This window comes from Lagopus muta, chromosome 7 (assembly GCF_023343835.1).
Source record: "Lagopus muta isolate bLagMut1 chromosome 7, bLagMut1 primary, whole genome shotgun sequence".
Lineage (NCBI taxonomy): Eukaryota > Metazoa > Chordata > Aves > Galliformes > Phasianidae > Lagopus > Lagopus muta.
This window is the reverse complement of record NC_064439.1, coordinates 51,043,948-51,332,305: the sequence shown is the minus strand read 5'-3', so window position 1 is coordinate 51,332,305 and position 288,358 is coordinate 51,043,948. Positions and strand designations below refer to the sequence as shown.

At 41.2% G+C, this 288,358-nt stretch overlaps 1 protein-coding gene across 2 annotated transcripts; it reads left to right on the top strand.

Annotated features, from left to right (window-relative positions):
- The first annotated feature begins 130,427 nt into the window (after nucleotides 1–130,427).
- Nucleotides 130,428–281,833, top strand: EGFR (epidermal growth factor receptor). Of its 2 annotated transcripts, none has more exons than XM_048952247.1 (28): nucleotides 130,428–132,551; nucleotides 236,348–236,499; nucleotides 238,343–238,529; nucleotides 239,421–239,555; nucleotides 241,557–241,625; nucleotides 244,335–244,453; nucleotides 245,551–245,692; nucleotides 246,523–246,639; nucleotides 247,188–247,314; nucleotides 247,414–247,487; nucleotides 248,645–248,735; nucleotides 249,192–249,391; nucleotides 249,966–250,098; nucleotides 251,629–251,728; nucleotides 253,526–253,683; nucleotides 257,224–257,259; nucleotides 258,742–258,883; nucleotides 259,918–260,040; nucleotides 260,648–260,746; nucleotides 264,202–264,387; nucleotides 267,652–267,807; nucleotides 268,653–268,728; nucleotides 269,878–270,024; nucleotides 272,324–272,421; nucleotides 273,280–273,447; nucleotides 273,547–273,594; nucleotides 273,749–273,851; nucleotides 274,826–281,833. In XM_048952247.1, the coding sequence occupies exons 1-28, from the start codon at nucleotides 132,440–132,442 to the stop codon at nucleotides 275,200–275,202; spliced, it is 3,675 nt and encodes a 1,224-aa protein (XP_048808204.1). In that variant the 5' UTR covers nucleotides 130,428–132,439; the 3' UTR covers nucleotides 275,203–281,833. The 2 variants fall into 2 exon arrangements, with proteins under 2 accessions (XP_048808204.1, XP_048808203.1); XM_048952246.1 differs by having other exon boundaries at nucleotides 130,433–132,551; nucleotides 273,746–273,851.
- The last annotated feature ends 6,525 nt before the right edge of the window (nucleotides 281,834–288,358 follow it).

Genomic DNA, 288,358 nt, shown 5'->3' with positions numbered 1-288,358 from the left:
CCAAATTACGGGCACTGATCATCAGGTAAGACCCCAGATTGGTAACGAAAATAATCTTCTGCTCTCTGCCCCTGAGAACTTAGATCCGGGTACCCATAATACAAAATGGCCCTGGAAAGTGCAGGTAGGACCCAAGTGGTGTGGCCTACCTGCACCGTGGGGGAGACTATTGGAGGTGGGAGGCTCAGTAGTCCCTCCAGTAATAGGTACATGGCCTACTGATATTGTGGTCAACACTCCGATCTTTATTGCTAAAGGGACCCCCATTGTGTCCCTGTGTCAGATCAGGACACCTCCTTTGGTGCCTGATATCGTTATGCAGCCGCAGATATCCAGCCAAAAGGTGTGGTACAGGTGGCCAGGACGTGCCCCAGTACAAGCGGAAGTGTTGACCCAAGACAGAAATACGGCCTGTATCTTGCCCTGGAGAGCAGACCTTCCCCTCCTGGTACCTGTAAAACATCTGTATAACTCCCCATGAGTCTGTGAGCCTTCAGGACCATCGGAAGGAACAAAATGCCATCAAGTGTTCCAGCGTTGCTGTCAGATCACGTACAACACCCGGTGATGGTCTGCATGGGACTGATGGAACATAGAACGGACCTGCACCTCAGGACCTCATGCCTCCAGTCACATCATCGAGCACTGGCCCATAGAAGAATATGGACATCCACTGGTCATCACTCGTCTTGAACTGTACCAACATATGTCGCGATAAAATTGTACAAGCGTTGCGATATACCGGATCTCTGTATTAGGGAAAGTTTACCCTTTTGTTAACCTGATCATTGGTTCATGCCGTGAAGGTGTGGAGTGTATGGGAACTGCTGAGTCACAGCCTGAACCTCTGATTGATCACCTGAGGTGAGCCATGAGTCAGCCAGAGGAGCACAGGTGAAGGCAATTCACCTGTGCTGCCGGAAGCACCTGTGGTAACGAAAATAATCTTCTGCTCTCTGCCCCTGAGAACTTAGATCCGGGTACCCATAATACAAAATGGCCCTGGAAAGTGCAGGTAGGACCCAAGTGGTGTGGCCTACCTGCACCGTGGGGGAGACTATTGGAGGTGGGAGGCTCAGTAGTCCCTCCGGTAATAGGTAATTGGTAAATTTAAAAATAATAAAAATAGGTAAATAGGTCCACCCCTCCTGGACCTATTTAAGAGCTGGCTACCAGTGGAGAAGGATCTCTTCTGGAGATCACCTCTCTTGGTGTTTTGTGGTGAGCCCAGCATAAGGATAAGCCTTCCTTTTATTCTCTTTTGTTATCGTAGTCTACTTTGCCTAACTCTCTTGTTTATTTTATGATTATAATATCTTAATATCCATTGATTCTACACACATTCATTTTAAAAACAGTGAAAAAGATGCATGTTTACTGTCTTAGCATGTTTCCATCCTTCTACACGAGGCAAGGAAGCTAGGTGAAAGAGCTTTGTTGTGGACAATTAAAATTTAGAAGAAAAGCACTCGCACATTAGAAATAAGGAGGGAAATATCATTAAAGCTCCTGTGAAGTCATCCAGAGAGCTCGAGAAAGAAAATCTTGTTAACTGTGATATCTATTTTTGTCTTGTATGTTAAGTTCTTAACAGTTAATCTACCTCTGAGACCTCGGATATTCTGTGTGGCATTTACCTTGGAGGATATTCCTGTGCAATCATTAATTCTCTATGCAGCTTCTTGTTAAAACATGCAATAAACATACATTTTTCTCTGATGCTTGTTACCAGGAGTCAGTTCTAGCAGACAGTAGATTCAGACTGTGGGCAGAGCATTGCTCAGGATCAGGCAGCAAGCTCTGTTTTGACACAGCACTCAGCCACTTCTGCTGCTTTGCCTTGCCCTGAATACCTTAGCAACCCAGCTAGCCATTTGTTTGTTTTGAGAAACACGAGTTATTTCTTTATATTTTGGGTTGTTCTGATGCCTTGCAACTTCCCAGAAAGAGTTTCTTCGAGCTTATTTGAATTTTAACTGCACATGACTTGAACCATAATCAATCGCTGCATGAGCAATGAAATGAGTGCAAGTTCAAAAACCCTTGTGAACTCTCATTAAGCTCACTGTCTGTACACTCCATTCCCACATGGAGTGTGACCATACTTGTAAGAAAGTTGCAGCGGACCAGACAATACATGAGCAGAAGAGAGGCAGGGCCCCTCTCACAGCAGATGGAGTGAACAGAACACACAGCCTCAGCAAAGGGCTCCTGCTCTGCTGTGGGTTCTTTTTGTGTAATGTCACTGCTCTTTTTTAAAAAGCCAGAACAAAGCTCACTGGCTTTCTCTTGTTTATTTTTACCTTTAAAATTATTATTATTTACAGAGCTACTTAGTGCTCTGGGCACTGAAAAATAGATTCTGGAATTTATTTGATTTTTCTGTTGTTTGGTGCAATTGTTCCTCTTTGTCTAGCAACTCCAACATTATTTACAGTTCCTGTAAAATGCTACTAATCCTAAATAATGCATTCACAGTGGCTTAACATTTTTAAATTTTGCAACAGTGCAGAGTGGTGTGAACATCTTTCTGCAGTTCTTCACTAGTAACACTCTTATGTTTCCTGCTGCATGGGAACTGCTGAATCACTGCCTGAACTTCTGATTGACCACCTGAGGCGAGCACTGAGTCAACTATGAGAGCACAGGTGAAAGCAATTCAGCTGTGCTGCAGGAAGGGGTGGAGCCTGGCTGCACCTCTCCTAGATCCATTTCAGTGCTGACTGCCAGTGGGTAAGGATCTTTTCTGGAGATCCCTTCTCTGGAGTTTTATAATGAGCCAAGGATACAGGTAAGCATTCTATCTATTCTCTTTTGGAATAATAACTGCTTAGCTAAACTTTCTGGTGTATTTCATAGTTATAACATCTGTACATTCATTGATTATACTCCCATTGTTTGTAACATTGAATTCTGCAATACATCCAAAGAAAATGGCTTTTTAAAATACTTTAATAATGGTCTTGCTTTCTGTGATATCTGCCTATGCTATTATTTTTTAATTTCTGTATCAAATATGTGCTGGGGTGGTTTTCCTACCTTAGATGCTTAGGCTGATACATTAATCAATAATTATTTACTCTAGGATTTGCTGATCAATAAGCTTTGTTTCTGACCTAGAGCAGTATAATTCCTACATTCAAAGCAGGATCAGCTAATTTTCTAAAGCCTAGCAGACTATGTCATAGTTGCATTACTTCTGTGTTGCTTTTATTAACTACAGTGTATACATAATCAATTAGCTGATTGTAATGCTTATTCATGTCTGTGAATCAAAGGAGTTATGTGAAAAGGGTGCTGCCTCTTCAGGCTGTCTTCCACATGGATGTGCTGTGGGACTATGTGAATGGTCTACTCCCTATTCCCTCTGGTAGGTAGTGCAAATTACCTACTCCTACTCCTTCCATAGGCACTGAAAAATTATGTTTTCATATTAAAAGTGAGAAAGTACAAATATGCCTTAAGGATGTTAGAACTGCATAGTAGTTGTTCTTGATAGCTTATTTTATAATTTTATATGCCTATTGGAGAAAAGATCAGGATTCTCAAATGGAAAAAAAAAAATCAGTGTGACCATTTCCTAGTATCATCTAGATCTGTGCCTGTTCAGGAAATGTTTGTACCCCTTCTTTTTGTGTGAAAGTGTTTGTGTGTTCCTTCTAGAAGGCTATGTATTTAATACTGTGGCGCTAGAGCGGCTCTAAGAAACCTTAAAATTCAGTCTTAGATTAAATCTCCAGTTTCTTGGGAGTGACCAAACTATCAGCTTGCTAATAAAATGTGGCAATATGGAAATAGCCTGTAAGAGTTAAAATTGTGTTTGTTTTTCCCAGCCTCGCATGACAGCTAGGGTATGCTCAGATAAGCAGATAGTGAGAGGATCAGCTGTAGAGATTAGGAAAATGGATGCAACAAACATGATAAACAAGAAGTAACAGAGAACAAGAGATTAAAGGTTAATGGGATTAGGATGTAGATACAGTAGTGAGCATCAAGTTGATTGCTAATGTAGAGTACTCAATTAATGAGGAAACAGGAGGAATTCTTGGCGTCCGTGGATAGGGGATATAAGGCTGTAATGTATCTGTGGTTATGCGCTCCTGCTAGCAGGATGCCCACCACTGCAATCTCGAATTACAACTTTTTCACAAGAGATCCGGTCTCTGAAGAATCATTTTAGTTATTTCTCACAAGCCCATGTCAGGTGTTTCAGTTTGTATGTATCTCCTGTTCAGTTTGTTTGTATGTATCTCCTGTTCAGTTTGTTTGTATGTATCTCCTGTTCCTGTACAGATCCTGTAAGTCAAACTGGCCCCAAATCTTCAGAAGCATAGTTGTGTCCAATTCTCAAGCTTTGTATGACACTTGCCTAGTATATGTGGTGTCCCACTATGCTTTGATATCTCTCTCCCACCTCATGAAACAGAGGAATTTAAGTCTCTCTGGCTTGCCTCAGACATAAGCACATACCTGAGGCCAGATTCAAACCTCCTGGTATAGGTATATCCTACACATGTGGCATGCTTTCTTTTCTTGTTCTAACAAGATTGGATTCACAGTATCTACTAAATAATGAATAATAATAGCAGTAAGTATGATAAGGAAGCTACAGCTAGATGGCAGTGTTACTTCAGAAGAACAACTGAAATCTTCAAGTTCAGCATGCCAAGAAATTACCTTGTACAACCCACTAGTAAACTTCAGGGGTTCCTGAACCTTAGAATAGTAATTCTGTCTCTTTACAAATCTGTTCCACCAGTTTGCAGCTTGTCAGTATTTAGCCTGTGGCTTATTAAATTCCCAAGCCTCATAAAATGCACTGATCTGTTTTGCTTAACTGTTTCTGTGACTGTTTGCTTCCTACTGTAACTCATGACATGGTATAAAATGAAACTGAAGTCCAAACCCTACCACAGTAACATATTCATCATATATGTATATTAAAGCTAATTTTGTAAACCAACACTCATCACTAATCAGTTAATTCTTACCTCTCCAAAGTTTATGCAAAGATACACAATTCTTGTGAGAGCATATGAATCTCTGCCATGCATTGTTTGTTTTTTTTTTTTTTTAAAAAAAAAAGAACAGGTCTCATATTAGCACCCAGAAAAGTCCCTGTTGTCACAGCTGTGTTGTGCCTTTGATGTTGTGTTCTAGCACTGCAGGGCCTTCTAAAAGTATTTCAACAGTGTCTTATATTATTCTGAACCCCTGCAGACTTTGTGTGTACCTAGATTCAGATGTGGATCTGCCTGTAGGTTATGAACACAGAATATGTGCTTTTAGGATGTATTCTAGGTTGTACACATTGCCTCTTTTTCTAGTCCCATTTTCCACTTTATACTGCCCAGACTTCCAGGTCAGGCTGCCTTTGTTCCATACCTGTCTTCAACACATCTTTCTTCAGATAACTGGGACAAGCAGATCTCTGTATCAAAGTGCTAAGTTATGTTTATGGTACCTAAACTTGCCATGGATTTCCCTGAAAGGTCAAATGAAGGTATGTGTCTGTCAGAGTACAGGTTGTGACTATGCAAACTGACGTTTGGAATTGTCAGTATCAGTTCAGAACTGTGCGTGTGTGTTGTGAGTTGCAACTGCAATATAAGGTTATCCTTGGCTACAGTGAGGGTTTTATTACTGTGTTGTTTGTGCCTAGAAGTGGTGTTCTTCATTTAAAAAGAAAGAAGACATTCCTACTGTATCTCCCACACTTGTCTGTTCGTGTCTAACCTAGTGTACCTTGCTTTTGGTCAGGGTGCTCTTCAGGTCTTAATTTTTCTTTTTTTTTCTGTAGAGTTTGCTTTTTGCTTTTTTTGGGGAGGGGGGGGGAGGATTGCTCTTCTCTTTCCACTCAACCTCCCTGTATGGGGCTGCTGAATTACAGCCTGAACCTCTGATTGACCACCTGAGGTGAGCAATGAATCAGCCCTGGGAGCACAGGTGAAGGCAATTGGAAGGAGTGGAGCCTGGCTCCACCTCTCCTAGACCCCATTTAAGAGCTGATTACCACTGGGGAAGGATCTTGTTCAGAAATCGCGCCTCTTGGAGTCTTCTCAGCAAGCCTAGGACAAGGGTAAGCTTTCCATCTGTTCTTCTTTAGCACAATAACCTGTTTAGCCTAACTTTCTTGTATATTTCTTAATTATAACATCTGTGTATTTATTGATTACACACTCCCCCCAGACAGGATTGCTCTCATTGGTCCCTATGAACAGCTTCATAGCTTCTGTTTTTGTTTTTTTTTTTTTTTTTTTTTTTTTTTTTTTTTTTTTTCCTCCCCTGTGGAAATTAGACATCGGGCTCCTCTTGCCTTATTGAGAAGTTCATTCATTCCTGGCTTATTTCTAATATTTCAAGCAATAATTAATCTTGCTTGGTTACCTTCTGAAAAGGAAAAATGTAAATCCTCTGCACTAATTACTGTTTGGCAGTAATTTAATGTTAATTTCTTATTCTTGAAAATAACAAATTTTTACAAGGTACTATAAGAAAATATTTTTAGACAAGAATGTGTCTCTTGCTATGTCCCTCATCCAATGCCACTGTGTACTATGTGTATTATATCTGTGTGTGTAAACACCTGTTAGTTCTATTTTATGCCCTATTACCTGACGCTGATCTTTTCCTCCCCTGGTTCCTCATTGGCTGAGTACTTCAGGTTCTCAAATTTTCCTGATGCTCAACTAAACATACGGAAACATAAATTGTTGCTACCTAGGTGTATGGGAACTGCTGAGTCACGGCCTGAACCTCTGATTGATCACCTGAGGTGAGCCATGAGTCAGCCAGAGGAGCACAGGTGAAGGCAATTCACCTGTGCTGCTGGAAGGGGTGGAGCCAGGCTCCACCCCTCCTGGGCCTATTTAAGAGCTGGCTACCAGAGGGGAAGGATCTCTTCTGGAGATCCCCTCTTTTGGTGTCCTTTGGTGAGCTCAACCCAAGGGTAAGCTCTTCCACTTATTCTCTTTTGTGATCGTTGTCTGCTTTGCCTTACTCTCTTGATTATATTGCGATTATAACATCTTGATATCTATTGATTATACACAATTATATTGTGATTATAACATCTTGGTTATACACTTGGCGAGCCAGGCAGGCTGAATATACTGAAATTAACATCATGTCTTTTCTGTGGAATTTCTATAAATGGGTCAAGGGGGAGAACAATACTCCTCTAGAGAAAATGATTCCAGGGCAGATCCCAGGATGTGAGGGATCGCCCTATTATGACTTAGCTGCCATCATTGAAAAATGGGGTCCCTTACGCGTTATGGGCAATCTCTCCCCATATCGCATGGCGGACTATTTTCAAGGACTTGGCAAGGATATCCTCATTACTGAAGAAAGACATTTGGCTGCCTCCATGGTGGCATGGCCACTATTAACCGCTTTAAATCATGCGGACTTAAGAAATAATACTTTAGAAACTGAAAATCAGCTTTTGAAAGACCACATTGAAAAGCTGGAGCACGAACTTGGCGTTTTAACAGGGAAGAAGCCAATTCTACATCTTCCTGTAGGCCAAATTCGTAATATTGCAATAAATGATGACCAGACTCCTGAATCAACAGACTTCGTTGATCAGGAGAACAAGAAATCCAAATCGGATCTTGAATGTCCAATTCTAACTGATCCACTGGAAGTCCGTCCTGTTGTAACCCAAAAAAACAAAAAAAGTACAGGACAGACCGGCAGGGGTGCCACCTGATCAATGGCCCCCTGCCCAGACTCATTCAGATGTTACAGCTCAGCCATATACGGCAACAGAATTAATGGACTTAGTACAACTATTTCGGCAGAAGCCTAGAGAAAGTGTGCCGGCTTGGTTATTGAGATTATGGGATTCTGGGACAGAAAGTGTCTTGGTGAATGGCCCAGAAATAGCTAAGTTGGCCACCGTGACCGTCCATCCAGCTCTCAGACAGAGGTTATACGTAGGCAATCAATATCGTGATGAAAACCATTCCATACTAGAATGGTTAATGGCGGCCTGCCGTATGGTGTGGCCGAATAAATCAGACATACCGTTACATACAGGTATGTGGTCCTCCATGGAGGACCTTCAAAACTATATCCGTGAACTGGGTGTAAGAGAGGCCATCTATGAAGAGACATTTGATGGCCCTGATATGGTTAAATTTTCAGCAGGGATGAGAGATTTAATTCTACAGCAAGCTCCCTCCCATCTGTACGGCACCCTAGTTTCCATATTAAATCCTCTTGTAGCATCAGAAGCCGTTGTCCAGCAGGCTGCCCAGTTAGTTGCCGACTTGGGAGAAACAGAACGCCTGCGGACTAGGCGCAATATTCGGTTTTTAGAGGAAGCAGAGGTCCTGCCGGTAAATAAAACCAAAATGCCGGCTACTCGAGCTCCTTGATCGGGACCCATAAGGGTATCCCGAAAACAAATGTTTAATGATTTAATTCAGGCTGGGGTCCAATTTGCTAAGATCGACCGCCAGCCCAACCGTGTCCTTCTCCAGCTCTGGAGACAACTAAAGGACAATCAAAAATTCCAGAACTACCCTAAGAAATCAAGGGTGAGGGTTATAGAGAGGGTTCCAACAACAACATGGAACCTAGAAGATTTTATTATTCCAAACAGGAAAAAGAAGCCACCTCAGGTGTCTCGGGCCACAATGCCTGAGCCGTCAGAAGCAAAAGAACTGGCCCTAGCACAATCCATGGCGTGACAAGGGATGTTAGTCCCCGTAGGGCCTCCAGACGGGACCGGAGGCCCTATGTAGAATTAACGATTTATTGGTCCCGAAAAAATATTCAGAGAGTTATGGCACTAGTAGACACAAGAGCAGAAACATCAATTATCTATGGAGATCCGACGAAATTTGATGGGGACAGAGTGATGATTGGTGGTTTTGGGGGACAGACTATTCCTGTCACCCAAACATGGTTCAAACTGGGGGTTGGGTGTCTCCCACCCCAGGAGTACAATGTGTCTAGTGCCCCAGTCCAAGAATACATCCTGGGCATAGATATTCTATGGGGTCTGGCTCTCCAAACAACTGTGGGAGAGTTCAGACTTCGACAAAGATGTATCAGTATCCGGGCGGTGCAGGCAATATTAAGAGGCCATGCGAAACATGAGCCTGTTTGCCTGCCAAAACCGCGCCGGATTACTAATGTTAGACAGTATAGACTCCCGGGTGGGCAAGATGAAATATCGAGAACGGTGCAGGAATTAGAAAAAGTGGGCATTATAAGACCTGCACACAGCCTGTATAACTCCCCCATATGGCCAGTGCGAAAGTCGGATGGCACATGGAGAATGACAGTAGATTACAGAGAATTAAATAAGGTCACGCCGCCTATTCATGCGGCCGTACCCCGTATTGCCTCCCTAATGGACACATTGAGTAGGGAGATAAAAACCTATCATTGTGTCCTAGATCTAGCAAATGCATTCTTCAGTATCCCAGTTGCTGAGGAATCACAAGATCAGTTTGCGTTTACATGGGGAGGCAGGCAGTGTACCTTTCAGGTCCTGCCACAGGGGTACGTGCATTCACCAACGTATTGTCATAATGTAGTGGCGCGTGACCTGGCTGACTGGAGAAAACCTGATGATGTTAACCTATATCATTATATTGATGATCTCCTGATGACATCCGACTCACTGGAGGCCATACGACAGGCGGCAGATTCATTAACTGCCTATTTACAACAGAGGGGATGGGCTACAAATCCCCAAAAGGTGCAAGGTCCGGGCCTGTCCATAAAATTCCTGGGGGTGGATTGGTCAGGAAAGACCAAAGTGCTACCCAGTGCTGTTATAGATAAGGTTCAGGCGTTCCCAGTTCCTAGAACATCAAAGCAGCTGCAAGAGTTTCTAGGTATATTGGGTTATTGGCGTTCCTTTATACCTCACCTAGCGCAGCTGCTAAGGCCACTATACAGACTCACAAAAAAGGGGCAGCTATGGGACTGGGGGAAAACCGAACAGGATGCTTTCCAACAAGCAAAACTGGCAGTTAAACAAGCCCAGGCATTGGGTATATTCGATCCTACGCTCCCAGCCGAGTTGGACGTTCATGTTACTCAAGACGGCTTCGGTTGGGGCCTGTGGCAACGCCAGAGCTCTGTTCGGACCCCCATTGTTTTCTGGTCTCAGGTTTGGCACGGAGCAGAAGAAAGATACAGTATGTTTGAAAAACAGTTATTGGCTGCGTATTTGGCATTACAGGCAGTAGAGCCAATAACTCAAACAGCTGCAGTTATAGTCAAGACCACTCTGCCAATTCAGGGGTGGGTGAAAGATCTGATCCACCTTCCTAAGACAGGGGTGGCCCAAGCACAAACAGTGGCACGATGGGTCGCCTATCTCAGCCAAAGGAGCAGTCTGTCTTCATCACCCTTGAAAGAAGAACTCCAGAAGATCCTAGGCCCAGTTACGTATCACAGTGATGCACCAAAAGAAATACTGGTCGCTCCACCAGAGAAGAGTCCCGTTCAGGAGGGAAAATATCCTATCCCTGAAGATGCCTGGTGCACAGATGGGTCCAGCAAGGGCAACCCGAGCAAGTGGAAAGCAATAGCATACCATCCTTCCACTGAGACAATCTGGTTCGACGAGGGGGATGGTCAGTGCAGCCAATGGGAAGAACTGTGAGCCGTGTGGATGGTTATAACCAAGGAACCTGGTGATGGTATCCTGAATATCTGCACAGAAAGTTGGGCTGTGTATTGGGGGCTCACTCTTTGGATTGCACAGTGGGCCACCCAGGAATGGACTATCCACGCCCGACCGATCTGGGGCAAAGACATGTGGTTAGATATATGGAATACGGTCAAACACAGGACTGTACGTGTCTACCATATTTCTGGTCATCAGCCCCGACAGTCACCGGGAAACGATGAAGCCGACACACTGGCCTGAGTTCGATGGATTGAGAATTCACCATCTGAGAACATCGCCCACTGGTTACATCAGAAGCTACGGCATGCTGGACAAAAGACAATGTGGGCAGCTGCTAAAGCATGGGGACTGCCCATACAACTATCTGATATCGTCCAGGCATGCCAGGATTGCGATGCTTGCTCCAAGATGAGACCGAGGTTGTTGCCCATCTTGCTAGGGGACACAATCCTCTCCAGAGATGGCAGGTCGATTACATCGGGCCCCTTCCTCCTCCGAAGGGGCAAGGTACGCCCTGACCTGCGTCGACCCTGCAAGTGGGCTGCTGCAGGCCTATCCAGTACCGAAAGCAAACCAGGCATATACCATCAAGGCACTCACTAAACTGATGTCTGCCTACGGGACACCTCAAGTCATCGAGAGCGACCAAGGGACTCATTTTACTGGTGCAACGATACAGTGCTGGGCAGAAGAAAATAACATCGAATGGCGATTCCACCTGCCATATAATCCAACGGGGGCAGGCCTTATCGAACGTTATAACGGTATTCTTAAGGCTGCCCTGAAGACAGACTGCCAGTCCTTGCAGGGGTGGACAAAAAGACTGTATGAAACCCTGCGGGACCTGAATGAAAGACCTCGAGATGGCAGACCCAGTGCCCTGAGAATGTTGCAGACGACATGGGCCACCCCGCTTAGGGTCCAAATTACGGGCACTGATCATCAGGTAAGACCCCAGATTGGTAATGAAAATAATCTTCTGCTCCCTGCCCCTGAAAACTTAGAGCCAGGTACCCATAATACTAAATGGCCCTGGAAAGTGCAGGTAGGACCCAAGTGGTGTGGCCTACCTGCACCGTGGGGGAGACTATTGGAGGTGGGAGGCTCAGTAGTCCCTCCAGTAATAGGTACATGGCCTACTGATATTGTGGTCAACACTCCGATCTTTATTGCTAAAGGGACCCCCATTGTGTCCCTGTGTCAGATCAGGACACCTCCTTTGGTGCCTGATATCGTTATGCAGCCGCAGATATCCAGCCAAAAGGTGTGGTACAGGTGGCCAGGACGTGCCCCAGTACAAGCGGAAGTGTTGACCCAAGACAGAAATACGGCCTGTATCTTGCCCTGGAGAGCAGACCTTCCCCTCCTGGTACCTGTAAAACATCTGTATTACTCCCCATGAGTCTGTGAGCCTTCAGGACCATCGGAAGGAACAAAATGCCATCAAGTGTTCCAGTGTTGCTGTCAGATCACGTACAACACCCGGTGATGGTCTGCATGGGACTGACAGAACATAGAATGGACTTGCACCTCAGGACCTCATGCCTCCAGTCACACCATCGAGCACTGGCCCACAGAAGAATATAGACATCCACTAATCATCACTTGTCTTGAACTGTACCAACATACGTCGCGATAAAATTGTACAAGCGTTGCGATATACCGGATCTCTGTATTAGGGAAAGCTTACCCTTTTGTTAACCTGATCATTGGTTCATGCCGTGAAGGGGTGGAGTGTATGGGAACTGCTGAGTCACGGCCTGAACCTCTGATTGATCACCTGAGGTGAGCCATGAGTCAGCCAGAGGAGCACAGGTGAAGGCAATTCACCTGTGCTGCTGGAAGGGGTGGAGCCAGGCTCCACCCCTCCTGGGCCTATTTAAGAGCTGGCTACCAGAGGGGAAGGATCTCTTCTGGAGATCCCCTCTTTTGGTGTCCTTTGGTGAGCTCAACCCAAGGGTAAGCTCTTCCACTTATTCTCTTTTGTGATCGTTGTCTGCTTTGCCTTACTCTCTTGATTATATTGCGATTATAACATCTTGATATCTATTGATTATACACAATTATATTGTGATTATAACATCTTGGTTATACACTAGGAATATATGTTGCTGATTATTTGACTTCTAACACTTCTGCTATTTCTGGACATCTGCTCATCCTTGGATAGAGATAAGTTTGGTAAGTTTGGAAGGAGGATAGAAGGAAGTATCTTGATGCCTGTTGCATCCTGACCTACCCACAGAGTGAGACAATCTGGCTTTGTGTGGAGGCCCTGGCTTCTGTGATGTCTGTTAAATCTGTTTTTTGTTTTGCTGAGGGTCTCTTATCCAAACAGAGTAGTCTTACAATGTGGTTTCTGGTCCATAATACCACATCCACACTATTTGCAACATTAAAGAACTATTGCAGTTTTGCAAGTGAGAATTAATTGCACAACTCAGCAACTGAATTTCTAAAATATGCTACTAAAATATCTGGTGTTTCCTCTTTTTCACATCAGCTATATGAAGGACAAATTTCAAAATACAAACACATTGTGCTCTACTGCTTAGGATCAATTTCCCTTTTTCGGTGTCTAATGCAGAAACATTCCATTCCTACAGGTGTGATAGCAAGGAAGTTGAGAGAGGGATTATGTAACTCTTTCATTTTTCCTGTGAAGATTATTAAATAAAAATTGAGAACAGCGACTCATACTTCCACTAGTACTGCACTTCGCTATCGGCACTTGCAAATATAATTAATTATTATCAGTGAGAACACTCCTACCTTTTAGGGAGTGCTAAAACAAAATACAAACTGAAATGAGAAATTAACCTTGAATTCAGCTCTAACAAAACCAGGATTTCTTTTTTTCCCGAGTGTCTAATGTTGCTAGTCTTGTAGAATGATAAGCATTTCACTAGCTGTGAGTATTTGCGGCAGGATAATAATCCACAGCCATGGGAGCCTTTTCTAAAGATGTCTTTTCCAGCATTCATTCAAATGCTTGTCAAACCAGTACCTAGCCACCTCCATCAGCTATCAGTAACACAGATGCTTGCTTTCAGATGTTCCTGGGGTGCACCCTCAAGCCGTGAGCACTTCTCTGCACTCCCTGCACTCGTTTCCATGTGTATCTTGCAGCTAGTGAAGCTGTGGATTGTGAAATTCCTCAAGCAAAGCTATAGAAAGGTGTGCACATCCTGAGGATACTGCAATGCTAGTGCTTCCAGTTTTCCTCTGGTGACCAGATCAAGAGGATTTATTCAAGCAAGATTCACGATAGTAGAAAAGGAAGTCTGAGTTCAGTAGCACAGCTACAACTACATCTTTTTGGTCTATGCTCACTGAGAGTCTGTCTCTGAAGCTGAAGGCAGACAAGTGCTGTGATCACTACTGTAGGCTGGGAATGCAGAAGCTACGTCAACCTGCAGGATAGCCAGTGTCCAAGTTCTGCACATTTTCCTTCTGTTTGAAATGCCAATAAAAAATAGCCTGTGCTTATTTGCTCATTCTTTGCTAATACCAGCTTCTAGCGTTTCATGAATAAGCGTTAATTAAAGTATTTTAGCATATTTATTTGGTTCAGCACAAGAAACTCATGCTAAGGGGCCTGTACAGACTTGCACACTGTCCTAGACTTATTTTGTTTTGAGGAAAGTCTCAGGTATGGAGAATTTGTCTGACAGCGCAATGTGTGATTTGCCTCTACCATCCTCATTCATCTCATTAATGGCCATTTTCTTAAGAGTCGTTTACCAAACAAATAATTCTTTTAGACTTGTTAAACTGTAGGGAACTGGCAGGATGAGACTATTATCTGAACCCCAAAGGAAGAAAAACCGAGTAACTATGTGGATTTGAAGATGTTCATTTTATGGGTATCATCTCTCCTTGCCTTTTATCCTTTCATTACAATTGCCCTCGATTTATGTTCATGTAGAGATACAAAATCTCCTGTTGTCTAGCTTCTTGCTCTGTGTAGATTTCTCTGGGGGACAGCTGCACATCATTTTCTATTTATCATCAAGGTGAAGTACAACTAAGATTTCATTCCAGTAATCCTTGTGAGGAGAACTGCATTGGCAGTATATGAGGTAGTTTTCTCAGCTGTATCTATGCAATGTGACTGCTTTGATATTTCCAGGGGAGGAATTCCTAATCTGAATAATGAGGTGAAGATCAGCAACTCAGTACACTGTCTTAGTGGAAGCAAACGCTCTATCATTTTTGCCCTGATGCAGCTTTGGAGAACTTCCATGCTGATATAGATTTGGACATGTCTGCTTTCATCCAGTTTAAAAAAAAAACAAAAAAACTAAAGTCCATCTCCATTATATTTTTACAGAAAAAGAAAGCCATTTTGGTTGGAGAAATAAAATACATTGATAAAAAGAATGCAAGGATGCATACAGTAAGAAAGACGTTTTAAAAATAGTGTTTGGGAACGGTCTGGTTTCATGCAGATTTGAAAGTCAGCTCTCAGGATGAGCAAGGAGCTCGTGCACAAACTCAAAGGAAAGAAGAAGGCCCATGAAATGTGGAAAAAGGGTCTGACTACTTGGGAAGAATACAGGAATGTTGTCAGGGTCTGCAGGGATGCGACAAGGAAGGCTAAAGCCCGCCTGGAATTAAATCTGGCAAAGGGGATAAAGGATAATAAAAAAGGTTTTTTCAAGTACATTAACAGTAAAAGGAAGACTAGGGAGAATGTGGCTCCCCTGCTAAGTGATGGGGGTGTTCTGGTAACGGGGGATGCTGAGAAGGCGGAGATACTGAATGCCTTCTTTGCTTCTGTCTTCAGTGAAAAAGCTCCCCCTTGGGAATCTGAGACCCTGGAGATTAGTGAGAGGATCTGGGGAATGGAAGACCCCCCTTCTGTCAGGGAAGAGGTGGTCCGGGAGCGCCTAGGCAACATCAATGTTCAGAAATCCATGGGACCCGATGGGATTCATCCACGGGTGCTGAAGGAGCTGGCAGAGGTGATTGCTGAACCACTTTCTGTCATCTTTGAGAAGTCTTGGAAGACGGGGAAGGTGCCTGAAGACTGGAAGATAGCCAACGTCACCCCGGTCTTCAAAAAAGGCAAGAAGGAAGACCCAGGCAATTATAGGCCAGTCAGCCTCACCTCTGTCCCTGGAAAGGTGATGGAACAGCTTGTACTGGATGTCATCTCCAGACAACTGGAAGAAGAGGAGGTTATCAGGAGTAGTCAGCACGGGTTCACAAGGGGGAGGTCGTGCTTGACCAACCTGGTAGTCTTCTATGATGTTGTCTCTGGCTGGGTGGATAGGGGGAGAGCAGTGGATGTAGTCTACCTTGATTTCAGCAAGGCATTTGATACTGTCCCCCATGACGTCCTTATAACAAAGCTGAGGAAGTGTGGGATAGATGAGTGAACAGCGAGGTGGATTGAGAACTGGCTGACTGGCAGAGCACAGAGGGTCGTTGGTGGTGGTGCAGAGTCCGGTTGGAGGCCTGTAACTAGCGGTGTTCCTCAGGGGTCTGTGCTGGGTCCGGTCTTGTTCAACATCTTCATCAATGACCTTGATGAGGGGATAATGGCCACCCTCAGCAAGTTTGCTGATGATACGAAGTTGGGAGGATTGGCTGACACGCCTGAAGGCTGTGTTGCCATTCAGCAAGACCTGGATAGGCTGGAGAGCTGGGCAGAAAAAAACCGGATGAGGTTTAACAAAAGCAAGTGTAGAGTCTTGCATCTGGGGAGGAATAATTGCATGCACCAGTACAGGTTGGGGGATGACCTGCTGGAGGGAAGCTCTGCGGAGAGGGACCTGGGTGTCCTGGTGGATGACAGGTTGGCCATGAGCCAGCAGTGTGCCTTTGTGGCCAAAAAGGCCAATGGCTTACTGGGGTGCATTAAAAAGAGCGTGGCCAGCAGGTCAAAGGAGGTGATCCTCCCCCTCTACTCTGCCCTGGTAAGACCTCATCTGGAGTACTGCGTCCAGTTCTGGGCTCCCCAGTACAAAAAAGACAGGGATCTCTTGGAAAGAGTCCAGCAGAGGGCCACGAAGATGGTGAAGGGCCTGGAGCATCTCCCCTATGAGGAAAGGCTGAGTGAACTGGGTCTGTTCAGCCTGGAGAAAAGGAGACTGAGAGGGGACCTGATCCAGGTCTATAAATATCTAAGGTGTAGGGGGCAGAATGGCGAGGTCAGACTCTTTTCAGTGGTGAGTGGAGACAGGACAAGGGGAAACGGCTGGAAACTGCAGCATAGGAAGTTCTGCACAAACATGCGCAAGAACTTCTTTACAGTGAGGGTGACGGAGCACTGGAACAGGCTGCCCAGGGAGGTGATGGAGTCTCCTTCTCTGGAGATGTTCAAGACCTGCCTGGATGCCTACCTGTGCTAGCTGGTGTACGGAACTGCTTTGGCAGGGGGGTTGGACTCGATGATCTCTGGAGGTCCCTTCCAACCCCTACAATTCTGTGATTCTCCTCTTGAGTTGCCACTCAACAACACTGTGCCCTCAGCATGACTTGCAAGATCCTGAGTGATATTCCAGTGTGCTGATGCAAGATAAACCTTTTTGCTATGTACAAGCACAAATCTGGGAGAAGAAACTTGAAATCTGAAGATGCCCTTGTTGATCTGCTTATTTCTCCTAAACGTTGTTGGGAAAGGGGAAGCTGATTTTTTTTTTTTGTTTTTGTTTTTAATGGCAGGCTTTAAAAATCTGGAATATCAAAAGCTGTTTCATCAGAATGTGATAATCTATGTAATAAATGCAGGTATTTGACATAATGTTCAGGTATGTATGGGTGTCTGAATTTTTTTAATGGTATATTACAAGATGTGTTATAGGTCATTTGGAACCAATTAGTACATGAGAGGAGTGGCACAGTTTAAGAAAAATAAAAAAGTATTTCTTTCTATCATCTATTAAAAGCACTGAACCTTTATAAAATATACAGGTGCCAACAACTGAAAGGAAAGAAATACAACTGCTTAAGTGGCTTCTATTATTCAGTGCAACATACCTGATAATGTTTTGGTTCAGCTTCAGGAAAAGGAGAAAGAAATCTATAATTTCATGATAATTATGTGCCTACTCTGGCTTGTAGAAAGAGGGAGTGAAGTACATTAAGTATTCATGCCTGGGGGGGGAATAGAAAAGGGATGTCCTTAAAAACAGATTTTCTCCCTTCTGCAAGTGTACAGAGCATGCCAGAGTATTTTTATCTTGGGGTTGGATGCACTACAGGTTGGCAGTGGTTGTTCTTTTTCTTTGATACTTGGATATAGGTGCAAAGCTGTAAAATGTCTGACAGGTAGCTATCCTTTGTTTACATAAGGTAAAAATAAAGTTATGTACTTCAAAAAATGCAAATAAAACTATAGGTATCTTCCATAGCAAATAAAGATATGCTAAATCTCCAGTTTTCTTTGACTGTTTGCTTATCCACACCTTTACCGAGATACTCATCAGGTGTGAAAGTGTGATGAGAAATACAGGTGCTGAACAGGAATAAGGCAGACAAAGTTAATAAATAGAAGAATAAAAAAGATGACTTCGGGTGAGAGGGAAGTGTATAATCAATAGATATCAAGATGTTATAATCACAATATAATTGTATAATCAATAGGTATCAAGATATTATAATCACAATATAATCAAGAGAGTTAGGCAAAATAGACAATGATCACAAAAAGAGAATAGGTGGAAGAGCTTACCCTTCATCTGAGCTCACCACAAAACACCAAGTGAGATGATCTCCAGAAGAGATCCTTCCCCTCTGGTAGCCAGCTCTTAAATAGGTCTAGGAGGGGTGGAGCCTGGCTCCATCCCTTCCTGCAGCACAGGTGAATTGCCTTCACCTGTGCTCCTCTGGCTGACTCATGGCTCGCCTCAGGTGATTAATCAGAGGTTCAGGCCGTGACTCAGCAGTTCCCATACAGGGAAGCAAATCTGGAAAGATTAGGAAGATAAATTTCTCTATGGTATGGCGGGGGTTGGAACTACATGATCCTTGGGGTCCCTTCCAACCCGGGTGATTCTGTGATTTTTGCACTCTTCCCCATTCCCAGAAAGCATACATTTTGTGTCAAAACTTTTACTCCCCTTTTTCATTGAGCTTTTCACTCAGCATGTTGCTGTTATCATCTTCACTTACACCTCAGCTAATTGTCACTACTTAACTAAAATAGCCTTTTATGTGCATATTTCTGTTGGGTTTCCTTCCCTTTATAGCTTTTGTAAGTTTTTGGTTTTTTTTAGTTTTTTTTTTTTTTTTTTAATCAGTATGCTTGACATGGCTTTCAAAAGGTAGAAGAGCAAATAAGAAATATGAAAAGGTCGCCAGCAGAGTGAGGTAGGTGGTTGTTTCTCTCTACTCAGTCACGTGAGGCCCCATCTGCAGTATTTCATCCAGGTCTGTGGCCCCTAGCATTGAGAAAGATGTGGAACTGTTGGAGTCGGTCTGAAGGAGGGATGTGAAGAAGATCAGAGGGGTGGAGCACCTTTCCTGTGAAAAAAGATTGAGAGAGTTGGGCTTGTACTTCAGGGGGAGAAGGCTCTGGGGAGACCTTATTATGGAGTTTATTGATCTTTAATGTCTCTTCAAACCTAAGCCCTTCTTTGAAGGTGTGGGGGGAAAAAAAGCTTAGCTATAATAGTATCTTGTATTCAGCAATTGAATTTTTTTTTTTTTTATACGGAGGAAAACTGCTGAATTCATAACTATTTATAATCATTTTTTTATTAATACAAAGTAGTAAAGTAAGTGCAAGTTATGCTACACTGATTTCTTACTGTATTAAGTATTAAGGCTAATACTTTCCCTTAGGGGTATGTACTGTCACTCCTTTTCCTTTCTTTGCTCTTCTGTCCTGGGATTTGTGCTCCAAATTCATTCAAGCAAGAATTCTAGCTTTATGATACCTCACAGCCTTCGTGAGGAGGTAGCTCCATCCAGATGGACAGAGGTAGCTGTTAAGAGAGTTCATCCAGTAGATAGGATTTTTATTTTATTTTTTTTAGTGAGGCTGTATTGACAATAGGAACACAATAATGGCTTTATTCCAAAGCATCCTTCAGGAGGAAGCATCTTTGGTGGGAATAAAATGTTAACATCTTCATTCCTATTTACATATTTTTAGGTATTCCTTCATTTTTGTGATTGGTAACTGAAAACATTACTGCCATGTCACCTTTGGTGATCTATTCTATGTGCCACATCTGAATTCTGTTTGAATCCAAGGAGTAACAAAAGCCATCCCAGTTTTGTAACTGTTTCAAGATGCAGGATTTCTGCCCTAAGGGAACAGGTTGTGGCTGCTGACTGATCTGTTAATACTTCTCAGAAGGGGGGTGAAGAGAATGGGTGGGGAAGAGAGGAGAGGAAATATGGTTGAAAATCCATTGGACAAACTAAAGGTTTGTGGGTTTTTTTTTGTTTGTTTGTTTGTTTTGTAGTTGTGACTCAGGACAGCTCATTACCGACAGTGTTTGGGCCATCAAAGAAGGCAGATGCAGTGTGAGGAAAGAGAATTATGAAGAACAATGAGGGCTACTATTCAATTTGCTACATGACAGAATAACCATAGGATACATTCTTGCTCCCTAATACAGAAGAAAGATCTTTGCAGCAAGGGAGATCTCGTACTCTTTACAGGTGTGCTGTATTACACTTGACTTTACCCACTTTCCCCATAATAGTAGGTCTAAAATAGGTTAATCTGGAGGTTCTGAGGTGTCTTCTGTAATGATGCTGCTGGATGGGCATGCATACCCCCAATATTCTGCTCACAGATGAGAGAGAAGGCTGGGTTTTATGCTAAAAGGAGACTTCTTTAAACATATTGTGGGAGACTTTTCAAAGACAGGTTGGCAGAATTACCATCACTGGACAGAAATTGAAACTACAGCGCAGGGTGACAGAATAATTTGCCACCCAGTGTAGTAGACAGTGACAGCTGAAAGTATAATTCATCCTATACCAGAGTCTTGTTGCAAAATAATTAGGTCTGGTTCCCACTTACTAGGAAGCCAAGAATAAATGCTAGGGGGTGCAATTGGTCAGATTCCTACAAAGCTTTGCCTGAGGTAAAGTTTGAATGTGATCATGTGATCTTCTGTTTGAGTATGTTTTACCTTTTTTCTTCTGACTCACCCATGTGGTTACTTTCAAATGTGCAGTTAGGCCGTCGTATTACTACAGCACATTAAAAAAAAAAAAAAGGAAATTCTACCATTCCAGCATTTATTTATATTTTGATTGAGAGGGTACACTCAGTTTTTGGAATGCTTCTACTCCATACTATTCAACCCTTTCATCTGTGTGAGGTGCAAGCTGATCTTGATCCCATTTGGGGTGCTAAGGTATTGCTGAAACAAGAGGCAGATGGAGAACCTTTGAGGAGGCTTCAGAGAAGTCCCTGCTCAGCCCTGGGGTACCACACTGCCACTTCTCAGCCTGCAGGAGGATGACTGAGCATAAGCAGGTGAAGGAGATAAAGTTGACTGATAAATAACAAATCATCTTTGTTCATGAAGTCTCAGCCTGTCCAGCACTGTTTATCAGTTGTTAGATGTGTGTGAATGTGCCATTTATATCACAATGAGAATATACCAATAAGTACTGGACAAATTTTAGTGGGATACCTGGAAACACAAGTTGTAAGGTACTGAGGATCTCTTGGAGAGGCCTGACCTCAGGTGTTTCAGAGAAGCACAGCAAAATATGAGCCTCATAATAACTTTAATTTTCAGGTGGAAAATGAGAGAAATATGTGGATTTACCAGTTTGTGCTATCAAGATTGCTGCCTTCCTGTTCTATGAAATACATTTTTGTCCCCTCCACTCTCTAAGTGACTAGTTTGGTCTTGTTTAAAAGTTCTAGGTTTTCTTCCAAATTGTCAGGTAGTCTCCTCTAGCTCATGGATTAATAATACCTTCTCTTGAACAGTAAAAAAGCCAAAAGATATTGTGTTGGAAAGCCTCAAAGTATTTCACAGCCCTGTGCTAGCATCTGATCTTCCACCAGCAAGAATGCAGTGCAGAACTAATGAATGGAGAATTTGGTTCTGTCTGCAAAAAGGTGTCCACCTATAGCCAAAAGCAAGAGCATGGTGGATGCTGTGTGCTGCCAACTCTGCTTCCACGCTCTGTAGGCAGAAGAAAGACTCCTGCTCCTAATGGAAAGCATTTAAGTGCTGAGAACTGAGAAGAAGAAAGAAAAATACTATGTTGGGGCAAGGTAGGAGTGTCCCTGCTTCCCCCTCTGAGGCTGCAGACGTACCTTCTTTCTATTTTATTTCCATCTTCCCCTGTTGTAAGGCTTCCCTTCATGGCTTGTTTTCTTTCTAGGACTGCTTGCCCCTTAATAGGAACACTCTTGTGAACCCAACTCCTCCTAAAGACAGTAGAGTTATCCCAGTAGATGTGACTAGAAGCCCCACTTCCTTAAGCTGTATTTGTAACAATAACCTTTGCACATCTCTGTAGATGACGTTTTTCCAGTTAGGCCTTTCCGTATGAAGAAATTGCTCCACTTGCTTCATGCTCAATGCTCCAAATTTTGATAACAGGATCTAGTAAAGAAATTAAGTAGTTAGTGCTGCTACAGGTGGCAGCTCAGCTCCTCATTGTGATAATGGAATAGTTAACTTATATGAGGGATGCCAAGGGCTATGGAGTATCTGCAGAGTTATCATGAGGGTACACACAGGCAGGAGATTTAGTGTAGAGACAATGCACATGACTAGATAATGCAAGCATAAAGATGATTCAAAAATATATGTAAATGGTTAAAAGAACTGTAAATCTCAGAAGGCTGAGAAGGACTGTGTTCTACTGTGTTCTTGAATAAAAATCAAACTAACTAGAAGGCCTGGTTAGGGAATGTCCTAGAGTGCTCTTCTGCCCTGTGCTCTAATGTTTTTGAAAGTTAATTTTCTGTGGCCTAAACTCAAACTCCAGATTTCTTCTGAGTGCCATAAAACTGTTTATTCAAAAAGGTGGGGGTTGGGGTGGCGGGGGGGGAGTTGCAGAGTAGTAGTAGATAACTGCACCCATTCTCTTTGTATTAGAAGAAGCTTGAGATGCTGAAAGAAAGAGACTATAATCAAGCTCATGCCTGCATGGTTTTTACTGTCACGCTTCCTCCAGTTTACTATCCCAGCAGCAAACCTGCACAGAACTAGAGGAGTTCCCTTTGCCTGCTTTACTCACTTCATGCAGGATCCAGCCTTTTGGACAAAGCATGCTGTGTGAAATGAAAACAGTGCAATCATTTACTTGCAGGCTCATTTGTGGGAATCAAACCAGTCCACGTTAGAAAGGAAAAGCCTGGACGTGTAACAGGATGACAGTCCCAGCTAGTTGCTGTAGGCAGGGCTGTGTAACACCTTGGAGGTGGGGAAAGGGTTTTTAACTCCATGCTCTGGAGAGAAGCACTAGGAAGGACTTCCAAATGTAAAAATTACAAGAGAATAACTATCACTTTAAGTATAAAAATAAAGGATTAGAAAGCTCATTGCCTTAAACATGCAACAAATAAAAATCTGATTTACTTAGCACAGTACCATCTCTTTAGAGAAGCTAAATTGAGCTTTCCCTCCACTGCAGAAGAGGCACAGAAAGCATATTTCTAGAAAGTCATCTTCTCCAAATAAATGCTGAGTATTTGAGAAGTGCTGTGTGATCCTTAAGTGCCAGCTTTAGTAATCCCTTAGATAATGTTAGTTATTTGATCAAAGCTTCACAGTGTGGAGCTTGTTTTTTGCAGGGCATAGTCTGAGTTTGGTAATTCTTCTTAAGTGAAAACAGACCCTAGAGAATATTATGAAACTTTTTAATGTTCAGAAAAATGAAGCATGTAGTTACTATAAGAGGTGTGGTTGTGCAGCATTAGGTCTGCGTTTTGGCAGATGTGATGTCCAGTGCTGTGCCTGATTGCAGTTATTAAGCATACACAGAAAGAAGCTTGGTGTTGCTTCAATATGGCCATAACTTACCTGTCTATTACAAATCCCCATGGCAAGGCATGAGCACCTCGCAGGTGAACTGTGATGGGGAGCTTGGGTAAACACTGGGATCCTTTGTCCTGAAGCCCAATGCTAAGATTGTAGCAATGATCAAAAGAGGATTTAGTGATTTTCTGGAACGTAAGAGCAACCACCATCATGAGCCAGCTGCCCAAAATTGTCCATTCTGAAAGAGCTTTTCTTTAGATGTAGTCTCTTAAGAATATAAAATAAGATTTTATTGCATCTTTCTATGAACAACGTAACTATAACTATGTAACTGTAGAACTATATATAACTGTATAACTACCTGTAGGGAGGTTGTAGCGAGCTGGGGGTCGGCCTCTGCTCTGTTGTAACTGGTGATAGGATGAGAGGGAATGGCTTCAAGCTGTGCCAGGGGAGATTTAAGCTGGATGTCAGGAAATACTACTTCTCTGAAGGAGTGGTCAGACACTGGAATGGGCTGCCCAGAGAGATGGTAGAGTCACCGACCCTGGAGGTGTTCAAGGAACGTTTGGATTTTGTGTTGAGGAACATGGTTTAGTGAGAACCATTGGTGATAGGTGGACGGTTGGACAGGGTGATTCTGTAGGTCTTTTCTAACCTTGGTGATTCTGATGTTGGCCACTTTGTGTCAGGATATTATACTTAGACAACATTCTCACTTCACAATTGTCCCATGATTTTTATGGCCTTTTAGTCTTACATCCCACAGATCCTAAAAGACTGCTTTAAACTCAAGATTGCTTTTAGTCATCATTTAGCCTGGGTTGTAAGTGGACTGGAAGGGGAGCAAAATAAGTAAACTCCATAGCTGTGAATAATGTGGCATCTGCTCCATGAAACTGTTTTCATTCAGTGCTTGACTATATAGAGTACAATAACTTAAACTTATCTTTAGGGAGAAGACTCAATGGGGATTGCTCAACAGGTAGGTGGATGAATGCAGCTGCCTGGGAAATGGCAGGGTGGTTAGAATTTGTAGGAAAGGAATCTGAATCCGAGTCCCCTCATGGGTCCTCTAACCATGATGATCTCTAACTGACTGTTCTGCTTTTCAGCCAGTCACTTTCCAAAATGGACTACATGCTTTGGATCAGGATTGTATGGAGGAACTTGAATGCTATCCTAACCTAGCGTGAGCATTTTTTAGAAGCTAGGTTTCAGGACATGACTGTGAGCATCCTGGACCACCAATGGTTTTGTCTCTGCTGGCTCTGCACCACTCTGAGTTGGGAAGGAATACAGCTTTCATATTGGATTAACTACTTTGCCAGTCTTGCTGCCAACGTTTGCTTTTTCTACTGTGCTCAGAAACAGCCTGGATATATGAAATTCTCTTTATGTATTTAACCTTACACAAATAATTTTCCAACTTCATATTTCAAATGGCTTGGCAAGTCCAATATCTTTTGGGAAGGTGGTAAAAAGTTACATTTTAATCCCTCTTTCATTATGACGAGTTAGCAAGTAGATTCATGTCCTCAGTCAGCGTGATAAAAACGTATTTGCTACTGATGTAAACCACTGCTTAGTTTTACAAGCCCGTACATGCAATTAGTGATTTATTCTCTATGTCAAGGTTGCAGTTTTCACAGGTTATTCTAATTCTAGCATGGCCACCATAGAATTAACTTCCATAGCCTCTGGCTTTAATACTTGAAAAGGATTAATATGAAGGAAAATTCAGATATTAAGTAGTAATAAACCAGACTGGAGCTGATGAGGCCAGGTATCATATAGAGATTGTGCCACTTTATGTGAAAGGATGTGCTGTCCAGTTTGGGAAGCTCTCTAAAATATGATTGTTAGGGGTTTATGGTTTCAGAAAAATATCTAATATTACTTACATTATAATTCACTGGAAAATTATTTCCTTCCTGCCTCATCACTGTCAATCTCTTTTCAATGAATTTATACAACATTTTAGGAAGAAATATTTAGGAAGAAATATTTTAGGAAAAATATTGGATAATGTATACTGTACTCTCCCAGCTGTTGCTCTCAAAAAGCAAAATGCAGCTTTTTGTATGCATTTGCGCTAATAGTCAGCAGTGATTTGTTTCTTACTGTGAACAGGGGGCAGGCCTTAGCTGAACAGTGCAGCAGCACCATTTCTTACTTAACAGAAACTTGAGGCCACAGGGTTGCACAGTACACATAGTCTTAATTCTACCACAATTAGTTTGTCTAGTCTTGCATGAAGTAACACTAAAAATTCAATTTGGATCTACAGTAGTGTGTGAAACTCAGACTGTACAAATACAGCTCCTAACTGTCAAGCACCTTCATTCCTCTTTCCATGCTGTATTTTCCCAAGTCCTCAGAGAATTGTAAATGACAATATATATTTTGTATGTATTGCATTGAAATGGCTGTATCTGCTTGGATAATGTATACTGTACTCTCCCAGCTGTTGCTCTCAAAAAGCAAAATGCAGCTTTTTGTATGCATTTGCACTAATAGCCAGCAGTGATTTGTTTCTTACTATAAACAGGTGGCAGGCCTTAGTTGAACAATGCAGCAGCACCATTTCTTACTTAACAGATAAGAACATTTGAGTGTTAACATAGTTTAAATGTAGAGACACTGTATGGGAACTGCTGAGTCACGGCCTGAACCTCTGATTGATCACCTGAGGTGAGCCATGAGTCAGCCAGAGGAGCACAGGTGAAGGCAATTCACCTGTGCTGCCGGAAGGGGTGGAGCCAGGCTCCACCCCTCCTGGACCTATTTAAGAGCTGGCTACCAGAGGGGAAGGATCTCTTCTGGAGATCCTCCTCTTTGATATCTTCTAGTGAGCTCAACCCAAGGGTAAGCTCTTCTACTTATTCTCTTTTGTGATCCCTGTTTGCTGTGCCTTACTCTTTTGATTATATTGTAATTATAACATCTTGGTTATACATATTGCAATTATAACATCTTGGTTATACACTTGGCGAGCCAGGCAGGCTGATTATACTGAAATTAACATGTCTTTCCTGTGGAACTTCTATAAATGGGTCAAGGGGGAGAACAATACTCCCCTAGAGAAAATGATTCCAGGGCAGATCCCAGGATGTGAGGGATCGCCCTATTACGAGTTAGCTGCCATCATTGAAAAATGGGGTCCCTTACGTGTTATGGGCAATCTCTCCCCATATCGCATGGCAGACTATTTTCAAGGACTTGGCAAGGACATTCTCATCACCAAAGAAAGACAATTGGCTGCCTCCATGGTGGCATGGCCACTATTAACCGCTTTAAATCATGCGGACTCAAGAAATAATACTTTAGAAACCGAAAATCAACTTTTGAAAGATCGCATTGAAAAGTTAGAGCACGAACTTGGCGTTTTAACGGGGAAGAAGCCAATTCTACATCTTCCTGTAAGCCAAATTCGTAATATTTCAATAAATGATGACCAGGCTCCTGAATCAACAGACTTCGTTGATCAGGACAACAAGAAATCCAAATCAGACCTTGAATGTCCAATTCAAACTGATCCATTGGAGGTCCGTCCTGTGATAACCCAAAAAACAAAAAAAGTACAGGACAGACCGGCAGGGGTGCCACCTGATCAATGGCCCCCTGCCCACACTCATTTACATGTGACAGCTCGGCCATACACAGCAACAGAATTAATGGATTTAGTTCAACGATTTCGGCAGAAGCCCAGAGAAAGTGTTCCGGCTTGGTTATTGAGACTGTGGGATTCTGGGGCAGAAAGTGTCGTGGTGAATGGCCCAGAAATATCTAAGTTGGCCACCATGACTGTCCATCCTGCTCTTAGGCAAAGGTTATACGTGGGCAATCAATATCGTGATGAAAACCATTCCATACTGGAATGGTTAATGGCGGCCTGCCGTATGGTATGGCCAAATAAATCAGACATACCGTTACATACAGGCATGTGGTCCTCCATGGAGGACCTTCAGAACTATATCCGTGAACTGGGTGTAAGAGAGGCCATCTATGAAGATACATTTGATGGCCCTGATATGGTTAAATTTTCAGCAGGGATGAGAGATTTAATTCTACAACAAGCTCCCTCCCATCTGTACGGTACCTTAGTTTCAATATTAAATCCCCTTGTAGCATCAGAAGCCGTAGTCCAGCAGGTTGCCCAGTTAGTTGCCGATTTGGGAGAAACAGAACGCCTGCGGACTAGGCGCAATATTCGGTTTTTGGAGGAAGCAGAGGTCCTGCCGGTAAATAAAACCAGAATGCCGGCTACTCGAGCTCCTCGATCGGGACCCATAAGGGTATCCCGAAAACAAATGTTTAATGATTTAATTCGGGCTGGGGTCCAATTTGCTAAGATCGACCGCCAACCCAATCACGTCCTTCTCCAGCTCTGGAGACAACTAAAGGACAATCAAAAATTCCAGAGCTACCCTAAGAAATCCAGGGTAAGAGCTATAGAAAGGGTTCCAACAACAACATGGAACCTAGAAGATTTTATTGTTCCAAACAGGAAAAAGAAGCCACCTCAGGTGTCTCGGGCCACAATGCCTGAGCCATCAGAAGCAAAAGAACTGGCCCTAGCACAATTCATGCACTGACAAGGGGTGTTAGTCCCCGTAGGGCCTCCAGACGGGACCGGAGGCCCTATGTAGAATTAACAATTTATTGGTCCCGAAAAAATATTCAGAGAGTTATGGCATTAGTGGATACTGGAGCAGAAACATCAATTATCTATGGAGATCCAGGAAAATTTCATGGCGACAGAGTGATGATTGGTGGTTTTGGGGGACAGACTATTCCTGTCACCCAAACATGGTTAAAATTGGGGGTTGGGCGTCTCCCACCCCGGGAGTACAAGGTGTCTATTGCCCCAGTCCAAGAATACATCCTGGGCATAGACATTCTATGGGGTCTGGCTCTCCAAACAACTGTGGGAGAGTTTAGACTTCGACAAAGATGTATCAGTATCCGGGCGGTGCAGGCAATATTAAGAGGCCATGCGAAACATGAGCCTGTTTGCCTGCCAAAACCGCGCCGGATTACTAATGTTAGACAGTATAGACTCCCGGGTGGGCAAGATGAAATATCGAGAACGGTGCAGGAATTAGAAAAAGTGGGCATTATAAGACCTGCACACAGCCCGTATAACTCCCCCATATGGCCAGTGCGAAAGTCGGATGGCACATGGAGGATGACAGTAGATTACAGAGAATTAAATAAGGTCACGCCGCCTATTCATGCGGCCGTACCCAATATTGCTTCCCTAATGGACACATTGAGTAGGGAGATAAAAACCTATCATTGTGTCCTAGATCTAGCAAATGCATTCTTCAGTATCCCAATTGCTGAGGAATCGCAAGATCAGTTTGCGTTTACGTGGGGAGGCAGGCAGTGGACCTTTCAGGTCCTACCACAGGGGTACGTGCATTCACCAACGTATTGTCATAATCTAGTGGCGCGTGACCTGGCTGACTGGAGAAAACCTGATGATGTTAACCTATATCATTATATTGATGATCTCCTGTTGACATCCGACTCACTGGAGGTAGTAGGACAGGCAGCTGATTCATTAACTGCCTATTTGCAACAAAGGGGATGGGCTATAAATCCCCAAAAGGTGCAAGGTCCAGGCCTGTCCGTAAAATTCCTGGGGGTGGTTTGGTCAGGAAAGACCAAAGTGCTACCCAGTGCTGTTATAGATAAGGTTCAGGCATTTCCAGTCCCTACAACATCAAAGCAGCTGCAAGAGTTTCTAGGTATATTGGGTTATTGGCGTTCCTTTATACCTCACCTAGCGCAGCTGCTAAGGCCATTATACAGACTCACAAAAAAGGGGCAGCTATGGGACTGGGGGAAAGCCGAACAGGATGCTTTCCAACAAGCAAAACTGGCAGTTAAACAAGCTCAGGCATTGGGTATATTCGATCCTACCCTCCCAGCCGAGTTGGACGTTCATGTTACTCAAGACGGCTTCGGTTGGGGCCTGTGGCAGCGCCAGAGTTCTGTTCGGACCCCCATTGGTTTCTGGTCTCAGGTTTGGCACGGAGCAGAAGAAAGATACAGTATGATTGAAAAACAGTTATTGGCTGCCTATTCGGCATTACAGGCAGTAGAGCCAATAACTCAGACAGCTGCAGTTATAGTCAAGACCACTCTGCCAATTCAGGGGTGGGTGAAGGATCTGACCCACCTTCCTAAGACAGGGGTGGCCCAAGCACAAACAGTGGCACGATGGGTCGCCTATCTCAGCCAAAGGAGCAGTCTGTCTTCATCCCCCTTGAAAGAAGAACTTCAGAAGATCCTAGGCCCAGTTACATATCACAGTGATGCACCAAAAGAAATACTGGTCGCTCCACCAGAGAAGAGTCCCGTTCACGAGGGAAAATATCCTATCCCTGAAGATGCCTGGTACACAGATGGGTCCAGCAAGGGCAACCCGAGCAAGTGGAGAGCAATAGCATACCATCCTTCCACCGAGACAATCTGGTTCGATGAGGGGGATGGTCAGAGCAGCCAATGGGCAGAACTGCGAGCCGTGTGGATGGTTATAACCAAGGAACCTGGTGATGGTATCCTGAACATCTGCACAGATAGTTGGGCTGTGTACCGGGGGCTCACTCTCTGGATTGCACAGTGGGCCACCCAGGAATGGACTATCCACGCCCGACCGATCTGGGGCAAAGACATGTGGTTAGATATATGGAATACGGTCAAACACAGGACTGTACGTGTCTACCATGTTTCTGGTCATCAGCCCCTACAGTCACCGGGAAACGATGAAGCCGACACATTGGCCCGAGTTCGATGGATTGAGAATTCACCATCTGAGAACATCGCCCGCTGGCTACATCAGAAGCTACGGCATGCTGGACAAAAGACAATGTGGGCAGCTGCTAAAGCATGGGGACTGCCCATACAACTATCTGATATCGTCCAGGCATGCCAGGATTGCGACGCTTGCTCCAAGATGAGACCGAGATCGTTGCCCGAAACAACAGCCCATCTTGCTAGGGGACACAATCCTCTCCAGCGATGGCAGGTCGATTACATCGGGCCCCTTCCTCGTTCCGAAGGGGCAAGATATGCCCTGACCTGTGTCGACACTGCAAGTGGGCTACTGCAGGCCTATCCAGTACCGAAAGCAAACCAGGCATATACCATCAAGGCACTCACTAAACTGATGTCTGCCTACGGGACACCTCAAGTCATCGAGAGCGACCAAGGGACTCATTTTACTGGTGCAACGATACAGCGCTGGGCAGAAGAAAATAACATCGAATGGCGATTCCACCTGCCATATAATCCAACAGGGGCAGGCCTCATCGAACGTTATAATGGTATTCTTAAGGCTGCCCTGAAGACAGACTCCCAGTCCTTGCAGGGGTGGACAAAAAGACTGTATGAAACCCTGCGGGACCTGAATGAAAGACCTCGAGATGGCAGACCCAGTGCCCTGAGAATGTTGCAGACGACATGGGCCACCCCGCTTAGGATCCAAATTACGGGCACTGATCATCAGGTAAGACCCCAAATTGGTAATGAAAATAATCTTCTGCTCCCTGCCCCTGAAAACTTAGAGCCAGGTACCCATAAAATAAAATGGCCCTGGAAGGTGCAGGTAGGACCCAAGTGGTGTGGCCTACTTGCACCTTGGGGGAGACTATTGGAGGTGGGAGGCTCAGTAGTCCCTCCAGTAATAGGTACATGGCCTACTGATATTATGGTCAACACTCCGATCTTTATTGCTAAAGGGACCCCCATCATGTCCCTATGGCAGATCAGGACACCTCCTTTGGTGCCTGATATCGTTATGCAGCCGCAGATATCCGGCAAAAAGGTGTGGTACAGGCGGCCAGGACGTGCCCCAGTACAAGCGGAAGTGTTGACCCAAGACAGAAATACGGCCTGTATCTTGCCCTGGAGAGCAGACCTTCCCCTCCTGGTACCTGTAAAACATCTGTATTACTCCCCGTGAGTCTGTGAGCCTTCAGGACCACCGGAAGGAACAAAATGCCATCAAGCGTTCCAGTGTTGCTGTCAGATCACGTACAACACCCGGTGATGGTCTGCATGGGACTGATGGAACATAGAATGGACTTGCACCTCAGGACCTCATGCCTCCAGGCACATCATCGAGCACTGGCCCATAGAAGAGTATGGACATCCACTAATCATCACTTGTCTTGAACTGTACCAACATACGTCGCGATAAAATTGTATAAGCGTCGCGATATACCGGATCTCTGTATTAGGGAAAGCTTACCCTTTTGTTAACCTGATCATTGGTTCACGCCGTGAAGGGGTGGAGTGTATGGGAACTGCTGAGTCACGGCCTGAACCTCTGATTGATCACCTGAGGTGAGCCATGAGTCAGCCAGAGGAGCACAGGTGAAGGCAATTCACCTGTGCTGCCGGAAGGGGTGGAGCCAGGCTCCACCCCTCCTGGACCTATTTAAGAGCTGGCTACCAGAGGGGAAGGATCTCTTCTGGAGATCCTCCTCTTTGATATCTTCTAGTGAGCTCAACCCAAGGGTAAGCTCTTCTACTTATTCTCTTTTGTGATCCCTGTTTGCTGTGCCTTACTCTTTTGATTATATTGTAATTATAACATCTTGGTTATACATATTGCAATTATAACATCTTGGTTATACAGACACCCACTGCAAGATTTTAGTAGGCTTCGTAAATCCAAACTACCCTCCAGGCCACAGAGTTGCACAGTACACTTAGCCTTAAAATCTGAAGGGACGAAAATAATTTTGTCCATAGCTATTAGGAGGGATCTAAGACATAACTCAATTTTTGTGTCTCCTTATATTCATTCACGTTCAATCTCATTTTTAGTCTTCAGATGCTTTATTCATTCTGTGTTGTGAGTGTGAGAGTTCCTCTGTATAATCACATGCTAGATAGGGTAAAAGGAATACAGGAGTTGGCATCCTACATAACAAACAAAACCAACCAGAAGAACCCAAGTGTTTTGAGCAGAAGATCAGGCTGTACCCATAAAACCCAGCAACATATAGCATCCTTTCCTGTCTTTCCTTCTCTCCTGCACAGGATAGATATCAGATTACTATGACAGGGTGCATCAAATTTATTTCATACAAGACTGCTTTGACTTGAAGAAGCAATATGACAGATGTATGGAGGGATAAATGGCTTCTTCCTGAGAATTCAGGTGAGGAAATCCGAGAAGAGGTGAGGGAACTGATATGACGACACGTACTTTGATGGTACCACAGAGATTCATACAATGTAAGCTAGAGCATTTCTTCTCTGCAAGTCCTTCAATTTAATTTTATATTTTAATTTTCTGAGAGGCCTTTGGGTGGTGCCGTTGGTGTTAACAAGCAAGCAACTGACAGTAAGAAAGGTCAGACTATGAAAGTAAAAATACAAGGATTTGTTGAGTAGCTAGAGAATGTCAAATACAGAGAACTGAAGCATCTTAACAAAAAGTGCAATTTAGAGATTTTTTTTCTTACTCAGTAAAGGGAAAGTTTAATATTTCATGGGAGGTAGAAGCTAAGGGCTTAGACTGGAGTTATTTAATATGTTGTCATTTGGAAGAGCTTAGCTATAATAATTCTGTATCTCCTACAGCCTTCCGGCCTTGTTTTAGCTCAGCAGAGTACTTAGACTTCCTTGCACTGTACTGTCTAGTGCTGCACCTGTGGCTCTGGAAACTAGCCATGGCTGGATTGTCTGGGCCCAATATTCATCTGGAGATAACAGATTCTCTGCTCTGAAGGCTTGGAGAAAATTATTTGTGCCTGCTTTTAGTGTGTAGAAACAAGAACTATGTTTGTAAAATGAGAAAGGAAATATAAATTTAGCTTTCTCATTGCAACACATTGTTACACCTAGGAGATGAGCATTAGCTGCCTTGGGGAAGGCTGAAAAGGTGGTTTGCTGTGGTATTATCATATAGGTAGCCTGCTGCTGTATGCCATTTCTTATCAAATGCACAGATTGAAAGTGGATACAACTGTGAGCATTGTTTCCCCAGAAGTTAAATGCTCTGGAGGAAATAGAGCAATGTAAAACTGATTCATATTTAAAGCTGGCTAACCAGTTTCCAACTTGGATTGATGCATAAAGGCAGTTTTTAAGGTCTTTGAGAGGTTTGAGGCACTTATGAGTTTCTGCCTTGCCTGCTCAGAAGTGAAACTGTGTGTCTGGGAGAGTGCAGGGACTGAGAAGGGGACAACAGTTAAGGTGTGTGGTTGCTCATCCAACATGCTCAAGAACACGGATATCACTGTCTGTGCCCCTGTGCTGACCTTCTGAAATGTGAGTGTTTCTAAGGCTCTACAGGTGGTATTCTCCTCTTTACAACATTGATTTCCCACATGTAAACTAAGGCAACATACAGGCAGCATAGCCAGTGCTGTGTCTGAGAAAAGGCTTGTTTTCAGGACTTCCTGCGGTGCTATGATGCTGTATTATTGGTTCTGCTTACCTGAAGTTTGCATTCTTGATATCTGTTTCACTGAAAATAAGGCTTTGTTTATATGCAAAGCAAGCAAGTGGGGTTGATCACTAAGTACCAATGAATGTGGCTGATATGTGATCATGTGCTCAGGAGTTAATTTGTTCAGCCTCATCCATTTCTTGCTGCTTTACTCCACATTGATACATAGACAATTGCAGAAAGGGTTATTTTGTGAAGTTATTCCTCTCCTACATCCTTAAGAACAACCAGTTTCTGAGAAGACAGAATCATTCTCTTGTATTACATAATACATACACATACCAACAAGTTAAAACTTTTTCAATGAATGGGAATACATTATCAGAAGTAGCAAACCAATATAATGATAGATTGGATTTTTATGTTGCTCTTTAATTTCAGATCGGAGTGAGGCATTTCCATTTTAATTTGCATTAAATGCATTGCCAAACAAACATAATCTACTGCTTCCACCAGTGAATTGCTCTTGCTCCTTGACAGGTGCAGTGCTCTTGGCCTCCACCAGCTACCTCTGGCAGTGCTGTAAGGCTGTGTGCTTTCTGTCCAATCAGACTGTGCTGCACTGGGATGAAGAGCAAGAAGGTTCACCTCTGTAGCCATGGTGCTCAGGAATTAACCAGCAAACAGCTGCCAGAACTGCAAAGGAGTTCAATCTTGCTGTCATTACATGGCATGGCACTTCAGTTCTTGAACTCTAAAGATTTCTTTGGAATTGAGGAACAGATTCTTGTAGCCTCTTAAATCTGGTATGTGACAGTGGCATTTTGTGATTACCCTATAACTGACTATTTCCAGGATTACTTTACAACCAGTTTGCCGAACTTCAGTAAAATATGGATTTTAAGTGGATTACTGTGGCCAAAAATGCTTCACCTACCATAAGCTGTATGGATATTGACAGTAAATTACTTGGATATTCTAGGTAACTAAAAAGGGCATCTTAAGACTTTATTTATCAATTACTTTTATTTTTTTCCCTTTTTGTGTGTGTGTGAGACAGCTGACAAAGTTTAAAGGTCTTCTAGCTGAATCCTCTGTTAACTCTTACAGCCATCAGTATATTTTACCTAAAAGAAAGATGGTGTTTGTATCTTTTTTTTATTAGATACCTCGGGGAGTGGAGGAAGATAAAGGACTGTTGAAGCTCTAGCCTGGTAGTGCTTTGTGGTACTCAGGCCTGCTGGGCTACCAGTGTATTTTCACCACAAAATGTCTGTGTCAGCGTCTTTATGTAGTGTAGCGCTCAAGCACACCCTGCAAGGCCAGGCAGCAAAGCCTGCCTTCTTTTTCAAAGGGCTGAGTGGTCCAAGATCACACAGGAACTGAAGAGACCAACAAATTGAGTCCAGGTTTTCCAAGCTACGCTTCTATACTACTGAATAATTCCCCTCTGAGGCTCAATCTCCATCATCTGCTCAGTACTGTGTTGGAGCCTTCCCTTTCACCTGTCAGATCACTTAGTGACGTCAAGATCTGTAAGCATCTTCTTGCTGCAACATTTCTAGTCAGAAGAAATGGGGACAAGGTGTTACATCTAGGTTAGCATAATATCACATATGAACACAGCCCCTTCACTTGCCAAGAGCCTGATGTCCTCAATAACACTAGAGTTCTTTGTTTTCGAGCTTCCTTGGATTTTTGTCCTGCTCCTTGAAACCAGTTTAGTTGTACCTTAAGCTGGGGTGCTCAGAGGTGATGGCTTTGCCTTTTCCAATGACAACTTTCCAAGGACTGCTGTAAGGTACTTAATAGTGAGCTCCTTGCTTGTCTTTCTTTATGGATCTCTATGAAAATAACTGTAATAACTCAGTAATAGCTACAACAATAAGATGAATTCTATCACTCAAGGGAGTTTTGCTGGCTGTGAAAAGGAAGTACATTAATGCAAGGTCTGTAGGAGTTTTTGCACTTGCACCCATTAGCACTACTTTCAGCCTATACCCAGTTTAAAGCCAGTGAAAATATTCATCACTAGTACACAAAACTTATGAAGAAGTTTGTAGTGATGACATTTAAAAGGGCTAAAAGTTATTTGGTTCCTGTGCTGGATGCTCAGCTTTCACGTTCAAAAGTAGTAAACTCTGTATATGGTGTTACTAAACTAAAACAAGACTAATGGTGCTTAAGGAGTGGTGTTCTAGCTCTCTCATGTACACTGCATCAATTGGGAAGACAGCCAAGTGTCATAAGGAGGGTAGGCAGTACACAAAGAGAGAAGGAACACAGCCACTAGATGCTCTGCTGTTAGTGATAGACCTGTTCAAAGCTGAATCTTTCCCTACTGTACCACATGCTTTCCAACAAAAAGAGAGAAGCCCTGCTTCTCTGCTGGGCTTGTGGAGTCCAGGGAGTTTGCTGCCTAACATGAGGAGGACTAAGTAGAATTATGACACATTTCAGTCTCTGTCTACCCAGAACAATAGAAAGAAGTAACTGTTTCCCTTAAAAATAAAGTACCAAGCACAGAAAAGATGAGAAAGAACAATACACAACACCCTTATTTATTTAATTTCAACAGCATTGGTATTCAAGATGAGTATGCAAAAGAGAAGACAGGAGCTCTTTTTGATCAGAAGAGCCCTCGGGGACAACAATGCAGTGTTAATTCTACATATTGCAAGTAAGCATGTTGGAGCATTAGTAAAGACATGGTTCAACATGTGCTGTATAAATTAGAGTGAAATAACTCAATTTATCTCTGTGGCAACAAACTTTATTTAAAAAAAAGGCAAAAAGGGAGATGGAACAGTTTCTCCACTGCATTAGCTCCAGGAAAAGGAACTCTCTACATGATTAGCAGCTGCACACAGAACTGTTTCCCATTATATGGTTTGACTACTTTGTAATTGCAATCAAAAGAAAGCACTGCCTTTTCAAAGAAGCTGAGGCAGCGATTCTCAGGTCATCCCAATAGTATTACTATATTTCTATTTCTATAGAATATATATATATTCTATATTTCTTGCCCACTGAAGAACCTGTAGCAACCAAATTATTTTTCATATACTCACCATACCCACAGCTGAAAGAACTGCTATGGTAGGATTGCTAGGGGAAGGAGAAAGAATGTGATTAGCTGTGATTGAAGCATAAGCATCAGACTGGCAAAATGCTATAACTTAAGCAGATGGCTTAACTAGTGGGCTGGGGGGAAGTGAGGAACTAAACTAGATCTCAGAGGATCACAGCATCATGAGATCTGTTTGGTCCAGGTCTTTTTCTCTTTTCTCTCTGTAACTGGAAAAGTACTGCGAGTCTTTTTTATTTGGTTACCTAAAACACAGGTGGCTCCAATGTTTTTATGCTCTCCATAGTTGGTTGTAATATGCATGAGGCAGAGCAATTAAGCAAGCTGTTTCTTGTAAATTTTAACAGCTTGCTCAAAAACTGAGTTTGGTTTGTGACTCATGCCCATCTTCCTTCAGAGAAGAGGCACGTGACAGCAATGCTATGTGATTTGTGAAAGCTGCACAGACTGAGGCAGGGCATAAACTCGCAAGAAGAAAGACCCAGTGCTGTGAGAATGTGAGCTCTGCTGCAAATCTGAATTCAGGAAACAGTATGGTCACCAGATTCTGTCAACTGGCTTCTTCCCTTTGATGGAAAAGGTAGTCTATAAGGAGAGCAAAAAGCTCACTGAGAACATTATCGAAGACTCTATTATCCATTGTTCTCCATAGTCATAAATTTACTACATACAGCTCTGGGATACTAGAGGGAGAGACCACCACAGAACAGTCACACCACAGAATAGGTAACATCACAGAGCAGGGAACAGGAGAAAAGGATGCATCTTATCAGGCCCCAAACTGTTCTCCTTCTAGGTGCCTCTCTTCTAGTTATTTTGCATTTTTTGCTTTGATGCTCAGTACACTGTGACACAGAAGTTTTCTTTTTCTTCTTTCCTTATTCCAGGCTAAATTAAGAAGATGCAAAGTTTTGGTGAGTAATATCTTGGCTTAAATATGAGGCATCTATTGATTTAGTTCATCAGTAAAGAATAACAGTTGCTGTCACTATACGAGCTTACCTGCTATTTCTTGAGATAATAAATATTTAATTCTATTCTCAAGTTTTTGCAAGAAATGCACACATTTTGTCATATCCTTTTATGCTTCTCTTTTTTTCCCCCTATCTTTATTACTTGCTTTAAATAGCAAATATATTTTATTGTCCTCATTGCATAAGAAATCCCCCTCTTTTTTTTTGTTTTGGCTCTTCTGTAAGATCAGTCACCCTGGCAGAATGACATATGATGGCAGTGAAAGTGCAAGGCATTTTTCCAAGCCACTTTTGTGCTGTTTTGGATCTTGTTCCAAGCTCCTTAATGGCGCAAAGAAAATATTATTATATGTGGAGATTCTTGGCATATTCTGAGCATGCTGTTGGTGTTGAACAAGTGACTTTCCTTCCACACAGCACGTGGAGTTTCAGGGCCAGGTTCCCATTCCTCTAGGTATTTATTAGATTAATGTAAATATGAGGAAAACAAATAATTACATGGTTTTTAGTGGTTTCTCAGGATTTGGTGCTGTATGACTGAGATGAGAAACCAGCTCACACTGTCTGCCTCATCTAACAAATATTTCCAGTAGCACCAATGTAAGAGAGTAGAAAGCCAGCAGGTAGAGAAGTGGAAGCACTAAGATCACTGGCAGATCCCTGGCACTGCTCTGCTTGTGAAGGCTTTGCTTCCCATTCAGTTTCTGCTATGTTTTAAATTTGTCTCAATATTCTTAATAGAAGTTGTTGAGAAATGAGAATCTGCCTGTACAAGCTTAGTGAGTGTGCTCTAGGGAAATCAAACATTTGTGATTTCTATTGAAATTCCTCATTGAACCCTGAAGACTCCTTTTAAGCAGGAAGAACAGTTACTTCACGCAGAAAATATGTTTCCATGTGTTTCTCCCTTCAGTCCCTTTCTTAGTTGCCATATGATCACATTTTCATGCTGTTTCTAATGTGTTTTAACTGTATTACTGTATTATTGTAACTGTATTGTAACTGTATTACTGTATTATATAAGGAAACCATATAATTTTTCGTGCCAGATCTGTATTTCTTGTGCAACTGGTGCAGCTCATTTGAATTGCTACAACTCAGGAGCCCGTTTTGGTGCTGTTTAAAACTACAGGAAAGTACCTAACATCTGATATACATTCATTTTAGTAACCAGTGTAGGTTTACACAGGGTATGCTATCTAAACTATCTAGCATAGTTTCTGTTTTTCTAATCAGTTCAAAAGACATTTCATTTTATAAACAAACTATGCCATGCCACTTTCCATAGAGTTCATATTTTAACAACATAGTGCTTGATCTATAGATATATAGATATAGATCATGATCTATGCTATGATTTTCCTCCTTACTGGAAGAAGGAAGATGTATTTCTCATTGTGCGTTGGCCTCAGCGAGTTACCTATATGGTGCCTAGGAAGGAGAGCGACAGTACAAGAGTTACTTCTGTTATTGTCAGCTATGTGTGTTGTGACTACTGCTGGCCTGAGGAGGCAGTCTAACCATTTTTGTGCGGTAAAGAAGTTGGTAGAAGGAGCAAGGTCGTTAGTAGCTTCTGATCCTGAGAAGGTAATGGAACAGTAGAAGTGGTGTTGGATGCAATTGTACAAGAGGAAAAATGAGAAACTCTTCCTCTCCCCTCCCATTCTCAGCCAAATTTGTGTATTTCTGGATTGGTCTCTGTTCTACAATTGCTGCAATTACCCTGTTTTGATGCATCCAAAATGATCAGAAGCATTCAGCTGTGAAAGTATTCATGCTCTGGCTTCAGGTGTGAGTCACTGTATCTGCTATCTCTGTATGCCTGTCAGTAGCACCTTTCTTCAGAGCTTATCTGCCATCATGGTCATCTCAGTGGAAGACATGAGTCACTTTCAGAACTTGTGAACTACTGAGCCTAATACAAATACTTAGAAAACAGCATTGTGGAAGAATTACGTATTAATAGAAAACCCTGCAACTCCGTTAGTTTTAAATGCGTCTGTACTTTATTATAATAGGGTGTGGTTATATGTGTATTTGGTAGTGCCTTTAACATTTTGTAGAAGAAGGATTTTCTGTAAAATTCTGTACATATTTGATGTCTCTAAAGCCCTAGCTTCATTTTTGGTGATTTGCTACCTTCTGGAGGATTCTTTCACAGTGAAGAATCATACAAGGATTTATTTTAGATTCTTTCTGATTTGACTTTCAGCTGAGCTCCTCCTTCCCACTTACTGCTTTATGTTATCTTAGGCTGAAGTCTCTGGGAGTCTGATTTAAACAAAACCTGAATTTTAGCATCACACTCTTCCATATACTTCTGCTATAAACCTTGAACAATATGACCTCTGAATCTTGTCCACTATTTTAGCTGCTCGAAGAGCTCTTTATTTGCAAAGTGGAGCATATGAATTCCCTGTTCTTTAATTCAAGCTGTTCTTGAAAAATGATAAAAACAGACTGAAATAACAAAGGTGCTTCCCCTGTTTTACTTCTAGAGCTGAGAAATGGCTAATCAAATGTCAGCCAGATCTTATGATCTTATGCACCAAACTTTATTTTGAATAATAATGAGCCCTTGAAATTGCTGACAACTAGACTCTTAAAAAAAAAAATGTCAGGGGGAGCAGGATTGGGAACAATCATTGCAATTAGGGAACAGCCTTGCTTTGCTAGTAATGAGTGAAAAAAATCAGATCTCTAATACTAGAAAGCTGGTTATATAATTTTTCCTCTCTTTGGACAGAATGAAAGTGAGGGTTAGATATGCTAGCTGTCCTGTACGCTGGTTGCCTTGTGAGCCCTTTATGTTGGGCCTGTGATGTGTGCTAGAAAATAATGTTTCTGTGTTAGCAGATGAGTGGAAATGACATCACAAGGGTGCCAAAAGTATGTTGAAAAAAAAATCTTTCTTGATAGCACTTTTTAAGCTGCTGTCACAACAAGCATTTAAGAGATAAGAGGACAACCATGCTTTTCTTCTTTGTGATCCAAGTGATACCAAGACGGTAATCTTTCTCAGTGACAAATGAGGGAAACGTTTAATTACACTTCTGAAAAAGGCAACAGAGACAAGCAATGAGTTTTCTACATTGTGTGTTTCCATGTATGTGTGTGTGAGAACATGTTGAATAAAAAAACAAAAATTGTTTTCAGTTTCCCTGGTTATTGATCATACATATGTAGCTTGCCTAACTGAACTCAGAGGTTATCAGTTCCAACAAAGCAGTCATTAAAGGACACTGGATTTTTTTTCCAATAACTTTCCCAGTGGCTGAAAGTTATTCATGTTTATTAGTGGAATAAAGTCAAAGTCAAAGCAGAGAAAGAAAATCAGTGAGCTAACAGGGAAAAAGACTGCGACTGCTAGCTCTTGATATGCTGTTAATTATTTCTGACACACTGACAAACAATTCATGAGCAGCATGCTAACAATTTCTGTGGCTCATTCAGAGTAGTTTTGTGATAAATGTGGTGGTGAGAAACGGTTCAAAGAAATGTAAAAGTAAAGACCTTTTTCTTCTAGGAAATAACATACTCCAGGAAGCTAGGTTACAACTGGAACATCTAGAAATATTTGTAAGACTGTAATACTGATGCATATTTTTTTAAGTGCTGAATCCACCTTAGTTGCTGGACTTGTCAGAGGAAAACATTAGACCTATCTTTTGAATATGCTTTAATTGAAAGTCTGTTACCCTATAGTTTGGACCACAGTAATTGTTCAGGTGAAATTGCAGTTGAGTATGTGCCCAAAAGGCTTTGGTTGTCTGTTCCAATGCTGAATTCAGCCCAATGGAAAGATTTTTGTCACAGCAAAGACTTAAGGGTTGGCATGTTTTCCAAGCTATATATTCCACTTTATCTGTCACATTCTTATCAGTTTCAATGGATGTTTAGCAATTGAAGCTAACACTTGAATTGAAATTCTGTTCCCGAGCGTCATGTTAGATTTACAGTTCACTACAGGTTGTATCAAAAGGTTGTATCCAGGACATGATGCCCATCTGTAATCCACAAATACAGACACTGGGATTTCTTCACAGCTGCAATAACATTACCATGGGATGTTAATTAATGGGGCCACTCATGTAAGTTCCATAGATAGTCATTGGAACAGGAAGCTAGATTAGCAGATTTAATAGTTAATGGAGTTAAGCCCAGCTGGTGACCTGTTACAGATGGTGTCCCCCACGGGTTGGTACTGGGACTCATTTTGTTTAATATCTTTATATATAGATGACTTAGATGAGGGGGTTGAGTGTATCCTCAGGAAGTTTGCAGATGACACCAAGTTGGGAGATGGTGTTGATCTGCCTGAGGGTAGGGAGACCCTTCAGAGGGATCTGGATAAGCTAGATTGCTGGGCTGAGGTAAATGGGATGAGGCTCAACATGGCCAAATGCCAGGTCCTCTGTTTTAGCCACAATAACCCCATGCAGCATTATAGGCTTGGGGCAGAGTGGCTGGATGACTGTGAAGAGGAAAGAGGCCTGGGGGTGTTGGTTGATGCTTGGCTGAACATGAGCCAGCAGTGTGCCCAGGTGGCCAAGAGGGCCAACGGCATCCTGGCCTGCATTAGAAATAGTGTGGCCAGCAGGAGCAGGGAGGTGATCATCCCCTGTACTCAGCTCTGGTGAGGCCGCACCTCGAGTGCTGTGTTCAGTTTTGGGCCCCTCACTACAGGAAAGACATTGAGGCCCTGGAGAGTGTTCAGAGAAGGGCAAGGAAACTGGTGATAGGTCTGGAGCTGAGGGAGCTGGGATTGTTCAGTGTGGAGAAGAGGAGGCTCAGGGGAGACCTCATTGCACTCTACAACCTCCTGAAGGGAGGTTGTGGTGAGGAGTGGGTTGGTCTTTTCTCCCAGGCGACAAATAAGATCCAAGGAAATGGCCACAAGTTGTGCCAGGGGAGATTTAGTTTAGATATAAGGAAGAACTTTTTCTGTGAAAGAGTGGTCAGGCACTGGAATGGCTGCCCGGGGAGGTGTTGGAGTCACTATCCCTGGCGGTGTTCAAGCGGTGTCTGGATGAGGTGCTATGAGATATGGTTTAGTATCTTAGTGATAGTAATGGTAATAGGAAAATGGTTGGACTAGATGGTCTTGTAGGTCCTTTCCAACCTTGTGATTCTATGATTCTATGATCAGATTTGCAATCCTGTCCTGTTACATCTGAGAATGTTTGAACTTTCAGAAAACTGCCCTGGGGAAGACTAGGGGAAAAGAGGGTAGAAAATTAAGCTTCAAGTTACTTGGTCATCTCCTGTCTCTTTAATCCTGTCACGTCATTCCTGAGCCACTCCTGGGAGCTGCTTTGTGCTACAGTCCCTTCCTCTTTCCTTCTGCTTCAGCTTTGCACTGCCTGAAAACTCAGTGCATTTCTTGTCTGTCTAGTTTTGGCATTCCTCTTCCATGTGAGATTACAGTTAAAATGCATTCAGGAGAAGATTATGTTATAGGCTTTTTTGTTTGTTTGTTTGAATTCAAATAGAAAAACAAATTTAAAATATGATTTCACATAACTTCCATTTTCTCTTGATTTCAAAACAAATGAAAGTTTTTGTATTATACGGGGAAAGTCAGAGGGAAGAAAAAATGAAATTTTTCCATTGCAGATGAAAATATTTTGCACTGCTTATTCAGAAGTGACATAGGAAAACAGAAGCTGAATACCAAGGCCACTGAAAATATTTAAACTTCCAGCGCCAGAAGGTCACTCTTTAAGACAAACGTGCTGCCCCGTTAGGTCATTCCACAGGATTCCTTTCCTCTAATTTTGCTTTAGAACATCTTTGACTCCTGTTAAGTTTGCATCATAAGGGTCAAGCAGACATTCATCTCCTGTGTGTAACTTGATTTCCTGATTTCTGTATTGGGCGAAGTATTTCTGGGTGACAAGAAAACACATTATTTTTATAACCTAAAAGGGGGGCTGAATTGCTGTCTAGATATGTGGAGAGCTTTACCACAAGATAGTGGGAACTATATGTATATCGCTTGGAACAAAATGTAAACTTCATTTGGAAGTCTAAAAAAGCCCCTTTGTGTTAAAACACTTAGCTAAGAAACAGAATTAAGGCTCCAAAGAGTAAAGGGGTGAATGACATTGTGCTTATCTCCCTTCACAGTTCTAAGTAAATGCCTTTTTGCACAAATCCTGCCACTTTGGCTGCCTGGATTTGACAGTGTTGAGGTTTCCTACTCCCTCTCAGCCTTCTTTAATCCTTCCAGCTACATCTGCTTTTCCTAGATGTATAGAGGATATGTAACTCTCCAATGTAACATTAGGCATGTACATATGGAAAATACATTCTAAATCTCTGCTGAGGAAGTGGCAGTGCCCAGAAGTTAAAGGAAAAAGACTTTTGAATTAGATACATCTAATCAAAACCCTTCAAAGCACCCAAAAGAAACAGTATTCAATTTACCTGAGCATGGGCAAGTTTCCATAGATCTATCCTGAACTCTGCTGTATATGGTTTTTGGATCTGGAAAGTAGTATTGTGACAGCACATGTTCAACTGTAAAAGCAGAGCTGAAAGGATGAAGAACGTAACACTTGGATCTCTTTGTAGCAGATGTGCGGGAAGATATTTGTGTTTAAATTTACCAGTGAAAGAATCTCTTCAGTGAAGCTTCTGCCTGGGACTTGAAAAAGCAACATTCTCTGGTACACGAAAGACAGAAAGGTCAGAAAGCTCTAAAGGAATTAAATTGTCTTTGGCTGGGATGAACTAAGGCTTACAGTGTGGGTTCATGTCTGCTTGATGCACTTCAGAGGAGCCAAACTGAGTACATTCCTTAGCTAGCACAGTGCAGCATTTTATTGCACAGGCCAACAGCGGTCTTTCATTTATCACCAGTTTGCCCAAGAGTAAAGTTCGTACTGTCCCACGACTTACCAGTGTGTGTGTTTATGCATAGGACACATGTCAGGCAGCAGAACAATTCCAGGACAGATTCCAACAGTTTCTTTCTGAGTTAAACTGTTACATAGGTTGACTTTTCCTTCTTGTTGCTTCCGCCAGTAGCCAAGTTGAATGAACTATTGTGTAACTAAGTTAAGAAAATCCTTTCTTCAGGCAGGAGGGCATTTATGATTATCTCTGACTTACGGATATTGCTTCAGTCACTTTTAGGAGGTCTTGAGAAATCAGGCTGGAATTTCTAAATATTTGTTGGATGAGGAGTGAAGGCCAGTGAGGTTAAAGAGGAAAAACACTTGCTGCAACAGAAAGAGCTGAGGACCTAAAGGTTAAATATCCACCAGCTGTAGAGGACCAAGAACGAACTCCCAACAGTTATGCCACCTTTCTAAGACTATTGTGCAAAACAAGCAGCTTTCACAGCTGGTTTCTTAGGCTGTATTCTTTACTGAAAGTGGCAGTGGTTTTGAGAGGATTTTGACACAGGAACAGAAATACTAAGATAGGACTGTTTGCCACAACACTTCTACAGCCCAGTTATAGGTGGCTTGCTGATATGGGTTAATTTGTCAGTTTTATTAGATGTTCCCTATTCGACAGTTTAAGATTTTTCTCTGAAAGTACTGGTCAGACAATTCTGTTCCTTACACTGCATCTCCAGCCAAGCGTTACTATATATAGAAAGTTACAGCAAATATATTCCCAATTTTCTTCAAACTATTCAAGTGTGAAGGATCTTCCATGGAGAGTGAGCAGCATGCACTGTCTGGTCAAGGTACTGGACTGAAATCTTGGTCAGAGAAAGATGGTTTCAAAGCATCATTTAATCTTTTCAATTGCCAAAATACTTGGAAACTTGCATATAAAATCCTTCTGTTGCAGCCACTTTCCATGCCTGCTACGGCTTGGCTGAAGGTCTTGCAAATTGACACAGTTTAGCATATAAAACAGTATAAAAGGTACTTGGTGGCTTCATGTCATTTAAAATTTGATCTACAAATGGTAGCTTTGGATTTCATTGTTTCTATGAATATTAAAAAGCTTGATATTATCATTGAGTTAATTCTAGATTCTATGTCATTGATATTCTACATTGGAACATACGAGAAAGAGCTGAATGCTCAGAAACTTTCTGACAGTAACTGCATCAAGATTTTACTCCCAAACAAAACATTAATCAGCATTTGTATGCTGCAGATAAATCACAGCCAGAGCCAGTCTGATTTCTCCTTTCGCAGATTTAGAGCAAACCTCTAAGTGACACAAGAGCATTGCTTCTGAGGAGAGTGCTGGAGCTGATGCAGCTCTTTAAGCATGTCATCTGTTGTCAGGCTGTCATGTACTGCATTGCCATCTGGCTCAGCCCAAGAACAGACACAGAGGGAGCTGAGGGCTGTGCACAGCCAGGAGGGATCCCATGCTGTGTCCCCCATTCCTGAAAAGCACTTCCTTTTGAAACAAGTCAGCAAAATCAATGAGCGAGAATACTCATCAGAGGAGGTCTGTAAAGATGAGCTGCTTGGAAAGAAAATAGATATTAGTAGCTTCTTGACTTTGAAAGATGCACAGCCTGACCACAAACAAGACTTAAATTAACCCCTGCAGTGATATTAATAACTTTTTTCCTGTTATGCATTAGAAATTTTACTTCGATCTTTTAAGTTGACTTAATGTCTCTATTGATTCTCTAAGGCTAAACTGATTACCCTATAACATTACAGTGTCATCAGAACCCCAATACAGAGTTGGTGGCACTTCATGTTTTACAAATAGCTAGGCAGATCAGACTGATTTGTGCCTTTCTTCCAACGATACCTTCAGTTTTCAGATACCTCTACTCATTTGTGTGTAGTATCTGTCTCTCTGATTTAGCTTCACTAATACTATCTTTACTGGACTGCGAACACCTGCTCTTTTTCCTTTTGGTGATGAATTTTCTATTTAGCAAGGCTGCACAGATACTGTGTCAGCCTCTGAAGGTAGTCCCTCAGTCTGCCTCATGTCGAAACAGATTTTCAGGTACAATTTCTTTCCAAACTAGAACCAGGTACAACCTAAAGAGCTCTGACTTTATTGCGTAAGTCTGTTACTCTAATTGTAGCTAACAGTATATTTTATCATCCGCTGACAGTTCTCTTAAAAATGCTAGATAAGCTCCCTTCATTGTAAGTTTGCCATCCAAAGTTCATTCTAAAAGCATTTTTTTAAAAAAAACATTTTCATATGCTTTCCTGAAATGAGTCACCAGCTTTGATTAAAAATAAATAAATAGCTGAAACAACTAAAGAAAATCTGACTTGTGGCTAATTCATGTCATCATGTTTTTTCTTTCTTCCAAGCACTGCAGAAAGTGCACAACTAAGTGTTTATATTGGCACTACAGCTTTGGAAAGGCATGTGACCTGGGGTGAGCTGGCAGAGCTGGGTTTGTAGAAGAGTGTGGGTCATCAGCTGTGCCTGATGGACTGAAGGGATGTCTGACTTCATCCCCCATTGCCTAAGGTGAGGGTACCAGGCTGCAAAACATCCTATCCTGCCTTTAGCCTGTGTGATGTTCACCTTCATTTCTTAAAAAAAGGAAAAATTGTGTGCTTTTATGTTCATTCCAGGCATTTCTGGTTCCCAGTGAACTGATAAAACATCAACAAGAAAAGGCCTTTCAAAAATATGTATTGTTCCTTGTGCTGACAACCTTAGCTTACCTGAGAGCAATAGGCTCAATGCTCAGTAACCAGACAAGTTTCTTAAGAAGATGTGAGGATCTAATAGCATTTTTAAGAGTGTTTTCCACAAAGGTCTCTGTTGTATGCATTAGCTAAATTGCACATACAGTCTGCAACAATGGGATAAATCTGTGAACAGTCTCTCTCAATTTCTCATATTTCTGGATACCTCCCCAGTCAGAGAGATATCTTAGCCTGACTGAAGAAGGGTAAAGCTTTTTCTCTTTCCCTTTCCTCCCCTTTTTTAATTTCTGTCTGTACCCCACTCCCTCTACTTCGAGTGTTCTCCAATATACTTTCGCTTCCTGTGGAAGAAAAGGGCAAAATTTTCACCTAAGAATTTTGCTGAATGTAAAATGAAAGACAATCGTGTATAAAGAGTAGCCATGTGATATATAAATCACAGACCATGCAGAATAGCCTGAATTTGTAGCAGCTGTGGAGCCAGGAAATTTCAGTGTCTGGGAGGACAAGAGCAGAAGACGGCAGCTCCCAGAGGGAATCTGCGTTACCGATTTGGCCATGCAACAAAGTTAGTGGCCAAATTGCAGGAGAGTAGGAGAGGGTAGGTAGGAGTGGAATCAAGATCATAGAGGCATCCTAGCAAAGTTAATTTTATTCTGTCTTGCAGAATTAAACAGAAGTGGACATTCAAGAGCTAGCATGGTGAAATAATGACTAACCTATTTTCCTATTTTTACATAGGTTGTGGCTTAGCATTGTAGCTTTAGAAAGTTGTGTGTGTTTATGTGGATAAGAGCTGGCTCAAGAAACATTCTGTGAAATGGCTGTGATTTCATGCTGCAGTGGGGGGCAGAGCAGCAACCCAAACCAGACAAGTTTCTATAACCTGGTACAAATCTCTTGCATAGGAATATAAGTCTCTCTTTAGTGATCTAGCAGATTTGTATTAGCAAGTGACCATTTAAGATTGGTACGTATTTTTAGGTCATCCAGTATTCATTAACTGCAAAATATGCAGTGCTTAAGGCACTCTTTAATAGGAGGCATTGCCTATAAGAATGCCATGCTTTTTCAAATGCTTGTCATTTGTAAGTTGGGTCCTAACAAATTGAGTTGCTAGTGTCTCTAGCCTCACTTGTCATGGGAAAACAATTTACCTGAATTTGATTCAGTTAGTGATTCAAAAATATAACTCACTTTCCTTTACTCTTCCTTCTTTCTTTCTTCTCTCTGAAAACAAGCCAAGCCAAAAGCCCTTCTAGACATCTTGTAGCACTGTTATTGCCTGTAGGAAGCTCAGCAAGCCTCGACAACACTCATATACTGGATAAATGTTGGAGACTTGGTAACTGTTGACAAATACTATTTTCAGACTGTGAAGTCCCCATTAATGCTCTAGCTTCTGGAGGTCCCTGCACACAAGGCTACTGCTGATGCTGAAAGTAGAGATGTCCATAACAAATTTTGTCCTTAGAAAGGCAGGAATAGTTATTATGGTTATAGGTAGAGAACTGACATGATTGTGATCAGATGCTGCAGACTGTGGCTGAGATGACTGTGTTTGCTGGAGGGGATGTGGGAACAGAAGTACTTTCAGCTGCTTACATGTTCCCAGCAAGACAGTGCCCATATTGTTTTACAAGGCTGACAGAAAGAGAAGTGATAGGAAAGTCCTCACAGCTAAAAAAGCTCTTCTCATGGAGCTGGGTTTATGTGCTAACAAGGAAAGCCTTCCTCCAAAAACATTCTTCCTTACAGTGGCTACCACAGATTCCCTGAAAGGAAATGGCTTGGCTCCTAGTAGCTGGATGCTTCTTAAGATGATGGCAGTTTCAAGAATGTTTTCTATAATGGAGCTTGTTTTATGCATTAAGTTGCATACAGACTTGCAGCAGTTTAATAAAATTCATGACTTGTCCTTCATTTCCTACCACCAGAATTCCCAGAGACAATGCCTTTTGTGTCTAAATTTTTTGCTTGTTCATATCTGACATAGCATGAGATCAAATGGAAAGAAGACATGGAGACCCCTCTGAAAAAAACTGCAAGTTAGAGATTGAATTTGTCTTAAAGCTCTCTGTAACTGTACCGAACAGAAGAAATGTCTCAAAGACTTATTTTAATTTCGGTACAGCTCAATAAGATAGCATACTGCATACCATACTCAAAAGGAGAATGTTTTCTCCTGAGTCAGCTTTTACAGAGGAAAATAGTTACTTCTATTTTTTTTTTCTTGGAGAAGCTCAGATGGAAGAAATGAGATTTTGGCGAGTCTGTATAAAAGGGTGGGGTGTCAAAAAGAGGAAGACGCTAAAATGGAAAAACTGACTCCCTTGAAATGATGCCGTTATCATTTGGATGTGATCTAACTCAATAAATTCCTGCTGTTTTCATAATCCTGGGAATTGTTAAGTTTCTCATTATGAGAGAGAAGCCCTCAAAAACCCAGAAAGTAAACGTAAGCAAATTGCAACTTTGTTTTTTAAATTGTTTTATGTTTGAGGGGGGGAAATAAAGTTACCCGAAAGATTTCTCAGCTTTCTACTCTGGAAAAAAGAATCCTTTGCTGGGTCTTATTTTTCTAAAACATCAGCTAAGATAAGAACAATTAGTTTGGACTGGATTTATACAGACCACAAATGATAGCCCTCCCGCCTCTGAGTATTGATGCCTTTGTCACCAGAAATGTGTGGACATGTAAGAAATAAAAATGCAATCCCTTTCTATGCGCTATCCACAAGGAGATATATTTTTCTTTGCAGTGAAAGTGGATAGGAGCAATTTGTGGTGAAAATGGCTGTGAAACATGCCACTCCACTTTAAAACTCGAAACAATATAAAAGATGTTGGGTCAAGAGTCTAAGGAAGAATCCTTTATTACTCGATATCTAATTATTTTTCATTATTTTAAGATACTGTAAAATTCCAATCATCAGAGCAGGAGAATCTTGTAATTAAAAAGCTTTGGAGTGTGATAGAAATGAGAACCCAGAGAGCACAAGTGTTTCAGAGCAAAACCCCTAATAAATAGCATATGGACAAATGATAAACTGGTTGGCCAAAGACTTTACTGGGATGTGGCTGTGCCCCAAGCGTTCTCATAAAATGTTTTTAATGGTCCAGTTGAACAATTATAGTTGGAGACAGGGCAGAATGGAGTGACAAGTTCTAGTTTTGGCCAATAGTTCCTGACCAATCCAGAAGAAAATCCAGTTTCTCCACATTTTTCAATTAGCACTTCAGATTCAGCTATGTGAATTTTGATCTGTGCAGTAAAAGAACCAACTGTAGTTCTTGCTCTCAGTGCGTACATGTACTGTCAACAATTTCTGTTGCCACAGTACTCCCATTCTGTTGTGTTGTGTTTTTTTTTTACAGTGTCTGTCTCCATAAATCATAGGCCAGACTAATGTTGAGAATTTCCAGCAACAGTTGCTAATCCACACTATTATGCAAAATACAGAAACAGAGCTATAAACAATGGAAGGAATTACTGCAAACAACATGCAAAAAAAACAAAAAACAAACAAACAAAAAAAAAACAACTGGATTTCAATCAACACTCCCTATATAATGTATATATTTGCATCTTATTTACATACAGTATAGAAATGATATAAAAAATAGAAGCTAACTGTCATGCTATTATCTCTAGATCTATCTGTGTCTGTGACAGGGGGTCAGCATGCCTACAGGTTCACCAGCCTGAAAAAAGGAGGAGGGGGGATGGGGAGAGTGGAAAGGGAACAAACAAATCAGCAAAAAACAGTGGCGAGGATCTGAGGTGGAAAGTTAATTTACTAATTATAATAGCAGAAATACAAGTTAATTGAGATTGAAGGTATAAACCAAATAAATCAAAGACAGAGTGTCCAAAACTGAAGGCCTTACTCTAAGGCTGAAGGTGAGACAGCTGGGGTGCACACACCACAGAGACAAATAGCAAAAGGAAGGGACAATCTCATGAGTTGTGAGAAGTTTTATCTTTCTTTCTAAACAGAAAATGGAAATGGATCAGTGAAAGTCTTCTGGGATATGGAGTTGTTCTTTTTTGAGAACCAAATACCCAGAAATACTGATAGTCTACAGAACTGAAGCATTAACTCTTTAACTCCTCCTAGTTCATGCTACGATATGGAATACTGATAACAAAAAATCATAAAACTGTGGCACTAACATTCATTTATTATCTTACTGTGTCACAGAGGATATGGCTGATGCTGTGGAGAAAAGAACTGACTGTCTCTCTGACACTAGAAAATATGAAAGAGGATATGACTTTCTGCTAATAAATTGAGGCCTCTTGAACCAAAGACAGTATCCTCCCTGCTGGCTCTAGAAGTACAGCTGCTATTGTGACTTGGGCTTGCAACCTTAAAGCTTTGCTCATTAGCAGTAAACTTCATTAACAATAGGTCAAGTTGTCCCACAGTGTATCACTGCCTTCTGAAACTTACAGTTCATTAAACATCTTGCCACTGTTGAAGAGTCAGATATATCAAAATCAGATCTTTGAGAACCCACAAATAATAACATTGTTGCACATGTCCAGTATTTTGAAGTCTATTGCTGTTCTTTTCCAAGAGCCAGCAGTAGTCTACAATAACTAGATGTGGCCTTTCTGGTTTCTCTGTAGCAATGGTATTGATATATGTTGGTTTGCTTAGGGATTAGTATATTAGCTTAAGAAGCAATATTCCAGGTATTTATGCAGACTGGGGGAAGATCTCCATGAGAGCAGCCCTGTGGAGAAGGACTGGGGGTCCTGGTGGATGAGAAGGTGGCCATGAGGCAGCAGTGTGCGCCTGCAGCCCGGAAGGCCAGCTGTGTTCTGGGATGCATGAAAAAGGGGCAGCCAGCAGGAGAGGGAGGCCCCATCTGCAGCGCTGCGTCCAGTGTGGTGCGGAAGAAGACCCTGAGAACAAAGGCTGTCTCCAGGAGGCAAGAGAAAAAGTCAAGTGGGCGCATAATCCACGCCAGATGATGACCCTGACAGAAGAAGAAAGGCATGAATACAAGCAACCTATGGTTCTGCTTGGATAAGCACTTGCACGACTAGTTAGTATTTAGATGTGGAGACCTGTTGAGTGTCCTGTTGACATGTAGGGGGATGGAAATTTACAAGAGGGAACTTGGATTTGTATATAAGGGATGTTAGAACCTGCAATAAAGGCTTGGGATTGTTCACACATCAGAATCCATGCCTCAGATGCTGCAGTGAGATTCTATAAGTAAACCAAAATGAGCAGTTTACCAGGCACAGGATATGGCCTATGTGTGCTCTGAGATACTGAACCATGGATTTTTTCCATCTTGGAGCCTTATTATTCAAGATGTGAATTTCCTGCATTTCTCATAATCTCTGTCCCTGGTTTGATAATCTCACCTATTCTGTCCTTCTGTCCTCTTCTTCAGTTATCCACTGTCCCATATCTGTTATTGACTCCATGCCTTTGATTTTGTGCCCTTTCTAGTAAACATCACTATGTCTTTATCTACTTTATTTTGTGTTTGTTTGTTTGGGATTGTTTTTTTTTAATAGCTTGGACAACTTCTGATTATTATTTTTTTTGGCTTTATGTTGCACTTTTCTAAATGAAATGAAGCAGATGGCAGCACTGTGCTCTTTTTGTTTGTTTACTTCACTTCCAGCCAACAGTGATATTAGGAATAACACAGGGTGTATAGATCAGGATCAAGAGGTTCTGCATATCAACTCTTACTTCAAGTACAGAGCTGGTAAGAGGTTCTCTTACCTCAGGACTGCATATGATCACTTGAAACGTTAAAAAAAAATGGACTCTTGCTTCCTGTATATTTTATGACGCATTTGTTGGATCACAGCACATAGCAGGCTGAGCTGGCTGCTGGTATACTTGAAGTGAAACTTTTTAAGTTATGCTTTTAGCCTATAAAGCCTTTTAAGTTTCTGTGGCCTGTGATACCGTAGTATCACAATGATCACAATGTCCAAACTGTCATTAGCAGAGGAGACTGAGCTTCATATTTCTCAATAAATATTATGTGCATGGGAAGACTGTTCTCAACTTTTTGGGTGTCTTTCCCTCCCTAACCAATCTGAAGCTGGATTTGTAATCTCAAGGGAGTTCTTAAAAGTCCGGTGATAACTTTGATCTATAAGAAAATTTACTTGGATTTATAATAGAAAAATATTAGCTTGCCTCTGATTCCCTGAACATGGGTAGGCTATATACCAACCTTTGCAGAAGACTAGAAACTGAAAGAACAGCACTGAAAAACTGACTAACAGAACAACTGTTTTGAAAACTCAGTTATTTTTCTAATGAGGGATATGAGATGCTAATTTTAGAAGTACAAAGAGTTATGAGAAAGCAGCAGAAAACATGAAGAAAAAATAAGCCAACAGAAAAGGATTTTATAAATAACTGACATCATGCATTGAAGAACAGCTTGCAAAATGTATCTAGTTTAAGCTTAGTTCTTGTAAGCTGGTTATTTCAGTTGTGATTTGGCATTTGGTGAATTAGGAGAACTCACTTGACTAACATCCTAAGCCAAGTCGCTGGCAGGAGAGAGAAATCAGACAAGCCTTCCCACCACTATAGAGTGACTCTGTGCAGAAATAGCATTTGAAATGCATTAAGTTTTATTTGGCTAAGATGCACAGACGTGCCTCGTCGACTGCACAGACTTCATCAAGGTGGCTGTCAACAGATGTACAGAATTTCAGAAGTAATGCTCACACTAGAATAAAGCCTGCATCTTATTTGCTGGTAAACAGCTAAAAGAAAATGCTCTAGCAAGTAGATGTCAAATGTTAAGCACTTGAGATCAGGAAACTAGGCTCAGCAACATGTGGAGCAGGTTGTACAGTGATGAGAGAGTTCCAAGTTTTCTCTCTACCACATTTTCAAAAGTCTATTATAAAAGTCCTAAATAATAGATTCTCCTCTGAGGTATTGCTTATTTTAAAATAGCAGCTTTCTGTTTGGCCAAACAGCTTTCTGTCCTATCTGCTGACTCACTTGATGGGAAACACATTTCTTCTTCTATCTGTTGTCAGCAGTTCTCTTGCAAATCACTGATGACCAAAAGCTAATGAGCTCCATGTAGCAAAATCAGTGACCGTTCTTCTGAAGCTACTGCTTGGTCTGCAGCGCCCTGTGACAGGTGGCCAGACAGAAGGACTTGGCTCTTGAACAGCAGTTGAGACTGCTGGCAGCAAGAAGAAAGAGAGCTGCTCACAAACTTTGTTGTATCAGAAATACAGAATCCCAGAACTTATTTGAACAATCACTTTGCAACACTGTGGCTTTAACGCTGATGGCCTCCATTTCCAAGTTTGGTGCTTTGTTTTCATTTCTTTTTAAAGCATACAGAGAATGTGTGTGCACTGCCAAGAACTAGGAAGACTCAAAATATGGCTAGGGAGAGCCCAAATCATGAGCATCCATGCATAACCCCCAAATGTAAAAGTGATGTAGTAGACAGTGTGCATGAAATACCAGACCTCCCTCCAGGGCTGTCAGCATGGCTCCAATCCTGTCAATGTCTTCAGAAACCAGAGCCATCACAAATGCCCCATTAGTCAAGGGTTATCTGGTCCCACAGCTGTCACTGTTAGTGCCCTGTCCTGGGCTCCATCTACAAAGGATTCACTTGCCAGCACTATTTTAAAGAGAAGTGGTTGGTGTGGTGGCAAGACCATCTGCTTAGTTTCAAAGGACCAAGTCCTTTGAAAGGACCAGAAAGCAATTACAAGCATGTTAAAGGGAAGATGCAACACAGGGCCATTTTGCAAGCCCCTTAAGAGAAAATTGTAGCTATACAATTGATTGTGAATAGCTTTATCTTCACTGATGGTACCCTGAAGGTACGTTCATTGAAAAGGTAACTTCAATTTCTACATAATCTATGTTCACATTGAAGAGATCCTTTTTTACATTTCAATGTTAAGTTACACAAAACTTGCACAGCAAAATCAAATGTACAAAATTAAATTATGTAGCCATGGAAGTTGAAACTTAAATTTTTAAAACAAGATGTCAAAACTTGTGATCATAAAACAGAAGATAGACTTCCAAAAACACTTAGCCATTCACTGAAATCAGTAGGCGAACTTAGTGCTTCTGTTCCTTCACATATATGCTTCTGATTTATGTTCTGAAAGACACGTTCTCATTTGATGACACTTGTAATTCAAATCTGAAATCTCATGCCCCTCTTTAAGCTCTGGAATGACAATGCAAACTGCCAACTACTAACTTCATGCTGAAGTTCAACTTTTCACACAAGTGTTGTTCTCTCAACAAACACTTAATTTTAAAACCTCCGAAATAAAGCAATTCCAGCATTAATGATTTTTTTTTATAAATTTCTGTGATAAACTCTTTTTCACAGGTAATGATGTGTCTAGTCTCTACAAAAGACAACATTAGTACAATTTTATGCTGCATACTAGCGTGCTGGTAAGTATTTCTGCTATCCTCTCTGAAATACACAATCAGGTTATTTTACATATCCTTCTTGGTTTTGATTGCTTGTAATCCTGAGCTGAAGACATTAGACGTGACTTTGTTTTGAGCTGCTATAAATTTTGACATAATCACGTAGAACTGTAGGACTGTTGTTTGAATTCCAGCAGGAAAAAATATGTCTTGTTTTGAAAGAAAGGCTTGTTTAAAATCACAAATCTCATGAGAAGCCAGATAATAAAGCCAAAAAAGGGAACAAAAACAATTCTTACATAGCAGACCTCTAAGCCTTTGAATTGCCTGATGTATGACCTGTCAGAAATCCAAAGTTCACCATGTGCAGAGAAATGTTTTGCAAAATCCCTAAGTTAGGGCTTTCCTGGCAGGATGTATTTCCTGAGCAGCATTTTGAAAAATTTCATTGCTTACTACTGTAAAAATCTTCCAAAATGGTGCCTTTCTATAGCAGAAGCAGGAATGCCATGTTAGGCCATTCAGCATTTTGCTTGTAATCATTAATGTAATCACTATTTCTTTACCATTTTGAGAGCTAATAATATATATATATATGTATGTATATAATATATATATATCCTTTTGGTTCACTTCTGATGCATAAATATTCAAAACATTTTTGTGTGTCAAAATTATTAAGTAATTAGGAAGTAGGATATAGCATTTGAAACTGACAGTAGTGTTCTGAAAGGAGCATTGCTAGAGACATGTCACAGCACATCAGGAGCACTTGTTATTCAGTATAGTGGGATAATGTGAGTGGTAACTGACTGACATTAATGTGAGAAATAGCTATAGGTTTTAATGCTTTATGTCCAAACACCTAACAGAGGTTTTTTTTGTTTTTTTTTTTTTCCTTTTTTTTTCTTTTTGTGGTACTCTCCAAACTGCTCATGATCTTTCCACTGGGTCAAGAAAATGTATTCTTCTTCATTAGGTGCAAATCTGGTGCAAAGAACCAGGAATACTGCTGTAAAGAATATGTTAGATCTGTGCACAAGCCTAGAGGCTTACTCTTGTCTATAGCATTGTGTAAATTCTTTTGTATGCTGTAGGGCTCGAAGTGATGTCATGAGCAGCATCTTCATGGTTTTACTGCCAGCTATTCCTCCTAGAACTACATCAAACTTTATCTGAAAAGTAGTGAGACCTTTTACACTCACTCATTCCACTTGTGTTTCACATCCTGTCTGCTCATCTGGTTAGAAACCTCCTTATTTCCCAGCTGAGATGCACTTATGGCTTGTTAATACTCAATCTGAATTGAACATCTAGAGGAAATCCAGTTCACTGTATATTCAGTGCCTGAGATAGACTGGAGCTGCACTAACAGAGCTGGCAAGGAGCTCTGTTCAATGAATGAAGGCATTTGAAGAAGGATGGTGCCTTTGCAGTTATGAAAGAATTATTTCTCCATATTATCAAAAAATAAGTCTATAGATCCCAGTGGACAGTGAAAGTAGGAAAGATTCTAGTCTTCTATGCCAAACATTAAACTTCCAAACATCTTTTGCCTCCTGAGCTCAAGTAACAATAGGCTTAGTTTTCTCAGCTTTAGGTCTGTTCACTGAAATGAGAAGCACTGGTTCCCAGGGGGGAGATCTAAAGCTAAGTAAAACAAGCTGTGGGCCATTACTGCTTTCTGAAAGACAGGAAAAGCTGGGTGTCTCACTCCAATTTTTTGGAGGGAGAGAAGGTTCTTTTAATATCTGTATAACTGACATGAGATTAGGAAAAAACGGTTCAAATGTTGGTCCAACCAGTTTATTATAAATCCTAATCAGGGACATAGGGAAGGAAAGGAGGTCAATAGAAAAGATTGGAAATAAGCAAGGATGGCATTAAGCGGGGATAGTCACCACCAGGATCCAGCAGCGGTCCCATTGCATGATGTTTCAAAGGTCGGAGGCAAAAGCAGCAGAGAGGGAGCGCGGTAGCGTGGATGGCCTTGGGCAGCAAGCAGGTAGCAGGAAGAAGTCGCAGAGGCAATCCGAGAGGAAGCAGCAGGACTCAGCTAGCAGGCCCAGGAGAGTCTGTCAGCATGCAGGAATCCCGTAGTGAGGAAAATGATGGCAGACACCTCTGTTCTTCTTCAGCATCGTGGTAGAGCACAGAGCAAGTCCAGGAGGGTGAGAGGCAGGTTGTAAGGCTTCTCATGTCAGAAACCTTTTTCTTGAGGAATCTGTTGCCGGAAAACTTCGACCTCATGACTGTAGGTACCCTTTTATCCTTCTTCTTCTGCCATCGTGGCATTCCTAGGCACTTGGGTAAGAGTCATATGCAGCTCCTCCTGATACAGCCATCTTCCTCCAGATAAACCCACACAGAAGACCGCTTCATGGCCATTAATCTGCAGCTTACCTCTCTCTCATTGCCCCTGATCTTGTCCATCTGTGTTCCTCAGACAAAGGATTTCTCAACCCTTGCCCAGGACTTGTCCATCAGTGTTCTCCAGACAAAGGATTTCTCAACCCTTGCCCAGAACTTGCTTGGACTTGTTCATCTGTGTCCCCAGCAAGCGTTGAGACAATGATGTAAAAGAATAATCTCTTACACTGGGCCAGTAGAAACTGTAAGGTTATATCCTTGATAAGATTTTCAGAGCAGCACTGAAGGGCAAATCTCAGAGTCCTAATTCATCCATACATTTTCAAGCCACATTTTTACCCAAAATATACTTAATAAATTGTCTGGGAACTACAGTAGCTTTTTCATCTATTAAAAAAAGTAATAATAATTTAAAACAACTCTCATTTTGCCACAACTTTACTGGTTTACTGGTTTACTGGTTGCCAGAGGGCTTCACTGAAGAGAAATATTGTGTAGAAACTCTGTGTTTGAAGACCACGTGATCCTGCACACACCACTCACTCTTCACACTTGCATTTTTCCATTATTTGCAAACTGTACCTCTCTTTCACAATTCCTGTTTCAGCTCCCTGCCCTGCTCTTACAGAACAAGAACACACACTTAGAAATCTTGGCTTGTTATCCTTCTAGTTCAGCTGCATGCATCTCATTAAAGTACAGGTTCTCCAGTTCCTCCGAAGTGCTTGCAGTGTCAGTGTTAGTAGCAGTGGTTTACTACCCTCTCCCTAACTTCTTTAGAACTGCTGTTAATACAACAGCTGACTCCACTGTTCTCCATGGGCTTAAACATCACTGAGAGGGAAAAGCAGGCAAGCTTCCAGCTGGAGAAGCCTCTAATGTGCACACATGTCATGATCAGCAGCTAAGCTGGGATCCATCTGATGGACGGTTTTGTCTCAGCCTGTCAGTGTGGCAAACCTGCCTACTATACTGCTGCTACTTAATTCTTAGAGAGGCTTTTAGTAAAGGTGAGTCTTTCAGGCTTATAGTAGCTTGAGTACAGTTGAAAGGTGTTCTTGCTTTTCCGTACTTCTGAATTATTCTTCACCTGTATTTGCTGTCAATGATGATGGGTTTTGTGCTACTTTTTATATGTCTTGAAGTAGCTGTATTTTAAGAGTAACGGGGCAGATTTACAGTACCTTTAAGCTTGATGTAATTGTTGTCCACCATCCTTGGACCTTGGTTATACATATTTCAAGTTTAAAAAAAAAAAAGGGAGAGGGAAGGAAGTCTTGAAGTGCTATTAGTGTTTGAAATTTAATCACGCAAATTTATAACTGTCTAAACACACATTTATATTTACTGAGTATCTTACGTCTTCAATGTACTTTTTAAAAGTCCTCTTCTTCTAGTCAAGCTGCCATGGATAATTTCAGCATGCTTTCAGAGTTCTAGATGAAAGTACTAATGATGAATGAGATCCTATGATGGATAGCAAGTTAAACCAAGTAGTTGGGGTATAAACTTCATCTAGTTCAGATGTTCCTACTCATAGCATTACTTACTGCTTTGAAGCTGATTTGTGTCATGCTTTTTTTTTTTTTTTTAAGAAGGAAAATATGTTAGTATTGCTATTAGACTTTTAAAAATAAATACAGAAAACTGAGGATGCTGTAAGAGCTGTCTCACGTGAAGCAAACATAGACGCAATAAGCTATTTGCTTATATTCATAGCACAGTACATATTAACTTGCAATCTTACTGCAGCCTACAGTAATGACGGTTTAAAACAGGATGGCATATTTTATAATAGAATTCTAAAGAAAAAAATGTGTACATGTCCAGACATGCAATGGTCAGTAGTAACAGTTTTTCTCAGCTCCACATTATGCTCTATGGCAAAAAACTAAAACATTTTAACCATAAGAAACGTTTTTTTCAAATAGCTGCATGCTTTGGAGCCCACTGTTATGTTTAGAGCAGATATTGTTTTATTTGGTTGTGTGGATTATAGTTGTGTATTTGTTTTTAAGTACCTCAGTAACTGTGTTTTCAGACATATAATTTTTATAATAATTGCAACAATGATTTCATTCATCTGTTCAATCTGTCTCTACCCCTCTACAGCAAGGAGGAGTGAGGGACATCCCTAATCAGGGTTAAAATATTCATCTGTGTCACTACTTTTCACATGGAGAAGGCACTGTACTTGTCTCTTTCACATGCCAGGCAGTTTCTCGAACTGCTGAATTTCTGCTTAAAAGGGAATTGGGAACATCTCTATTACTCTCACCACAATACTTTGCATCTAGATGTTCTGCTTGGAGTGAAGCACCAGGAGAAGAGATGCCAGGGTGCTAGGTACGAAGGCTTGGCAACACAGTCTTCACAATCTGGAGGAGGCCAAGAGGTGACTCCGCTGCTTTCTGCAGCTCCCTGAGGAGAGGAAGAAGAGGGAGGTGTCAGGCTCCGCTCTTGAGAAGCAATGGCAGGACAGGAAAAGCACAAATCTATATCACAAGAGAGTCAGACTGGGTGCTGGGAAACATTTCTGCACCATGAGGGCAGACAAATGCTTGTCCTGGCTTTCTAAAGAGGTGGCTGGTGCTCTGTGCCTACCATTGTTCAAGAGGCATTTGGATGAATGCCCTTATCAATGTGCTTTTACTTTTAGTCAGCCTTGAAGTAGTCAGGCAATTGGGCTAAATCATGGGTTGCTGACCTTTTGGCTCACCTGTTGAACTGTTTTTTGGGTCATTTGATACTTGCTTTAGTTATTTAAACTTAGCTTTTTCTCCTAATTAAACAAACAAACAAAAATCCTGAAAAGCTACTCAGACTTTTTTTACAGTACAAATCCCACAGAACTAAAGATCAAAACTGAATAATGAATACAGAAAATATACTTCCAAAAAAGAAATTCCAAAGATTAAATAAATAGCTTTCAATAGGAATAGTTTTTGAAAATTTTGTGGAATGTGATAAAAAATTGAATTGCAAAAGTTTGTAATATCAGAGGAATCCAGTTAACAGGGCTTAAACAGCATTCTTGAGAATTTTATTCAATGGACAGTTTACACATTCCCTTTTTCTCTCACTGCTCTGGTCTCCTCTGCTTTCTCTTTTTCACTGTTGTAGGAATAGTTCTTGTTCCCTGATCTGTGAATGTGCTTGATTTGGGTCACTGCTCCAATTTTTCTGTTGTTATTTGAACATTGTTTTGAGGTTTGGAGTTTCTTCTTTCTCCTTTTCTGAGCTCATGAAGGCCTCCAAGCAGACTAGGAGGTCTGCCAAAGCATACAGAGTTGAAGGGAATCCTCAAAACCGTGGCCTCCCTTTCAGAACCAGCCAGCTTGGCAAGTGCAGTCTGGTCATTTGTTTGTCCAGAGAACCAAGAGCAGCACCGTGAATCTTCTTTGTATGAGTAGAACTTGCAGCTTGTCTCTCTTCTGACAGTGGCCTCATCTCTGCCGTACCTGAATAGTTCAGCCTAAAACATCCCAAAGACAGCATTATAGTCACTACTAAACATTACCCCTGCTTCTTCCTGATCCCACAATTTCTCTTTGTCAGAAGTCTAAAAGTTTACTGGACTGAGTAAAATGGAGAAAAACAGGAAGAAGAATTCAATTATGTTGTTCTGAAAGAAGACTTCTAATCTGTTAGACATCTAAAAATCTCAGTGAAGAGGCATGCCTTCTTTCAGATATCAGTCTTAAAAGTCTGTTAGAGTTTGAGGGCTTCTCAAGCTAGATGATAAAACTGGATGGATGCTAAACAACATGAAAATAGCACAATTCTCTCCACGTTCAGTCATAGCAGTAGTTGAGAAGATGCTGAATGGTATCTAGACGAGGAATAATTGTTGGTCTTGTCCTAGTATCACACTCTGTGCCAGTTAGAAGTTTTGACTGTGTTAAATCGTGGTTATAGCAGAAATGTGTACCATCTGAAGATGGCTAAGTTGTGCTGTGTCTCTCCTTTGAATGTATTTGACAAATGACTTTAGTTTCTGCTTTTAAAATTATTGGAAAACTGTATAACTTTCTGCTTGCTATATGATCTAGCCTGGTTTGTGCACAAACAGTTCTAGCCTGTTCAAACTATTTATGGTGGGTAATAGGTGTTAGAATCTTGCATGTCATCTTCCCATGTTTAAGTACAAAGGACTTGCAATAACCCATGATAACTGTTAGTAAACATGGACATTTTAGTGATTACAACTATAGTAATGCAGAAAACCATACCACCATCATCTTCCAGAGACTCCTCTATGATCTAAAGGGCAGTTTTTCCTTCTGTCTTTAAGCAACATTTCAACTCTAACCATTGCTGTTAGCTGAATCCTATTTTAAATCAACTGACTCCTCCTATAGACAAAGTAAACACGCTCAAGATCAAAAATTTCTAATCAGGCAAAGATCTCAGTGAAGAGCAGTTTATTCATTATTGCAGTAACGGGAGCACACCCCCTGCTGACAAGGGGGAAATTGCTTAACTAGTCAGTGAAATCCATCCCGCTACATACTCTGGGTCCGATCAGGTAAAACCTCTCCTGGCACTCGTTGGTTGGGCGCCTCAGGCTCACAGTCTTCTGACACTGTTGCTACAATACATTTTCATACAATGTCTGTTACCAACTCATTGTTTTTTGGTATGCTCTGTACTTTTTATGGCAACAGGAGGACAGTAGTCTCAAAAATTAGCACAATTGTTCTTCCTTTACCAGACTCTCCCCTACTCTCTCTATATGATTACCTTACCTAGTGCCTGTGCCAATTCTACCCACGTTGGGACACTCCAGTCTCGACTTTACTCTGACCAGCAGCTTTTGTTGTGAAAGGCAACTTATCCTATGTTACATACAGAAATATTGGAAAATTCCACTGCAAAAACACAATCTACCTCTCACAAAACCTAAGTGTATGACTCACAGAATTGCATGTGCCTTAGAGCATTCATGATGTAAATGTATTTAAGATATTTCCTAACTTAACAAGAAAATAAAATTTATGTATGGACAACATCTACTTCTAACTTCACTATATTTAGCCAGACCATGCTAAAATAATAGGTAAACCTGTCTCACTCCAATTTAAAGGAAGAAGAAGAGGTTCTTTGATATATGTATACCTGACGTGAGATTAAGAAACAGTAATTAATAGTATTTTATATATTTTATATTTTACAATAACAGTTGTTCTGACCAGTTCATTACAAATTAGGTTGATGGAGAATGGAAAGCAGGTGATAGAAAGAAGCAAGAATTGCATAAAGTAGGGATAGTCGTCACCAAGATTCAGCAGCGTCCTGCTGCAAGCTGTTCCAATGGTCTAAGGCAAAAGAGGAGGGGGAGAACAGCAGCAGTGTGGCTGGCCTTAGGCAACAAGCAGATACAGCAGAGAGCGAGTCCGGGAGGAAGGGGCAGGTCTCAGGTAGTAGGGCCAGGAGAGTCTGTCAGCATGCAGGATCAGCTCATGAGGCAACCTACCCTTTTTTTATCCTTCTTCTTCACCCAACCCCGCATTCCTGGGCACTTGGGTCAGTGCCTCCTGAGATAGCTGTCTCCCTCGAGATAAGCCCACATAAAAGACTGCTTCCCAGCCACTAAGCTGCGGCTTCTCTCTAGTTGCTCCTGGTGTGCAAATCTTCAGACAAAAGATTTCTCCAACTTTGACCAGGACTGGCCTAGATTTGTCCCTCTGTGTCCTTTAGACCAAGGATTTTTCAACCTTTGATGAGGACTTTCCTGGGCTCGTCCTCAACAAGCTTTGAGACAAAGGTGCAAAAGAATAATCTCTTAAAAAACCTTATTGTGGAATTTGTGGAAAGTGAGTGAGATCACTGGAAGTTCAGCCCTGATTTGATTGGTCTGGTCCCTTTTCGCTTGGTTGGTTCATAGACTGCTGGAGACCCGGCTCAAATTGTGGCTGATTAACATTGAGCACTGGAACAGGCGGCCCAGGGAGGTTGTGGAGTCTCCTTCTCTGGAGATGTTCAAGACCTGCCTGGATGCCTACTTGTGTGACCTGGTACAGGGAACTGCTTTGGCAGGGGGTTGCACTCGATGATCTCTGGAGGTCCCTTCCAACCCCTATAATTCTGTGATTCTGTGATTGTGTACTATTCTCTGTACATAAATTGCCATATGCAAAAATATGTTTTTCATCCATGCCACTCTTTCTTGAGCTGTGGCACTTTTTTTAGACTTCTGGATATCATTTGTAAAAATATAAAGAGCAGTGTACAAGAAAGTTAGTAGAGAAATACCAATGTTTGAGTGTGATTTTTAAAACTGTGTAGGAAGCTCAGGTGGAGAATGCAGAGAAACAGTTACCGTCATCACCCATGTATTTGGAATTACAGCAGGAAGTAACGTGTTCTTCCAGTCTGCCAGCTCAGATGTTTATCTGAAATACTGGCAATCTAAGTTGTAGACTCATAGAATCTTAGAATATCCTCAGCTGGGAGGGAACCACAAGGAAAATATAATCCAATTCCTGACTCCACACAGGAACACCCAAAATTCAAACTGTATTTCAGAGAGCATGGTCCAAACACTTGTTGAATTCTGTCTGGCTTAGGGCTGTGACCATTGCCCTGGGAAACCTGTTCCAGCACTTGATCACTATCTCCGTGAATAACCTTTTCCTTATACCAAACCTGAGCCTCCTCTGACATAATTCCATGCTGCTCTCTTGGTTTCTGTTGCTGTCGCCAGAGAGAGCAGCTCAGCACCTGTCCGTCCACTCCCCTTATGTAGACCTGTAGGCTGCCATGAGTCTTTCTCTCAGTCTCCTCTCCTTTGTACTGAACAAACCAAGAGATGTCATCTGCTCCTCATACGTCTTACCCTCTAGACCCTTTCCCATCATCATAGCCTACATTTTGATACACTCTGGTAATTTTAAGTCCTTCTTACATTGTGGCACCCAAAACTACACACAGCATTCAAGATGAGGCACTACCTCTTAGCAGAGTGGGACAATCCATTCACTTGACTGGCTGGTGGTGTGGGCCTGATGCATCCCAGGAAGTAGTTGGCCCTTTTGGCTGCTGGGGCGTATTTCTAACTCAGATTCATATCAGTTATAACCTTCTCCATAATTTTACCTGGAAATGGGACTGACAGGCCTGTAATTAAAGGAATCTTCTTTCTTGCCCTTCTTGAAAATTGGGCAGTGTTTGCCAGCTTATTGTCGACTGGAACTTCTCCAAAATAATTGAGAGATCACATCATCTAGCTCTTTGAGTACTTTGGGATGAATACCATTGAGTCCCATAAACTTATAGGCATCCAGACATAGCAACAAACCCCACACAGTTTTGGAGTTGGCTTGGAGTTTATTGTTATGGTTATGATCTTCCACTCCAGGGCTCCAGGGGTTCCAGAGCACGTCAATGCTGAAGATGGAGATGAATAAGACATTAAATATCCCTACTTTGTTTACATCCCTACACGCAAGGTGACCATCTTCATCAAGAAACGGACCAATGTTATACCTGATTTTGCTGCTAAAATGTATTTTTAAAAGTTCTTTTTGTTCTCTCCCACAGTACCAGCTAACTTCAACTCTAACTGACCTTTAGATGCATAAATTTTCTCCTTACATTGGTGAATAGCATCTCCATGGTTCTCCTGTGTCAGCCAACTTTGCTTCCAGCAGCAATTTCTTTTTTCAGCCTAAGCTGTAGAAGATCCCTTCTCAGCAAAGTCAACCTTCTGCTCAGCCTGCATGACTTCCAAAATTTTGGAATTGCCTTTTTCTGTGCTCTTAAGCACAGAAAGCACTTTAAAAGTGACCTGCACTGATGTGCCCCAATGCCTTCAAAAGCAGTTTCTGAAGGCATCTTGCTAATTAATTCCCCAAGCAGAATGAAATCTTCTCTCCCCATATCTAGGGATGAAGTTATGCTGGCAGCTTTCTTCCTATCATCAAAGATTTTAAACTTGACTACTTATTGATCCCTATGGCTAAAATGGCCACCAATTTCCACTTCACTCGTGAGATCTTCTCTGTCTACAAGCAACAAATCCAGGAAGGCAACTTGCCTAGTTGGCTCTCTTAGTACCTGTACCAAGACATTGTCATCAAGGTGTTTTAAGAATCTCCTAGACTTGTTTAAATCAGCTGTGTGATATTCCCAGGTAACAACTTGAAAATTGAAGTCACCCATAAGCACAAGGATGGCTGATCATAGAATCATTGAATGGCTTTTGGTTGGAACTCAAGCATTATCAACTTCCAACCCTCCTCTCACAGGCAGGGTTGCCAGCTGCTAGATCAAGTACTAGACCAGGGCCCCATCCAACCTAGCTTTAAATACCTCCAGAGACAGGGCAACCACAACCTGTCTGGGCAACTGGTTCCAGCACCTCACCACTCTCTTAGTGAAAAAATTCCCCTGACATCTAATCTAAATCTCCCTTCCTAGCTTAAAGCCATTCCCCCTTGTCCTATTCCTATCTACCTGTGTAAAAAGTTGATTTTCCTTATGTTTATAAACTCCTTTTAAATACTGGAAAGCTGCACTGTGGTCTCCCTGCAGCCTTTTAGACTGAACTAGCCCAGTTTCTTGAGTCTATCTTCATAGCAGATGTTCTCTAGCTGTTGGATCATCTTCGGATGATCCAAAGTTCATCCTCTGGAACCTGTCCAGAAGTTCTACATCTTTCCTGTGTTGGGGGTCTCAGACTTGGAAGCAGTACTCCAGCTGAGGCCTCACAAGGGCAGAGGAGAAGAGGACAATCACTTCCCTCACTCTTCTGGCCACAGTGGTTTCTCTTAGTTACATAATGGACAGTTTAATCAGTATCATCATCTTGGCTGGGTAGCCTATCATAGACTTCCACAATGACGTCTACTTCACTTGCTTGTCCCTTCATCGTTATCCAGAGGCTCTCAAACTTGTCATCACCAACTGCATGCTCCATGCAGCTCAGCTCCTCCCTCACACATAGCATTACTTCTCACCTCACCTGTCCTGTCCATTCTTTCTGAAAAAGTCCAGAACCCTACATTGTGACGCAGTCATACGACTCTTTCCATGAGGTTTCACTTATGAGTATGAGGTAGCGCTGGGACAGCCATGGCTTCTAACTCCTCTCGCTTGTATGCATTGGAGTAGAAACATTTCAGATGTGCTTCATTGTACACAGCACCCTGCAGAGCAAACTGAAGCACACAGTCCCTCAAATGTTGAGGTGCTGTCCCATAGATCATCACTGGTAAACCTGATTTTATCCCTTTCCTCATTCAAGTCTCATTTAAAGCTCTTCTGATCAGCCTGCTATCCACTGCACCAAAATCCTTTTCCACCTTTGAGAAAGGTGTATCCCATCAGGTGCCAGCAGACTTCATGTTGTGTAGATCATCCCATGATTGAGAAAACCAAAATTCTTCTGGAGACTGGCTTGGAGCCATGTGTTGATTATACAAGTCTGCCTATTCATCTCAGTATTGTTTGTTTGCTGCTACTGGAAAGGTGAAGGAGAACACTGCCTTTCCATTTGTTCCCTCAGTTTAGCGCCTTAAGGCCTTGAAGTCCCCTTTCATTGTCCTTGGATTTTTTTTTTGCTATTTCATCACTGCAAACTTGAAAAACTAATGATGTTGTATAAGGGCACTGGGAGGGTGATGCAGACAGAGATTCACCTGTTGCCACAACCAGAAACTTTCTTACATTACCCCTGTCTTGTAGGTCCCCTCCTTCTGGCTGGTGCTGAGAGGATAGAGGAAACTTGTTTCTTGTGCTGTGGCTGGCTGATGCATCTGTCTCACAGATGGCAGTGTATTATTGCACCAGTCAATTTCCTCTGAGTCCCTGATGCTCCTCAGCCTGCCCACCTCATCCCAAAGCTCTGTGCAGTTGAGCAGCTCTTCTACTTGGGTGCACTTAACACAGCTGCACTTATTGCTGTTCTCAGACACAGACAGAAAGCTCAGACACATCCTGCAACCTGAAGTCTACATGGCTGCATTGGTTCCTGTGGCTGCAGAGGCCACAGTGTTGCAGAGGGAATGGCTTTCTGCTGGCTGTGGGCTACAGCCACTGTTGGAAGTGGCAGAGTGACAGTGCCCTGCCTGCACAACCTTTTAATGAATAATATTCCTCCTTGCTCCCAGCACCAGCTGTAAGTAACACTTAAGACCCCCCGTCTGCTTTCTGTCTTCAAGGCTGACTGAACACAGCTCCCTCAGCTGGTCCAAGGATGCCAGGTGCCCTGGCCCATCCTCAGCCCTTCCCAGGCCCTCTTACCACATGACCATGTCTTTCCTGTACTGAGGAAACCACCAGAGGATACAGACACATGCAGACGCTGGAGTTCCAAAAAATAAAATGGTCATTTATTGGTTTTGGCTATTTTTTTTTTAGAATTGTTTGATTTATATCATTGATATTATTATTATTACTATTATTATTATCTGTTGTTTTTTGTTTCTTCTCATTTTTTAAAGCATTTATTGTTCAATCTTGAAAAAATTGTCCTAGTGATCAACTAGAACAGCCTTTCATGCTGGACTTCAGCCTTCTTCCTGTCAGAACCAAAGTCTTCTGCTTCTCCACAAGAACAGTCACCTCTGTCAATTATTTGACAACTCCTTGAGGCCCCAAACAACTTGAATCCTTCTGTTGACCTGGGTGCCAATCCTTGCCCTCCCTTCTTCATTTTGATGAAGAGAAGATGACAGATATTGGCAGTGCTGGGAAAGGGATGGGAAGGATGGGAGCACTGGAGCCTTGGCTGTTAAAAGAATTCCCAGGAAATGAATGTCCCATGTGAGTCCACAGGATGGTCCTGGGGTTGGGCTCTCCTGGTTAATGTAAAGATGTAGGATAGGAGGTTCAGCACCAACATCAAGTTGGACAGGATTCTATTCTCCTGTGATGGTAGGGTGGAATCTGGGTTTCCTCCAGCACTACTTGAGAACAATGGGCTGATGAAGGTCTGCCCTGATGGAGGTGGATCTACTCCATCAGCTCTTCCCCTAGTTCTGGATCCACATCCATGGATTGCTCATCACTCTCAGGCAGGTCCACCTCCATCAGCTCAATGGTGTGGAGCCTTCCCATCAGCACCTTGTCTTGGCAGGAGGGCAATCCTTCTTGCCTCTTGGGAAGAAAAGGCACTTTATCAGCTATGAAGTTCAAGAGCAAGTTGCCACTGATGTGTGTTGCTCAGTGGCTTGATTCTGGACATAGGGTAGCCTTATTTATAGGACTCAGAATCGGAGGCCGTGAGATGACTAGTGACATCAGGAGGCTATGTGGTGATGTCATTCTAGCAGCACCCCATGGTGACCAAAACACAGTGGTGTTGGGAGTTGAGGTCTGTGGCCTGAGATCTGTCCCACTTTTGAAAGAAGAGGAAGGACAGGGTTGCTGAAGGCCCCTTTCCTGGGGATGGCTTCCTTGCATCTTTTTACTCAAGCAATGAAAGAGAATGGTTAATTAATGGAAGAAGGTCTACTGGCTTGATTTCAGAACAATCTGTTTACGTATGCAGAGTAAGGGAAGGTGTAGTCACATCTTGCCCATGCAGTCCTTCTTTCACTATGTTAATATCCTCTGTTTGGTCTCAGTAAGCATCAGCAAGCATTGGTGAATGTCAGTGGGTGGCATTTTTTTCCATGTGTGGGAATTCAATTCCAGACTTGCTTCGTATGCACTTCCATATTAGATTCCATTCTGTTAGACTGCCTCTCTGCTGCCATCTATTGCACAGAAACAAAATGTAATGGAATATTGGCAGGATTGCTCTACACCTACTTCCATAGTGAAGTTCCTACTTCCATCCGCCTCTTGTATCATGGACCAACGATCGAATAGGAGACATTACTTTCAGAGCAGTCCTCGTACTTTTTCCAGGATTTGGTTCCAATGTCTCAGCTTCCTGTTTGCAAACAAACAGAATCACAGAATCAGAATCACAAAATCACAGAATCACCAGGGTTGGAAGGGACCTCAAGGATCATGTAGTTCCAACCCCCCTGCCTAGCAGGGCCACCAAACATACACATTCAGATCAGGTTGCCCAGGACCCCGTCCAACCTGGCCTTAAACACGTCCAAGGACGGGGCATCCACAACCTCCCTGGGCAGCCCGTTCCAGGGCCTAACTACTCTCCTTGTAAAGAATTTCCCCCTAACATCCAACCTAAATCTTCCCTCCTTCAACTTGGATCCATTTCCCCTAGTCCTGCTATTGTCAGCCCTTTTGAAGAGTTTACTCCCCTCCTGGGTGTAGGTTCCCTTCAGGTATTGATAGGCTGCAATGAGGTCACCCCGCAGCCTTCTCTTCTCCAGGCTGAACAAGCCCAACTCCCTCAGCCTGTCCTCATAGGGGAGGTGCTCCAGCCCCCTGATCATCTTAGTCGCCCTCCTCTGGACCCTTTCCAAAATCTCTATGTCTTTCTTGTACTGAGGGCTCCACACCTCCCTGTCCCTGCTGACCACCCCTCTCCTGATGGAGCCCAGGATCCCATTTGCCTTTCGAGCTGCCAGAGCACACTGCTGGCTCATATTCAGTCTCTCGTCCATCAGGACCCCCAGGTCCTTCTCTGCCGAGCTGCTCTCAAGGACCACTCCTCCCAGCCTGTACAGGTGCCTGGGGTTCTTCCGGCCCAAATGCAAAACCTTGCACTTTGCCGTGTTGAACCTCATTAGGTTCACCCGAGCCCAGCCCTCCAGCCTGTCGAGGTCCCTCTGAATGGCATCCCTTCCTTCCACCGTATCAACCGCACCACTCAGCTTGGTGTCGTCAGCAAACTTGCTGAGGGTGCACTCAATTCCCTCATCGATGTCATTAATAAAGATGTTAAAGAGCACCGGTCCCAAGACAGACCCTTGGGGGACACCACTTGTTATCGGCCTCCACCTGGACATAGAGCCATTGACCACCACCCTCTGTCTGCGGCCTTTCAACCAATTGCTTATCCATCAGGTCGTCCACCCATCAAATCCACTTCCCTCCAATTTGGAGATGAGGATGTGGTGGGGGACCATGTCAAAGGCCTTGCTCAGGTCCAGGTAAATGACATCGGTCGCCTTCCCTTCGTCCACCAATGCCGTCACTCCATCATAGAAGGCCACAAGATTAGTTAGGCATGATCTTCCTTTGGTGAAGCCGTGCTGGCTGTCTCGGATCACATGCTCATTCTTTATGTGACTGAGCATGTTGTCCAGGAGGATCTGTTCCATGATCTTCCCAGGCACGGAGGTGAGACTCACCAGCCTGTAGTTCCCCGGGTCCTCCTTGCTCCCCTTCTTGTATATGGGAGTGACGTGACCCTTCCTCCAATCATCCGGGACCTCGCATGACAGCCACGACTTCTCAAATATGATGGAGAGCAGCTCGGCAACCACCTCAGCCAGCTCCTTCAGGACCCTGGGATGCACGCCATCCGGCCCCATAGACTTGTATTCATTCAGTCTAAGGAGGCACTCTTGGACTTGCTCTGCCCTTACAGTGGGGAGGGATTTACCTCCTTGGTCCCCACCTGGAGGTTTGGTGATGCAGGGTTCAGGGACGTGAAAAAGACTAGAATCCTGGCCACCAGTGAAGACCGAGGTGAAGAACTCATTCAGCACCTCAGCTTTCTCTTCATCTGTTGAAGCCAGTTCTCCTTTTAAATTTACCAAAGTAGGTACGCCCGTTTTGGCCTGTCTCTTCTGGGCAATATACCTGTAGAAGGTTTTCTTATTGTTTTTCACGTCCCTTGCCAAGTTCAGTTCTGCCTGCGCCTTGGCTTCCCTGATCCCACGTCTGCAAGTCCGGACGGCATTCCTGTACTCTTCCCAGGTGACACAGCCTTGTTTCCAGAGCTTGTACACCCCTTTCTTCGCCCTCGGTTCTCTCAGCAGGTCCTTGCTGAGCCATGCCGGTTTCCTACCTCGCCTGCCCACTTTCTTATTCAGAGGAATGGAGACCTCTTGTGCTTCCAGGAGGGCATCTTTGAAGAGCCGCCAGCTCTCCTCAACATCCTTGTCTTTGAGGGCAGCGCGCCAGGGGATCATGGCCAGCAATCCATTGAGTAGCTTGAAGTCTGCTTTTCTAAAGTTCAGTGTCCTGATCCTGCTCTTTGCCAGGCCCACATCGTTTGAGATCACAAACTCAACCAGGGCGTGGTCGCTGGAGCCCAGGCAGCCTCCAACCTTGACGCCTTTGATGATCTCCTTGGCGTTGGTGAGCAGCAGGTCTAGCAATGCTTCACCTCTGGTCGGTCTGTCCAATACCTGAACCAGAAAGCTATCATCAATGGATTCCAAGAGCCTTCTGGAGCTCTTGCAGCTCGCCGTGTGGTTTTCCCAGCAGATGTCCGGATGGTTGAAGTCCCCCACCAGGACAAGAGCCCGTGAGCCAGACATCTCACGCATCTGGAGCAAGAAAGCCTCGTCAACAGCCTCCCCTTGATCAGGTGGTCTGTAGTATACCCCTAACACCAGCTGACCTATATTAGTCCCATCTCTAATCCTAACCCACAGGCTCTCAACCTGTTCCTGACTGCTTCTCGTAGGGAGCTCCTCACAGTTTATCCAATCTCTGACATAGAGAGCAACTCCCCCACCCCTCCTACCTCGCCTGTCTCTCCTAAAGAGTCTATAGCCGTCGACGGCAGTATCCCAATTGTGGGAGTCATCCCACCATGTTTCTGTGATAGCAACAAGGTCATAACTTTCCGAGTGCATCACAGTTTCCAGTTCCTCCTGCTTGTTACTCAGGCTGCGTGCGTTGGTATAAAGGCACTTCAGCCGGGCTATCCGTCTCGCCACCTTTATAAGGGATCTAGGATCCCCTAGAACAGCAGCATCCCCAGCATCCCCCTGCCCTAGTCCTTCCCTATGCACTCTGCCGTCATTGCCCATGGAGTTTGGTATAAGCCCTCGAATGACCCGTTCAACCCTAGTAGCCCTTATTTTGTCCCCTTCCCCCTTCATTCCTAGTTTAAAGACCTGTCAATGAGTCCCGCTAATTCTTCAGCTAAGATCCTCTTACCCCTCAGGGACAGGCTGCATGCATCAGCAGCCATCATGCCAGGTGCAGTGTAAATTGCCCCATGGTCAAAAAAGCCGAAATTCTTGCGCCTGCACCAGCTCTTAAGCCATCTATTGAAGAGTTGGGTATTTTGGATCCTCCCTGTACCTTTCCCTGACACCACGGGACTGGGCTGCTGTTCCTCTTATGTCCAGATAATTTTGTGGCACTGAGTTTTAAAAAACATGCGCAAATACAGCTGGTGCTAGGAACTAAAGAGAAAAAGCATGAAACAATACTCACTGTTGGTCATTACAAATGATTATGTTTGTGTTGGTTTGGGTTTTTTTACATCTTTGCCAGTTAGCTTTCAAAACAGAGCATGTCTAATAGGTATATTTGAGGGAGAAAAGATGACTTTAAGATACAGAGGAGAACAGATCCATAGAAAAATAATGATGGAAAACAAGGCCAGTAGAAGAAAAGAGATTTGTAAGAGAAGGGTGCAGAGCCCTTTGCTTTCTTTTTCTTTTCCTGGCTGGGAGAGCGCCACTTCCATATTTTCTGAGCACCACAGCTTTTTCCATTCCAAGGCCAAAAAGTACTATTGCAGCAAATCACTCTATTTTCCTTTGTAGCATTAGCCACAAAACTTCCCAGAATTTAGCCTTGATCAAAACCATATGTGGGGGAGAGGGCAAAATGAGCTACACAGCAAAAAAATCAGCTGTTTCTTTTTGGCAAAATGTGTGAGCTTCATGCAATTGCCATGTACTAGGGGCAGTGACAAAGCTCTGGCAGGGGAATTGCTAAGGCAGTGGGACAAACAAGGTGAGGGATGCTTGGCTGAGGCTTGTCCTTTCTTTTGTATGCCAACACATTGGTCTGTATACTTTTTGTTAACAAACTGAATGCATATATTACGTCAATACATGCATAAAAGCATTCTGTCCACAGATGGTGAATGTTGTGTGAAATTCTGGGCCAACTCAACTCAGGCAGTGGAACTGGAGTAAATATGCATAACAAGGGTTATTCCAGATACTAAATGTATGAAATGTTTGGAAGAGAAAATAGACTGGGGCTTTTCCGGTTCAAACACACAGATGATGTGAGGATGCATTTCTGTGAATTAATCCTTGTTGAAGAGAAAATGTATGTAGGATCCCTTTCTCATTTATCTACATAGTTGAACATCTATGTATAAACCCAAAAATCTTATAGTGAAATTATAATACATCAACTTCAATCCGAAGTGAACAACGTCTTTTTTTTTTTTATTTTTTTCACAAAACTTATGGTAGTATTCACATAACTCATTGCTGCAGGATGTGGTGAAGTACAAACACGAATGAGGTTTTTTTTAATTAGATAGCAAGTCCATGAAATACAGGCCTATTAGTGACTACAAAATGCCACATATCAAAATGCTATCTGTAGGTGCTCCTAAAATGCTAGTGAGATACTATAGTCACAAATATGTTGTAGCATGTATTTTTCCCCTGAACTTTGACCATTTGTGGAAATGTGATACGGAGGTGTGTGCAGAGCTAGCAGCTCATGCAAATTAAACATTCAGGCTCCTATTTTGCTTGTGAAATAAGAATAAAACTGTTTCACAGTGATTTCCTCAGCCAGGCTTCAGTGGTTTAAAAAGCACAGATCTGCTGCTTTCTTCATCACTTGCAGGGCCACTAGGACCTGCACTCTGTGTACTTTATGGGAGACAACAGCTGCTGATTATATGAGAGAAGGTATGTGGCTGATTGAATCCCTTGTCACACTGACTTATGGAAATCAAAGGTCATTCCTTCTTGACTTGTAAGAGATTTTCTTTGGATGAAAAATATAAAAAAAGAAGTTGTGGATGACCTCTTTATTAATAATGAATAAGGGCAGATTTTTATTTTTTTTTTAATAAATAATTCCAATGAGGATGGAGAAAACCTTTTTCCCATAATGACATCCATAGTGTTAAAATAAAAAAGCTTGAAATAAAAACAACAACAGCAAGAACAACTTGAAAACAAAGCCTTATTCACCACTGATAATATCTTTACAATATACTGATCTACCTTGTGACCTCTGACTTGGTGATTAAGCTCACTGTTACTCCTAACTAATTTTATGTTTTTGCTCTAGCTAGTGGTTAAATCCTGCTTAATGCACAAGTAGTCTCCTGCACTTCTCTTGTTTCTGTGTTGCCGTTTACCCAGCCAACATGCAGCTCTTCATGTTCATTTTAAGCATGTTGCTTTTAAAGTAAAATGCTGTATAAAGAAAGAGGAATCTGTTATGTAAGAATATGAAAGGCATACCTGAGCTGCTACCACAAGAGACCTATTGCATTTTAATAAGGAATCTTTTCTTTGCTTGGAAGAACGTGCTTATTCAAGCTTTTAATTGAAAAAATTAAGATGAGGGGCTAGCTAAAACATATTTCCATTTATCTTCCTTACTCTAGGTTAAGTATATCTGGAGAAGGGTTGTTGTTTTGTTTTTTTTTCTAGCACATTTAATTCACATACAAGAGCAAACCTTGGCTGATTGCTTTAGTCTTTATGACAAATTTTCCTCATGCCTTTCATTCCTTTCAACTCTTGACTAGAAACATTATTGATTGTGTAGATAAGACTGAGAGACCCACAGGTGTTTACTTTCAGCCCTAATCTCCAGGTGTAACACACATCAAATATTGCTTTTATTGAAAAAACAGAAAAAATGTTTCAATAGCAAGGGTACTGGTCACTGAGTAATACAGAAACCATGACAGTGCTAAGGCTGTTAGCCATCAGGAATTCTCAAAATAACCAGAAATGGCCCATGAGATACTGGGAGTTAAGTAAGTTGTTTAAAGCTCAAGCTATGTAGAACTGATTTCAGAAATTCAATTTGCAGTCTGCAGAACTGAAGTTCTGGTATAAGGTCTGTTTTTCTGCTTTTTCCACTAATAAATCAAACATCATTTTCTTGTCACACACTGGTACGTTTTCCACTGGCTTATGCAACTTGTAACTTAGCAGCTGAGCTTGGTTTTGGTGCTGGCAAAGAAATGAGGTAGATACACAGGGAATAATTGTGGGGAATAGAGAATGTATTAAATTTAAAGGAAAGATCTGATTAACTGTATCAGCATATGCAATTAGTACAGATTTGCCTTTTTTCAGTGATTACTCAAAGCTGATAAAAAAATGCATTCTCTCAAAGGTGCTGATTATGAAGCCCTAGAGATAGCTCTGAGTGTCAACCTCTGAAATTGCAAATTCAGTCTAGGTGAATGAGCTGACTTGCACTAAATATGTAATAATTATTGCTTTTGGGAACAATTCAAATTCATTTTCTCCTTTTTTGCTTTCCAAAAATGTTAATCATAACTTTACCATTATTTTATGCCCTTCTGAAATTCTAAGTTCCAGAAAATAAAAACAGAAGTGCAGTACTTTTGTGAAATAAATGGTCATTCTGGTAATTTCTGGCTTCTCTGGAAGAAAACAAGTAGTAGTATTATATTTATTTTCATATAAAATAATAAACATATGCTTCAAGTTGCAGTGACCTTTTATATTAAGTGAACAAGGCAAGAGAAAAAAGTAATGTTTTCATGAGAGTGAGAATGGTGTTGACCTGATTGTTGCTGTCTGGAACCCTACTAAATAATTTATGCTTGCGAGAAGTGGATGTTCTGTGCCACCAAATTGCAGTGGCACATTCATGTTCACTGCACAAGAGTTCAAATGTCAACACAAGGCACCAAACAGGGGGAAGTGGAAGTGGAAGGAAGGGGAAAAAGGAGAAGGGGTAAATTTTGCAGTGAATGCATCACAGAATATCTCCCTCTAGAAGGCAATGAACCTGTGCACATGTAGGGATATGGGAACATTAACTTGCACTGTGTTTCTTACGTTCCCTGTGAACAACAACAACATTATAAAGACAGCTGTCTTCAAAAGCTCATAGCAGATTTGCTACAATTGGTGTGATCTGGATAGATTGAGTAGATCTAGATTTTCAGACCCTTCAATGAAGCAAGCTTGCACTTCCAATTTTAGATATAACTGTCATTATGATGTATACATATATTATATATTTCCAGTTGTTCCATTTATTTTTGGCTTTTCTCCCATACTTTTACTATACAGTTAGCGGCCAGCAGCAGCTATTAAGCAGCCTACAGTAACACCTGTCACACTGCTGGCCTCCTTGTTGGCCTTCAAACCTTTTACACCAATGAAAAGTTACTATGTTATTTGTCTTGCAGAAAGAATATAAACGGTGGCACAACAAGCCTCGTTTCTTCTTTTGTTTTGTCTCATGTTGCTCAGGATTTTGGTGCAGGACTGGAATGCCAGTCATGCAGAGCTTCCATACCCAGAACGTTTGATCTTCCTAAACGTGCTGTGTTTCAGCAGTGGGTGAAAGCAGAGATTTGCTGTCTCTCTGAGGATATGCTTGAAGAAACATCCTTTTGCAGCAGTCTGAGTTAGGGAGGCATTTGTTCAAAGCATTTTAAGGTATTCATGGAATCAGAATGATTTAGTTTGGAAAGTACCTTTAAAGTCATCTAGTTCCAACCCCCCTGATATAGGCAGTGACACCTCCCACTAGACCAGGTTGCTCAAAGCCCCATCCAGCCTGGCCTTGAATGCTTCCAGGGAGGGGGCATCCACACCCTCAATGAGCAGCCTGTTCCAGTGTCTCGCCACCCTCACAGTAAAGAATTTCTTCCTAATATCTAGTCTAAGTCTACCTCTTCCAGTTTAGGACAATTTCCCCTTGTCTTGCTGCTATGTTCTGAAAAGTCCCTTCTGAAAAGTCCCTACCCAGCTTTTCAGCCTAGAAGAAAAAGTTTTGGAAAGCTGCTATAGGGTCCCACTGAAGCCTTCTGTTCTCTAGGCTGAAGAGCTTCAATTCTCTCTGCCTGTCCTCATAGCGGAGGTGCTCCAGCCCTCTGATAATCTTTGTGGCCCTCCTCTGGACCTGCTCCAACAGTTTCATTTCCTTTTTGTTGTTGTGTTGTGAGTCCCAGAACCAGACACAGTACTACAGGTAGGGTCTCATGAAAGCAGAGTAGAGGAACAGAATCAACTCCCTCAACCTGCTGATCACACTTCTCTTGATGCAATCCAAGATATGGCTGGTCTTCTGGGCTGCAAGTGCACATCATATCGAGGCTTTCAATGACTGACATCCCTTAAATCCTTCTCCTCAGGGCTGCTCTCAAGCCGTTCTCCACCCAGCCTGTATATGTGGATGGGATTACCCCCACCCAGCTACAGGGCCTTCCACTTGGCATTGCTGAACTTCATGAGGTTGGCATGGGCTGACCCATGGGTTCAAGCCTGTCCCAGACTCTCTGAGTGGCATCCCTTCCCTCAAGTTTGTCAACTGCACCACTCAGCTTGGAGTTTGTCTGCGAGCTTCTGTGGGTGCACTCAATCCCACCATCCATGTCTCCTACAAATAACACCAGTCCCTATATTGGCACAGAACACTTGCTTGCTGGCTACTTCTTTGCAGCTCGTGGTTAGTCTTTAGCAGATACAATTTCACTAAGGCATTTGCCGTGTTCTGGTATGGCTTTGTAATCACTGACCTTACTAGACAGCCTGCACTGTTTTTCCCTGTGTGGGACGGGTTGAGGAGAGAAAGTTGCTCTGTTTTTTTGTCCTGGGAAAGTAAGCACATCTGCAGACCCAGACACATTTTAAAATTAAGATCCTAAAGCCCTTAAGTATGGCAATGACTGTGTAAATCAAAGTTAGTCAAGATGTGATGAGATAGGAAGTAATAAATGCTGGAAGTAATCTGGTCCACTTCTATGCAAATGTCTGTTTGGGATTTATTAAAGGATTTATGTTGCAGTGTTAAAAACTATGGGAGTAAAATAACTTGAAAAGTAGTTCTCCAGAGAAGAGATTTCAGGCCATGTTTGGCAGAGCCATCCTGATTCGTAGGCTACTTCTGAGGAGACCAGTGACAGGTAAGTAAGAAAGCAAGGCAATATCAATGAATTTAAAATTCCATGATCAGAAAACTAAATCATCATTTAAAAAAAAAAAAAAAAAGAGAATGTTGCAAATCAATTTATGCTGAAAATTATTACGTGCTACCATAAGTTTATACATCAGTAGTGGGTGGTTGAAAACGTTGGCTTTTTTCATGGCTAGACTATGGCAATTTTCTCAACTAAAGTAAATCAATGGAGCCAATATCTCTATACAAGTATGAAGTACAGTAGTACAGTACATTGCTACTAGAATTGTTGAAATGCTGGAGAAATTGACTGATAGTGTGCAAAGGGTTCTTCTTGTACCAACATTTAAGATGTTTGGATTTTATTCTTGATACTGCATAACTTTAAGCAAGTCAACTTATTTTAACAAGCATTACTTATACAACAGAGGTATATGGAGATGATGTAGAACAGGATTGCCTCAAATCAGACTTCCTTCATCCTACAGTTCAGGAAACTGTTCTTGTGAATCACTTATCACACAGAAAGTGGAAGAGCTCATAATGTACCTTAATATTCTTTTATAGGAGATAGTGGTGATTGGCAAATCTTCATGCATTCCTGTAACAGTTGAGGTTAAGGTAACAAGCTGAATCAACAGAAATGGACTGATGTTTTGTCAAAGCAATATCTAACATGATATTTAGGTTTTGACTGTTTGATGAGTTACCCTCAATGTTTTGTAGAGGCAACAGTAGCCTTGAGGATGAGAACTTCACTGAGAAGGTAGTGAGGTGCTGGAACAGGCTGTCCAGAGATGTTGTGGATGCCTTATCCTTGGAAGTGTTCACAGCCAGGTTGGATGAGGTCCTGTGCAGCCTAATCTAGTGTCTGATTTAGTGATGCCCTAGCAACTGATCATTGTGTTCCCTTTCAGCCCGAGACATTCTATGATTCTATGACTCAGGCAAAGAGGGTGATACAGGAGGAAACTCCAAATCCTGCAGTCATTACTACTGCCAGCTGTTTTCTAGACTGAATAACCCTGGCATGGCTTTGGCAACTTACCTGGCAGAGATGGCTGCATGGCGTATGTCAGCAGTGCTAGGCTTCACTCCAGTGTTTCTGTGGAAGTTTTCAATGAAGGTAAGTTAGTCATAAATAAGCAGAACTCACACTATGCGTCAAGCTGCTACCTCAGGACTTGGAAGCCACATTACCAGAGTACCTCATAATTGAGACATACAGTGACTAACTGAGAGTTATACTGCTTTTAGACCATGTTTGGTTTCTCCTTCCTCAGTGACTTCTACGGAATACTCCATCATCCCTCACCAAGCCTTGCACAGTGCTCATTACTCTGAGGTCTCAGATCCCATTGGGCAGGCAGGAGCTTTGGTGAGTATTGATAATTAGTGATACATCTGTGATATATTTTGTCCACATTCACATCACGTGACTCCTTCATCCACTGCTGTAGGCATAATATGAATCACTCCACCTTTAGCTTTCACACAAAGGGTCACTGATACTGAAAAGATTTATTCTGGCTATGCTTTGGGGTGTGACTGGGTTAAATGTGCTATTCTGTTTGTAGGGAACAGTTTTTCCAGAGGAAGTGTTTGTGTTTATGAGAACCTGGAGCAAATTTCAGTTTCAAGACAGCACTCTTGCATTCCTGAGCAATATCACCAGCTGAGGCTGGTGTGCTGTCCTGTCCTGAAATCATTTGCTATCAACTGATAGACTATGAGAGCTTGAGATTTAATCCTAGAGACATTTTGGATGGTCTAGTTCATGCCCACGTGTGGATTTCACAAGCTATCTTAATTGGAGAGAAAATGAAATGTGATATAGGCAGCCTGTTGCAATGCTTTTGGTTGGCAGCAAAGTGAAAAGGCTGGATTCATTTTCTACAGACCTTTAGCAAAGTACTTTCCTGGGCTGTTGCCCAGAAAGCTGGCTACTTTTAAATAAGTTCCCTTTTTGTACCAGAGATTGCCAATTGCATGACAAGCTGTTTCTTCCTCCCTTCACCATCCCATGCATATGTGATGTTGATATCAGTCCTCATAGCTTCATTGCAGTGTAGGCCCAATCCAGCCGTGCTGTGGAAGCATTAACCAAGAGGTGTTAACCTTGTGATATAGGGATGCTCAGTGTTCATTGTGGCCTCAGCCAGGTGCTCTGACTAGCTGCTCCCCATCACTGTCATCACTAGCTTCTTTTATTGTTTTTACCTACCCCTTGTTCTAGGGCTTTGGCACATCCAGGTTATAAGCTTTGAAACAATAGTGATATTTGGCACATTCAGAAATGGCTGGATTTTTTACACATTGTTTTGATTGCTATAATTTTTTCAGTTTTATGACATGGCTCAAAGATGTTTGAGACCCCATTTTTTTTTCCTCATCATCTTCTTTCCCGTTTATCAGCTACCATCAGTGTTCCCAACCTTCTTGGTTGCTTCTGCTCTGCATGTTTTGGGAGCAGGATATCCTTGCTCCCTAAGACTCAAGCCACATTATACTGCTTTTGGGATTACTCTTCCTGAGATTTTCCTTTTTGTTTCTGTGTTGCTCCTGCCTTCTCCATACTTCATCTCTGGGTCATTAAGAGCTCTCCTCACACAGACTAACTTTTGCAAGCTGAGTTCAAGCTGCAGCAGTGAGAGCACTGAGGCAGTTTTCCCAAGTAATAAATGTACCTCATGTTGTGAAGAAAATGTTCAAGATCAAAAATTTCTAATCAGGCAAAGATCTCAGTGAAGAGCAGTTTATTCATTATTGCAGTAACGGGAGCACACCCCCTGCTGACAAGGGAGAAATTGCACAACCAGTCAGGGAAATCCATCCCGCTACATACTCTGGGTCCAACGCAGGTAAAGCCTCTACTGGCACTCATTGGTTGGGCTCCTCAGGCTCACAATCTTCTGACACCGTTGCTACAATACATTTCCATACAGTGTCTATTACCAACCCATTGTTTTTATGGTGACAGGAGGACAATAAAAATCAGCACACTCATCCTCTCCTGTACCAGACTCTCCCTTACACTGTATTACCTTACCTAGTGCCTGTGCCAATTCTACCCTGGTCGCAATGCCCCAGTCTCAACTTTACTCTGTCCAGCATATTTCTTTGTGAAAGGCAACTTAGCCTGTGCTACATACAGAAATATTGGAAAATTCCACTGCAAAAACACAATCTACCTCTCACAATGTGATTCTGAAATCAGATTAGAATGGTGCCTAAGTTGTGTTTTCATAAATAGTAGAACAAAATCTTATTCCACCCGACAGCCTTCCCCTCTGGTTATAAAGTATTTCTTTTAAGTTCGTATTTCAAGACAGAAGAAAAAAGTTTTGGGGGCCTCCTGATTCCCTTTCATCACTTGTATCCTTTCAATCCCAATGAGCTTTGATGTATTTAGTTGAAATAAGAAATCTTCATATTTTTAAATTTAATCCAACTTCTGGCATCGAAGGATCAAATTCAGCAACAAATCAAGGCAGACTCTTGGTTTAACTCTGCTGTGGAAATGGTACAGTATTTGCTGTTAGTATTAGCTGAATTACATCCCTGGAAGTTCCACAGGTGTGTAGTAGGGTAAAAATGTCAACAAACCTCTGAAACATCTCCAATTGAAAACTTGTATCAGGTCCCTTCTGTCTTACTTAATTTCTTCCATGTTTAAAGTCATCTATTGTAAGTTGGCTCTTTGTGCCATGACAAAGACTGAAGGAAATACTTCTTTTCCTACCTATGCAGAAGAGTTTTAGAGCCTTAGCTGCACCTTGCATCCCTGCGTGTCAGGTCAGACTGAGTTGCTTGTGGGGAGAGGCAGAGTGTAAGACAGAGGTTGCACACTGATGCGGGCTGGCAGCAGGACTGTGGAAGGTCTGAGTCACGTCTCTGCATTCTCTGTCTCTTGGCCAAAAGTACCTCCCACCCCCTGTCTGTAACATTAATACATGTAAGTTTTTCTGATCCTTCTGTGGAAAAGCAGTGTAGTCTCAGAAAAAAATGTGGTGTACATCACTTAGACATTTCTTAGGAATGCTTTTATTTACAAGGCATGGCTTACAAAATGAAGGGTAATTTTGCTGAGAGGGAACTTTTGCACTGCAGTGCAGCACAGTCTCCCTGGCACCTCCCCATTCCCATCTTGCTCACTCAGCCCCAGGCCCCAATTCTGGCTGCAAAAGACTCACTCCATCATGGGCCCCTTTCCTCCCTGCTCCCACACTCTGCAAACAGGTCTGCTCTTCTAAGGCATGAGAAGAGAGAACCTGATTGAGTTCCTTCCACTTTTCTGAGAAGCTAGTTGAGTTTAGGTGTGTATAATGCAAACAAAGAAAACACTTAATGATCATGGGGGAAAGCCTGTTCATACATGATAGGAAGGCAGAAGGAAAGGGAGGAGGGATGAGTTTGGAGCAGACTAAGGATTTCTTGACTATTTTTATCTTCTCATGTCTATATTTAAAAATGACTCAGTATGTGGTGTAATAGGTCCCATGAGAAATTTCGTAGGTTAGCAAAACCTTAAGCTTGCATAACATCACTTTTTCAATATGTGTAATGAGAAACCTGAGGAGCAGAAAGGTTAAATGCTGTGATTTTCAAAGGAATTGCCATAATTGAGAAGCGCAAGGAAAACAGATATTATTGTGTAAAAGTCCTTTGGAATGTGGCTGTAGGTGAAAGAGAAAGTCTGACTCTGCATTTTATGATGCTGAAGGCAAGGATTGGCTCACACAGGGAGCAGGGAGGGCTTTATCATGTGCCAGATGCTTCTGCATTGGATCCCCAGTTTGCAAAGCGCCTTGTCCATGGGGACTAAGCAGATTGGGGCATATAGCTGTCAGTGAGACCAGGATAGTTTGTATGTGGGCTGTCAAAAGCACCATATCCTATACCACAGCCCTGGGTAAGATGAGCAGCCTTCTCTTGATTTACCTGTCCTGACCACCAAATGTGCTGTCCCACTGAAATACTGACTGATAGTGGCTCTCAATCTGCATAGAGTAGAGCAGCAACCTGCTTCTCCCTCCCACAGATGTAGACACAGCCCCTAACTAAATGACAAAGTAACTGCAGAAATGTTTTGTTAAAGAGAAAAAAAAAAAAAAAAAAAGCAAAAAAAGGATAGAAGGATAGTCAGGGCTGTCAAAATTGCATTGGGGAATGGATGCAGTATAGAATTCAAAGAGCTTTTGGTTTATCAGCACACAAACGTGCTGTGACAGCTCATGAAACAAATATTTTTCTCCATGTGAAAAAGATGAAAATGCAAGTGTTTGTTTAAAACAAAGGCTGAAGCTGAAATTACTTTCTGTGGCTGACTGCCTGGGCATGTGTGATGTGTGCTGTACTTTCAGAAATCAGCGCCTTGCCTGTTCACTCATGAGCAGGAAAATCTAACGTACTATAAAAAATAAATGGATGATCACACTGTGTTTGTACATCATGACAGGGACCTGGGACTTCTTGAGACTACTGCAGCATAAATAATAGGGGTAAGGATGAAAGGGCGAGTAACTTGCTGTGAGTGAGGTTTGTTTTAGCTAGGACTTTTATTGGAGCTATGTGAATAATTTATTTTTAATATCTATTTTTGAATGCATATGTTTCCCTAATTCAGTGTATCTTTTTGCTGCTTGTGTCTGTAAGAGGTTGCTGTATTTCAAGTATTTAGTTACCCCAAAATTATATGCAATGTTTCTAGACATGGTTTAACTTGAATTCGAATTACACTCAGCCCCTGCTTCATAACCTGCAACCATGATACTTCAATCCTGGGCTCTAGTTATTGTGTAAAGAAGCACACAGATACACTTCTGTGGCATTGTAGCAAATCAGAGGGAATGCTGAAGGCAGGTGAGATATCAAGATTTGTTTTGCATAATTAAACCTGAAAATAATACTGGCAGCTTGACTAAAGGGCTCAAGAAAAAGATGAGATTGGAACCAACTTCTGAAACTGCAAGTTTTATGAGGATTATCTTGATTTGATAGTTCTGAGCAGAGAATACATTTAAATGGAGATTTTGTTTTTCTTGAAATTGGATGTTATCGACATATTTTGTTCTAATTTATTTGTTTCTATTAATCTTATGTGGATGAATTTTAATCTATGTGTTACTGATTTGTAATGCTTTATCTGTCAAGTCTTGTTGAAATTCATAGCTTTAGGCACAAGAATTAATTTTGGCTTGTTCATTTGGCAAAACATTTCTATCTCCTTCCCATATTTAAAACAGGACAAATATAAAAATATCAGTATTTTCTGAGAAATACAGATGTGCCATTTCTGACCTTTCAAGAGTTAGACCTATTATGCAAGGTTCCCAAGCATATTTTGAAGTTCAGTACAAGTTATTGTGGTATGTGTGTGTATGTGTGTGTGTTCAAGGGTTTTGTTATGGAGCTACAAAGAATAAAGATTCCCTGTGTCAAAAATATTACTGTAGACCCTTTTAAAGCTCTTATTTTATTATTGTAACTATAACTTAGAAAATTATTGCAACTGCTGATTAATTATTTTCTCGGTATTAGGACCAGTGCTGTATAGATTGGCACTTTCTGAAACACTGTTCAGTGTTCATGCATTTACATACACATAGATACATATGCTACCTTTGAATACATGTAGGGTGTAAATTAGAAGGTATTTTCTTGACCAGGCTTCCAAGAGCTAGAGCAAGCATGTTCAAAACAGAGCTAGAGGATTTTATTAATAAGATCATGCTATACTATTTCTCCATCCAACCCCCAAAGTGCTTTTTTATGTTTGTACTGTAGACTTCAGATCCACTGAGTAGAATGACTATATATATTTACATTCAGAAACAGTGTGATATTATCTGCATGGTACTTATAAATTAATGGGTTTAGTCTTTCAGAGAGCTCAAACGTGTTCAACAGCAACTCAAGATTTTAATCATAGAATCATAGAATTGCTCAGGTGGCAAAAACCTCCAAGATCATCAAGTCCAATTACAACCTAACCATCCTACCCTACAACCCTCTGCTAAATCATGTCCCTGAGCACCTCATCCAAACGGTTTGAAACACATCCAGGGATGGTGACTCAACCACCTCCCTGGGCAGCCTATTCCAGTGCTTAACAACCCTTTCTGTAAATAATTTTTTCCTGATATCCAACCTAAACTTGCCCTGGTGCAACTTGAGGCCATTTCCCCTCATCCTGTCACCAGTGAGAAGAGACCAGCCCCGCTCTGCTGCAATCACCTTTCAGGTATTTGAAGAGAGCAGCAAGGTCTCCCATCAGCCTCCTTTTCCCCAGACTGAACAGCCCCAGTTCCTTCAGTCTCTCCTCACAGGCCATATTCTCCAAGCCCTTCCTCAGCCATTTTGTGTTTCTTTGGACGTCCTCCAGCACCTCCATGTCCTTTCTGTACTGAGGTGCCAAAAACTGAATTTCAGTATTTCAGTACTAAAAAGAAAGGAAACTTTACCCAAAAATGCGATGCCTGAAAAGATGCTAGATCTAAAAAAAAAAAAAAAAAAAAAAAAAAGATTAAAAAATTCATAACAGCAGAATCTTATAGGAAATATGATATTGAACACAAGCATTTGAAAATCACTACTGAAAATGAGACAAAGCTTTAGTTTTGATTTGTAAAAAGTTTTTAATATGTGAACAGGAATAGTAAATGTTGTAATCTAAATAATTTAGCATAAGTAGATGTAGCCTGTTTTGTAGTGGTCATTCATCCAGAAAATACATTTGTTATTACTTTGTTACAAAAGAAGAATGTTCTATTTACAGATATGCCTGCTGAATTAGGTATTTTCAGATTGTTTGGGAATGCTGCATTAATTATAAAGCTCCAAACTAAAATTATGATAGCATTTTCAAGTATTTCCATGAAGAAGGCCAACCTGCAGGAGACAGATAAAAAAATGTCACCTCTGAGAAAAATGTAAAAGACAAAGAAACTCATATGATAACTGCAATCAAAATTTTCAGTCCTACCAAATGTCAGTTACCAAACTGATTAACTGACGTGGACATGGGCCTGTGAAGGAAGGGTTCCCCCTAATAGACAGACTTCTGAGTTTGTGCAATGATGAATGTATATAACCCAAACAAGGCAGTGTCTTGCCACATCCCTGTATTACAGCTGCAGATGGCCTAGAACATCATAGGGAGCTATGTAAGAACACTGAAGGGTTTTTCTAAACCTTTGTTCTAAAAATGATGTTGCTTATGTTAGCAGCCATAAAGTACTAATAAGGCCTTCATCACAATGAATGCCTCCATTGTTTAATGAGGGACATAATTTAGAAAATTTTTATTGTCATATTCTATTTAATTAAAAAAAAATTGCAGAGAGTGAAGCAAGGTTCTTCACTCAGCCAGAGCTGTTGAGCCACTTAGCAAGACCATATCTAGCCCCCAGGAAAGTACTCACATAAGTTCAATTAAGATAATGAGGTTACTCAAGTGTTCAACTTATGTTAAAGATATGCATGTGCTTTCAAGTGTATTGTTGACTGCAGGCCATAGTAATGAAAGAAGCAGAATTTCAGGGTTACTGTAATAGCATTAAGTAAACTTTTGTGCTCAGTTTTAAGGAGTGCCTAAATCTTTCCCCCAGATTTCTTAGCCTAATGTTTCTGGCTTTTGACTGGCTGTTGGCCTTCAGAACAGGATAGTAAGGCTATTGCAGACCTGTTCCTATAGCTACTGAAGACAAGAAGAGAGAACAGGAATTTTTTCCCTCATATTCTTTCTGTTGATATTTGAGCTATTTGTTGTAAAGTCTAGAATATCTTCCCCAGTTGTTTTTTTTTTTCCTTTTTTGCTTTCTACGAAGGTACTCATCTACTATTTTTGAATACTTTAAGTTCCATCATTCACTGATTTGAAATTTTGTTTTAGAAAAGGTGCAAGATCTTTGACTGAAGTGTGGAGATTTGGTACCTATTTCTTATGTTGCTCATTTTTTCACTGAAGTACTGGAAAATGAGAGCTTGAGCACTGAGCACAGTAAACATGTCAAAGCTTCTCAGAGGTGGTGGGAAAATTACTTCTATAGCAGAATCACAGTGTCACAGAATCATCAAATGATTTGGACTGGAAAGGACCTAAAGACCACTTCCTTCTGTTGTGTGCTTGCAACATGACACAGGGTTCTCATGCAAAAGATTCCACTTCATTTTCCCAAGCAAGGTTTTTATATTCATGTATATGTATGTGAATATGTATATGTCATATATGTGTATGAACACAGGTATTCAGTACTTTTTCTCTTAACAATTCGTTGGCTAAAATGCATGACAAATCATCATAACAACAACAAGTCTCCTTATCAGCAAGTTGGCATTTGACAAGATCAATTCAACCTCTCCATTCCCCGCATCTCCCCCTTCTTTATTAATAAAAAAAGAGTGGCTTAAAGCATCTTCTATATTTTCTGGATACACTGCAATAGGCAAGGAGCACAAGTCAGTATACAGAAAAAAGCAATAAGACACACTAACCATATTTTTAGCGAATTTTGTATCCACGTCCCCAGGTCTCCAAAGAGGCCTCCAAATATATCTAACTGTTATCAACCCATAATTTCTTAACTCCATTCTATAAATCTTCAATGCTCTTATGTATTGATTTTGAACGATCCCACATATTCATACAACATATGCCATCAAAATCCTGACACTTGTGACCTTGAGCTAACAGCAAGAAGTTTATAGCAGCACAATTCTGCAACATAGCATGTCATACTGAGTCTGTACCGAGTAGCAGTCCATTTAAAGCCAAGGAAGTAGTGTTTGCTTGGTCAGCCAGCATCCAAGTTTATTAAGTGTGTGTAATGTATTAGCTGATGCAACACCTGGGGCTAAAAAGGAAGCCGCTATTATCTTCCCAGGGTTCCAAAATTTAATGCCATCCTGGCAATTTGGCTCAAAGGAATGCATAGTTTGCTTAAAGCATTTTCGATGGCAAATAATCATGGCAATATTAGATGCTAATAGGGTTAATCTCCCCCAGACTGCAGGGACCTTCTATAAGCAGATAAACTAGAATTAACACTCTGAACTAATGATTGATTCTTTCCACTATATTTAAATTACAAACAACAGTCCATTTTAACCAATCCCAACAATTCCAGTTCTTGTGGTTCAAGATTGCTCTATTGCAGATGGGGTACCCATCTATCCCATCTGCTGACTGCCGTGCTCATGTTGAATGCTATACCGAGAACAGAGTTCAGGATGGGTCATTTGTCCAGGGGTTGTCCCACCAAGCAAGTTGAGAACGGGTTCCCTGGTGACGCAGTTGACAAACAAAGTGTGTCCTATCTTGTTGGTGAGGGTGACCCATGTATTCTATTTTGGTTGAGCAGAAATCCAAAATGCTGATGGAAGTCTGGTGATCATGTTATAGCAGATGAGACGGATGGATGGACCCTTTGTGCTGGTACCCATCTCGGACCTGTTTCTTCATCTAGTGAGAAGCAATCAGAGCGGTTGGGGTGATGAAACCTTGGGCACCCGCATTTCTCTCATCGCTCCCTCATACAGGCTTCTATGTCAAGCCTCGCATTTCTCTCCATGGCCTCCCTCACATTTCTCTCAATGCACTCTCCGACTGATCTGCTTTTCAGGTCCTTGTCTGGACTCAGATATGTACAATACAAATCGTTTATTACAGGTTCTCACATAACTTATATACATTCATAAGTTTCCTTTCTTAGCTTTCCATCCTCCCTATTACCACACTATAAAATAATATCACTAATTATGTTAATGACATGATCATCATAATTCAATCAAGGCCTTGATTGATAACATGCTAAACATAAGAAAAGAGTTACATAGAAGGGTCATGATTTTTTTTTAGTCTGTATATACAAGCTCACATAGGCATCTATTTTAGACAATTCCATGTGTGGGAAATGGAAACTTCCTAAGTTAATGTATTATTACTTATTGACCCCTGAGAGACGGCAAACCACCAAAAAGAGAGAGAAGGAACATGCCAATCGTGGATACGACAAGCAGTGCCAGCAGGGTGTCCTGTGCTTCAAAGTGCACTTTCCCTCTCTCACTCACCACGGACTTTCTCCTGCTTTTATTTGTTCTCTGTGTCTGCAGTGTTTTTTTCCATTTGTACTCCACATTCACATGGCTAGTGCACGATACAGAGCTCAGGTGAAACACCTGCTTGCAAAATAGAAATAATCACTAAGATTAGATCTCTCTACAAAACAAAATACTCTCAGAAAGTATTTACAGCTTTAGTTACTTATTTCCATGGTTTCTTGCTAACTAAAGTGAGAATTTTGCCTTCCTCAGTCACCAACATATCACTGACTGATCCCACATGTCCACCATCCAGTTCCCTCAGACCTTCTCATCCTGCTCAAGTGAGGAAGCACTAGTGGTGTGAGCCGGTTGTTTCCATTTCCTTTGATCAAGAGGAAGTCCTACCTGACATATAGTAAATGGGGACTCAGGGGATATCATTGCTAAGCAGAAAGTGTTCTGTCTGATGGTATTGGCAAGCCTCATCCACACGTTAGTCTTACGCTGTGAAGGTACCCACACAGCATTCATGATAATGGTGCAGCAGATGAAGGTGATGCCGACAAATGAGATCGCATTGCCCTTGCTGGAACCCATCATGGTCCTGCACCTGTGGAAACACAAGCATTATGTCTCCCCAAGATATCAGAGGGAATGGGCCTTCCCATTGACCTGATTCTGGATTCTTTACTAGTACCATAATTTTTCCATGAATATTCACTCTTTCCTTGTTAACTGAAACAAGATGAGGGCTATTGGTGGTCCTCCATCATCACACCCTTGATTTAAAAAGTTCAATACATATGTAGCTTTAGCAAGCCTTTCTACTGAAAGTGCCTTCTCCATTCCCTCTTTTTGCTTATATTTAAAGGTGCTATGGGTATGCTCAACTATGGCTTGTCCTGTGTGCAAGTATGGTATGTCTTTGATGTTTGATTCCTCTAGACTGTAAAAAATGTAATACTTTCTGTGATATGTATCTCTGGCCATTATCTGTCTTAGTAGTTTTTAGTACCCCAAGAGTTACAAAGGCCAAAAGAAAATATTTGCAGATAATTGCAAACATTTTCTCCAATATGTGCTGTCACTGCAATGGTTCCAGAAAAGGCATCCACTGACACGTGGACATATTTAAGTCTTCCATATTCAGGGATGTGTTTGACCTCTGTCTGCCATAATTCCAGGGCTGTTAGGCCTTGGGGATTAACACCATAAAAAAGGGAAGGTGTTGTTTGTTGGCATCAGGGCACGCTGCAATTATCTGTTGTGTCTGAGTTAATCTAAGGCCATAAGACTTGCAGCACCTTAGTGTTCTGTTTAAAAAAGGCACGTCGCAGTCAAACCTGTTCAAATGAATTGGGAAAAACAGGAACACCAGCTAACCAAGCCACAGATCTGTTTCCTTCTGCTAACTGCCCTGGAGAAGTGGTATGTGATCAGCTGTGTGTTACGAAATATGATTCCCGTTGGCAACTAACTAGACACAAAAGGATATACAGAAGCATCAGCAGCTGTTAATTAGAAATGTCTCTTAAACACGATCCTTCTATTCTAGTTACTATTCCTGTAACATAGGCTGAATCAGTGACAGTGTTAATTGGACTGGACCACTTTTGAAACACCCCAACAACTGCAGCTAATTGTGGATATCCCTTTGTTGTCTGCATATCCAACTGCCATCGGCCAGATGTGTCCTGCCAGACAGTTGCCAACTGACCTGTTCTCCCCGACCCATCCATGAATACAGTCGTCTAAGGGTACCAAAGAACATTTTGGCATCTCCTGTACAATAAAATGCATTTGTAACAAGTTATGCCCTGGTGGGTGTATTGATGTCACCCTGGTGAATTCCTTCATTGCCACCTGAAAAGGCAGTGAACATTGGGACAGCCATTGTAATATGTTTGTAGGCACAGGTAACATAATTATCAAAGAATCGGTCCGTCTCAGCGACAGCAACCTTTGTTTTCCTCCCATAACAAGAGCAGAAATCATTTCAACCTTCATAGTGATCATTTTGGAAAACTGATGAGGCAAAAAATCCATTCCAGTATTAAAAGGGGATCATTCAAAGTATTATCTCACTGAAAGAGAAGAACACAACGTTGGAAATCTGGATCTAGTACTATTGTACTATCTAGTACAAATGGAAGGGCAGGGTCATATTGCTGAGCTTGTCTGTGAGACGCAGTTGTGCCAACCTCCTGCAAAGCTTGTCGCACTGCATGTGTCAGTCTTTTGAAATTTAAAGCTCGATCGCCCTTTAATAATTGAAGCAATGGGTGCAAGGTTTCGTTAGATATTCCCAGCAAAGTCTTGATCCAATTTACAGTCCCCAACAGCCTTTGCGCATCATTTAGAATTTGAATGTCTGAATCCTGAGGAGTGATAGTCTGATTTGTAATTCACCATCCGAAATGCTTCCATGGTGAACTCTGTTGGACCTTTTCTGGAGCTACCTTTAAACCATGGCTTCTTCTACTGTCAACAGCTACAGCCACGGCATGCTGTATTTCTTTAGTTGACTTGGTTGCCACAAGAATGTCATCCATGTAATGATAAATAACAGCATTAAACAGTTTTTCCCTTGCAGGGGTTAAGGCTCTGGCAACAAACCATTGACATATCTTAGGGCTGCTTTTCATGCTCTGTAGTAATACTGTCCAGTGATACTGGTGGGTTGGGCTGACGAAAATCACAGAATCACAGAATCACAGAATTGTAGGGGTTGGAAGGGACCTCCAGAGATCATCGAGTCTAACCCCCCTGCCAAAGCAGGTTCCCTACAGTAGGTTGCACAGGTAGGCATCCAGGCAGGTCTTGAACATCTCCAGAGAAGGACTCCACCACCTCCCTGGGCAGCCTGTTCCAGTGCTCCGTCACCTCACTGTAAAGAAGTTCTTGCACACATTGGTGCGGAACTTCCTATGCTGCAGTTTCCAGCCGTTTCCCCTTGTCCTGTCTCCACTTACCACTGAAAAGAGTCTGACCTCGCCATTCTGCCCCCTACACCTTAGATATTTATAGACCTGGATCAGGTCCCCTCTCAGTCTTCTTTTCTCAAGGCTGAACAGACCCAGTTCACTCAGCCTTTCCTCATAGGAGAGATGCTCCAGGCCCTTCACCATCTTCGTGGCCCTCCGCTGGACTCTTTCCAAGAGATGCCTGTCTTTTTTGTACTGGGGAGCCCAGAACTGGACGCAGTGCTCCAGATGAGGTCTTACCAGGGCGGAGTAGAGGGGGAGGATCACCTCCCTTGACCTGCTGGCCACGCTCTTTGCAATGCACCCCAGTAAGCCATTGGCCTTTTTGGCCACAAGGGCACACTGCTGGCTCATGGCCAACCTGTCATCCACCAGGACACCCAGGTCCCTTTCCACAGAGCTCCCCTCCAGCAGGTCATCCCCCAACCTGTACTGGTGCATGCAATTATTCCTCCCCAGATGCAAGACTCTACACTTGCTTTTGTTAAACCTCATCCGTTTTTTTTCTGCCCAGCTCTCCAGCCTATCCAGGTCTTGCTGAATGGCAACACAGCCTTCAGGCATGTCAGCCAATCCTCCCAACAAATTGTGGGTTGGGACAGAAAATGCAAACCTAGGAGCATCGTGGGTATCCAGAGGGATGGTGAAAAAAAAGCCAGTCTTTTAAGTCAACTGTGGGCCAGGCGCCATGAACAAGCACAGTCACAGCATTGCCTGTGTCTAAAATTCCTGAAAAGTTAAACCTCTGTGTGAGGGTCCCCACTGATCCTAACCTTGCAGCCCCCCTTTCCACAGGCACAGCCAGCATCTAAAAATGCATCAGTTGAGCAATACAAGTGCCTGCCCCACTTCACATGGGGGCATGGGTGACCAGACCATAATTTTAACCTCTGCAGTACAATCAGCGTATGTAAGTCTGAGTACTGCAGAAAGACCTTGCACTGTGACTGATGAATGCCCTAACAGGAAAGAACTCAATCCATTTCTCAATGGACCAATTACCCCTGTAGCCACTGCTTACACTGTCACAGAGTCACAGAATCAAGGTTTACTGGTTCAGAGGTGGCCAGGTTAACTGCAGAGGGTGGCAATGTGATGGTGAGCAGCAGCAGTGCAGCAAGAGATGAGGGACTGCAAGAGTGGGGCTCTGGGCACCTCACAGCAGTGGTGGCAGCGCTTTCCAGGAACCATTATTTTTCTTCTCCCCATGTGGGAAGGGATTGGAGTTGTGGATCTGATCTGGGCAGGAGTTGCTTCCCACACTGAGGGACAGCAATGGAGGCCAGCAGACTGTCTGACCTGCCTCACCATTTATTTAAGGAACAGAGGTGTCTCAGACTCTGCCAAACTCTGCCAAACCCGTATATTTCTTTAAAGTCTTAAAAAACAGTTCTCCATAGCCCTGGAAGACCTTGCACTACAGTATCTGAGCCAGTAGCAGAGTCCCAGAGTTTCAACTCCACTTGGTCCCATTCTTTTTGTTTCTTGGACATATCACTGCCCATAGTTCCTCACTGCTCACCTCTGTGCAGCAGAGATGATGATGCTGCATGGCTGGTCTTGCTTCCTTTCAGCAGTCTTGAGTTCAGTGGGGCTTGCCACTGGTCAGCTGAATACCCATTGACCTGTCAGGTCCCTGTTCAGGCACCAGCAGTCTCAAGTTTGCAACACGACACAGGGCTCTCTTGTGTGAAAGATTCTGCTTTATTTTCCCAAGCAAGGTTTTTATATTCTAGCACGCATATTCAGTACTTTTCCACTTAACAATTCATTGTCTAAAAAGCATAAGAAGTTGTCATAACAACAGCAAGCTTATCTTACGCTTAGCTGCAAAACATCCCATTTATTCTGTCCCTCTATTTCCTTCCCAGAGCCTCATTATCAGCAAGTCAGTATTCAATGAGGTCAAGCCAACCTCTCTATCCCTCACACCTTCCAACCCCCGTGCTATAGGCAGAGACACTTTCCAGTACATTAGATTGCTCAGTGCCCCATTCAGCCTGGCCTTGAACACTTCCAGGGGGGAAGCATCCACAGCCTTTCTGTGGAACCTGTTCCACTATCTAACCACATTCTTTGGCTCAACATTGAGCTTAACACTTTTCGTAGAGTCATAGGATCATAGAATCATTAAGGTTGGAAAAGACCTCTGAGATCATCTAGTTCAGTCATCCGTCTACCAGCAAAATTTCCCACTAAATCCTGTCCCTAAGTACCACGTCTGCACATTTCTTGAGCATCTCCAAGAACAGTAACTCTACCTGGGCAGTCTGATCCAGAAACCAACAACTCTATTGGAAAAGTTTTTCCTAATATCCATCTTGAACCTCCTCTGGCAGAGCTTGAGACCTTTCTCTCTCAACCAATCACTGGTTACCTGGGAGAAGAGGCCAACCCCCTTTAAGTTAAAGAGGGAAAAGGTCTTCGCTGAGCCTCCTCTTCTCCAGACCAAATGATCGCAGTTCCCTCAGCTACTCCTCATAAGACCTGTGTTTCAGACCAGCTTTACTGCCCTTCTCTGAACACACTCCAGAGCTTCAATGTCTTTCTTGTAGTTGGTGAACCAGAAAGAAATTTTATCAGACAAGTCCCCTCTGTCCTTGATGGGCACCAGCTAGTAGCCCTTTCCTGTGTGTTGAAAAAACTGCTTTTAGCTCCAGAAAAAATCCAGACAACTGATGCCAGAGTGCCACACAGACAGCAAATTTATAGTACTCAAGCAGAGACTTGCAAGATATTTTACTATATTAATTCACTGTGTTTTGTGATGAGAATCCAACTTTTATTTAGTTCTCTACATTCAAGCTGGAAGCTTTCCTGGCCTCACCAGTATTCAAAAACGTTAATTTTTTTTTTTTTGGGGGGGGGGGGGGGGTGAATGCAAGAAGCTTTCAAAATCTCATTTCCTAAGGCAGAATTACTGAGCACATGAGCCTTGGAACCAGGAACATTTCGGCTTTAGCAGCTGTGGCAGCAAATAGTTACCAACACGTTCTGAGGTTGGAGATGTGTCTGCAGAGCAGTTGCATGCATGAGCTTGAGGCCAAGGGGCTCCAGGGCCTGCAGATCACTGGCTTCTGACAGACCCTCCAGGAACCTGAACACAGCCGGAAGTCTTGGATTGGTAAAAGTCCAATAAAATGAAGTGTTCAAAAGCAGTGTTCGTTGGTGGGTTTTTTTGTTTTTTTTTGTTTTTTTTTTTTTCCACAGAAACTTTGTTTCCTTATATGATTTCTGACCTGCACCACCAAAACCACCATTTATACCTTGATTTATTATAAATTCTTGGAACCCACATCAAAAGCCTTTATGGATGAAGCTCACATTTGCTTTGAGGAGAATCTGTGCTGTATAATTGATTATATAACCAAAATTTAATTACTTAGTCCAAATCTGAGCAATTTATGCTTATCAGTACTTTTTGTTTGTTAGAATTTATACATGAATTTTCATCCAGCTGAGCATGATGTGGCCAGGCCAGATGTTTTCAGACCTACCCGTGTTTGAAGAATGTATAATAATACAGACATAGACCTGTGTTCTTTGTTGTGAAAAACAGGCAACAGGATCATGGGAAGTTTTGGGAGGTTTTATTTTTGTTTCCTCTTTGATCTTTATTTGCAAGAATCTGAGTGCATAGGGATCATTCTATGCCTTCCGAGCTATAGGAAACTGTAAGAAAACATTATGCACAAACATTAATTTCAAAACTGGAAAGCATTTATCTGTTCTCTTATGTCTCTATGAGATGGAAAGAATAGTTGTGTGACACAGAATCTTTGGTTCTGCTTTGGAAAATGAATTAGTGGCAATAATTCCTCCTCCTTCAACAAAATAATCCCTGACTTCTTGGAGTCAAGCTTGGCTTGCTCTGATTATAAATATATATTTCTTCTCAATAGTTGCAGCTGTTCAGGAAGTCTGGACTACAAAAATGTGACACCTTTGGTGATTCTTCATTACATGGAAAAAGAAAAATATTCCAGGCACAGGATCACATCATTCTCCCAAGTGTCTACTTGGGGCCATAAGACCTGATCTGTCCTGTGCTCTTCCTCCTGCAGGCCAAGTGTTTGCAGGTATTGCCCTGTTTAGAGGGGGACAGATTTCCCTACTGTGATAAGGACTGAGCTCTGGAGACTTAGACAAATGACTTGTCTTACTTTATTTAAAGAACAATTTAAAATATGGGCTCCTAATCTGGTGTGAGCCTGCAGTGCTGAAGGCCAGCTGTGGAAATGCGGGAATGGGTTATCTGCATATTATTTCAGAGTTCTGAAAGAAGCATATGACAAGAGGTTTGGTGAGTGCTTAGCTTCAGAGCTCCTGGCCATTAAATGTTTATCTTTTTTAAATGACAAGCTTTGAATTAGTCTTCACGAATGTAGCCCAGTGTTTGTTTGAAGGCAACTGGTATGTCACACAAAGTCAGTACTTTGGAATGCAGTAATGCTGGCTGCAGTTGGGGAGACATGTTCATATTTGGGAGACTGTGAAAAATAGATAGAATTCAAATGCACTCAAAGAGAATTCATTAAAAATCTAGTGAACAAGTGAACAATACCATGTTGCTCACACAGGTTCATTGATGATTGTCATCCACTGCTGTGACTCAGAGCTCAGGAAGTGGCAGTGTCTGAAAGGGAAAATGCTCAGAGTGAATCTGAACTTCTGTTTGCTTCCAGTTTAACTCTTGCCCTTGTGTTCTTGAATACGCTACTCTTCTAGATTTTTCACTTCCATACTATATGTACTCAAGTGAAAAAGTATACATCTAGGTAGTTCATTTAAAGCATAACAACATTAAAGCTCAGTGATAAAGTACTTTGTCAGCAAATATAGATGCTGAAGACAGAACTCAAATCCTAATCTGGGCCTCACACAAAAGCAGAGGTGCTCAGACCACCCAAATTTAGCTACCCAACTTGGCTGGTTAAGCCACAGTCAATGGAGAAACAAGGGGGGGAAAGAGAGATTTGCTTCCAGGAGCAATTCAGAAAGTCTGCATTCTGAATTGCCTCTAGGAGAACTTCTTAATTAAAGGAATTTAAGAAGGCAAGCCAGGTAATTTAACCAGCTAGGCTGGGTGCCTAAACTCAGTGCTTCTTGTCATGCCATAGAAAACAATAGCATCTAATATTGTCTCGGAGCACGGCATCATGTGAAGCCACTGAAAAATGTCCTGCATCCATCCCATCTTTGTGTTCTCCAGCTTTCCAGAATTCTTTGTCTCTGTTTACCCTGCACCCCAACAGACCCAGAAGCTATCAGCGTAGCAGCCTGGAAGTATCATTCATACAGCTTTACATGTGTCTAGTAGCAGGGAATGTTGGGTCTTGTTCCTCTACTTTGTCCTGGTATTTGATACTAAAAAGGCTGTGATCATTTGGCATTATGGAACTGCTTGGAAACCTCCTAGTCAGATAGAACTCTACTTGAAAATGGCATTTTGGTGGAACTGAACTGCTTTGTTGAAATACGTTGTTTTTGTGAGTGTTTTTGAAGGAAAGCATACAAAGTGGCTAGCTGCCTGGCTCACTGACATGTCAGCCAGCAGGTGGTCAGGTCCCGAAAAATTTGTTCTGTTTTGCTTTAACAACCATGTTGTCAACTTATCACCCTGACAACCAACATGCAGAATTAGCAGCTTCTCTGACTTTATCACAGAGTGAAAGATTTTTTTTTTTCTGGCCAGCTCTGAGCTACCTACAACTGTTATTTTCCCTCTCCCTCCTGCACTCTCTTCCGTATTACAAGGGAAAACTAGTTCATCTGAGGATCCATTATTATGATTTGCTTTGTTTTCCCTCTCCTTTGTTCTAGTGTCTCAATTATTTCTGGTATGCATATTTATAATTTGGAAGCAAACTCGCTTTCCTGCTCTCTCGTTCAATACTTCCTTCCATAAGGTCTATCTTTCTGGCACTTGGAGAACATGATTTCAGTTCCAGCCTTGCCAACAGCCTTGCCAACAGGAGAGCTGCTAACTCTGCTGCTCTCAGATTTGCACTACGCATTCAGATACAGCAAAGAATAAATGAGGCTTGGATAACTTTTGGTTTGGATAACTTTTTACACTTCAAGAATCATTTTTAAAGGGACTTTATGTGATACTGAATCAGGTAACAGGAAAGGAGCTGGCAAGGACTGGATTCAACTGAAGCAGTTGAGAACCAAGCATCTGCAGACACATACATCTAGAAAGGAACTCCTGACAATCCGGAGTGGAAAATCAGTCAGCCTGGTGGGATAACAACAACTCCATCCTCTGTAATGTTGGACATGGAGCTGGTGTGCCTCCACCACTGTAGCATGATGGAGTCACAGGGCTTTGTCCCAAGCCAGTATGACTTGTGCTAACTACCAAAGCAATTCACTGTGTACTGAATTACAGATTCCCATGTAGCCAGGAGGATGATTGCTGGCAAGGATGCCTGTATTTTTCTTGAAATCTTCACAAAAATCATCTTTGACATTAAGAACTCTCCAGAGATGACAGTTATACTTGTGCAACATCAGAATACTTACATCATTTTACAGCAGCTTTGTTCTAGAATCCTCAAAAGCACCAATGATTTCTTGTTTAATTTAGAGACCTTTCAAAAAATCCTCTTTGATGCAAGGTAAATTCTTTGCAATCACATTCTTTCCAAGTTTGAATTTCTGAAGATTCACATATACTCCAGCCTTCATCCCTGAAAGCACTTAAATGCACACTGAACTTGGCAAATGTGTATCATACAGTTGAATTCAGTGCAGTAGCTGAAGATAAAAGAGTGCTTAAAGATTCCCTCGGCTAAGACTAGGAAGCTTCATTTCTTGAAGATTCAAGCAATCAGTGAAGAAGGGAGAGAGGCAGGTAATTTGTTCACTAGTTCTCAAATTTAAACCTATTTGTTGTTTCTACAATTAAAGAAAAACGCAACAAATCTTGACAGGGAAACTTGAGTTTGCTCTGCTGGCTGGGAATACTTTTACTTGCTCTCTAAAAAGAAATATTCTGAATGCATTCATGTTTTTGCAAGTTTGTGTGTTTTAAAATGGAGAATATATCAGCTTGTGTAGGATAGGTTGTTTTAAAACCTCAGGCTGCTTCCCTGCCATTCATCAGTTTTCTCTGAGCTTCAGCCAAATCTGATGCATTTCAATACCAAAGACTCGTTTTGATGAGCCCTGAAGGTAAATTGTTTGAGATTGGAATGAGTTAGTAGATTTAAATTTTATTTTCCCCATCCTCCCCAGCTTTGCATACATGGCAAACAAATATGGCCAGATGCCCTGAATAACCTGCATTGCCCTACAACAGGCAAAAAGCACTGCTCTTTTGGTAGAGAGCACAGCCTCATGCTCCAAAAATATGGTGCAACCACAGCATGTACAAATGCACAGGAAAAACTAGAGATGGCTTAGGCAAAGACAAGAGTGCAATCATGATAGAAAGGCAGAATAGCCCTTCCCTGCCATCCCAAATAAGAGACTGCCTGCTGCTGGGGAGGCTGAGCTCCCTGTGCTACTTCCACACTTTCCTGAAATAAAAATAAAGAGGATTTAGCCACTGTTCATTTGAGCAGCAGCATGTTTACTCAATTCTTATGAACAGGAATGGGAGGTTTAAATTTCCCATCTTGAAGGGCAAACCAGGCCCCAAATCTTTCCATCTCTGGGACAATGTGTAAAGGAATACATCACAGAACTGAAACTGCAAGAAACATTTCAGCAGCAGTACATCATCTCAACTCAGAGCTTGACTGGAGCTCAGCCTAACAACTGTGCTCCTGTTGAAGCTGTTGTGATCCTGGAGGATGCTCCTTGGCAAGACACTGGGCTGCGAGGCAGCCCATCATGTGCTGAAAGAGCAACACAGCCAACTTCATGCAGCTGCTTTCAAGTAAGAAACCCTCCTTTCCACAGTGTCCTTCTGGTGTGCTCTTACACGAAACCCAGCGTGTTGTCAGCCTTTCCCACTGTGGGTTAGTCTTCAGGTATTACTCTATTTAGAAAGTTTTGGCTCTGTAGTTTAATATTTCCTGAGTGGAGGAATGCTTGTAACTTCACAGCTGCAAATTTTTAGTTGGTTTGGATTTACAGAAAGTGGTTCTATTTGAAAAGAAATACCAAAGTAATTGGAGTTTGGCTGGGAATCTACACAGACTAAAGTGACTTGGATTTTCTTGTAGCACAAAGCTACTCAATGTAAACAGAAGTTAAAAAAACCTGGAAGGAACACAGACTTATTCTCTCTGAAGGCCTCTTCAGCACACATCTTGTAATTAAACAACATAGGTGGACTAATCAGCTTGTATCACCCACTTAGCACACACCGATAATTCAGTTTTACCTGCACACTAATGTGTACAGATGTAGGAGGTTAAAACTGGAGGTTGGAAAAAAACTTCTCTATTGCAGTTTTTTAGAGACATTCACCTTCGTGCACCAAATAGACACTGTTGCTAAGATGTGAGTCAAGCATCATTTTTAGTAAGTGAGCTGGACTGATCAAATGTCTGAAAAAGCCAAACTTGCATAGAATTATGTTATGAAGCTCCTTGACATTACGACGTTAAAGTGAATAATGGATAAACTGTTAAATCGTAAGTAGTGATTTGGTTCTCAGTGAGTTTACAACTTCTGTGGCCAAACACATGGTGATACTAAAGCCATTATTTTAATAAAAATATTTTTAGGAAAAGAGAGAAAGAGAAGAGGATTAAAAAAGTACCACAGAGCACGTATTTAAGCCTAGTACACTTCATTGCATCTTGCATGGACCTGCAGGAAATTTTAAATGATGTGTGAGAGCCCCTGGGCCTCATTTGCAACAGGCAAACACTCAAGGCAAGCACTGAAAATCAGAGCCTGTGGCAGGACTGGCTGTGCTCCATCTTGCAGGTAATGTAGCCAAGGAGGATGAGCATGCACTATTACACAGGAAACTAACCTTTCTTTACCCCTACTGGGTAAGAGCTGCTTTGCTTCCTTCAGAAACAAAGAAAGGGGTAAAGTAAGTAAAAAAACCTCTCAATTTCTCAGAAAATATATTTAAGGTGAACCATCACAAGCTGACAAATATATGTACAGAAACACTTAAATAACATGGGCCCCAAAGTTTGCAGGCATCATCTAAGCAAGGGAAAAGCTGGTCCTTAAGTTTCTGACTAGCAGCAGCAAAAATACTTCTCTGCTTATACGCAGATCTCTAGGAAGTTCTTACTAGTTCATCACAGTTCTAATAAATTTGTTTCAGTATTGATCTAAATTTAACTAGATGACTTGGGGAAAAAAAAAAAGAATAAAAATCTAAAATCTATTTCTCTGTGAGATAGTTTAAATTTGTTGTTTTGATTATTTTTGTATTCCTATGACTGAGCCAAGAAAAACTCAAAGGATTAAATCCTTTTTTTTGTTGTTGTTTTTTTTTTTTTTTTTTAATTTCTAGGTGTGGTTTAGAATCTTCTCAAAAGAATGTGAACTGTAGAAATTTAACTTTTTGGGGGGCTGATATCAGCAGAAAACATCATGACATCATGTTGGTTTTGTGAGTGCCATTTGTACTAAGTTGTGTCAACGCATCTCCGGTGCCAGCAAAATATCCCAAAACATCTGAAAATTAGATCTGGAAAGAACTCTTCAGAAACTAGTGGCCTGTACTGACAGTTTCAAAGTCTCTCAATGCTTCTTTTCCTCCTCTTTTTAAACACATTACAATTGCCTGATTGAAAACAAATATGCACCAGAAGAAGGGGAAATGCAAATCTTTTCTGTGATAGACCAGAATCTTGTCTTTATCTCAGATAATTTTAACTCTATTTGTTGTGTTATTTATATCAGCATCTGTAAAAGTCAGATGTAGTATGACTTCAGAAGGCAGACAAGGACTCAAACAGCACTGACCATATTGCAAAGCCATGGGATAGCTCTGCCCATCTAGAAGATCTTTCCTATTTTCTTGCATGGAAGATGATGCTGCTAGCAGATCTCTAGAGCCTACAAAGCGCACAATGCCACTAGTATTTGCTAAACTGCTAGAGACTGGATCATATCATCTGGAGAACCTGTGATGTGTGCAAGGTATCCCTTCTCAGACAGTTGTCTTGTTCTGCTCTCGGAGTTGTATTTTTCACGTTGAATGTGGACAGTACCTTTCATACTATTTATTAGTTTGCATCTTGTGCAAAATGTATTTTCTCTCATTTCCTGCTTTGTAGTGTAATCTAGAATATTTCCCAAAAAGCTACACAGCCTTGCACCACCTGCCAGGTTCTCATGCATTATAATATTTTTGGCCAGCTGCTGTGTTCATGCCAGGAGCAAGTATTCTATTGCTCCACTTTTAGCTTTCATGCAGTCCAAAGCCTACTTTCAGCCTGTGTGAGGCTGTGAGCATAAAGCCTGAATCAGTAAGAGTTAAAATATAAGGTCAAACTTCTCGGAGCCAATTGGTGGAGCCCAGGTGTCACGTCCTATTCAAAGTTTCAGCACAAAGCTTTCCCTTCCACTCTGTTGCATTGCAACATCTACTGGGGCCTTCCAGGCAGAATAGTGAATATACAGTCATCGTGATCCTAGGGGAGATTTTTGGCAGCGATTACTGACATGACTGATTGCTGGGAGCTGCTGTTATGCCTATGGCCAGGCCATTCTTAACCCTAGCTCTCCACTCACATTCAACTGAACCCAGTGAATTGGAAGTGTTTCCTATTTTAGGAAACACTAATTTTATTTTTTTTCCCACTGCATAGTTGGATATCAAATAGGCTTTTATTAATGTTTCCTGTGTCTAGCATTTCTAAATAGTTTGTTCTTTTCTGGTGGCTATATTACTTCCTGATCTCCAGAGACATTTTGGAGGGTTCAGAAGACAGTAGCCTATTTCCAAGTGACCATGTTTTTGGGTGCCCAGTTCAAAATATATGCTGTTTATGGGGTTTTGATTCTTAAGAAATTCCTGACATTCCCTTCTTGAAGTCAGATATCTCAAATGGGACACTGACCGCTTTTCTGAAAAAGTTAAGCCACACTGTTCCAGTATATATATATTTAATCACATGTATATTCACATCATGGAAGATATACTATTGCTGCTTAAGAGCTTATTTCAACAGAATGATGATACAATGGATGATCATAATTGTTGACTCAGTAGGCACTGTTAGAAAGCATTATAAACATGTAGAGACAGAGACTTCCTTCTCAAAACAGATTTGAATCTGAGTAAAGACATCTTTTGGTGTAAAGAAATTCAGCTCAGTATTTCTGTTTGGGTTTTGATCTCAAAAACAGCAGTCTAGAAAAAGTGAATTTTGGATGGAAGAGTTATCTAAGCCACGCTGTGAAAAATCCTGCTCTAATGAAAAAATCTGCTATTGAAATTTCTGGGAAGGTCCTCTCTAGTTCCTTGCTCAAGAAATGAAGTCTTATCTCTTACTGCAAGAGAGCAGAAAGTGTTCAGTCACTGAGGAGGTCTAAATAAAGAAGAGGATATCTGGGAACAAGCTACTGCCATTTTTAAAATGGAGAGGATCTGATGGGAAAACCACCAATGCAAATAGGAGCTGCAAGGAGGAAATGCTGAGGTGACTGCATTCTAGCAAAAAGCTTTATCTATAATTTCTTTAGCATCTCCAAATTGTACAGGATGTAAAACACGAGAATAAAGCTTGTGAGGAATTTTTACGTACAAAGGAATAAATTGTGTGAAAAGATTATTTCTGACTGCAAAATTAGAGGATTTATGGTGATTAGGCTTCAGTCTTTGATACCATATATCACTGCACTCATTACAGCTAGTTCTTGAAGAAGTATGAATTACAATTGTGTGTGTGTAGTCGTAGCAAAGCTACACAAAAGGAAAGAATGCTTCGCAAGTAAAAGGGTAAACTGCTTACCCCTTTTTACAATTGATTAAATTGACATCTTCTTGCTTGTTGTTTTGATTTCAGTTGTATTTCATTTTTGTGGTGGCTGATGGACTCAGAGTCAGACCTGGGCTGCCCTGCTGCTGAGCAGAGGAAATCTATGGGATGCAGTTGTAGGAGAGAACAATACAGGGCTGCTGTGTTGTTTTCCTCCCATTCTTGTTTTTCAGGCCTTTCCATCTTACAGATCTCTCTTAACATGCTCTACATTTAGCTCTTTGCCATGTCTACAGTAGATCTGAAGATATACACCCTGAGGAAGAAATGAAGGGCTAGGGAAGACTGAACACTTGGACAGCAAACAGAATTGTGATCTTTTTTCCCTGTGGTTAAGTTAATCCAAACAACTTCTTAGAAGGCTGAGCCAGTTCTCACATATTTAAATGTGTGTCTTATTTGGGTTGTGTTTCACTGGTGTTTTTTTTAGCTCTGTCAGCTGAACACTGATCCTGGTCACTCTCTTTTCCTGTTTATGCTTGACTTTCACCTGCGAAGCATCTCTTTGTTACAAAGTGAGTGGTACTTCAGAAGAAAGTGCAAGGGCAAAGAGTGTGACCATTTGTTCTTAAAAGAAAAAAAAAAGAAAAAAAAGAAGACGAAAAAAGCAATTCCAACTGCAACTGCAATTCTACAGAAAATCTTTATGTCTGACAACTTCCCTTCATATCTCCCTCCTTCCAACTGTGGTTTATTAATTAAATGCCAAACCATTTTATTCCTTTCTACAATCAAAACAAGCAGCATGTGTCCCAGTGATTATCTGGTTCATGTGATATTTTAAAATAACATTCTACTACATAGAAGACCCTCTCAGAGCACCTTTGGAAGAGGTTTTCCCATCAATTTCCACAGGATTTGAATCAAACCCATTTATTGTAACGTCTCTCCACTGCAGTCATGGCTAACAGTCATAACATGTTCATGGCAAATTGGGTTGTCTATTTGGTGAAATGTGTTTAGTCACAGAATACAATTGAAAGGTTACATGCCTGCGTTTATCTTCCTCTCCTCCAAATTCAGAGCATGGAGTTATCAGGTTTTTCTTTAAAAAATATGTACACAAGTATGCATAACTACATTTTTACAGCATAAAGCAAACTGTGCAATCTTCTGCATCCCTACTACTCTGAGCAGCATTTCACTCCATCAGATCTTGATCATTTTCATAGAGCTTATTGAGTGATTAGTTGAAGGCATGAGCATGGGCGAAACACTGTTGTTCTTCATCCATGTTTTCAAATGTGTATGGCAGAGCCCAGAATTCATGGGAAAAATCATTAGTGCAGAATTATTTATGTTGGAATGGTCCTCTGGATATCATCTAGTAAGAAAAGAAATGACTGGGTAACTTTGACTTCATGTTATTTCCCCAGTTCCTGGAAAAATTCAGGTACCACATTACTGGGAGAGGCCATAGAATTTGTTAAATGAAGGCATCTAGAAACTCATGAATCAGAGTTTATTCCTAGCTGTGTTTGATAACACTTCATTGAGCCCACTCATGAGACAATGTAGGTTGGCAACACAATAAAAAAGCAGCTCCTGTCTCGGTGAACTGCATCAAAATGTGCCTTGAATTGACTGACTATAATTCAGCTCCACCAAAATGAGAGTTCAGAGTTGAGTCCTCTGAGAAACTGCAGATAAAATGATAACATTATAATTGCAAAAAATTAGTAGGATTTGTGTTATTTCATCTCAAATGTGATGACTTGTAACACATAAAGCCCATCTCATTTGGATACAGACATTCTGTTAGTATTCAGTAACCCTTAGTGAATATGAGCAAAGACTTCTGTTGCAGTGTATAGCATGTATCATGAGAAGAATATTCTTGGTTAGTCTGGTGCAACCCAAGGCTTTCGGTAGAGTTATACTATTATATCTGAAAGACCTTTGACATCTGGGTCTTCTCAAATGTATGAGGGGTGCAGTGAAGTTAGTGCCTCCTATGTTATTGTGTTGGCCCACGCTGTCAGTCAAGTGCTGGTGGTATGGCGATAGAGGTTCCTACCACTATCCTGTTACATTTATTGCCATGAGACAGATGGCAGCAGTGGGCAGTCTGACAAAAATGCCATGTGTGGTATCTGATGTGGAAGTGCATGTTGAAGCAAAGGTATGGAATTGAACTCCTCTGTATGGAAAAAATGACACCCACTGACATTCATCAATGCTTGCTGAACATTCATGGAGACTAAACAGTGACTGTTAACACACGGAGGTTGTCGGTGGCACATTTCAGTGATGGTGACATCAAAGTGGAAGACAAGCCATGTTATGAATGCCTATGCACAGCTGTTACACCATGAAATTAAAAGTGTTTTGATCAGCTCATCTGCATGAATCAGTGGATTATAACCAAGGAACTGTGTGTGGAGCTGACTATTGGCTTCAGTATATTGGTGGCAACACTGGAATATCACAAAGTTTGTATTGAGTGGGTTCCATGAGTGCTCATATAGATACAGAAGAAACACTGTATAAAAGTTTGTCAGAACCAGTATAACACTGAAGATTACTTTTTCCTGGATGGCATCATTACCAGTGATGAAGGGTGGTGTCACAACTGCAAACTGGAGTAAAAACAGTGGTCCATGGAGTGGTGATATGAATTCTCCATGAAATAAAATGTTTAAGACACAGCCCTCAGCAGTGAAGTGATGTGCTCTGTCTTTTAAGGATAGATGATCTTTCTGGATTTCCTGGCCCCCAAACAAACCAGCAACTCTGCCACTACAGTGTATCACTAAGCTGAAGGCCCCAGCTTATAGAGTGAAAAAGGCAACCTGACTTCCATCTATTTGCGCCAATGAAAGATGGACAGCATGGGCAACATATTGCTAGTAGCAATATTGTCATAGTAGCTGTGAGACAATGGGTATCTTCCTCTGATGCAGCTTTGTCTGAGAGCAGCTTGCAGACTCTTTCATCGCTGGTAAAAATGCAGTTAGTGGTGGTGGCTATGATGAAAAATACTGTTTTCTAGCTGTGATTTTTCTCTGTCAAATAGCATCATTTGTGCTCTTTGTATCTTTTTGTAATTTGCAGGGAAACAAACAGAAGGCATTGGTATTACTTTCATTGCAATCTAGTTAATCAAATGAGAAATGTAACCCCAAATCTTAGACTTCTTTTGAAGTCTAAGTCTTAACTTCTGCTTTCTGGCTGCCAGGATTTACTCCTTCACAGCTCAAACATTCCTGGGCAGGAAACTTCATGTCTGCCCAGCCTGTGGTTTTTCTGATTTGTATATGAATTACTGGAGAGACTAACTGGTTTTAAGGATGAGAGGCATCAAAGTTAGACCATATGGCCTGCTTGGTCTCTACCTATATCTGTAAATGCATGCAAAATTATGCTGGGATTTTTCTCCCTTTGGAGTTTCTTTTAGGGATTCTATTACTGTATGTGCTTTTACAGCATCTACAGTAACAGAAAGGCAGTTAAAATAAATCCATGGAGTTTAAAGTTGGCAGCTAGAGCATGACTATACAAAGAGTTGTATCCAAATTAGGCTGTCACCTTGGGTTTGATGACACAACACAGTTCTTGTAGCCTTCCTGCCACCTCAGATATCTTCTTGTACTCTAACCTTAGCTCAACCAAAAACAATGTCTCCAACGCCTTGGGTTAGAATTTTTTATTGTAGTTACATCTTTCTGTCTCATTTGACTAGTGCAAGACAGCCAAATAGTATGTAAAGGAGTTCATAACTAGCTGTCCAGCTTTGGTGCTGATTAACTAGTTTTTACCTTTTTTAAACCGGAATGAGTTTTCTTGAAATGCAACAGTGATGGGCCCTTCCTGCTTAACTTCAGGAGATCTGTGGTGTTTATGAGAATGGAAGCACTTCCTCAAAGGAGGGAGGACAGGCTCTCTGGTAACACTCACTTTCTGCAAGAGACTGGAATAAGCAGGTCTAGAAAATGAATGTAGACAAACCATAATGTCTTTATTGATATAGTTTTAAAGGTCAGAAGCAACAGCTCTCAGTGATTTGACATAGGGTGATGGCACCTCCTCTGAGCTCAGTGCTGAGCTCTGTGCTGAGCTCAGTAGAAGAGAGGAAAATGCATATCTTTATGTTATTTATAGTATTTTAATTTTGTGTTTTGAAGACTAAAATATTTTTATTCATATGATAGGAGCATGTAGCCCTCAAATTTGTGGAAATTTTCAGAGTGGGATTTTGTACTTAAAAATGATGGACTGGCTGGAAAGGTCGGGGCAGCCTTGGATGCAGTGATCATGAGATAATACAGTTTGAGTTTGTACACGGAAGAAACAAGGCAGCAGGTAGGATTGCAGCCCTGGACTTCAGGGGAACCAACTTTGATCTCTTCAAGGATCTGTTTTGGAGATATTTACTAAGGATACGTTTGGCAGGGGCTGTCATCTTCATTGGTCCTACCTGCTTACAACCTGCAGTGCAGCAGGGGATTGAACTCCAAGAGGTAAACAGAATATGATAAGGAATTGCATGTTATAGAAAAACTAGTAAAGATGTGGAGGTGTTCAGGAGAGAATGCCTGATTTTTAATTACCATTGCTTTCAAAATAATATGTTTCATGGTCTTTTCTGCATATCCTCAGTAGTGGCTGTGAATTGGCTGTTAAAAATAACACTTTAGTTTTGAATACCAGCCCATTGGGTCTTGATTGTGCAGTGGCAGTTATCCTGCTGGATCAGAAGAATTAATTGAGCTTTTTAGAGTACCCTTTGATCCAAACCAGAAACACACGAAATAACAGTTCTGACTTGACTGTATTTTAAAATTCACTTTCTCAAGTATTTGGACTCTGCATTGTCCTCCCAAAGGGCAAATACAAGTTCAGTACTTTCTGAGGCTTTCCTTGTTTCAGCTCCTTTATTTTAACACCACTTATCTATTACTTGGCCAACCTGCTGCTGCTTCATGTACCAAATAGATGGTGCTTGCATTTGGAGAGAATGTTATTAATAACACTGTATGCTGGGTTCCACCAGAAGAAGGCTGGCCAGAAGGGTGAGGGAGGTGATTGTCTCCTTCTTCTCTGCCCTTGCGAGACCCCAGCTGGAGTACTGCTTTGAAGTCTGAGGCCCACAAAACCAGAAAGATGTAGAGCTTCTGGAGAGGTTCCAGAGGAGGACCACAAAGATGATCCAAGGGCTGGAACACCTCTCCAATGAAGATAGGCCGAAGGAACTGGGCTTGTTCAGCCTGGAAAGGCTGCATGGAGACCTCAATGCAACTTTCCACTATCTATGAAGGGAGTTTATAAACATAAGTGAAATCAACATTTTACACAGGTAGATGGAGATAGGATAAGGGGGAATGGTTTTAAGCTAAAAGAAGGTAGATTTAGATTAGATGTTGATGCAATTTTTTTTCTGAGAGAGTGGTGAGGTGCTGGAACCGGTTGCCCAGAAGAGGTTGTAGTTGCCTCTCTCTGGAGATATTTAAGGCTAGGTATGATGGAGCCCTGGGGAATCTGATCTAGTACTTGATCTAGCAGCTGGCAACCCTGCCTGTGAGAGGGAGATTGGAACTTAATGATCCTGGAGGTCCCATCCAACCCAATTCTATGATTCTATAACTCCATCCATCATTTTGTCGCCTACCCAAAATATACAATTAACTCTCCATTAACGCACTGGGACTCTGGAATACTGATCTTTCACAGGGCATTTAATCAAAACTCTCTAATAGCTAATTGCTTGTAAAGAGGATGAGCTAAAGGTGCTTGTGGGTATTTGTTCATTTATATAAAAATGATGTGTATGAGGCTTTCATGTTTTCACATGAAGACTTTTTTTTTAAGGCTTTTTTTTTTTTTTAAGGGTTAAACTTACAGTTAAATTAACGGGCATTTGCATATTCTTATCTGTTCTACTAAGGGAAAAAAGACAAAAAACTTTAGTGGAATATTTTTGGCCAAATCTAATCATTAAAAATATATAATACTGGCTTTTAGCTCTGTAAGACTTTCAAGATTTATCAAATATATTCAAATCAGTCAACTTCTGCTACAGAAAATTATGCATATATTAAGGTAAAATAATTCTTAAAATTTATATGTGAGGAGAAAAGTCTTCAATAAGAGAAAGTGATGTCTTCTTTTAAGCTTTACAGAAACTAAGGAATAGACCATATACATATTTATCTGCGTATATAATAATGTATTTAAGGACACATATTCAGTCCTTCTTGCATAAGTAATGGACTTAAAATGTGTTGCTCTCCATCTCACTGCATAGAGACTGTTTCAGAACCCTTTGCTACTATATAGATGTATTTCACTAGTTAAAGTCCAAATTCAATACGTCAGCATACCCAAGCAATACTTTTTTGTATAAACATATAGAGATATTTCACCTGTACTTACATTCTCATTTAGCAGCTATTTTCTTTGTCTTCCTTTTCAAGATTATTCATTATGCAGGACACTACCTGTGCACATACAGGCAGCAGTACCCAAAAGCAAACATGTAAAGGATGTTTTTTGAAAATTAAACTGTTAGAGATACAGACTTGTGAATCTGGCAACTTCATACAACACCTGATCTGTTTTTCTGGCGGATGGTGGGCTCCAGAGCCTAAATGTGAGATATCTACTTTGCATATACAGATTGGTTGTGATGACAAAAAGAATGCAATGTATTTGTGTAATAATGCAATTTAAAACAAGTATAGTGAAATCTTTCTGCAAAAACTCTTGCCACGTCGGTGTACCTGTCACAGGAATGCACTAGGCATCACAGCATGTAGTTTCCTAGCAGAAAGCTCTACAGCTAGTAAGATGAAAAAAGTTCTAGTCCTGATCTGGTGATCTCTAAAGAAATGGGTTCTCCTCACACGGAACCAGAAATTTGTCAGTGTTATCTATTACTTATTAGCATCTGATGACTTTCTGCTCAGTGCATAACAACATGAGAGCAGAAAAAAAGGGAAATGTGAAATAATTCCTTTAACTTATTTTTAGAAAGTAGTGGCTGAATTGCCAACTTTGTTGTCTCTTCTTAAGATGGGAATCTTCAAAGATATGACAAGTGGGTCTGCCCTCTTAGATGAGATCGGGTCAGTACTGATGGAGGTTTCTGCCATCTCTGTGCATATCTTCTTTGCAAAGGTCTTTGGAATTCTGCCTTTATAGGGAACCTGCTGGTACAAATATAGAGGAGCATTTATATGCTTAGTCAACAGAGATAAGCCATGCAATGCCCTTCTGACTGCAAGGTGTTATTTTTTGTGTTCAGACTGTGTGAACTAGTGTGAGGGATGTGTTGTGTTCTACCAGAGCATGCAGTCTGTCAGGAGATACTTGTTTCACATCCTAAAAAATGGCATGATTACATAGTGGTGGCATGATGATGAACAATGGCATGATTTGTAGCAGTGTTTAAGATTACAAGAACACTTGGGATAGTTTGGGAGTTTGGTGCAAAGTTAAAAGAACCAAAATTAATGAGACTCATTCATATCAGCTCATGGAAAGAACACCTGCCCCAAAAGTTGGGGCAGTAGTCCAAAACAGAGCAAGGCATGAGTACTGGTGGTCAGGTTTACTCCTAAGCTTTCTTATACTTAACATTCAAGCACTTAAGCACTTCATTTTGGGGGGTTCTGAGTTATTCAGCTTTGCAAACTCATTATGACCTGTCAACCCCAAATCCTTCCCCTGCAAGACTTTCAGATGTTTTGCTGTTACATGATTTCTGGTTCACGGTTACTTTTAAATCAGAGAGCTGTCAATCTCACTGCTGATCCTGACACCTCAGGTGAGATTTCATTCCTTGTCTTCTCTTGCCCTCTTCCATGGACCCACAACTCCTTTACTTAAAAACTTCATGTACTTTTTCTTCATGATATTATGGTAGCCACTGACAGCCTGGAAATCTGCTCTCAGGAGCTGTTCTTGCAGTTCTTTTCACGAGGTACAGAAGTCCTATAGCACAGTTCTTCGCCTAGAGACCCACCCTGTCTGCACCTTTGCTCCCATTCAGGTCAGTCTTCTGCAGGATGCTTTGACTGCCTAAAGTGCCTAATAACTACTGTCAGCAATTTAATGCCTCAAACCATCAAAGTAATTTCTAAGTGTATGCTATGGGTGCTGCTGATCTGTTTTGGGAAAGTCTGATTTTAATTCCTCTTAACCTAAATTCCTCTTAACATAAACCTACCATAGGCAGCCTGTTTTGTGGATTTTGTACTTTTCAGGCAACACAGTTATCTGAAAAGTCTGTCACCCAGGCTGTGGGGCATAGTCCAAGAGTAATTTGTATACCAGCAGTTGTATTACTTACACATTTGTGGATTGCACAAAGGTTACACAGTTTCAGATTTCCTGACCATAAGCCTTTCTGGGAACACAAAGCCAAAAATCTGACAGATCACAAAACCTCCACAAAAATCAATGAAGCTGCAAATGAGATCAGTATTTTACCTACTTCCTGTAGTGCTTTCTTTTATTAAGAAAGTCACTTCTCAGGTATTAGGCTCAAATAGTTTTCTGCTTAAGTATACATCTAAAGAGCAGAAGAACATGAAAGTAACTTCGGTAAAACGCACTCTGTACAGCTGCATATCTGAAGAAACACTGGTTACACACCTGGAGATAACTTCAGGCTCTTAATCAAAATGAAATCCTAGAGCTTAAGAAGTCACTCAAGCTTCCCTAATGAATGACGATTTGTTCACTTGCTCCTTTATAGAGAGCTGACTAGGCTCCATTATTCAAAAAGTGTTTAATGTTGTCCTCTCAGTAATGGTCTTTACAGTCCACTACCATTATGCTGAACTAGCTCTACAGAGAACTTGTGTAGACACAAATTCAGCAAAGTATAGTGTAATATATGCATCTTTAGGCAACATATATACTGGAGATTCCTGAAGGAAGAGTCTGACAGCTCATTAACATACTCTTGAATAAAACCGAGAAATTTACTGGAAACTCCATACTGCCATGCTTTTCTTTCTTTTAGTGACACATATCTGCATAGATACTGGCACTTTGTGAGTAAGTGTGTGTGTGTGTGTGTGTGTGAGAGAGAGAGAGAGAGAGAGAGAGAGAGAGAGTCAACAAGGGAAAATGTGAATATCCAAAGACATCACCCTAGGCTTAGAGGGAACAGATAAGTATGTGTTTTTGAGTGACCCTAGGGATGTATCATGGACCAGCATTCAGAACATGCATTTCCAGTTATTTCTGAACACTCAGTTTGGTAGCTTTCATGTTCTTTCATGCTTTACTTAAAGGAGAAAGATTATTCAACTGTTATGTCATTTTGTTGCCTTAGTTTCATCTGAGATGGAATTGTTTTCTTCAGAATGTCTGGTATGATGCTATGTTTTGGATGTGGGAGAAAAACAATGTTGATAACACACTGATGTTTATAATTACTGCTAAGCAGTGTTATACAGAACCAAGGCTGTTCCAGTTTCTCAGCTCATGCTAATGAAAGGCTGAGAGGGAACAGAATCAGGAGCTGACTTAAGCTGGCCAAAGGGATATTCCATACCATATGACGTCATGCAGAAGGAGAGTTTTGAAGAGGATGGGAGTTCATTTGGCTCTCATCCATTGTGGACTAGCTGGACATTGGTTGGTGGGTGGTGAGCAATTGCTTGTGCAGTGCTTGTTGTATACATTCATATATATATATACACACATATATACATACATATTGTCATAACTACTAACCTTTTCCTTTTCTTTATCTTAGTAAATAGTTCTATCTCAGCCCATGAGTTTTACTTTGTTGGGTTTTTTTTCTTTTTTTTTTTTTTTTTTCTATTCTCTCTTCATCCCGCTGGAAAGAAGGGGAGTGAGTGAATGTCTGTGCATTACTAAGCCAACTGCCAAGTTAAACCTCAACAGTCAGTTTGGCACCTGATGTGCAGTGTGAAGTGTTGAGATAACAGCAGATCTAATCGAAGTGTGTTAATACAGTGTCTTGTGGTAGTTTAATAATTCCTAGTCACAATGCTATTTTTTCCCCTATTTATAGAGCTCTTTGAGAGTCTTCTCATAGAACTATAATGTGTTACACCTTGCTTGCTGCTTATTTTCCCTGCTGTGTTATTTTCTTTTCTGGAGGTTGGATTAAAATTTTTGTTTTGCTATGTGGCCTTGGCTTATATTATGATAAAATTGGCAGCCAAAAAGCTAATTTTTTTTTTTTTTTTTGTGTGTGTGTGTGTGTGTGTGTGTGTGTATGCAGACTGGCTTTGGAAATCATACTGTTTGATATTATAAATAATTACACTGTTTGCTTTGTATTCTGGGGAGCCAGGAGACAGAAGAGTAACAAGATAAAGTGTATTATTCACTACTGGTTAGGGATCTGGAAAATAAAACATTTCAGCATTCTGACTTACACACAGGACAGCTGTAGCCTTGATAAGAACTAAGTGGGCAACTTGATACAGTGCTTGATCTAGCAGTCAGCAACTCTGCCTGCAGCAGGGGAGTTGGAACTATATTATCTTTAAGGTCCCCTTCAACCCAAGCCATTCTATGATAATGTAGCCAACACCCAGAACTTCAGGACAAAGCAGGGTGAAAGATGTTATCCCGTGTGAGTGCTTGTAGACCTTAACCAGGCATATCCAACCCATGGTCAGCAGCAACTAGTAATTAGCACCCCACACCATCATGGCAGCAGCTCTTGCTTGCCAAGCAGCCCAGCCCGGTCATGGACTTTCAGCCATCACTCATCAAAAAACAAAGTATTGTCCCTGAACAATTCCTCTTTACTAAATGTAGCTCAGGCAAGCTAAAAGGTTGGACACCCGTTATCAGCAGCTAAAGTATTCAAAGATCAGTGATGAAATATAATCACAGAATCACAGAACAGCTTATGCTGGGAGGGACTTGAAAGATCATCAAACTCCAACCACCCTGATGTGGTTGGGACAACCACGAGATTGGGCTTTACTCTCTTTTACCTCCTGCCATCTCACTGAATCCACAACCTTAACTTCAAATGCATTGTATTTGTCAGTTGTTGTATAGGCAGCAAACTACTGAGCACGTTAAATGAAGGGAAAGGAAAATGGTACATACTTCTATAGGTCAGTTCGCTGAGTATGGTGGTTTGGTGAGTATGGATTAGTTTCATTGGAAAAATAATGTTTTCTTTGCACAGCAAGATTCTATGGACAGTTAGTTAAGTCTTTTTGGACAACTGGTTATTCATTGACACTGAGAGAAAGACTTATCAGCAGAGTAAAAGGGAACAGAAAAAACCCACTTTGAGAATACACCTAAGTGTCTCATACATTTGACGTGTAGGTAAACCTGTAATACAATATATACACATAGATGTACAGAGCAGCATAGCAACATGTATAAATCATATTACTTAAAACAGATAGATTAATTTTTATTCTCCTTGCAGAAACAAAGAGAAATACATTCAAAGAACTGCATTCTTAGTTCTACCTAGGTGAGAACAGTTCTGGCTTTGATAAACAGTAAGTCCATTTACAATGTTTTCTTTAAAAAGAAAAAGAATCAATTTCAAATGTCCAAAACGTGACCATATAACTCAAGCCAAGACAATTCATCCTAGGCATCCCCTTACAGATGATTACAGGATAAGTTTGACTCTGTTACTTGTTTCACATGGAACAGGACACTGTGGTTGCTCCTCTAATTTATACGTTGTTGTAATGGTCATAACATGGTTATGAAATTTCCCACAGCTCCAAATTTGCTGTTTGGATATTGGACCAGGGTAAGACACAGTTTCCAGTGCCAAAGTTTTCCATCATGCAAATTTTATTTCAGGGTGAGTTGTTCTGTAGTGAATTCCTCCCCAGCATTTGATAGACTTTGATGATATAGAAATTAGGTTAGGTGTCAGCCAAAGTCTGCACCCCTGTTACTATAAATGTAAACTACTGAGGTTAAGTGACATCCAGCAAGAATCAGCTGCTTAAATTCATCTTGTCTTGTGCAGTGCTTAATAGGCATCACAATAATACTATCAGTTTGCTGACTGATACAAAGCAGGGAGGAATGGCTGACACACCAGAAGGCTGTACTGCCATCCTGGACAGGCTGTAAAGTTAGGCAGTTTTTTGTTAGATCACATGATGTTTAACAAAAGCAAGTGAAGAGTCTTGCACCTAGGGAGGAATAACCACATGCACACATACAGGTTGGGGGATGACCTGCTGGAGAGGAGCTTTGCAGAGAAGGACCTGGGGGTCCTAGTGTACAACAGGTTGGCTAGCTGAGTGCACTGGTGTCCAAGAAGGCCATTGGGATCATGGGGTGCATTAAAAGGAGTGTGGCCAGATGGTCAAGGGAGGTGATTCTCCCCCTCTACTCTGCCCTGGTCAGGCCTTACTTACGGTACTGTATCCAGCTTTGGGCTCCTCAGCACAAAAAGATAGGGATCTCCTGGAAAGAGTCCAGTGCAGAGCCACAAAGATGAGAAGAGGCCTGAAGCACCTCTCTTATGAGGAAAAGCTGAGCAACCTGGGCCTGTTCAGCCTTGAGAAAAGAAGTCTCAGAGGGGATCTGATCATTGTCTATAAAATATCTAAGGTGCAGGAGGCAAAGGAACAAGGCCAAGCTCTTTTCACTGGTGCATGGTGACAAGGGGAAAGGGCTATAAACTGAAGCACAGAAAGTTCCACAAAATTGTCTGTAAGAACTTCTTCACAGTAAGTGTGATGGAGCTCTGGAACAGGCTACCCAGAGAGGCTGTGAAATTCTCCTTCTCTGGAGACATTCAAGACCTGCCTGGTTGCCTACCTGTGCAACCTGCTGTAGAGAGCCTGTTTTACAGGGGGCTTGGACTCAATGGGACTAGAGGTCCCTTCCAGCCCCCTGTGATTCTGTGATTCTGTGAAGTAAGCAGTTGTAAGAGACAAGTTCTCTTCTTAGATACTTAGCAGGAGAAGCCACTATACAAGGGGCCATCCTTCTGCAAGTTCTTTTGTTTTGTAGTTATTCTTGGAACTCATGGGCTTAGCAGTAGAACTGATATCATTTGGGAATGCTTGTTTTGGTTTTGGCAAGTATGTTTGCTAGGCCCAACTCATTTGACTTCTTGTGAGTTAGTGTGCATGGATTATCTGTTTTCTTCCCATAGCCAAAGTAATTTGACTAGTTAATCACATTTGTGCACAGGAATGTGTAAAGCAAGCTTTATTTCTCCAGATACAACTACTAATCTACTATACACTGTGTTTACACAGTGGAAATATTTTCTGTCAAGAAATGTGAATATAAAAAATACTAGTAGGCATGAACACTACCTTTCTCTTGAATCATAGACTACTTATATTCTTATGTAGGAAAGCTCAATCACATCCTAGAACATGTTTAATATTTTTGAAAGAGGTCCAACTTCCACAACATTCTCTTTTATTCTCTTTTCCTTATCTTTTTCTACGTGCATAGTGATGTGTTCTCTCCAGGCACTGTACTTCTATCTACAGACTGAGTGATTCATTCAGGGAATATGAACCACACTCATACTAAGTCATGCTGGCCAAATACAGAATGCTAAGCACAAAAAAATGCAGAAGAGGAGCCTTTGCTTCAAAGAACTTTTGGAAATTGAATGTTTCTTAACTATTACAAATATCTGTGGAGTAATTCTGTTCTATCTGTAAAATTCATTACTATCTTGAGGATAGAAAAGAAGCAGTTCCAAGAAAAGATAAAATGGTGAAATTTCCTAGAAGTTTCTATTTCATTTCTATTGTCTTTGGTGTTTGAAGAGGATAAGGAGTTTTGTGGAAACTTCCTTTGTAACAGAACAGTTGTCTCTGTGGGAGTTTTCTAGTATCTGATAACTCGTGCCCCAGTCTTTTTGCAGACACTTCAGTGGAGTCTCTTTCTCTGTTGAGACAATCTTGATGGAACTGGTCAGTACACACAAAACTAAAGTGGGATGGACAGGTGGACGTGGATACAGCTAGGCTAATCTGTGTAGTTTCTGTTTCCTCTCAGAAAGCTGGTTCAAAGAATCTATATTCTTAGTAACTAACAGTGCCTAAAGCATTAGCAGTAGCAGAGAGGGAGGTGCTGCAGGAGGAGAAACTTAATGCAATCTTGTACTGTCTAATGTGCTGAAAGACAAAGCAATAAAGTCAGTAAGATAGCAATGAAGTCATTTGCCTGCATATGAATAAACTCTTAGTTACCTATAGGTTTGTTTAGGACTGCACTACGTGATAAACCAGCAGATTCTTTCAGGATCAAATGCAATCTGGTAGCCTGCAGAGTAGCTTCTTGTATAAATACATACAAAGATTGAGAAAGTAAACTGCTTTGTCTGGTTGTGGAATGGCCAAAAGCATGCTGAGATGTTTGTATTCAGTCATCGATCATTATTTGGGTGGTTTAAGTTCTGTTTTGATTTTAGATATTACCATAAATAGCTTCTGAAATTGAGCAGTGCATGTGAGGTAAGATAGGTGCAAAGTTTCCTTATACTATTTCTGTTCATAGAAAGCTCTGTTCATGTGTGCCTGAACTGATATCTGAGCAAAAGTATGCACCAGAGAGAGTACGAGAACAAAGTTTTGAGTCTTTTACTGGAATAGTGCTCAGCTTCTTACTCTAGTCAGAACTCTGCAGGGAGAGTAATTCTACCAGTGCTGTTTCACGTGTGCTAATTGGTTGGCAAGGATGGCAAAGATTTAAAACAATTTGCTTAAAATGTAACAGGAGCACAACATGAAGTTTGGAAACTGCTCAGTTTGCAGAGAGATGGAGCATCTCCAGAGCTTCTTCTCTTAATACAAAGTTTAACTTGACAAGTTTGGAACTCTCTTTGTAGATTATCTAGTAACCAGACATAAAACAAGACTCACTTGTGTGCCACATGTAAGCTGCTCTAAGACTTGTAATGGGGAGGTGCATGTCAGACAGCAGAAGGGTTACTGCTTGTAGAAAAGCCTCAGCAGAGAGCCAGCTACAGTGCCATGTACTCAGGGTATGGTATGCTTGTTAGATTTATAATATTAATAACCAGATCTCCTGGAAGGACCCTGGAAGTGTAAAAATGTAAAAGTGTGGGATCATCTGGAATAAATTCTTAAATTTTCATCATGAAGGGCTGGTCGCTTTTCAAGAAGGAAGTCTTAAAGGTGTAGGAGCTGGCTGTCCCCCTGAGCCGCAAAATGAGCTGGAGGGGAAGAAGGCAGGAGTGGATGAACAGGGAGCTGTTCTTGAGCTCCGGGAGAAAAAGAGAATCTATCTCCTGGGGAAGAAGGGATGGGCGACTCAGAAAGAGTACAGAGAAGTTGTTAAGATGTGCAGAGAAAAAAACAGAAAGGCAAAAGTCCAGCTTGAACTCAACCTGGCTGCTGGGGTAAAAAGGTACATTTCTGTGCAGGGGAGTGTTTGTATCTTAGTTATCACTATGGCTTGTCTGACTACATATGTATTTTTTTGAATACTCACCCTGTAATGATACAGCCTATCTTACATGTTTATTTTAAATATATTATAAAGTGAGGGTAGATACCATTACCTGCAGCACATGGCAAAGGAAACCAGCACGGGTTCAGGTTATACCCTTTGCTGAAGAATGCAGAGCAAGTCTTTGGCGAAACAGGGAACCAGACCTCTGATACAAAGCCTTCTGTCTTTAATAAGACACATTACTTTTCATGCTTATTCTGCTGAGGAAGCATTATGAATTGTAAATAATCTAACATGAATTCACATTTTGTTGCTCAGAGAGCCTCATGGCACTGAGGAGTGGAGGTTTTATTTCTTTACCTAAGGATCTTTGCCACTGCTGCTGCTACTGGCATCAAGACTTGAGTTCAGCATCAATTTGCATTGGCTAAACACTGACCTGCAAATAATACTGAACAAGAGCTCTCACATGCATCCTGTAGCAAATATTTAGTGGAGTGACGTGCTAAGTCTGGTTGCATTCACTTCCAGTTACCAAAGCAAGTGATCACAGACTCGACTATGACCTGGAATGCTAAATCACAGTCCTTCAGAGGACCTGGTCCAACAATTAGTCCAACCCTCTGGACTGCTTTTTACAGTAAATGTTTGTATACATTCAATTCTGGAAATTATCAGATTTGGTTAGTACAGTAGAGCTTACTGGAGAGCAAGCTTTTTGGTTGTTTGGCAACTTTCCAGTTTTGAATATGAATTTTCATTCAGAATAATATTTTCCTCCAGATTTTCCAGTAAAACAAATGGAGAGAATCTCTTTGAGAAATGATATATTTTGTCTATGATGTGTTCTTTTTAATTAAAGGAAAAATAATTCCTAATCAATAAATTGAAGAATTTCATCTTCAAAATGTTTGAACAGGTCAAAAATATATTTTTTCATTTTTTTAACAAAACATAATTTTCAGAAAAATTGAAACATCATGAAGTGTTTTCAACATGCCCTAAGTTGTGCTTCTCACAGAAAGCTAAAATTTACATGACAAAAGTGTCCACCTCAAAGTAGACTATAAACTGGGAGAACCAAATAGATCACTTTGCAAGAGACAAATATTTTCCTTTGGCCTTTTTTAGACTGCAAACTCCCTTATGGCACAGGTAGTCTTCATTTTATATCACCTACCAAGAAAACCCACTGTTGAAACTTAAGAAGCAATTGTTTCTCCCAGAGTTTATTCACATCATTAAATCAGCTTGTGCCCTCTTGTTGACATCTCTGGATAGGAACTGCACAGAAATTCAAATTAAGCATTATTTCATTTTAAGTGAGTGTAGATAATATCTTTTAGGCTGCAAAATTTGCTTATTAAAATAACATGGTTTTTGTTCTTCTCTCATCTCTGTTAATCACATCCAAACATGTCAGAGTAGGTTGTGAATTGCAAGCAATACACGAAATTAAAGCAGTCAAAGAACCTAAGTGTATTTTTTGTGGTGTATTATACGAATTAACTTCAAAGCTTACAGATATTTAGGCTATGCAGTGACTGAACACAGTTCTGATGCACCAAAAATAAGTTTGGAAAATTAGAAAGGGCTTTTTACGTGAAAATACAATGGACAAGCTTGAAACAAACATCATTCCTTCTCCTTGCCACTCATCCTTTCCATCACCAGCTTCCTCCTTCCAAATCAATTACAAACATAATTAATCACGTTTTAATGTGACTTTTTTGATCTCTTCTTTTGTAGTGGTACTAACAGACAGATCGGACCACTGGGCATGCAGAGCAGAGAACGTGTCTTCTGTTGTGCTGTGTGCCCTACTTTTCTACAGCAAAATAATATACGTCCAAGAGTCTTCAAAGATATTGTGTTGTCTTCTTTCTCCTCCATCAGAGTAAATTGTTTTAGAAAATCTGCTGTTTGGGACTGAGGAAGGTCAGGTAAGAAACGTTACTGATCCTAAGTGTACTTGTCTTGAGAAACTGTGGGGATCTGTGGATGCCTTTTTTTGTGCCTGTGGAGTACCATCTCTCGTGTTAGCAATGTTGGAAATTGTAATGTCTCTGCACAAGAATGTATGAATGGATGAGTTTGATAAACTCTAAGAAAGAGGAAAGCATTTCCTTTAAATAGTCTGTCTGTATGTTACCCCTCCATTCTAACAGAAAACAGGATCAGGAGCTTGTCCTAGAGCCATGTAAATCAATGGGACTATGGTAACTCAGGCAAAATTTATTATAGGCTCAAGTGCTCTGCATAGTTTTCCTTATTTTGCTCATTTTTATGTAGCATTTTGCTAATACCATGCATATGCTGTAAGAGGAAGAGATTTACATGTTCAGTATTACTAACATTCACATTAAAGGCTGGATTCCAAAGCCTTTACTCATTACCAGTAGGTCACTCCTCCATGAGTAACCTTGGAGAACAGGGAAGCTTGTAGTGAAATGAAGCTTTATTTAATGTAGATTCAAGCTTTAGAGCCTAACTGTGTAGTATTAGGGACAAATATTATCCCCTTCCCTCACTTTACCTGCAAGGTGATCCAGTGCTGCACCCACAGACTCGGTTGGGCCTGTGTCATAGGAGTGATTTATGCATCCAACAACCAGAAACATGTGGTCCTGGTATAGAAGCTGAACTAGCGGAACACAACCCAAATATTGCCCATCTCTAATGCATATCTCAGAAATGTGGCATTCTCTGGGCCCCTGTCACTTCACAAGTATTTTCTGTAGATGGACAAGAGCTCTCTCAGGAGAGAGCAGCACCTGAGGTAGCACCAGGGAAATTTACTTTGGCAAATGTTCTGCTGGTGGTAGGTGACAGCCATTCCCTGCCCAGAGGAAGGAGAAGAACTGTACTGCATATGTAAACACTGGAGGAGGTAGGAAACAGCACCTAAGGACTCCCACTTCTGCTTTCCAAGTTTAATTCAGTGCAATGGGAGGTTAGCTGCACTGTCAAGCACAAAATGATGCTTCCATGATATATCTCCTCCCTCATCCCACACAGCTCCCAAAATCTCCTACAGTGTTGGACATTTCAAGAGGGCATAATTGCACTGATACTTCTGAATTTAACAGTCCTCAGTGAATTCAAACTGATCAATTTTTTTTTTTTTTTTTTCTTACATCTGTCACAGTGTTCTGCACTGATGTGCTCTGTAGCAAAGCTTGGCCTTGAGTTTGCAAAGTCAGACTTTGGTAAATAATGTTTCTCCTACCTGTGGACTACAGTGCCTGCAGGAGGTGACTGGTGACTTCTTTTCTGGGGCAAGTGTCGGCAGGCCCAGTACCTTGGCCCTGTCTAGAGCAAAACTGTTGCCTGTATTGTATGTAACCCCATTGCCATTTGGGTGGGATGTAGTTGTCAGAATCAGACCTAAAGTTTTAAAGATACTGAAGTACTCAGCTCCTACCAGAATCCATGTTAGGATCGTTGCTATCTTCTATTAAAAGAAAAAAAAAAAAAAAAAAAAGAGAGAGAGAGAAACAGAGAAAGAGAGAGAGAAAGAAAGAGAGAGAAAGAAAAGAACTGTGCTGTGTCACACATGGAGTCTGCTGGCTTTGAGTTGAGGCACATTAACTTTGAAAAAGAGCTTGCAGGACTTGTTATACTTGTTCTATGAATAAGGCAAGGCTTTCTGTTTCCCAGACTGCCATTCTGACAAGTTTTACAGGCACTAAAGTAAACAAGTACCTTTCCTAGGAAATGCTGCTATTAAAAAAGCTCAAGTAGGACTTTTTTTTTTTTTTTTTTTTTTAATAGGTGGGAAGATACACAAATATATATAATTCCATTCTGACTACTAATGGCAGGGAATCATTTGTCTGTTTGTAAGTTGCCTGTAGGCCCACGTGCAACCATCACGCAGCTCAATCCATCTGAATTCAACACTCTCTTTCACACTTGGCTCTGAGTAGGTATAAATGGACTTCACATCAGAGGCTAAAGGGAAGGATTGAAGCATCCAATCTGGCTGAAACTGGGGCTTGGAGCCTCTGTCCCCCTTACCCCCACACGTACAAATGAATGGCCTTTCTCAATATTTCAATATTTCACCCTGATTTTAACTCCTCCTAGAAAATGAAGTGTCAGATGTTCATAGTAATGTAGTGATTAACCAGCCTGTGGTAAAAACACTTTACCCAACCAGCTTGATTTATACTGCACTTGTCATCACACCAGCAATTAAGAGTGAACACAACATCAATGCCAATGCTGTGTTGCATCGATTTCACTAACTTTCAGTTTTTGGGTTGAAATGCCCCTCAAGAAGTGAGAGTGCAGCTGGTGTTTCATAGCAAGCACCCTCTCGGGTACACCAAATGAAAATCAAGGTGAAAGCTTGTGATTTTAAGACCATTTAGCATCCCTAAAGCCTGCTCGGGCTGCAAAGCATCATGTAGCTGTTAAGTGAGTATTTCTAACAATGACTTAGCTGGTTGCACTACCTGTTTGCACCATTTTACAGAGGGGAAATTAGGCTCAGGCAGGCTTACAGTGTATGAAGCCCTGACTCCCAGTTCAACATTATTTTTTTTCAGGCTACAGGGAAAAATTTACTCCTTCAGAAAGTTTTTTGGTCTTGTTCTCTTTTTTTTTTTTTTTTTGCTTTTTGCGCTTTTAGGGCACACAGATCTCCCAGAACAGCAGTGATGTGCTCCCACTTATGTTTCTGAGATCTTTTCAATGTAATTCTTATTTTCCCTTTACTTCTTTCTGCTCAAAAAAGCCTGGTGTTCAAATAAGATCAATCTTCTGATTCTTGAGAAACTGAAGAACACAACCTCCTTGATTCTCTTTCCCCAGGGAAGCCTGCGTGAGCTGGCCAGATGTGCAGGAAAGCCCTCTGACTTTTGTGTGGGTTTGCTCAAGTAGGTCTGACTTCTGTTGTTAGCTCAGGGGTGAGATACAGAGATAAAAATAGAGGTCAGGAGCAGATCTGTGAATGACAAACATCGTGGTCATGCAGCACATATGCCTCTATGCCTCTCCCATTAGCCCTGACAACTTTGTTAACCTTAGGCCACATTGATGACCTGATATAATCTCTTTAAAATTAAAAACAAAACAAAAAAAAAAGAGAGAGAAAGGAAAAAAAAAGCCTCAAGAGATTTCAGATGTGCTATGATGTGCTCCCATTCAAATAAGGTCATGGAGTTACACACTCTAAACCTATAATTATTTTTAGTGCTCTAGCAAGGACATTAAGGGCACATTTTGGCTGTTTCATGTTAGGCAACTACAGCCCCTTGCTAGCTCCCTGTTTTTCAGCCTGGAAGCAAGGTGTACGCAGTCACTCAGTCCGTCAGTCCCTACCCCTGCTAACTAATTTTAACAGAATTTCACAGAAGACTGAGGCCCTCTCAAACCTTGGGAAACATGGTAGTAGGTGAGACAAGAGTCTGCAGCTGCAGCTGCAGCCACACAGCTCATTAACATGCATACACCTCCATAAGGCCTCCTCCAATCCCACTGGCATTGCAGGGCATTGAGTATGACAGGCAGCGAAGGAAGAAAGTACCATTCTTTGCAAGGAACTAGACACCAGCAGTCCCACTATTCAGAGGGCTGGGCATTTGCTTTTCTTCTGCTGTGATTGTACAGAGAACAGTTAAGATTTAAACTATGCTTCCATTTGCAAGCTTGCCTTCAATTCCTGCAAGACCCTTGTTTCAAATTAATAGATTCAGCAACATGTGTAATGAAGAGGCGCTTGCTTCCTCAAGTAAGCCAGAGAAGCCAAAGTGCCAAATTGCATGAGTAAGTGCTCACTGACTGGGTAAAGGATTACGCATGAATGCATGAAGAAATAAGGTTACTGAAGTTTAAAGTGATAAAACAGCTTCAGTCATCAATGATAAATTTCTTTGTCTTCAGAGGAAATATTTTAAAGGAAAAAGAATTGTTTTAAAATATATTTAAAGTATCACATTACACGTATTTATGCCTAAATCACTTTCCCACTCCCACAGGCTAGGATTAGAAGCTGTGGCCCTCAGTTGCCTTTTTGAAAAGCACAGCTCCAGTTCTTTCACAGTCAAATATGCAGTGAGGTCAGGAAGGAAACAGGTCTGGAGAAGTTAATGCTCTTGTGATGGCTCTGAGTTTTTCAGTTGAATTGATCCCTAGTTCTGCAAAAATGGCTGGGAAAGGAAGTAATGCATAAAATGAAATGAATGTCTTGCAGTTACAGGGCTGCTTACAAAGATGTGGTGATGGAGAATCTGAAACAGCTGACCCATTCTGACCCATTTCAGAAAAAAAAATAATGGTAGAAGACAGTTTGCTTTGTTCTCATATATCCTTGGACTGTTTTCTGGTGTGCTTCCCATTATATCAGGATATTGCGTTCTTACTAGTGATGCAGGGTATCACATGTGGGTTGCTGGGGAGTCTGTTGAGGCTGAAGTGTGCACGCTGAATTGATTAGGGGCTTAGCTTCTCCTTGGTGGCATGTCATGTAGGTATTTCAGTGTCTGAACCTGGGTCTGGAGCAGAGGAAGCTGCAGAGACAGCTATATCTTAATTACCTCTGGAAGGTTTACGCCCAGAGAATTGCTCATCTGTCTGAACAGAATGGGAGTTAGTACCATCAAAGCTGCTGGAAGCTCAAGAAGTCAGTATCAGAGAGCTGAGATCCTGAGGTGTGATGGGGACCATGTAATAAAAAAAACACAATATCCAAATGACCCCTCAAAATCCCTCTTTAACTCAAGTTTTGACAGCAGCTAAAGCACGATGTCAGCCCTTGATCATCTGGCTTGAGGGTAAGCTAATTTTCTCTTCAACCTGCTGAGGCATCCTGCTAAGGATGCAGAGGCTAGCCCCGTACCCTGCCTTATCCCTGTGTGTGTTGCCAGACCAGCTGTCTGTGGAGCTCTCAGATCCTATTCTTCAAGGTACGCTGTCCATTCTTTGTATTACACAATCTATGCATGTTTTGTATTATCCATGCTTCTGCTTCACTGAGCTTATTTTGCAGTACCCCTGGGTAACAGGAAGTTCTCAGCATTCTCATCCCACTACCATTTTTGTATCAAGTAGTTTTCCAAGTAATCTGTGAAAGTCTAGGTTTGTTTATATTCTGGGTTTGGGGTCAGCCCCGGCTGGAAACCTAAGACTGATGTTTGGATCCAGGTCCCATATTGCCATTTAAAAGATTAAAGCATCTATAGAAACTCAAACATTCTATTGTTGTTTCTTTTTCTTCTAGAAACAGTAGACTGTGATCAACAAGAGAACTGACAAAAAGAAAACAAGAAGTAGGGAAACAGAGATGACCATGTCCATATTGGTAAATTATGAAGTGAATGTTCCCTAGATGAGACCATCTATGCTATTCATTTATATGAATAGCCAAGGATTGCTCCTAGTAGTTAGTTTGGATGCAGCCATGCTAGTCTTGAGACTGAGAGTTTATCTTCATGGTGGATACAAGTTATTCTGTGGCAATTTGTTTATGTGGAGATGGTCCTGAAAATGCTGAATCAAGGCAGAGATACCTCTACCGTGGAAAATCATGTGTCACCAAGTGGGTAAAAGGGAAGCCTGATTTCTTCCATGCTACTTAGCCCAAATTAGGACTGTTAGATGCAGTTGTTTAGGAGAATCATGGTGTTGCAACTTCTTATCGCTCCCATCTGTGTCTGCTTTTGATGCAGACAGCGGGAGATCGCTGAATCTGAAGAAACCCCCATTAGCCGCACCCTTGATGCAATGCACATTCCTTGCTCATTGACTCACGGCTATCAGCTTTCTCTTACTCCCTCTTTGCCATGTGTTTTGCAGCACTCTGAACACCTGAGGAGACAGCGTTTTGAGCAGACACTTGCTGTATTTGTGCACAGTATTGCATGTCCTCTCTCTGTCACTCTGGACATATGTGGCTCATGCAACAGATCAGAGATTAGGTAAGCAAAGCTATAAAGTTCTATAAAAGCTATAAAGGGAGGTGTTGTTGTTGTGTGTGTTTGTTTGTTGCCTATTTTTATTAATGAATAGGCTAGTGCTGCAAACAATATCAGAGCTTAAGACATTTAAGAGCATACTCCTGGTTTAGGAGAAGCTTTCCTGGAAAATGCAACATTGAACTTGAGGACTGAGGTAGTAGATTAAGTCTGATGTAAAGAAGTTAAAACTGAAGTATGAAGATCTACCTAAGATAACATCACGGTCACTTGTCAAATACTGACTATGAAATTTTCTACAATTAAGACTTAATTCCATCAACTCTGTCTGTGTTGGTCTTTTCCCTTCTATGTGCTGCTGTACAAACAAGCAATCAGTGTTAAGAGAGGAAAGAGAGAAGCTGAATGTGTTAAAATATACACATTTAAACAGTTCTCTAGAAATGTTCTCTAGAAGCAGCACAATCTGACAGGGTTTAAATAGTGTTCAAAAGAAACAGCTGTTGAGTGATAACTCCAGTCCTGCCACTAACATTCTGCCCAAGACAAATTAGTTTCAATCTACAAAATGAAAATGATAGTTACTAACCTGCTTTACAGGTGATTTTCAACTATAAATTAATTAATATTTGTGCAGTGCTTTGAAAGTGCAAAGTGCCATGAAATGCAAAGAATAATTACCTCGGTCCTTTGTTTTAAAACATCAGTGAGCAATCATAGAATACAAACCGCTGTGCAAACTGTGATGTCTGCTGCCTGGAACACCACACACATTAAATCTGAGAAAGCCAGGTTGTAAAATCCCGTTAATTCAGCTCTGCTTCATCTCTGCTCTTCCAACAAAGATTCTGCCCTTTAGAACCACTTCTGCAACATGCACAGAAGAACCATGTTACTACTGAGGAACAGTTGCTAGTAAATTTTGGTGAGATGCAAATGCTGACCCAGTCCTCATTGGGTAATGGAATTACAGTTTACATGTGTATATATGCTGAACATACAGGAAAAAAAAGGAGATAGGTATGCTCAATAAAGGAGGTCACTGAAGAATGTTGAAGTGAGGTGTTTTATTTGGTGTAATATTCTCACTATGAACCATAAATTTAAAAACAAATGGTCAAAAGCCTGACCTTTATCCCATGGCCTTTGCACACATACAGTTTTGCGATGTGAAAAAATACTGTATGCCCATGCTGAAATTCACTCTGTTACACTAACTTCAAAGAAGTTGGATGAAATGCAATTTCTGGGTACGTGGCCAGCTGTGTAGGGAAAATGCCATGTTTGAGTTCAAATTTACAAAAATTGTTCAGTTATGTCAAACGGGCCTGAAAGAGCTGCCTGTCATCACTGGTGTCTTCAGCCTCAGTCTCTCTATGTATCTTGTGACCTTGACAAGCAGAGCATAGATGCCATAGAAATGGTGCATCTGTGTTCAAAAAGCCGGGAAGTCAGAACCCATGGCAAGTCTGTGGTACTGCACCACCAGTCTCAGACAAGACTTCCCTGCATTGAACGTCTGCAGAGTGGGAAAGAAAACACAGAGAAGAACTTGCCCAGTCTTCTCTCTACCATGTTAGGAACGAAGGAGAAATTAAGTTAGGATCAATGCTTGTTTTCATGTGGATTGGTGTAGGGGCAGTATGCGATAGGCTGTAAATGAAATATGAAATATTCCTGCACAGTACAGGAGGTAGAATCACAATTGCATGAAAAATTCTGCAATGCAAGTGCTTGTTCTGAAATGAGTTAGAACAGGACTTTGCCAAGTTTCTCCACTGAATTCATGTGCAAAAGATGTTTTCATTTTCCTGTGCTTAGCTTACTTTTTAACTGTCATGCCAAATCCTTCCTTTATTGTAGATTATCAAAACTCAGTTTCATGTTGGTATCTCATTGTGCAACATGCGTGCCTAGAGGTATCTGTTTTTATTTAGCATTTATCTGTAGAACTGATTTGAGGTTCATTTCTTTGGTGTCTTAATTGCAGTTCCTCTCATAATGCAAGCTGCAACCTTTAGTGTGTATTGAGGTTACTTTGCAAATCTCCCCTCTCTAAAAGACGATTTTTTCCTGGGCTTCTCATTTTTAAAAATCTTCCAATTTGTCTAAACAAATGAAAATGTGTCATACGCACGTAAAGTTTTTGAGGTTGCACCGTGTAAGCATCTTTGAAGCAAACTGAATTAAATGGATATTGTGTTGCAGGATCAAATTCTGCCCCTGTTAAAGGCACAGAAACAATCAGAGGAGCAGTGTTGTATGGATATACTTATGTCTGAGTTTACTTCAAAGTATTTATTGTGTATTATTTACAATGGATAAGGAAAAGAGCATGCCAGCTATAGCATCCAAAAGCTCATCTCAATAATAAATGATTAGGGACATTTGCTATCTATGTGATATATTTATGATATCCAGTTGTGTTGCTATCAGCAACACACTGATGGGGATAGGCACAGGCATTTAGCACGTCCACCTCCCGAGCCCCTTGTCACTGTGAGTTCTGGAGTTCCCAATCAATCATAGCAGTTCATATCCTATTGACTTTGTGACCAGAATCTTTTCAGGAGCTTTAGAAAGAAGTTTCCAGTAAGCACCACATAAGCATGAGTCTGGGTGCCGGATGGTGAGATGGAAAACCGTGTGCTTGAGAAGATCCCAGCACGGACAAGTGACACTTTGTGTCCCATTTCCATGCCTAAGCATTAAGGCAGTGCTCCTTCTCACCTTGCAGATCAGCAGCCCACTTTAAAACAAAACAGATACATGTTGACTTGCTTGGGTTTGCTTCTTGGGGTAGCAAAGCTGAGGGGGAAAGAGCATGGTGCTTTTGCTTTGTGGATTTCCCTGCAGCACCCCAAGAACACTTCTGTATTACTGTCTGTTTGCAAAGTAATTCACTACTCACAACAGGTAGAAAAGAGAAACAACACGGGCAGATACGGGCCCTGCTAAAATACATCTAGCATCAGCTTGGTTTTTCTTGAGGCAAAATGACCACGTGGGAATAGGACCGAATGGGACTTTTCGCGGGCTCTGCTGATCCCGAGGTAGCAGAAACGAGGGCTGCGTATAACGGGACGAGATGGGTTTCTGCTGCATTCCCCGGCAGAGGCTGAGCTGCTGCCCGGTGTCCCACGGGAGGACACGGAGAGGGAGCTGAAGGCCACGGGGCTTTTTCGCAAGCGGCGACGCAAACGTCTGCTCGCGCCTTCGGCAGCTGCCGGGCAAACAAACAGCCGGGAAAGCGGAAAACGGGATATCCTCAACACTCACATAAACCGAGCGGGGGAATCGGCCGAGCTGCTCCCTTCCCCCACAACCCGTTCTCCTCCTCTGTCCTGGGGCAGGTAGGGGCCGCTCCATCCCTACCTGGGCGGGGAAGGCGCCGCTGGTTCCTCCTCCCCCCGCTCCTTACTCCCGCCCCATCCTCCTCCTCGGCGTCCCCAGAGGGAGCCCCTGCGCTCCGCGGCCGGGCGGAGAGCAGAGCTGGGCACAGTAGTCCCGCGGCCGGCCCCAGCCGCTCCGCAACCCCTGCGACAGAAGGAGCAGAGGAAGGAGGAAAAAAGAGGAGGAGGAGGAGGGGAAAGAGGAAGAAGAAGGCAGCAGCAGTCCGCCTGTAGCTGGGCAGGCACGTGTGCGCGCAACCCTCGACGGCCTCCCTCCAGCATGTTGCGCAGAGGCAGAGCGGCTGCCAGGAGCTGAGCGGGGCGGAGCGGAGCGCAGGGCAGAGCAGAGCGAGGAGCGGCTCGTCGGGGAGCTCCGTGCTCCCGTCACGTCCCACGCACACCATGGGCGTCCGCAGCCCCCTGTCCGCCGCCGGGCCCCGCGGGGCCGCTGTCCTGGTGCTGCTGCTGCTGCTGGGGCGCGTCGCCCTCTGTTCCGCCGTGGAGGAGAAGAAAGGTAACGGGCGGTGCGGGTCTGCAGCGGCGCTGCCGGGTGTGAGCCTTGGTGCTGCGGGGAGCGTCGGAGGGAAAGTCCCGGCTTCGTCCCTTAAGAGAAAGGGGAAAAAAAAACGGGAGAGAAAGATGGGAAAACAAACCTACAGCAGCGATCGCGCAGCTCTGACTTCCTGATTCTAAGCTTATTTTCTTTTGGAGGGGGGGGGAAGGAGGTGGAGGAAATAAAAGGGAATAAACCTTCGCGCGTCTCATCGTTTGTGCTTCTCCCCTCTCGAGGCTTTTTTTTTTTTCCTTCTCTCCTTTCCACTCCGCCCCCCGTGCTCTTTCCGCGGTGTCCCGAGCTCCCTCATCGCCCGGCTTTACCCCGTGCTGACCGGCGGCTCCGTCCAGCTGCCCCGCGGAGCTCGGGGAGATGGCACCGAGCACGGCAGGGACACGCCGGGCAGCCTCGGCCGGCCCGCCGCCTCGGGCCGGACACCTCAGCTCATTCCGCTCCAAAAAGATGAATGCATGTATATACGTGTGCACACACCTGGGTAGGGCGTGTAGGGGAAGACGGGAAACTTCTTGCGGGTTCTGGTAACTTCAGCGAGGGTTCTGAACGCTCTCAGTTATCAAAGCAGAGAGCGTTCCGTGCTCTCTCTCTGCCCCGCGCGATGCTGTCACCCTCGCTGAGCGCCCGGCAGCCGTGCGTGGGAACGGCGGGGGGGTGGCCGCGAGGCTGTCTGCTTGGCTTCTGGGGCTTTGTTTTTTACACGTTTTTGAAAAACTGGTTTAAGGAGTGAGGAAACGTTTGTGTCGGGAGAGTTCCGCCACTTTTTCTCCATGCGTGGTGATCTTTTCTGTGAATAGGCCCCGAGCGTTGTTCCAGGCAGAGTGCAGTTCTCTTTATCTTGGAAATCTGCCAGCAAGGAAAAAAATGCAGATTTGTTGTATTTTCTTTCTACAGAAAAAGAGGAAAAAGAGAATTAGTGGTGTTTAGAAGAGCTGGTGTGTGGCTGAAAACAGCTGAACCCATCTTTTTGTAACTGAGGGCAATAAAACCATCTTGAAAGGGAGCAGCAGCTCCCCGTTCTGAGGAACTAGTTGCACAACCTCAAAGCGGCGAAGAGGCTCCCTTGTTCCAGAAATCAAGTTCATACCTGTTGCTGATGTAATGTAGGCAGCTCTTCTTTCCCAGGTTTCTGATCTTTTTCTTTTCTTGTTTCTCCTCACCCTTTGAAAGTGACGCAGAGCAGAGCTGGCTCCATCTCCTGCATTTCTGTTAAGTCCTTTGAAATGCATCTCCCAGGTGCACATACCCTGTAGAATCTGTAAAATGCGGGGATAAACACATTGTTGCCTTCTTTAAAGCGCTTAATTCTGTGTCTCATGAACTTATGAGGGTGCTGTTTATTTGAGGATTGTTAAGTGATCAACAGCTACGTGATAATTCCAACAGACATTATTGTCAGCATTCTGTTAGAGAGTAACTGTTCATGTGAGGAGGACTAGGGTTAGAAGAGGGAAAGGCAGAATAACTTCTTCAAGAATCAATTCTTTGGGCTTTATTTGTTTTCCTCCGCATTTGAGGATGAATGAGAAAAGAAGGTGGGTACAGAATAAAGCAGCATTTGGGAATCACAAGATGCTGATTTAGGCAAAAGCCCATCGCCTTGGGACCCCATGGCATCTGAATTTCCCATTTTCCAGTTCTGAAAGCAAATGTACTGCCATAAACATTGCAACACTCGTGTCTTATGATAAAATTCTGTTGCTTCTAGATGTCCAAATGGCATGTGCATTTGTACTTCTTAGTATTTCAATCCAGTTAGTACTATCCCCCAAAAGTATGTAGGCAAACCTTTTTGTTACAAGAAGGTCAGAATCAACCTATAATGGGCGATGTCATAGTTTGATGGAAATTAAAATATAATTGTATATTTTACCAGAAGTTTAGGAATATCTTTTCAAATTGGGATGAGACAAAACTTTTTTGTTTGAGTGACTATAGTTGTGAAAATGAAAAACAAAACAAAACCCAATAGTTATGCATAATCCAACACCAAACAGCGTTGTTGGATACTGGAAAACACTCTCAGGAATCAATACCTCCCTCTCTCTCAACCCACCTTCTCTAATATTGATCCAGATTAAAAACAGAAGAAGTTATCTGGATTTACACTTATATTTGCTGGATGGCCTAGGTGCTAGGTGGCACCTGGTACAATTCCTTTGACAGCAGGCATGCCACTTCCTGCAGCATGCTTTTGACTGATGTCCATTTTGTGTTTCAGTGCTTAGTGACACTGCATTTATGCAAACTGCTTTTTGTTGCTTTATTGGCTCTATATGGCTAGTTTTGATCTGTACTTTTGCAGCCTTTGTGGGATGGGAACAAGGACTGTGCACATTAACCCACGGGGCAGCATACTGCAGAAGGTCTCTGCAGTACCCTCTCATGTACCTTATGCTTCGTATCGCTTTCTGCGGAACGGGGAAATTAGGCTCCTTTAGGATGCTGTAGTTGTTTTTTTGTTGGTTTTTGTTTTTTCTTTTTTTTGTTGTTGCTTTGGTTTTTTTCTTCTTTTTTTTTTTGCCTTTGGAAACTTTAACAAATTTGTGAAACGCTGGAGATGATTTTTCAGATATAGTTCAATGTGGTGAAATAAAGCAATTAAATAAGTCTTCAGTATAAACCTGTTCTTACTCCTTTGCCTCAATGTGTGAACGATTAAGAAAAAAATCCAAAGCCTATTGTTAAGGGCAATTGGTGATAAGCAAAGAAGGGAAGGCAAAGTGACAGCAGTCATTCCCTTAATTCAGACAACTTGCAAATACAGTGAATGTGCAAAATGCTGTGAAAGAGTTTGGTGTCTCAACAGAATGCATATATGTTCACATATGTACATGTGAACAAACTGCGTGCAGAAGTGATAGTAGTAAATAATGTATTATTGCTTGCATCAAGAGAGTATGAAGAGATTTCCAGATAAATGAGAAATGAAGAGCAATGCCCTGAAGACTACAGTCAGAGTAGTACATTATAATTCATTTGTTAATTTATAGAGACTTTCAGGGAGTGTAACACAATGTCATTGTGTTCCTCAGGGCTGACTTTTTCATTTGGGTATCCATATATCACTGAAATCAGTAGGATATGCGAGCTTTAGTAGCGAGATAGCTGACTGGCCAAACCAGTTCCTTCTGAAGGCATCCTTATCTTCCTTCAGTACAAACTACATTAGCTTTAGCAGCTGTTCAGAAATAAGCCTACCAAAAGGTTTACTTCATCTTAGGGAGGATGACTGTCTTCCCCGAATGCACTAATATCCATACTTACAAAGCAAAACCCCTAGATCAGTCCAAGTTTCAGTAACGTGTGCATCAGAGGGTACAGTCAAACTGTGGTTCTAAGTGTTGCATCCAATAAAAAACTAACATACATTAAAAACCCAGCAGTCAGTATGTCATGTTCTATTTGTGTCAAATCCAGTGTTCCAGACTGTATTGCTGAAGTGCTTTGTGGTTGTGCTTTGTGCCAAATTGCTTTGCCTTGGAGGGCATTGCTCTGAGAAGCCAGGGCTGGCCATACTCACCAAATCATCCTCTGACTGGTCTACACAAGAGGAGAACTTGTTGGGGTGACCCACTGACAGATGAGCTGGAAAGGCCTCATTTTCAAAAAGTGACCTGATATCAAGAGTAGTTGTTATTTTGGAAGAGCGTTAGTTGCACTGTCTTTTATCATTCTTCAAATACCACCCTGTTACGCTGCTCTCCTGGAGCAGGGGAAATGTGATCGCCTTGGCTGGGGCTCAGCTAGTACAGAATTGCACCCAATCTAATTAGGATTTTGCTAGTTTTAACAGAAGCAGGAAGTGATTGGAAAGAGAGCAGGGCTTTCATTTGCTCTTCATTAAAGGCACATTCTGACTTTTCCTTTCTTGAATTTGCCATGCAGAAACGTGTGCAGGAAAGTGTGCAGCCTCTGATGCATGCTCAAGCAGTAATTATTGCTGTGCTAAGGATCATCACCTGACCCACTCTCACCTAAAGGTCAGCTTGAGCAACGTGCCTTGCTGTAAGCGTGTTTTGAGAAGTGAGTGCACAGTTTGCCTCTCTGAGTCCTACAAAGCGCTTCACCCAGCACCTGGGTGCAGTGGTGGCTGAGTGGGACCATTGCTTTGCCCAGGCTATGTGATACCTGGGGGAAGGCATGATGGGACCAAGCAAAACAGCCCTTGCCTTGGGGATACACCCTCCCAGTTAGACTGATGTGTGCTGGCACACCAGCTCTGGCTGAGAGGGTGACTCACCAGAGGTCCTTCTGCCCCTGTTGCCTGCTTATCCCTGCCGAGTAGTCATTGGCACGGATTTAGCAGCTTTAGCAGGGGTAGAAAGCACTTAGGTTCAGCAGAGACCACAAGGATGATCTGAGGGCTGGAGCACCTTTCTTGTTGAGACAGGCTCAGGGAGCTGGGCTTGTTCAGTCTGGAGAAGGAAAGGCTCTGGTGGAGACCTTACAGTAGCCTTCCAGTATCTAACATGACCTGCAGGAAAACTGGGGAAGGACTCTTTATCAGGGAGTGTAGTGACAGGACAAGGGATTATGGTTTTAACTAAAAGAGGGGAGATTTAGCTTAGGTATGTGAAACAAATTCTTCTCTATGAGGATGGTGAGGCACTGGAACAGGTTGCCCAGAGAAGCTGTGGATACCTCATCCCTGAAGGTGTTACCAAGGCCAGGTTGGATGGTGCCCTGAGCAGCCTGATGTAGTGGGAGGGATTCCTGTCCATAGCAGAGGGAATGGAAGTAGTTGTTTGAACCCAAGTCACTCTATAGTGTGGTATGGTCCTAGGATAATTCTGCTTTGCTGGGAGTTAATGGTGCTTGGGATGTGAACCCACCAGTTGATGTTTCCTGTGGACTTGGGCAGTTGTTGTTCAGCTTGATACAGTGCATGCTACCCCTTTTGTGTGTGAAAAAATTTGACTTCCTTCTATGCATCCAGGAACACTATGTTAGTCAGCAGAGGATGAGATCTAGTACAGTTCCTGCCCGTTTTGGCTTTCACTGTGTTACTTCTGGCTTCCCATGGCATCAAACTGGACTGTAACACTCCTTTATTTAGGGCTGAATTCTGCTGACCTAATTGTATTGAGTAATAATGTACTTTTTTTTCAGAAGTTATAGTTACAGAGGACTTGGCATGAATATGGGCAGCAGAAGTTATTTATAAAAGAAATGTGGAAAGAAAGTGGGTTTTTTTCCTGTTCAGAGAGGTTGTACAAAACGAATGTCTATTTCTGCTGAAGCAAGATTGTTGTTTATTAAGAAAGCTGTGACTACTATGCCTTATTAGTTTGGCCCATGTGGAGCATATTTATATGTAGGTGCGGGTCTTGTGCACTCTGTATTTAATTAGTAATGTTATTAAGTGTTGTTCACAAGGAAAAAGCATGAGAAATTCTTGTTACTTTTCCTGTTCAAACAAACTTTGTGATGACCAAACTTTCTGAAATACGCTTGCTACCACATTTTGAAGTTTTAATGCGAAGTGTGTTTTGCCTACTGACAAATCAGTGCAAGGCAGATGCGAGTTTCCTCTGCCTTTCAGTGTGCTTTCTTCAACCCACACATCTGTGTACGTGAAAGTAAACATCTACATGTTCACATGCATGTCTCACTGTTTGAGTGCATCAAACCATGGGAGGATTCTGTTTGTTTCGGTGGTTGAAGGAGGAAAACAAACAAACAAACAGAAAGAATGACTTCCAGTCAAAGTGAAACATATTAGGGTGGTTCTAGTAAAGTGAAAAAAAAGAAAAATGAAAGAAAAAAAAAAAAAAAGGAAATAAAAACAGAGCACTGACTATCTAAAAAAAGGCAGATCTAGGCTAATTTGGAAGATTTGTTTGACCTGAAACCATTTTTTTTTTCAAGTTGGGTAAAAAGGAAAATCAAATGCTATTTGTAATGAAAAATTGCCAGTTTATTCTGAAAATAGCAGAGCACTGCTTAATTTCCTTAAATTTGTCTCCCACTCAGTTTCTGGGCCACGGCATATTTGCTGCATTTGGCTCAAATTAATGAACTAACTTCAGTTCTATTCTTTGCTTCAGAAAAACTGAGGTGGGATGAATTGCTATTTGTGTAAAGTTGAGAAGCTCTGCTCCAGTTTATCTGAAGGTAAAATAGAGAGACAAATGTTTGTCATGGCTTTTCCATTTTCACTGAGAATTAATAATGAAGGATCTTGGTTTCCATCACCTGTGCTGGGTATGCATGGTGCATACACTGAACCGTGCTGTCCTTTGGCCAGGGCTGATACACCTGGGACACCAGTCCCAGTGTGGACTGGGGCTTTGGGCAGCAGAGCAAGGGCTGCCATGCAGAGGCTGTACCCCAAGGGCTGGTGGTGCTGCCAGGCTGATTAAAGGCCCTCTGCTGCATGCACCTGCTGCTCTGTGGTTCCAACATGCAGCGAAGGTGCTGTGCTCCTCGCCACCCAGCCATGCCCTCTGGCGCCTGTGGAAACTGCAGCTCTGCCATCCCACTCCATCCCAAGCCTTGCACAATAAAAATAACACATTACATGCAAGGACTGTTTTGCCAGAATATCTCTTTCCAGGCTGCTGGGGTCCAGAGCAGGGTGATGCTGGGTGAGATGTTTTCCAGGAAATATGGAAAGAAGGAGGAGTGGATATAAAACAGACGTTCCAATGACAGAAAAGTAGTGCTTTAGCTCGGGTTTGTGCAGTAAGAAAGTTATTATTTGTGGGAACTGTTTTTTTTTTTTGTTTTGTTTTGTGTTTTTTTTTCATTCTGTAATCCAAATAGTGGCATAATCCTTGATTTCTCATCACCAAACTCAGTTACACATATGAAGATAACCAGGGTAGCCCTAGAAATTGGCTATTCTTGGCACTGGCGCGCTGTGAATTTGCACTTCTCTTGGTAGGAAAAGTATTATTTTATCTACTGGGAGCCATGGAACCAGGGCCACGGAGACTTTGGCTGCCTGAGGTAAAACAGTTGGCTACTGGCTAAGTTGCTTGTTGGGATCTTGGCCTCTCCTCCTTTGTTCTAGCCAATGACAGTCGTAGCCTGCAGTTTGAGGTAACCGGCTTCCTATTTGAGGGCTGATTTGCGAGCTTGGAAATGATGTCTAGCAAAGGGCATTGTTTCGTCCCATTCCTGAAGGTCATTCTCTGCATCCTCCCTGGCAGTTCTATGTCCGTGTGGGATGCTGGCCGTAGCGTGTCTGGTGGTTCACTTGGGACATGGTGACTTCAATGGTATGTGTCTGGCTTGGCTTCTTATTTTCTGCTTGCGACAGGCCTCTCGTTCCACCACACTGGGGAAACTGCAGCAGCTGCTAGAGTAACAGCTGTATGAGGCAGTGGCTGCAATCAAGGTGGGCTGCAAGTGGGTATTGCTTTGTGAGATCTGAACTGCTTCTGAAATCGCTTCTACCTAGCTGCAGAACAGTATTAGTAGCAGTTTCGTATTCCCAATGCCTGACTGAAGAAAAAAAAAACAACAAAGAACTACAGCTACTTCTGACTGGGGATTTGTATTCAAACATTCAAACTTGTCTCCACCCGTTAAGATCAGATAACTTATGTGTGCTTCTGAAAGATGAATCTGATTTGAATCTAAGGTAGTAAACAATTTTCAGAACTGTGTACTTACATTCTGCAAACGATTGTTATGGCTGCATGTTATTGTTCCCTATTGCTAAGAAATTCCCTGATCTGGGAAATACCGATGCATATAATTTATTTGTTTTCTTATTGAAATTCTTAGGTTCAAAATGCATTTGTATAACAGCCCTGCTTTCTGAAGTTCACCTGGGAGGCAAGGCTTAGGAGGGAGGCATGGTTCAAGGAGGAAGCCCATTCTAGCTGCTGGGTCAGTTATTTTAACAATGCTTTCAGCAAAGATGCAAGAGGCTGTTTGCGTAAATCAGTAACTGGTTCCCATGATTCAGATTATATCACTTGTTCAGGTCATTTGAATAAATAAATAACTTCTAGTAAATGAAACAACTTCTGCAATTAGGATGGCATGCTGTATACTTCATGCTGTTTGTTGTGTGGCTTTCAGTAGATACAATTAAGTTGGGTTATACTTGGAATGCTAGGTGGCATTTCATCACGAGCCACTTAACCAAAGCTTACATTAAAATGAGATATAGATTTGTTTTGTATGGGTGGCATTGTGCTGCATCTTCAACGCTTGCATTCTCTGCAAGCAGATACTTAATGGGGAATTGATTTCTCTCGCCAAGTGCACCTTGAAAGTAGTATTTTAAAAACATATTGTTACTTACTTTTATAAGTATGCCATGTACAAAGTAATGCTGATAAACTGAAGAAAATTTATCACATGCTATCCGTGGCAATAAGCAGCTTTGGCTGATGGTGTTCTTTGGAGATGCAGTGGATGGGTAAGAATTAAGGGCTTCCTGACAAAATCAGCAACTGCTGGTTCTCCTGCCTGAGGGCCTTGGCACTGGACTTTGCACAAACTGTGACTTTGGAAGCTGGAAAAAAAATCCTCCATTTCCTTTAATCATTATGAACAAGAGGCTGTAATAGAAGCAGACATGACTAATATTTGATGAGCTTGCTTCTAATGCATTAAATCCAGAGGTACAGAGATCATCTATCTGTATCCTCATATCTGGGCATATGAGAGCAGGAATCTCTCCCTTCTTCCACAGAAAAAGAGGGTAAGGAAGATGTCCTGAAGTCCTGGTTGAAACTACCTTTTCAGAAATTATTTCTCCTTCCACATGGAAGTTTTCTCATCTGTGCAGTCTTGGTTGTTTTTTTTCCCCCTCCATTTTTATTACAACTTATTTCTCATGGATGGAAACATGATATTCACAGTTGTTTAAGAAGGATTCCATTTGTTTTGCTGCTCTTCAGATGAGTTTTGTACAAAGCCCTGCCTTTTGCTTTTTCCTGTTTAAAAACAAGCAGAAAAACCCAAGTGGAAAAAAAAAACCCAACAATTAAACCAGAGCAAGGCAAACCAATTATTTTTTTAAATAAGAATTTTTAATCGGCATAATTCTGACAGAGCTGACCATAATTTAGACTTCTGTGTCTGCAGATGAACGTGGGTTTTGCAGCAAGGAGTGGTGTGTATGGTCTTTGTGCATGGCATAACTCACTTTTGCTGAAAGTGGGAAGTGGCAGAAGTGGGACTTTGTTCTCAGCCACCCTGAGGCAGAAAGGTGACTGCACTAGAAACAAGCTGTCACACAATTTAGGAACAGTCCCATCTCCCCTTCATCATGTGACATGCCAGGTCTTTCCCCATGGACACATGCTGTAGGCTTAGATCCAGAAAGGATGTATTTCCCTCTTCAGATTCAGTGTTTGAATCCTGACTGGTATCTGGTTGGCCCCAATGAGGCCATTCCTATTGAGGCATGATAGCTGACAGTACATTGATCATCATTACAAGTGGAAGGGCTAGTGTTTGTCTTTCTAATGAAAATTTCTCTTACTAGTCATTATTTACTTGGGCTTACTGAGGACAGAACATGGGCTGTTGTTTGAAGTTTCCCTTGCAGAGCTGTGGAAAACAAACATTGGTATTGAGCCAGTGTCTTTGTGCAACAGGCTGTGGGAGGTGCAAGGCTGGATCAGTTTGCTGCTTGCCATGGCTGCATTGTCCAGGTAGATGTTGGTCCCATTATCTCTTCCCCAGAGTTAAGAGCAGGAGTTCAGTCCTCTAGAGCAGAAGCAGCAGTAAGTCCTTTTCCACAGATGTAGAAAAAGGAAAATGTTGTTTGTGCTTGTGCCAAGTGCTTGGCTTCTGGTCTTCACTACTCAGAACAAGGGATAAACAGTGAAGTTACAGTAGTTACTGTCTGTCAAAGCAAATGTGATGCTTCCCTTTGGTGATTCCTAATTTGATAACTTGGAATGAAGTTAAATGATGTAGGAGATTGAAGTCAAAACTTTTGCATCTTCAGTGATCCTGGTAAGACCTCATCATTTCATAGAATGTCCGTGTTGAGATATGAGTCTAATTACTACACTAGTTTGATATTTTTCCTTTGTCTTGGGTTCAGAAGGGGTTTTCATTTATACGCTTTCTCATTTCCATTTGATCTTCAAAAAGTAGTTGTGTTGAACAAAGATACTGGCAGCCTGTTTCCTTTCTGATAAGCTCAGTGAGGTGCTCATGCTAATGATTTCTTTTAATAGTTATTATTTCAGGGCTTTTTGTATTCTTTTTTTTGTCTCCTTAATGTGGTAGATGCCATTGGAAGCGTCATTTTATCATAGTTGTTCATGGCAATTAACTAAACCAGCAGCATCTTTTCTGAAGTTTTTGTTCGTCAGTGTGCACGATGCTCCCAGCAGTGTGTGCTTCCTGACATTTATGATATTTCTCAAGCAGAAAAAAGATAGCATAGAGTTTTTTTCCAAATGAAAGTCTTTTTGACTTGAACAGCAGCAGTCTGTCTTGCATCGATGAGCACATGGTTTTCAGTGAATTAAGACTAAAAATAGCTAATTAACAAGTTCTCTGTTTCTTTTGTGTCTGGTCATTAGTTACTATGGCCCTCATTAACTCATAGTATAGCAGCGTCAAAGATGCTAATGCAGGAGGAGAATTCTTTGGGGTTCTGCAGAGAAATACTCTGTTACCTATTTCCCAGAAATACGTCCTTATATCATGAGTATGTGTGCTTGTATGCTCAGCTCGTGTCGGTATTTTTTACTCACAGCTTATCTGACGAAGGGGAAAATCTAAATTAGTCACTGACACTTGAAAAGGGACTTGGCCTGTTTTCTCCTCCTTTAACATACCAACTGGATCCTGACTATAAAGCTAAACTCAAATGCTGTTTCAAAGACAAGGATCATTTCAAAAACAGCAAACATAACACTTTAGTAAACAGACTAGTTATAATAGGCAAGACTAGAAAATGGATTGTTCCATGGATCAGTGCTGTACTGTTAAGAGTGATGATATCTTAGTGGTAATCTCACTGTTGGACTTAATGGCCCGTAAACATTGATAAAAGCTTTTGTAAAATTGTCACCAATGATTCCATCCATTGTTAGATTGCCAATGAACTTCCTCAGATGCTGAATAAATTGCTACTATCAATTATGTTTTTGCAATTATAAAATAAGTCTTTTGTTTTGGAAGTATAATAACTCGCATAAGAAAAAAACAAATTCTGTCAGCTTAAAATTAATTGATCACATTGCTGTAAATGCCCAAAGCTCTTTCAACTGTATAGGGCTGGTGTAGCTTTTCATCTGAAGCTGTACACCCATGAATTTCCTCTACCAAATACTCTGTGTCAGCAGAAATGAGAAATGTCATTGCCTGTTTTGGCTGAAATGGAAAACAGAATTTTGAATTTTATAATAATTCTATTCTGTTGTTTCTGTGTAATTTTAGCATGGTACTAGAATGTGAACATTGAAAAGGCAAGAGAGATTGCTTTCCCAGCCTTTAATATGCCAGTTTGAAAAAAAAAATTCAGAAACGCTTAGATTTTTATCTACAATTACATGCTGTGTCAACGTATGGTCCTTTTGATTATTGCTTTTTTTTTTTTCCACACAGCTACTAAATTCTTCAGCTCCATTTTTTTCCTCCCTTAATCCCTTCCATGTGATTGGTGAAATGACTTGTTATCAGCCCCAGCCTGATACAGAGCGGACTGTAATCCGGAGCAGGAAGAGAAGGAAGTTCTCTTGCAAGAAAGTAAATAGCACAGGGTATTTAACAGTGCATTAAGCAATGTAGCAGTTAGACTATCCTCATAATAGAGAGATGAGAGCAGGAAAATGCTCTGTATGTCATTAGGTTAGCCAAGCAGTGAAATGTCCTGGCATTGATAGTGTTCAGCGCAGCGTATCTCATGCACTGGCACTGGTAATGCAAAATGGAGTAATGCAAAATGCAAAACACATGGAGGAGCTGCCTGGGAGCTTTCCAGTTGCAGCACGGAATGAAAAGGAGCAGCTGCCTTACCTGATTTTTTTCTTTTTTTTTTTTTTTTTAGTTCAGTTTTTATACTCTAGGGAAGAGAAGTAATGTGTCTACTGCTGAATAGACCCAGGATCTGTTCTCTTAGTGCTATTGCTTGTCCGTTTGCTTGATTTTCTTTAGGAGATGGCAGTGGGCCATGTATTCCAAGGGAATATGTTATACAGCCCAACTCATGCAGTTTTGTGCATCTAATAGTGGCATTGGCTGGCACATTAGCTGTGATGAAGCCACTTTCTCCATCCCCACCTTCCTCATGTGTTTGGAAGAGGGCAGTATGGTGAGGTTCAAGGATGGCCTTGAAGATTTTGGTTTTCTTACTCAGGAATGTGCAAGTTCAAAGAAAGGCACTGCAGCTATATGCGGGGTGGGGGGGGGGATTGCAAGAGGTGGAATTATGGAGAACTGGAGGAAAAAGAAAATCTTGCTTCTGTTACAGTTCTGTTACAGTAACACTGTAGCAGAAGCATGTCTTTTCAACTGGTACTTAATCTGGCAAACCTTAGGTGTAATATTCCTTTGAAGTCTATGGATATTTTGCCTGCCAGGACTGCAGGATCAGGATTTTTTATTACTTTATTTGCCTAAGAAAACTCTTCTCATCTACTTAAAGGGGAAAGCTGATACAAAATACCAGACTATGTATTACGAAGGCTATGCCAAAAAAGTAATTTGTCTGAAACAGAAGGTGAGATTATAAATTATAGTCACATCACAAGGCATTATGGTGTCAGAATTAAAACTTTAAATGTGAATTTTGATTGGCTGTGCTTAAAAGTAAGTCTAGTAATCTGGTAATTGTCACTTCACTTTCTTTTCCTAAAAAATTATTCCTAGACATTCTGTTGGATGGAATTGAAATTGATGAATTCCTTAGGATGTGTACAGTGATGTGTCTTCACCATGGATTTCTGCCAGCTGACGTGATGGTTCTACGACTGCAGAGAAAAGGAGATATCTCAAAACTTGCTGGAGTTAATCTGGTTGAGTCGAATGGCATTTTGCTCACATACTGAATGTGCTGGACTCAAAACTTCTAAATGGCAGACCTTGCAACTTATTGTATGTGTATACATGTATTACACATGTACGTCTATATATAAAAGAAAAAGAATTATTTACTGTAGTCCTGACACAATATGTTAATATGGCATTCTTAGTTTTTACAGGCCTCTGGCACTCATACTTCATAGGAACAAATGGAACAAACTGCAACAACTGTTATGCCACACAGTACCTAAGCAGCTCCTGTCTATATGGTGTACATTAGACAGACTTTTAAACTGCACAATTAAAGTAAAAGTAAGAGCTTAGCACTCACTGAATGCTGTGGCCATAGGAGAGCATGAGTTGGTTCTGAAGCTGAGAAAAGGTCTTCATGGAAATAGTTAGCAATAGCTGTGATTTAGCAAGCTACTTTGGCGAAGGCATCACTTCGTTTGTATGCACAATCCATTTGAAATCAGTGGAGTTGTACGTAGTCATTGAGCCTGTACAGGATTAGGAGCCTTGTCTTACTGGGGGCAAAAAGTAGATTATTTAAGGGAGCAATAATTTTTAGAAGCTGAAGGAGGGACGCTTTAAATCATGACTGATGAGGGCAACTACTTGCCATTTCTTGATAATGAGCCTCTGAGGATTGTTTGTAAATTTAATTTCAATAAGTGGAAGCATCAGAAGCTGCTGGAAATTTTGATTTATGGATGTGAATTTTGGGCAAGATTTCATGTTACGTGTGTACACTGCCTATGTCTGAAAACAAGAAAATGTTGTCAAGCTGTGTAACAAAGTTCTGCTGTCTATTAAAACTTAGAGATTTGAAGTAACACATTCTAAATGTTTCTATACAGTGCAGTGCAAATAGGAGAAACAAAATAGTGGTAAAGACTGAACTAGTCTGGATTCAGCGAGACTCTACCTTATCACTGATAGTAGCATCAGATTAGCATCCTATTTAGGAGTTTTGCTGTTACTCAGCTATGGTACAGGAAGACTTTCTGTGCAACAAATTTACTATATTTCATTGTATTCTTAAACCTTATTCTTACCTCTTAGAGCTGAGTGTGTGTATTAATAGATACATGCATTTAGAAAAAGCGTATGGGGATTATGAAGAATTTATTATGCTCAGTAGCACTATGTTTTCATGAAGATTGGCTGCTGTTCTCTTGTTTTTTTTTTCTCTCAAAGCTGTGCTTTTATCAGATTATATAAAACTGAAACATATATGCAGTTTTGTGAAATAGAAAAATGCTACTTATATATGCTTCATAATTGGTGCCTTTCCCTGTTCTTTTGGAGTAATTGCTGATCTGCATCTTTATTCTTTGAAAGTGCTCTGAAATAAACATACACTGAAAGAAATTATGCATAGGTGCTAATTCATATATTTGTAAATATGAGTTCTGTTTGTCACAGCCTGAATTTCAGTCTCCTCCATTATGGTAACCTGTGTGCTGTTAGTAGCTGAGAGATAAATGATGCAGAAGGCTGGAAGGAGCAGCTTCCCTACTGGTGTCTCTTCTGTGTGACTGTTCTTGTTTTCCCTGGTCTGCTCCTGAGAGCATTTAAGACCATGCATTAGGACGGTGCCATTGGGGCTTACCTCCTTTTTCTCCCATGGAAGCCATTAGTTAAATAACTTGGGAGAGAGCATTGCAGAAGTCTGCCTCTGCTGCAGCTGGATGTTCAGAGCTGAGCCCAAATCCTGATGTAGTCAGGATATGGTTAAAATACCTGTGAACATTTGGATATATTGATGAGAAGCAGCAAGTTTTGTGTGAACTGTGTTGGTCTTGGAGGCAGCCATCCTAGACTGAACCATGTAGGTGTGAACACTGGAAGATGACTTTTGGATGCTTTCTGTAGCTCTACTTTTCACATCTTCACTGTGATATAAGCTCTAGTTCCTGTGCTGATGCACTCCTGCCCTAATTTGCATTTTGATCTTCACAGATACTCTCCCTTGACAAGCATCTATTATTGCCACGTGTACATTAGGGCAGTAGAGCACATTTACACTTGATAACAATCCTAGCCTCATTACGTTTGAGCAAATGCCAAAAGCACTTTAGAGTTCACTTAAGTTAAAGGCAGTGACAGTGGCTGTATTCTAGGATTGGACGCTATGCACAGGGTGCCTTTGTGGTGCTACCCGGAGGATAAGGACAGGTGAGCAACGTAGTGCAAAGGTACCCTCAGAAGTCCTTTTGGAAACATTATTTAGGCCTCATACTAATACACCAGAGACCTGCTGCACATACATGATTTTCCATGTGTTTTCCAGAACTGTACTAGGGGAACAGATTTTTGTGAAGGTGTTCAGATACTTGATATATATCATCATATAGCCTGAATCATGACAAAAATAGAAGTACTTTTGTAGTCAAAAGTAGAACTTTTAAAAGACGTTTTCTTGTTAGTGCTTTGAATGCTCTATAACAATACTTAGGCAAGCAGTAAATTATCTCAAAAATGTACGTGCACCTAAAAAATGCACCCTGTGCCTGATTTCTAATTAATCTCTGTGATAAACTCAGTGTTATGCAAGGAATGCTTTCCAGCAATAGCAGGATTTAAAGAGTTGTTTTATATGTATATTAAGGATGCTTTTGGAGGCCAAGAGACAGAAGAGCTTAGAAGTCTGATGATTATTTATCTGGAAGGAGTTCCTGGTGTCACAGGAACTGAGCCTGCACTCTGTAGTTGTTTAACCACATGGGGAATGTGTTTGGTAGTCTGCTCACAGAGACACTGAGGGACACTGTGCCTTTATAAGTATCAGCATTCTGCTCTCTGTGAGCTTAGGAAGCACAGATTGGTAGTATAATGAAACTTGAATTCCTGGTGAAGGTTTAGAAAGAAAAGAACTGAAATACATCAGGACACCAATAAATTCTCATCTGCATTCACTGCAGTGAAGCCCAGAGAGGCAGTGAACCTTAGGTTGATTAATGAAAGCTAGAAAGCTGCACTGGGGGGTAGGAAATATCAGGTGTTGTAGAAAAATGGAGCTTTTGCATTCTGTCCTGCCTTTTGAACTCAAAATTAGCAAACTTCTGAAATTGAAAATTAAAGGCAGTGAAATTATTCCAGTATGTGAGGTTAAGTGTCTTGCAAAGGGTGATAGCTAGGGTTTATGTCTGGACCCCATGTTTTCTCTGCAGCTTGCAGCGTTTGCACAAACTGAAAGTGAATGAGGAAGCTTCCCAACACTTAGAAGGTTTTATTTATGATGTTTGTTGCTCCTTGTTTAAAAGTCATATCTGTACTTGTTTCCTGATCTTATATGATGTGGTATGCTAAAATACAAAATTTGCTTTAGCTGCAGGGGGAGATGAACACTAAAGGCTTCTGAAAGTGGTCTGGGCAAGGAAGACTTCAGTTTGATTGGGGGGAAGTAGTTTCTTTCAGATGGAGGAATAGCAAACGTTCACCTGTGCAGCCAGCAATTGCACGGGCAACTGTTATCTAAAGCTAACAGCACCTTTATGTGCATGGCCATGGGCTGGGAGAGTGAAGGTATCCGCAACGCTGTGTTATGAAAACATGAGGTCACATTCTGCCCTCAGGTAAACTTCATAGCTCATGAGGCAATGAGCTAGCACACCTTTACCTGAAAGTAGACCTGGGTCCTGAACAGCCAGGAGAAACATTGTGCCAAGCAGGATTTAAGTCTTTCAGGTTTACTCTCCATCTGTGCTGCCCAGCATAACGCTTCTGGCAAGAGAAATATTGCTTGTCCTGGAGGAATCATATGGAGAAGTTCTATGCAGTACTCTTCACATTATTTTCCTGTGTTTTGGGTATTTATTTCAGGTCACAGTAAAACTGCAGTAACAAAATTTGCAGAGAAATTATAATTGATCTGTCCCAGTTAAAATGGAGTTTTGGTTTAGAGTTTAGAAATGTTTAAGTGGTAGAAGTACAGCCAGGAAAAAATACAGCAAGTTAAAAGGTGGCCTGAATTCAGGTATCAAATTGTCAAGTCTCTTCAGATTTTATGGAGGAGTAAGTTGTTTTTTTTTTTAATCTTGTGTTTGGGAGTGGGGTTGTATTTATAGGGATCAGAATAATGCATTTCCCATGAGATTGTCAAAAGAGGATTATAAAAATCAGGATCTGCGTATTATAACTGTACTGTCATATAGATTTAATGCAGCTTAAACCCCTACCCAAGAAGTTGTACATAAAAAAGAAATTACATGCTGCAGATTTTCCTCCTGGCACTTGCTTGTTCCTGGGAGCATGCTCTTTGTCCTCAGCTTGTTGCTGGATGGGTTGAGCCTCCACGATGAGCTGTTTGGGTTTGGTGGAATTCTCTGCACCAAGACTCACTTTGGCCAGTGCTTTGGCAGCAGCTCCTTTCACTAAGATCCTTTTAATTTGTCCATCGTAGCATGTTTTGCTAAAGTTTGTCAGGGTTTGTGAGTTGTGGATCAATAGAAAACCAAAGGGGGTAAAGAGAAAGAAGAAAATCAATTAAGCTTTGAACTATATGCTGCCTAAAACCTGCCATTAGTAATGACTGCATTTAAGAAACTATTTTATTAGTTCACGGCTTTGGGATATTTTGCTCTAATTAATGCTGAGAATTAACCTGCACTGTTTTCTTCAGCCTTAACAATCCTTCTGTTGAATATAAATAAGATTTTTGCTGCAGCTCAAAATCAAGTCTAATATTGGTTTATATATAGAGTATTTATGATGCACCTGCATGGACTGGTGGATTCTGTTTTGGAAGGTTTGGGGGAGCTATATTTGTATTATTATTTTTTTTAATTTTATTTTAATCGATGCAACTTTCTGTGGCCATGATAACTGGTGGGACACTGCATCTTCCTTCCCACTTTTTTTAAAGCAGCTCGTGCTGCAGAGGCTTAGTGCTTCATAGCTTATTTTCATGAAGAGAGAATTAGATCCTTTTTTATACTTGCAAAAATTTCTGAACAATATTTTGCTTGCAGATCATACCTAATTTATGAAGATGAAAGCGCCTTGTTAGGAGAACCCAGCCCTACGATGTCTGGAGAGCCTGTAAAAGGTGATCAACTGCTTTTGCAGCCACTTAATGTGCTACCTGGGTATTTGCAGAGTGGCAGGATTGAGCCCTGAAGGAGGTGGAGACTTCTTGGTGGCAATGAAAAGGAAAACCAGTCTTGGGTGTGTTGTTTGTTTTCTTTTCCAAGCCAAGATAGGCTTATTCCTTTGCACAACTGCTTGCACACTGCCCTCACCTGAAGTTTTCAGAAGGATGATAACATACCTGTATCTGTAGAGCTGCAAGTAGCTCATGTTGAAGCCACTTTCCTGCAGTGTTGGGAAGCAGATCTTAGGCTTGCGTTCTCCCATGCAGCAGGGTGGGTTGGTGTTCCACCCCCCCCACATGCAGGTATGTAGAGTGCACACAGCCTTTCCTTAGGGTGAGAATGTGAGAGGAGCTGCACATGACAGCTCTCATGCACATAATTTGATTACAAAAGGGAATTTTTAATTGGTAATTTTGTAATTTCTCATTTGGGACAGGCAAGACAGAATTCCCTTAACCTTCAAAGCATTTTGAAAATGAATGATGAAGAAAATATTTGGTTTTCAAGATTCATTTTGTGTCTTGGTCCTAAGCATCACTTTATTGGCAATTTAAATCCATTAGAAGGCAAACAAAACTACATGGATTGTGATATAGGCAATAGGTCCACATCTAAATTTGAAGTGTAATCATGCACAAACATTTACTTGACTAGGATTGCTAGTGGCATTAAGTGGATAGTTAAAGACTTAATGACACCCTCCAAACAAATTGTTTTATTTCTATAATGTATTGATCAGACTTTGAGGCCTGCAATTGAATATTTTTTCTAATCATTGATTCTAGAAAGCCTTTTGGGTACTGGCATTGGTTCATCTGTTCTGTTTTCCAGCCCAGTTAATATACAGCTGTTTTGACAGGGCATGTGGCTGGTTGCCATCAAAGCATAGCCAGATCCTACAGCATGCTTAGGGTTTCTTGTGAAATGCAGCAAATGCTTGCTAACATGCTTTCCTGATCTTTGTGGCAGGGAGAAATGTTGGCAGTTGGTTGAGAAATCTGCCTGATGCAAGGGGAAGATCCATTGGCCCTGGAACCTACGTGGCCCTGAATATGTCTTTGGTGAATCCAGTCACCAGAAGGTGACTGTGGTGAGGTCTGAGGAGGGAGCACAAACTGTAACACTAAGTTTTCCATCTTGAATTTTTCTGCAGTTGACCTTGTCACTTGTTCTAAGTGTGAGGAGAGCAAAGATCATATAAGTACCTGTTTTCCAAATGCCTGAATGAAAACTTGGTGCACAGAGATCTAAAATGCAAATGGTTATAAAAGTAGCCAGTTTGAGGTTTGGTAATGAACTAAATTGCTGGAGGCTTTGGAATGAAGTTCGTGGAAGCTCACTTTTTATGTCACTTAACAGCAGTTCAATGGGAGAGATTTTTGGCACAGGCCAATCACTCCCTTCTTTTACTTGGGATTGGCTACTTAATGCTTCTGATCCTCTGCTCGTACCAGACAAATGTCTGCAGCACCCACTGGCAGTGGCCGAGGCCTTGGGCTGTTGGGTGAGCATCTCCAACTACAGACCTAGCAACCTGAACAAAGGCAAGCAAAGCTTTCACACCTTGCTGTTTGTAGTCTCTCATCCCACTGTGAATTAATTTAATTAAAAAGGCAGCTGGTAAAACCAACAACACACTGAACTTGGCATTGCATCTCTTATGCAAGTCTGAGACTCATAAAAGAGGCTTGGGTGCAGGGTGAAGCACCTTCAATGAGAGCCCCTGGCTACTGCCCAGGTTGCAGCAGCCTGCTTGCCAAACAGGACTTCTGCAAAATATAGCAGAGCTGAGAGACTGAGGATCAGCAGCGGATGGGAGTGGAGTTAGTCTGACCTGCTGGCTGCCCTCTTGGAGCAACACACACCCAAAATGTAGACTAGGAGCCCTTCTCCTCCTGGGATCAACTTGAGTTGCCAGATAGCATCATTTGAGGTGTCACCCAGCAGACAAGAAGTTGAATATACATTTAAGTACATCAGTCTGGTTTTAGGGAAACCTATCACAGAATCCTAGAATGGCCTGGGTTGAAAAGGACCACAATACTCATTCAGTTCCAACCCCCTGCTATGTGCAGGTCACCAACCAGCAGACCAGGCTGCCCAGAGCCACATCCAGCCTGGCCTTGAATGCCTGCAGGGATGGGGCATCCACAGCCTCCTTGGGCAACCTGTTCCAGTGCCTCACCACCCTCTGGGTGAAAAACTTCCTCCTCATATCCAACCTAAACCTCCCCTGTCTCAGTTTAAAACCATTCCCCTTGTCCCGTCACCATCCACCCTCACAAACAGTCGTTCCCCCTCCTGTTTATTTGCTCCCTTCAAGTACTGGAAAACCACCATGAGGTCTCCCCGCAGCCTTCTCTTCTCCAAGCTGAACAAGCCCAGTTCCCTCAACCTTTCCTCACAGCAGAGCTGCTCCAGCCCTCTGCTCATCTTAGTGCCATCCTCTCCCCCAGACGTGGATGCAGTACTGCAGATGGGGTCTCACAAGAGCCGAGCAGAGAGGGACAATCATCTCCATCCCTGCTGGCCACTGCTTTTTTAATGCAGCCCAGAACATTGTTGAAATCCTGATGAGGGGGCATCCAGATTGAAGGCTGAAGGGTTTGATGTTCCCCAGTTGGATTCACATAACCAAAGCTGCTTCTGCAGACAGCAGACTGCTCCTGTAGTCTGCTGTTTTGTTTATCCCTAAAGATGATAAAAGAAGTTGTGCTTCTGGATTAGGTGTAATGCTGTGTCCTGAGTTATCTGTCTGCTTGTTGATAAAGTGTTCCCATACCTCTTATTTTGCAGGAGCAGGAGGGAAAGTTTGGGGAATCCTTATAAAGAGATGGGAAAGTTATTGGGGTTTCAGCGTATCTGTAAACAAGTGGGTTTCTATAATCTTGTTTTTCCCTTTGGAAAGCTTGTCATCACATCATGTAGGAGCCCCACCTAAGAAGGAAGAACTTATTGCCTTTGATTTCTGAAAACATGCAATGGGTCAGTACGTTTGGGTAGTTGACTTTATGACTGGTAGAGATGTTGTTTCTTTAAAATCCTAAATTAAAGAGTAACTTTTATTTTTCTTTCTAAGCAGTGCAATTTGGCAGTTTCTAGAATTTCAGAGAGGCAGCCAAATTACTTTTGGCTTTGCCACCATTTAAGCATTAGCAGATTCTCTGTGCTATATACTGGGGAGATTTGAGAGGAGAAAGGAGCTGAGGAGTTATGTGCATGTACTGACACATGCACGCACGCTTATTTAGTAGCTTGTAGGAAGTATTTGGCCTGAAATCTCAAGTCAGTGTTCGGGGTCCCACACAGTACTGCAAAACAGTTTTGTTGTAGGACAGTATTCTACAAAATGTATTGAAATGGTAGCTGCATGTAACTCATATCATGCTTAGTATTTGTTAGTGTTGAATTGTGCATCTTCCTGTGTCTAGTCCAAAGGGCTCTTGTGGTTCTTGCCCCAGGAACTTGGCTTTTTTCCTCTGAAATCTTGAAGTTCGCATGCTGATCCAGCATCTGGTGATAGTCACAGAACTGAGCCCTCATCTGCATGCCAGTTCACATGAGCATGATGTTAATTACTGAGACCTAGCCTGAAACTGAGCTTTTCACTGCACGTTTCTGTGGACCCAAGCAACTTGTGAGCTTTATTTAAGCTAATGGGTATGAAAGGAGTGCTGAGCATGACTGGGGAAGGGGAAGTGGGGATGGTTTCAGGGCTGCACACATCTGTTATCTCCATGGAGTAGAGCAGCGGGGGCTTTTTGGCACCTCAGATCTTTTTCAGTTCAGTTGCTCAATACCAGCTTTTGTTTTGTACATTACTGTAGTTTCACATTTCACTCTTGAGTTATTCACTGCCTGGGCCAGAAATTAGAAGTTTGGAGAAAATACTGAGCCATCCATGAGTAGTTAAAGAAAGATCCGATGCATACTTGCGTCAGAAGTGATTAGCTGTGTGTTCAAACCAAGCAGACGAATGCTGCGTGGCACGTCCACCACACACTGGGGCTGCCCATTAAAACAACCGGCACGAGTCACATCCTTGGGCAGATCACAAGCTGTTACCTGAAAGAATAAACCAGACAAAAAAAGTCTGAATGCTTCCAGTGGCTGAAAGATGTGGTAAATTACAGAACATGTTTAAAACAGAGTGAAAATATACGAAGAATTACAAATCCAGAGCACTATTGCTAGTTACCCAGTTCCGCTAGTCTAAGGTTACATTCTCTCATGGAAAGTAAGAGACTCTCCTTAGTCTGCATGTTCTGCAATAACATTTTATCAGCAGGCCAACTCTCTTTTAATACACCCCATTGGCTGCATTTAGGCTGCCAATTTTTGAGTGGAAACATTGTATTAACTTGGCTGTTCCCTACAGGATGTTACTCTTGGAAAAATACAACGAAGTGAACAATCCCCAGATCAGCATTTTTCATTTAGGGCAGGCCATAACTTACAGTGCAGCGTGGATCTGTGCTTGCGCAGAGAATTCCCAGTTTCTGTATTGGCCCAAAGAAATGATTTGTTTCCTTACTTAAATGTACACAGTGGTTTTGGTCTACTTTTCCTTTGCATTTCAGTAGATCACGTTGCATGTATGGATGTAATGACTCATTAGCTGCTGTGTAGTTCCAGATTGCACATCAGTCTTAGGGACACACCTTATCTTCTTCACGTGAGTTATATGTACTTTCCAGTGCAAAACCTAGTGTATATTTGTATCCCGTCGTACGTCAGATACCAATCTGCAGGAACTCCTTTGAGGTGAAGATTTACAAAGGAAGGGAAAAGAAGTTTTTAAAACACTAAACAAAAACCCAGCACCAGTTTGGTTTTCTCTCAGGACTCTCTAATTAAGAAAGCTGTCTCCTTGCACTCCAGAAATTTCATACTTGTACCATTTATAACTGTTGATTTAACTGGATAGAGGCAGTATAATGGTTTAATTTTCAGTTTTGGAAGCTTTAAGGAAGCAATGTCCTGAACATCTGTGAAAAGAGTAGAAAACTTTCCTATTATCATAAACAACAACAACAAAATAGAACCTTCTTCACCTGCAAAATTTTGTCTAACATATGTAATTTATCCCATCCTAATAAGTACAATCCTCTGAGTAACTGATCCTGTTTGTTTATATATCAATTCAGCTTGGTAAATGAAAACGCAGTTCAAGCTATTCACATTGACATTTTCTCTTTAATGGAGAGTATGAAGATATTAAATAGAAGCATGATGGAAAAAAGTCAAAAATAAACTGGGTTGGTCTGAGAGTAATGCCTCTTATTTTACTATGTTGTCCTCCAACATCAGAGTGGTATTGGTCATATGGCAATACAGGTTGAACCTTCCCAACAATATTCCATTACATTTTGCTGCTGTGTGACAGATGACAGCAGAAGGGCACTCTATGAGAATGGCATCTGACATAGGAGTGCATATGAAGCGAAGGTGTGTCATTGAATTCCTCCATACAGGAAGAATGAGCACGGTGAGGTGGGTGGTGCATTTCAGCAGTAACAACAGTGGGTTACTTCTAGTCGTGCAGATTCTTAAGAGTGCAGCACGCAGGTTCTTGCTCATTGCTGATGAAAATGCAGAACTAATGGTGGTGACAATGTTGAAATAGTGTTACTGTGCTCTTTGTATCTTTGCATTATCCAATTTCCATGAAAATAAATAGGAGGTGCTACTTTCAGTGCAAGTACCCAACAAAAAAGACAAATCACTAGTGTCCATGGAGATGTGGATTTTGGTGCATTTATGTCTGGAAATGTTTGCGCATGTATTTCATATTTTCCTGTCTGCTAAATAGGAGCCTTGCTTCTTTAAAAGCATTTGATTTGTCTTTTTTTTTTTTTTTTTTTTTTTGAGTAGCTTTAGTGTAATTCAGACACTACTGACATAAGTGAATTCATACTATGGAGAGCTATGCCAGTGCCAGTAGTTCTGAAAATGCCAGTCTTGGATATGCAGCCTGTAGATATTTCTTTATGATAAATAAATAAATGAAAAATATAATTTTTTCCACCCGAAATCTTTCCTTCCAAGGGGAGCATTTTATGGAGGCTAGGTGGGAAATACACATTCCTTAAAAACGTACATGGGGAAAAGGGGATGGATGCAGTCTGTGTTAGCTTTGTTTGTTCCCATCAGCTCCAGTATGGCCTCTCTTTCATATTCAGTTTAATTTGACTTAATAATCCATTTCAAAAGAGAGCAATTATATGAAAGGTCTGCACTTGGTGCCAGAATCTTTGAAGCCAACCATAAAACTCCATTCCCAGAGGATGAAATTTAATTTTTGAGAAGACCTAAAATTTCTATTACGTAAACAAAGTAATTAGATTATTTTACTAAATGACTATATTAATAATTATATTAACTGCCTGCACTGGCTCTACACCCACTGATTTTTACATTATTGTGTAGTGAGTACTCAGCACCTGGAGAACAGGATGGAAACAAAGCCACCAGATCACTTTTTTTCCCCTGAGATTATTTTAAGAAGAAGAAAGCATGTCTGTCCTGCACCATTGCTTTAGTTCAAGAAGCATCAGTAGGATGAGCCTAACCACTAGAATTTCATGTGTCAACATTGCCAGTTCTTGGCCACTGCAGGCACCTTTGTATGGGCACATAGATGAATGTGGTTTCTGGCATTCTGGCAGGCATTGGATATGTGCAGGGGAGTGCAGAATGAAAAGATCTGAGAAACTGTGTGAAGAGAGCCATGGAGAACACCAGGAAGTCATGACACTTTAATTATTGCTCTGTTCTTGTGCCATTTGAGTGAAAGAACCTTGTGGTGGTTTTCTTTTTCTTTTTCTTTTTTTTTTTTTTTTTTTGCTTTCTCCAAGACTGGGTTCTTCATTCCAAATTTGTTATTAAGAGTCAGCATATTTGATGTCTTCGTGGGTGGGCTCATAAAAACCATTCTCACTTCATATTCTTTGCATAATGAAGAGAAAAGAGTAAAAATACCTCTGGGGCATCGTAATAATTGAAACTTAATTCCCAGCTATCTAAGCATATTACTGTCTTAAAAGGCAGGGCCAGAAACTGAAGGGAATGTCCAAGGACTTCATGCATATTTGGAGGGAGAGAAAACATAGCAGAACAAAAAACAGTTCCTAGACTTTACAATTCTTTTTAATCCAGTCTTCTCAGTGTTTCTTCAAAACATAGTGTAAGCTGCTAGATTAAATAAGGAAAAGCAGCATACAAAATATTGATTTTGAATCTCAGCCTTACCACTCACTGATGAGGAGTTAGATGTTTCTGTGCAATCGCCTCTGTTGAAATGCACTTTTGGCTCTGTGGAGCTGAGAAGAGGTGTGTTTCTGTACTTCAGAGGTAGAGGTGCAGTGATCTGAACGGCACACAAGCAGATCTCACCTTGTTAAGCATGTGGGCTATTCACAGTTATGCTATGCAAAATTGTTCTTGCCTCTTAAAGATACGTGCGATTACTGAGTGAAGATAAGGTTGGTTACAAGCTGTGTGCCCTGTTGTTGACAGTCAGCCTGACTTAAGCCTGCTTTGCTAAGACAGAGTAGGAAGTTGGTGAAGAGGCAATGATGTAACTAAATGGAAGGTAGGTCCTACTGGCTCCTTTTCATCTGAAAGTTATCTCTATTTTTCACCTACAAAAAAACAGGTATGTTGTTTTGATTAGTCATTGAGTTCAAAACATAAACCTTGGCTGTAATAACATTTAAAAAATGAGAGGACAAAATTTTTCCCTCAGGCTACTTTGAGGATGCTGATTCATGATCTTTCAAACACACCATTATACAATTCAAGAGACCCTCCCAACATCTTAATACCAAACATTATTCTCTTGTTAGTAGAATGTGTATGCAAAATTGCACTACTTTCTTGAAAGACCCAATTTTGACCTTTTCATAACTTTTCTTTGCCAACAGAAGTACTTAATAAAATGGAAAGTTTTCATATATTTCTTTTAAAGAAATCTGCAGATTACCAGATCTGCATTTGTGGTATGAAACTGTGCCTCACTAAGCACTGTTAGAAGGAGGTCAAGTTCAGATACTTGCTTCTGAGTCAGGCTGGACTTGATGAAGCAGTGCACTCCCATTCCCAGAGGGCTGTTGCTGAAGCATCAGATGTGTCAAAGATGTACTAACCTGACTTTGGGATGTCTTCAAACTCTTGTAGATAACATGACTGGATTCCATATGTTCATCTAAAGAAAGAGATTTCTGGGCCTTTTCCAACATTTCAAATTGGTAATTGGTACTCACTGGCAAATAGTTTAATGCTCATGGCAGCACTGCAGACTGTTACATCCTTTCTGCATAAGATGCTCAGAGGTCTAGAGCTTAGCCTTGGCTGGGGGAGTAAAACTACATATTCTGCTTTTGGAAGAGCAAAAGTTGTTGTGTTTTTTTAGGGTTTTTTTTTTGGGGGGGGGGGGGGGCGGTTTGGGGGATGGTAGCAAGGAGAAGTTTCTTTGAGCAAGGGGTTAGTGTTCTTCCACAGGCAGCTGTGGTGGAATGTGGGTTCTTTGAGACTATTTCTCATAGTATCTCTATTGAGACTATTATCATAGTATCCAGCAGTGGGAGTTATCTTTAGATTTTTCAAATTTTCTGCCCTGGAGTCGTAGAATCCTTCTAAGGCTGCCTGGGACTTGTCCCTCCTCTCCCTGGGAAAAGTCTCTGTAGAAGAATAATGATCTGGGTGCTCGTGCTGTGGTCATAGATCTGGTAACTTGCTACCTGGCAAGATTGTTATGTGCAATTAGGAGCTACAGTGCTCCTGAGATGAATGCTGATCGTCCTGTTTTGTACATGTAATTGTATCGTGATTTGTACTTTATCCCAGTTGATCGCTTTGTGTGTGTGTGTTTTAAGGTGTATAATTCCTGTGTGTCATCCTGTTACAGTTCTTTTAGTCACTTTTGGACTTTGTAGTATGGACTAAAAGAAGACAAGGAAGGCTTCAGACATTGTGATAGAGGAGCATTTTAGTGGAAATGTTTCACCCCAGCCAGTTGTTATTCATCCAAATTCAAAGGTTGCATTTAGTCCATGTGGGAGGACACTGCATTCCCATGCTGTCATGAGGAAGCACAAATAAGGGATGCTGCCCCAGAAGGAAGTTCAGATTATTTTCACAGTGGGAAATACACAGTGTGTATGCGGCCCTGATACTAGTGGAGAATCAGTTAACTGCAGCAGAATTTTGGTTGACAACTGCTGTGTCTAGTGTTCAAATTAAATAACTGATAACTGTAAATAAATGTTTTGCAGCGGCTTCATATCCTGAAGTCTCTACTTCACTTGTAAAGTAAGTCTTGCATGTAATGTAAGTCTCTACTTCACATGTAGTTTCACATGTAAAGATCTGAAATATATTCTTCACCTGCATTGTTAAAGCTTTGGGATCTTAAACACTTCTCAAGTTTGTTGAACATATATCTTTTCTCTAAACATTTTAAATCAGTATGTTTTGAATTGTCTTCAGAGATGGAAGGTAGGAGGGAAGCTAGAAGTACAAAATGATTAGAAAAAAATATGCTTGGTAATGAAAACATACCCCTTTACACAGAAAAGTGTGATGTATCTAGCAAATAGCTCTAGCTAAGAATGACAGATTAATTAAACTAAATTAGAAAAATAGAAAGGTTGCTGAAACTTGGCATTGACACCTGTAAATTTATGCATCGTTTTAATTTATGTAAGAATTACATAATTATGTAAGAATTACATTAATATACAGAATTTGTATTTTATTCAAAAATTTTTTAAAAAGTAAAACTAAAAGCTATGACAAACGTGCAGGGCAGACGTCTTATTTTGTAATGGAGGAACTCAGTCTGATTAATGTAAAAGGCTGGAGTGACTTTTCATCCGTTTTACATGCCATGCCATGTCTGAGCAGGAATATTTTCTCTTGGTTAATAAACATTTGTTCTTTGCCTCGGGTGCTTAACAACCCTGTTGATCCGTTCTGCCATGTGGAACACCTCGAAGTTTCTCAAAGGAAACAAAAAATACAAGTTGGCGAAGCAGAGCTTCTCTTGTTTAAAACTGGGACAAATATATGCTTCCCTTTCTCCCCTGCTCTATCTTGAACATCTTGATTAATGAAACTGTTTCCTGCCTTCCCTGTAGAGCTTAAAATCAGGACAGTTTCTATTCTGACGGGTGCTGGCACCAAGGTTTCTACTCAAGATCCCTAGAAGGATCAGTGGAAGGGGGTACCAGCATTTCAGATGTCTGGTGGCAGCAAGGATGAAGTGGCTGGTGCTGCAACCTCTGTGGGAATGATCTCCAGAAGAAGCCGCTGCATGGCCCCTCTATTTGCACTGGATGCTGTTGCATGTCACAAGCAAGAACTAGCCTTGATGGAAGAGCTGTACTATTGTAAACTTAGACATAAATGTAAACTGATCTATCAGTTCAGCTTCATGTGTGGCCAAACTACTCTGTAAAGACGAAGTGGATTAGGAAAGCAGAAAACTGACTGTGTAATGGAGAGCAAGTACTTGGGAAGAACACAGCATGTGGCTGGGGACATGCATAGTGAACAGCAGTGTGTGTGCCTGCAAAGCTCATCAAGAATAACTTGGTGTGAAGTGGCCCTCTGGAATAAAGCTGGCACCCTCCTGTATTTATTTCATGGCACTGGGAAGGGATGTTTCTCTTTTTGTGAGCATGGCACTGAGATGTAGCTGGTGCCACATACTGTGTTTTTAATATTTTTTAGTTTGTTAGTCTAGCACTGCACTTCTCTTACAAAACATTTTCTACTGGAAAGAAAAGAGAAGGAAAACCGATACTTCAAAACCATTATGAATGTACCAATTTTTCATTTCATATACCTGTGCTCTGCATGCCTTTCAAATACAGTGTGCAATTTAACTCCTGTTGAGGACTTCTATTTGTTTAGTTTTGGAGAATATCAGCTGTCTTTAGACTCAAATTTAATTGAGGAGAAGAGCTTAAAAATCACTGTTACACAAAAAGTTAATAAAATGATAAATTTAATTAAATTTATGTATGGCGTAGACATAAAATTGAGAGCACCTCTCACTTCTAAAAAATTAATGAATCGTGTCCACTTGAAGTAAATAGAATCCTATCTTGTGTCCTGGCTTCTATAGCAGAGCTTGGCACTTTGTTGCAGCAAGAGATACTCGAAACACCAGATAACAGCAGATATCATAGACCACATGCACTGAGTGCACCATGGCTTTGTTAGAACGAATAACAGCCTTCATCGAGGTGTTTTTCATTCTAATTATAATAATAATGAATGCTATGCTAAGAAACATGTTCTGGTTTCTCTTCTAATTGTGAAATGGCAATTGGTAACATGAGAAGAGCATTTTGAGTATGATGTGGTACTACTTGGAGCCCAGTCAGATGCAGAAAACCCAGTTGGTTTCCATGGTAAAGCTATCAAGTCAAAAATCAGAATTCCAACCAAAAATGCGTCAGTGTCCCAGTGACAGTGTGATCCGCTCTGCTTTTTTTTTTTCATTGTTAAGGGAGGCAGGAGGCAGTATGGTTTCGGAGTGGTGTTGCCCCTCCCCACCTCATTAGCAGCATTTTTTTGATGTTGTTGTTCGAAGCAGGGTTTGATAACTCCTTTCTTCAGCTCTTAACAATTCTTGACTGCTTTGATATGCTCTGTTGCAGAGGAGTCATAAAATTCTGTGGGACGTTGGTGGGTTTTGCACTTTGGTTTACATGCAGTGCATCTGGAAGCATTTGAAATCTAGCAGGGTTTTTCTGCTTTTGCCCCCAGCTCTCTGGAGCGGGGGAGCATTATGGCTGCAGAAAGCTGTTTCAGCCATCACACTTAAAGTGGTTTTGCAGTGAGAGAAGGATTCCTCCTCCCTTCCAACCTTAGCACTCCCTTAGGAATGGTGTGCGGGAATAGTGTCACTGCTTGGCGAAGAGAGCAGTTCTTATTTTAAATGCATTGTAACTATGATGATCCTTACTAAAACATTGCTGCTCTTTTATACTTTAAAATATATGTGTTTATCTTTGTCGTAGTTTCTTCTGAAGTGAGATCAAGGTTTAGACTTCTGTCTTTGTTCAAGCAGAACTCAAACTAATGGCAGTGAGTGCCTGAAAGATGTTCTTTTAGAGTGATAACAAAAGAAGTGCAAAAAAAATTGAGGTAAACTGGTATACCTGGGTGTAATTAAATATAATTATTATGGAAACAAGACCACACCTGAATTTATAATTCTAATTTATTTCTTTTTTCTTCTTCAAGCTTCTTCAGTGTTTTTCTAGAAGCACGTAAATTTTAATTCTTTGGATATCTTTTGCAAATGGTGTGTTTTTCTGTTTGTTTAAAAGCAGATGAAATGGAAGACGTAGCTGGCTGTTTGCACGTGCAGATGTTTGGACTGAACAGACCCATAAGGTGTTCGTTCGCAGTTGCACACTTTCCTGAGCTAAAAAAATATGGCCTATGGTTTGTAAATACCCCTTTGGGTCTCAGGATAAAAGATACTATGTAAATAGAGTCATTTCTATAATTGCACTGCAGTGGAACATTAGTCTTCAGTCTAAAAAGAGAATATGCTTAGAAAAACAGTAATAATAATAATAATAATAATAATTCCTTTAAGACCTTTTGCTTTCTTCTTTGCTCTGTGTCACTGCAGAGCAGCTCCAAGAGAGCTCTCCTCTCCTTTGGTCATGTGGAAACCCTACCTGAAGAGGAGGTTATTTTGACTGAACTTGTTCTCAGAACTTGCAACATGCTCTCAATAGCATGAAACTCATGCTTCTTTTCTGCAGTTTTGCTCATCCTCTGTCTAGAAGAAGCTCTGGTAGCAGTGCTGATTGTAGGCAGCCTTATGGTTTAGTTCCTCTGCACCCTGGTGTATCCAAGCACTCCCCAAACACCACTGTGCTTTGAAATGAGATATTGTACTGGCCCAGGTTAGAAAGCCTCCCTAAACAAGACAAGAAGGCAGACTACATGGTGCCTGTTAGTGGTTGGTTGGCTACTGCAGCTGAGAGGAGCAAGCGAGCTGTTGGAGATATGCAACCACTCCTCCAAGTTGTCATTTCCTGCCAAATCCCCTCACAGCAGCAGCCTCAATAGTGTGTTGTTCAAAATAAATACATAAATAAATGAAAATAGTGTGTGAGCTCTTTCCATGGCACATATTGGAAGTGGATAGGCACGCATATGGCAGTGGGACTGCAGCCTGCCTCAGGCTCCTCAACATTCATTTCATCCCCTTTTCCATGCATTTTGTTTTCTTTGCAGTTTCAGATCGTCTCTGGGTATCTCCTAGGGTTTGGGTTTATCCAGTTGAGTCTTAAGTGCTATACAGTAGGAATCCTTCAGAACCGTTTTTTGTCTCTCCAGTGAAATATACTAAACAACTCTTGGACATAAAGAGTTCCTTATTTTAACAAGTGTTCCCAATATTGTCTCAGTGTGCTGAAAACTGGACTTTCAAAGCAAAGTTGATAAAGTGAATAACTGTAAGGGTGTTGCTTTCATAAAACCACTTTCAAATATTTTGTTCAGACTAATTTTGAAGCCACTTGTTTTTGGTTAAAAGTACAGGGGAAAAAAAGACTGTATAGAAGATTTTTAAGGCCTGTTCTTGTAAGATCTAAGTGTTTCCAGTGTTCTGAACTGTGTTTCCAAAGCAACATGTTGTCCATGTGCCTAATCTCTTCCGGGAGCATCTTGAAAATTAGCATACCTATCTAGCCTGCTAAAGGGGAGATGAACCACATCGTTAACTAACCAAACATGTGAAGGGAAGAAGTGGGGTCTTGGTCTCATGACCATTGCAGACCTCTCCCCCAGTGCACTCCCATAGTGCACCCAGATTAATATAAGGGATGCGCCTTTGTTATGTTAGTGTACGTGTTAGGAAGGAAATAGCTCCCGTGCGTCTGGCACCAGATTAAAGAATGCCTGCTTCTTCTATCACATTGGCTTTAAGGAGTTTTACTTGGGCCAGGGTTTATCTGGCAGCAAGGGCAGTGTATTGGCAGAGACATATCATGTTGAAAGAGGCTTGGGTCCCTGGCTCTGGATCAGGGCAGCAAAAGATGTGACTTCTTAGAGTTTAATTAACAGGATGGCCTGCCTTGCAGTGGGATGTGAATTCCAATGACCTTTTTCCTTTCTAGGAACAGGAATTTAACATCTCTGTGAATCTGCAAGTTGCCCAAGGCAATAACAAATACTTGATGCTCTTACAGTGACAAGCATTATCAAAGGGGGATTCATCAAAAATTTGCACTTTTCCATCCTAAAACAGGCATCTTTTAAGTGTGTTTTTTGAAGTTTTAGAAGGCTCATTCCAAAGGTGTGAATGCTGTTTTTAAGTTTCGACCACCTGTCTATGTGGTTTATGGGATTGTGCATTTTTGCTCCATTATTAAAGGCTTCATAGTTAACAGTGTCACTGCTGAATGGATTAGGGGCTATTAACCTGCAGTCTTCCAACTGTTTTGATATGATTCCTGCTGATTTGCTGGTTTTATCCAGTGCATTCTTCTGACCCCTAGATGCTTCTCCTAGCTGCCATAAATGTAAAGCAGATCCCTGAACTTCCTAGTATTCTCAAGAACCAAAGTTCCTGAACTGATTTCCAAGCTCCAAGAGTCATCTGTAAGATGATCATTATGCATTTTCCAGCTAAAGCTACTGCACTGAAAGAAAATCTCCAGCTTCTACAGACTGAAAAATTTCCGGAAGTACTCAGATGCTTGTTGTTCACTTCAAATGTCTCTACTCATTTTTGAGTGAGTGCTAATCACTTGGAGGAGCTGAGCAAATTCATAGGTAAATAGGACGGTTTGGGTTGGAAGGGACCTTCTGGATAATCTTCTTCCAATCCCCTTGGGTAGGACAGGGACACCTTCCACTAGACCACATTGCTCAAAGCCCCAGCAGCCTGGCCTTGAATGCTTCCAGGTAGAGGGCATCCACAGCATCACTGGGCAACTTGTTCCAATGTCTCACCACCCTCACAGTAAAGAATTTCTTCCTAATATCCAGTCCAAATCTACCGTCTTCCAGCTTAAAACCATTTCCCTACATCCTGCTGCTACATGCCTGTATAAAAAGTCCCTCCTCAGCTTTCCTATGGGCACCCTTCAGGTACTGCAGGACTGCTGTAAGGTCCCCCTGGAGCCTTCTCTTCTCAAGACTGAAGAGCCCCAGTTCTCTCAGCCTGTCCTCGTGGAGGAGGATCATCTTTCTGGCCCTCCTCTGGACCCACTCCAACAACTCCATGTCCTCCTTGTGTTAGAGGCCCCAGAACTGGACACAATATTTCATGTGGGATCTCACGAGAGAAGAATAGATGGGCATAATCACCTCTCTCAGCCTGCTGGTCATACTTCTCTTGATGTTATTGAAGATACAGTTGGCCTTCTGGGCTGCAAGTGCACATTGCTGGCTCACATTGAATCTTTCATCAACCAACACCTCCCAAATCCTTCTCCTCACGACTGCTCTCAAGCAGTTCTCCACCCATCCTGTATCTGTTTGAGATTTCCCAGACCTTATACAACTTGCCAAGCCATGTTGATTATCACCAATCACTTCATCTTAATTTTCCATATGCCTTAGTAGGACCTTCAAGAGGATCTGCTCCATGATCTTGCCAGTCACTGAGCTGAGACTGACTGGCCTGTAGTTCCCTATATCTTCTTTTTTTCCCTTCTCGAAAATAGGGATTATGTTTCCCCTTTTCCAATTGCCAGCATCTTGTTTGCAAAATTCAGTAAATGCCTCTGGGAACCATCAGCACTGATTCAGATGTGTCCTCTTTGATCTCTACCATTTTGAGAATGTTAAGGTATATTTAGTTGGTTATGGAAAATACCTTGCACTACTTTGTAAGAATAAACTGTTCTTACTGTTGTATTTTTACATGAGGATTTTGCTAGAAGACACTGGAGCCCGTAAACATCTTCTCTGAACTGGAAGTAGACTGCATTTTGCCTGTAAAGATTTGGTGAATTGCAGATTGATACAATTAACTGCAATAATAACTGATGATGCAAATACTGTGGAAATCCTGTGGATTTAAACAGAACTAAAGCATCTGTGCTAAAATTTTATTCAGTGAAAACCAAGCTTTCATGGTAAAATTAGCTTCTCTTTCAGTAGTATAAAAATTGGGCGTACCATAGGAGACTATTACATGTCTATTTAATTGTCAGTATCCTGTCAGTAAATACTGAAAGAACATTTAAAAGTGCAAAATGCATCTATTGGTAAGATTTTCCTGGAGAGGCATTGAATAGTCTCAGCTCTGATTTGAAGTTAGCAAATTTATTCGTATGGGTATGACTTGAGGGATCAGGCCCAGAACTTTGTAAATGAGACATCTCCAGTGTATTAGTGAATATTTTTACTTTAACATAAGGGAATAATATACTTATGGCATATTCTTTATCTCTGTAGCAACTTTTTTTTTTTCTTAAGGCATGTGATAAAGCTTCAGAAGCTCTGTAAAAAGTGAGACTTGAAAGTGAGACTTGACTCTGTTAAGGTCAGATGGATATTTCGTGGGGGTTTAGGACATGCTGAACATAAATCTGCTGATGTGTTTTTCAAAAGCTTTATCTTTTTCCCTTCAAGCTCTCAAAGTTCACAAACTGTTTACCTGTTCTATTGTGGTGGCATTATATGTAATTGTTTTTTGTTTGTGTGATGAATATGATAGAAGAGTCTGATCTCGCAGACAAGATAGTTATGCAACTGTGTTTTAACAGTTAGCTTAGGTACTCTTGGGCTCTCAAAAACCAGGACAGGGAACTGTAGTTCAAGACCATGAAGTCATGGTGCCTCTTGGTCATTACTGCTAGAAGTGAGTGGTTTAGTAGGAGAATGTTATCGATGATTTCTGCAATCCAAATGTATGATGTCAAGGCAGCTGCAAAGGTTTTGTTGTTATTCAGTGTTCCGATTCCAATCTTGAGTACATGCCAGCTAGTTTGTCACAGGAAGGGTTCTTAGGCACGCATGATCTCTGTGTGATAAAAAGGCCTCTTTTTGCAAAAGCTGAAATGAATCTTCATTGCTTTGACATAAATCTACTGCTGTACTTACCCTCCACTCAACTCCACAGTGGCAAGAGTCAGATAAACACTGCTTGTAGATGGCTTTACTATTTTTCCAGCATTATGGAGATGAGGGATTTCTTTTGTTCCTGTTGTCTCCTTAGGCTTTTATGAGATAAGCTCTTGTTTTTCTAAAATGTGTTCCCAGAAGCTGTTACAAAGAGCACAGTGGTCTGTGTTTATCAAGAGCATTCAGATATTGGTTCCTACTGTGGCTGATCAGTTAATCTCAAGTTCACCGACATTTAGATTGTTCAAGGCATTCCAACACTCTGCTGATGTCTGCTGCATTCTTTGACAACAAACTATGAAGTGTTACATGAATAAGGGCCAGTTTGTATTGGTATTACAGTTGGAGGATTTGGACCTTCTAGTTTGAAAGCTGTACTTCCCCATAGGTACATATGAGGTGGGATTTTCAAAGTTATTTCCTCACACTAGTAAATCCACTTGATGGATCCACCACAGAATTTCAGAGAACACTGTCTACTTCAATTAGAAATAATTTCAAATATTGCAGACAGCTGGAAAGATGGCACTCACAATTCTCCAGACTGGACCAGCAGAGGAATGCAGGTGCAGATCAGAGAGGCATTGTGTTGTGGCAGACAGCATTGTTGCCATTGTTTTCATGGCACAAACAGACCTCAATGCACAATGGTAGGTGCTTGGACGCTCAGTGTTGATAGAGGTTTATGGTACAGGAAGGTAAGTGTCTGCTAGGAAGGGACTAATGTCATCTTAGCTCTCTGACACATCAGTGCTTCTGGCGACTTAATGCCACGATGGCATCGTTGGTGTCCTCATGATCCAGTCAGTGTCTGGATTAGATGATGATCGCAATCATTAGACGTAGGGTTTATTATGTTTAGCCTTCTTCCAAACCGAAAGTAAACCCTCCTCTCACACTCTTTTAGCCGATTGCTATGACTAACAGCAGTGACCGTTTGACTTTCTGGGAAGCATGATTTGGAGACTGGCTGTTTATAGAAGGGAAAAGGTGTGTACCTAGGTGTGTGCTTGGGGAGGGAGGGTAGGTTCTGAGCCATTGGGTAAGACTTGATCTGGCATGTCTGTATTTCTTTAACAAACACTGACTGATGCAGCACAGTTTGTGTGGTTTTCTCACCTAATTAGGCAAAATGCAATGCTCCTGCATTTTGTGAATGGATCTGGAAAAAGATGCATAACAGGAAGCCTGTAGGGAAGGAAGGCATGTCAGTTCTTCTAAGAGAACCTGACCTGAACAATGATGCTGTAAAGGGCTGATCATTTTCTGATTCATGTGCTCTTTGATTAGATGAAGATATCTCTTGCTCTGTCCCCAACCCCATTCCTGTGTAGCTGTCTTTCCCTCCAGTATGTGCTTTTTCTCTCTTCGAGATAATCAAATAAAGTATCATAGATAAAGACACTTTTGTCCTGATGAAATGTGCTATTAAATCTCCAGCCATTTTGCAGTGAAAGCATTTTCTATAATTACTTGTCTTGAAGAGTACATACTGAAGAGTGGATAGTATAGGGAATCACTTAGAAATGTAATTGCATTTCAAAATATTTATTTCTTTTGCTAATTATTGTCTTTTAAAGTGTTGGCATGTTAGCACGTGCTGTTCTGTGCTGTGCTGTTAAAATGAGCTCCCAGGGCTGTCTGAACAAGGTACAAATCTAAGCTGTAATGCATTGATGTGTTCTGTCCTTGCCAACAAGATGAATACTAGAAATTTGTAGTCTAACCCACTGGGAAACCAGTGCTGTCTAACTGCAGATTGCTTTAAGGGGAGATCAATAAGGTGCATCTACTTTTAACAGCCCACTTACCAATGTTTTTTTTTTTTAAATCTATATACGGAGTTTGGGCATGAATGATCATTGTTCATTTTACATAACAGTACATTGTATGCAACTAACAATGCAGTTCAAGGGCACAGTGAGAAGGTCATGGGGACGTAAAGAAAATGACAACTCAGCATTTCATAGTGTTCTGTAATCAATCCTAATAGAAACTTGTTGTGTACATGAAATTCATTTTTATTGAGTTTTTGTATATTGGCTTTTACCTCTGAGCTTCCTTTAAGAACCTTTTTTCTTTCCTTCTTTTGTGAATTATGTTTAGAGGAAAAATGATTAACTGATAATTCTACTTCCTCCATTTATATTTTTCCCACTTCTCCATTTCAGCATACCACCTTATTACACATATTTCCATTGTAAGCACTATGTATTAAGAGTTTCTTTTATCTTTATTTTCCACCTTGTGTTTCTCTTTTAACTATCTCCATCAAACAATTGTTCATAAAAAACACAAAGAACGTTGTATTTTCATCTTTATGTTTTTGTAGATACATATAAATCTCACCTGAGAAAACTTCTACTATATTTTTTTCTGTTTTGTTTCTGTAGAAACTGCCAGTGACTTTGACACCTTACTGAAAGCAGTAATTTCTACTAAAAACTTGATTACCTATATGCAGTAAAAGTATAGTATTTATTTCTAGCTGAAGAGTTGAGAAGGAATGCTTTGGAGGTGTTTCTACACAGGGTGGATGGTGCTTGTCTGTTTTCAATTTAGGCATGCTTAAATTTTTGGTTTCCAAAAATACAGTTTACAACTATACTGACTGGAGTTTTTCTAATATCTGGGGGGTTGAGGAATCAAATAAAAAGACATCTGATTTATGAGTTTTCTGGTTTTGTTTTGTTTCTTTTTAATAATATCTCTGTTTTCCCAGAAAAGTTTGCAAACGTGTTTGTCTGCGTCCCAAAGCAGATGGATGCAGTTAGATAAGGGAACAGCTTTCCCAGGGACCAGTGCTGAGCTGTTTGGAGGACATCTCACCCTTTTATGCTCAGAAAAGGAGGGGCACTGCTCTTCAGATGAATGTATTGACACCCCTGCCTCTCATGAAGTCAGGCTAGTACTGATAAAGGGCCGAAGGCATCTCGTCTTTCCTCTACTCAATCTTTGCCTTTGCTTGTGGCCTTGTTTGTGTTTATGAGAATTGTATGTAAGAACAGATGTGGTTGTCTTGACCAATTTCACCACTGCATTAGTAACAAACATTTTTCCTACAACATCTGTGTTGAGCACGTGTTTTCTATTCTGTTTCTCTGCTTCTTCCAAATGTTTTTATTATGAACAGAGTGATGAAAACTTCCTCTATTGAGCCCTTTTTCAGAGCTGGGTACCTTGCACAGAGCATCCCTGGGCAATAAATTATTTTGTGCCATATCATTATAATCCAAGATTAGAGCACCACAGCAGTGTGGAGTGGTTTAGTCCCGAGGAGTGTGGGGAAAATATAAGTAATAATTTTCTGTTTTGTTTAAAAGGAGATGCTGTAACAGCAGTAAGTGGTGGACAAGACATGCATCTAAACCAAGTTCATAGCCTCCAAACAACATATTAGGCATGTTTTCCAAATAACACAGTGGAACTATTTTGTCCACACGGGGTTTCAGTCAATCTCTGTGCAGTCATTGAGAAGTCAGATGTAAATCTTTAACCACGAGAGCTTGTACCCAGAGATTACCACTGTAAAACAGACACTTGCATGGGATCCTTGAAGTGGAGAGGTCTGCTCCTTCATGCTCCTCAGCTGGCACATACTGGTGCCCTTAGGAGCTTAATCTCATAACCAGACAAAAGAGAACAGATTCTATATACATAGAAAAGTATTCCAGTCACAGGCTGGAAAATGCTTTTCTTTAATTATTATGTTGATTTTTCTGTAATAATATTCTCTTCCTGTAATGATTTTGGTCTCTGGACTTGAGTTTGTTGCCTGCAAACATCTGATAGCACACTAAATGCATGCTTTTATTGGAAAACAGGGATAAATGGATGAGCTTTGGATTAACTCAGTTTTCCTTTTAGCACTTTCTAATCGAGGAGAGCCCCATAGAACCCAAAGCTCAGCTTGCTGCCCTAAGATTTCACCACTAGACTAATTGAATCTGATATTTTCTTCAGGTTGTCTGTGACTTTTTAGTCCAGCATTCCAAATGGCAAAAGTAATTTTTTTTTACCTTCTCAAGTGTCTTTGCACTGATGCAATGGGGGTGAGGAAGGCCAAAAATTTTCTTAAGTATAGTTCCAGCAAGGGAACTTTTGATGCTTTATGGTAAAATGATGAAACTCTTTAGGCTAGCAGTCCAGAAAAACAAGAATAAAAAAAGGAAATTAATGTCAAGATTAATGTATTTATCATAATTTCTCCTAAGTTAAGACATCTGCTGTAGTAACAGAAGATTCTTTCATAAAATATAAAGTATTCCCAAACACATACAAACTCTGTGCAGATAACTGTATTTTCACTTTTCAGTAGATACACACCTGGACTATAACCTGGATCAACCCCTGCAGTTCACACTGATCAGTGGTTCAGATACATAAAACAATAAAGCTTGGCTGTAGCTCATTTCCTTGCTGCTTCAAGCATTCTTCAGCAGTGAAGTCACACTTGAAATGTGAAGACTGTTGCTATTAGGGAGATGGAGGGGATTCTCCCACGCTAAGTCTGCAGAGCCCTCTCTCTTGTTCTCTGTATCCACTGTAATCTATATAGTGCATGCTCCTACTTCCTTCAGTTTAAAGATCCCCCCCCAAAAAAGACTGAGAGTGTTTGAGAATACAAGAAGTCTAATTAGTGTTTGTGTTGTGCCTTAGCTCTGAGATTTAGCAGTAGACAGATTATTAGGTATGACTTTATTAATTGGACAATTGTTTAACAATATAAGCTAAAGTGAAGGAGATGTGAACGACCTTACTACATCAGCTGAAACAGGAGGCTCCCAGATACCTGCAGGAGAGTTCCACTTCCTTAGTGATGCACTTTGCATGCTCACTTTTTTTTTTCCAAATTGTTCTGGAACAGAAAAATGCACAAAAATAGCAGAGCCTGGAATTTGTTCAGGTGTGGAACACTGGGTGGGTGCCATACTGTATGCAGGAATATGCTGTCTCCATGTAGGAACATGCCATTCTGGTCTCACTAGGTGCTGCAGCAGAGGGCTGCACTCAGCAGCACCCTATAACTTCTGCACACAGCTCCAGAAGATGTACAGGTAGCCATGTCCTGGCATTAACAGGGAGGAGTTTTGTCAGGGCGTCTAGCTGCACACAAACCCTCACCCTCAGAGCACTCTTGTTAAGCCTTGTGGCAAGCTGGAAACATCATTTTTCTTATAGGAGAATTTTGTGAAGCATGACTGGGAGGCAGGAGTAAGGTATGTTACAAAGAGTGCCCAAGTCTGACAGGCAGCTCAGCCTATATTCTGTAGACATCGCCTTGTTAATAGCTGTAGTATAAGATAAATCCCGCTTTATTTTTCCTTGCATATCCATTTAAAAGTAAAAAACAAGAAAAGCTGGATTATGTAATTCAGTACCGATTGGCGTGGTGCCTGATCAGATAGCAGCTTTCTTCTACAGCTTGTGTGATGTAAAAACATCAAGCCAAAACAGATGTTATAGGACATACCCCAGCTATTCCATCAGAACTGTTGTCATATGACCATAGCCTGTCCGGGTCCCACAGTGTCTCCCTCTCCTGAGATGTTTGCTATGGCAACCAAGGAGTTGAGGTTTTCTTGTCCTCTTGTTCAGACTATCTACCAGGACAGGAAGGTGACAGCATGGGGCTCACTGTGGCTCCAGCCGTGGTTTCTCTGGAGAGAACCAGCCTGTTAGCATGAGGTGAAGGGCACTGGCCTATTCCAGCTCCACATCTGTGGCCCCATATTTAGCACTTGCCTTGTGCCTTAGGTGGGATTCTGCTGGTGGATAATGCTCATTACTCAAGTGTATTTTTAGCTCAGTATCAGCCTTATCAACCCCAGTCTTACTGCAACCAATAATGTATCTTCTCAGCATTAGCAACAGTTCATTTTTCATTGCAGAACATCTGGCTTTGAAATCCCTTCTTTTTTAAAAAAAAGTATGAAGGATAGGTATGCTGTGGTTCTGGAAGGAGAAAGGGGTTGCTGAAAGACTGTCTGGTTCCTAAACTGCAATCCAGCGAAATTTTGTGGCAAGTCAGTTCTTGAGCAAAGGCTAAATAGCAGGACCTGGGTGGGGTTCTCCTCTGTCTTCAGAAGTAATGCACACCTCTGTGAAGCACCAAGTGATTTTTGGTTCTTTGATGGGGTTTAGGTTTGCTGAAGTAGCAGTAGCACCAGCCTTATGAGCCAGTCAGTTCTTGACTCCCTCTGTGAAAAATGAATTTGGCACCAGTAGGTTTAAATATACCTATCCTGATTTGGGATTTCTTTCTGAGGTGGTAATGCTCTTTTGTGATGTGAAGCATTTTGTCTCTGATAAGATGAACAAAACTTGTGATGACAACAACCAGGAAAAAGAGGAGATATTTACACCTCTGCTGGTGTGGTGACATTGCCTCCTGCCCTGAGTAGATTTCTTTTAGCCATAGTTCTCTTCTGAAAGGTACCTGCAGTGTGCTTGATGGGTGCTGTGGCTTTTCTTGGGCGTCAGTACACACAGCAGATTTGTGCCACGTAAAGCTCCCACCTTAAATCTGCTCTCATTAACACACGCTTCATTACTCCTTCCAGTATTTATTCTAACTTCGATGCAAGGTTAGAAAACTGCCTTGTTAATCTGGATGAGCAATACAATGTTGCTGTCTTCATCTGTGAATTAGGGAGAAACAGCAAGGTTTGCCTGGAGACTTCTCACTAGCAATGAGCAAAAATACCAAAATCGGTGAAAATCCCACAGAAAAGCAGAGTTCTTTATGCCCATGTGATAGTCTGCTTTGTATGGTCTGTGTCATTCTGACTCTTTAAGCAAGCCACAGAAATCAAAGCTGTTATGAAATGTACCCAGATGGCTACATTCCAGACTTGAAGCTTGTACCAAGTAGGAAGGAAAATTAGCTGAGGCTGTGCCAGTGGGGCTCATGCTAACACAGTGAGAAGTGGTGGGGATGAGCTCAGCCATTTCAGCTGCTTGTAAAAGAGCGCAGACGTGCCAATCTGTGGTATGGAACAATAAAAGTGTGAAATTTCTCACAAAGTTACTGACCATTTGATGGGTTCTTTTAAAAGTATTTTTGCAGAACACTGTGAATCAAAAGATTAAAACCCACAGATGGGTTTTAATTCAGTCCCCTTGGTTGATGGCATATTATCAAACTGTAATTCAGTCTCATGGTATGAAATACAAAGGTAAATGAAGAGAAAAGCTAAAGAGACGATAAGGAGACCTGCAGTACCCATTTTTTCCAGCCACTGAGCTGAAGAGATGCAGGGGCAGGGGCTGGATAGATATCCATCTTGTTATTGGGCAAGAGCCATTTCTCCTTTTAAGGACACTGTTTCTTGAGAAGTGCTTCAGCGAATGGTGGGAGTTTTTTGCTGGAAAAGACAAAAAAAATAAAGTCACTTGTACAGTTGAAAAGTAATTTATTTTTCTTCTCTACTTAAGGAAAGTTTGTACTGAGCATTCAGTTTTCATTTAACTGATTATTTTCATATTGACTTTCTGTGCTCCGCTAATATCAGAACAGCTGAATTCAACAGCTCTTAATTCTCATACTTCCCAGTGCAGAAAACGTACAAAAAAAAGATGTATGTTAGTGCAGAGTCTGTAGCATTTTCAGGGAGTCTGCTATAACTGGGCTGAAGAGCAAGTTGTTGAAATCATTACTGGGCTGTTGTAGTCAGTACTGAACGGGATCCTTTCCAGCAAAATTCTCTGCATCTTGTTGATCACTTAAAGACATTTTTTTTTTTTTTTCTGTATTTAGAATACTGAAGAAATTTATGCTAAACTAGGAAATTAATAGAAATATTTACAGTGCAGTTGAAATAATTTGTGGTGTTAATACAAAAGTAAACATTCCCAAGCAAGGATTGGAAAGCAGGTTTATATTTAAAAAAATACCCAGCATGTTCTTTCTCCCATCCCCCAACCTGTCACTTGTGTTTGCCTTCACTCAAATGTCACAGACCCTTTGCATGTTTATTTAGATTAAATAGAACATATATTAAATAAAACAGAAGTATAACTCCACATTTTTTTTTCAGATTAGGTCAGAGAGCGTAGTTGGCTCAATCTGAAAATTAAAAATATATATATATATAAAAATAAAATATAAATATTTATAAATGATATAAATAAAATATAAATATTTTAACAAGTGAGCAGCTGCTGCATTTCCACTTCTCTTAGTGCATGCATTTTTCTTGAAGAAAATGGAAAGGGGAATTTAGCTGGAGGGGAGAGAGGGAGGAGGAATGGTATGTAAAGAGGATGAGAAAATGTGTTAAAATGATACATCCACATCTTCAGAGAATCTGTTTGAATGGTGGAGATTTACAAAGTTTTGTCCTACCCCATGGCAACCGGGGTACACAGATCAAACATGTCACTGGAGTAGCATAGGGCAGGTAAGCCTTGTGCCAAAAAATGAGAGAAGAAGCAATGTGAGAGAGCAGATTAGGCTGAAGATGTGCATGCTGTCTACTTGCTGGACATCGGCAGTTGTGCAGAGGAAGAAAGAGCAGTCAGATGCCATTAGCTGCAGCTGGAAATTCTGTGAAGATTTTTTTTAAAAAAAGGTAGTATACTGAATCTTTGTCTTTTCCCTTTTTCTTTTTTTTTCTTGATATAACCTTTGTGTTTGCAAGTCCCATAGCACGGAGTTAAAGAGAAAATATGCACTTACTTGCCTTTATTTGTTTAGAGGCAGAGTTTGCTCCTCACTTTCCCTTGGCCTATCTTGTGTGACCAGAGTATGTTACTTCATGTTGACCTACTGCATATTTTCCAGCATGAGCTTTAGATCATTTGCTTCTCAATTTTGGGGCTTTTTTCCATTCTTGTATCTTCATTTTTGCTTATTCATCTTCACTTGTTTATGAAGGGAGAGCAGTGAACACCCCACCTCATGACATAGGCTGTTATGTCAGAAAACCTAAAAACTGAAGTGTTTGTGTAAATTTGGTACTAAAGATCTTTTTGAGCAACACAAGTCTTAGATCATTTCTAATACATCCTGATGGACAGAACCTTCAATGAATGGGTATTACACCAAGAGATCACACCAAGACACCAAGACAGATTTCTAATGACAGCTTAGTGCCTTCCTAGCTCAATATAATTCTTGTGCTTGTACCACTCAGTATATGCCATTATCTTGGTTCTATCTGGATCTATCTAAACTGACAGATTAGTGACAAGTTGCGTGGTTTTGTTCAACTTCACAGTTAAGTTTGAGTATTAAAAAAAGAAAAAAAGAGCTAAACTGATTCTTAAAATAGTCCAAAGTAGTCCTTATTGAAGCTTATAGCCTCTGTGACTAGAGAACATACATGAACTGAAACGAGAGAATGCATCTCTCGTTGTTGGAGTTAGTAGATTAGTCCAGCATAAAAAATGGGTCTCTGAAAATGAGACAATTAGGAGGCAAATTTTTATTAGGCTGAATTTTGCAGCATGGTCTTTAGAAAAGATGCTGTATAGGCAGATAATGAAGTACATATGCAACACTGAAGATCTTGTTTCAGGTCACTGCATGGAAATATCTGCAAAGACAATAGGGAGAAACATGGTCGGTAGCCCAGAGCAAGTGAGAGACCTGTGTTGCTGTTCAGTTTGCGTGCATTTAGTCAAAATTGTCTTCCAGGAATGACTTTTAGAAGCGCATTTACCTCTCCACTCTTTTCCCCCTGGCTCACTGCATATGTTTAGTTCAATTAAACCTCCCTTCCGTCCTGATGACTTTGTTTGAAGAGATCCCGTGCATAGATCTACAGTTGTATGTAAATAATCTTTCTGATGAGAGATGGCTGCCATTACTGCACCAAGGACCCTCTGGGCTGGCCATGGAGCAAATTAGAAACAAAATATTCTGTTATCCTTGTGGTGTCCAATAAGGAGGACAAAGGGAAACAATATGGTGAAGTTATGGGATGCAACTTTAACTTCACATGATGCTCCTTGTAAAAAATGAGTGCTTTCAGCCATGTTCTGCCACTTATTTTCCACGCTGCTGTGATGTGGGCTGTTCTGTCTTTTGTGAAAGCATGTTTGGAATTGATAGCTGTTAATGAGATACTCTTAAAGCTTTTCATTAGGCATCATGAATATCTGCCCCTAGTTAAACACTGATAGAAACAATACCAAAAGTAGTAACACTACTTTAAAATATTGCATAATTAATTATAAGGAAATTAAAATTATCAGTTTTTCCAAAGAGAAGTCAGAGGAGCAAGCTCTATGACGATATCACAGTTACCTTATCAATCCTCTTGCTCCTTCATCTGGACAAGGCTAGTGCTGAGAGAGTGAAAGCTTTGCTGCTCAGTGGGAAACAATTAATGTGCAAAGTGTCTTCATTTGCTCAGTGTGTGGGCTTCCTTTCTTTCTTCTTGAAAGCACAGTAATTCAAATAAATAATGAGAACAAGCCAAGAGATTGTTCTGTCAGTTCTCTGAAATACACTGAAACTTTTGGTTTCTGAGATGCAACATTTTTGCAGCTCTGGAGAGTTAAGGCAGTTTTCAGGCCTTAGAGGTAAGCAGATGGCTGATGTTAAACAGAGCAAGAAGGGAGCCTGTGGTTAAAGAAGGATGGGCTGAGGCTGGGACACTTCTGCCAGGTTCTGAAAGTGCGTTATCGTTGTTTAGTCTACTTCACATCCAAGAGATTGTGCCATTATTCTGTGACAAACCAGCTGCTTGATTCCTTAAAGTAACGAAATTGTCAACACAAATCCAGAATACTAATGCTTTATAAGAATAGTGAAGAGGCTGTCTTAATTATGTAAGCTTTTGTTTTCTTTTCATGCAGTTTAAACAAAATTCCTTCAAGCAGTGAATCAGTAGAGTATCTGTTGCTGTTTTGCTAGCAGGTTCGCTTCTCGTGAATGAGTCTTTTTTATAGTTATGTTGCACTTCTGAATAGTTAATTTTTCACTGAGTGAATGTAAGAGGAGGCAAGAAAGGGCCAGCCACTGATACTGATTACAAAACGATACACTCTTCTTTACCATGTGATTCATCTGAAATACTTTTTCCCCAAGATCTTTTTCAATAGTTTATCTCTACTAATGAAAATAGTTATTTCTTTCTCAGCCTGAGACAGCATCTCTTGAATTCTCTAGAGTTTGGTCCACTTCCCTGAGATTTATGGTAGCATATTGAATATTGAATAATGAACATTACAAATAGTAGGAATGTTTCAAAAAGTAGACTTATTTCAGCCCCATTGTTTAACACTTGGAGAAGAAGGATAGATTACTGTCTATGCCATTTGGACCTCCACTGCAGCTGGAGAATCATAGAATCATAAAATCATAGAATTACCAAGGTTGGAAAAGACCTACAAGGTCACCCAGTCCAACTGTCCACCTATTGCCAACAGTACTCGCTAAACCATGTCCCTCAACACAACATCTAAACGTTCCTTGAATACCTCCAGGATCGGAGACTCCACCACCTTACTGGGCATCCCATTCCAGCACCTGACCACTCTTTTGGAGAAGTAGTATTTCCTAATCTCACTAGATCATAGAAGGAGATCAGGTTGGTCAAGCAGGTCCTGCCCTTCGTGAACCCATGCTGGCTAGGCCTGATCCCCCGGTTGTCCTGCACATGGCACATGATCTCCCTCAAGACAATCTGTTCCATAACCTTCCCTGGCACTGAGGTCAAACTGACAGGCCCATAGTACCCAGGACCCTCCTTACATAGGTAGGAGTCACATTGGCAAGTCTTCAGTCTTCTGGGGCCTCTCCAGTTGACCAGGAATGCTGATAGATGATGGAAAGTGTCTTGGCTATCACCTCTGCCAGTTCCCTCAACACTATCAGGTGGATCCATGGTGATGGACCTGTGACAGTCTAGGTGGAACAGTAGGTCTCTGAGTGTTTCTTCCTGAATCATAGGGGTTTATTATTATTTAGTGCCCATCTGAGACTTCCTGGTCATGGGGTAGAGTACCCTGAAGATGACTGGTCTGACTTTTAAAGACAGATGTAAAGGAGACATTGAAAACCTCAGCCTTTTTCTTTTTCATGTTCCCAGCCGTATCCTCTAAAGAATGAGCATTCTGCTTGTTCCTCCTCTTACTGTTAGTGCATCTGTAAAAGAGTTTCTTGTTTTCTTTGCTCTGTGGCCAAGTTGAGTTCAAGCTGGGCTTTTGCCTTTCTAATTTTCTCCCTGAACATCCTAACAACTTGTTTGTTCTCTCCCCTAATTGCCAATCCCTTCTTCCATAGGAGGTAGATTCTCTTTTTCTTCTGGAGCCTCAGGAAAAGCTCCCTTTTTGTCCATGCCAGTCTTCTTCCCCGCTAGCTCATTTTGCAGCTCAGGAGGATAACCTGCTGCTGTGCCTGTAAGACCTCCTTCTTGAGGAAGAAGGTCCAGCCTTCCTGGACCTCTTTATTCTCCAAGACTGAATCCCATGGGATCCTCCCTACTGGTCTCCCGGACAGTTCAGAAATCTAAGATTGCAGTTTGTTGGTCCCCTTTCATTGCTCCACCAAGAATTGTGAACTCTACTATTTTGTGATCACTTTGTCCAAGACAACTTCTGACCTCCACATCTCCCACCAGACCTTCTCTGTGAACAGCAGGTCAAGCGGGGCACCTCCCCTGATAGGCTGTCTCACCGGCTGCAAAAGGATCTTCCATACACTCTAGGAACCTCCTAGACTGCTTCTTCTGTGCTGCGTTGTATTCCAAGCATGTATCAGGGAAGTTGACATCCCCCATAAGGACAGTGGCTGGTGATCATACAACTTCTGTCAGCTGCTCATAGAACACCTCATCTGTGTCTTCATCCTGATTAGGAGGTCTGTAACAGACTTCCACCAGGATGTCTACATTATCAGCCCTTCCTCTGATCCTTACCTGCAGATTCAGCCTTATCCTTCACATCTATAAGCTCAATAAAATCTAAACACTCTCTAACATAGAGAGCCACACCACCACTCTTTCTTCCTTTCCTATCCTTTCTGAAGAGCTTGATTGCTTGAATTGTTCAGCATCCCCTTGCAACAGGATTATCAGGACCATCTTAGTGATTGGGGCAAAATCAATTGTTATCTCAATAGTGAATGTGATAAAGTATTATGTCTGCATCTTCCTTTACTTAAAAATGGATGGATTGTGAGACAGTGCATCAGAGTACAGAGACAGCTCTTCCCCAAGGAAAACTGTCCCATCTGTCGGTTCCACCAGCAGCCATCAAAATTCCAGCTACAGTTGGTTCACATCTGTAGTCCACAAAGAGAGACAGGGACTCAAGAGTGATTCAGATTTGGGGAAGAAAGTAAGAGGGGTGGAGCTTATTGACTAAATGGGCTGATTAGTGGTGGTGTAGTGGTCAGAGATACCTATCGGCCACACCAGTGCCTGATGTGGTTGAACTGGGGAACGCTGGAGCTGACTGAGGCAAATGTGACCTATCTTTGTTATATTCTTCCTAGAAATTAGAGCTGTTAAGAGCAATTCCTGGGAGTATAGATAGTATAGATCAGTTCTGCAGTATTTCTGTGATCTGCATAGTATATCATTGTCCTGCATTGTAATATGTTACTGGAGTCCTCTTTTTCCTTCTCTTTCTTTGATGAATGCAAAGAACAATTTTTTCAATACCTGCAATGAAGGACAACTAAAATGTACTTGCATATATGTATGTCTGTTTTCCAGAGCATGTTTTTTGAAGGAAAACTTTGTTTTCTAGTACTGAAGAAAGCTGAATACAGTATCGTATTCACAAACATTTTTTTCATTGTTGGCACTGTCATCTGATGATGTTTTTTTTTTAAAGTCCAACATTCTGAAAGTAAGTGATTAAATGACAAAATTATTAAAAAAAAAAAAAAGAGAGAGAGAGAAGGAGGGAGGAGAGAAAGAGAGAGGGAAGGAGGGAAGGAGGGAAGGAGGGAAGGAGGGAAGGAGGGAAGGAGGGAAGGAGGGAAGGAGGGAAGGAGGGAAGGAAGGAAGGAAGGAAGGAAGGAAGGAAGGAAGGAAGGAAGGAAGGAAGGAAGGAAGGAAGGAAGGAAGGAAGGAAGGGAGGAAGGGAGGAAGGGAGGAAGGGAGGAAGGGAGGAAGGGAGGAAGGGAGGAAGGGAGGAAGGGAGGGAGGGAGGGAGGGAGGAAGGGAGGAAGGGAGGAAGGGAGGAAGGGAGGAAGGGAGGAAGGGAGGAAGGGAGGAAGGGAGGAAGGGAGGAAGGAAGGAAGGAAGGAAGGAAGGAAGGAAGGAAGGAAGGAAGGAAGGAAGGAAGGAAGGAAGGAAGGAAGGAAGGAAGGAAGGAAGGAAGGAAGGAAGGAAGGAAGGAAGGAAGGAAGGAAGGAGTTTAGGTTTAGGTTTAGTTTGGGTTTTGTCTCCATGCTTGTAGAAAATGTTTTGTAATAGGACATAAATGCTTCCTAGGGCTTCAAATGTAAATAATACAGCTGTCTCCACACTTATTATCTATGTTTATTTTTATACAACTTCTTTCTTGAAGCCTGTTTACTTTATGATTTCTGAAAAGATCTGGGTGTAGTAAGTAGTCTTTATTCAAAGATGTGTGATGGTTGGATTTTTTTCTGAATAAGCCTAACATGTGTTATTAATACATACATGTGTATTTTCAATATGTTTCTTAATCCATGTAATAGCTGCAGGTTTCTTTTTAATAGGTTTGAAATTTCCCCATTTGATATTAGGTTAATTTAATTATAGTTGGATTAGGCTCAGGAGAGTGTACTGTAGAGTAGCCTTGGAGGCAAGATTTTTGTTGTTCTTAGTGGTGGTATTGAGCAGAAGGGTGAACCAAGCCTGGTCACAGCCTCCAAAAGTGGTTATTTCAACTTTATAGGCTGTGAAAGTTCTTGTGTGGACTCATTTTTGCATTGTGTTGCCTTACTTCTAATTTCTCCAGACTGCTTATTTCTTGATGCTTATTGCCTCTGTTAGCGCTGGATCAGTGTTATGCTTAGAAAAAGGTAAGCACAACAGAGTCTGAGATGTCTGGGTCAGGTTGTTTCTAAGGCAGTCCAGCCTGCTTTGAGGCTTTCATTTTTGTTTTTTCTTTATTCCCTTTATTTTTTGGCAAGCTCCAGTACTGCATAGATGAGAGCAGGGCTTGGCTGCCATTCAAGGATAATGTGCCAGACTGTATTTTCCTTTCCCAAATTAAGCATGCTGGTAGTGTGTCTGTGAGAGGTAATGGCTCCTGGCTCCTAGCTCTCGCTGAGTTTGGAAGTCACTGAAAGCCAGTAGCTATGATGTGCTGGTCAAGACTGGCCTTCACACAGCAGCATGGCAGCTTGGTTTAGAGCATCCTGGAAGTGATGGAGAACCCTGTTTTCAGGGTCATATTTAAGTTGTTTTACCATGCATGTGCTTGGACTTGTCCTCTTCTTTTCCCTGTGAACTTTTAAATAATTCCTGTATACTCACTTGATGGTTGCATATTTTTTTTTCTGTCCAGATTTCTTGCTGCTAAAGTGAAGGCACAGATACCACACACGTCTCCCTCAACCCACTCAAGTAGTTATTCGCTGAGCAGGAACCACAGGTTGATAGCAGGCTGGCTCACTTAGCTGTTTCTAAATTCATGTCCTAAGTCTCTCCAAGTCTTCTGTGTTCATGGTTTTCAGAGTTTTTAAATTTGTGGTTGCCAAAAAGACTTTTTGTAGCAGAGGTGCAAATTTTAGTAGCACTTTCCAGGCCACTGAAGCTTTATCCAGCAGTGGGTGTGGGATGGGATGCGTAAGTCCTTGCCTATCCTGGGGTAACAGCTCAGCAACCAGTGCAACTGATCCTGGGATCCCTAGGTTCTTAGAGATAAACTGGAGTTGATATCTTAATAGCATTTATCAGTCCTTAATTTGGATCTGAGCTATGCCTCATCACTGCTTCTGTCCCTCTTAAATGTTTGGCAACTAGAAGCTGCTCAGTGAATGCCAGTACCCTGAAGTTTTACTGGATGCATGCTCAGATTTATGTTGGTGCTTCGCTTGTGATGTTTGGACCAGTTCTGAGTGCTGTGCCTGACTGCTGGAGCATGTTTTGAGCTCTGCATGTTGCCAGTTACATGGCATATCTACAGTTTTTCAGGGGTTTTCTTGTCCTTTTGCTTCTGATTTACTGCTGCAGTGGTGTTGGTGTCACAGTTGTGCAGCTGGCTTCCTTTTATTCAGATCATATCCATAAATTAAAAATGGTAGTAAGCCGAAGTAGAGAAATCATGTGAATTCTCTCAGCATGGAAGCTCAGTGAGCACTTCCAGGTTAACAAAAGATAGTTTGGTTGCTATTTTTCTAAGGATTTGTCCATCCGTTCCCATGTTCTGTCCCCAAACCCTCTGAAGTTTAGTTCAAGCAGAAGCTACTTTCTTTAAAGATATCTCTTTTGTTTTGGGTTATTTTTTTCCACGCAAACTTTGCCATCCTCTTCTGTAGCCACAAATAAACACAGGAGTCAAATTCTGCTCAATTTACAAATAGGTCAACCTCACTGATTTCACTAGGTCTGCAGTAGACAAAAGTCAGCGGAATATTTGGTCCTTGTTTTTCTAGGTTGTTGGTAGATTTTGTATAAGCTCACCAAAACAGAAACTGCTAGTACATGGGAAAAATAAGTTTGTACAGCAATCCCTAAAACAGTTTTCTTAGAGCTGCAGCAATAACAAATACACTAGACTCAGTTACCAGCACTTAAGAGCATAACCTCATCCATGCCTCTTCACACAGATGCAAGTGGAAGATATATTTAGAATAAAGTACGCTTGTAGACGCTGTTTCCCCTACTATCACCACATACAAACAAAGCTCTGCAGTTACAGAAAGACTTGAGGCAATTTGTGCAACTCATTCCCACTGGGTTTGGTAACTGGTGAGGAGCACAGTGGGAGCAGCTTGGAAGAAAATCCTTGAAGACAACTACAGGGTGCTGACTGGTTCCCTCTGCAGTGCAAGCCCTACTGCAGACTTTGTCTTTGGTGAAACCATGCTAACACTTGTGACCCAAAAGAGAGAGAAATAGCGTGTTAAAAAGTAAATAAATAAATAAATAACAATAACAGGTTTTCCTTACTTTTAATTCCCCTTTGTCAAAGTTTATAGACCATTCTGCTGTAGTCACAAGAAGAGGCTGTGGAAAATTCACAGTACTTAAAATGTTTCCTCTGCTTTTCTTCAAAAATGTTACTTAGACGCTCTTTATAAGCTTAAAAGCTGCTGAATATTCTTTGGGAGCCCATAACAGTGATTAGGTCCCTGAACCAGGCTTTTTTCTCCCCTGTGATATTTTTCCAGTCAAATCCAACACAACTGTCTTGAGTGCCAATGGATGCTTTCCTGTTACAGTTTACAGATGTTTGCCACTTAAACAAGTGGGGCAATTTATTAAAATATTTGTACAACCCAGTAATATTCCTGTGGGCTCAGGATAAAACAGGGACATGTTGGGCTTCTTCCAAATCTATCTTCCCAAAACATTGGTTGAAAACAGTATTTTTGTTTTCCATTTTACCTCCTCTGAGCAACCATCACAGATAGATGGTAAAACTCATACAGATTATATCTCCTACCCAGGTAGGTACATCATATACCAAATTGACCATGTGCTGGTAAGCCCAAAATTCTATATTTATTCTGATTTTCATCAAGACTAGCGAGTAGTGCTGCATGTAGTATCTCTGTGTGAGGAGTTCACTTTGCAAGAGGAGATTAGGTCATGGAAATACCCTCATGTACTGGTCGTCTGCCTTGAAATTTCAAAGTGCACTTTAACACTGAAGCCTTCCTTCCACTAGCACTGTTCAGCCTAAATCAGCAGCACTGGGTTAAACTCCAAGCAAATGAACTGACTGTCAAATTAAGTTTTTGCCATTCAATCTCATTAAATTAGGTGCTTGTGGCTTTCAAATGCTGATGCTCTCACTATGCCACTGCACAACCTCTCTTCTAAAGCTTGTAAGCACATTACGTGCTAATCCCAATTAAATTCAAAATATCCCTGGGTGTTTACCACTGTTGCCCTTTCTTTTTCATTCTTATTTGCACTGTGGCTGAATAACTCTGCATCCACACTGGATTATTCATGAATAGCATACTAAGTTTACAGATCTCATTTCATGACAGGGATCTTCTTTTGTGTGATTGGTGTAATCTGATGCAGGAAATTAATCTGTCTTTCAAGCCATTAATCTTGCCATGAACTAAATAGCAGGAGTTGTTTGGTTGGGTTTTTTTGGTTTTATTTTTTTCCATCGATATATGGATGCCTTGTGAGCTGTTTGGCTTGTAGAATAAACTAAAGAAAATCTATGACCAATCAGAATTGATTTTTGAAATTATTTCAGCATCTACTTGTGTACATTTATGTATTTACATATGCTGATGCCTGGGAAAGGAAACATCAAGATTGATCTAAAACAGCACAAAATTCTTTGGCTCCAATAGCATCGATGTTGATGTTATAATGTGGGGGCAGAATAATGGAGCAGAGGGAGAAGCTCCTTTTTAAGCCTCCAGACCACAAGTTCAGCCCTGTGCCCACATTACCGCTGGTGGTTGGGCCTCCACATAATAAACAGGCAACATCACTCCAACTTTTGGTGGCTGCCACTGGGAATGTGGTTAGCAGCTGCCAGGCAGGAGCAGAGATGCTCCTTCCCACAAGCAGGTCCTCCTAGCCCTCGGCATGTCTTCCTGAAGCCTTACATGTTCAGAAACATGTGGAAGCTGCTGCAAAATCTCTTCCTTGTAGTTCTTCTGGAGATAAAAATGAATTTCAGTTTCTGCAGCTATTGCAATATAGCAATAACTGTAGGTGCTACATAAAGCATACTTCTCTTTTTTTCTTTTTCCTTCTTCTAAACCTTTATTTAACTGATGAATCAAGGAATCACAGAAAGCTTAATGTTGGGAGGGACCAGAGGTCATCCAGTCCGACCCCTATTCAGGCATGGCCACCTAGAGCAGAGTTCCCAGGACCAAGTCAAAGTAGCCTTTGACGATCTCCAAGGATGTTTTGAAGTCTGTTTTTATCATCTTTTTACCTTATGCAATTGAGAGAAGATGTAAATACCACAAATTAAATACTGAGGGTATTTTCATGAGACCACTCACACAAATAGTTCTCCACGTTATCTGGCTGAGTGGCATACACTGGACAAGGAGAATAAGTACATACACAGATTAGGAGGAGAGGCTTTGAGGAATAGAAAGAGCTGTTGCTGTGGCTAGTGATATTAAAACCTGTAAGCTTTGATTTTCATTTACAGGTAGGAAAAAAACATTTCTCCTAAACAGGATGGAAATTGAAACTCCAAGAACCTTGCAAATTTTGATGTATTTTGGGACTTGAAGGGGATTTTAGAGGAGAAGGGCAGCTTTGTTTGTTGTTGTTTTTTTTCACTTCTAAAACCAGTGAGAAGTGGGGTCTTGCATGGAGAAAAGCCTGCAAAAAAAAGATCTGTTTTCTGCCCTAGGTGCCCTCACAAACTGTAAGATATTAAGCAAGTTTCCAAGGTTAAGGCATATTGATGATGTGCTCTGATATAAAACCAAAAACTCTTACCAGTGGTTTGTGTAGATTCTGTAGACTATTTTAAGTGCTTTGTCTAGATTTTTCTGTTTTCCCTGTTCCATTATCTGTTAGATAAGTCTCGTTCTTAAATGTTTCTTTCTGATTTTCACTTTAAATGCACTTATAATTGAATAGAAGTTGTTTTCTCTTTTCCCTTTAGCCAGCCATGGCTATGTTTCCCCTTAATGACTAGAGGAAACCTTTGCTTCGTATGCAAGCTGACCCTGAATAACCCTGCAGCAGCTGTGCACGTGAAAAGGCTGGGACTGTCTCAGCAAAAGCGGAAAGGCATACACAAGAAAAAGGGTTTTTTTTTTTTTGTTTTGTTTTGTTTTGTTGTTGTTGTTTTGTTTGTTGTCGTTGTTTTCCTGATTAACAAAAGCCCAATGCTGAACGGAAAAATTTCCTGTTTGGTTTAATTATGGAGAACTAACAAATTGCAAAAGTTGGAGGAGGAAGAGTTTTTTAAATGAATCTCAACTGCGATTTTTAAGAAAAGGGTGTTTAGGCAACCTAACCTGGCAGGAAGAAAGGACGCTCTCCAGTGAGGTGTGCAGAAGGCATATTGATGTGCATTACTATTGAGCTTTAACCAAAATTAGTCAGAAGCAACCAAGAGAGAGCATTTCAGTTGTACAGAAACTTAGTTAAATAAATCTAGTACTTTATATAACATGACTGTAAGTATAGTACATGAAAAGTATACATAGCAGGGCAGAAAATATATTAAAAGAGATGCCACTGTATTTTACTGCATTGATCAATCTAGGAAACTGCTTCCAAGTATGTTTTCCACATAAACTCCCAGTATCCACAAAACTCTCAGGAAGTATGTGCCCTCGTTCATAACCTGGTACTGTAATTTCCCAGCTCCAGCTGTTGCCTATACATCTCTCTGTACGACTGTTCTGGAAATCAAGTCACTTGATCAGAGTACTTGCTTTGTTAGAAAAATAAAAATGTTTTTCTTTCTGGAGTTTAAGAATAGCAGACACATGACCTGTACTAGATCTCTCTTCGCTTGCACAAGTGTACAAAGGGAGCAAAACCAACAAACCAAGCCCAGCCAGATCTAAGAAATTAAATATATATTTTTCTCCTGCAGTTTCTTTGGTGTAGCTGCTGCACATAGTACTGCTGGATGAAGGATTTGAATTTCCAAGTATCCTGTGACCTATTTACAGAATGGGAGAAGCTTATGGTTTCAGTTCGTTATAGAAAAGGATTTTAATACCCAGAAGAACATGATGACTAATACAATGGAATTTATATAGTAACAGTTGCATATATTTGCAATACTTACTCGTCTGTATACCCTTGCCTCTGCAGAAGTGTGCAGTTGTTCTCCCTTAATTGAGAGGGCCTTTTGGCAGCACTTAGTGTTTCAACATCATCTACTTTATGATATAGATTCATTTGTGCGCTGATGCACCTTTTTAGAAATGCACCCTGTAGCTTTTCATGTTAAATATGAGATTTTCTATGGAGAAAGCTCATGTTTGTGACTGAGTTAGTTTTGTAAAAAGAGCTGCAGTTCAAATACCTCCTCTTATAAAGTGCCGTTTGCTCTTGAAAGTTTCATGATTATTATGGTATCCATGACAGGTCTTGTAAAGAAGATGAAGAATAGCTCTGCGATATGACAGTAAAATTAATCAAGGGCAATCTGCCCAGTTCTCAGAAGGGTTGACTATACACTGCATATCTGGCAGAGAGTGTCATAAGTTTTGCAGGTCTGCTTTAATATGCAAGGTGCCACCTAATGCCCTTTCTGCTGAGAGAACATTAGGTTCAAACTTTCTTGTTTTACTTTACTTCATTGCTAACAGCAGTTTCAAGTGTTGAAAGACGAAAGTGCTTAGGGAGAAGTTCATTACAACAAAGCCATAAAATCTCTCTTAAGGCTTTGACAGTCACAAAATTGTCCCTTGTGTCACTTGTTCACACTTTCCACCTTCAGTGGGATCATTCTGATAGAAATACTTTGCCTCACCTTTGACTTCAGTGCTGAAGGGAAGAAAGCAGGCAACTGTTTGAGAATGATGTGGATTTTCCTTGCATGCACTGTTTGATATTATTAATGTATCTGGTATGAAGAAATGCTAGTTTAGATGGCAACATTTCTGTATTCTGAGCTGGTTGGGGTTTGCGACACCTCTCTCAGGCCAGCACCTGCTCTTGTTCTGCAACCTTCCAGCTCACCAACCCAGCTCACCTTTCCTCCTCCTCTTCTTCAGAGATGATGTAAGTCAGACAGAAGAGCTATTCTCCTTCATTTGCCTTAAAATCTCTCAGCTTATTAATTCACAGGGAGCTCCTTCCAAATCCTTACGAGGGTTATTGGCAAGGCTGGTGCAAATCAGCTCTGTACCACGGCTTCTCAGGGGCACTCTGACAACCTGTGCCAGCCAGAGTTCTGGCTGTGAGAAGTCAACAGGATCTCTTGCACCTATTTTCACCTGGCTACCGTGTCTGAAACTGATACTAATTCATGTCAGGAATGGAGGATCTAGGAATGGAACTGTTCTGTAGCGCTTGAGACTCATGGTGTGTTCTTAACAAGAGCGAGCCCACAGGCCCTGCTGCTGCCACAGTTTGCCGAGGTAGCTGCAGCAAGCAGACAAAAACAACTCTGCCACCGCAGCACTGACATTTGTAATCCTTGACAGATCAAGCTCTGTTCCTTCAAACTTTGGTGTCCCAGCAGCCCTTGAGCTTGCTGTCCCTGCCACAGATGTGGCTGGCCTGATCCATGCAGTGGCACTTGAGGTTCAGCATCAGCTTGCTGCATGCTTTCACTGTGAGGCAGGCTGGGGCCTAGCTGCCATAGACCCCACAGCGAAGCCTCCCAGAGGACTGTGAGTGAGAGCCTGTGGCTGCTGCCTTTCCCACAGGAAATGGGAGCAGAGGATACAAACCACCTTCGAGGAATGTGTTTAACAGATCGCATGAGTCTGCACTGCTGACAGCTGCAGTTTTGGCTCTGGAATCAATATGCTTTTTGAAGTTTGAAGCAGCGTAACAAATTGCTTGTGAATGAGATAGATAAAGTGATACATTTTCAGGCAAGTGCTAGGTTTAGGGAGACAAATAGCGGTGAATAAAATTCCCCTGTGCTGCTTGGTAGCCTTTTCCTTTTCCTGCAAATTAGAACCTGTTTGACGTTACGAAAGCAAAACTCTCAGCAATTCCTTGCTACTATGAACGTGGCCAAAGTTTAGGGCTGCTTGGAGCTGAAGTTGGCAGAAGGCTCCACCAGAGTCTGCTTTGGCTTCCTCCTGCAATAAACTTCTACCTCTTCACGCAGAAGTTAATAGTGTGATCACAGGGGCTGAAAGAGGAGTTGCAGGGGTGCGTTCTATTGTTGCCTTCCTAAATGATGTAAAATGGACAGCTTTACATAGGGCAAAGTGTGAGCAGCTGAATGTTGCTGCTATAAGTGATGTTTTCTAATGGTATCTCACATAGTAGGCAGACAGTGAAAGCAGATGGGGAGATCCAGTTTGCTTGTAGTTTCTTCACTTTTCACAAGCAAAACTGAATGAAACACTGCTCTGAAATGTTCTTTCAATTATTACTGCTCTATTAATGGGATCTGTAGCCCATCTTTCTGGATTTTCATTTCAATGAGCTCATCTTTCACCACGAAGTAATTCTGCTTCTTCAGAGTCTTCTATTGCCATTTACACTCATGGTCTTTGTGGCTTTATTTACTTGCAGGCTGTTCAGAGAAAACTTCTCTGACTGAGTCACATTATAGCATGTTTCCACTTTACTCCAACCTTAAAACTGGCTGCAAGTAGCAACAGAACAGCTGAAGACCTTGTAACATCTCCCACCTTTGCAAAGCTTCCTCCTCCCCTATTATAAGTATAGGTATAGGTATAAGGACTAACAATGGGGAAAAATCACAGTGACACCAAATAAAGTCATTTAATCTACTTGTAGTTTCCATGCCACTCAGCATAAACAGAGTGAAGCTGGAGATTTGCTGTTGCTTAAGCACTACCACACTGCATGGTATGGAAAGTCCACAAAGTGCAGGGATTTTCTGGGAGGCCGATTCAAAGTTAATGAAGCTCCAAGTATTTCCTTCTGCCACAGGAAGAGGTCCAGGTGGGGGAGACTGAGGAAAATAAAATTCATCATTCAATCAGAATGTCATGATACTTCAGTCATTTGGATGTAGGTTTTGAACACTAGCTTTAGTTTAACTATAAGCTGCAAAACCTTTGGGTTTTTGAACCTTTGGGTTTAAATTTGGCTTTGCTGAATTGAGTTTTGCAGTTGGATAGGACTTGTAGATTATAATTTAAGCCAGATATTGAAATCTGTATATATACTTGCATGAGGGCTTTCCCAGGAAGAGTAGAAGCTGAATGGGGAACTTTTTTCTTAAAGTTTTACCCTGGTATAAGCTACCAGAACATACTTTTTATAGTGGTACTAGGCAACAACCGGGAATTAATCAATCAAGCATGGACTTGTATATTGAAACAATAACCTTTAGTTCTGCAGCACAAGCCATTGGTTCATTAGAATTTACTGTGCTACAGTGCAAGAGCTTTACATTGGAAAAACACTATGTTTTAAATCTAAGCTTTGCATGAGGACAGGTTTTTACTCTTACATTGATTGATGGAATTTTCTATCTGGATGGCAGCCAAAGCATGTGCAAGTGACTACTGCCTGTGTGTTTAATAGTGAATGTATATAGCATCCTATCTGTATCACTAGAAATTCATCTGTTAACAGAGAGGGTATTTTAAATTTCCATTCTAATCTCTGACATCTCTAAATGCTCAGCAGCTCACCTACCTTAATGCATTAGGAAAAAGAAACTCAGTGAGGCAGAATGTTTTCCTTTCTGGATTTTGAACATTATTGTCACTTCTGATAAGCAAAAGCAGCAGGTAAATGCCTCCAAAGCTTCATATACGAAGGATTTAAGTGATAGCTGTTTCCACCCAAAACTGCTTGTAAGGGCCATTTAATTTGATTATATCTTTACTCTGTCTGTGCTTACCAAACTCAGTGGCTTTTTTCCAGATACTTTTAGACAATATGATCGTACAAATGATGGTTGATCTGTGCACGGCTAGCATCTGATGTAGTGCTTCCTGACACAAATCATAGAACCAATTAAAAAAAAAAAAAAAGAACAAAAATAAAAAATTATATCTCTGCTTGGCTTGCTTCCCAGAGCTGGTAGATTTCTTTGTTTGAGTGTTTTCATGAGTCAAAATTTAGAACTATGAAAAATTAATAGTACTGTCTCCACAGCAAGGCTATCCAAGAAGTAATGGTAGATAAAGCAGACAGAGTAAACTCTTAATGGGAGAGAAAGTTGAGACCATAAATATCATTTGACAAAACCTTCCCTGCTGTTGCCTGCTAAGAGCATCCTCATTCTCTTCTTGCCCTTGCCTTGTGCTAATATGTGCCACCCCCTCAGTTAAACCTGCCATGTTGTGTAACACTGGAGAATTTAAAAATAGACTGGCAATTAAAAACTTTTTCTTTTTTTTTTTTTTTTTTTTTAAAGCCAGACCTGTTAATCCGGTTCACGGAGCATGATTTCTCAAACAGTTGTGCTGGGGCAACAGAGTGGCAGGCACACGGCTTTATAAGAGCAGGCAGGGACTGGTGAGCAGCAGGATAGCAGGGTCACTTTCCTGCAATGAATTCACCTAGGAAAGCTACAGCTTTGTCATACATCCTCATTTTCAGGCTGTGCACTTTTTCCCATTGTGGACCTTGGCTCTCTATACAAAGAGCTCTCACCATCACATCTGGGGCTACACTCAGACCATTTGTTCCTTCCAAGACTTCGACATAGGCTGATCCTGATCTTGAAATCTTCCTCAGGCCTCTCTACCTAGAGAGCACCTGAGGAGAGCTGCTTACAGGTATCACCATACCCATTTTCATGCAAGTTAGTGATTGGCCTGGGACTTGTGATGAATCTCAGACTTCTCTTTGTACTGTTGGATGGGTTTTAAAAGAAAATGTATGTTTGTTTGTTTGTTTGTTTGAAGTTAGCAAGCAGATTAGCAGCCACTTATCCAATTCCTGTGGCATGATATCATTGTGTTGCAACAGGTTTGTACTGGAGTCTAAAGGCAGTGGGCACAACTGGACTTTGACAAAGCACAAATCCTACCTGTGCACTTGTTCATCTGGAAGTGTGTGTGTTGTGATGAATGAAACCTCCTTTCTCCCCTCCCCTTTCCAAGCCCATCCTTCATAGCTTGAGTGCCCACAAAGCATGCTGAATTAGCACTGAATTTCTGGTATGCAAGCAGAAAGTTCTGAACTAAATACAACTGTACCATCGGTAGTGCCTGTTTCTCTTACATGTGTTGATGGAGTGTGGGAAAACAGATGGAACAAGCTTTACCAAATGCAATTTGAAAAGCATGTAAGTGTGTAAGAATGAGTGGCATAGGCAGTTATTAATGCTTTAAACGCTGTGTGTTTGTAGTTAAATAAGACAACCTTTTTTTTTTTAAACAAATGCCAGCTTTTTTTTTTTTCATAATCCACTAATTGTTATAACACTTAAAAGGTGTTTAACTTGCTCTAACCACTTCATAATGGCATCTTTCCTGCTACAAAAACCTGAAGTAATGAAGCAGACTTGCCCACACAAGCTCTTTTTAATTTAACAGTCTGTAGTTTGTTTTTTTACTTCACCATCTCATCAGACTTTCACAAGGTTTGCAGCTTGTATGCTCTGTTGCAGTCATGCACTAACACCATGCTGATATGGATTTGCACAGTTCTCTAGCAATTTTTAAGTTTCTTAGCTGAGCCTGTTTAGCAAGACAGTATGAGATTTTGGTCTCTCAGTTCCTCCCTGCCCATCCCCAACAAGTATGGCATCGCTGGAGCAAATTGAGGTTTTCAGGGCAGATGCTTATTTCAGAGAGCTACAGAGGCAAAGAGTTACAGCTCTGCTGGTCATCTCTATAATAAAATATTTATCACATTACCCAGCTATAATCAGTGAGTGCTTTGCAAATATTAATGAATCTAATTTTGATTTCGCTCTTCTGTGCCTGAGTCTGTGAAGGTGGTTCACTTAGCCAGTGTCATGCAGGAGATGTATGATGGGGTGTAGGCTGGACCACAGAGGTAATGTTTCCCAGTCCAGTTCATTAACTACTACATTTTAGCTACTTTTCTCCTGGGGTATCTCAGAAAGAGGTGTTTTTTAGCTGTTAGAATAGGAAAGTTCCACTGGCAGAGGTTGAAAGAGGTGTTTGAGGAGATTAAAGTCTTGGGCATGGAAAAAAAAACAATGCTTTGATTTGGGCTAGGGATAAGTAGAGGCTTGGAGGGAAGAGTGGGGGAGATAGGGTCCTTGAGGGGCTGGAGGCAGTGATGCTCTAGCAGGGTGAAAAAAATCCTGCATTTTATGTTGTGCAGCATCATTTTGTTGTAGAATTGGAAATGCTAGGTGGAGCTATGACATTCTTGTGCTTTAAACTTCAAGTGATGTGTTTATCCTGCTGGTTGACATGAAGTGTCTTCAGTGGGAAAGCATTTAAAGGAGAAGACTAAATTAAGTCAGTCTTAACACGGTACCTCCAGAGTCTTTGCATAGGCCAGCATGGTATCCAACTTGTATCTCTCACTGAAACTTTCAAATGTATTATTCAGTGGTCATTTCTTAGCAATAACTGTGTCTGTGTTTTTCTAAATGCTGTTTCCTAGAAGAGGATGTACAGTGTGGCTTTTCTTAGCTGTTATTGCAATTTGATGCTGTAGATGGAACCGTTTCAGGTTTGGGCTCTCAGCAGTTTATGGGCATCACTGTGTTCACAGGAAGCCTCAGTACAGCCAGTAAATGGAGTATGGTGGACTTCTGCAGACCTTCCCATTATGATTTCATATTCAGAAACTTACTTTTAGTTTTGCACTTCAACCTTGTTTATTTTCCTTTCATTCATTCTGGTAATAATATCACTCAGTGAAAACTGGAACTGGGATCCAACTTTATTTGCTGGAATTTCCCAGGTAAAGCAATGATTACCCCTGTGAAAGAGGACACCTTGGCTCTGCTTCAGTAGGGTGAACACAGGAAAAGGAAAACATGCTGGTCAAATAGCTTGAAACAAGAAATTGGAGTAACACTTGAGATTGGTTTTTTTCATTCACTCATTTTTGCCTAAGTTCCTTAGCTGTACAGACTAATAGAACTCAATGGGGGTACCTTCTTTTCATTTAGATGAGCATAGAAGTAAATGCATTCAACTAGAAAAAATATTGTTAGCAATTCAAATGTTTTAATACTTTTTCCCCTTTTAAAGTTACTTAACAGTGTCAGAATATTCTTCCTATTGCACTTTAAATAAATTTCATTCTAACTTAATATGCATGTGAAAGTCCACAAAATCAAAGAAAAAAAACCACCTTACTGGTGGACTGCAACAAGTGTCACTTGCCTGTGGAGGCCTGATAGAAACAGAACATGGTATGTCTCTGTCTGTTATATTTTTATTGCACTGAAATGCTTCTATCAAGAAAATATGACTCTTGCTGCAAACATAGCTCTTTCTGATGTTATTTTCTTCCAAACTTTGTCTTTGTGGTGATGCTCTAAATTTGAAATAGTTAAATCTGCTGTGCAATCTTAATGGGAATATTCCTTCCAAACTTGAATAAATGGACAGCCACCAAGGCAGCGGTTCCTGATAATCATTTAATATGTGGCAACAGGCACCAACCCTTGCACTGCACTCACACTTGGTATATGATTTCATCTTTATGGAGGATTTCCAAGAAGTCCTTCTTCAGAGAAGAAAGTTAAATATGATGCTTGGGAACAAGACAGGCAAAAGTCAAGGTTAGTACTTTAGTAGCTTTAATTTAAATGCAACTTCTCAGCCAAGATAAATACAGCTAACTTCTAGTGTGCTTATATTCTGGCCCCATCATTTTTGGATTGGTCTTTTTCTTGGTTGAACTGTAGTCTCATCTGCCTGCCTGCAGAGCAGCCCAGATGAGGTCCATAGCCCTGAAAGCACAGGTCTTTTCTTGCTGCAACCCATAGTTTGGGCTGAGCCACCACTAGATGCACACAGAAGTTGACAGGGCAAACTTGTTTCTTAGAGGACTTTATCAGACAGCTAGTAGGAGATAAATCTGGTGCAAGCTAGAGAGCAAAGATGGGAGTGTTGGATTGGATTGGTGTTATGCATCTTCCTGGCGATGAGTGTCACTCCGTCCTGGAGTTCTTGTTACTGTGCTTGCAGGGCACAGTATCATCTAGTATCATGAGAACAAAAGGCATGCACTACACCATGTAATGGCCAAGCATTAGATGCTAATCTGTGCCCTGCAGTGTCCACCAGAGCTTCTGGCTCTGGCTCCTTCCTCTTTTCATCCCACACCGTAGGTCTGTGGCCTGTCTGCCTTGTAGGCAGATACTGCACAAAGTCTTACAAACCTCATGCTTGAATCAAAACTACAGAATGCAATACCAGCTACCTTGGCTTCCTTTTTAAATTTCTATTTATTTATGTATTTCCTACAAAAAGGTTTATTTTTGAAGGGCTCAGAAACATGTCAGTCACTTCTGACACCATCCTCACGTCTGTTTAGTTGGTCATTTCAGGGGTTTCTGGAATTGCTTTATCTTTGCTTTGGCCTGAAAGATATCTGTCTTTTTACATGTGAACTCTGTTGTTTATTTCATAATAGCCTTCCTGGGAACTAAACTTTAAGACGCTAACCTGAATTAACTAACTGTTCCTAGGAAAATGTTGAAACCAGAGGAAACAAACTTTGACTCTTTTTTAAGCCAAGTTAAAGTAAAGTAACATCACTATTTCCAGTCCTGCTGGAAATTAGCTTTGGATGAGCTAATGACTGGTGAATGTCATTACTGATGCTGGAGGTTTACTAAAATAAAAGTGTAAAATTGCTGTTATTCAGCTTTTTCCCTTTTCCTCTCTAGGTGTTCATCCAAGGGCAGAAGTTTTAGGAGAAAAAAGTTTGGGAAATACAAGAAAGGAGTTGTGAGAAATCATGATTATTTGCACCAGAAATCTGTTCAAGACTAATTTTCATCTCATCTGCCACAGACTCACTTGTGCATTTCAGAAATATGTTCTTTCTACTCTACCTGCCTTACCATCCTGATGCTTCATGCAGTCTCCAAGACTTGGGGCTTCTTTTCTGTCTTCCGTGTTTCTGGTTCTTTAACCTACTACCTGCTCAAGTGAGAAATAACATATTAACACCAATAGAATTAAATAGAAACTTTTGGGGTGTTTGTGGTTTGTTTTTTCTCTTTTTTCTTCTGGTCGGCTCTTTAGATATCAACTGTTAATACTCAACCTCTTTCATCTGCTGTTTGTAACATGAATGTCTGTATTCCACGTGGATTTTCTATTCAGTTCAGGGTGCATGGAGATTGGAGGTCATTGCAACTCTGTTTTACAGGCTGTCTCCTTAGCTTCGGCAGCAGATCAGTGCTTTCCAGTTTGCTGTTCCTGTTCAGTGGTTGGCACCAGTCAGGCTGGTGGCCAGTTTGTGCTGCACAAAACCGAGAAGGTGTTGTGTTGTAAGGAGTCCTGAGCAAGTCTAGCACACCCTTCCTCTGCCAAATGGAAGGTGCTGTCTGTGATTTCCCATTCAGTGCTGCGAAAGAATTTCTTTCAAATGGTTTACTGGAAAAGAATTGAGAAAAGCATGCACCAATAGAGAAAGTACAGAGTAGTGAGGAGCTGGGGAAGAACAAAAAACTTGCATAATTGGAGTGTCTTAGACAGGAGCTTGAAGAAATCTAAGAGTAAGGAAGTAAGTGAAAAATACAGGCATGGTCTGATTGCAGCAGCAGAAATTGTTGGATGGGAAGTTCATTTTCAATAGAAAAGCCAGTGAGCAGCCTTAGGGATGCGGATGTGAAAGGCATTTTGGTGACGTGCTTCATTTTCTAACAACTTCTATGCATTTATGGAGCCAAGCAACCAGAGGGAAGGAGCTTACAGAAGGTAGGGAACGTTCAGTTGACCAGAAGGAGTTGGAAGGGAAAACAGATTTTTAGTGATTTGGGAGAGGAGGGTCATCTGGGACTGTAAATCTAAGATGTATTATATTCCAAACCTGGTGTTGAGAGTCACCTACTGCTCACTGTTTTCAATGTGAAACAGGGAATATAAAAACACATGGAATATATAAAAAAAACATATGTCTGGAACATATGGTTTGAGCTGAGGAACTGTAATAATCATCTTAATGGCTCTAACAGCTTTAGCACACCAGCAATATCATATATGCAAGCATAAGGGTTAAAAGCAGCAAGTAACCCTTGCTGAGATTACTTCAGTAAGCAATAACCATATTAAAGTTCTGAAAGAATGAAAGAACTTTGTGCAGAGAGGCAATAGGCAGGGGAAACTTTTGAGGGATTGCATGAGAAGGGAGTCCTCATGGTTTTGGTGGTGTATGCAGTTTTTAAGGAGAAGAAAGTAAAGTCAAATTTTAAAAAAATGAGGAAAAAAGAAGGCAGGAAGGAAACAATCAGAGTTTTCAGTCTGCATACTTAGCACTCATCCTTGTTTTCCTTTCCTTCAGGCGGGAACAAGAACTGTCTCTGTTTTTCTAGGCCATTCAGGAAGTCGTACAGAGCAATAATATCCCTGTTATCTAATGGTCAAAGTTTATTTAGGCTTTCACTGCTTGCACTGCTCACTTGAGCCCTCCCCTCCCCCCCCAAGTGCTGCTCTAGCCAAGCTGGGGGAGGCTGCTGTTGCTTGGCATTGCCATTACACATTGCACTCATACATATTTTCAGCTGGAAACTTTTCCTTTCTCTTTTTTTTCCCCTAACAATAACAACAGGGAAAAAGCTGTGGCAGTAAAGCATCCCACACTATCTTCTCATCAGAGCTCTGGAGACTCGCTTCCCTGAGGGACTGATAGAGGAATGCATGCATGCTTTGATACAGCAGCACAGATAATTTCTTGCAATGCTAACTGAAGAAGCGTGCACAAATACGGCTGTCCAGAAGTCACAGATATTAAAAGTCTGTTATACTTGAGTATGTTTCACAAGCAGGATAATCAGATAAGAGAACTTCTTTATTAATCACCGAACAAGCCCTTATCTCTGCCGTTCTTTCCTCTACTTTGAAACATGCTGGCAATATTGTGATAAATTTTGATTAAGTGGTGTTTTGGTTGCTAGCTGCATTCTGTTTGCTTAGAAGATGTCATTCAGTAAAAGCAGCCAACACTGACTTTACCATACAGTATATATGCATAGTAATTGCACTGAGAAAATATTCACTGATTTTGAAAACTTCTCTTCAGAATCCATTCATTAAGCTGGATTAAGTATGGATTTGAGATAGCAAAGAATAAATCAGTAGTAATTTGAATCTGGTTAGTAACAAGTCCTTTCTTTTTAACAACAGAGCAAGCAGATTTGGCACAGAAGGTCAAAGTGGTAATGCATGCAATATCATATATAATATTGTATACAATATTGAGAAGAGCCCCTTGGTTCTTTTTTTAGGAAGGACTTGCACAGTTACTATACCCATATTTCCCCAGCTTTCAGACAGAGAGTGGATCAAACATATGGCTATCACATCAAACAAAGAAAAATTTGGTGTGATTTTTGAACAACTTGCCAGGTGCTTTTGTTTAGAAATAAAATCTGAGGTCATTATTTTGCAAAGGTACCACTGCATTACAGAGCATATTGTGGTAGAGTGGAACATCTACAGCTATATGAGATTTACAGTAAAGTTAAGTAAATGCACTGTTCTGAGCTACCCCCATGATTACCACATCAGCTGGCACTTGAGTGAAATCTTCCATTGTATGATGCATGTGAAAGAGAAGATTCAGTCTGCTCCTTTATGCTAAATTAAAGCTTTTGCAGAGCTGATTTTCAGGTCCTCTTCTGAAGTGTTACATTACTGCTGTTTGTGTTCTCCTGTGAAGAAGCTGTTTGATGAGCCGAAGAGTAAAGAATTCTAGTCTTTCTTTCTCTCTAGAGTCATTGTACTGTTTGGAAGTATAAATTACAGTTCTCAGCTCTCTGTAAAACAAAAGTAGAAGAAGTGAGGGATTGTAGCATCTGTTCTGCAATGTTTCTGTTGCAGGTAGTAGACACCCTGTGGTATTAATCAGGACAAAGAATGAGATGTGTGCTAAAAAAACATATATAGAGACAAGAATTATCCCTTATGTGTTTACTCCTCCCTGGTTATTGCTGAAGCCTGTTAAGCCAAGGCTGTTAATTGCGAAGATTCACCAAGGTTTCTCCCTCCTGGATTTCACTGTCATTCCCATGTATCTGGAATTCCACTGACCGCAAAGAAGTATGCAGGTTTCAGACTGCAGCAGGCTGCTTCACCCTCCCCCGCTGATGGCCAGCAAGGATGCTCATGCAAATTTTCATTTGTGCGCTCGATGTTTAGCTTCATCCCAGCGATGCAGGCTGACCTTGGGGCTGGCAGGGCTTTGAGGATAGTTCCCACTGTACTCAGGCTGAGTTTAGAGCAGAAAGCGTTTCCTCCATGAAAGCTAACATGTATTTGAAACAATATGTGTATGTAATGTATATTATTCACACAAAGCAATCCCAAAGCCCTTTATGAACTCGTGCATCTGCAGCTGATAGCTGCTTGTAGAAATTACATTTGCATGTGACTGCCCCACCTGCACTCTGCCCACTTAATCCCCTGGCGGCCTGCAGCTTGCATTCCTGACTGCTGAGCTGTGAGCAAGCAGCTGCCCTATTACTGGCCCAGCTCCTGCGTTGCTCCTGGGGCTGCAGCCAGCATCCTCGGGTTCCTGCATCATCGCTGGGCTGTGGGACTTGTGCTCTTAAGCAAGCTTTGGGAAAGTGAGCTGAGGGTTTGGGGGTATTGCACTAAGTGTGAAGAGATTGAAATGCTCCTCCTTTCCTCCTCTCTTCTCTTCCAAACTCTCAGTGTGCTTCTACTCTCTACTCTTCAAACTCTCAATGAGATATGATGTGACAGTATTATTATATATAGGAATACTGCTTCAGAAGTGTGCCAAATTTGTGTCTTTGATTGAATTATCCTCTACTGCAGGTATGGTTGCACTAAATCTTAAAGATGTAGAACTGGGAGGGTGTAAAGGCTATTGACAGTAACATCTTGGAAACCATAAGGCAGGTTGTCTGTCAAGTATGTTGCACAGACACTGGTGAGAAATGGCAATGAGCCACGCTTTCCTTGGCATCCCTTCACAACAGCCTACAGTTTTGGTGCCTCTGTTCAAATGTGGGTAATTCAGCCAAGCACTTATAGGTGAACCATAGAAAAAAAGTTTGTGCATGAGATAAATCACAGCATTTAATTTTTGTAAATACTCAGTTTTGTAATTTTTTCTGCTTATTGTTGGAGATAAAGAAAGAGACTGGATTCAGTAATTTTGCGCCAAAGAACAGGTTTTGTGGGGCCCTCCCTGGTGGTCCCAAGGGAGTGGGCTAGGCTGCACCACTCCAAGGTTAGCCTTTCCCCTCATCACTGATTGCACCAAAGGCCAGAACGACTGCTGGATCTTAGACATGAAGAAGGAGACTCTGTCTCTTTTAGGGCAGCTTTAATTGTCTTAGAAATAAACGCTTAAGCCCACCTATTAATTAAACTCTCACAGAAGAAGTTTTAGAGGCTAAGATGATTGTGGGGGTGTGCAGAAATAGCCTTTCTGAATTGCAGGCTGTGACAAGCAGCATTCTTGAACTTCTTTTCTCAATTTTATATCTTCAAAAGCCATCTAAATCACCAATAATAGAACTTCTACTACCTGTTCAATGCCACTATGTTATTCCTAGAGTTGGTCTTGGTATTTCATCCTGTTGCTGTAGTGCTCTTGTAATAATAAGTCATCAGTTTTCTCAGAGAAACTGTCTACATGTATGCAAGAAGATGAGAAATAAATTTTACCAATCAAATGCAAACCCTGTCATTTTTTGAAATGTTTCTCACATTAACAAAAGAACACACCGTCCACAGTGCTTCCAGAGATGCTGCATGCTGAACATCTTTTCACATTGGAAGAGGAAAACATAATTCCTGAGGTTGTATCTCAGGGGATGATGTCTGGTGATAACATTTACTCATTATTTCTGTGCAAATGGCAATTGCCAATGATGGAAAAAATATATTGGTACAGTATCAAGCTGCACACCCGCTTAAGACATAACTCATCCCATCTATTATGCAAGAACTTGGTTAAGTTTTGAATGTCTCCTGGAAATGACAGGCTTCAGACTTCAGGAAGGGACCGGATTGTTTTTACTAAACCAGATGCAATGATGAAATGATAGAAAATTCATGTGTTCTTTTCAGTGTGGTCAAGTGATATTAAGCACAGCCATCTCCCAAGAGATAAATAATGCTCCATTATTTATCAGCCCATTGTTTATAGAACATTATTGTTTTTGAGAAAATAAATTAAAACTTTTAAATTAAGTAGTGTCAAGCTGTATGCAAGAAGTTCCAGCGCAAGGTAAAAGCCCTGGAATATAACCCAGGGTTGTGTCTGTATGTTATTCTGAACTGCCAAAGAAAGACATCCAGCACAACATTAATGGGGTATATTAGAAAAAATGTTGGTGCTGCAATTTAATAGAGTGCTTGCCCTGTGGGCTTATTTCATGGCTGATAGCAAGAATATTGATTAATGTTTTCTGTTGTCCATCTGCTCAATGCATTTAAAGGAAGAAAAAAAAGTAAAATTTTAATGCAAATGTTATCTGGAAACAACTTGTTAGATAGAAATTATAGATTATCTATTATTTGCTCTATAGAAATTTACAAACTAAAATACTTTATTTACAAGGTGACTTGTGTGACATTCACTAGCACAGAACCCTTTCTGATGAATTGGGTGTTATTAAACTTATAAGACAAATCTTTTGTTTTAATTTGATAGGCATCAGATTTGCTCTCACAGGCTTTGTATCTGAGCTGCAGTCCAGAAATCCAAGGCTCTAGGAATACAGAGCAGTGAATAGTCTCATGATTAAATAAGCTGGTGGGAATTCAGTTGTTGAGTTTAATATTGTCCTTGGTTTATGTCAAACCAAAGGCAAAAATGCATCCTTAAAAGTTTCTGAGGTGATAAATACTCTCTGCTTTCTTTGATTTCAGAAGGAACTGTATGGCCTTGCCATCTCAGGCCAGAGTTTACAAAAAATATCATCATTACTTTATTTCATTCATTCCTTGGTGTTTAGAGGACTATTGAAAGTCTCTGAGACAACTGAATAAGAGTTTTCACTCTGAATATAAATTCAGCTATTTGAGTAGCCACTGAATGTTTGTTTAAGGTACTTGCCTTTTCTGTAACTTGTTTCTCTTGTCTCATCTATCAGCAAATTACAAGTTTTGCTATTTAGGGTGTTAAGCTACTTATTGTCCACTTTATTCTTGCCTTGGCTTTGCTGATGCTCTGTACAAGGGCAGGAACAGAAGTGTTCTGTTCTCTGCTCCAACACAATAAGCCCCTCACCCACCAGGTTCACATGAAAGGGAGGGGTGGGTAGACTGGTGACACTTACAGAGCAGTTTTGCTTGTGACACTAGAAAACAAGATTTTCATCTAAGTAAGTTTTCCCCTTTGGAGTTAATAATGAAATTAACATTTTTTTTCCCTTTCCTTAATTAAAGTTCCACCTACTTACATGGGGGCCTGGTACTAAATACTGTACTGTGGTAAATGGATGGGCTTTCGCTGATTTTAATAGGATCTAGTAGAGCCTGTAACCAGGCATCCAGGAGAGCAGCAGAGGGGTCCTATCCTTCCCTCAGCTCTTAGCTTTGTGTGCTCCACCATCTACCAGTCAGAGACAGTGCTGGATTCCTCCAGCCCTACAAGAGTGGACGGGAAGTGTAGCTTGCCGTCTCCCTCCAGCTGGGCTGTGCAGCTGCAGTAACTTTGAAGCCAGTGAAGTTTCTTCTCCTCCATTTTAAGTGAGTCTGTCTGGAAGAAACTGGAATTTTAGAGAAGCAAAATGCATCTTATTAAGCATGAGATTAAAATTGTTTTTGAAAACATTAAAAGAATTTTTGGTGTCTGATCTTTATTAAATGCTTTGTTCAAGCCTACGTTTTATTAAAGAATTGTATTTGTGCATGTAATGTCTTGGAATTATATGCATACTTTTAATTTGACGAGCTGTATTCATTTGCCTCCAAAATTTCCATAGATATATTTGTGCATCAAGGAAAGAGCAGTCTTCCTCCTAGAAGCCTAACCTTAGCTAAAGCTCAGCAGATGCATGCTGTTTGGAGGGGAGCTAGTAGAGACAGAAAACATTGGTCTGACACGTTCAAGTAGTGCATTTACATTTTTCTTTTAATTAACACTGAAAAACTTTTATTGGGTTTGACAGGTGTGTATAAAAAAAGTATATATATTTTGCTAGGTTTCATCATTTATAAGCTTAGTGGAATTTGTTGTTGGTCTTCTGCTTTTCTCACCTGTAAATCAGAAGCAAAACTTGATAAATACCTTCAGACATTTCTAAGGCTAAAAGTGACTATATCATAGAATCATAGAATCATAGAATCACAGAATGGCCTGTGTTGAAAAGGACTACAATGATCATCTAGTTTCCAACCCCCTGCAATGTGTAAGATCACCAACCAGCAGCCCAGGCTGCCCAGAGCCACATCCAGCCTGGCCTTGAATGCCTGCAGGAATGGGGCATCTACAGCCCCTTGGGCAACCTGTTCCAGTGCCTCACCACCCTCTGATGAAAAACTTCCTCCTCATATCCAACCTAAACCTCCCCTGTCTCACTTTAAAACCATTCCCCTTGTCCTATCACCATCCACCCTCACAAAGAGCCATTCCCCCTCCTGTTTATCCGCTCCCTTCAAGCACTGAAGGCCACCATGAGGTCTCCCCGCAGCCTTCTCTTCTCCAAGCTGAACAAGCCCAGTTCCCTCAGCCTTTCCTCACAGCAGAGCTGCTCCAGCCCTCTGCTCATCTCAGTGCCCCTCTGGCCCCGCTCCCAGAGCTCCACGTCCTTCCTGTGCTGGGGGCCCCAGGCCTGGACGCAGCGCTGCAGATGGGGCCTCACAAGAGCCGAGCAGAGGGGGACGATCACCTCCCTCTCCTGCTGGCCGCCCCTTTTTCATGCAGCCCAGAACACAGCTGGCCTTGCGGGCTGCAGGCGCACACTGCTGCCTCATGGCCAGCTTCTTGCCCACCAGGACCCCAAGTCCTTCTGCGCAGGGCTGCTCTCAAGGAGATCTTCCCCCAGTCTATATAAAAATACCTGGCATTGCCCTGACCCAAGTGCAGCACCTTGCACTTGTTCTTACTGAACCTCATTGGGTTCACACAGGCCCACTTCTCCAGCCTGTCCAGGTCCCTCTGGATGCTTCCCTTCCTTCCAATGTATCCAGTGCACTGCTCAGCTTGGTGTCATCTGCAAACTTGCTGAGGCTGCACTTGATGCCATCATCTGTGTCATTGATGAAGATGCTGAAGAGCACCGGTCCCAAGACCGACCCCTGAGGGACACTGCTTGTGACCAGCCTGCACCCTGACATAGAGCCACTGATCAGAAACACAGAACCATTAATCACAAAAATGATTATCATTCAGAGTAACAGAGACCATCTAATTGCATCCTGTTACTCCAGAAGGTGTTACTTATTGGCTTTTCTTTCCTTTCTAAATGTTGCTTTAGGGCACAAAGAAGTATGTGAGTCGTGGAAAGGAGCTTATTCTGTATTGATTTTTCCTTTGCGTGGTATCTCATGACAGTAGCAGCAGTTACCCTCCCTGACATGACATGACAGTAGCACTAGTTATTCTCCCTGCTGAGTTCTCATGATCTCCTTTTCTATCACCACTGCTCTCCCCTCCCATAAGCTGTAGCTTCCCGCTGTGCAGAAGATGGTTCATTCAACTCGGCCAACAGCAGAGCAATGGAAGGACCAAATTTATGCTGGTGCCCATGGAGGGAGGTTGAAAATTTGATCCAAAGTGCACAAGGATTTATGCTTTAGCTCCTCAGAGTCTCCAAATCCTCTAAATAAGAGGGAGGGGGGAAATTAAAAAATATCACATGAACCTGTGCTTTTTTTATACCCATATGTTTTGTTATTACAGTAATAGAAGAAGCTGTATATGAGGTCACGTGCATCAAGGATTGCATTCATGTTTGATCTGCATGGGTGGTTTTGGTAAAGGCTGCTTTCTCTATCATCTTCAGTGCTTTCTGTTCAAAGCTAGTAAACAAAAGCCTGTATTGTTAAGTGCTCTGTGGTTTTGAACCTTTCCATTGATTGAGTGCTCAGATGGAGATACTGAAAGCTGTTCCTTTCTGATGTTCTTTCACATTCTTGAAACTTTGTGACTGAAGTTTCTGAAGACAGACATGTTGGAAAACTGAAAGAACGGTGCCTCAAATTGGTGCCTAAAGGAGGGATCCTCCCAGATAACAATTGCATTTGAAAAGTTAAGCTGTATCATTTATAAATATAGGAAAAAGAAGCAGAAATTTCTCAGTCATGGACCTAGGATGATGTTCAAAGCTTAATTATCTTTAGTTTTTCCCTATGCAAGTATGGGTTTGGGGGGGAAAAAAAAAAAAAAAAAAAGTATATATATTTATCCATCTTCCTGGAAAGAAAAGTTTGCCATGGCTAAAAAAGTAGTATCTAGATTTTATTTTTCTTTTGGAAAATCCTTTTAGAAGCAAAACAAACAAAAATAATCTTCAGCTACTCAAGTTTTTGTACTGTTGAAAGGTCTTCCTTATTTAAGGATCTTCTCTAAATGCTATTATTTGGTTATGGAAATCTGAAAGCTAGTAAAAAATTTAATATAGAAACAATCAGCTCTTTTCTAAATCAGTTTAGGAACTTTGAAAATTTTTTAGACTTTTGAGTTTTTTGTTGGATTTGTATTTGTAGAAGATAGTGCAAAGAACAGTCAATATTTATTCTAGTCAACTGATAAATAACTGGGTGATTCAGGGAAACTTAGTCAGAATACCCTTGTCACGGTCATTGCTGACGTCTGAAACAACACTGAGTTTATTGCTCATTAAGTTTTTGCAGGAGTCTGTAATAAAAACCCTAAACATACTGAGAGCTCCTAATGTCAGGGAGGGGCTGGGCTCTTAGTGCATATGGAGAGAGTCTGTGATTGCAGAAGCAGAAGAAAAGGATCAGAGGTTTGCAATTAAATTTAACCCTCAGCACTTCTACTCACTAGAAACGATTCCTTGTTTATAAACTCATCTGCTTTACATCTTAGCTCATAATTAACATCCTAGCTTTTTAATTCTCTGTCCAAAAGGCTACCACTCCCATTTGTTTGGGGGATTCTTTATGCAGTCACACCAGCAGAAGGGGCATATTTGCTTTTTAAATAGCTGAAGATTTTCAGCCAAGCTTTAAGTGTTCCCTTGCCATGACTACAAACTCTTCCAGCCCATTCCAGTTATATCACCAGCAGCAAGTACAGTACGGTCTCCCAGAGAGTATGGTGCTATCTGGAAAATCTCCTGCACTAAATTAGCTTTGACTTCAAACAGCTGAACTTCTAGAATTTCAGAAAAAAACTAATCATCATTGATTATGAAAAGCTGAAGCTTTTCAGCCATGTGTTGAAACCATATAATACAATGCTACACCTGGAATGGCCTTGTTAGAATAAATTCATGTTGCAAATAAAGCTGCAAACAACATTGGTTAAAGGTGCATGCCAAATGGTGTGTGTTTATTGTTTCTCTTCTCCAACAATATTTATGATCCATATATTGAATAATATATTATCTTCACACGTTCATGATAAATCTCAAGATCTGCCATGAGCCATGGGCTAGGGCAGTGACTTTCTTTTTAATAAGTTCATTAACGGAGCTCATATCTCAAGTGTTCCACAGACGAGCTATCCAGATGGCATTCCATGCACAAATCCAGGCTGCTATCAATTTGCATCATACCTGTGAATGATTTTGGTGAGAAGTTGGGGTCTACCTGCTCAATATTAATGTTACCATACAAAATGGTAAATCTCTTCAGAGTTCATTCCAAGAAATGGCTACATCCTTCCTCTTAGGTCTCTGAAATCTGTCAGGCATAATATGACTCTATTTAAAGTAAATCAAATTTAAATGAACTTTAAAGAGCAGTATTTCTTCACTGAGAGAGCAACATTCATACCTGGAGAGATTTTACAGTCACAGTAAACCATGGAGTCTTTTGCCCATGTATAGCTTAGTCCTGGGGAAGAATTGCTGCAGGACACCAGAAGGCTGATGCACAGAGACTGTATGAGGGCTTGGGCTGGTGGTTTTCAAGAGAAGCCTGTGATAAAGGGTGAAAGTCCAACTGGGAAGAAGAGAAAACACAGTCCTTTTTGAACTTGCTTGGTCTCTTTATTTTTGAGTTCTGAATGAAAACTTAAGGTTTGGCCTCAAGCTTTTAGCGAATAGTTGATAAGGTTTATTAGAAAAGCAAAATGTGTTTTGTAATGCATGCTGAAGTTTCTTATCTGTGGATTTTCAGAGGAAGCATTACTGTCTGGTGTGGAGAGGCAGGTTGGTGCCATTCATTTTCCATTCTTTTTCATTGAATTGTGTTCATTTCTTCTTCAGGCTCTAAGTCTTAGAAACAATGCTAAAATGCTATCAAATAGGTTACTACTAAGTAGAGAATCATTCCTGGAAAGTCACTCACTGCCTATAAAATGTCTTCTGGCTTAATACATCTGCTGAGGTATTTTTGTAAAGGTTAATGAATACGGTTACTCCCAGCACTGAGCTTGGTAGCTGACTGAAAACTGAGAGGAGAGAAGGAGGAAGTGAGAGAAGGTGACCAGGTGATGAAACCATTTACTGGTGTATGTGGTGGTGTTCAGAGCAAGAATCCTGCCTGCCTTTCTCAAAGACTCCTTCAATGCTGCAATTGCACCTGCACTCTGATGTGACAGCGGGACTATGTTTGCAAAACAACAGCTAGAACAGGTTATTGGGGCCCAGTGGGTGCCTCCTCTTTCCTGCTTTTCTTCAAGGGAAAGAGTCCTTTTGTCCAACCTCTTTGTTCGACACTCCTTCAACATTCAGCTGAGCTACAAAACCTCCAACATTTTCCTGTAAAAAATATTTAGTTAATTATATTGTCTCAGTTGTAGTACCTAAGCTAAAGCCTGGTGTTGTTTTTTACAATCATAGAATAGCATCAAGTAAAACAAATCCTTCCCGTCTGGAAGCTAATCAGTGGAGACTGAGCCATCAGAGATAACCCAAAAGGATACATTCTCTTTGATTTCCTGGGAATGCAGCAACTGCTGGCATCCAGCAGTCTCTGTGCTCAGTACAGCCTCCTTTTTTATATTCCTAAGTATCTTTTGCCATCCCTCTTGAGTGAACCATTCACAATGGTTTCCTTTACCACTTTTTGTGTGTCTGTGTGTGACAAGAAAGAATGAAAAGCTGCATATAAGAGGTTTGTGTTCTTTTTTCTCCTGAGAAAGGCAATAACAGGCACATCTGGTTTATTACGGTACTGTTTAGAAGGAGGAAATCAGGGGGTGGGGGGATAAGGTTTTGTTTGTGTTGCTTTTTCCTTTGGCTTCTCCTCTGTCACACAAAGCTCAACCCCCACCGCTTGAGTTTACCAGGTCCCCTCTCACTGTCCGTACATTGTCACTGCTCTGGGTATTCAGCAGCTGTCTTATTCAAGAGCAACTATGGTCAGCCTGGCTAGTGCAACAGTGTAGGTCTTGGAGCCTTTCTTTCTCCAAATTTCTGCAGAGGAAAATGAAAGAGTACGGACCTGCCATCTGCCCCACAAAATTAAAGAGACTGTGACATGTCCTGCGGTGCTTCAGGGATCTGTGTGTGTCCCTGTGGTTCGCAGTTCATAAGGCCACAGAAAGTTGTTGGTTTTTTTTCTGTTAAATAGGACGTTTTATAAACTCTTGGATCAGTTAGGCTACCCATGACATGCTTAGGCAATTGGCACTACCTTTCAATCCTGATGCCTGACATTCCTCTAGGAAAAGGATTTGCTCTTACATCTCTCCATAAAGCTAAATATGCTTGCTGTCTAATATCACCGACTTGTTTTTGAAGGTCAAGCTTTATGAAAAACCACTGTATCATTACGTTTAATGATACATTAATGATCCATTAAGGAGGGACTGGTCCAGAGCCATCAAAATAGCCTTCTTGCCTAATAAATCCTGGAGACCAATATAGCTGGAAAGTTTCTCTTCTGTCTTCTTTAGGTGTATGCTAAATTTTCATCACCTCTGGAACTTTGTATATTTTCACTTGTAAGTCATGACATCATGGTAATGAGACTGTGCAAACTCTGCTGGATGTTGAACACGAGGAATGTATCTGGTTGTACAGATGTTTGCAGCAGGCAGTTATGTCAAAGATACCTTGCAAGAGCACTTTCTGCAGTTTGTCTACCTATTTTGTTGTTGTTGTTGTTGCCCTACAGCAATGTAAAGGAAGATCTGATTTGATGCATGGAATGAATATTGGTTCTAAAACAATTGATTATTATTTTCTGCAGGCCAGTATGAGAGAGAAAAGGCATTGTGTTATTCAGTGTTGGACACTGGTTGATCTGCAGTATGTTTTCCTTTAGCATCCCTAAAGTTTCAAAAACTTGAACTGGGATCCAGTTACCGAAAAAGAGAATAATACCTGCTTCATAGAATTAGATTTCTGGTAAAGTGCCAAGGAAAAACAGGATGTTTTTGTTCATAATTGACATTTAGTTACTCTTACACTTTACTAGTACTGTTAAGGAAAGCATGGAGTATCTTGAAAGAAAGTATGGAATTTATTGCACAAATAGAAATTTAAATAGGAAAAAATCAGCCATGTGTGCAGATTTCATGGTTGTTATTTAAAATTCCTATTTTGAATTTATTTTCTGTTTGTAGTGTATTTTTCAGAAAACTGATTTAAGAATAGATGTGTAAGTACATGGTATTTGTGGTGAGCCATTACGTAGCCATTATGTAGAAAGCAATTTAGAAAAATAATGTGAAACTTAACCTCATAACATGAGTGCACACTAGTTGTACTTCTTATAGCCAACTACTTTATGAACAGAATTATTAGACTCTCTGTGAATGCCTTTTTGTATCTTAACAGTATTAGATGCTCAGGAAAGATACTTAATGTTTGTATATAGGTGTAACTTTGTTGCTCTGCATATATTCAGAGCCCAATTCTGCTTTTCTGAAGTCACTGGAATCTTGGCTGCATAGAAGATTAAGTGCAGCAGTGAAGGTATTGTGAATATATTTAAATATGTGTGTGATGAGACTTCCAGAAGCTAATTCTAGCCCTTGTTATTTGGCATGAGTGAACTGGTTGTGCTCAGTCTCCTAATTCACGCATCACATTGTAAAGTCAGAATAACATGCTACTATCTGTAGAGCTGTAAGCTCTACAGGGGGGAGCACAGTTTGTGTGTGTGTGTGTGCACGTGTGTGTGGGATGCTAAATCATGACAAACTCAAACAACCATGTAGCTTATAATATTTTAATCTAGTCTGCAAATAACATTAACAGGACGGGAAATGGCTGTTTTAATTGATGGCAGACTGAGTTGTAGTTTCCAAAGGCCATAGTGGCTTTTGAAGCTTAGGAGCTTCAAGCTTTGACAAAGGAAGGTACAAACAGAACATCTGAAAATTATTGTGTGTGCACTGACTTTTAATACTGTTACAAAAGGAAAACATATTTTAATATTAAAATATTTTTATTTCTAAAGAAGCTAGATGATCATATATTTTTGGCAAAGGGGTTTTCTGGGGAAAGCAACTGAAACATAAGCAGATCTTCAACACCAAAGTTGGCACTAATGTGTCTATGGTCCAGATGAGATGCAGGTCTAATTCTGGGTAGATTTTGTATTTTAGAATGATTGTGTGAATAACAGCAGTCTCATTTATTTTGGGTTTAAATACAGTCTTTATGCAGCTGACAAGTCCAGAAAGTGCTTTTCTTTCTGGTCTTGCAGAAACTGAAATCTGTTGCCGTTCAGACTGTGCATTGGGTCTATCTAGCTGCAGTGCAGGTGCTGTGAAGATGATAACTGGGGGAAGCTTTTGAATCACTCAGCTTATTGCCAATTTTCTAAATTTATGGTTCCATTCTTTTATAACTGATGGCATACACCAGCAGTGACCATAAACAGATGATAGCATGATAGTCTGGCAATCGGTTTGGCAGCTTTTCTGGAATTCTTTTCAGTTGTGAGGCATATAAATGAAATTTCACCATTGCCCTTTGCAGGCTCTGACACAAGGCAACATGCCGTATTATCTCAGTTGTTGCCAGCATGTAAGGTGCAAGCAGGTCACCTATCCCTTAAGACTAGAAGCAGATGTGTTTAAATTTACTGCAGCTTTAGAGTAAATGCCTGCAGTGGCTGCTTCCTACGGTTTGGGCAGGAAACATAGGAAGGGTTGTATATGTTGTTTGAAGCCATCCAATGGGGTATCACTTCCCCAGCCCCATGCAGATGCATGCTTCAGCAACCTCGTGTGGCTTCAGGGGAGCTCCTTCTACCTCATTGGAGCGCTGGGGCTTGTCCTGGCTCTAGAAGTTGAGTACTTCATAGGCCAGTAAAACAAGCCATATCCATTCTGGCTAAGCAGTTTTACTAAATTCACAATCACTGCAGGGGGGATAGCTCCAACAACTGTAACTTAAAACAAATTTAGAATCATATAGATCAAGTTCTTTGATGTAGCATGTGTTTGCATATTTTTTTTAGATACCTCGCTATAGGGGTTCTGGTTTTTATTTGTGTTATTCTGAGGATGCTGGTATCAAAAGCTGGAATTATAAATACATCTGGAGCAGGGATTCTTTGGGGTCCTCAAGTACTCGCTTGGAATCAGGAGAAAAAAAAATCTTGTCTTAACTCATGGCTTACAAGAAGATTTAGAGCCTGCAGTGCAACAAATCCATTCTTTTATGGTACTTGACCAAGATAATTCATTTCACGAGGAGTTTAATTTCGTAAGCAGTAGCAAACATTTAGCTCTTTGTTTTTCTATGCAGAGAATAAAAATGAATGCTTGACATTAGCACTGAAACCTAATTTCTGTATTCACATTCATCACAATTACCACAATTACCGACAATCAATTTTTTCTTATTAAGATAGAGGAGAAGGGAAGTTCTTTTTTCATTAGAATATTTCTGTGATTTGAACAACAGCAATAAAATGGGCACATGAATGTTTACCTCCAAAAATGAGATCTTAGTATGAAATTGAACTTTGAATAATGAAAAAAAAATCATTTAAATGTTCACTTTAGTAATGTACAGATCTAAGTTGGGGTTTGTTTGTTTGTTTTTGTTAATTAAATGCAGTCTTTTAATGACCTACTGAAAACTGATTTCTCTCTGTTGACTGTAACAAGGTGAAACACTGTAAAGCATTTTGTCAGTCATCTCAAAGTCCAGCTTGTTATCACTGGAAATTATCATCACAAGTACTAAGTTAAAAGCTCTTGTTAAGGTCTCTGCTCCTTTAGCCCATTGGAGCAAGCCACAGCCAAAATGTTGCTCATTTCAACAGGTCTCCTCACATTCAGATATGATATGAACATCATTTCAACAGAAAGCAGTACCAAGTAGAATATAAACATCTGTGTAACCTTCTCTTGGTGATTTTTGGCATGTGATAAGACTATATTGTTTAATGCTCTGCTCATCAGCGTCAAAACACTGTTTTACCAAATAGATCTTGCCAAGGATTTCAAAAACAGCTAAGAATCTAAGATCAACCATATCCAACATCTTTACATAGCAAGAACAGACAATTTGTATAGGAGAGTGGGGGAGGAAGGAGGGAGCAGCCAGGACAGAACATAAAGTCTTGAATGTAAAGCTTTGGCTGTTAAGGAATGACTGTGGAAAGCTAATTTATGCCTCTCTTTGTAAGTAATGCAGATAAGCGATAGGGAACAAAAATCTGGAAGCAGGGCCTGTTGCACCAGCAATGAAAGTCCATTGGTCATTTTGAGGGAAGAAACTCTTCTTGGCTGTAACTTCCTTCTGTGAGGGGGAGGGTGCTCTTTTTTTTTTTTTTTTTTTTTTTTTAATTTAAACATCTGGTTCACTCAAGGCAAGAGAAGATCTCATTGTTTACACAGAGTAGTTCATTTTGTGAACGCAGACACTTTAAAATAGTAGCTCTCTCTTTTGGGATGTTGTTCATGGAAAGGCTTTATTTCTGGCATGATATAAAAGGGAAAACTACAATAAGCAGCTAATTATTGGGGGAATATTAATAGAGGAATGACAGTTTGGGCCCCCTCTCCTAGGTTAAGTTGCTAATCTGAAAACATGAAGCTGAATGTCTTTATTTGAAGTGCATTATTACTGCTAGTGAGTCACGATGTCCTGTAGATTTAAAACAGTGTAAATCCTGTTATTTCAGGTGCTTGAATAAACTGCTCAGATGATGCATAATTCTGCAACTCCTGGTAAACATAAGGCAGAGAGAACAGAAATAGCCACTGGTTGTACTCAAACCTTCCCCAGTGAAATTCTGTTTTAATTAGAGGGTATCTAGCTGTCGTGAGTGGTTTTGTTAGAAAAAGTATACAAGATAGAGTCACCTTTTTTCCCCCTTGTGCCACTAGAAAGATCCATGAGGCCCTGAGGCAGTTCACCAGCAGGCCCTCACCAGTAGCGCTCCCTGGGCTGCAGGACAGACTGTTTGGGAGCTAAGAAAAATATTTAAAGGCTATGTAAATATACAGAGCATCTTCCCTGCTGGCAACTAGATGCTGACTTTATGTTCACTCTACAAAAGATTGGAAATGAAGACCATGTTCTGCAAGCCATCCCTCAGCACACGATGCGGGCCGTTGTGGTTGCTGCACAGAGCTGTGCCCTTCTCTGTAAATGGGCAGAGGATAAGTTGAGTTCCTAAAGGTATTTTCATTAATGTGACGTGTCTAATTGTAGACATATTCATTGTTATTGTCAGCAGTGAGCTCTGGTAATTTACTAAAAGAAAAGGTGTAAGTTTTATGAAAAGTTTCTTGTTTTTCCCCAGCCAATTTCAAGAAGAGACTTCTCAGGTTTTTGTTTCGGTAACTTTTCATCCATCCTAGCAACATTAAAGAACTATTTTTCAAGGCCAAAAGAACAGGGAAGAAGACAGACTGATGGCAATTCTCAGAAGGAAAGAAGATTAATTTTGCCACAGCTCATGCAAAGCCCCTTCTGCATGCTGAGATGGGCTCTCTTTGAGGAAAAAAAGTAGGTGATCTCAGATCTCTTCAGAAAGGAAGGTGAAGTAACACATAAGTTGTCTTTTGGTTAACAGTTGTTCTCTTTACAAGCAAGAACTAGCAGGCACTAGAAAAGATAACTGGAAGCTCTTGCTACTTCCCAGATGAATCAGTCTTCCTGGGAATATTCCCTTTGCCATTTATGCAATGATCAAGAAAATGAAAGTTAAAACACAAAGCCAAACAAACAAAACCATTGCCAATTTCATTTATGGATCAACTATAATTTTAAACCTGCTTTACGTTGCTCTTTCTCATGTTCTGTAATGAAACTTCAGCATTGCCAAAAAAGCCTAAACTACCCATTTTTTTGTCGTGCAGTCCTGGACCTTGACTACAAAATACAGCCCTGGTGCCTGATGAGCTCTGACTTGCACTGATCCAATGGTTTCTATCCACTGTGTTCACAGACACCGTCCCAAGGAAGGCCAGAGCTTGGGAGCTATTGGTGATAGGTGAACGGTTGGACTGGATGATCTTTTAGGTCTTTTCCAACCTTGGTGATTCTATGATTCTATGATTGTATGAGCATCCACCCATAGGGAAAACCCATGGCATGAAACACCAGGCTGAATTGCTGATAGCTTAGACTAGCCTAGTTTCTCATGACAGGCAATTTGTTTGCTTCTGGACACAGGTGACTGCATTTATTGTTTCTGTTGCTTGATGTGTGCTGTGGACTCTGTTCTGCCCCATGCCCTTATCTCTGCCAGACAGAGGATAGTGTAGGTAAGGGCAGACTTTGGTTGCCAGGCACATGGCCTGTTGTACCCATCATCCTGTCATTTCAGAGACATTATTAACAAAGCCATTTTGTATCCATGTGTCTTTGTTATCACATTGGAAATTAGAAAGGGAACTGTATTGTGCTCCATTGGAAAATGCGTGTCATACACAGTGCCAAGCCACACTCACCACTGGAGCTCCTCTGACAATCAGCAGCTGTGGTCAGGTGTGCAGATTAGTGCCATGAGCTATTTTGATTCTGCTTTGCTCTTGAGGCTGCAAGCGCTCTGACCAATTTCTGTGCTGCTATTCCATTCTCATCCCACTTCATGCATTATCCTCCTCCAGGCTTCCACCATCCATGTCCAAAGGGGCACCTGCATGGCTCTGGCATGTTTATTTTTGGGAGGCCCGAAGAGGCAGCAGCTTATTCAGACTTCCTTGGACTCTGCTACCAAGCAGACCAAGCAGTGCCCCAATGTTTTTTCATAGTAAAACTAGTGTGATGTCAAAGCCTGTAAGTAATTCCTTTCTAGCCTCACATAGATTTCCTGTGAGCTGTTCTTGGATAACACCAGCAGCAGTAAAATCTTGGGTAATACCTGAAATCTAGCTCCCTTGGCCTTACTAGTGTAATTTGTAATGAGGTACAAGGTGTGCATTGAGGACACTTTTCATCATACTGAATTTCTTGGGATGACAGAACAGACACATAACTGTGGGAAAGCAAACACTCTTGTTTATCCAGGCTGGTTGTGTTCATCTGCTTCTCCCTAAATGTAAAAAGCAGATTTAAGTTGGAGATGATTCCCAGTGAAAACTTATCCACCAAGTGAGTGGCTGGAAGTTTCTCCTATATATAGCTCTGCTGCTTGTGGTTTCAGTTTTTCTATTTACACCCCAGTAGCTGGCTCAGTGGACATGTGAACTGGGGTTTTAGTTCCCAGCTTCACAACTCAGTACAAACTCAGGTTTTAATTCTTTTATTATTATTATTGTTCTTGGGAGTACTCTGACTGCACAGGAGCAGGCAGAGCGGAGCCAGGGCAGCCCCAGCGGCAGTGCAAGCCTGTCAGCCGTGTGCAGGAAGGCTGCAGGAGGTGAGGAGGCATCTCTGAGTGGTTGTGATTCTTTGGGCCCAGCTTGAAGTTTGCACCCCTCGCATCAGGAAGCTGGGTGGCTATGAGAAAGCAGACTTTTCACCTCCTAACCTTCCCAGAAGACTCCTCATTTCCTTATAGCTGCCATTAAGAGAGCCATCAGCCACTGAAAGTAAAGTATACCATAAAATGTGGCTGACTTAATTTCTGTAGATCTTTTCTGTTGTTATTTGAAGCTTTTATTTTTCCCTAATATTTTTTTCATTCAGCTTAGAGGACTAAGCAGCCTTTTTTGTGTGTTACTCTGTTCACAAAGTTTTTACTTAATGCTCCTGAAAATAGGCACTTCAGTAGTGCCTAGCACTTGGTAATATTGGCAGAGGATCACTATTAGTGGTCACAGAGGAGATTACACACCTCCAAAAAACGGATAAACACAAATAAACATTTTAACAAAATGATAACCCACAAGACTCCACACATTAGCAAACAATGACTCCACTGTTCAATATTAAATTTACTCTGAATTAATCTACTCTGAGCGTGTCACACCTCTGATTTTCAGTTTACAAATGGTTTTGTACAGCTCAGATATAAATGGAGATTTTGCTTTTGAGGTTTTCTGGATGATGCTATCAAAGAGTGGAAAGGGAGCACACAGCTGGCTCTAGCCTGAGCTGTTTTTTTTTTCAAAAAGAGACTTTCATTCTTCTTGCCTCTTTCTATTTGCTATATTTATGCCTATCCATTGAATTTAAGAGGATTTTATAACTGGTGGCAATACAACTAGTGCACACAGACTAGATTTTTGTCTTGCTAATAACTTGCTGAAGTTCAGTGAATTTGGATTTAATTTGATGGATTTTATTTAAGCTGTCCTTACATAGTGCTGTCCCTGAGATGTAACTCTGGAGTAAATTTGCATTACTTCTGTTTTGCCATTGATATAACTGAGAGCCAAGTCTGATCGTCCTTGATAAAGACATCATCTGCAGTTTAAAAGGATGTCTGGAAGCTCACTGAGCTGTGAATAGTATTGACAAAGCTTGTTGTGCAAATCCCTCAATTTTTCTTTAGTAAGAGATAAGGTGAGTTAATTCAGTTAACAAATAGACTTTTTAGTATTTTTTTTTTAGCTCATCTGATTTCACAGATTTCCAGAAAGAACAAAATGAAAAGCAAAACTTGTGGCACGTGGTTCATTTTGTGCACACATATGAGCTTTTCTCCTCCCTCAAGGGAGAGAATGCTTTCAAATGTACATGTTTTTCACGTGCCTCTTTTAACAAAGCTTGATCCTGCAGATAAATCACTACTTACTGTTTATTTTATCACTCTGGATAAGTTTGGAAATCACAGATTCGGCAGCATGATTTCACAAACATCCTTGAATAGGGAAGCATCATTTGGAAAAGTGAAACATTTTATTTCAAATTGCACTCTCTGCATAGTACTCCTTGACAAAGATACAAGACTAATCTCTGCATTTACAGTATTGACTTAAAGTCTCTTTTACTTTTTTAATTTCAGCCTGGAATACCTTTGACAGCATTAGTACAGAAGCTAGCTATACTTCTTTTTATTCCTGGTGATTTTTAGGTAGGGGAAGATGAGGGTATTAAACATGTGACAGAGCAGGTTTAGTGCTGTGGGTCTGCCCCAGGAAAGAACACCATGAGAGAGACAGAAGCCATCATCTGTGTTGTTAGAGCAAGCATGGAGCAGTGCCAGCGAGAGTTTAGTAAAAGTTGTTGATGAATGTGGCATCCGTTGTGCTACCAGAGGTATTTTGTTACTTACTGCATGAAATGGAAGCAGACTTCAGAATGAAAAAAACTACTTACTAACATCTCAGTAAATTTTACATTTTTTTCCATCAGCTGCTCTTGAAAATAACTTTTTTTCTCCCTGAAATACATTGATTACGTTGTACGTACGTACAAATAGTACTTCTAAGACAGCCAGTAACTATCATATAATTATTATTTTGCTGTTCGACTTACCTACCTCTAATTTGGAACCAGAAATAATTAAAAAACTGCTGCACGTGGAAAGAGAGCCTTGTTACCCTCTATCCCCAACCTCTCAGCTTGTGCTTGAGACAACATTTGCATTTGGCTTACTGAATAAGTTTTATTTTTCTCATAAATATTTGGCTTGTTTGCAAAGAAGAAAACACATCAGGTTAATTGTGGTTAATAGTTAGCCAGACAGTGACAGATAAGTAAACAGAGCTTTACAAACAAGGTGTACAGAAGGCAGTACTGAATGTTTTCTGATATATTACGAAAAGCTCATATATCAGCAGAGAATGATGCAGAGAACCTTAGTGGCTGGTATGACCATCTGAATAGCTTTTTAAAAATATGCCCTTTAAAATTACTTGGATTTAAAAGACCAGCCTTCCTTATTTCTCGGTAAAGGGTGTGAACATCAGAAAATTGCATTGATTAAGGAAAGGAATTTAAATTTTATACCATTGTGAAATGAATTACACAGTACTAGAGACACACAGGACATTTGGGTGAACAATGAAAGGTACATAGCCAGGCCAGTATATGTGTGAAGATAATTCTTGGTGGATTTTCACATTTCTCACTATGAGATATGTGCCATCTCTAGCTTTCCCAATACTTCCAGTTGCACCGTACTTGTGTTAACCTCCTATTATCACTCAGCATACTTTGTTTAAATTTAATAAATAAATTAATAATAAATAATAAATTTAATAAAGAATTTAATAAATTAAGCAATCATAATTCTAAGTATTTACACAATGAAATGATGTCCCCATATACTCAAGGACTGAAAGAAGTAACTCAGCTGTAGAGCCATTACTCTGCCTTTGAGACCTTAGCTTCAGAAAGCATATCAAAGGAGAGGAAATTTAAAGGCAATAAAGGAAATGCAAAACAGTTAAAAGGCTCAATTGCATTATTGAAGAGCAGCTGTACCAGACTGTCTTTCTTGTTGAGATGGCTGGATCTTTTTATTTGTTTTATTTCAGGGAGATAATTACTTACTTGAACCTGAGTAATCTAAGTAAAATAACGCAACAATAGAAATTACTACTTATCTTTTAGGAGGTAGTTTAGTATAGAAGTTTAAACTTGGATAATTTGGTGATTAAAGAGGATCTTAATGAAAATATTTTCATTAAGAATCTCAGCATCGGACATAAGTTTGTCCCAGCGAAGTTTCACAGCGGAGAGGTGAGAGGTGCTGAGAAGGAAGAGGAAGGTTTGGTAGCATTTAAGAAGAACTGCAGGATGCTCACGAATGGAAGAGGAATTAGATAAAATGGTGCGGAGCACAAAGCATGTACTGATTCTGCTTTATGCAGGAAGGAGACACCTTGTGTCTGTAAAGAAAATAAGGACTCACTGTACAGAAGGTGTTAACATCAATTTCAAGACTCCTAAATCTGCACCAGGAATACTGTCTGCAGTTCTGGTCCCTAACTTAAAGGAGATGGATATTGAATAGAAGGGATATAATAAGAGGAAACTGAGGGGAAAAAAAAAAAACAACACCACAAAAAAAAATTTTCTTAGACAAGGCTAAATAAGTCTGGCTGATTGAATAAATCTGATGAATGTGGAATTTGACATATGCATTAGAAAAGAAAATACCAAACTGGGGAAGATGCTCTTTTAACACAAGGGACATTGTGCAGTTTATGCAATTTATCCTGTATACTTTCATATTGTTTGATTCGATACTTGTTTGTGATAAGGTAGGTGACCTCCTTCTACGTCTTCAGCACTTTGCATAATATCCCTGCCACAGTCCAGTTTGCCCTTTCTGGAGGGGAAATACCTTGTGAGCTGGTTGTGGCCAGAGTAATGCACTCATTAAGGCGCTCTATAATCTTGTCAGAGGAAGTGTCAATTTTATAATCCCATGCAAGTGAATCACTTTGAGAAATACATCCGAGTCTTCAGGAATACTTGTAAGATTGCAAAACCTAAATGGTTCCTTCATTTAAAAGGCACTGAATCTCTCAGAAAACAGAAGTTGTATGTCAGAGCCATGTCGTGATCTTACACTGTTACTTGTCCTTTGACATTTTAGCCCTCTTGAGCAAGAGATTGCCAGGCTGTTTAAATTGCATGTGTTGGTCTGAGCTATATTTGCAGGATGTATTTGATAGTAAATTTCTCACAACAGAGCTAAAATCATGTGCTTTTCATAAAAAAAGAAATAAAAAGTAAAAAAAATCCCTTTTATTTCTTCCTAATCAAGACAGAACATGACTGTAGAGGAAAAACACTGAGTGAGGAGTTCATGGAAATATCCAGTTGTGCTCGAGAGGATAAGATATGGTTTTAAGTCACTGATAAATACACTGGTTACTTTTATTTATGGGTGTACTGTCACATGATTGAAAAGAAATATTATTACACTTTCTAACTCATGCATTTCACAGAATCACAGAATGGCCAGGGTTGGAAGGGACCTCAAGGATCATGAATCTCCAACCCCCCTGCCACATGCAGGGCCACCAACCTCCACGTTAAATGCTAAACCAGGCTGCCCAGGGCCCCATCCAACCTGGCCTTGAACACCTCCAAGGACGGGGCATCCACAACCTCTCTGGGCAGCCTGTTCCAGTACCTCACCACTCTCTGGGTAAAGAATTTCCCCCTGATGTCCGACCTAAATCTCCCCTCCCTCAACTTAAAACCATTTCCCCTCGTCCTACACTTATCAACCCTTTCAAAGAGTTGATTCCCCTCCCCTCTGTAGGCTCCCTTTAGGGAGAAAGGCTGTAATGAGGTCACCCCGCAGCCTTCTTTTCTCCAGGCTGAACAAACCCATCTCCCTCCCTCTCTGTCAGGCTACTCATGCTCTAGAGGAGCACACAGCGGTAGCTGCAGTTTCCAGGCTCACTGAGAGTGCTGATGGAGTCAGTGAGCAGAGACACCAGGGGCGTGAGATGCTTCAGTGCAGTAGAGCTGACTTTCTACCAACTAAAATGCTAGTTGCCCAATTTCATTGTTCTACTTTTAATCATAATTAGGCACATGCATTCTTTTTGTCTATGAAATGACAATTTAATCTTATATGCCAAGCCCAAGAATTACAAGCTTAGTTGTCCTTTTAAGTACTTCAGGGAGACTCGTATATACTTCAGAAAGCCTATTCAGTATATATTGCATATAATAAAATGTATGTATATGTGTGTTTATATGTTCTGTGAGGGGTGGAGCAGAAGGAGCTACTTGAAAGGTGTACACAGCACATTTGGAGTGGGGTTGTGCATCCCAGTGTTTTGCAGTCTTGCTCAGTATGCAGGCACCTACAGCATTTCTGAGGGCAGCAGGGCATAGACCTCTGCTTAGTGAATGTAAGCCTGCTTTCCTTATTTATCTTTCATGGATGCAAAAATAGTCTGGAGACTCCCAGGGAGATGCAGTGTGCAGGTTGAAAGTCACTGGTCCGTACAATAAATAGTGAGGAAGCACTTTAAGTGCTGAGTTGGAATGCATGAGATGATGACACACTTTTGCAATAATAACCACAGAGACCTAAAAGCATTCCTCTGCTAAAGTACAAGAAAAAATGTTTCCAGTGCTCTGTTTGAGACATACACATATTTATCCACTGATATTAAAATCCTCTTACCTCTCTGAGTTATTGCATAATGATTATAATGAATTTTTTTTCATGAAGACATGGCCTTCCAGTTCTGTGCTACAGGATGCAATTATTTAGAGACAAGTTTGGGTCCAAAAAGAAGCTTAAAAGTGAAAACAAGGGAGTCAGGCTTTAAGGCAGAATTTTTGAAAGCATCAGTATTGCTGTCACAGCTTCCAGCAACATCATCCTTACCATGGTCACTGATCTTGGCCAGAGCAAATTTCCCACCATGTGAGTTTTTGTTCTTGAAGCGTAGAGTGTGTTCTGCATTGCTGATGAGAAGCCAGATTTTGAGGTAATGCAATCAAACAGAAGATAAGAAGAGCTGGCAATTTCGCATGCTTGAAGACATGTATGATTAGATGTGTTAACAGGAGCAGATAAGAATTGTATTTGCTGTTGATGAGCATCCCCATAGATCTGGATAAGACTGCTTCCTCACAAGAAAGCCAGCTTGGTCCTTGCATTCCAGAAACCAGGAATTTTACTGTGTTCCAGCATACTGTGCTTCAGTCGCATGATGTGAAATGCAGTCACATAGGACATGGGACTCCCCTGCTGCTGTCGGCTTCAACATATGGAGGAAAAAACAATATCCTAGAATCACACTGGATTTACTGTTGGACCCATATTCTCTTTTCTGGGCTGTATTAGGAGCATGTATGTAGCATGGAATAGGCACATGTTGTCAGAGCTTATTCCCCCAGGAATAAACTGCATTGCCATTTACTGGGAGACTCCAACAGAATGTAGCAGAAACTTTCCACAGGCTACTTAGAGACTTTCAGTGGAAAATAATTTTGGCAAAGTTCTGAAAGTACTCAATAAATTTCATTTTGAAATCCAAAAGCTAAAATACAAAATCTTTTTATGAGAGACGGCCTTGTAAAAGCAAGTGTAGTGAAAGTAGAGATGTGTCCCATAGCTGTATAATGTACTCGAATCACAACTAAGATTTTCCCATGGGTTTTCTCAGCGCCTGTGCAAGAACCTTTTGGGAGATTTTAAGCTGAGTGAGAATGTAATGCATCTACCAGCAGCTGTTTTATGTCCATTCTAAGCCCGTCTTTCTTTTTTTTTTTTTTCTTTTATCACTGTTATTTTTAAAACTTCATTCTGTTTTGTTTAATAGTGCCCTTCAAAGTATTGCAGCCTTGTGCAATGAAGTGAAGTCATTCTGAAGTGAAATGGCCTCTAAAGGTGCCCTTGTACAGCAACAACACTGGAATTAAGTATTTGGGAAAACTTTGTGCTCTCATTACTTCAGGATATTCCTTCTGTAAAGACATGGTGGGCTTGGAAATGTTACTGTTCAGTGGCAGATCCTGCGTCCTTGCTTCAGTAACACTTAAAGACAGAATTCTGAGAAACCAGTTCTGATTTCTGATGTCCACTTTCCACTGGTGTGAAGCGTAATTTGCACCAGCTCTGCTATTCCCACTGTGTAAAATCTCCTAAATGCTTTGTAGTTTGGGTTTTGTAATGCAAACTTTAAAAAAATATATTTCCTATTTTGGGAAGAAGGTTGTTTCACTTTTTTTTGAGGGGGAGACTGGTCAGTGTTGCACCATGCTTACACTGAGCACTACAAAATACTTTATTACCCAGTCTGTGGGAGAAATAGCTTGATTTGTTCAAGATGGATATTTGTTTCCAAGCCTGTGTAGGGGTGAATACCAGGGCAAGTGAGAAAGAGAGTATTTCTCATGAGAAGAACTTCTTGAGAAAGAAAACTAAACTGAGAGCATTTGAACAAAAAGCACATATGTATTGAATTGTGGTGAGACAGTTCCCACTGATTTCAATGAGAGCACCATTTTCCTCCAGCTTTCTACAGAAGCTAGCATGATCGGGAATCAAATAGACCTGACTTGCCTCTCACTTATGCTCGTGTAAGTCAGGGATGATACCTGAGGCATCCCTCACTACTGCAAAGGAGCTCCATGTTTAATTAGGCTGAACCTGAGCGAGCTGTAGGGTGGGAGGTGACCTCTGAAGCCCCTGCTCTGTTTCCAGTCTTTATTATTTTCCTGTTTCCACCTCCTTACTTGCAGCTCTCTCCTCACTGCTTTCATCCCACTCACTTTAACTTTGAAATCTGCTCACTGATTGTAAAAATGCATTTTTTTTCTGCTCCTGGAGTGTACTGGGGGTCCCATCTGCATCCCTGAAGGACAAAACTGCTCTGTTCATGGAGCTAGTAGAATCATATTGCATGCAGTGAGATGATCCAGTTCTCCCATGAAGTGATAGATGCTGATGGAAGACTGGCAAAAGCATCAATGGCAGCCAAACAAACCTATGGCTATGAACACTTGACAGGTGTCATTTAGCCAAGATATAGTGGCTCTGATTTTAGTGAGGCTTATCAGAAGTTACTTAATGTGGGGAGAAAATCCCCAGCTGTATTGGAGAGTTGGCCATGTGACATGCCTGTTTGCTCCAAAGGTGTCTCTTTTGCAGTTTCGGAAACTTTCTGGAATGTAGTGTCCAAAAATAGATACTTTATGAGTTACCATCATGTCATGGAAAAATAAGTGTGATTTCTTTTTTTTTCTGCAGTCTTTCATAAATGCATGCCTCGTGTAGGTATTGTTTTTCTGATGTTTTTATCACTCAGTCTTTGGATGCTTAAAGAGTCAAACTTGAAAATACTTCAAGCAGTGGATCTCAAAAAAATGTAACACCTTGACTTTACATTCTTCTTTTTCCCCATTTTTTTTGCTACCCCAACAATTCTCTCTTTCTTTGAATTGCCACACAAAAGATAGGCTGCAGAAAAACATATCACCTCCCCACAGTGTGCCAGAAACTTGCCAAAATGTGATTTGAGTTGTTCTGCTAAAGATGCTTCCCAGAAAAAAGTACGGGGGCAAGGAAGTGCTGGGTCCATCCATCCACCCACAGTGCTGGAGGTGCCCTCCAGCAGAATCGGCTCTACAGGAAGGTACCACTCTCCATGCAGCAGCTCCACTCCTTATTATCTGGGTCATCTAGAAAAAAAGCCAAGTCCGTGGGTTTCAGAAATCTCCAGCCACTGAATGCAATCTTTCTCAAAAGCAAACGTGGCAGGAGTGGTGAAGCAGATAGGAACAGAAGTGAATTTGGTCAGGCTTACAGCAAGTTTTCATGTCTCCACATGTGTTCTGCTGCAGAAGTAAAAGGCTTGGCTTTTTTCCCCTCAAGACATCTTTGGCAAAGATAAGCATAGTGCAACTGACTGCTACCAATGAAATTTTTGCAATCAGTGTTTTAACTTACATTGTAGCTAATGTAATTGCTTTCCATACAAGAGGAGCATTTATTCCCTTTTCATTTAATTGATAACAGCAGTTTCTTTCTGACAACTTTTTGTCCGTGGGATTTATGTCTGCATGTTAAGTGCATTATCATATTTGCATGTAGGTTTTTTGTGTTTGAGAAAGGCGCATGGATTTTTGCCTACCTGGCTGTGTGGAACTGATCCAGGGAGACACAAATCAGCATTGTTCCTCAAACTGCGGGGGCAGAGGAGCTGCAGAATCAAATTTAGCAGCTGCGTTCATCCTTGTGATGAATTAATAATTTCACCTAAAGAAAATTGTTACAGGTTGATGCCTTTGACAAAGCCACACTTTAATTCTTTTTGGAAAAGAAGGTCATTTATTTCATCAGTTTGTTAATGTTCCTTCCATTAGTGTTTTCAAAGACAAAAGATAGGTAAGGCATTCTCAAAAGTCTACCACAAGAACAGTTGTTTGATAGGCTTTTGTGCAGCCCATTGCACATGTGGGCCTCAAAATACTTCGCATAGGAGCCGTGATGTTTCCTCTGCAGTGACAGAGTAAAAGAAGCACATGGAAGTGGGAGGGCTGTCTTGGCAAGGTCAGAGAGAAATACAATTTGTGTCTGTGCCCTGTTCTGTAACAAAAGATTAACTCCATCGTTTCTTCTTCTCTGACCTTGGCAATTGTGCATTATGAGCGTACAACTCTGGGAGCGCTAGCAGAAGTTTATCTAATATGGCATTATTTTTATGCAGTTCTGATTGCAGAGTTTCTGAGATCACCACTGAGCTACTGAGGAATTTATTTGCTGAAAAGGGTGCAGGAGCACAAGGAGTGCTGGCTCTGAGCTCAGGTTGCAGGGCAGAAGCTCACTGTTCAAATCAAGATGGAGAGGGATCTTTTCAGCGTGTGAACAGTCTGTAATGTATTGTACTGTGCATTTCAAATACATTTTAAAATGTTCAAACTTGTTTACATTTCTTCACAGAACTGAAGTCTGGCATTAAATGCAGCTGAGATTCTGTATTGCTAAATAAGGCCAATTCTAAAAGCAGGGCACTTGCTGTAACATGCAACATTTACAGTAGCAATGACCAAATTGGATGTTTTTCCTTCCCAGACTGTAGAAGATAAATTGGTCTCTGTCTTCCAAACTTACCCAAGTGCTGTTAAATCACTTTGTGGCTGTTTAGCGGTGCTTTCAAAACAAAGTTTTAGCTCTCCTTCTTCCAGAAATAAAAGAGTGGTATGTCTGTTTATCTCATTTATTGAATTTCACACAGCTAAATTAAGTGAAATAAGAGTTTGATTCAGATCCAATTGATTTCAATAGAGTCTCTCCTTTTAGTCAAGGCTTAAATGAAGATCAAACAGCAATCTGGAGCATATGTACATTTAATATGCTCTTCAACTATTCCTTTTAAACTTAAATATTATTGGAGTTTTTTCAAACCCACGTGGCATGCATTAACTTGCTTGCCTGTCAACATATGCAAATATCCAAATTTCTACTGGAAACCCTAACGTAAGTGTTAACTGTAGGGTTCAGTCACATGAATACAACCTTTTAAATTTATCAGCTTTTACTTATTTTTCTTAGTTATTTGACAGGGTCTGTTTGCTCTGTTAGTACAGATAACAACAGTACCTTTATTGTTTAAAGGAGCAAAGGAATTGTTTATCTTGGTCCTGTCTTGTTTTAACCTCACTCAAGAAAGCGATCTCATTCTTAAGGGACAAGATGTTTCCTGGGAATTTTGGGAGCATAACTCCCTCTTTCTGTAGCTTTCCTGCTTGAATCAGGAAATCACACACTTCAGTGTGAGGCTGAAATTTGCAAAGAGTTACTTTCTACAGACCAGCTTCAGAGCAAGCACTGTGCAGTGACAGAGTGATGCAGCCCCAGAGGCTGGATTCACCATCCACTGTGGTTGCTGGCAGTGTTCGCATGACTTTGGTGGACAGGGTTGTACATGGAAGTGAATGTGCTTACCATGGAGTGTGGGCATGCATGGCTCAAGGTGGTAAATGAAACCTGCTTGGTTGCTCTTGTGCTTCGTATGTTTTGCAATCTCTAGAGATCATATAAGTATTTATGCATTTATAAAAATATTTGTAGGTTAAAAATTGAGAATATGTTGCATTTGTAATAGCAACTGTCAGTCTTCTATTTGGAATCAGATTGATAGGTTTATCTTACCCTTTTTGAGTTTGCATATGAGTGCTCACCTAGAACAAAAGCCTCGAGAACTACATATGTAAAGGTTAAAATTTGTTACAACAAAAGGCTCAAAATTAGCATAAATCAAGAGAAACAGTTGTTTTCTTTTAATTGGAAAGTGCAAATGGACATATGCAATTGCAGTATATTAAGAAACCCTTCATGATAAAATGTTCACAGCATCATTTCATGTTTTAAATTTTGTTTCCCAAGTTTTAACTCATTTTGAGACTGTTTTAAACAATTCAATTCTGATGTCATTAGTCACTGGTCTCACATTGTCATGGGCACATTTTCTTTGTATTGTGCTATAAAACCCTGCTGCTCTTTGGATGTTGCTGGAACAAATGACAAAGAATGCATTTTCTCAGATGACAAGGCACAAGCTTGTGTATCTGTTGTCATCTTCTTGTTTCCTGATATATTCTGGCGTAGATCTCGAAATGCCACACCCCTGCCGATCATGTCTCTCAGGATTGAAGGCTCAGTGAGCTGTGTTGTAGGTCTTCTGGCCACTCGGTGCTGGCCTTTATGTAGACTTTTGGAACATTTGCAGCAAAACTGGAGAGCTGAAGGGCTATTGACCAGGAGCTATGCTACCTGATTGGGCTATCTGTGGGAAAAGCACTAGGAGGACGCAGGGCCTCTTCCTTGGATTCACAGTAAGGTTTTTTTGCAGTATTGAATGAACTTACTTTTGTCAGTGTGTGAGTTTGACATAGCATAAGGAAACAAAGGCGAGGTTATTTGATGTGTGGACAGTGCTTCCTATTGGATGACCTGCCGAAGTGCTTGCATCTGCTATTACCAAATGCACCACCAGCACTGCCTTTTCCTCTTGCTTTCCTTCAAGTTGTTTCTAAAATTCCATTGTTCTTTGCAGTGCTTGGTGTTGATTTGCCATGCAGTATGCTGCTTAAGACACGTTTGAACTTGAAGAGTTTTGTATCTTCGGGCATACATGTTCAATTGCTCCACTCCAAGTTGGGAACTATAAGATCATCACTGTGCTCTGCCAAGTTCACACAGAGAAACTGCTGTGGGGAAACTTCACATCCAAGTTTGACTTTAAATAACGTGTTAACTGTGGCTTTGAGTTTCTCCTAAAAGAGTTGGGGGATGAATAGGAGAGATTTGTGTTTTTCTGTAGATTCAATCACTGGTGCATAAAAGTTACAAAGCATTATCATTTTTGCATATGTGTTTGCACAGTAGTTGATATATATGAAGTTTCCTTGTCATCGTAGGTTCCTTGCTATTGTAGCAGTATCTCATTGTTGAGTTCATTGGTAATTGCATTTCCAGTAAACCAAAACCCATGCACAAGCCAAGTCCTAGGTGTACAGCACAGCTCATCAGTGTGGGGAACCCATCTTGGAGACTGATTGAAGCCAGGATGGGCATTTTTGATGATGCAAGGAGTTGCTTCACTAAGACTGGAGAGCCTTCTAGTGCAGAGGCTTCTGCTCTCAGCACACCAGGGCACAGCTAAGGATGAATGCTGACTGCAGGTCTTTACTTGCTTGGTATTTTCCTGCTGATGCATCCAGTAACTGTGCATCAAGCTATGCACTGCTCACCCCTAAGTCCTTCTCAGGAAGCTTGCATCCTAGGTCCCCATTTTCTAGTCATGTCCTACAGTCTAATGTGAGACCTCGCCTTTGGCTATAATTCAGATAAATGTCATTCAGAGGGGTTGCTTTCCTAAGTTATACAAATCAACCTGTTCAGGTTACTCGCCTCTCGTTATTATTTAGAGCCCCAGCATTTGTGTCATCTTCAGACATAATCAACAGTGATTTCCTACAGAACACTGACAAAGCTATCTGAGGAAAATTGGTCTAAAACCATGTACCTTTCAGGATCTCACTAGAAAACCTCCCCAGGAAAAACAAACAAACAAACAAAACCCCTCGCTCTTATTTACATTTTGAAATTGATTTTTTAATAGAAAAAATTGGTTTTGTGCTCTATCCCTCCTACAATAGTTTTGTAAGGCATTTGGAGGGAAAGTTTAAATACTGGACTAGCCCACACTCTCATTATTATTTCTTCATCTTTGTCAGTCAGAGAATTGAATCCCACATCCCATTCTCAATGAAGCCAGTGGAAAGACTGATTTTGGAACATTAGGGAATATACATGCTGAATTAAATAATAACAACAGAGAAGAAAAACAAAAATATGAGCAATATCGAGGGAAAAAATAATAGGGAATTCAAAAGACAGAATTTCTTATTGGTAGAAATGCTAGAAATGCTTCTATTTTGGAGAGGTCTTTATTGAGGAGCAAGATGATTTTTAATGTTATTACCTATTCTTTTAGACGGAGATACAGGCAATCAGATCATCCGTCTGTCAAGCTGCCTCTGTGTCTACAATTTAGGATGTGACTTTTGCCATCAAAGGGCAGATCTCCACTCCTAATCGGAGCAGGGGAGACTTTAGATTTAGCTGGAAAAGTTACTTTCATCAAGTAAATAGAAGTAAGAAACCATCTGGAAAAGTTTTCTTTTAGAGCATAATCTTGTTCTTTGCTGTGGCTCTAGTTTTGGGTCACTTTTAGGATTAGCTTCTGTCAAAGTATTTTTAAGAGCTCTTATCATTGCTTTTTCCCAATGTGCCTAAAATCTGAATTAATCTCAGTAGTTACATTACTCTAAACTACTCTTTTTGAGTAGGGATTTAAAACAGCCACATGTGGCTGTTTTTCATGATGCTTCGAATTACCAAATTTGAGTATGTGCAAAAATGATTGTATTCTGTGGTGACATTTCCAGTGCCCAAGTGCTGACATTAGGCTGGTCTTTTTAGCTGTTGTATACATTTGCAACCACTGTTCTCAAGGGAAAACATCTGCCAGCATCTGAGCACTCTTCACTTGTTTTCTAGCTTTTCCTTTCCATATTGCAACTTTTCAAAGCACATTACAACAGCTTTTTCTTTTTGTGTCATATAGTCTTTCTACCCCCATGAAACTGACTCAGTATGAAAAATGCACTCAAACTCAGTAATATGGGAAGTTCTCCATCACGTCTTTGTCTAACGTTGAGGAATATGTAAAGTATTACTATATAAATAATCACATATAACAAAATGTCACTTTCTTTTTTGAGTCTCTGACTTTTCATTCCTGTTTTCTTTGCAGAAATAGTTATTAATTATTACAAATGAGTTATCTGCTCTCATTCTGCCTCATAATCTTAAATGCCGTTATCTCAATCATTTAACAGTGCTAGTTCTGCACATACCAGGTTTCCACAACTATCTGGAGGGCCTTTGGGGAGCTGTTCAATAGCTGTAAGAGAGAGCTTTGGAATTGGTTAAAAAAAAGTCTAACGTACAAGACCTGTCCAGATTTGTGCCTGAATACACGAGGGGATCCTCACTTAATTAGTAGGGGCTTGAGTACTGCTTGAGTTGGAGGGGACCTCAAAGATCATCAAGTTCTAAAAGGTCAGTGGATGCCCTTGTAAGGGGCGAATACATCAACACAAAGCCATTCCTATCTGTGATTGCCCATACCTAAGCATGCTGATCAGTATTTCTTACAAAATGTTTCTAGTTCAGTTGAAGTGTTTCTTTCTCCACACTCTGGTTGAGGTGAATTAGTATTGGGCATCACTGATGTTAGAAGACCGAGACTCATTTTCCTCCCTGACCTCTGGAGGCAGCTCTGCATCTGGAACAAGATCCCTGCAAGGTACTTCTCTTCCAAGAAATGCCGAAATGAATCAAAAATGAACTTGCAAGTGAGTGAGAAGAAAGGACTTATTAGAAATATTCTGGCAGATTAAGCAAAAAAAAATCTCTTTTCTGCAGGTTTTGCATTATCATTAGTGGCTGGAAAAGATGCAGAAAAAACATATATGTTTATTATGCCATGTGGAGTAGAGCTATCAGTGGTGTACGAAGCATGGAAATGGACTTGCATGTCTCTGAAATTGCCTTATTGAGTTATTATTTCAGTGTGTGTGTCAGAGCAGCAAGAGGGTAAATCAGTCAAAACACAAACAGAAACAACTGATGATTTGGGGATTGGTAATAATTTGGGTTCAGAGCATTCTCCAGGGTTTCATCAAGTGCGGGACAAATATGCATGACAGGATTGGTGCTTCAGTTATCAGAGATTTTCTGAGAAGTAGAAAACAGACTTCTCTTGTATCAGTACGATCACTGTAGGGACCAGCTTATTTAATTTGAGATTGAATGAATTTGGGAGGATATAATCACTTGGCATTGCAGAGGGTTGGGTGCATTCTGTGCCCCTAAAATTGCCTGTGGAAAAATGTAGTTTAGGAAATGCTTTCGTTTCACCCTAGTTGTTTGCACAGCAATAGACTCAGCAGAAACCAATGACCTTTCCAATAGTCCTAGAAGATGAAGAATCAGAGGGTTGCAGAGGTTGCATCACCTAGAAATTCTACTTTGCAGCTCAGTTTGAGGTACAGTAGGGAGCAAGCATTACTTTTAGGCCATTTGTGGAGGTAATGCTGTAAATGACTCAATACTGACTCTACACTGACATTTAGGAAACCCAGTACATTTGCTAAGAATAACATCCCATAGAAATGAAGTTGCTCTCTGGTGTCCCACATTGTTGCCCTGCAGCAACATTTCCACACTGGCTGCATTTTTGTTACAGTAACACAGCATCTCAGAGCAAAACTTCCCTCTTTTACTGATCAGCCCACTTTTCAGATCTGGATCTCAGCTTTCCTTCTGCCTGGGAACAATCTCACCCTGAATTGCTATCAGAAAACTTCTCAGTTTTTTCTTCATTCTCATGTTTATCTAAAACGTGCTGGAGACACACGTAATGTCCTCATTGGGGATTTACTGTGTAGAGTATGCTACCACACTACTCAGCAGTACTGTGGAAGGATCCATTCCCTCCTCTCCTTACACTGGATAGTTTGCTCTGTTACCCACTGAAACAAAAGTATATAATAAATGTTGCTGGCATCAAAATCTCTGGAGGGCAAATAGATCAATCTGAACAGATGTTAAATCATAATTCCTCCATCTATTCATGCATACGTGCCCCCCTTTGACCTCTGCTGAGGCAGCCAGTACTACACTGTGCTGGACTGCCTCTATTGCCTGCTGACCCATGCAGATGCTCAGCATAGGCTAGAAGAAATGACCTGCTATGTTTACCTGATACGTGCAGTCTCAGTCTGCATTGCCTATTTCTGAAGATTCTGATCTGTAATTTGTCTTGTTTTTTTTCTTTTCCCCTCTGGCCAGAATAGTGTTCATGCATGTATTATATGCAGATAATTATAGCATGTATCTTTTCAGAACATGGTTTTCATAAGAAGAGAAATTGCAGGATAGTATTATTATAGGTAGTATTATTATTAAGCAAGTCATTCTCTTTTCTTTCGAAACCTTTTATTTGGGAAATTGGGCAGCAGATTAGCCTGAGTTCAGTAACATTGCTCCATGGATTTATGTTCTTCTGTTTGATTCAACTTTCTCAGCATATACTACTTATGACCCTAGTGCTCATCTGGTTGGTATTACTGTAACTAAGTTAACTTTTTTTATGCACTTAGATCTTTTTATGGCAAATAAGTGTTTGGCCCCATATGTATTTGAGCAAACAAAAAATTATGAGGGGAGCTGCTATGGGGTGGTCAGAATGCTGCTGGCCATATACTGTTGAAATCTTAACAGAAGCAAACTATTTACTTTTGCTGCCCAGATCTTAACGAACGTTCGTCCTTTATCTTCTGTTTACTGCATAGAGGACATGATGCGCCTGATGGAGGGGACGTATTTTGCATATGGTTTAAAACATGTTTGGTAGGAAGCCATCAAAGTTGTCTGTCCTCATAGGACAGGGGAAGATAGCAAGTCCTGGTGGACCAACCTGAAGCCTCTTCAGAGCTTGTTATGTCTACTTTTCCTTTCATGACCTCACAGACTGGCAAGGTCCTTCTGCTGACTATGTACTCCTGCCCTCTCCCTCTCCTTGTAAGAGCTGTTTGCAATACAGAAGTACATGGAACACCACAGTGACCCAAATTGACAAGCTTTCTTGAGCTAAAAAAGCCTTCATTTCATTTACTTATTTATTGTTCTGCACTATTAGGGGTTTGGATCAACTCTTTGGCACGATTCATTGAGCAGTCCCATGAGAGAGGGAGAAGTGCGTGAGGAACCATGCCCTCAGCCTGCTGTGTCAGAGCTAGAAAGCAGTGAAAAAGGCTGTGCTTTTTGGGTCAACTGAGCCAACTTCAGAGTTCTGGCTCTTCTGTGATCTCAAGCGAATAGATCTGCAGGCAAGCTGTTTCCCTAGGGCTCGTTTTGGTGACCTGGTTGTCTCTGGTTCCACAGAGATGATGTTGGTAGATGGTAGGCATGGGCCTGGAAGACAAGGCCATAGAGGGCTGCTCTTTCCACCCGTCTTTAAATTCAAGCTGTAAAAACTGTGTAAAAACTGCACCTTCTGCATAGTTTTGTGTTCTTCCCTAATCCCTGGGCAAAAGCTGGACAATAACATTGCTTAAAATTCCAGAAGAAGTCGGTAGGACTCCTACTTTTCCAAACAGTGCAAGGCCTCTTTACTCGCATCCCCAACAGCAGTGCATTTTCCAGTGCAGACCAATATGTGAAAATTTTTCTAACTTTATACACTCGAAATACGATCATGCCACAGAATAAGACCTGTCCTGTGTCTCTGTCTAATAATCTGTGATCCCCATATGCAAAAGAACTCAGATGCAGATTTTAAACATGAACACATTTAAACACTTAACTTTGAAACTAGAGCAGAAAATCCTGCCTAGGAAATTCTCATCCATTACAGAAATTTGAGGCAAATATAAACAGGGTCATTTTCTACACTTGATGCTCTTGTAGGTGGTGTAATCGCAGTCCGTGTTAAGCTGCTCCCGCGTGCAGCTGCTACTCTGATCACAAATACAATAATGCTTATGTAGATGTATAATGAGAAATAACTGAAGAATGTAAGTGAATGACCTGTTTCAAACACAGATGAAGAGTATTTCGTCTGTAGTTCGTCACTGTAGCTCCTTAATGGTGATGACTGTACTGAGAAGTAACATGTGTTCAATGAGTGGTTTTGGCAGTAGATAAGTATGTTTTTTATCATTGATTATTAAGTTATTTTTCCTACTAGTGAAACATCAATTGTTTGGTAAATCTTTAACAGGTGTCTTCCCTCTGAAACTTGTATCCAGCTCTGTCAAGTATATTTGTTATTTGCCTTATGGCACCCCATACAATGGTGTTGCAGTTTGTAACTGGTGTTTCTCAAAATTATGGCTCTGTGAAGGCATAATTTCTTGAGATCAGGCCTGACATACATTATAATAATGATTAGATGATGGCCTCCTTTTGATCCCACCCAAGAGCCAAGTTGGGTTGAAGTTTTCTACCTGAAAGGTGTTTTGAAGTTTTCTATAGGATTTATTTATGTATTACTCTCCCTTCCTCTATATTGCAATAACATAAAGATGTTTTAATGTTTGGTGGATGAGTGCAGAGTTTCTGGGGCTTGCCTGTTTATAATGCTGATGCATCTGTTTGCCTAGGAAATATTGTATGCTCCCAGTGCTGTTGCCATTAGGTTCGTGCACATTAGACACATCTGTGTTTCTCACTGTGCTGATGCTTCAGTTACGGTGATTCTTGTAAAAACTGGATGGGCAACAAGTTTTGGAGTTGTTCAACTCTCTGTAGCTGATCTTGATTTCCTTCATGAAGCTTTCTTCTTTCTTCCACAGTTTGTCAAGGGACAAATAACAAGTTGACCCAGCTGGGGCACGTGGAAGACCATTTCACCAGCCTGCAGAGAATGTACAACAACTGCGAAGTGGTACTGAGTAACCTGGAGATTACCTACGTGGAGCATAACCGTGATCTCTCCTTCCTTAAGGTTAGTGGTTTCAGCCAACATGGCTTATTTCGGTAAAGGAATCTTACTGCATTTCTGAGTGCAAAGGATCATCTATCTATCTATAAAATGCTGTAGTGATCCAAGAACAGTAATTGTCAGAGATACTGCAAATCACAGTCACAACATGTCTGTAGGCTGCAGGTTATGCTCAGCCCAATTACACAAAATCATTTACTTTGAGAAATAGCTTCTCAAGTATTGACCCGACCTATTTTGGTTGCCTATTTTTGGTTGCAGATGGGTTTGTAATTTTCAAAAATTATCACATGCTTACCCGTTGTCTCCCTCTGAGAGGGCAAAAGTCTTTGTTATATGATAGGGCAAAGCAAATGGCAAAGTGAGTGGCAATCACTGATCGCAGGCTTTGATGTGTGGAGGCTGTTACCCTTCTCTGCAATCTGTGATCCATTTCCACATGTGATGGTGAGTGCCTCACCATCTATCAGCACCTGTGTCCCAAGGAAGCAGGCAGCTGCATTCTGCACCAGCTGTGTGCTTTTTGTGACCTTCAAGGTAATCCTCTGCACTTAACACACAGACTATTCCCATCACAACATTTGTTCTGTGCACAACTGCATGAGCTACCACAGCCAACTGGGAAGAGAACAGACAGGATGGATGTTAAAATGCAGCCAGAGCATGAGGAGGAGAAGTCTGTCATTGGCACCTCCAGGTTCCCCACCAACAGACACTGGGTAAAGGGTACAGTTCTGCTCCCCCCTGTCAGAATGCACTAATGGCAGCAGCACTGCACATTAGGGTTTATGTTTTTAAAGAAGTTTTAAATGCTTTGCTTTTGGCATCCCTGGTATGTCAGATTAGGAGGTTTACAAAGAACAAGGCGGAAAGAGAAAATGCATGTTTTACATGAAAAATGTGTGTCTGGTACCAAGAACTCTTCTATGGTGGATCTGAATAAGCAGGTCAGTCATCTGAGTTTAGAAAAATTTTCATGAGCTTTCCTCCTCACAGAACAAAGAAAGGGAAAAACACTGCAATAGCAAGCATGAACATCAGAAAATAGTTGTTTCAGACATACAGATTATAAATATGATGGTATTGCCGTTTTTTTTTTCCAAGCACTGCTTGGCCATGAAGATCAGTGTCCCCAGGAACATAACAAGTCTTCTGAAAATTCACTAATAGACTTCATAGAAGAGAAGAATATCCTAAGTAGCCTGAGGGCTTTTTCATTTGCAGGGATTTTTTTTAGAAGATAGAAATGCACACATTTCACAGTACAAGACAGGAATTAACCTACAGCCATGGTCAGCGTTTCACTTGTCTTGTTGTCCTGTAAACGTCTATCGCTTGAGAGGTGATTGCCTGATCCTCCCCTCTGTTGAGCATTAGAGTGCTGGTTAGGGAAGAGGCATAGAAGATAAAGTATAAGACTTAATCAGGTGAAGTGTCTGTGCTGCAAATGGTTGAAGGTAAATATTCAGAGAAAGCATCATACACAGTTAGCATATCATATGTGCTTGCCCTCTTCTCCTGCATCCTCTAAGTATGCCTACTTGCCCTTGCTTGGGAACAAGATACAGGTAGTGATCAGCTGGTAGCTACTTTTAGGGTCATTTTATACCTGCTTAGCACAGTCAATCAAGCACAAAATACAAACATGAAGACGCATTTCTTCAGCTCTGTTTTTCATGTAGTCCCTTCTTGTTCTCCAATTTACTTAGTTCTTCTGAGACTGTTTTTTTGTTCATTAAAATTCAAAGATTGCATTGGGGGAGTGGGAGAAGGAAAGTAACCTTGTCAAGAGAATGAAAGATGATTTATAAATGCTGTGGATTAAGTGTCTTGTTTCTTCTCTCAGACCATACAGGAGGTTGCAGGCTATGTGCTCATTGCACTTAACATGGTGGACGTTATTCCCTTAGAAAACCTCCAGATTATCCGAGGGAATGTGCTTTACGACAACTCTTTCGCCCTGGCAGTTTTATCCAATTACCACATGAATAAAACCCAGGGACTTCGAGAGCTGCCAATGAAACGGCTATCAGGTGAGACCAGAGCAAAAGGTGGAGGCACCCGTAAGTAAACTTAGACCATTAAATTATTGATATCAAGACCAAATTGAAGATCTGCTCTCAAAGTCAATGCTTAAAAAACTGGGTGCAGTTTTCCGTTTTTCTATTCGCTTTCCAGCTGTACAGCCTTTTTCAGAACATGAAGAAAGTTCATAATTTGCCATTACAAAAGGACACGAAGTCCAAAGCATCAATAGGATGCTGAAATTTATTTGTATCCCCAAAATGGAAAAGAATCATCACTTCTTATTTTTTTTTAATTCTAGTGTAATTTACTGTTTTCCATTAATTTCCAGTGGGAGCTGGTGGTATGTGAAGAGCTGCAGAGTTGGGGTCTCATACGGTCTCTGGCTGATGGGTCAGGCTGTGCAAACCATCAGTGCTAGCAGATGCCTAATTCACTCTCTATCAGAGATCACAACCACTGCAGTGGAGGCACTGTAGCGGATGGCAGAACAGGCGATATGCCCAGTCTTCTGCCATACCAATTTATTACAGACTTTGTAGCAGCACACATTGAAAGGAATTGTTTGCATGAGGAGACTCAATCATGAGCTGAAGCAGGTGAAAACACATTACCTTCTGCTATGTCTGCCAAAGTCAGTGGCCTCTGGACGTGTCACTGTGTGAAAAGCTATATGTAGTGGCTTCTCAGTGGCATCCAACAGCAGGTAGCCCTCCAGAACCTGTCAGTCTGAGCCCGGAGTTGGTTGCACTTCAAGTGTGCCTGTGCTGTGCAGGTTGTCAGCATAGTGTGAGTGAAATGAAGAAATCTGATTTTTGTTTCCCTTTCTTTAAATCACAGAGAGAGGGAGAAAACTTAAGAAAGGTGCTTCACTCATTAGTGTTTTTTCTTCATGGCAGAAATTCTCAATGGAGGTGTTAAAATCAGCAACAATCCCAAACTGTGCAACATGGACACTGTTCTGTGGAATGACATCATCGATACAAGCAGGAAGCCTCTCACAGTACTTGACTTTGCAAGCAATCTTTCTTCTTGTAAGTATTAATTTACCAAAATGCTATGAGCTTCCTCATTTCAGAGAGAAGAGCCAGCAACCAAACTCTCAGCTTTGGATTTCATATCCACCAGTTCTTATACATAGAGCCATCAAATCCAGTTCTGAGGGAAATCCATTCAGTTCTTCATCACTGACATGAGATTCAATGTTTTGTCATGTCTAGGTCCTTAACTCACAGCTCAAAGAAATTTTTATTGATTCCATGCAGTACCTTATGAATGCTTTTTTTCAAAGATAGCCACACAACTGAGAATAACATGCACTTGCATGTTTTCCAGGAGTCTTTAAATTTAAAGCAGCTATACAGGCACCTTCACATTTTTGCAATAAGGCACAATTTTCTATCAAGAGTGCTGTAAAAAAAACTCCTATGTTTTGTGATGCATGAATAATCCTTGAAAATGTCATTATAAGAGGTAAATAAATCTGAGCAAGAAGATACGCATGTGTTTAAAAGTTTGTGTAGGATATGCCTAAGGTAGGCTCAAGCTAATCACAGAATCACATAATATCAGGGATTGGAAGAGATCTTGCAAGATATCATGTCCAATCCCCCTGCCGAATTAGGAACACCTAGATCAGATCGCACAGGAACGAGGCCAGGAGGGTTTTGAATGTCTCCAGAAAAGGAGGAAAGGAGGCCCCACACCCTCTCTGGGCAGCCTATTCCAGTGTTCTGTTACCCTCACTGTAAAGAAGTTTTTTTTCATATTTATGTGTTCCTGAGTTCCAATTTGCACCCATTGCCCCTTGTCCTGTCATTGGATGTCACTGAGAAGAGCCTGGATTCTTGAGCCTTGTGAGTTCTTGTGAAATCCCCTGTTGCTTCAAGGAAAGGAGTTTATTTTCACTTCTGAGCATTTCATTTCTGGCACTATAAACTGGCGGGAAACATATTTTCTTTATCTTCTAGTTGTGTAATCGACAACTTCTGTGTTGACATATTTGCTGCAGAGCCTGAATGTAACCTAGCATTGCTGCAAACAGTGCAAGTCAGCACAGGATCCTGGCTCTGAATATCATGGAAAGTTAACCTTTAACTTTTTAACTTTGGAAAAAAACATAGTTCTTCAGTCCCAGAGCAAATCAGTCGACTCCTGGACAAGTACTGACATTTGTTCAGCTATGTGATCAGCAGTGAACGGGGGGGGATCACGTGCCACTAGCAGGAGGAATTACTCTAATATGACGTGTCTCTTCAGTGTAGTAAATTCCAGATTAGTCTGCATAGACAGCCACTTATGGTCAATAGTGATAGTGATCCTGTAATCTAAAATATGTTATTTCTCTGGGACACTGCTTGACACTGAAAGGGAAAAAAAAAAGGAAAAAAAAAAAGAAAGAGTACACACAGCAGGAAGAGGGAGGAAAGCAGATAAGAAAGGGATGCTTAGCAACAAGAACCCGGTGCTGAACATTGAAGGTGTACATCTGTCCCGATGCCTCTCCAGTGACAGCATAGACCTATGCTGAGGGATGTTTTTGGTTGAGAGCGGGAGGAGAGCGTAGTTCAGACAAGTCAAATTGTTTTGTGGCAGGAATAGCTGGCAGTTACCTGTGAATCCAGTTGGTTTTGTTTTCTTCTTAGAAACATGTTGTTCAGAAACATTCATTTCCACATGGCCTGCAGCAAGCATCTGTCTCATGCCCAAATGCAGGCCAGTAGTGACTTGCAGCTTTATGCAAATCCACGCCTGAGAGCCAGAAGGGCAGTTGCTGAAATTCCTGTACCTGGGAAAAATACTCCTCTTTTGTCTTGCCGGATCAGCAGGGTATTGCACTTGCTTGCTATGAGGAGTCTTGTAGTACTGCACAAAGGAAACCAACTATGAACAACAGATAAGGATTTTAGTTCCAGCACTCAAAATTTCTGAACACAGAATGTGAAGGCTCAAGGTTTTGTTTCCTGTGACACATATGGTGTTGTCACCCAGATTTTAAACAGCATTTTTTATAACACTCCACTCTTATGTTTTAGGTCCAAAGTGCCATCCGAACTGCACAGAAGACCACTGCTGGGGTGCTGGTGAGCAGAACTGCCAGACTTGTAAGTGTGCAGATTAATTAGGAATTATCTTGAATGCTACAATCTGACATAGTAATCTTCTGCCTACTGAATAATTTACCTGGCAATTGAGCAGCATGTGTTTTACACTTGTCCTTTCTTTGTCCTCCTATGCTCATGCTCCTTGAAGCACAACACATGGCTTGCTTCTCCTCACAGTCTTAGTAGGCATGATAAGTGGCAATGGGTCTGAAACAAGTCTATATCACACATGTGCACATATGGCCTTCCTGCTCTGAAAAAAAACCTCAGTCATGAGGATCATTGAATCACAGAATGATTTGGATTGAAGAGACCATCCAAGGTCATCTGGTCAAAACCCTCTGCCCTGGGCAGGGACAACTTACTTAAATCCAATCATGTTGCTCAAAGAGCTCAAAGAGTATCCAGCTCCACTTTGAACACAAACAAGTTTGTTTGTAGACACAAGCAATGTCACCATCATGTGGGCAATAGCACTACGTATTATACTCAGAAGACCTTTTGAACACTCAGTTATTTCTTAGTTTGTACATTTATATATTTGTTTTTGATTGTGAGCCTGTTCAGTTTTGTTGCATATGCTTTACTTCAAATAAAGTATATTTTTGTTCCATATGCTTTACTTCAAATTTTTGAAGGTAGCCTATTTTCCTGAAATTACAGGAGTAACATGCAATCAGAGTTGCTTGAGGTTTTGCAAGACTTTATTTCTCCTAAGGTAAACAGTGAGGAGGAAAGTTTTCTTTATACTTCATTATTTTATTTTTCTATAATAATTGGGGAAAAACACAGTTTCTAATTTCTCTTGCTTGCCAGTTTTGCATAACCATGTAAAGCTCAATGGAAAGTTTGCTATACTTACACAAACGAATGCGACATTTTCCATTGTAAATAATGACTTAAACCTAAGTTTCATGCTTCTAAGTGTCAGACCAAGTATGTACAGCTTCTACAGCTGACAGAAAAATAAATGTAGAGCCTTTCTCTCTTATTTGGCTGCAAGCTTGGTTTTTTTTCTTGTGCCATTGCCGAGCTCACCAAGTTGCTTTCAAGGACAGTGCTCCCCACCACTAAGACAGAATAGCTGTTCCAGGGGCTTGCAAAAGATCATATCTCAATCCTGCAGACTTCCAGCATTTGCAAACACTTGTTGGCTTCAGGAGGGTTATGTGGCGTACATAAAATGAAACCATTTGCAAGCTTTGGCTCTACTCTTGAAGCATTTGAGAATCTGAGCAGCTGAAAATGTATCCCACATTTTCATATGTGGGGAAGTTTGGTCTGCTATGTGTCTTTCCCCTTAGATGAATGTGGGATGTTCTGTACGAAATATAAATGTTTGCCATGATACATGTTTCCAGCAGGAAGCTTCAGTCAATAGCTATCAAAGTGATGAGCTGTTTTACTCCTATGCTGATGCTTATGAAAAAGTTGTATCAAAATGCTGTCTGTGTTGAACAACGTACCTTTTTTTTCCCGTTTCTGCTTGAACAGAGGAGTTGCTGCCAGAGAAGCTAATATGTATTGTGCAAATCATGTGTTTCCTTGAAAAGACAATATGTTACTTACAAGATACAAGAAAAATGGATAATGGAAAAATATAGTGTGGTTTAGGGAAAAAAAAAACCAGTGATGGTTGTGTACCTGTATCAGGTTGCATTTTCTGATAACTCTCTGTTAGTTAACAACCATCTATTTCTGACTTATAGGATTTCCTGGTGGTGTTGTAACTAATTTCTGCCCAGCAGGGAAGCTGGTAGCAGTACTGCACTGTACAGGTGCTCATGGTGCTGTAGTGAAGCACACTAGCAATCCCCCACTTTCTCTGTTGGGGACTCAGTCCCCTATTGCCTGAGTGCTGATCAGTGATTTTATTGTGGAGAAAAACAGACCACTTTTGGCCCATGGTACTGACATACACTATCCATTAATTTCTGCATTTCGTGGTGTTGTGCTTTTTTAAATTATTTTTATGATTACTATTCTATCTGCTTTGATATTCAAATTGAGATTATATCTGGATCTAAAAAATTATTGCAGGCAGCTTTTCCTCTCCTGTTAAAAGCTGACCCAGGATTAGCTTTTCCTTCGGGTTACATTGGTACAAACCCTGAGGAAGTTGAGTAATGAAGATAAAATTTGGCCAAGGAATTGAAGCTTAAAGAAAATAATATTGTATTCATATGAGATCAGTTTACTGAGTGGATGTCCCCTCTCTCTCCAAATTTCAGAAATATTTTTAGTCATCAAAGGAATCCTAAGGCCGCACCAGTGATACATAATTTCCCACTATTGCCAAGAGTTCTGGCAGTTCTCCTGTCATGTTGTTTTTCCCAAAGCTAGCACCAGTAGTAGCAGGTTACCTCAATAAAGCAGAGCCAAGCTGAAAGTTGCCTGACTCCGTGGAGTTATTCTCGATTCAGACAGCGATGCCAAAGGGGCTTGGATGCTCTTTCTAAGCAGGACATGATTTGCTGATCTGGAACAGAGTGCTTTGCACCCCACAAGAGCTGTATACATCCTCTTTTTGCCACCACCCACACCAGCTCTCACCCTTCCTAGCTTTTCCCTGATTTGTCGGCAGAACATGGGGGAACTAGCACAGATACTGCATCGGATGGTTGTTCTGCATTTATTGATCTCATTGCAGCCTAAACGTTCCTCATTTCTGTTCTTTTTCTTTCTTTTCTTTCTTTTTTTTTCTTTCAGTAACAAAAGTCATCTGTGCCCAGCAATGCTCTGGGCGGTGCAGAGGAAAGGTGCCCAGTGACTGCTGCCACAACCAGTGTGCTGCAGGGTGCACGGGACCTCGGGAGAGCGACTGCCTGGTAAGGATGCTACAGCTTCATCAGTGCTTAAATCCCTAAACAGAGGAACAGGCAGGCAGCTGAATGTCTTGCAACCTTCTTCCATCTGAGGAAGCTTCTGAGATATACTGACCCATAGGATGCCATTTGGAATGGGAGCAAGCCATCTCTGAAACAGGCAGGGAAGAGGACACAAACCTTTCAACACTGGTCTTCAGTAACAAAGTTTCCCTGCCTGATTCTCAGTTGCTACAAACTTTGGGGTCCCTGGTGCTGTGGATGGGAAAAGGGCAAATCCAACTTTTTTAGGAATAAAAAATGTTATTGTCTGTCTACAAGAGTTTTCAGGGGTTAATACATGCTGTGCTTTTAACTTGTCCCTGGCTTTGCACTAAATTTAATTCTGAATTAAGTGATGCTCATGTAATTCCCACAGAAACTGTCCAGTCTGTGTCTTGTTGCTGTTATCTGTATTCTGGCCACCCTAAGAAATTGCATAGCTAGGATGATCTTACTGGCTTGCAAGGAAGAGTTATTCTGTCTCATCTGGAAAATCAGGGACAAATAAAGGGGAAAAGGGACTGATTATTAATTTAATGCTGGATTGGGTTGGAAGAACCAACTTATCCTTCATAAAGAGCTTCTAAGTTGTTCATTACCGGCAGCCAAATAGAATGGCTTCCTTTTAATATTCAGCCACAAAAGTCAGTAATTGGCAGGAAAGAACTTGATTTTATTGAGGTTATTAAAAAGTGGCTGGCCAAGAAAAGTACTGTTTGTCTTGATCTGGTTACGGCTTGTAGGGAAAATTTCATCTGAGGCATGCAGATTCGCCCATGTTCCCATGTGAATCCCAGCAGTTCTTCTCCAGAGTGCCAAGTTTTCTTGTTCAGAACAAGAAAACCTTACATTTGCTCTTTTTTTTTTTTTTTTTCAAATGTCATACTAAATTGCCCTACCTGAAGTAACCTTTCACATCCTAAGCACTAGGGACCAGCCCTGGAGATGCTCAGGATTCCCATTAGAGCTAGGTGAGAAGCAGCACAGCTCACAGAAGTGTTTTTAAACAGCTAATGTAAAGACCTTGTAACGTTTTAATGGGTGCTGTTGTTTGACAGGCATGCCGCAAGTTTCGGGATGACGCTACCTGCAAGGACACGTGTCCCCCACTGGTCCTCTATAACCCCACCACCTACCAAATGGATGTCAACCCCGAGGGAAAATACAGCTTTGGAGCCACTTGTGTGAGGGAATGTCCACGTAAGTTCATTTCAGCTTGCAGCCGAAGAGAAGGACCTGTGTCACCCTCTGCATTACAGCCCAGCACATTCCTATTCTCTTCATTTCCTCTGGGAACTGAGAACAAGTGACAAGAGTCAGAGAATGGCTTATGAAGACAATCAGCCTTTCTTAATCTTTCTGAATCCGTCAACGTCTCTGATTATTAGCAGCTAAATTTTGACTTCTGAGGATTTTTTCTTAATGGAGAGAAAAGCATCTTAATAGAATCATCAACTCAGTGGCCAGAGAAGACATATGGGAACAATCCTGTGTATTACTGACACAGTACCAACTCTTAACTGGTTCTTATTTAGTACAGATGGAAAGTCATTGGTTTAAACACTCTTTGAGAACTCCTGCGATCATTTCTTCCTTTACAGATGCTTTCTTTCTTTCAAGGTTTTCCATGACCATGGTCTTTTAGACAAATAAGACTTAAGTGTAAGAGAGAGTTCAGCATATAAACCTGGTATCCTTTTCTGAGGTTCATCGTTGCCCTTAGCCTGGAAGGATGTGTGAAAGTGAAGGTTCAAAAGGGCTGTGTATTGATTCAAATAACAACAGTGCTTGGAATCTGTCTTTTGCAATGTTGTTTCACTCTTCTGTGACCATTCTCCTCTGTTACAAAATGGTAATAGCACTCTATGTCTGTCTATCTTCAAAGGATGTGGAAATTAATAATTAATGTCTGTGTTTCATGCATGGCCAAAGGTCAAAAAACCTTATTTTTCCTAGTATTGAAGTACCTGTATCGCCTCCGGTACATGTCTCTTGTTTTTCAGTGTTCTCTGTCATCCTTGTTTTTCCAGACAACTATGTGGTGACAGATCATGGCTCCTGTGTTCGCTCATGCAATACTGATACCTACGAAGTGGAAGAAAACGGCGTTCGGAAGTGTAAAAAGTGTGATGGGCTGTGCAGCAAAGGTATAAAAAGCATGGTGTGAAACAGTAAGGCTTTGAGATGATAGATGATTTATTAGAATAAATAGATGGAGTTCTGAACTGAATTGAGCCCTCGAAGTGCAAATTCAATACACATATCCACTGCTAGTTTGAAGTTTTGACAGGCTGTTTTCTCAGGAAGTATGGCAGCAGAGCATGCTTCAGCTGGGATATGCTGCAAATGTGCTTACACAGATAAACTGCACTTAATGTGTATCCTACACATCAGCATCCTTTATGTAGCCTTCTCAGTTCTCATCAACAGGAATAAAATGAAAATGGGACAAAGAGAAGGGCAAGTGTCAGAATGTGTGTGTGGAGATGCAAAGACCAGGGCTGTACAGGTGTGCAAAAGAGAAGTGTTTTTCCTTTTGTGATTTCTGAAAAGCAACAATAGGCAAAAGATTTGTGACACCGATCTTACAGTGGTAGAATTGACCAAGCTTTTTGAACAGCAGTATTTTAGTATGTGTTTCCTTACATGTGATGATGCTTCTCTCTACCAAACTTTTGTGTCCCTATTTTAACAGTGTGCAATGGCATTGGAATAGGTGAACTTAAAGGGATCCTATCCATAAACGCCACAAACATCGACTCCTTCAAAAACTGTACAAAGATCAATGGGGATGTCAGCATTCTTCCTGTTGCATTTCTGGGGTGAGTTGCCTGCTGGTCACTGAGGACTGGAAGAGAGGGACCAGGGAGAAATTCAGGCTGATTCACTCTTCTCCCAACACCTCCTTCTGTTTGTTTCAGGGATGCCTTCACAAAGACACTACCCCTTGACCCTAAGAAGCTGGATGTCTTCAGAACAGTCAAAGAAATATCAGGTCAGTGACATGGGTTAAGCATGAGATATTATCTGCCAAAAACCTAAAGCAAGAAGAAGAAAGTTCTCAAAGTTTGTGAGCGGAAGAGCAGGCAAATGGTTTCTGTTCCTGAGCTTGCAGGGTCACTGCTCACACTGGAGGTCAGCAGCATCTTGCCAGTATTATACCCACCCTGCCTCCCATCCAGGGATTTCCTTGGATGTTTCTGGTTTTTCCAGATCATCCCTCCTACTCAATTGTCAGCCCTACCGAGGACTAAAAGTAGAAGCAATTCTCAGCTACTCAAGAAGTGTGTGGTGATTCAGGGGCATGCCACTCTATCTGAAAATAGCCAAGTGTTTCTATTTGTGGAAAACCTTTCTGCAGCTCCTTAGGGAACCATGCTCACTCTCTTGCATCATCCTCATGGAGACACATGGAGACACTCTCTCCAGCCCAAAGAGCCCTGCCTGGAAATGAGCACAAAGTGGCCAAGAGCCACAAAGTATGAGAGTGCTTGACTGCGATCTTGCACAGGCATCAACTTGAAAGTAATTTTGTTCATCCAGTTATAAAACAAATGTAATGTCAGAGCCTGTGGATATGACTCCAGGTCCACATCTCTTTTACCTGTCTTTTTGCCTTCAGGGTAGCAGTGACTAACTTCAGAGTTTCATACTTCTTTGTGCAATTTCCCAAATTCTTTCCCTTCTCCAGAGTACCATACCTGAGCAGAGAAATTTGCTTGTCATAACAAATGCACTGTGAGCTGCTGGCTGTTCTGTGCCTACTTTTTCTCCTACTGAAGGGCAGCTCACAAAGGGGACAATGCCTCCTCATGCTGCAGGAAGCCCACAACCCCTCAAGCTAGGTACTCTTGTATCAAGAGCCATCATTGGCAGCTCAGTGTGTCAGATGCACAGCCCCTGACACACTGTTCTCTGGTGTTCCTGAGCGTTATGGTGGACTAAAGAGTAAACAGTAAAAGAGTTTACAAAGCAGTGTTTACAAATATCCCTAGCATGTCATGTTTAATTTTGAGATTCTCAGAAAAGCACATGGAAAGTACAAGTGCCTTCTCCTAGCCGAAATGAATCTCAAGAAGGACATTTCACCTCCAGTACTGATCGTGTTTGCATTATTATTATTTTTTTAAAATCTTCTTTTCTTTATTTCAGGATTTCTGTTGATCCAGGCCTGGCCTGATAATGCTACTGATCTCTATGCTTTTGAAAATCTGGAGATTATCCGAGGCCGAACCAAGCAGCAGTAAGTAAATGATGTGCCAGGATGCCTGTAAAAGGAGCTCTGCTGGGAGCTGTATTTCTCTGAACATACCAGGGTGCCTAGCACCGGGATATACGGGTGTCACAAAACTCATGCAAAACAGGAAACAGCCTGAAAGATGCTGAGCACCATTTTGGTAGCAGTAGAGTAAGATCAAATGCGCAACTCTGTACTGTTGTTAGAGCCTGCATCCAGCACCCATTTGAGTTTGCCCTGAGAGGAAGAGTGGCTTTGGACCAGCAGAAAATAGCTTCTCTGCCTACTGCTATCCTTACCCATCATTCATTTGATGGAGTGCATGTGTCCTGCCAGATTTAGTTTAAAATTCCCATTAGAAAAAATTGATTACACAGCAATACATACCAAAAGATTATTTCTCCAAGTACAACCCTGCTTACTAATTCTCTTTTTTGTGTGTCTTCTTTTTGTCCATTTCAGTGGCCAGTATTCCCTTGCTGTTGTTAACTTGAAAATACAGTCCTTGGGGCTGCGCTCCCTCAAGGAAATAAGTGATGGAGACATTGCCATTATGAAGAACAAGAACCTCTGCTATGCTGACACCATGAACTGGCGCAGCTTGTTTGCTACTCAGAGTCAGAAAACAAAAATAATACAGAACAGAAATAAAAATGACTGTAGTAAGTCAATCTGCTTTCCTGCCCTCGCAAATGCTCTTGATGAATTGGAAGAGCAATTAATGCAAAATTCATCAGAGATGCTGCTTTATAGAGGACAGTGAGGAGAAAAGGGAGTTGGTCCCACAGGGGATGTGGGCTTCATGGTGATCATACATTCTGTTATGGACACAGTGAGGGACAGAGAAGCCAGCTGTAGACATCAGGCTTGTTTGATAAAGTTAGTCACTCAGCAGTGGTTCCTGGGCCAAAATCTATTTATTTCTTTTAACCAGAATGTGAATTTGCTACACATCAGAAAAGTGTCTCCTCTGGTACTGGTTTTGCTATACTGTAGGTCTGGTACATGGTCACAGTGGATCTCATTTTAATTTTGAAAGGCCAGAATTTGCTCCAAAAATAAAGGCCAGAAGTCAAGTTTTGGGAATTAGGAAAATTGTGATTATTCCTCTTCTACTAAGGTCATTCGTGTCTGCTTTGGAATAGTTTGAAAAAAAGTGATTGTCAGGATGAAGTCATTTGCCATCTGTATCTGCCCTTTCTCTTGCCCTGAAGTTCATGGTTTCTCTTTTCTCAGCTGCTGACAGGCATGTGTGTGACCCGCTGTGCTCGGACGTGGGCTGCTGGGGCCCAGGGCCTTTCCACTGCTTTTCCTGCAGGTTTTTCAGTCGCCAGAAGGAGTGTGTGAAACAGTGCAACATCCTGCAAGGGTAAGGGGCTGCGGGCCCTTGGGGGTTTTGGTTTTAGAATGCGTGTGGCTAGAAAGTGAGCAAGACGAAGGGTCTTTGGATTTTGGTGTGTTGGCAGAGGTGTTAGCCTGAGCAAAAAAGATATATATTCGGGGATTTTATCAGGCATGGGGAAAAATTCAGGCCAGTTCTCAGCATTGGTCATACCCACTGCTCCTGAGCATCAGGCATGCTGCAAAGCTGTCAAGGAGGTGAAGCGCTGCCTTTCCTTCCCAAATGGTACAAAGGAATTTAAATCGCCAGTCTGTGCCGGTCATGCTAAACACATCAGGCAAGAGTCAGAGATAGCTGTCACCATCAACCACAGAGGCAGTTGTAGAAACACAGCCACTCCCCATAGGTTTCCTTGCTGCAAAGGCTCTCCTAGTTATACTCAACGTGTTGGATTTGCTGAACTGCAGCATGTTTCGTTAGATCAGAGCGTACCTGGTGTGCTCTGGGGCTGTCACTGAAGGGACAGGGCGATCTTGCTCACCAGCCAGATTAGTAACTTGCCCTCCAATGTGCAGTGTTGCAGTTAAGGGAAAAATAGGCTCCATCTGCAGAGCACTGGGTGCAGTAATTTGAGGCAAAATATTGCTTCAGTTCTTCACAAGTCAAGGAAAGCATACCAGTGTCTTTGTATCAGGGCTGTGGCTGTTTTTTTTTCAGTCAGTTCAGCATGTGATATAGGCAGGGAAAGCATGGCTAGCACCAAAAAATATGCTGATCTTCAGAAATGCACAATAGACTAATGCTTTGCCATCCACAAATTTGCTGGTGTAAACACTTCTGCCTTTGTTTTTTACTAAAATCTTTAGTGCTAAATAAGAACTTGACAGGATGCTCATGCCCATGATGACTTATCTATCAACTTGCCATTCAGCAGCTGTCTTTTTCATAAGTGAATTCCCTCCAGCAGCTTTTATGATCTGAAGGGCAGATCTGGGTATTTTTTGTGTCCTGTGATGTGTAGATGTAGTTTAATTAATAACTCTATTACTTGAAGGAGAACAGCTTTATTGCTATTGAAACCATCTGCTCCCAACTTTCATATTTTAGTGATTAATTGTGTGTTGTAGGGAGGGCATGAATTTAATTATCAGAGCATTGCTGTTTGACTTTCCTAATTATTATTTGGAGCTTTAGAAACACTTGAAATTATTTTGCTGTTCTCTTTGCATCGCTACCATTTAAAAGCTTCTGAAAATATTTGAGAACATTCTGTGTCATGAGCTTAAAATGGAAAGTAAACTCATTTGTAGTGTGTGGCCTGGAGTGCCATGTGTTCCACTGTCATCTAAATTTCCCTTTCCCTTACCTCTCTGTAAGCTGAGAAAGTGCCCCTGGTGTGCTGACATCAGGCAAGATGGTCCCTACACCTCCTCTTGTATCAGGGCAATCATCCTGATGGATTCAAGCTGGGAAAGACAGGAGGTGGAGAGACGAACAAATTTTAATCCTCACTAATTAGCTGGGGCTTTATTATTTCTCTTTTTTCTTCTATTCCAGGGAGCCACGTGAGTTTGAAAGGGACTCAAAATGCCTCCCCTGCCACTCAGAGTGTCTGGTACAGAACTCCACTGCATACAACGCAACCTGCACTGGACCTGTAAGGATAGACCTGGCTTAGCAAAACAGTACCTTGGGCTGTAGTTCGTTATAATGGGATGATCTTCAATTCCCATTTACTCTTTGCCACAGTCAGGCACAGGTGGGGGAGAGGGGAAAAAACCAAGAGAGAGAAGTTTAGGATGTGTTTTTCCCCCATCACATGTGTTATCCACATAGCCTCATAGTCACAGGGTCTTTCTTTCTTGTGTCTTTGTGGAAAAAAACACACACAAAGAAAACATAAGTGAAGATATAGTAATTTGGGGATGTGTAATTACTGAACAGCCAAGTTAGCATGAATAAATTACACTTCCTTGCTCGCAGGAAAAGAGTTGTTAAAATAATGGATCAGCATCTTGAAAAGACCTGTTAAAATTGAGATTTAAAAAGTGCTTACTGAAAAATACCCAGGATACAGTTTTTACTTAAAACTGTTTTTAACTAACTAGGCTAAAGTTTATAGCCAATGTTAAAGTAATGTAGGCATAAAGTATGATAAAAGAAAAGCACTCAAAACAAAATGATTGGATTTTCTTACTTTATACAGTTAGATATATGTTCATACTTACACAAAATACTTTTACAAAAGTCAAAATGCTGCAGTCTTGCAGTCAGTCCTGAATCTTTCTCAGTGTTTTTTATATAATTTTTCTTTAATTTTTAGAATACACTTATGTGTTATGAAATGTTCAGTTTGGCAACTGTGAAAAATAATTTTAATCAGATAAAATTCATGTCTTAATGATAAACCTGTAACTCCCCTTAATCTTCCTCTGTCTCAACAAGCTTTTCTCACTAACTGAAATCAAATCACTTGCTTCTTCAGAGCACCTCTTGCCATCTCCTGCAGCCTCTGTATTTGACCCTTGCCCATCAGTCTGAGGAGTGACTGCTCAGCAATGTGAACTATTTCCATCCTCCCTTCCAGTTCAGACCACCTAAGGGATGCCATTAACATTATAAACTACTTCAGGTGGTGGCCACCCCTTGTTCCATATTTCCCAGCATCTAGTAATTAGTCAATTATATTAGCCCTTAGATATTACAGTAATTAAAGTAATCTTCACATTGCATGTCTTACTGTAATTCCACTGAAACAAACATTGTGGATCTGGCGTGGATTTTTTGTGGGTTTGTTTTTTCTGTAGAATTTGACCCAGAATTACTGTTTTCCCTGATTTAAAATACTTACAGCATTCCAGATGCTGTCACAGTCTGAGTAAAAACAGCACTGCCAAAAATGGCCAGAGGCATTGCCTTTAAACGCAAATGAAATGCCATTCAAAGCAGAAAATGCATGGCATCCTTGGGTAGTTTCCATTTCCTGTGCTTCTCAACAAAGAGAAAGCAGGGAAATAACGATTTGGGGCCAGTACTTCGGAGAGAGATAAGCAGAGCCAGCCATCATTTTAAATCATGTGATGGTAGACTGCAGCAGGAAATAGCTTGGCCTGCTTTTCAACTTACCCCTTAATGGGGTTTCATTAAATTGTTCCCCATTTTAAACAAAAAATGTGAGCTTTTCCACCAGGCAGAGGGCAGAAAAAAAGGGCAGCAGGAACTATGCAGCAACAATCCCAACTTGAGGAAGAATTAGCTTTAAACACCAGGTATTGCCCTTTGTACAGTCCATCCTACAAGAGCAAAAACTCGTAAGTATTTCAGGTAGCAGGGTAATGAAATCACAAAATGCTGAAGATGTTCCACAGTTGAATGCACAGATTTTATGTTCTGCGTTTCTTCCTGGAGGAGCATAAGGAAATCGTAGATGAGTTGTTTCTTTTCTTCTTTGCAGGGCCCAGACCACTGTGTGAAGTGTGCCCATTTTATAGATGGTCCCCACTGTGTGAAGACCTGCCCCGCAGGGGTGCTGGGTGAGAATGACACCCTCGTCTGGAAGTATGCAGATGCCAATGCTGTTTGCCAGCTCTGCCATCCAAACTGTACACGAGGGTGAGTGAAACCATGTTCTGAATGGAGAGGAAGAAGTGAGAAGCATAAGAACAGCTTGTTTCAGGCTTTCTCCCTTCCTGACTGGTCCCATTTCAAAACACCAGGAACAAAAAATAGCAGGAAGTGAAAGAGGTCAGGCATACACAGGTAATGTAAGCAAAGTGCAGTGGACTTTGTAAATAGGAAAAGTTCAGTTGCACTTCTTTACACAGAAGGATCTGGGTCATTTAAAACAGGGTTGTTTGCTTACTTTCTGGTATTTTACAGAGCTTTGCACTAGTGGTGCACTTTTTTTTTTCCACCTGGCTGGGCACAAGGTCCTCTGTTTTTGGGAGGAGCATCAGTGACATCTGGTGGATGCTGAGCTCCTGGGGCACCTTTGATTTTTTGGGAGGGAAATTCCAGTGGGCGTACTACAGTGATTTTCTTCCCCTTTTACTTTCCACATCCTAGCACATCCCAGAGTTCTTCTCCCCTGTTTCTCTTGTGATTGTTTGGGGATTTTGTACACCAGCTTTCTTCTGCTCTGCTTCTACAGCTAGGAATATATGCTCCATTAAAGACAGCAATGACCCAAAAGCCCTGGAATTACTCTGTATCTCCAGCAACTAACAAAACACACCAGCTTGATTATTCTGCTCCATGGTGAGGGATCTGATTTTCTGATGGATTATGAGAATCAAAATCAGCCACATTCAGTGAAGTGGAAGAAAGGGGGACAGCACAACTGTAATTACTAGGACTAGATGATGAGTCCTGCCTCCAGAGTCTTCACCAGTGCTGTGTCTTATTGGTCCTTATGTTAAATACCAGGGGGTTTTAGGGGTGGGTGAGAAAGTGAGGTCTGATAAGGAAGCTTGCAGCGGCACAGTTCACACTCAATGCCTTTGTCATGTTCTAAAGGTTAATGACAAAGAAAAGGTGGAGGAAAATTCTTGTAAGGCTTTGAAAAGTCCAATGGTTTTCCATTTCTTTTATGATTTTGAAGTAACTTTGGCTGTTAAAACACAGTCCCCTCTGAAAGGCCATAAATCATAGCAGTGTGTCTGTATTACATCAAATGAGGATCTGTGGGTCGAGGGGAAAGTTATTCAAATATTGATGGATTTCGGAAATCTATAGCTGTGTCTGAATCAGGACAAGGAATATCTACATAGAGAGAGGAAATGCTGAGTTCAGGATGTAACACTTTCAGGGATTGTACAGAGCACAAATTTTGCAAAAAGTAGAGAAATATTTCAGAGACTACAACTGCTGCTAGATTCCAGCCAGTACAGCCATAAGATCTTGAGGCAGTTTATAACACAAGGTGACATTTCTCATTTGGGTGTCATCATAAAATTCCACATTAAGAAAGATGGTTATACTTAGTATTGGATAGATACGTGTCATAGTCTTTATTTCTTCTTTGACTTGTGAAATGAATCAGAAAATTACATGGGATTTCAAAAACATAGGCTGATCTGTCATTTTATTCCCAAACGCCTTTTAACTTTATCCCACCAGACTTAGTATTGATGGATTTGTGTGGGAAATACTTTCCTTAAAAAAAGAGCACAGATGAAAATTTACCCCTCTTTTCCCTCCACGTTCTGGCCTAGAAAAATAACTGGTCAGTCATTCCTCAGACTTCAGGTACTATTTTTTTTGCTGTTAGGAAGTGCATGAAGGCTTTGCCATAATAAAGTAGCATGAAAAACAGAATTTTTAGAAAGAATTAACTTGGAGGACTATGGTCACATTCTGGAATAATGCAAGAGTTTTTTTTTATTTCATACACCTAACAGGAGAAGCTGCACACGCTTTGTTACATTAGCATATAGAAATTCACATCCAGGTGACTGATAGAGTGTGATAGGCTGAGATCTTGGGTTCTAGATCACTTTTCTTTTAAGTGCCCAAAGAAATAAGCCTTGTAGAAAGTGAGATACATCTCCTGTGACCACAGGCAAGCTGGTGGTTCTGCTCTGCATGTGCAGCCTCGCTTTGCTTAGTTACACAACTAAGCAAACAAAACAAGCTGTAGGCAGACAGGGAATGCTAACAAAGAGGACTCCCAGGATCCAGGAACCAGTATGCACAGTACTTCCAGTATGTCCAGGACACCAGGATGCACATTCTTGCATGGGAGACCAGTGAACTCACAAGACCTTCCAGATGCTGGGTCTTGGAACACTGTGTTGGCCTCTGAACAAGTCAAATACATGGGGGAAGATCAGAGTAATGAAACCAAACAAATAAACAAAAACACAATAAAATGAGTACTTGCTTCCCCTCCTTACCCCCCTAGACCTAGGTCACTCCATGAAATAAAATCTTCAGCTCCACCTGCCATTTTGAATTTTTTCTGTTTCCTCTTCTCAGTAAGAGGGAACTCAGAGCACTCTTCCTGGAACAGGTTTACTCCTTAACACATGCATGACCTCCTCTGTAGCTACTTTGGTATGATGGACCTTAATTCAGCACAGAGAGCAGATACCACAAGCTGAACTCTCCTTGCTGTGCTCTGTTTTTCAGAGATGATGTAATCTCCTCTGTAATGCTCTCCTTCCTCAGCAGGCACCACAAAGACCACAGTTCCTATGAAGAGCATACATCTTGTAGCCCAGCAGCACTTAGGGAATGCACAGTGCCCCTCAAGCCTGTTAGAGCACAATGTGAATGCAGTCACTGTGTTTTCATCCATGTTGTTTTTTATATGAAGCCTGCCAAAATGAATTTTGAACCTTTTAAATTCAAATGCAGGGAGAATGACTTGCTAGTAGAGTTTCTGGCTCTTTGGATAGCTGTCATACCTTTTTACATTACCAGTGGCATAAGATCTGAGATTCTGAAAGAAAAATATCATGGACACTGTAGTCAAAGGGAGTGCTGTCAAATCCTGTTTTCTGATGCAAGCATGTATCTGCTACCGAAGCTTTCCTTTAAGTCTGGAAATGGGAATCCTTAGCTTCTCAGGACACCGGGATAATACAGGAGGATCTGCAGCTGTGCATTTCCTTGTAGCTTTCTGTCATCTTGTATTCCTCTTCAGTCAGCCCTGAGCCCTTCTTTGCTAGAACAAATGACCACATAGAACCAGAGCACTGCTGATAGCACACTGTCTATCACACAGCTGTCTCCATGGCTGTTTATTTTTGTGGCCTCTGAGTCTAAGCAAGCTGATCAGTTCTTTTGAAGCTGGTGGATAGGACAGCACATGTAGAAACCACAGAAATATATTCAAAATAAAGAAGCAGGGAATCCAGGCCCATTTGAAATCTGTGTATCTGTGTTCTCTCCCCATTCTAACACATAAAAAGATGTTTTAAAATATTCTTTATAATGATTACACAGCATAATTATACCTCTGTGTAAAAGGTTCTGGAGCAGGGCCATTGTGTGATGTTTGTTAGAGTGTGTGATTATTATAAATACCTGTGTTAGTGCTTGTACTGCTCTAAAACATAAAATTTCCATCAGTAGCACTCTTCTTAGTTGGAATTATAGGAGTAGGTATGCTAGAGCTAACATGTTAGTAGCACTCATTTGTTTTTACAGGTGCAAAGGACCAGGTCTTGAAGGATGTCCAAATGGGTGAGTATTCCATCTGCTATAATTTACAACAGAGTTTGAAAGAATGCATGTGTGTCTACATTTCTGCAGTGTCTGCTGGATGCTGTAACATTAGGCTGAAGCTTGGTAAAGTCCTGCTTCAGATTTGTATGAGGAAGTGACTTCATACAAATATATAGAAAAACTATAAAAATGACTAAGTAATTAAGAACTGTTCCTACTGGCACAAGATTCCAAAACTTGTTCTGCTTACTTGTCAAAAGAAAGATCAAGATGAGACCTTGGTTCTGATACTGGAAAGGAAAAGGAGGAAGCTGGAAAAAGAAAGGGTAATGGTTTAGAGGCAGAAAGATACATGTTTAGAACTGATGTAGTTAATTCCCTGCATTATAGGGAAGTAATTGCAGAGAACGTGGGGGCTTCTCCAGTCTGGAACCCCTACATCTTCAGCCTCTCCATGCAAAAATAGACATTCATTCTTCTCACGAGATCTTATTTTGCGTTGTTTGGCCTCTTAGCTTGCTCAAGAACATGCAAGAAGTCAACAGGTTTCTCGGACTAAGAGAGGAATTTAGTTTCTGACAATTAAGTTATGCTATGGCAAGACAAATCCAGCTTAAAAATACTGTTAAAATATGACCTTTTTTAATAGTAATCCCCAAGGAAATCTGATGGATTTCCAAGTACAAACCAATAGGCAACCTTGGGATACAGGTTCTTCTTTTCAATTTAAGTCTGAAACCAGCTGGACCCTTATAAACAGGCAGCTATCAGTACATGCAATACAGATTGTTCACACGCTACCCAGCCTCAGTCATTTTGTACCTGGGGAGAAGGGCAGATAGTTTGAAGTACATCGTGACCCATGCGTCGTGCACTCTCACAGTGATGATATAAATACTGCTGTCAGCTTCATCAACGGTATTACAGCTGTGTATGCCTTCTTGATATCACTTTACCTGCATGTATACAAACCTGTAAGTACCTCATCTACATGGAGAGCTTTCTCTTTTCCCTCCTGCTTTGTGATGTTAAAATCACCAGGGTAAACAAGCAGACCCATCTCTGCAAGGCTCAGCACTTGGCCATAGGAGCACTTTTTTCCTGAGAAAATTGGTTTATTAAAGGTTGCTTTGCAAATATGGAAAGACAACTACAAAAGCAAACAGCACAGAAATGGGAGATACAGAAAAACAATCATCTGCAGGAGGAGGAGATGGCAGAGCAGTGGAGGAGAAATCTCCAGTGCGAAGCACAGTAGAAGTACAGATGGTCTCAAATCAGCTCAGTTCTTTTGATTTTTCACTATTCCCTGGCGATCAATAAACACAAAGGCTGGGTGAGGAACTTAAAAATACAGTTACACCAGACTCCCAAAATGTCAAATTGTTGTAGGGAGGTGTCCAATCAAAAATCAGAAATGTATATGCCACCTCTGTAGGTTTTTCCTGAATCACACACCTAAGCATTTTCTTCTCTTTCTGCATCTCTGGTGCCCGGCAGCTCCAAAACTCCATCCATCGCGGCTGGTGTTGTTGGAGGACTCCTGTGCCTCGTTGTGGTTGGTTTGGGCATCGGCCTATACCTGCGGCGACGTCACATCGTGCGGAAGCGCACGCTGCGCAGGCTGCTGCAAGAGAGGGAGGTGAGCATTGCCAACTGCCAACCCTGCCTGCTTTCCTGAGGGCAATGGAGCCGGACCACCTTAAACCTGAGAGCTGCAGCACTGGGATCTGCCTCGTAATGTGGCATCTGCCACACTCATTGGAAAAGAGGCAGTGGGCACCCAACACCTTCTCATTTAATCTTAAGTCTGATCTCTGTGGATATAATTTTCCAAAGCCATAGGGATTTAGATGTATAAATCTCAGTGGCAATCACTGAAAATTGCTACTTGAGGAAAAGACTGCCTGAGGGGTGATGTGTAATATGCTTGCCATGTAAACCCTCAGCACTGAGTCATTTCTCCCTCCTGAGAAGCCAAGTGGCAACAAAAGAAAATCAACAAAGGGAAAAAACTGACTTACATATCAAAACAAGTGTTGAATATTTCTGTTTGGAGGCCATTGCTACTGTTTGCAACAAGGCTTAGATCAAATTTTAACAGTCAATTCAACTTTTCCTTTTCGATTTATACAGTGATTGTGCTCAGAGTTTAAACTGTTGTTTTTAAATGCTGTGGTCTGGGGGAGCTACTTCCAGTACCATGGGAATTTCATCTAATTAAACAAGAGCAAACCTGAAAGGTTGCAGGTGGTTCTTGCACATTACTTTAAACATTTTTATAATTTATATGCAAGTTGAAAAAAATAATCTTATTTAAGATCTGTGGTAATTGCACTGTTCTTTGTGCCATATTTTTTAAGTCTTTTATGTCTAAGTCTTCATTTGAACAGCAGTATTCCTTCATTTTCCTTCAAAATGGCAGCTGCTGTTCTGCTCAATTTCAGTGAACAGAAATGGTGTAGTGGAGCTTATTTTGATTTATTTTACCTCTGAAATTTGGAACAACTCTAGATATTTATTGCTGTAAGTCAGAGCAGAACTGCTCTCACATAAATTTCAGCTGGAATAATATGTTCATTATTTAAATGTAGGATTAATTTCCTTCCCAAATTGTGCTGCTTGCTGTACCCCAACCTGCGTCCTTCTAAAGCCTTGTTCTTCTGTCTGCACCAGCTTGTCGAACCGCTGACACCCAGTGGGGAGGCACCAAACCAGGCCCACCTGAGAATTTTAAAGGAAACAGAATTTAAAAAGGTCAAAGTTTTGGGTTCTGGAGCTTTTGGCACTGTTTATAAGGTAAGATCACAATGTTTCTCTTCCCCTCTTTGTCTTGTTCCCACACGGGAAAGCCACCCAAACAGAGCATGAATTGAGAGCTGAGGTTACTGTTGTAAATTTTTTTCACTTTCATAACTTGTATGTGTTGAACTGCCAGAGATACTACTAAAATTGTCTTTAACTCATTTATTAATTTGATAACATGGGATTTTTTTGTGTGTTGCTGAACCAGTGATTTATAAACTGGAAGTGGCCAGGTTTTCCTATTGCAGACGCCACAATGTGCTAATTAATTAGATTTCTATCCAAGTAAGTTGTTCCTTATGCATGTCTTGGGCTATCCATACAGGTAATTAACATGGAGTTTTTTTTGTTTTTTTTTTTCACAAAAATACGGTAGAAGTAACAAAAAATGAAATGTCATTCCACTGACAGGATTCTTTTAAAACCCGCAAGACATAATGACTTTTTGCATATTGATTGTCAAATTTTTTGTTATTTGCTTTGCTTTCCCATTGCTCAGAATATTTAAGTCTACTCAGAAGATGTAAAACGTGTACATAATTGTGAGAATGAAATTGTTAGACATAAGATCTGAGTAATTCTTTGTTCTTCTTTTTGGTAGGGACTTTGGATCCCAGAAGGGGAAAAGGTTAAAATTCCTGTTGCTATTAAAGAATTGAGAGAGGCTACATCACCAAAAGCCAACAAGGAAATACTTGATGTAAGTGTTCATATTTGTTTTGCCAAGTTGACAGTGGACTGTGGATTTTCCCCTTTAGCAGCTAAAGGGATTTCAGAACATTGGTTGGCAAGAAATATTTAACATCCCAGCCAGAATTCTTCATATAAAATTGCAGTCATAATGCAACTGTTTTGAATCCTGACATTGCAGATTGTTGTCACATGGTTGCTTAGTTATAAAGGAATAAGTTAACTGTTAATCCGCAAAGAAAAATTCCCAGCTAGTTTCTCAGCCTTGAAAAGTGAAAAATTGTCTCACTTCCTGAAAGAAGCTTGGGAATTTTACTTTCTTACTCGGATAAGACTTGCAATTTCACAAAACAGGGAAAAGGCTGTTTTGAGGCACTGTTTCTCATATGCTTTCAGAGGGACAAAGATCAGCAATTCTCAGATGACTGAGATCTCTGTTAGACCTTGCCAGGTCCCCAGGAGCTGCTGACAGCCATGGCTAAACAACTATGGTCTGGAAATTGTCTTCCAGATTTTGTCTCTGGACTTCTGGAACAAGCTTCCTAGCATTATCCCATGGGGAGAAACCACTTGTTTCCCCTAAGCCTTTGAACAAGACACAAGCAGCACAGACCCTTTGCCCCCAGGCCAGTCTTACGCTTTTCCAAGTCCCAGACCCCCATGGATCCTGCTACTGCTCCACTGCATCCAGGGTAGGCCGATTTCCTCCTGCATGAGCCTTCCAGGGGCTGTTTCACAGTGATAAGGAGCACAACACAGTTTTCACAAATTGAACTGTGTCAAATTCCTGTATAGTGAAGGAAAAGTTAATTTATAAGCCTGTGGCACCACATCCTGCCTTCAGCAGAGCCAGATGCCCAAATGATACATTTGGTACATGCGTGGACTGCATGCTCTTTGGTGGTATCAAAATACTTTCTGTTGAAAGAAGTCAGAAAGATGATTCCAAAAGCTTTTTTCCTTTTGTTACACAACCAATATTTTAAGGTCACCGAAACATCAGAGATAATGACAATCAATTAAAGGTGATTTCTCCTACAGAAACATGCTAGGCATCAAACCAGCTCATCAGCTTTAGTTCCTGTAATCCAGACAAGCTCTCGCTGACTTTATTAGGGTAGGGCTAATTCAGAAGATTGTTGTTGAATACCAAGCATACTTGGAGCAGGTCAGAGCATACACAGAGACTTCCAAGATAAACAGTTGAAACAAAGGCTCACTTTAATGTCTACGACTACTTGGAGGGATGCTAGATGTGCAATAGCTCCCCTCTGCTCCCTTTGAGGAGGCCGTGGCCCTATTTCCCTATTACCAAATCTGGGAGCTCTCTGAAAGCTGTGTGGCCGAATGCCAACTCCACGCCTCCAGCTTCCCTGCTCTGCCCCAAGCCAGCCCAGCAGGGGCTGTGTGGCAGATGGGCAGAAAGCAGCTCTGAGCCTGCAGATTTCTTTTCCCCCTGCAGAAATTAATACAGCACAGAGCTGAATCCCAACAGGAAGCAACACTAGGAAAAGACGCCCTTAATCATCATTGCTGCTGGGTTTTGAGGCCTCCTGAGATTAGTGTATTTTGCTCTCTGCTTCCATCTAAGCATCATAGTAAATTCACAAGATTGTCTTAAAATCGTAAATGTTTACGTAATTAAAGAGCACATCGTATTCTTCTTTTGTCTTTCCTCAAGCTGCCTTACTCAGCATTCTCCTTGACAAAATATAGTTTTTCGGTTACCTGCTCACATTCTGCAGGAGGTTGAGTATCCCTTAATTTGAGTTCTGCTGGAGATCATCTTCACACTGGCTGCGTGGAGGCCACTTGTATCCCATTGGCTCTTAAACAAAGAAACCAAATGCAGACTTAGCACCTCTGAAGAAATGGCGTTATGTCATGTTTTGTTTAGGCTGGCATGTCATACAACAATTCCAGGGACAGAATGTATTGCTTAAGAATTGGGATTGTTTATTTCTTGAACGTCATTGCTATAATATCTTTGTTTAATAATAGTTCTTACCAGCTACACAGCTATATGACGTCTGTGGAAAGCTTGTTAGGTGGTGAGTTTACTGCTGTGGTATTTCATTTCTTAAGCTATTAGAAAGTGCAGATTTGCTTCTTTCCCTGCCACAATAGTGCTCTGTGGGCATTGACTATTAGTTTAGGCTTCTGGGGGCTGCTGACTTAATGCTGAAACTTTCAAGGGATGATTAGTTGGTGCACTCTAGATACTGAGTTAAGATACTGACGTAAAAGCTCACTGCATGGAAAAATCCCCATTTATTTATTTAATTGTATCAGTTTTCAATCAAAGGTCTTTTAAGATGTCCAAAACAAAAATACTGCAAAATCAGATGGGAAGTTAGTTAAAAAAAAACTTCAGCTTTGCTTTTTCCCCTATTGTATATAATTCATAGAATTGCTCAGGTTGGAAAAGACCTTAAAGATTAGCAAGTCCAAGCACAACCTAACCACACTACCCTAACTCTAACAACCCACCAGTAAACCATGCTCCTGAGCACTACATCCAAATGGTTTTTAAACACAATCAGGGATGGTGAGTCAACCACCTCCCTGGGGAGCCTATTCCAGTGTTTAACAACCCTTTTATAAAGAAGTGTTTCCTGATATCCAGTGTAAACCTCCCAAGTGCAACTTGAGGCCATTTCCCCTCATCCTGTCACCAGTGAGAAGAGACCAGCCCCGCTCTGCTGCAGTCACCTTTCAGATACTGGAAGAGAGCAGTAAGGTCTCCTCTCAGCCTCCTCTTCCCCAGACCAAACAGCCCCAGTTCCTTCAGTCTCTCCTCATAGGCCATATTCTCCAAGCTCTTCCCCAGCCTTGCTGCCCTTCTTTGGACCTGCTGCAGCACCTCCATGCCCTTTCTGTACTGAGATGCCCAAAACTGAACACAGCACTCGAGGTGAGGGCTCACCAGTGCCGAGTGCAGGGCAGGATGACTTCCCTGGTCCTGCTCACCACACCGTTCCTGATCCAAGCCAGGATGCCATTGGCCTTCTTGGCCACCTGGGCACACTGCTGGCTCATATTCAGCCCACTGTCCATCACTGCACCATTCTTTGAGCTGGCTCTTGACAGTGGATCTCAATACAAATACAAATCCCAAATTTTAATCTGTAAGTAGTTTTTGCATAAAAAACTGTGAAGTCTGAGCGGCTTATCCCTCATGTCCATGTTAAAAGGTGTATTCAGTTTTACCAGAGGCTACAACAGCCTCTCGGGACCTCTTGTCTCTTAACTGCGGACAGAGCAAAGAAGAGGCACCGTGTTTACCTTACTCAGGGTGTACAGGCTCGAAAGAAGAGTTTTTCAGGTATTTATGAAACTCAAACCCAAAAGGCTTTATTAAGTTTTTCATAAAATGTATAACTATTTTCTTGATATCATAGACAAATATTTTGGTTGTAAATAAGGGAGTGTTTCACATCCCTTTCTTCCCTTCTTTCTTCTCAGGAAGCCTATGTGATGGCTAGTGTTGACAATCCTCATGTGTGCCGCTTGCTGGGAATCTGCCTCACTTCTACTGTGCAGCTCATCACCCAGCTCATGCCTTATGGCTGCCTCCTTGACTACATCCGAGAGCACAAGGACAACATTGGCTCTCAGTACCTCCTCAACTGGTGTGTGCAGATTGCAAAGGTAAGTTGACCGGCTTGGCTTTGGGGCCAGCTAAGACCCAGGCTGTGACAGAGATATCAGGAAATACATCATGTGTTTGTTTACTTACCTGTCTGCGCAGGTCTCCATATTTCACTATGCCCCATAGTTCCTGGAAACTTGATACACATCACCAAGCCGTCACTTTGTTTTAAACAATTTATTATTTTCAAGCCACTGAGCAAACAAATTGCTCCTAGGCAGCATAATATTGTCACCAATGAAAACTAATCACCCAGTGATGAAACAGTCATATAATTAAGTTGCGACGGAGAAAAGAATCTGTCATTCTCATAACAAAATGTTGCTTCAAGTTACCATATTTATTTGGGCTGTGCCACAAGGCAAACAGTAATGTTAAATATACCTTCTAGCATGCCCTGGAGAATGACCCTGGCTTTTCAGGCTGAAATCTGTGTGGTCTGGGGATCAAAACTGCTGATTAATAAATACCATCTGGCTGTGACCAAAGACATTCCAGGCACCACAGGGATTTTTGCAATTCAGATACAATGAGTTGGTGCATGATCAAATTGCCACAGTGCTAAATAAACAACATTATCACACCTGGCACTGGTTATCTGCCTGTGCGTGGAACTAAAGAGAAGAGAAGCAAAGGAGGTTGAAGTACAGCCCTTAGCAGCAGTATGCTGCGTGAAAGATGGTTCGGTATGTAAGAGTGGGGCAAAACCAAGCTGCAGTTTGTGTAAGGCTTGTTTTGTGACAAAGCATTATTTGCAAAGTCCAGATCCTTAATGCTGCTCATTTCGGTAATACCAAGTTAACCACACACTTACCACATTATTGGTCCCTTGAGACCTTGTATACATCTCAGGCTCTCCTGGCCATGGTTTGCTTTCAGAAATGTATCCACCAGAAGTATACAGTGCATACTTTTCATCTAGTTATGTGTATTTTTTACAGCACACTCCACAGCAAATTAGTTTGTGTGTCCACCGGTAACACGAGCTGCCATTATTCTGACTCTTGCTCTCTCATTTGAAACCAATTATTGCTCTCTCCTGGTCTTTCTTCCTGTGGATGATGAACCGGAGGCCACATTTCCCTCCTTTTCTTCCTCCTCCTCATTCATTTTTAAGGTGTCAAAATCAGTCCCCAGACTGATCCTCAGAACACCCCATTTGTTGTGCGCTTGCCTGAAATGTTACCATCCACAATAGTTGCTTCTTTTTGATTTTCTTCACATCAGTTCAGCATTCACCTATAGCAACCTTTACCCTTCCCAGTGTTGCTTGACCTTCAGCATCCTCCTTTGTGTTGCTCCATACTGAAGTTCTCCTCAAAGTGCTTGCAAATATTGCATATGGCTTTTTCCCACCAATGTGTCTGGTGTTTCTGCTGCACTGATAAAGTCATGCCCCGTATTTTGAATTTCTCTGACTCTGAAAATGGGGAGAAAAATTATAACAATATACTTGTGTCTGGAAACTAATCAGAAGGAAACAAATTCACTGCGAAGTTTATTTTTGTTTCTGTTTTCACAGCTTTGAAATAATTTCTCTTTGTATCTTTCACAAACATTATATTTTACTAAGCCATGTCTTTCAGACAAAATGAGTCTATCCACACCATGTGCAGAAACACTTTGAAGTCTCTTTGAACATATTAGTCTCACACTTAATGATGAAAAAATGGCTTAAATCAGAGACTTGAACACTAATAAAGATCTGTTGTACTTTCTGCATGAGCAGTTCAACATCTTTGGTGTATGCTTATGCATGTGTACAAGTCCTTTGGGTCCCAGAGTCTTAAATAGCTTAGTGTGAAACTGATATTCTGCTTTTCAGTAGCTTTGAGTCCTAATAAGACTCTGCAGCAATACATGCTTAGCAGGAAATGTTTGCTCCACCGGGGTGAGATTTTGTGATTTTTTTAAGATAGCCAGTTTTCTATTGGTAGCTCATTTTTTTTTCAAGAACTCTGCTCATTAAAGACATATTTGTATAATTAAATGCATGCTCACAGAGGCTTTGTGCCAGTCTGTTTGGGTGGTTTGTTTTGGCAACACAAGCAGCTCTAAGCACAGGGGTGAAGTTCTGCTGAGAAAATGCAGTGGAAGATTCACTGGTGGTCCAGGTTAACAGTGGGCTTTAGGATGGGAGTGGAGTATGGAAGGGAATTACTCCCTCCAGTGCCCTGTCATCAAATTTTGCTCGTTTTAGTGTTAATTCTGTAGGCCAAAAGCACTTTTTAAATGAATTCTGTCTTTGTAAAAATACAAGCATGTAATCTACTGCCAGCAGAAACCTATGGACTGGGAATAATTGTGGTTTTTAGAAGGGATCTCACAGGAAACTTAGAAATCATGGTTTTATTTAATTCCGTGCACCACAAGATTGGAGTTGAGGGAACAAAGAATTAACTCTATGGTCAGAGAGGCAGATGTTAGGATCATGCCTTAAAAATCAAACAGCACAATTAGCAGTTTTATCTGTCTGAGAGATCTGTAGTCACTCCAGAGAAAAGTCTGTTCTTCCTTGAGAGAAGTTGTACCAAAAAAGCACGTATGCTATGGCAATGAAACCAGAAGAACTTGCCTTTACAAAGAGGACTTGAAAATAGGTGCAACTCTGAGCTCAGCCATTACATGAGGGTTTTTTAACTTTTTTCCTTTTATTGTGTTTGCAGAGATGCCTAATTGCTATCTGTGCAAAGGCAGAGTTCATTGTAACAGGGCACAGAAATGGCAGCTTTGAATAATGAATTTATTTTTGCTTGGACTCTTCTCCCAGGCAGTTTGTGTCTAGATTCTCCCAGTGAGGTTTGCCTGTGTGAATAAGGATGGTGATGGTCACCAGATATTGTGCTACCTTGAGGTCATAGGAGTTGCACAACCACACCTGAAAGATGGGTTTGCCCACTCATTTGACAGTACTGTGCTGATTCTATATGTCTTGAACAAAGTCCTAGAGGAACCACATCCCCTGCTATACCTCCTGCCATCCCTTATATCTCCATGGTTCCATTTGAATACAGACACACAGAAAGGTTACTACAAGACAGTAACGTAACTACCTCCTCCTCTGTGTAGTACATGCCCTCATCCTGCAATCAGCATCACAAAATTCAAAACAGCAAATCTTTCTGAAAGGGGAATGTGTTACTACATGTTTATGGTGGTGTGTATACAGTTACCATAGAGCAGCTGAAGTTTGGTGACTTATTTGCGCATCAAAGCCCAAAGTATATGAGCAAGATGCTTACCACCAGTCTGTTGTTTTGCAGGGAATGAACTACCTGGAGGAACGTCGCCTGGTGCACCGTGACCTTGCTGCCAGGAATGTCCTTGTTAAGACTCCACAACATGTGAAAATCACAGACTTTGGGCTGGCAAAGCTGCTTGGGGCTGATGAGAAGGAGTATCACGCAGAGGGAGGCAAGGTACAAGGCACTAGAGGATGAACCATGGCGTGTTTATTGGTGTGTTCGTGTGTTCATGCATGAGTCTTTATGTTAAAAATAGGAAAAAAGAAGTGGGCTTTTCAGAAGACTCAGCTGCAATCTCAGCTTGCTGCCTTTGAAGCCTGTGGAAGTCTGCTGAGCGCAGCCAGAGCAGCGTCAGGCCAGTGTGATTGCAGTAGGAGCAGAAGTTGCAGAGCAGCAAGGGCTTTTGAAATTCCCACCCTGAATGTCTGGAAAAAAACAAGGTTATTTAAAAAACAATAAAAATGAAAGCATGTCTGAATTCATCACAGAGCCAACACCAATAAAACGGTGCAGTTTGTGAAGAGAAAGGGAATGCCGTATGTTTATAGCAGAAGAAAGACCTGTCAGGCTTGGTTCAACATGCCTTTATGTTGTACTACATGCTGATGAAGGGAATGTGTCCTGCTGAGAAATTAACAAGAATCTGCTTGCAAATATTGCAGCAACCATAAATGGAAATCAGATGAGCACAAATCAGTCTGTGTCATACTGTCTGAGATTGGATTTCTATTCTGTTACAACAGGAGAAAGTTAAAAAATTAGTAATTTAACTGTTAAAAATATGGTAAAACTAACTTGTAAGAGATATTTATAATAGCCTCAAAAATTTCACAAGTTTCCAGGTTTAGCATAGTAAATTAAAACAGTTACAAGGGACTCAGAACTTGCCTGCTTTCCACTCAAATAATTGTGTTGTTTCACTGTGTTTTTTGACCCCCTTCTACAACCAAATCATTGACTTAAACACCACCTGGTGGTAAAGGTTCAGCATCTTATGGCTAATTTGCGGATCTTCCTAGGTTCCTATTAAATGGATGGCATTGGAGTCAATTTTACACCGAATTTATACTCATCAAAGTGATGTCTGGAGTTATGGTGAGTCTGAAAACATAGTTATAGTTTTTGTAGATGTGTTGGAACAATTGCAATGACATTGAAAAGAGTTCTTTATTCTTCCTATTATCTGAAGATTGAGAGATTAAACCTAAATAATGGGCCAAAATCACCTATTCACTAAGTAAAATTCCCACAGAACTGAGCGGTGGTGAGGTGTAAGAAGTTTTGCAGAGTATGCTTCCACATGGTGAGCCCTTCCCTGACAGGAGCTACACATGGGAGACTGCACTCCTCCAAACGGTGAACTGCTGAAGACCAAAAATCAAGCAGTATAATGAGAGGGAGGACATAAAACCATTGGCCACACTGCATCACTCAGTGTAACTCCACTTTCTCCTCTGGCACTATCTGAGGTGATGATATAACCTTATTTTGTCACAGTGGCCTAAAACGATTCAGAGTAGTTGCAAAAAGGCAAGGAGTATGATGTGCTCTCTGGGTACTGAGAGGACAACAAGGAAAGAAAAGCAACTGAAATAATTCATTTTATACTTTGTACAAGAGATAAAAGAGCTGAAAGGAAAATTTTCAGAGCAACTTGTTGCAAAATTTCCACTCCATGGTGTCATACTTCTGGAAGAAGTTAAGTACAAATGTCAGATGCTGTATCCATTTAGAAAAAGTACAGTCTCTGGTTCTCTTAATCCGTTTATGTATCTTGGCATCCGAAGTTTTATTTTGTATCCTAAGCTACTGGACAATCACAATAGCTACATCACAGAGTATGTCATCAGCAAACAACACTGAGGCAGATGGTTTACACATCTTTCAACAACTGCTCTTGCTGGTCTCCAAAGAGACTGTTTTAAACAAAAAGACAACTTCCATTTTTCAATACCCTTTCTAAGCTGAGACAGGAGTCTGTAACCTGTATTTCCTTTCTTTCCTGCGGGGCTGGAACGTCTGTGAGATGTTCAACACTGAGACACTAGTTGCAATTAAAAAGAAATAAAGGAAGGCAGGATGATTTCAAACTGTTTTATTAATGTGTATGTCTTTAATATCATGGCAAAAGTGCTTTGCCTGGATGAGGATCTGTCAGTGTTTTTCTCTCAATTGACAAACACATCCAGGCAAGCCTCTCGGCTTCCTCCAAATTTCAGTCACTGTCTTCTCCTTTCCCTGCAGGTGTGACAGTTTGGGAGTTGATGACATTTGGGTCCAAGCCTTACGATGGGATCCCTGCAAGTGAAATCTCCTCTGTCTTGGAGAAGGGCGAGCGTCTGCCTCAGCCACCCATTTGTACCATTGATGTGTACATGATCATGGTCAAATGTGAGTTCAGTGGATTTGTGGGTGCTTTCCTAAGCCCAATAAGTGGCACAGTTGTCTTCATTATGTAGGCATTTCTGTATGTTGTATTCTTGGTGATGGCATAGAAATTAGGTTACGTGAAAAGAGCAGTGACAGGGTGCATTCCTGCACCTCATGCCTTAGGTGGGAGTAGAGGGCACGAATTCATTAATTGCTAATTCAGCCAACTAATGGTTTTTCACCATTCACACTGCTGGCTGATGTTGTCAATTATTTTAAGATGTCAGGCAGTATAAATCAGTATAACATTGTCCATGTGACCTGATACTCTGGTTTTAAACACCTAGAAAATAAAACTAACAATGACTTCTCCAGGCTCAGCCTTAGTTCAGTAATATGCTGTCAGGTAGGGCACACTGAAGGGCTTCTAAATCTCAAACCCCTTTTTCATCTATCAGCTGCTAAAATGTCAGATTGTAACCTTGCTTCCTAAGCCAAGATTAGGCTGCATCCCTGCCAGTAGAGTTTGTGAGGATGCTGAGAGGCAGCCCACCAGGTGGCATTTAAGATTTTTTCACTGGAACAGACTGTAGCTTTTGCTGAAATAAAAGCTGTGCTACAACACCGACCCTGTAGTATAGCACTTTTGGATAGGCCTGGAGAGCCTGTGCATTGCTGTGCTGGGAAAGGCACTTTGCAAGGAGAGTCTGATCCTGTGCTCACTGTGGTGAGAAGGAACCACATCCAGACATGTCCATCTGCATCCATCAGCAGTGCTCAGACCCATAAGCATTCTCCTGGAAGTCCCTCCTCGGCAATGCTGAGCCCTGGTGACACCTGAGCCCTACCAGATTTTGGCAATCCTGTCCCAGATCTTCAAAAGCTCTGCACAACAGTGTGTCTCCAAATGCTGAGATTTTGAGTCCTGGCAGCTCCATTCCACTGCCCTTCTTTAAAGCCAGGCCAGAGCTAGAAAGCAGGCGTTTTTCCAGGCACTCAGTCGGGTACCTCTTGCTTATAAAACAGTACCAATGGAGTGTCACTACCCTCTTTTATACCAGTGCACTAAATTTATAAGCAAGAGCATGTGAATGTGGGGTTTGAGCCTTCCTTGTTCCACAGGACTCAGTGGCACATTTTTCAGTGCTCTGATCAGACCTTGTGTACAGGTTGCAGTGCAGACACTGCTGAAGCCATGCCCTCTTGTCTAAAAGAATTTGGGATTCCCATTCATCTCCTTTTATAAACAGAGAATATAAACTGAAAAGTTGGAAGTTATTACACACAATTTCTTAAGCTATATTTAAACACATGCAATTAAAAGATAAATTCAGAAACAGTAGATGCTGCTGCTGCAAGAGCAGCGTACTTCCAAAAGGTCCACTTTCTCCTAAAGTGAGAAGAATTTCCTTAATTGGTAAGAGCTGCATTGGAAGAATTTAGCACACATAGTATCTTCAATGTGACAAAAAAGCCACTGGCACTGATGAGATTTTGTCCAGTGCAGATTTCAGATGGCGCATTGTCACTTTGCTCCTCCATTGCCTTGGATAAGCTGCTTTTATGAGTTCTCTCAGACATACTAAGATTAACCTTTCTTACTTCTAATTTCAAACACAAGTGTCTATATATCACCTCATCTGTTAGTTGATATCAGAAAGTGTGGATTTTTTAAGTCATCTCACATGTAAAGCCACCAGTATCAAGATTAGAAATCTCTTCCATCATTGATCCACCCTACACTGTAGTTAAAGTTCACATACTAATTAAATACAACTTAGGTATGGTTAACCTTTCAAAACATTTTGTAGATGTAAATTTTAGAAAATATCTGGTACGGGGTAGAAAATTGCAGGTCTTCTGCAAGGATTTCATGAAGCAATGCAGTAAGGAATTGGCAAATTATCGTATATCTGCAGGATTCTGCTGAAAATACTTTCTTCTCTTCCTTCAAGATCCAGACTGGCCCCAATTAGCTGTCCTCAGGTCTTGTTCCTTACTATCACGTTGTAGGACCTTCTGTCCAAGCAGAGACAAGCCAGGAAGAGAGTGGACAGGCTTAGGCTGCAGCTTATCTGGCCTTGGGATTTTACTGCCTCCTTCATGCTTCCCAAACTGCCAGGATGTACTTCTTAAAGGCTGACCTGCACACCAGCTAGCGTCTGGTTAATTAATTTTTTATGGTGATCTCTTACAGGCAGCTGCTTTCTTCTTACCATGTATAGCACTGCTCTTTTAGCTGTTACGCTTTATTTCAGACTCTGTGTCTGATTGCCGAAACAATTTCAATTGTGCACTGCTCTCCCTGCTGTCCCTTCAGGCTGGATGATTGACGCAGACAGCCGGCCCAAGTTTCGTGAGCTGATTGCAGAGTTCTCCAAAATGGCTCGTGACCCTCCTCGCTATCTTGTTATACAGGTACTGACCACGGTGGTAGCAACATGTCTAATGGGCGTTTAGTATCGGGTCCAGAATGATTAATGATGAATAGGAAAATAAATTCCTGGTTTGGACAATTTTTCCACATAAAAGATGCCAGGCCACACAGGCCAGTGTTCCCATGCTTTGCTTCCTTCCGAGGCGGAATGATTTATCCTGCCCATACCACTTCTGGGTGCTGCAGCAAAATTTTTTTTATGTTGACATTTACTTCAAGCTAAAAGATCCAACACAAATGGCATAGGTATGAGGATGTGAAAGCTGACTGAAATGGCAGAGCTCTGTGTTTTAGAGAATCTGTTGGTCTGTTTATCTCCTTGCCAGTGAAGGATTATTTCCTGTGATGTTTGCTGAAACATGATGTGGAAAGAGAAGCCATTTAGGAAAACAAGAGCAGTTGTAGAATAGATTTTGAACATCCTCTCTGGCACTGATGGTAAGAGGAAACAGCACAGCTGTTTTTGGCAGAATGTGAACTTATATTCAGTAACAGCATGAGTTGAGAAGGTATACTGCAAATAATTTCTAGCGCATGCTGATAATTTAAGGACAGTTCTTGCCTTCCAGGTCTTAACACATTCAGCTAGAACCACAGACAGAATTTCAAGACCAATATTTTCTTAACACTGGTCCCCGTCTATGCCCAATAACATACTGAAGTTCTGAAAGGCTAACGGAGTTGGAATAGTTTGAATATTACAAAATATTCAAAAGATGCTACAAAAATGCAGATATTTTACAGCAGCATGGACGTTGCAAGTCCAAATTCTATGGATAGTGAGGGCTTGAAGGAATTCAACTTGATGGAATCCTTTCTCACTCTGATTTGTCTCACAGGGAGATGAAAGGATGCATTTGCCCAGCCCTACAGATTCCAAGTTTTATCGCACCCTGATGGAGGAGGAGGACATGGAAGACATTGTGGATGCAGATGAGTATCTCGTCCCACACCAGGGCTTTTTCAACAGCCCATCTACATCTCGGACTCCTCTCCTGAGTTCATTGGTATGAAGCTTTTCCTCTCTGAAAACAAAAAAAAGAAGTAATGAGAGAGTGAACTGTTTCTCATGCTACCTGTATTTTCTCTCTCCTTCTTTTCAAAAGAGCGCGACTAGCAACAATTCTGCTACAACCTGCATTGACAGAAATGGGGTAAGTGGAATGACTCATAAAAAAGGAGTAGCAGCACTGTGTGACCACTTTCCTATTGAACCCCCCCCTCCCTACTTTTGTACCTCACTTATGCAAGTCAACTTTTACAAAACAGTCCCTGTAATACTAAATTTCTGCATTTCCAACCTAGCAGGGGCACCCTGTGAGGGAAGACAGCTTTGTCCAGAGGTACAGCTCAGACCCAACAGGTAATTTCTTGGAGGAGAGCATAGATGATGGCTTCCTGCCTGCTCCAGGTAAGTACCTCTCCTATGTTTCCATCCTAGGGCTATTCACTCACAAACCTTTTGATCAGTTAAGACTCTTGCATGAATATAGCTGTCTTCCTTACTCTTTGAGAGACAGGAAGCAGTCCAAATGTTTCCTACCTTTTGCTTTTACTCAGTAAACAAGAGTGGAAATGCATACACATATCCTGTTCTTAAAACTTTTTCTAGTTGCTTTTGGCCACCTCTCATTTCCACTCCTTCATGAGCCAAGTTCCCCATGTTTACCACGTGTGCCATCTGGTCAGGAAGTTTAGGTGTGTCAGTCTATGTTTAAAGCTTTCTACTACTTCAGAAAATATCATGTCAACATGGATTTCACCCCTTATACCATTTCTGCCATATAGACAGTTTTCTGGTCATGTCACTGCTTTCAGATATTGGTACACAGAAGGAAGCTCACAGGTTCCCATTAACTTACAGCACTGGCCATCACAGAGTGAGACAGAAGGCAGAGAGGGTCACGGTTAAGTAGTATCCTCAAAAAAAATTAACCTTCTCTCCCTTCCCACATCTCTTTTGAAAAGACTGACAAGAGACTGCGTATGAGTGAGATGTGGAATCTCTGTTACTGTCTGTTCTGTATTTCCCAGGTAGTTGCTTCATCTCTAAACATTTTTTGAGGGATATGTCTTCTGACCGCCAAACTCCCTACTGAAATTTCAGAACAGTGTCAGGGACATAGCTGCTGAAATCAGCACTAGCTACTGCTTTGAAACTTGAATTTTGATGGTGAGCTTCAAGGCAGTATGCTTCATGTACAGCTTGGCAGTCATTGCATTTAGCTCTCTTCCACTCTGGATGCAGAGCTGGGAAGTCTGGTGAGATGTGGCACTGAAAAAAGTGTTGCAGATGGATTAAAACGGCAGCTAAAGTGGTGCAAATGGTTGCATTAGTCATACCTCACCACTTCCATTATCTCGTTTGTTTGTTTTTAATTCCAGAGTATGTAAACCAGTTGATGCCCAATAAACCATCTACTGCCATGGTCCAAAATCCAATCTACAACAACATCTCTCTCACAACAAACTCAAAGCTCCCCATGGACTCAAGCTACCAGAATTCCCACAGCACAGCTGTGGACAACCCTGAATATCTCAACACTAACCAGTCCCCACAGGCCAAAACAGTTTTCGAGAGCTCTCCTTACTGGATCCAGTCAGGCAATCATCAAATAAATCTGGACAATCCTGACTACCAGCAGGACTTTCTACCAAATGAAACGAAACCTAACGGTCTCTTGAAAGTTCCTGCAGCAGAAAACCCAGAGTACTTGAGGGTAGCAGCACCAAAAAGTGAATACATTGAAGCTTCAGCATGACCACAGAGGATTTCTTCTTGCATTGAGGCAAGCCAGACTGGTGAATCGTCTGGCTGCTGCAAGAGCAGAAACTGTTCAGCGCGAATGGCAACCACAATGCATCAATAAGCACACTTCAGCACGCAATCTGAATCTGCAAAGCCAATCTCACAGGACAGTTTGGGTCTTTTCTTGCCCATTTCCATGTATAGCTGAAGCCCATGCCCTGCACTGAGATGTGTGTTGAAATGGAGTGGGACCTTTTTTGTACAGAAAAAATATGGATGCATTCCTTTCATTTTCAAATGGTAGCATGGTAAGAAGCCACTCTGGGATGAACTTGTGAGCTGTACACTCTGTACAGTCAAATTTCTTTCTACAATGTGTATTTTTATAAATGTTTCTAACAGATTTTTTGGATCTTTTACAAGACCAGATGCTTGTACTGCTTGTCTGTTAGTTGGTGATCAGATCACCAGCAGAAAGAAAAACAATGTTACTAAATAGTTTTCCAAAGGTCCTGGAACAGAAATAGTTATTCCAAAACAGGATTTTTACACATTGGCTCCACATACTGCATCTTGGCATGAACAGGAAAAGTGCATCTGGTGGATGTATGGGAGATTCTGTCCATGGCAGGATGAAGCAGATTATTCTGGGGAAAACCAGCACAAGGAGTGAATGGCAAGACACACCACCTACTGACCACTGCTGCTAAAAACTGACAGGAGGAATGCAGCTCACAATAATTTGTAGATTTTTACAGAGCACTCACTCGTCTGTTTTCTGATGGTAAAACACAAGGCGTTTTTCTGATGTATTATGCTATTGTAGAGTTGTCAAAATGCCTCTCTTCTTCAACAAAGCTGTTAAAGATGTTGCCATAACTGAAAAAATAAGTGTCAAATAATGTTTAACAAACTCTAATTAAATGTCAAGGAAATGCAAATGTTTGCAAATTGGAACCTTCATGAGACAGACAGGAAGACTGATACTAAATTAAACTTCAGAAAGGCAGGAAACACAGGTAGCTCTAGCCAAATAGTCTCTTTTAGAGACTCGGAAATCTTTTTGCCTACATTTGGCAAAGAAAATGGTCATGCCCATACTAGTGCTTTCCTCCCTTCAAGGCAGAATATGGCCAGTAGCTGTATAATGCCAGGGCAGAGGCTAGGGCTGTACCTTTCCTGGTGGGGTGACCTCTCACACCTCAAAGCTACACAGGAGAGTCAGGGAGCATGGGTTCGGAAGAGTAAGCTAGAATGGTGGAAAAAGTTGCCTACCTCTTATGAAACACAGCTTCTGCTTCTTCAAAATTCCCAGCCTAGGCTTCTGTTGTCAGTGTGGAAGAGGCAGACTAGCCAAGGTTAAGACTTTAACATAATATATAAATACTGTGTATACTGATAGCATGTCAGTCACCGGAACCAAAGCAGGTACTCTTTCAAGGGCTCCATGTTACAAAACTTCTCTAGCAAAGATATTTCTTTGTCAAGAAGGAGTGAAATGCCCAAAGTGTGACCTTCCAGCAGCTTGGCAGCAGTGCAATTTTAATCAAACCATCAGTTCAGAAATTAAAAGCGTGTTCATCAATTTTAGAACATTGTTTTTACAGATTTACTGAGGAGTGAAAGAGTGGTCATGTGAAATGACCCTTTTTATAGGTAATGCAGTGAAAAAGGCATCGGTAGCTCCTGTGTGTGCTGTAGTTCATCAGCTGCCTTTCATTTTGAGGTAGAAAAATGTATTTAGTCAAAATCCAAAGGTTTTCCTGGTCTGCTATTTCATAGATTTGTGTCACTGAGACGTGAGTCCCAGCCACAGTGCTATGGGGAATGCAGTGTCTGACTTTGATTATTGCTGGTTTGTGTTTAAAACAATAACCAAAATTTAGTTCCCACGTCCAATAGTGGCAGATTTCTCCTTGCATTCCTGAGCGCACATTTGTTCTGTTGCTCTCAAAAGCAATGTGAATGCACAGGCAGTGCTTTTCTGCCCACCCACCACCCCAAGAGGAATGTATATAAAACCAAAATGTGTTTTAAAAGAAAGTACAGATAATTTTCAGTTCACTAAATCTGTTCTGTCTCCAAGCAGAACACTAGAAAATCATACAGTGTGTGTCCTCCCATAGCAAATTTCCAACACCATTACATGGAAGAATGTATTGATGTTTTAATCTGTCATCCAAAACAAGAAAGCCACTAAGAAGGAGCAATATCTATAACCAGTGTTATGTAGCGTTAAAATTGTTCAATATTGGTTAGTTTGCTTGCCCTTCTAAAGCTATTTAGGAGGAATTCAGTAGAGACTTATTACTAGAAACAGGGAAATACATCTAAAAATTATTTTTATATATCTATATATATAAATATATATTTTTTTAATAACTAGGAAAGAGGCTTTAGCTCTTGATAAAAACATACAGGAAGATTCCAGATTTGTGGGATTAGCTGCATTGTGAAATAATTCCACTAAATATGCACCCTTTAAGCCATGATTTGTAAATAGGCAGCACAGCAACGATTAAAAAGCCAGCAAAATAAAATAAAAAAAAGGCAGTGCCTCGAGGGGCAGATACAGTGGCACTGGGGTGAATGAGATTGTGCAGCTGCATGGTTGGCATGGGTGCTACACAGGCTAGTGCTTCTGGGTAACATGCATTAGCAAGGTACCCAACAATTGCCACTGAAAAAATAATAAGCAGCTGAAATGCATTCTGTGTTGTTTTTTTCTTTCCACTGCAGGTCACTGACCGTATAACAGCAAGTAGCCCCATAGGTGCTGGTAAAGCCAAACTGGGCCAGGCAGCACTTTCACAGGCACCTTGCTGGTGCAGCGTTGTACAAGATGCAGGCTATTGAATGGGACAGAGAAGCTGTGGGCTTACAACTTTTAGGAAACTAAGTATTAGAAATTTATTTTCTGAATACTGGAAAAGATAAAGGCACTGCATCTTGACAGCTTACATACATCAGCATCCAAAAATAACTTGAAAGCGCTGCTGTTGTCTCTCAGGATACATGGGTATAGAACACTGATTTTAAAACACAGCTAAACAGGGTAATGGAACAGGCCACAGCCACTGGTAAAAGCTAACAGACACTTTATAATCCAGAAAATAAAACCTCAGTTTTCACTGTATTTCTCATGGAAGGCAAAATGACACCACTCACAAGTTACTGTCTCTTAATCATAAAGCAGCAGTTAGTGACAAACTATTTGAAATAATAATTTAAGCACTACATGCTTGGATATGAAAATGTAAGTCACGTCAAGAGTCTTCATGTCACTTTGATGTTTTCCAGCAATCTGTGTGCGGTGTTGGTGCACTTTATTTCACTTGGGCCTTGGCTTGTTTTCTTCTGCTGCAAAGGAAATTGGCTTGGGAATTCTCCTACATAATGCATTATAAAATATGCTCCTGGGGTTTACTTGAGAGGAAGGGCAGAGTAGTGCCAGGCTGAGGACACAGACAGCCAGTCCACATCTGAGACAGCTGCCGAGTTTGCAATGAATTGTTCTTGCAGGCACGGGTGGGAATAGCTACACAAATGGCTCCTCTCCCTGCTTCCACCTTGCAGAGAAGTCCTCTATATTTCTAGAGAGACTGTATAAAAAACAGGGCTCAGCCTCTGTGCTTCAGGAGGCTTGAGGGTGTACCTGGGGCTGTGGCAGTGTCTGTGCCCTCACACAGTGTCTGTGGTGTCCTCGGGCTGTCTGGGGGTGCTCCAGGCTGCCAACAAGAAACTTTGCATTTCCAGACAAGCAGTCATTTTTCAAATTCAGAGTTCCAGCCTCTTCTACTAGTACAACTGCCTCTCCAGATGAGGAGTTACAAAACGCCAGCTTTTATTTCTGCCCATGCTTCTCTGGGAGAAGTAGTCTGAATCAGGACAAGATATGAAAATGTACCTGTGTCCTCCCTCCTGATGAAAACCACATACTGATGAAGCATCAAACTCTGCATGTAACACTTAGCAAGAATGCTTTGTAATGTTTTATCACCACTGAATCAATTTTCTATATTGGAATCCCATTTTCTAGTGTTCTTTTTGTAAGTTTTTATCTCTTTGTTCCAGCATACAAGTTTTTAAAGAGACTTTTTAAAAAATAACAGAAAAATAAAGTTTATACAAAAGAAAAATATGACACTTTTAAGAAGCATTTTTAATAAGCTGCATTAGGACCAAAGACGTAATGTCTTGTTTTCTTGCTTTAAAGAAATAGGGTATTGATCACCACTTCCACACTATCTCATTACAAGGAAAAGCTGCTGATCTCCATCCTGCATTGAGACTGGCCAAAGCATCGCTGTGCCAGGTGGGCTTCACAGGTCACTGAGGCCTGTCCATAGAAAACCAAACCAAACATCAGAACCAGACATCACTTCAGGGACAGATCTACAACCTCTGCTCAATTTTGATTCATTTTTCATTCAACGCGATAGCTGAACAAGGACACAGTAAAGAAAAAAAGAAACAACTGCATTATATTTTGGCTCAGATTTAGGAAAAAAATACAGTGATGAGACATGATTAGATAGCTGCCTTTTATGTGAATAAGTGCATCAGCAGGCAGGGAGACTTTAAAATGAAAACACTTTTTGTTATGCATTACTTTAATTATGTGGAGAAGTTGAAATCACGACACTTCCATGATAGGTTTCACTTTCTGTCACACATTCTCCCTAGTTGGGTATTGTGTGCATTTGCAGATCACCTGTGTTGCAAAAGCCTAGTGGACTGAAAATCATGGTTCATTCACATCAGCAATAGCTACTGTACATAAAGCAAAATGAGACTGGGAGAGGAGACTGCAGAGACAGCAGGCTGTACTGCAGTGAGAGGAGAAGGAAACCCTCAGTAGCATTAGAAAAAAAAAGTTTCCTGAAGAAAAAGAACTGAGGACCTGGCTAGAGACATGTTAATTGCATCACTGAAGTCAGCAGGCAAAATACCTTCGGCAAGTTTTGGGGCTGGTGTTCCACCACCTTTGCTCTTGTGCTCCTGCATGCTTCAGCTTTGTTGCACATGGGACTGTCTGGATGCAGTGTGGTCTCTCTGTATCTTTCTCCTTAAAATGATGAATTTTCTGATTAATAAGGTGAAAAAAAATTAAACACGAAACTACACCTGTGACCTATCAAATTGCTGATTTTTTTTCTTGTGTAGCTGAACGGTACATCATTTCCAGTTGCTCTGGAATTGAGCCAAACCATACTCCTGACCTCTCGCAATCTAACTGAAAACTGTGGATTTTCAAATAACATCAACACTATCCTTGTATTTAATGAAAGGGACATGTGAAGTAGTTGTGTACAGTGATAGGAGGGTTGGCTTACATACCTAAGTTTCTTTTTAATCCTACATTCCTAATTCTGTTCTCCTTGCAATTAATGGGATGTTGAACTTGATTTCAATGAGAGTATAAAACAAGGCTAATGTTGAGTGATTCTGATAACCAGAGATCCTATGGATCTATTGCCCATTTTAGGCTGCTTGGTATTGATGCAATCAATTGAATATAAGGAATAATGTCTTTGTTTTAATGAACTATCAAGCAATATATCCGTAGATACAGGTGGTACCCTTGCATTGTAAAGTTACTCAACTATGAAGCACTATTTGTACAATAAGAAACTCTTGACTTTTATATGGTTTAATGGTTTATACTGTTGATCAAAGATTGTTTGTATATTGAGTGAGAAAAATGAGGTGTATATTATTCTTTTTATTTGTTTTTAATTTGTTGAGAACTTTTGTTGTGATATACTGTTGTACTTGGGGGGAAGAAAAATCAGTGGCTAGCTTGCAGCATCTGTAGCCAGAGAAGAAATCACATTAGGGATTTTTTTTGGTGGGCTTAGATTTTTGTAAGAGCGGTCACCTAAGGGATTTGTCCAGTGCTTAGTGAAGCTAATAACAGAACCTCTCCTCTCTTCAATAATCTTGGGCTCTCTCTATTGATAGTGCAGCAGTTCATAATGTGAGAAAAAATCCAGCTAACAGTTGCAACCATTGGAAGTGTAGTATAAAAGAGACGGTGCTGCTTATCAGGGCGTTAAGAAAAGCTGCTCTTTCAAAATACACGGCAGGTTCTCACTTCTGTTTCATGGCAGCAAAAGCAGAAGAATAGTCAAAGAATCCCTCAGATTCTCATCCTTGTGGCGTTTGGCATACAAGCTATACTTACTAATGAACATCTCTGAATTTCATAATCATGAGTTATGCAACAGCAACACAGCACAACTCCATGGAAAGGAAAGTCAAAAGTTTCAATTAGAGTCACACACATGAAAAATATTATTGTACTACTCTAGCAAAAAGGATAAATTCTGTTATCAAAGCAACTGAAATAAAGCCTCAAGGTTCCCCAAGTAGAAGTATTTAATTATCCAAGTGGTGGAACACACAGCAGACAAAGATAAAAAGAACTGCGAGATCTGTGATATAATGGAGCAAAATACATTGGGTTTACAGTACAGTAGAGAGGATCTAGAATTGACAGTACACACTCAGCCTGGATAAGTCCCTGGTATCATCACTAGTAAACTAAATCATTATTTCTCTCTAGAGATTAATTTTGTACAGAGGGGAAAATAAAAAATAAAATAAAAAAAAAAAAAAACACAAAAAACAAAAAGAACCACTACAGCACCTTTCTCATTTTCATCTTTCCATCCAGACCTTTCCAACACATAGGCTGCATGTTTTACCAGCTCAACTTACTTTATTCAGAACTTATGTAGTCTTAATATTACTGGTTCTCAGAAATGTCTAATGTGTATTAATGCATGATATTTTTATTTTAATAAAAGTAATTAAATAAATCTGCTGCTTGGAAGCATGTTTTTTTTTTTTTTTTTTTTTTTTTTCTTTTTCAGTGCTAAATTAAGATTCTGCATAAATTAGTATTACTGTTTTTAACTTGAAAAGGAACTGAGATATATGTCCATTCACCTCCGCTGTGAAGATTCAAGTCTTCTTCATTGGGCAGGAATACTCTTCTCTGTATTTCACAGACAGAAAAACAAAGGCACAGCATTACCCAAAGAAGTGGAGACATTGGTGGGTAAAAATCCCCCCGCTGAAGCACTAGAACAGAGGAAATTAAAAATCAAGAATGAGGTGAGTATAGAAATGTACGAATGTTTGGGAAGAATAAACATTTAGAAATTTCACTGATCTCAGTTCAAAAGCCTGAAGCATAAAAAGTGACAAAAGGTGCAAAAGGATAGGATGGCCAAAGAAACACAGCTGTTGTGTTTCCCTACTTATTCCCTAATTATTAGTATTCTCTAATTTCCTTATCTCCCTTAAGGTAAGATACAGAAAACTGCTATCTAAGGAGAGGAAGGCAAGTCTCTGCCACGTTCTTCCATCATTATTCTCATCAGCACTGATCAAACATCATGTTTCACTAATTCCCAAATTCAAGCAAGGAAAGAGCAAAGTGAGCCTTTAGGGATCTCATCCAAACCTGCAACAACTACACCAAATCCTGTAAGAAATTGCCAGGACAGCCAGTAAGAGCCATGGCTACAGTCAGAGTCTCTACCGCAATGCCTATGACAGACTCACATGCTGTGAAGATGGCAGAGCTCAACCAAGGCCACCTCCTGCCCAGGGCTGAGTGGTTGGGCTCCCTGTTAGCCACATTGCTCACACCAGGAGCTTACCATTGCAGAGTGTTGTTCCATGTGGCATCAAAGCAGGCGCTTACTAATCCATCAGCACAGCTCCTCTGAAGTCACACAGCACATGTTGGTGCCCACCTGAGGTAGACTCGTGGCAGACCCCCAGGTGTCTGGGCCAGCAGACACCAAGGGATGCGTCCTGCACAGGATGTTTGTGAGGTGGACAAATTCAAAACGGAGGACATTGCTGCTCATATTTGAAAGAGGAACTGGAGTTAGAGGTCGGGTGGTGCTTTAAATTGAAACTGAAATCTCTCTAATACCTACCATACGTGAGATGTTCCACATCAGAGCTTTTATTTCAGAAAGCCTTTTGCTTTAAAACCTCTTTTCTTTCTGAAGAGAGAAGTATCATCTAATGCACGCATTAACCCCAGGGACCGCTGTCCTGTGAAACTGAACCAGCTCAGAAATAGCAGTGTTTGTCTTTGTATCCAGTACTGCGTGGGCTGATTTACATTTTTCAGTTCTTTCTCATTTCTTCCTCATTTCTTCCTTTTGGGTATAGATGTATGGATTTGTATGGGAACTGTTGAGTCATGGCCGAACCACTGATTGAGAACCAGGGAAAAGGACCTGGTCAGCCCTGGGAGCTCAGGTGAGGGCAACACAGCTGAGTGATGGGAAGGGGTGGAGCCTGGCTGCACCTCTCTTAGACTGCATTTAAGGGCTGACTGCCTCAGGGAAAGATCTCTGGTTGGAGATCTGTCCTTTGTGAAGATTTTCCTGTGAGCCTAGATCTTTGGAGACCAGTGAGCATTCTTTCTTTTTAGCAACACTCCATCTGATCTCGTTCCTTTGCTGTAATACTCCTCTAACTCCTCTATCATCATTCTTCTCTGTGAATCTTTCCAATTGTAACAGGATTACATTAGACTTCAGTGGCTCCTGTCCTCAGGTGTGAGCTATGATGATAGTGGAGATGGCTGTTCTTGTTTTACAAACAGCTTTCATTTAGCTGTGTTTCTACTGGCACTCTTAACCAGCCAACATACAGTTAATAGGGATCGTAGCTGACTGTATCACTTTCTGCCTAATTGCTAAATCATCAAAAGCGGATAACTTGTGTGTTCCGTGGTGGTGGATAATAAGCACAACTACCTCCGCTGCTGCCTGTGAAGAGCAAGCTGTGCTAGGGCCGGCTGCTTCGGGTAGGCCAGAAATGCCAGAGGGGCAGCTCTTGTAGGGGTGCCAAGTCCTCCAGGCCCCGACCACGCTGTTCTGTGCGGACAGCCCGGTGGGGAGAGGTGCAGAAAGCACAAGCAGCCATCGAGGCTGGCAAAGCGAAGCCAAGCCTGCAAAGCCTGCCTGGCTCCTGTTGTTGGAAGGTGTGGAAGAAAAGCTAGCAGTGCCCTCTTCTGGAAGAGATTAAAATGTGCGCAAATACATAGCTTTAAAATAGGCTTCCAGCAAGCAGAGCAGAAAAAAATAGCTCAAACAAGCAATTTACTTTCCAGCCTATTTGGAGTACAGGTTCATGCTACATTTAATCCAGTGTAAGTACGGGCTGTTGCTGCAAAGGATCGCTGCGCTGATCCGATGGGCAATTAATCCTTCTCTCTGATGGTGTAGTTTAAGCAGATCTACAATGTGATTGCATGCACGAGAGATCTGAGGTCTGATGTGGCAGTGTGTACACCAAGGACATGACCGGACCGTGTGACAAACGGGTATGTCCTGCCCTCAGGAGCTCCTGCACATATTCCTGTGAAGCACACCACTTCTGTAACACTCAGTTATTTGTTTTCTTTGTGTCGTGCAAGATAATGCTGTGAGTTGAAATAATGCAGATAGGCTGTGTCAGCACAAAGGGAATTAAGTTCGTTCTTGGTTTATGATTTTTATTTACTCTGCTGGTAGGAAGCAGGCTTTGTCCAGGCTTTTCTTTGTCATATGAGGAGTTTCCAACATACACACAACCTTTTGCAGAGTAAATAAGAATATTTTCAGTGTCAGCTTTAGAAAAGTTGTGGTCTTGTGGAACGCGAACAAAAAAAAATGTTATGTACATTTAAAAAATGGTTATACTGGCTTCTATTCTTCTAACACAGAATTATTTGTTACTTGATTCTGGTTCAGAATGCAATAGAGATTTGCCTAAGAAATCTGGATGCTGTACTTAGGATGCCAGAGTAGTTACCTCACGGAGTTATCTCTAGATCTGTGACGGGGCACGGGCCCGAAGAGAGGGGAAAAAAACAAAGGAGTGGAGAAGGAAAAGAGAAGCGTTAACCATTTATGCCTATCCGGCCCGGCTCCGGGGCTACTGAGTGACTGGCGGGCCGGCGCCTCGGGAGAGCCGGGAAATCGGGGGGTAGGGGAAGGGTAGGGAGACAGTAGGTGGGTCTTAAAAAAAAAAGACCCACCTCTTTTTCTCTTTTAAAAAAAAAAAAAAAAAGAAGGGCAACGATCTGAGGAGGAACGGTAATTTACTGAAGTAGACTGCAGGAGAACTTTTCTCCTTAGCTTTTCTCCACAGCGAGAGGGAGGCGCGCTGAAGCCCTGCAGGAAGCTCCATCTTTCCTTTCGTCCTCTGGGGAATGGCCGCTCCTCCCCTGCCCTCTGAGAATCAAAATGCCCAAAAAAGGCAGTGCACAGAACCGGAACATTAACTCTTTAACTGCTTTACGTGATGTTAATCATGTGGAATATCGACAACAAAAATGACAAGTCACAAAACCACGACAAGTTATAAGGAAGTGAGGTCTGCATTTGTCTCAGATGTGTGAAGACGATAAACCTAATTCCCATCACACATCAGCTCAGCAGGCAAGCAAAAACTACGGAATGCCTTTGTGCTGAAATTGAGTTATTTGGAACCTTTTATATTTGCAGAAGGCAACAGGCATGTCTCTGCAACGTGTTAGACAAGGGATAAATAGCATCATGAGAGGCTGTTCATCTGCGTTCCTCCTGAATGTTGCACTGCTTTCTCCCCAGTTTTATATCTCTTGTGTATTGCAAAACCATGCCAATTAACAATTTTTTGCAGAGCAAGTGGGCTGATACTCTTGCTCAGGATGTCTTCTTGTGGTACTGGGGCATTGACCCATCATAGGCAGTGGCAAGGTCAGGCAATAGGCATTTGAAATCAGTATAAAAATACAGGCAGACAGAAAGAAATTCTTGAGAGGACAGTGATCTATGTGTAATTAGATACTGGAGGTAACACTGATCCCGAATTCATGTTTGTAAGCATCCTTGTCAGTTTACTAATTACATAGGCTTTTCTGCTGCTCCCTTTCAATAGGAGATGGTTTAGGCTAATAGGGCACTTCTCCCAAGGTAACAGTGGTCACTGGGAAGCTTAACATAGTTATTAAGCAAGTGATGAGCCCATTGGGATACTGGCAGCTCAGAGGATTTGCACCAAGATGGTTTTTGAGGAAGCCAATGGCAAGAAACTGGAAAGTAGAAATGGTACATCAAGACAACTGGAAGTGATCCTGCAGAGATGATGCCGGCTGTTCATAGTGTGCAACAAAAACTGGGCTTCACTACATCTCTGGAAGATTAGTAAACACATTACACTAAGGTAGGAAACTGAGATAAAGAAATACCATCTGGGCTGGTGTGGGATGCCTGAAGGGAGGGAATTTTAATAACACTGATGGAAACTAGAGGGCAAGCCTGTCTTCAGCCACCCTTGGTGATTTTGATGATTTAATTGCATTCACCAAGCAGAAGTTACGCTCTGTGGCTCGGGCCGTTTCAGCTCTTCAGGGAATACAAAGCAATGGGATCCAGCTAAAGCTCACGTTCACTGAACTGGCAGTGCCTTTTATCAGTTTATGACCTTATGACTTTTTCTCTGTTATGTTAACTATAATTTTTGTCTTGAAATGTGTAATAAGAACACGTTTCACACGTGTAATAAGAACTTACTCTTCATATTGAAGACAAATATATAGGCAGTGACTGCTTTTCCACAGATGGTGAGAAGTTAGGGCGACTAAATTTGTAGTCATAATTTATAATATAATCTTAAGAAAAAGAGGGGAAATTACACAATTTATATGGTACAAATGCCTTACTTCCAACGTTACATTACTGTACAATAAAAATTTTAGTACAGGTTGGGGCAAAAAGCTGTGGATTTGTTTTTCACTGGGGAAATTCATTGTGTTCTTCATCTTGAGGTAGTTTGTACCATTACAAAATTCTCATTTTTGTGTGTTCTTCCACTTCAATACAAAGTGTCTTAGGAATGCTACGTTTTTCTGTCTTAGTACTCTGGGTATTTTTTATGAGTTTAATGAAGAGAACAGCTAGTTTCTTAAAACAGCAGAAAGATTTGAAAATATTACTTGATTCATGCTGTTACTGCAGAGCTCTTGTGTTCCAACAAACAAAAGATGCTCTAATGCGGGTTGTTTAGTACTTGGCTCTTTACCCTAAATATTGTAGTTTTGTATGGGATTTCATGAAAAGAACGTTTAACTTGCCAGTGGCAAAGTTGCTGTCACATCTTTTCTGTCTCATATTACAGCCTACCCTATCATGCTCAGCAGAACAGAATCACAGAATAGTTGAGGTTGGAAGGACCTCTGATTGTCATGTGGGGCATCTAGAGCAGGCTGCCCAGAACATCGGCGTGATTTTGACTGTAGGGTTACTCGCACAGATCTTTTTCAATAGACTCAATTCCCTAGGTTTCAAAGCTATGTTCCTTGTAGTCAAGGGGAAACTGGTGGATTTTTAACACTGCAAACCTTGTTTAACATTGCAAACATGGCAAAAAAAGATTTTACCATTTGATCTGTAGTGGTGGTTGCCGGTGGTGTGCAACGTGGCACTTGAGCTCAGCTTCCTCCTGAATCTCCAGGCACCCTAGCAGCACAAGTTCATCACAGAGGCATTAGCATAGCAAAAGGCAGATAGTGCTCTCACAAAGTGGAGCTGGTAACCTTGTCTCTGGAAACCTGGCAGCAAACTGGACTCGCAGCAAACCACTTCAATGCACCATGCAAAAAAAAAAAAAAAAAGCCATCAAAACCCTTGCTTTCATAATAATCAACGCATTTAGCATTAAAAAAAAAAAAAGCTTTTCATCTTCAAAGTCTTTTACAAATATTCACTAATTAACCTTCCATGTCTCAGTATTAAAGCTATCATGGGAAGGGCCTCAGGGAAAACGTTAGTGAAGTTTCTAAACATCCCTTTAAGATGTCAATTGAAGCACAGATTCTTTTTTTTTTTTTTTTTTTTTTAAATCACTGCTGAATGCAGAGCACTTCTATAAATACTTCAAATAGCATTAATAATGCTGTTGGAATCTGCCTGTGTACACAATCTGTGTAAGAATTTACATATCATTTATATTACTCTTAAGTCTTTAAAACATGACTAATGGCACATCTGCCTTCTCTGCAGAGCAAATTTCTCTGCAAAGACATGCATAGGTGTTTAACTTCTTAAAGTAGTTCCACAGAAGCTCTATGAAGCTGTTCCTGGTGTAATACAAGCATGCAATACTTG

Excerpts from the sequence above, each read along its gene's own strand:
- EGFR (XM_048952246.1), top strand. The coding sequence starts at position 132,440 with ATGGGCGTCCGCAGCCCCCTGTCCGCCGCCGGGCCCCGCGGGGCCGCT. Across the intron at positions 264,388-267,651 it reads GGTGTGTGCAGATTGCAAAG|GGAATGAACTACCTGGAGGA; the intron begins GTAAGTTGACCG and ends GTTGTTTTGCAG. Across the intron at positions 273,852-274,825 it reads TGGCTTCCTGCCTGCTCCAG|AGTATGTAAACCAGTTGATG; the intron begins GTAAGTACCTCT and ends TTTTAATTCCAG.